The sequence below is a fragment of the Trematomus bernacchii genome, unplaced genomic scaffold (genome assembly GCF_902827165.1).
Source record: "Trematomus bernacchii unplaced genomic scaffold, fTreBer1.1, whole genome shotgun sequence".
NCBI lineage: Eukaryota > Metazoa > Chordata > Actinopteri > Perciformes > Nototheniidae > Trematomus > Trematomus bernacchii.
This window is the reverse complement of record NW_022987593.1, coordinates 9692613-9929927: the sequence shown is the minus strand read 5'-3', so window position 1 is coordinate 9929927 and position 237315 is coordinate 9692613. Positions and strand designations below refer to the sequence as shown.

Here is a 237315-nt window from a genome sequence, read left to right as displayed (position 1 = left end):
TTGCAGAAAGTCGATACTCGGTGAGGAGGGGAATTGAGGGGAGGGTGCAGAGCAAGGGTTGAAGGAAGAGCAGATCAATTTTACTGTTTGATCTTGCACAGGCTCTGAATAAATGTATATTTTAAGATGTCTTTTTTTCTCTCTCTGCGAAAACATTGACATTCTTCATGTTGATTCTTGACTTTTGTGGATTGAGACTTGATGCTATCCAACATCTTGGACTTGTTATTCCTGCAGTGGTTTTCCTGTACTCCTGCAGCCGGGCTAAGGTGGCTAAACACGGGCAGAGCACTGAAGGTTGTGGCTGAGACGCAGACGTGCTCCTCTCGGCCCGCTGCTGCACAAACACAGACGGCGGCTATTCTGGCCACCGTCCACCACCACACACTCACTTACAGACTCACACACACGTACACACCTCTTCATGGCGTCCACACCCAGCCAAAGTCATCTGGACCCACATTCAAGTGCTTTCAGATATCAGTTTTCCCTCCATCAGTGGCTCCTTCTCTCTTGACCACACATAATCATATCCTCTCAGGCACATTGTTTTCGTCTGAACACTTCTTGCTTTCACTTGTAGCTGAAGACACACACAGAAGACAAACCTTTACTTCTTTATTCAACGCTCACTGATGCAAGACTGACGCAAAATGCTCCAACGCTTGGACAGTGCCAAATAGCGATGCACGAATGGTAAACAGTGTTGCATTGGGTTGCGTTCGGCTCCAGCGGTACCATCAGACAAATTGTATCAATGTTGGTGTTCCAGAAAAACACAAAAAGCCTCTTAGCCTGACAGTAGGAATGGTCTGTATCTGTTTAAAATCCCTTGAAAGAGTCAAGCCCATATTTCCTTTTATACTTTTCTTGTCTGGCCATTAAAATGTTAGTTTTTAGTTCATGAAGACATGGTTTATGGGTTTAAAATACACCCTCCTCAAAGTGCAAAGGGTCTGGGAGGATTTGGCCCATTTACAGACCTGTCTTACTCCTCCTTCTACTAAAACATGGCTATCCACGCTACCTCCCTTCATCCCTGCAGTCCTTCTTGTCCTTGATCTGGTTTAAATAACAGGCACTGCTGCCATAATTATGATTTTATCTCATTTAACATCACTGGATTCAACTGATTCAAGGTTAGACGGGTTGGAAATAAACAGGGATTTGAGCAAGAGTTAATGAATTATGCCAACTGGACATTTGTCTGAATTATTTATTGTCTGTATGATATTAAAGCTATGTGGTGATTAGCAATTTAAATGTCTTGAGGAGTGGGGGTGTTATTACGGTCTATATACGTTATGTGAAAGGAAAAATATGTATCCAAATAAATGTCTAAATTATTTATTGTCTGTATGATATTAAAGCTATGTGGTGATTAGCAATTTATATGTCCTGAAAAGGAGATATATAACAGTTACTTGTCAGGACATGTCTCTGTAATGTTTGTTCAAAAGGCAGATTCCCGTATTACTTCAGATCCATCAATTATGCTGTTGACTGGGAGAGAAAGTGCTGCAACACTCAATGTAATATCAAATTAAATAACATAAAAGAACTTCAGATCATAACAGCGGTGACCATTGCTCCTCTCCTGATTCAACAGTTTTATTAATGTTTATTTTTTACATATATTTTTTTGATATAACTCAAGTTTTTTCTCAGCTGACCAGCCACATATATCATTGTCTACATAAAGAAATACAAACATAGTCAAACGGACAGCTTACAAGACAGAACGTGGTCAGAAAAACATGGAAGACATCCACAACTACAAATTAGAAAGTTCAAAAACACATTTTAAATTGTTCCTGTTTTCTCAACAAAGAAATCTAAGTTCTTAATGACTGATGCTCTTTAAGGTTTGTTTAAGGCACTTTATACTTCATTGGAGAAGTGGCATTTACACAATTTATATATACAAATAAAAGTCCTGAATTCAAACTAATAAATACATAATAGTGATATCATTGTATTGTATATATTGTATAGGATGCCAAAGTGTTTTCTTTATACATTGTATGAATGGGTGACATAACATTGATGCATGAATTTGGAAATAGCATTTTACTTTTGTAATTTGTTGAGGTTAAGCTAATTGTAAGAATTTTAGACTTTTGGGATAATTAACTTTAAATCAACTTTGTATTTTATAAGATTAGTTTATTCACGCAAAAGCTTGATTTGTAAAGTAACCAGCTTGAAAACATTTATTGTATAACATAACAAAAAAATGTTTTCCTTCAAAATGTTTGGATAGAAGTATTAAGTACTGTAGCATGAAATGAAAATATGTTAAGTTAATATATGGAGAAGATTTATATGGTCACAAAAATTTAGGACTGGACATTTAATCTGTATTTCACTCTGTCAGTCATAATACATCAAGAAGATGTTGATAAGTATGCACGTGCATGTGTTTTTATTTCATCTTTTGTGCAATTGAATTTTAAAGCGGGGTAATAAAACACAATGATCCGCACCCAGAGGAATATTTGACATACGCAGAGAACCAGGGTGCTTATGGGATTCCACTCTGTCAATATGGATCTTAATACCACTCAGCCTTTCCATTTTATGTGTGAGTGTGAGTATTTCCCCCTTTCCGGGAAGCGCTATCCATGAGTGTACTCTATTTGGTATTCTATTGTTCACAGCTTAACGTGTGTGTATGTTTGTATATGTGTGTGTGTGTGTAGGATGCTCACAGGAGCTGCGGTGGAGCACAGTGTGCGACCTGCAGCGGCCCTCTGCAGCAGGACTGTGAGCTAATAACGCAGCAGCGGGGCCTGCAGGACGCCGGTGTGTCGGCCCCTGTGCTCCGTGGCGCCAGCATGCTGCAGCTCTCCCCTGCCTGACCCCTGACCCCCGCCCCAGCTAATGAGCAGGTATGGAGGGCTGAGCCGGGGGCCTTACAGCAGCTGAGCTCCACTCCGAGGGGCCAGATGATGACATTCGTCCTCCTCGCTGAAAACAGAGGTGGAAGAAGTACACAGATTTTACACTGAAGTGAAAGTAGCAATATTAACGTGTACAAAAAGAACAAGAAATTCCGTTTCAACAAGAGCCTGCTTAAATATTTTGTGTCTTGTGTGTGAACTGTGTGTGGTGCTATGTATGATGGTTGTTATTTTTAAAGACTTTACATTTTATATTAATTTAATGGACAATAAACGAAAAATCGACCTTTAATACAAATACTCGGTTACAAGTAAAAAAGTCCTGCATCTAAAATCTAACTCAAGTAAAAGTACAAAAGTATTGACATCAAACTATATTTGAAGTACCAAAAGTAAAAGTACTCGCTAGGCCTAATGGCCCATTGAAGAATCGTTTATGAGTTACTGGATTATGATTATCGATGCATTAGTGTTTTCATTACTGGTGAAGGTGGAGCTAATTTTAATGACCTTGTATCATTCTAATTTATTTATTTAGTATATTAGCTAATAATCTAAATCTATGAAGTAATTAAAGCTGTCAGATAGAAGTATAAGTAGCATCAAATGGAAATATTCCATTAAAGGACAAGTACCTAAAATATTGATCTTGAGTACTATACTTGAGTAGAAATACTTCAATACACTCCATTGCTGAACACAGTGTGAGGGAGGCTGCTCGGTGTGAACTTGACCCTTAAATCACAGGAGGCCTTGGGTAAACATGCAAAATCACAGGAGCAAAAACACATCGCTGCATTAATAATTCAGTTACCATAATAATGACATGCCTGTATCTCAGTTTGGTGCCTTTGCTGAGGGCATGTTAATGTGACCGTGTCTGTGAGGACCATCCCTTTATTTTCCTTCTCTCGCCTCCATCCTTCTCTCCCTTCGTGGGACGGCCACTGCTACCAGCCAGCCACAGCCACAGGGACCTCATTAACACAACATAAATGATGGGATGCTGATAAAGCAGTCACTGGTGCCATCGCAGGGCAGCACGCCGCTGCGCTGCTTCACAGTGCACACACACACACACACACACACACACACACACACACACACACACACACACACACACACACACACACACACACACACACACACACACACACACAGCACACACACAGCACACCGACCTGGCCGACTGTGTTTACTTGGTAGAGTGAGTCTGTTATGCTTGCTTGCAGAGATGTGGAAAGAGTGTGTGTGTGTGTGTGTGTGTGTGTGTGTGTGTGTGTGTGTGTGTGTGTGTGTGTGTGTGTGTGTGTGTGTGTGTGTGTGTGTGTGTGTGTGTGTGTGTGTGTGTGTGTGTGTGTGATTAACTCAGTTCACAGAGGCTGTGTTAATTACTGCTGTACATATTTTGACAATTCTACAGCAGACATGTCCTCCTTCCACCTTTTCCAATAGGTTACCATGCATTACTTTATCTTTACTAAGAAATAAGGGAAAAAAGCAGTTGTCACTTTTGAATATAAAAGCTACACATTAGCCCAATGAATAAGACCATTTGAATTATTTCAACATTTTGGGAAAATGCGCTCAATGGGTTTTTTGCACAGAGCTGATGAGAATATCAACACCACTGTCAATTGTATCTGTAACTATTGTATGAACATTTTTGATTGGCTGTAGCAGCTTCCTGGCAACCTCACAGTGGCATAAAAACAGATTTTGGTTGCTATTATTATACTGCTCATCTCCATGGGCTTCTAAATATTGTTTCAAAACAACTCCCTTTAACCTTCTAAAACATGTTGCCCCTCATGCTTTTCAGAAATCTACACTAACTTAAACATTAGCACACATACTATATTTCCAGTCATGTTTATCCACCCAGAATCTATTCAAGCAGATCTTGAACCTGTGTGCTGTGCTCACAAAATATGAACACAATGCAATATTCAACTCACACAATTTCTATTTTCTTATTTGCCCCTAGGTTGGCTCCTCTGGGTTTAAGGGGAGAAAATAAACCTGCAGATAAACCTCTGAGTAAGGATGCAGTATGGTATACAATCCAGAAAAGTATTCTTCTCACTTCCCTCTAAAGCAGAGAGTGAGACACACAGCAGGTGGATGGAAAGTGTGAGTTGTGTTCTGGGCTTTAATGAACAGTGAATATCTGTGTTTGTGTACAAAGAGATACACACACAGGTATCATCTTCTTGGACAAAACAAGAATGACTCACTTTATTGCGACAAATGAAAGGTCTTGAGCTAATACATACGCCACCATCAGTCCCAGATGTTTGCTAAGTCTTTAAACACACAAAACAATCCGCACTAGCAACGTTGGTGGCCTTAGTGGGTTTATTGTCTGATACTGTTGAACATGTAATACAAAAGAAAGAAAATCCCCTGTGGTATATTTGCCAAGTGTACTCACAGTCCTCTCTTCAAGTGTCATTTTGGTGCCGCTTCAACTTGACCCTTTGAAAACAAGGACATTTCACCTGGAAAAATATATTAATGTTGCATGACCAAGCAATCAAGGAAAGGAAGGGGAAGGGAAGCGTGTGTGTCTTCCCTTGAAAATACTTCTAAATTGACGTTGAGCAGTGCAGGTCCAGAGGAAACATTTGAGATGATTGCATTACAGGTTAGTATCCCCTACGAAGGAAGAAATGGGATTCACTGACCGCTAAAATTATGTCTCAAGAAAGAGATGTTTGTCTTTCCCAGGAAACCTTTAAACGTGTGCCATGCACATTTCATGTCTTTCAGGCCAGTGAAAATGATCTTGGGACAACGTGTCTTCAGGACGGGTCGACACCTGGGGAGTTTTCCTTCTTTGTCTCACAAGTGTACAATACATAGGGAGTGATTTTCACAAACAACTGGATACAAATGCAAAAGTTAAGGATATGAGGAAATATTTATGGAGACATACATTACATCACACACATATCGTCACCACTTTATTATTGACATACTTACTACATTACATTTAGCTGACGCTTTTATCCAAAGCGACTTACAATTACCAATTACAGGGACATTCTCCCTGGAGTAACTGAAGGCTAAGTGCCTTACTCAAGGGCACACTAGTGGTGGTGTTCCTGGCGGGATTTGAACTCACAACCTCCCGATCTTCAGCCCACCTCGCTATCCATTAGACCACCACTACCCCACTATTGCATCCAATACAATTCCTCTCCCATAACAACGTTTATAATGTTCAGGTATTGGTAAGACTCTTGGTAAATGTTGTATTTGATCATGTTCAAAACTGTGGACATGCATTACATATTATTTATATTGTTGTCTTTATATGAGGGGGGTAGAAACACCTCTCAATACAATCCAGTCTAAAACATCCCCTCTAACAATGAACTCAATGCTAAAACATATAATTTAAATAACACTTATCTGACAGTGTAAAAAGAATAGTATAATATATAATTAAAGCTCAGTTCAGCTCAGTTCAGCTTTACAGGTTGTTTTAAGTCAGTTTATAAATGAACAACTTTAAAATCAGCATATTTCTTTGATTTACATGACAGATGCTCACTTAACTTTACCTGACAACAACTACTGCGGCTTTTGTGTCCACAGCACAAGGCAAGGCAAGGCAAGGCAAGTTTATTTATATAGCACCTTTCAACACAAGGTAATTCAAAGTGCTTTACAAAAATGGAAGACATTTTAAAAATGGCATTTTAATAAACATTAAAAGAAAAAATACATGGATAAAAGTTAAAAGTTACAGTGCAGTTTAAGATGTGAATAGTTCAATTAAAAGCAGCGGCAAAAAGAAAAGTCTTCACAAACATTTTTTTTTTTAACAAGCAGCATACTGCACAACAATGAAACAATGCCAGTAAAGCTTAATGTATTTCTTTAATGATTGGCTGCAATTTCTAGTGCTGCAGGTTTTTACTTGAGCCTTGAACAATACAATAATAATATGGAAAAAAGCCTGCACGAATGTTGGGAGCAGGCTTGGGAGTATATGGAGAGAAGAAATAGAATAGACAGCAAGGCAGGGGTCGATAAAGTAAGACAAGATGAGAATGAAAGTCTGGAGCCATCCGTTAACCTCCAGCAATTGAGGAGACAAACCTCAGCCGTAGTTAATGTAGACATGTTGGGGACCGGCAAAGAGAGTCAGTGGACTCTAACAACACTGAGGGCATGATAGCTAGTTCAGAGAAATAAAGTGAACCAAACTGTGGGCTAATGAGCCATGAAAAGATGGAACCCACTGGCACCAGCATCTCTGCCAGAAAAAAGGAGTGAGTAAATAATGTGGAGGGGGGAACAAACAAAGGAAGAGTACAGCAGCAGCTCTTGGCTCTTGAGGAGAATCAGGCAGTGCTCAGGTAGCCTTGTTCTCTGTTTATCCGAGAACAACAGAGCAATGCGCCGAGGTGTGTTCCTCCAGGTGCATTGTGGGCATTGCCCACGGATGCGCTGTTTGATTTGCGCTCGGCCTTGCTGTTGTGCTTGTCTGTGGGCGCTTGACATGTGCACTGCCGCATGAATAATTGAGGCCTCGCACGCAGTCAGGGTCCAGCAAGCACTGCTTGCTCTCTCGCTCGTTCGTTTTCCCTCAGTCCTCTTTTTTCTTTCTCCCCTTCTCGCAACCTTCCCCAAGTCTCTTTGTCTCACTTTCCTTTCAACTGAAATCAACAGCCAGTCCTTCAAATAATCTGTTTTGAAGATGTTGTGACACAGACGTTTTAGTGAGATTTTACCTGATCCAAATTACCCTTTGTCACCTGTTACTTATTTTCTCCACGTAATGCCTTTGTATCTAAAACCTGCGGTCTGTCATCTGATTTCATCCAGATGGCCCCTTAACTGAAATAATGTCTGCTTTTATTCTATCTGTGAAACTATTATGAAAACAGGGTTATTCAGTCAATTATAAGGGCTAACATTTCAACATCAGATACATTAGACATCTGAAATGCAGCTTTTTGTTTAAAAATCTATCAAAACATTTTTAATATGGACTCCATATGTCCTCATAAATTACGTCCAAGGCCTTGTTTAGTCCATTTTCATCTGCTTTGACTGACACACGCTCGGCAGGTGCTGCCTTCAAGTCCATACCAGAGGTCTAAGCGGGAGTGTGATATAAAGAAAAAACAGCGTACCTGGGTCAGACTGTTGATGAAGACATGCTAAATCAATGAGAAAAGACTGGAGGAGATGAGAATATATGAGTGGTCTGTCAGTCTGTGTCTTCCTCCCACTCTTTCTCTCTCCCCTTGCTTTCTGCTTCACACTCAGGCCAGTACAGTTATCAGCCCCAGCAGATAAACAAGTCTGGCTGCCAGATATAACTCCAATATGTGAAACTCAATCATAACTCCGGAAACCGGCTGGGAATATGAACGCAGGAAAGAGGAAAATGAAAGCTGCCATGCCCAGAGGGCGAAATCCAAGGTCCCTTTTGGCAAAGTAAAGCTCCCTCTCTTCCCTCTTTTCTATCACTTATTTATCTTAGAAAGTCCAAAAAAATCACCATGCGGCAAACCCTTTTTCTAACCCCCCCTTTACATTTTGTGTGAACATGTACTCATTCGTTTTTATAGTATATAGCCGAGAAGAGGTGCCTGGTGTCTTCATTCTGGAGTTCAGGACACCGATAGCTGTAGGGTACACGTTTCTGAAGTCTTCTTCCCCCTCCATCTTTTCCAGCAGGATCTCTCTGATTTCCACTTGTCAGCGAGGGCCAGTCATGCAGAGGGGATGGGACCTGTGCATCAGAGGGAAAGAGAAAACTTAAAGGCAGAAAGGGAAAAAAAACAACAAGTGTGTGTGTGTGTTGAAAGGGGGGCGACTAGCTTTGACTGGACTCACTCATGCTTTGACATTGACGGCCCTGGGAGAGGAGAAGAGGACCGGCTACCCCAGAGGACCATAGAGAGGGAGAGAAGGAGGGAGGAAGAGGAGGGGGGGAACTGCCAGAGGCTGCGCTCGTCTTTGAAGCGGGGACTAGAAAGGGCTGAGGGCACTGTTAGCCCCCTTGAAGTGGTTTCAGCACTTGTCACTCTTTCGGGCATCGCCTGGAGCTGCGGACAGCTCTTCTCTTTCAGGATGAGGTCCCACCATGGACTGTGCAGCACTGATGCTCACCTTGATGTGGTGACTTGGATCAATAGTCAGACCAGTGAGCCACTGGCACCAGCATGTTGTGATGTTAAAAAGTAGCTGAAGTGCTTCTCAATGCCTGTGTGCCCGGCAAGTGAGAGGAAGCGGTTTCTGTCAAGATCATCTCAGCACCACACTGCAGGCTACAAAGTACTGGGAAGCCACAATGGATCAAGCCGTACAAAGATGCTGTAAATGAAAAAAAAAACAGATCAAAATAACTTTGAGTCACATCTGTGCAGTTTTAGAAGTGGAAGAAGTGTACTGTTACTGCACACGGGTAAAAACATGAACTGGGTTATACATCCTTAAACCTGCAATAACTGATTTATTTTGACATTTGTATGCAGCAGAAGCAGGCTGTACACAACAGTGACATGTAATCAATCACCTTATAATGACAATATGGCAAACATATTTTAAAATAGGTCACATCCAGCAGATACAAAGCTACATTAGGATCACATTAAATAAGAGACATAGTCAGGACAACATGTTAGCCTTGGTTTCACTTGCTTTTACAATCTGTCATCTAAGATTTTTGTTATTGATATTTTTGAATAAATTAAAGCATATTCCCAAAATTGTACTTACTTTTTGTGAGAGCATACTAAAACCCTTAGCTCCCAAAATATATTTTCATTTATAAAAATGCACACATTTTCAAATCAATAATTATCATTTACTCTCATTTCTAAAATAAATATATTTTAAATACAGTAGCTGTTATCTCTGCTCCAGCATTCAGCTTTTTCTCATGGGAAATGTCTTCAGCCACTTGACGTTATCTTTTCCTGCACAGTTACAGTATGTTTGTTGAACTTTTTGTTTGAAACAGCTGCCTGCATCTGGAAACGGCACTGCTGAGGGTGGAGAGAGTGAATTAAAACAGTAAAGTTGTTGGCTGTAAAACGAATAACAAAGGCACTCCATGATCCTCAGGGAAACTACAGAAACATGTGATGACTCTCTTTTAACTAGTCTGTGTTCAAATACAAGTAATTATGTAATCCATAAATAGTAAATATATATAGCAAATATTGATAACATGCTGCTTTAAATAGTTCTTTATACTGTGTTGCATCCTTATGTATCATATATTTCTCTCTATAAAAACCTGTATCTTTGCTTAGTAGCCCAGCTCAATAAATTGCCTGAAATACTCCTGCTCCCAAAGTACCCACTAAGTACTATTAGTATTTACTGCCTGTGTTTCCTCTGGCCCCTCGTTCGGCCTCTCCTTTCCCCAAAGATAGATTACATCCAAGACAGCCTATGACCGATGGATAGGGGGCACAATGCCTGAGCCTTTGGAGAAATATGTGCTTATGAAATCATAAATATTATCTCAAACACTAATTAGCATTAAGAGCACCGGTGATTTTATTTATCAACTTTAGCCACAATTAATAACCACAGCCTTGAGAAGAGCAGGAGGCAGATAGGCAGGACATGTTTGCCGCGTCAAGGCCGTAAACCCATTACACACATAGACTGATTGAGGCAGCCCCACTGGGGGAATAAGTAATTGTGCCTGAGAAATTTTAATTGCCCTGAAATGCATTCTAAATTACACCACCTTGTTTTCAGACAGAAGTAACATGTCTGAAGGGCTGGGATAATGGTGGAGTGTCGTGGGTCCAGTAATAGGTTGCTAAACACCAGACGACCTTGCTTTTCTTTTACTGATTTTGCTCTGTGTTTCAAACAAAGCTTAGATTGAGGGTTGAGTGTTTAATGTGTAATGTTCTACACCGTTTTATTTGAAGCTTAAAGCAACAGTTTGACATTTTGGGAAATTCACTTATTTGCTTTCTTGCTCAGAGCTAGATGAGAAGATTGATACCTCTCTTGACATGTCTGTCCGATAAATATAAAGTTACAGCCAGCAGCTGGTTAGCTTAGCTTAGCTACAGACAGGAGGAAAAAAGGTTACAAACCCACCTACCAGCACCTTAAGCTTACAAAAAAAAAAAGCTTTCCTTTCTTTATGCTAAGCTATATCTGCTAGCTCTAGTATTTTATTTGTTTGTGAGGGACAATGCAAATACAATTGTGCAGATAAAGAACTCTTTAAATATGAAACAGACACAATTAAATAGGAAATTAGAGGGGATACAGATGTCAGAGTTGTATCCATCCTCCCCAAGAAGGCCAATAAGCCGTTTTCCCAAAATGTCAAACGAATTCCTTCAACAGTAACCTGTAAACTTCACCACTAGCTGGAGACATTACTCCTCTCCATTTATGAGATGCTTATTGGACTGACAGAGAGTGATCGTGGTTAAATGGAGGAGAGGAGATGGGGATGAGTTAAGCACAGTTTGAGGATGAAGGGGGTGAGATATCAAGGGGATCGGGGGCTGCTGCTGCCGGCGGGGCCACGGGCGGCTAGTGGTCTCATTGCTAATTATCTTTATTGTGCTTCCTTGGCAGTTTTTCTGTGCAGGGCCTGTCGCTGGCTCTTGTGTGGGAAGCTCTCCAGAGCTCTCCTTAGTGGCCCCTGGCTAATAACTGCTGAAGGAATCACTCCGAGGTCACAAGCCTTTCTCTGTTGTGTTTTAATCCCTATGGGGTTCGTTGCAAAGCCAGGAATAGGTGAACACACAAGGACCAATTCTTCCACTACATGCTTGACAACAGTATCTTTTGGTAGTTTGTTGAGGCTCAAAAGAGATGGACATTCAAAATGTACACAAGATTTGCCTTAGGCCTGCAGAGGTCCTGCCTGAAAGCAAAGGGAGCAACAGTCAGGGCCTAAAGGTGATCCTCTGCCCCACCTGCTTCACACGCCAAGCCTCCTCTCGGATTCTCACCCTCACTGTGGGGGGGCTTATAGACAAGCTCTCTGCCTTGAAAAGTGGAGTGACCACTGGGCAAAAACAAAAAAGGCTCTGACAGCACTTTTGCTGCAGGGGGCTATTGCACTATGTTGTTTTTCTTTGCCATCCATGACAAGCATCGTGTTGAATTACCTTTCATTCAAATGTTCACATGCACGCTCTTTGTCCAGTACTCACAGTGGACAAGTCTGGGAGATTTCTGATGATTTATGTTTCTGTGAGATATCACAACTCTCTTTTAACCCTGTGGTTGTTGCCAGAGTTTGCATCACCTCAAAAATATTTGGGTGAAATTCAAGAGGGGAAACCTATCAGATGGATGAACATTGGACTGATGTGTTTGCAGAAAACGAGTAAACAACATTAATTTCATATGAATGAATAAGAATAAGTAGGAAGTGGAAATCCTCACAAGGGTTTTGTATGTGATACTCTCATCAAGCTGATAAAAGATTAAGATATTAATCAAAGTTTTGTGGTGATGAATCAAAGTCATTTGACAAGACAAGCTATGACTTTGTTGCATTCATTAAATGTTTGTGAAAGATGCACTTTGTCATTTTAGTTTTCTAGAGACTTTATTCAGGCTGCGTTCAGAACTGTGAAGCGCTGATAGGGGAGCTGTATAGCCGACCAACTCTGTAGAGAAGACCTCTGTACTGTACACTTCTGCAGAATTAACACAAGAGTCAGTTGATCTTTGTCGCTTCAGGGGAAAACAGACACCAGAAGTAAAGCCAGATATAGTTTGAAAGCATGCCTAAGATCATACACTGTCTTTACCATCAAAAAAGTGTCCAGATGGATATTCTTAACAGGTTTAACTTGGATGAATTATTTAAATATTCCCCCAATGCCTCTCTGACTCTGGCAAGTGAATCCACAACACACAAATGGTCATAGCTAAATGTTATCACTCTTCTTAATTTGTACAACTCAGTACAATCTGTCTTCTGGAAGTTCATCCAAATGTTCTATTACTAAATGGACTATTGAGAGTCAAGAGTTCAGAGTTTTGCAAACTATTTTCCTCGCTGAATTGTTACAACAGACCTACATTTTCTCTTGAAATTAAAAGTGCACTCAGCTTAATGGTAGGATGGGACACAGAGAAAATGTCAATCTTTAAAACCTGTTAGAAAAAAAAAAGATTGTTTAAATTTGAATGTGTGTTAAAACAATATCTTAAAACCTTCCTGTTTACACTTAAAGGTGGGGTAGGTAATTTTGGAGAAACCAGCTCGAGTGCGCTAGAATTTGAAAATACACAGCCGGAAAAAATCTGCCCCTTCCTTACAGAGCCCCTCCTCCAACACACACGAACGCGCACATGACCAATGAGGGCACGAGATAAGTTTGTGCACAGATGGAAGGCTGACAGGCAGGTAGGCCATCCAGTTATTTTTTTATGGATTTTTTGTCAAAGCACTTAAGATATTCATTGCTATCGGGATGTTAAGAGCATTCCATGGAACATAACAAAAAGTGTATCTCGAGCTGGTTTCTCAAACTTACCTACCCCACCTTTAAAGATACATTTATATGAATGAACGTGTCTGTAATTCACTGATAAGGTTCATATCTCATTCCCTTTATCACTCAACTTCACACAGTATAAAGCGCATACTACGAATCTGGGCTTGAACTATTACATCATTAATATTTTCATGTGCTCGTTGGCAAATTCAATTTGAAGCAGAGAGCTTTGCAAAATGGTGGAGAAACAGTGAAGAATTGGTCTCAGAAATGAGCAACACGGCCGCCTGCTGTGAACTGTCAAATCGTCCAGATTGCTTGACTTTTTGAAGATCTTGCCACATGTGGTCCGCTTTTTGAGGCCAATAAAGAGGGAGCTCTGCTAATGCTCGGTGGGGCACCCACTTTGATACCAAACCCATGGCTTACTGTGACAACACATCACAGGGGGTCTCTGTGAAGATAATCTCTAATAAGGGATGAAACGCTGCTGCTGATGAAGCGGCTGAATGCCAGGTTGATCTTTGCAGAACTGCTTTAAGATTGACTGTTAATGACGATGTTTTAAGATGGTTGGAGCAGAAGCCTTAATGATGGACCTCCACCCTTGGATCTGCTTCTGTTCGCTGAGATATTCTGCTATTATTTATTTATCTATGTTTTACGATTTATGTTTAATGAAACTCTTAATTTATTTATTTATGAGAAACACAATATGACCTAATGTCTTTATTAATGAGAAGCTGTTTCATATATCAAAATAATGAGCCATTATAATTAGATAAAAAGCAATGATGAAAAACAAGTGACGCAGTAGCTTGTTTAATTACTTTTTACAAGAAAGTGACTGGCTGCTTGTTTCTTTAGACCAAAGCAAAGGCCAATTACAGATTTTATGTAAGACAATGTTTAATAAGTAAAGTGTTTTTCCTTATGGTTCTTTGATATAAGTGTAGCCTATAATTTCAATGTAAGAAGAAAGTTTTGTATACAAATATAAATATTAGTTCTGTTCAGTTTTTTTTTATTTAGAAAGGCTTTGTTAGAAAAAAAAGTTTCATAACATCAAAAGAAAATCAGTTTTGAGTAAAACAGACGTTGGAAATACATTTAGAAAACAGCTTGAATTAAATAAAAAGAACTCAATAAATGTGTATGAATGTTATGGTTATATATTATATATTTTGTCAGTGTTTGTTTATCTGTTTATTTGATACTAAACACGTTGAGTCTTCAGACCATGTATAGAAGCAATAAAAAGTATGCTTGCCATTACTTTTTTTCATTTCAGTAAAAAAACTGTCCACAAAAAAAGGAAGCTTTTATTTTGGTGAATACATTACGATATTACGTTGCTTACGCAAAGCTCTTACGTCAAACAACTAGTTCTCATTTTGAGCACGACGCTTGAGGACGCCGTCGTGATTAGCAACACGTCCATCAACAGCAAACATTTAAAAATGAAAATAAATGGACTCATACACTTCTACAAAACAAGAGAGAAGTTCTGTGTGACATTAAAGTGGAGTGGAGGCAACAACTGACACGGAGTTTGCGTTATATCTGCTGGACAGGTAAGCTACCTGTGATGAAACATAACACTAATGTTTGAAATAAGCTAGCTTCCTCACTGATGTATAATTAAGCTAATGCTGGGGAAGTAGGCTAACTATTAACTGAGCTAAGTTGAAACTACACTTGATAACTTGTGTTTATAAAACCTAAGTTTCAAAAAGTGTACTAGCCTTAACACTGCTTTCATATTGCCTCATCACCTGTCACTTAGGTTACACAGAGGAAGCTAACTTAATGTTTTATCCCAATAGTGCTGTTGCACCACCTCACTTTTAATTGTCATGTAGTAGTATGTCCTTTTTTATCTCTATAGTTAACGGTTGACATGTAAAAGGTTAGAAAGACATTATTTTACCTACAGCTTCCTTAAAATATTTTAGGATTTCTAAAAAAGATTTGGGGCCATACAATTATTTGGTACCACTTTACAATAAGACTACCCTTATAAAGGGTTTACGAATAGTTTGTAATTCATTTATTAATTAGGTTGTGAACACTTTATAAATCATTAATAAGCTTTTATAAGACATGAGATAAACAGGGCAACTGTGACCGGTTGCTTGCCAAATAGTGAGCCCACATTTATCTGTACTGCTAAGTCTTATATTGGCTACTTAGCTTACTTTGTGTTCTTCATCAGCCAGCATCCTTGGTATCTGTTGTTCACTGAGTTGATTCTCCCCCATCCATCTTGATGTTTCTTGGCATCTCTTATGACCATTTATTAATGAGTTACTACCATTTCCAACTGCCAAAAGGGAGCCTTATTGTAAAGTGTGAAACAAATCACCATTTATTAATGAGTTACTACCATTTATAAACTGAAAGGGTGCATTGTTTTTAAGTTTAATACACATGTCCATTTATGAATGAGTTATAACATTCACGTTTACCTAATACACATTTTTCACATGAAATGCAAAGTAAGATGCAACAGAACCAAGCACAACATTGTATTCACACATGAAGAAAATCAGGACTCAAAGTAATGACTGTTTAGTATGACTGATACACATATTTAAACATAAAAGCTTTTCTCAGATATAAATGAAAGACTTGGTAAGACATAATGGTACTCAGACTGGAAAGGCATTGTGTATATCCTTGAACAAGCGTCCAAGCAGTCCATCAGGGTGAGCAGAGCTAAGCCAAGATGACCATTCAAGAACCTTGAGGTGTTCTTCCAACAAACTCTACGGTTTCCTCTCAGTCTACGGACATGTCCTTTGACGGTCGACCAAGCTCTTTCTATATGTTGGGTATGACTGCCAGTCTGGGGGTTCACCAACCTGCTGTGGTTTATGGTGTAGTGGTTGTACCCCATGTTACTCAGCACTCTCCTGTATGCCCTCCACTCATCACTCATAATGCTACTTCCTGACTTAACATGCCGTCTAATCAGAGGGACAAGGTGCATCTTGATCGTTTCTCCACTAGTTTCAACACTAGTCTCCGCCTTTTGTATTTAACTCCCATCATTCCGAAGACCCATTTCTTCCTTCTCCAGGTATGTCCAAAGCGTCCACGTGCATACTAACGAAAAATAAATCATAACATCATCTTAGTTAACAACAAAATGCACACAAATTACAGTAAAAATGGTTGCACATCATGTTTCAAAATGCCATACTTGTTTATTAGGTGCATTGTATAACATGATGTAAGGATAATTATACAGTAATGGTCCATATTGATTTAAAAAGAGAAAAATAAAGTATTCTCTTGTATAAGAAAGCCCAGTATATAACTGCCGAACATAGGAACTGGGTACAGTACCTTCTCCCAGACACAAATACTCAAATAAAATAGTTTATTGGGATTACCAATGCTGATAAAGCTTACTATTTATTTGATACCAATTTTGTAATACAAGAACAAGGTTTGGGTTCGTTCTTCAGATATGACTGTGACGTTAACGTGTAAGCTCAATAATGAACTCCAGCTCAACCAACCATATTGTAATATCTAAGTAATCATCTTGAAATATGACATTATTATTTGTAATAGACATACATCTTATTGTGAGGTTAATTTCTCATACACTACGCTGCTCTTCGACACTACTTTGACGTTAGCTTGTCTACATAATCGAGCGTAGCAAATTTAAATTAACCTTAGCAATGCATAAAGTTACCTACCTAATAAAATATCTCTCTAACTTACAAGGATGACCTTATTTTACCAACCTCAAACAGAAGCCGTTTATTCTACAGTATTATCCCACTTAACACTTCTCTATTACGTTTTAACTTGGAGGCTACGATTAGCATCGTTAGCACAGATGTAGCTACCACTTGCTTACATGCTAACCCAAGCCTTAACATTCATTAACGTTAGCTGACTCAAAACATAATCAACACATAAATAAAGTACTCGAATTTCACTTACCTGCAAAACCGCATTCATGCACCGTCTGTTTTAACCGCAGAGCGAGTCACAATAGTACGATATAAGCATGAAGAATAGTCCACAAGGCACCAGCACAACAAACACGGCCGAGTTCAAGTTATGTTCCCCCGGATGAGCTGAGCAGGCAGAGTCCCTGTAGCATCACGGAGCTGCTAGCAGAGAGACAGGAAGCTAACAACAGCAGTCACTGGACAGAGCTGTCACTCAATGTGACCACGCCCTAATGTATGCATAACTTTAAGGCTTAACATAACTTAAACAAATTATAAATAGTAGTAACTCATTAATAAATGGTGATTTGTTTAACACTTTACAAGGCTCCCTTTTGGCAGTTATAAATGTTCGTTACTCGTAAATAAATGGTCATAAAGAGATGCCAAGAAACATCAGGATGGATGGGGGGGAATCAACTCGGTGAACAACAGATACCAAGGATGCTGGCTGATGAAGAAGACGAAGTAAGCTAGGTAGCCAATATAAGGCTTAGTCATCTTGCCAAATAGTGAGCCTGTGTTGATGTATGAACTGGTTTATAAATGGTTCTTAATGATTAATAAAGTGTTTACAACCTAATTCATAACCTAATTATAAACCCTTTATGAATCCTTTATAAGGGTAGTCTTATTGTAAAGTGGCACCAATTATTTCTACTACTAACAGGTGTCTATTTATTTGGTACACCTAGCCAAAATTAATGCAATCTATTACAACAGTTCATCATATCTTTATGAATGTTATAATGTCCAGTTTCTGTTGAAACTATTTTAGAGAGATGTTAATTCAACTATGTGGTAATTGTGGTGTTGTTGAATTGTATAATATCAGACTGACAGGTGTGTCTTGTATCTTGTCCACCCTCAATGAGGATATGCTTGATGTCAGTAAGACCTCTGAATATTGAAGTATAGTTGTACTCGCAAGTCAAATCTGCTGGGTTATGATAGTATTGAAACAAAATAAAATGGTAAGAACAGGTTAGAAAACTCTGCAAAATGTATTTCCCCCCTTTTTACCCGTAGTTCTTGCCTTTCTTAGTTTGAAACAATGATCAGGCCTCACACAATTCTTCAAGTTAAACAGGGTACTCTGCTCACAGTCTGTAGACAAACATAACTTCACACAAGGTAAAAAGAGTTAATTGGGCTGCTGATTTTGAAACTCTTTATCACAGGTGTTCACTAACGATCGGACCACCTGCTGAGCAAAAAATAAGTCTCTGTGATTTAGACTTTTCTTTTCATTGCAGGAAAAGCACAGGTGAAAATAATAACCCAAACAATGGCTGCATTCCATTTAGGTGAGATTGTTCCAGGGTCCTGGCATTGTGCATGCTGGTTCACTGTAACTGTTTACTGGGACACCTGAATGGAGCAGAGCCATTGTCAATGTTATGAGTTGCACCTGTGCTGTGCGTCAAACTATACAAGAGATTATATTTGGAATAATTTCGGCCTGTTTGATTCATATTTATGTAAGCTTATAGCCTTAAATGTTTCTTAGAAAGTAAAACGCTAAATATTCTCCAATTTGAATGACTACAATACGCTGGCAGTTCATCAACACTGTATCGAGATTTGTTTTAAGCTTAAAGTATAGCATCAAATACAAAAGGGAAAGTCTCTTTGGCATGACAACTTCCTTAATGTGCTCAAACGATGAGCAAATGGACAATAAACGCTGCTGATGATCTCGCTGTCAGACCCTGCCATTTCATATGTAACAGATCAAATTATGAGAGACCTTGCAGTGCATCGCGGGGCTCAGCATGGGATTAGGGGGCAACAATCTCAAGGCTGTGCTTCTCAGATAACCGCACCTAAAGCAACCTTTTCTCAAACACACAATTACCCGTCCGCTTCCTCCCCCCAATCCCCTTCACCACCTCCCTTTTGAATTTCATCAGGGGCTTAATTAGTATACAAATAAAACTTCCCTTATCTCCCTCTCGCCCTAATTGGCCTGTCTTTAGTTATGCCTGGTGAGTGTGTGAGAGAGCTGGGGCCCCTGTAATTAGGGTGACCGTGTTCACCTTTCCTCTCAGACGCACGGGTGCTCAGGCGGCCCGTGGGGAAGATGGGGCTCATCGTGCTGTATGCTCACATGGACGAGTGTTTGTGTGTTTGAGTGAGTGTTTAGGGTACGTGCGTTCTGTATGGGGGTGTTGAGGAGGAGGTGGGGTGGTTGCGCTCAGGATTATTGCTCTGCAATCATTCTTGGACCGTCCCAACGGTGTTCTCATGAGCCAGGAGGGCTTTGGGTGCTGCTGGTTCCCACTGAATGGAAGGGGCATCTTACTTTTTTCATTCCCTCTCTTCTCACTGTTCCTCCCCCCCTCCACAACTAAAGTGTTTATCGATTATCTCATCCCGCTCTTCTACAACTTAATATTGGGTGACAGTGCACCGTAATTAGAGTTCAGCTCTGAGGTGGGGGTGCGGGGTTGCGGGGGGCAATTAGAACCCTTTGTTATTAAACTTGATTCATCTTCCTCCTGCCCTGCTCCGCTCTCCGCTGCTCTCCGATGCTTGCCAAGGGTATCGGGCCATCCAGCCTCCTGAAATTGGCTAACCCGCAAATTATCATGTTTGCTGCTAGACTTCCCCCCCATCGGCCCCCTCCAACCTGAACCCTTCCTCCCAGGTCTGCTCTCCTCGCGATGCCAATAAAACACAGTAATAACTGTAAAGATCCCCAGTCAAATCCACTCAGATGCCTGGACTTACAATCACAACAGAAGTCCACCAGAGCCACTGAGAGTACTTCCTTTACTGTATGGCTGCTCACAGCCTTCAGTGTTTAGTGAGTGATCATGTAATTGTATAAATAAACAGTGTTATTTTCAGTTCTGTATAAAACATCTAATATTTCCCGATACATTTTTAAATACTTGAGTCATGGATGCTGTAATTTTTATATTTGCCAAGTGGGTTCTGTAGTTCTGTTTGTTTGTTTTTCTGTTAGTAAGTTGCGTAGAGGAAAAATCTATAAATGGATGTCAATGGAATTTGGATGGAGGTTAGGCCATGAGCCAGGAAGCAGTGATTCGATGCAGGTGCAAATCCAGAATTTTTGCTGAAGGATTTTCTAACATTGCACAATGGCTGTTTTTTTAACATTCATTCTACTTAATCGAGACTGCATTTTATAAAATGGAAAACAAATCAGGCACTTGTATCTGTATTCTTTATATTATCAATCTCATAACAATTCATGCCAGAGTTTAGTTTTGGTTTAAAGGTTCCATGTCATGCTTTTCTGGTTATTACCCGTCCCCTTGCTAGTGGAGCCTTGCAGATGGGGGTGCCAACACGGCACCCAGACCCCACGCAGCATTCTCATCTGTTTGTCATTACTGGTGTCATTTTCTGGTTGCTAACGCCATTGTAACACATAATCACTGATGTTCCGCTGTAACGGTGGTGGACTCATCAGAACAGAGTGGGCGAGCTGACCAATCAGAGCACAGTGGGCTCACAGGGAGGGGGGAGCAGGAGCTCCAACAAGCCGTTTAGGACAGAGAGTGAATAATACACATACTATACAGAGATGCTGTATGAGAAACCAATGTCAGTTTGGAAAATTGCACAATATAAATCTATTCTAGTAGACCTCAACAATGGAATTATGATCAGTAGAAATGGCCATGACATGGGACCTTTAAAGGAAAGGTCAGACATAATTTCTGCCAATAACTTCTGCGCTTCAAAGAGTATTAAAACCATGTCGACTACTTTATAATCTGGTAAATTAATCGCTGGTTCATTGAACACATCTGAAATGAATTAATCATATTTAGACACTTACTGAGAAACGCTGATATACAGGTCTGTATTGCCTTAAGCGACGGATTATCAGATTATATATATTAAAAAAAAGTTATGTATTTTGTTGTAACTAAGAAATAGAAAAGCTCCTTACTAGGGTATTTCAATCCAATCAAGTAGAACCTTTTAAAGGAAAGTTACAAACAATTTCAACAAGACCTCAACGCTATATTTATTGCGTACTTGCTCCAATAAAGCTTGATGATTCTTTTTCCTGCCATACATTAGCTCTACCTACATTATCAGCAAGATGCGGTAAATGCTAGGGCTGTGCGATTATGGCAAAAATCATAATCACGATTATTTTGGTCATTAATTGATATCACGATTATTAAATACGATTATTCATGACTTTGAAAACATCCATTTATTGAACTTTTAAATACAAATAATAATTTGAACAGTCTCTTTTTAACTGTTGATTTCCCTGAGCGTATAATTCAACTGAAAAACCAATACAAAAATAAATAAAATAAATGATACATTTATATTTACATTTAAATAAATAATATCAAAATAATAAATACCAATAAACAAGATCAACAAATATGTTGCACTTCAACAAGCTACTAAACATATATAAATATGATAAATACAAATACATTTGATCAAATATGTTGCAGTGCACTGTCACAACCTAGCAAAGCAAAATAATCGTTTTTTTTCGATTATGTTGTTTTCGTAATTGTGGCAGGCCAAAATCGTAATTGCGATTATAATACGATTAATTGCACAGCCCTAGTAAATGCATACAATCACTTTTCTTAAAAATCTATTACATGAAAATAGATTTAACTTAAAGTAGAAATCAATACAAAATAAATATAATCAAAGTGAGCTAACAACAGTGAAAGTAGTACTTCTCTCGCCGAAGTCATAAATTGTGCTGAATTTGTGTGTGCTGTTAAATGCGACCTCCAAATCTTCTTGTGTGCACAGTAATCCAAGTTTGATGTCTGGGTAGCACAAACTGATGTCGAGCATTTCTGATGTAAAACTGTTGTGTGATAATCCTGGCAATTATTGAGTGCTATTATTTGCAGGATGATGCAACTACCTAATTTCCAATACAAGTTACTCGTTTGCATAGTTTACCATTTGTAGCCTTAAAGTGAAAACTAACTGCTGTTTGTAGCATTAGGAAATCTAGTTGTTGTAGGGTTTCTTTGAGCCACAATTTAGTAGGAGTGAACTTTATCTCACAAATAAAACCGTCATCCTTGTGTTCTCCATTCCTTCGCTGCACCAAACATTGTTAGTTTGAAGAGGTGATGTGAGTTGACAATATTCTCTCTCCTCTCCCTCCGCCCATTCTTTGTCTCCTCCAGAGTCTCCAGGAGCTTGATATGGAGCTTATGGGGAAAAGGAGGAAGATCAATCCTGGTGTCAGCAGCTCAGCGCACATCTCTCCCTGTAACGGCAGGACAAGTGTCAGCTGGAGGAGAGGCAGCCGCCACGCAGAGAGGGAAAGAGAAGAGAGAGAGAGAGATAGTGAGTGAAAGAGGGGGATGATGGTGGTGAGGGTGGTGGGGGTTTGAGAAAGAGAGCCCTCTGCATGGCAGCCAAGCGAGTGAGCAAGCGAGCGGCCCAGCCCAAGGGAGTGCACCTCCAGTAGACAAAAGATCAATTCTCTCCATTTCACTCTCAGCTCCTGATAACAAGCAAAAGTTCAGCAAGCCCAGGAGCTGTCTTTCCTTTGAAATGTGCATTCTGCTGCGCTGCACACATGCAGTTGCACAGTTACACTCTCATACAGATGGCATACGCAGAATCACACTCATCCTTTTTAAGGACCAAAGCGTAGGATATGAGGAGGATCTAGTGGAAGAAATGGAAACCATTTTGACTTCTTATGTTTATATTACTAAGTACATGAAACAAATTGGCTCTAAATTAACTCTAACTCCGAGTAATATTCCAATTAGCCCTCCATGTTACAACATGTTTCTTCAGTAGTAAAGAACATAGTCAGTTTTTATCATAGACTGTATTTGAAGGCCTAACATGCATTACGTTAAAATGGCGTCTCAAATGTAGTGTCGCAAATGCACCTTAAGGCCATTTTAGATACTTCTAAATGCTTGGAAAGGGGTAATGTAGTGCCCCTAAATCCTTTACACTTGTCCTTTTGAATTTAGGCGCCTTCTTGTTTTGGGAGTGATTACAAAATATCTAGATTTATATCCATTGATTCAGCCACAGGTTTTAAACGGCCAGTTGTCAGCCGATCAGCTAATCAGTCTTGTATATTGATGTATAGATATATCTAGATTTCTTTTGTGATTGAATTTACACACGTGCCGCATTCATACATTTAATTAAATTTTTCCATTAGAGAAAAGATACGAAAATATTTGTTCACGCTTACAATTAAAGTTCTTAAAAAAACAGAGAGAATTTGAATTGGCAGAAATAAATGTTAATTGTTTAGTGAAAACATTTAAATAAAAGGTTATTTCAGGGCATTTTATTCGATTCATTGAGGTTAGAAAGTGTTGATTTCTTTGTAGTTCTGGTCTTTGTTTCCTTTATGAGGATCTGCAGCATCCAACAATTCAGATCTGTTTGTGAATGTCCTTTCTGCCGCAACTCATAGCTTGGATTTACTTCAAGATCATAAAACAGACAGTAAGAGAAAACAGCACCAGACAGGAAGCTGTTGCATTTGGTCAGAATCAAAACATAATTTGTGACAGCGTGCCGAGCCAAGTGTGTGTGGTTTGGATCTTGATTGCGGGTAACATTGTTATTGGCAAAGGGCTACGGTCAGTCAAACCAGAAACATGCATCTTGAAGAGCTTCATTTTGCTTTCCCTGCACACACAAGTGTTATTGATAAGGTTCTCATTTGGGGGAGTTTATGGAATATATTGTTTCCTTCCTGTTTGTGCTGGTACTCAAGTCCCAGCACTTGTTTTTGTTAAATGTTAAAGAGTTCCCTCCAAACCACATGTTTGTGGGTGAGCCTTAATGTGTTCCTCATTATGAGTAACAACTTTTTCAAACTCTTGACAATAATTGAAATAAATGTGAGATGAGATGTCACATCTAAACAGGCCATTCATTCTCCAACACTGACACACTCTTTTTAAACTGTTTCTGAGCATCTGAACCTTTTGTACCGTCTCAGGTTCCCATACAACTTTATCTAGGTCAAGTAAAAAGACAGTATACAATTATATGGTTCTGGTACTTACAATTAAAACACAAAATGTCTTGCCAAAGTGTCAAAAGTTCATCTCATTTCCCTGTTTGGTGTTCCCTAATGAGTCCTCATTGTCTATTTGGATCATCTCTGTGTCTATGAAGGTCTAGAAATCCCCGCTGAATCGCAGCGAGGCTGATGGTGTGTGACAGTTCTGTAGCTGGTTCTGTTTAAATAAACCACAACCAGAGAGCAATTCTGCAGAGGTTAAAACCTTGCCACTTCTCATCAGAGTGAGACTCTGGGAGACGGTCACTCTCTGTCGGTCTTCAGGACGGGCACTGACCCCTGCATCACAGTGGAGCCGTACACAGGTGCTGCTGGCAGGCTATCCAGCAAATGTTGATAGAGATTGGAATTAGATTTATTTACATCCCTCCTCGCAGTGTTCCTTCGTTTGGAGTCCGAATGTCATAACAGTGATTAGGCTTCTCTCAGCGACCCCTATTCACGGCCTCCAACAGATGGCTCCCACGTCTTTTTATATGCAGATTTATTCACTGCCAATGTTTACAGATAACGTCATTACACGGACATCCATTGCTAAATAGGCAGTAATTGCGGCAAAAGCTGTCATCCAGTCAGTGTTGTTTTTGTCATGTTCAGGCTGAAAGGAACAACTTGCAGAGAGGGACAGCCAGCATCACACAATTGACCTTTTACATGATTTTCAATTACTGCCTAGAGGAGGGAAAGTGAGGGGTCCCTGTAGTGCAGCTGTCTCTGCCGTCTCCCCTCCAGAACATCTGCCTATCCAACGTGGCAGCGGCTCCTCTCTCTCCCCGTGAGGTCGCCTGCCCCGCGCAGGATGGGCAGGTGTGTGCTGGGCCCGGCCCCTCTGTCATTAAGCGGCCCAGCTGTGCTGTCACGTCTGGCACAGAGGCGGGTGTCATCCATGACCCTGTCTCAGCCCCCTCGGAGGGGCAGACACAGACCTTGACAGGGCAGCTGAGGGTAAAGCCACGCATGGAATATCTATGAAGGACGACCACGCCGTCCCTTCCTCGCACCCTGGTGGGCGCCACCTCTGCACGCTCGCCTACCCTCCTGCCAAAGTGCAGGATGGGCCCTCATCAGCCGTGTCAGTCAATAAAAAGAGAACATCACATCTGCCCTCCTGCTGTGTCCTGTGTGCCTTTTCTAAGGAGAGTTATACAGAAGGACGGAGGGCTGGTATACATTTTTACACAGGCGCTGAGGAAATACGTATATTTACTTACAACTAACTTACAATTTTTACTCATCACTTAAAAATACTTTATGTGATTGCAAATTCTAATAAATTAGATCCAGTATGTGTGAAATTCATGGTGAAAATGGTTCATTATCACAGTAAATTAATTAAATTGGGACTAGCAGTAGGAATTCTGCCAACATCATGCTCCTGTTTTTTTTATCTACCAGTTTTTATTCACTGGCACTTCTGAGAAAGACCTCTCCTAACACATCGAAATGAGTGGGATATGTGAGTTTAACAGTTGAGGGTATAAGTTAATACCAGGAGGTGTTTGCAACTAATTAGAGAAATGTATAAAGGTGGCAATAAAAAGACACAAGCACTGCTCCAGATGATTTACTAATACACTTTGGTGAGCGTGTTGCCTTGGAAACTAGCCCCTAGTTTTGCAACCCAAGCGTTCTTGACAGATTTCAATCAAACCTCAATCAAGTGCTATTTCTGGTGCAGGAAGCATCTTCTCTCAACCGTCCACAGGAACAATATAGAACAACAAATGTGTATATTTTGAAAAAGCTATAATGCACAGTTTTGAGTTTGATATTTTTGCATCACGGTAAAAGTGTCAACCTGTTGTGTGCTCTGTAGTAGGGGTTAAGGAGGGTAATTTGTCTGCATTTATTTCCCTGTGGGCTAATCCAAATGTGCTACCAGCTCAGTATATTATGATATTTTACGAGTCAGCGGCGCCATATTTCATTGACTTCAAGTACCTGTTTTTGCTGTGACACACATGTTACTAACGACAGAGATACTGACTTCTGTCTCCTCTTTGTATTTCAGCTTCTACACATGCCATGGAAGAAATCCGACCTCTCCAGTGAGCGAGCGGCTCGACGGCCCAGCAGCTCTGCCTGCATTTGAATGTAAGGACCTGTTTCACCTCCGGTCACTGAATTTATTTACTCCATTTTAACTGAGGGGCTGACTCAGCTGTAGAATGGTAATTTCACTCAATAACTTCATGGTTGATAAGGCAGAGGAAGGCACAGATATTCAGAGGAGGAAGAGAAATACTAGAGATTGTGGGAAACGGAGACGTGGATTGAGATAGAGGCTGCTGAACACAGTGGTCAGCAAACACAAGCAGACAAATCTCCCCATTAGGTGACCATCAGTGGTTTAGTCTAAGCTTAAATTGTGGGAGGTCTATTCTTGACGCCACACAGCAACATGCAGATAAACAGAGCTATTGTTGGAGCAGGAAAACAGATGAGATGGAAATCAGTTACTTATGCTTGGAAAGAGAAGAGGTGCATTTAGAATTTGGGCTGGCCATGTTGCAAAGTCACAGCTGTGCAAGAGACTGAAACAGTTTTAAAGGACGTCAATTTTGCTCAAAAAAAGGGACGAACAAAACTGTCTTTTAGTTTCCTTATCTGAAAAGCAAATTTGAAGTTCCAAATACAGTTTTGTAGGCAATATATTATATGCAACATACAAAACACAATGTTTTTCCAGATTTTGGACACTTCATTCATTCTCAAAAATGAAAAGAACATTCCTAATCTAATTATTTCGTTTTTTTTAAAGAATCTGCATCCACATTTCATATTTGTGAAATGTATCCCTATCGCTGTATGCAGTAGTGTTACTTAATGTTACTAATGTCCAAATGCCAATAATGTAATCTCAAGCAAAAGCCAACAAGGCAAATAGTCAAATAAGTGATTATCGTAAAGAAATTGGTTTTTGGATATTGCATCTCCCCTCTCATCTTAATGTTCTTTGTGTGCTGGTATTTAGGTTAGATGATGAATGTGATAGTTTCATATAAAAAAATGCTTCAAAGATTCACATCTTCACCCAAAACATTACGCAATATTACTATGGCAAGCTTCTTGGTCAACATATGCTTTCATGATATGCAGTTTTCACATTCTCAGAAATGGCTCAACCAACAGATGTTGTTTTACCCTCACTGACACATTGATGATATGTTGTTATACTTTTAAAGTATTGGTCCAAATAGCCTGGCTATCTCTAAAGCACTGCTGACACTTGTCAAGCCCTCCTGCATGTCTCCTGCATGACTAATGTTTTCAGCTCAGGGAAAATAACTCTTTGCCCTGCATATTTCAGAAATTGAATTAATTATACTGAGGTTAGTCTTTCTCCGGGTGTCAAATAGTGTCCAGAAATGTAGTTGGAGATATTTTTATGATTGTCAATCTAAGCTTGAATAACTCTTGTATGGATTAGGTTTTTATGTCTGTCTAATCTTTTTCATATCAAAAATAGATTTGAAAAGGTTTTCTATTATGCAGCTACCTTTTCTGTTTACATTTCTTTCTTGTGTTTTCAGCGTGTGCAAAGGACTTTTTGTCGTATAAAATGTACTGAGATTTCGATGAAGGTTTGCAAACAGAGATATGCTAACTTTACTTATTTTTTCAAGAGGACAAAGTCAGAGTGAATAGTGGAAGAGCTCTTTCCAATTCATGACAGGACACGAGCCACGTCATGATTAAGAGCTGTTCGTCATGCAAACAGATTAAAAGTCTAAACTAATTTAGGACTGCTCAATGAAATACAGCTTACATCTCTATCTACATTGACCCAACACCGCTGTAATAAAGTCCACAGTGTAATGTGTCATGCATTTTAAAAATCCAAACCCCTCAAGTGCACATTGCTTCATCTGAACCACTGGATCTTCCTTTGACTGATACGAAATCAAGGTGGTGATGTTTGTTTGGTCCATTTTGAGTTATTGGATTTTTTTGGTATTAATAGTGTAATTTCCAGCCTCACCTACAATGTACAGTACACACGTCTGGTGTTATTGGCAGCGCGCCTTCATCCACCGACACCTCCAGCGTCCCTGGTGGCCTTTGTCACAGAAGAAAGAGAATGATCAATATCGCAGTTAAACTAGACTTTCAAAGCTGATCGCAGGGCCTCGTTCTGGGGCCATCTTCTTTAATGAATTTTCTTTCATTCCACACAAGTTTTTAAACATCAAACAATAAATCGGCCAGGGCACAGTAAAATATTTAGATCTATTGACTGTGTTTGAAAAATGTAGAGGGCAAAAACTCTAGTGGGTTGATGCTGATACATTCTGAACACTTTAATCCACCCGAGTGTTTCCTTTTATCTGCCTGGGTTTCTCCAAAAGAGGCGAAAAAGGCCTCAAGAATGTTCTCAAAGATCCAGCAACACTTTCTTAAAAGCTCCTTACCTTCAATAGCTCTTTTATAACAACGTGAGTCTCCATGTTCTCGGTATCAAGGTACCTTTTTAAAAATGTATACGGCACACAATATGATTGATTCAGTCAAAGACTTGAGTGATTGTTCACCTGAGATGGCGGTGGGACCAGGGCCTATTCCACAAAAAAGAATAATTGTGAATGTATGAAAGAAAAAACAGTCTTAACCAAAATGTCCTTTTTTTTCTTCAGTAATATAGTATGTTAGAGAGTAGGGTGCTAGGTTACAAAGGTGGAAAACATCTGTTGTAAAGCATTGTCAGATTATTTGAGTAGCATTTCATTTTGTTATCCCTTCCCCAAAACAACTCCTGAAACAAACCCTTAAAAAAATACATCAGTAGTTTTTTTGAGGATATTAGTTTTGACAAAATATCTTTATTCTGCCATAAAGGATCTCACAAAAGAATCACGAGGTGTTTGAGTGATCTAAAATCTTTCCATATTGATGGATTGTGTTCAGATGGTATGAGACGGATCAAAAAGAGTCTCTGGAAATATATTATGTTGTAGAAATGTTTCATTACACAGAAGACACACTTCTTCTCCCTGGCCTTTTAGTCAGAGCGGAGCATGACTCCTGATTTTAACCCTGTGTTTTCTTTTTAAATATCTGTTGTAATTTATTGTCTCTTATTGTGATTATAGAAATGTGTTTTTATGTGATTTTAGTTATTACATGTACAGCACTTTGGCCCGACCAAAAATCGCTTTTAAATGTGCTTTATAAATAAACCTTGATTTGATTTGATTTGATTTGATTAGACTCCCTGAAATTGAACAAAGCTACATTTTACTCAGTGTGCTTTGTGCTCATCCCAGGACTTCTGTATAGGTTTAGGAATGTCTCTTGTTATTTTTGGTCAAAGTCACATCAAGGTGAACATGAGCGCCTTGATCTGACCCCTTGTGGAGCCACTCTTCCTAAAGTAGTGATAAATTGTACTGCGTGTATGCATATTCTGCGTGGTCGGTGTGTGTGCATGTGTGTGTTTGGCTGGCGTGACAGCCTGGCCTTGACGTTAAACATCTGTTTGGTGATTCATTCGGCTGCGGATGTAGAGTGACACCGAGGCACATCTGCCGAGGTGCAGACGATCCCTGCAACCTGCCCCCTCGTAAGGCCCCTGCTTCACCACCCAAACCACTTTTCTGATGATTGCGTCATTTTCCCCCTCCTCTCCGCCGCTGCTAGTTCACAGAAGTGACATCCGGCTCTTTCCACCAGTCGTGCCGGCTGGAGAGCAGCAGATGCACAGCCTTGGGGAGATTTAGAAATGGCAAACACAATGAAACTCAAGAACCTGGGAAAGAAAGCCATCCCAGAAAAACCTAGTTCTGTCCTTTTTTTTTTTTGCCATGGCAGAGTTAACATAATGCTAAAAATATGCTAAGCTTTTTGAAACACATCAGGCTAATGTAGTACTAATAAAAACTATTAATTGATGAAGAAAACAACTAAATAAATAAAATACAATTGAATAAAATAGTAATTGTACAAGTCATTAAACAAGGAAAGAAATCTGAATATATGACTGTGAGGATTTGCTGCTTTCCATGTTTCATATTACTTTTGGGACAAAACAAGCATCCTGAGACTTGTTATGGTCATGTATCACTTGCTTCTAATATTTTGAAGTCAAAATCATAAATGTTATCGATTAATACAAAAAAAGGAGGGACTGATTGAAATCAAAATAATTTTTAGTGGCAGCCCTAGACAAGATTATATTATATTTTGGCACAAAATCATCACCAGAATGTATTTCATACACCTATGATGCATTTATTCTACTGAGTGGAAAGATTGAGAAATCATTTGAGTTTAAGTGACAGATGCTTCTCTTCACTACTGTGCAGGGCATTGTAATCACTTGAATGAATACAGCTTGACTAATTAAGGTTATGCAGTTGGCTGGCTCTCTCCAAACAAAGCCCAAGTAATGTGGATTGTGTTGTAGCGCAGCCCCCGTAGTATAGAGAGAGCCGAGTTGATATGCTGCTCAGTCTGACGTGTCAGTTGGAAAAGAAATGCTAGAGAGATCAATCAGTCCGCCACTTGATTTCCAACATCACAGTCATGTTTCCACTTAGCTAACGATATAATTTCGTTGTGGGATAATAAGCTCATAAATTGATTTAATCTATTGTCGAGCAGCTCTCGGCCCTGCTGTTACCATGACGAAAACACTGAGGAATATCACTGTAACAAATTAGGCAGAAATAGCTGATGACTAACAAACAGATGATGATGACGACGGAAGTGCGCAGGATAGCCGTTCCTGAGCTTGCCGTGCATGTTTGGCACAGATAGAGTCCAAGGACGCGCTTTGATCCTGTCTCTGGGGCGTCCCAGATGTTCCGGCGCAGGGCAATGTCAAGTCTGGTTTATTTGCAGAGGTAATGCCCGGCCATTATCTGTGCAAGTCATCCATCAAACAAAAAGGAACATTTCAGGAACAGCTTTTTTCTTTGCACGACTGAGCAATTGAGGTTTGTCAGTGAAGAGGGAGTCTTGATAGACCATAACCACATCGTCAGTTACAGCATGTGCTTTAAAGGGCCCCCAGCTCCCTGTTTAGTCAGGGGCACCCGAGGGACACTTCCTCTCCTTCTCAATGCAGATGTCTGAGGATATTATCTATCATACGAGGTAAAAACTAAATGTAATATTTCATTTCTATAGATGTCACTGAAGTAGAAGTTGTCATTTTAATCATCAGGAACTCATTTCACGCTGACTGACTGAACATCCTTAAAAAAAAAAAAGGCTCAACCAGTAGGTGGCAGTATGATACCTGAATCTACAACTCCTCAAATCAAGACTCCTCAATCATTACCAACACCAAGAAGAAGCACTCAGCCTATATCAATTGACAGCTTTAAATATACAATAAAATATGCCTATTATATGTAAAGTTATATAGTTTACCATTATTATTATTATTATTATTATACACTATTACAAATTATCCAATTGTAGAATATGACTTATATTTGATCAGAGCATACAATAAAAGCATTCACATTTTATCCACAGAGCTATGACATTTTACTGAGCGTTCTGTTAAGCTGTAGCAGCCCTTTTTTTTTTTTTAAAGGAAACAACTTCTTATATAAAATATTTTTTTTTAGCATTTGACTAAAAATCTGCCTCAACTTGTATTGATTTAACAGCTGACTCCTGAGTGTTTATAATCAGCTTTGTATATAACTGAAATGATTGCTTTGCTAAAATCACCTTACCTGTCCTGGGGCTATCAAGCCTTAAGCTTTTTAAATATAGCTTAATGAGAAAAGTAAAGTTTAAATACTGATAATCCTTTTTTTTTTAAATGTAGTCTTAAATCTTAGGAGATTTATTTCAATGATTTCATAGTAATACAAAATAATTGTACGTACACAAATGTATTTTAGTTTGTCAAAAACAGTAGGGCAGTTTTTTTTTTAAAGCTTACTGTAAAATATATAAATGCAAACCGATTTTTAACAATTTTCCTTCTATCGATTTGAATAAGACCTCTTCGGCTTCATGAGAGCACATTTTCAACATCTTCTTCCACTTTGTAAACGCAGCGCAGGATTTACATGCGTGGAATCTTTTGTAAATGCTCTCTTCCCATATTGACGTTATCACTCTTCCAGCTGGCAGCAGAGTGAAGGCATAGGGAGATTTAGTAAATGCATATGTGACACCGTTTCCCCTCCAACTGTAACTCCAATCCCCACTGAAAGCAATTAAAGGGTAGCTCAAATCCACAGGAACATAATGGGTTAATTTCTGGGCTTGTTTCTTCGGCTATTCCAACACACAGAATTGTCTTTGTTTGTTTAGAAACTGAACTCAAGGTGGACTTTTTTTTATTAACTCTGGTCAAGTCACAAAACTATCAAACTTTGTGTTTTCACTGAAAACAAAGTCCAGGTTCAGACCGTATGAGAGGACGCTGAAAATGTTTGTTCCTCATTAAGTTGGTTCTCAAAATGCATTTCCTACTGATAAAAAGAAGGTGGTTGCACAATCTGCTACATTCACTGCCTCTACTCAGAATTAGAGATTTATTTTCTGAGCAGGGAAAAAAAATCAATTAGTGCTAAATTTATTCATGGATTTCTGCGATCAATGCGAGTCCACTCAGAGGAGCTCGGTGGGACCCAGTTCATCCCAGTTAATGTGTTTGAAGGGGAATTACCATTGATGTTGTTTTCCCTTCCTCTCAGGTCAAAGAGCATCTCGGAGCTGTCACGGCCCGCTGCCACACGGGAGGAACTTCCCTCTCAGTCCTCACCGTTACCCACAAGGCACCTGCACAGCACAGACGATAACGGTGAGTGGCGGTTGATGTGAGGGAAAGAAATCCGGGTTGGTTGGATGTACTGAATCTAACGAACCCATTGTCTCTTACTAGAGCTAATTGTGAATCCAATCAAGGCTGGGAATACTGCCTATTGATTTACCCCACTAAACACACACAATAAACAAATACAGAGGGAATACATTACGTGTAAATCCACTCACAAATGGCTTTAGCGACCACACAATATTCATATTATCTACCGTCGCCGAGTGTACTCCTATTATCCTGGTCTGCTAGGTGGGAAAACAGCTGTTCGTCACTCTCTTAATCTGCTGCAACCGCTGCAATTTGAATTCACACGACCTTTAATGACTTTCATGATTGTTTTTCATAATTCTTGCATACTTCATAATTCTTCCTTGAAAGACATGCGGTGTGATCTTCTGCAATGTTCCTTCAAGGATATTCTTCTCGTATTGATTTCCAACAGATTCTGCACACAGGCTATATTTCAGGTCAATTAGACACATTTGGGCATTTGCAAATCATTTTTTCCTCTCAGATCCTGGGGCTCTAAAACTGCACTTTTGGCCCTAACAGCACCGCTCAGATTCTCTGTGGAGCTTGACATTTTGATCTGCAACAGAGACTAAATGATAACCGTTTCCTTGTAAATACTGTAGCCTGCGGGGGAGGGTTTAAATAGACCAAGAAGGACTTTTCACTCACTCACTTGTTTCTATTCACAACTCATCTGAATATGGACAGCGAAAGCATCTGTTATATATTGCATAGCATGCTGCAGAGTGAGCGGTGCAAAGGGGAGACCCATAATTACACCAAATTATTGTTTGTAATTTTTCTTAATTCCTCACTTACAAATTAGATTGTGTTATGACCAATTCTCTGAAAGCTAGTAAATAGGCTTTGATTCTTCAGATTGGCCTTTCTTCACCATATAACATAATTCCACAATCTCTTTCTGTCACTCTCTTTGTTTAGTCTTTAAAGAGAATATCTTTTAAAAGTATTGTTTTTCTCGTGTTCATGTATGAAGAACAAGCTGCCTTTGTTTGAAGTGTTTGGTCTTGGCATCTGTGATCACACTCATTAGAGCTCTCCTCTCACTGAGAGCAAAAGCACTCCAATTCATTTATTTTGATTTCAAACACATCATTGACTGCTGTCTGAGATCGCATCCACATCTAAGAGAAAGAATTCATTTGAACCTAACAAACGCCCCGCGATTCAACAGTTTTAAATATAAATGGAGAAGGGATCGATGAGTCATCAGCATATTTCTGTATGTGTTTCCACTAACCAAAGGAGTAAATAAGTCCTCACCAATGAGTGCGGAGATTTAATGGCTTATTTATTTTGCCTGGAGACAAAGTCATCGCTGAAGTTTGACACCTATTATCGTGACAACATAAGGTCTCTGACTTTAGGGCTCGTAGATGACAACATCCCCCCGCTGCAGTGTACATGGTGAAGAGGCAGCGCCCACACAGAGGAAGATTGACATAAACACTTTTTAATTGAGCTGCAAATGTTGTCAAAAGATGAAGTCATTATTTTAGCATCCCTAAGGGGAGAATCTACTCATGCAAACAGAAAAAGAAAAAATGTCGGCCTATCATTAACACTGCCAGTCGCATTATGCCCAATGTGAGGCTGCACAGATAATATTACATTTTTCACTGTGGCGCTCTGAGCCTTTTTCCCAGATTGCAGATAGTGTTCAGTGCTCGGCGGCTGGCTCCAGGGAAAGATTGCTCCTTGTCACATCCTTATCAAAGCAGCGTTTTGTTCCTTCTTGCACACACACACAGTTCTTATTCCAGAAGAAGACCTGTGATCTCCTATACGAGTGAAGATCTTTCTTCAGCTTCCCCCCCTCTCTCAATGCTCCGCTGACGATCAATTGTGTTTGTACTGTATGTGAATGTGTATCAAAGAGTCCCCACAGTCAATGCCTCCACTTATAAGGTAATGTACTGACACGGGAGATTCCACGGGGACTGTGCAGAGGCTGAGCAGCGGAGGGAAGGCTTTGGAGGAGGGGGAACACAGCAGTCATATCGCGTGGGAGGAGGAAGCTGGATTGATAACAAACACCGCTTACACAATACTATCTTCACATGGAAAGAAAATGTATACCGACAATGCAAACTAGTATGCACAAACAATGTTGTCAGTGGATGGTTTCATCATGAAGGCCTCGTGACCTGAGCGTTAGCCTTGCCGGTAAATCTCCCATCGAACACCTATTCTGTTTCACGGAGCCTCGAGGGGATTCGCTGTCAGTGAGAACTTTCATAGCGGCAAAAAACACTCACCCTGTTGTTTTTATTAATCCTTCAGATTTATGAAGGTATGCAGAAGGGGAATTATTCCCATGCATTTCAATATTATATTGACCTTCTAAGTAGCCAAGTTTAAGTCAGAAATCCATAGTTGCTCTTGTCTGAGAAGTGGAACGCCTGCTTGCTCCTCCTTTCTGCACTCGCTCTCTCACAGCTGAGGTGGGAGGCAGGTCAAAAACGAGGTTGGGGTTTTGCTGGATTTAACCCCGCCAAAGGAGAGAAGTGGGAGGATGCAAGTGATGGTCTGTGCCTGTGTGTGTGTGTGTGTGTGTGAGTGTATGGGTATTTAATAGCATAGGATGCAGGGTGCATTGTGCAATGATGTGTGTATGTTCTTTTCCATGTGTGTGTATGAACGAGTGGATACATAGGCAGTGACAGAAGGTGACCCCTCTGTCAGTGGTTCATTATGTGTGGTTCATTTGCTAGGCCCGACTCCATTGGCTGTCAGTTTTACTGCCCGACTGTGTCAGCTGGACACTGTTAGTCTGATGGAGTGTTTTTTGCCTCCGAAGCCATCCTGCACAGGAAGACAGCGAGAGCTATATAACAGGCTCGGTGACAGGTTCTCAAAACACGCGGGTCATGAATATGCAAGCTCTTCCACAAACAGCTAGGAGAAAAAAAAACTGCTTGATATGGCTGAATGTGAAAATAAGCAATTTTGCCATATTCAAGCAGCCACATTGACACTTTCAGCACATTTCTCAGAGTCTCACCGTCTCTGGAATATTATTTCTGAAGTTAGAGGAGAGAGTTTCTTGCCTGTTTCATCACTAAATATTAAATAATGTTTCACTTTACTGTCATAATGAAAATAGGAGAGGCATGTGCTTTGGGATAAAAAGAAATCATAATTAGATCTCTTTGAGAAGTTATGATATTTGTGCATTTTTTAATTATGTGTTTTTTGCAAAAGTAACATGTCTTTGATTGATTGGGATAAGGACCTCCTCTTAGCTCCAAATGTGCTTCCACCCTCCCCTGTTTAATGCAAATTAAGCGAACATGTGCCTTTGATATTGAAATGATCTCACTGCTTTCCTACAAACATTTCAGCAGATGAAATGTGTGTGCACTTTCTTACTGTAAATTACATTTACCTCACCACGGCCATGAGCTTCACTGGGACTCAGAATTCATGTTTTTCATTTAGTATAAAAACAATTTTATCTCCAAGTCATTTGAATACCATAAAACAAATGTTTCCTGAAATGTTAAAACAAATTGAAGACTCCCTTACATTAGATCAGAATGTAACCGTTTTTTGTTCTCAATGTACATGCACGGAAAAAGACATGAAGCTAAAAACGTGGACAGCAAAGCTAGGTAAAAACATAAATATTTAACTTCTATGTACGCCTATAAATGTATATAAAAAGTATACAAACACAACAGCAAAAAGCAACACAATGTATAGAACAATAGGTCAATGGAGCTGAGTACAAGGGGTGCCTGTCATAAATATGGGATGATAAGGCTACCTTTTTAAGCGGATATTGCTGTATATACAGTATATGCGAGTTGTGCTTTGATTTATACTTGACAAATAATTACATATTTTACATAAGAAACCTGTATGTAAATAAAAAATAAATAATGGATGCTTAGTGTTACGGGTTGTTCCCTACATGACTGGTGTGTGCATCAAAAAATTGTTTTAGTGAAATGTCACGCCGAGCCGAATGAAGCAGCGGATATTACTGTAGTAAAGGCCAGTTGTGCTTTGATTGATATTTGACAAATATTAACATGTTAAAAGAAAACTGTATGTAAAATAAAATGTATATGTGCTGGTAAAGAGGATGCTTAGTGTTACTGGCTGTTTTACAGGGGTTTTTCCTGACCCTACGCGACTGGTGTGTGCTTAAAAAAAGTGTTTTAGTGTTATGTCTGCGTACACTGTTCTGTCACGCCTACCAGAAGCGAGCAGTTGGACAAGGTGGTGTCCAGTGTGTGAAGGGTCTGCAGCGATGTTTCCTGCCTGTTTCCTGACTCTGGAGGTGTTTAAGACCTGAGAGGATCTTTCTGCACTCCTGACTTTCCATTGTAGTCTGTTCCTGTCCCGTGGCTTATTCATGCCACACAGTGATTGATGTGTGTTTAACAGACTTGATAGTTGAATTGGATCAGCATCCAGTATGTTTTCAGGTATATCCTCTTCTTGGCCCTTTTTTAGATGGTGTCTATGGTGTCTACTTAAGGATCTTGTAGATTGTGGATCACAGAAATCTGAAGGTTTGCAGATAAGGCGGTGTTTACACGATAACGCAAACGGTTGTATCCGCAACTTTTCTCTTTCGTTTAGCCCGTTCGGCCACACGAGGCCATAACGGAAACGCGGAAACGCGGAAACGGACCCCGCAAACGATAACGGGTCCCAAGGTGGATAGATCTGCAAACGGAACGCTCTGGGGGGCCAAACGGCTCCGTGTGTACGCCCTATACGATCATTTTCCTGATAACGATGAGCCATAGCCCCGCCTCGCCCCACCTCTGCTGCTCACTGCTGTAGCATGGTCAGTAGCTACTGTCAGTAGCAGCTACTGTCAGTAGCTACTGCTAGTGCTACTGCTACTGACCATGCTACAGATGTTAGTGCAAAATCTACAGCTCGACCATGCTACAGATCAGATGTTAGTGCAAAATCTACAGCTCCTCTACCACAACCATCAGCAACAAGTGGACATGGAGAATTACATGAACTACATGTTGCTAAATCCACCGTGGGGCATAAACAGAAGGGCAACCATGGCAACCATGCTCGGGGGTCTTCTTCGCTGCTTTTGGTGTATTTTGTGGCGAAAGTACAGCGCCACTTACAGGCCCGGCATATGTACTACAGCGTTTCCAGTGGTCTTGTGTGAACGGACACATCAAATTAGCCGAATGCGTGTGAACGGAAGACTTTTTTTAAAACGAATTTGGTGCGTAAACGCAAACGTTCCCGTGTAAATGGGGTCAAAGACACCGTTTTATTGAGTATAGTAATGGGGGTAGCTACAGTTATCTGTTGAAGATCTGTGTAACGATTGGGTCAAGATGGTCAAAACAAACTTTCAGACGGGTGGTTCCTACGCTGCATGGGCCTGGTTCCCTCCTGGTCACCTCTCCCTTAAAGAGCTGAGTCATTTTCACAGCAGTTAATCATTATTTTCATTACGGTTTTATACAGTTACTCATTGATTAATCGTTTTTTATTAAAAAATCTAAAAATAGTTTTCCAAAGCCCAGATGTCTGCTTTTGTCCAACAAACAGTACAGCACTATCTATTAAATTAATAGTCTGATTGTTTCAGCTAGAACAACTACTGTATAATTTACGTAGGAATATGAAGATTAGATTTGATGTAAATCCCATTTTCCCCAAGATTCTCACATTTTGAATTTTCAAGACATATGCCTAAATAAGGTCCAGTCTTTCTAATCAGAAACAATATAATCGCAAAATAAAAATAAAGTAAGAATCTCGACAAACATTTGATTACAGCATTTAATACTCTCCACATCTTGGAGATCTATTGAGTATATTTCTGTTTGTAAAAGCATGAACCAATTAATATTTGTTGGTGCATTTAACTAAACAAATACAGTGATTACACTGTTCATGTAATAATTGTGGGATTCCTAGAAGTCACATCCTGGATGTTTTTTTATTTCTAGCGGTTTTGGGACCCTTGGTATTACGCTTTGAGGAGATAACAGGATATGTGTGTGTGGATATCATTTGTTTTTAATAAATAACGTGTTAAATTGCGTACAGTCTCAGTGAGAGTCCTACTGCAACAGTCACAGCAGCCTTGACCTCATGGCCCAGCTCTCCTGAAGAAACAACACACCGACTCACTAATTACCTGCTATTGTCGAGATAAGCAGGGGTAGAGTTTAGGGCTGAACGATTAATCAATTTTAAATCGAAATCGCGATTTTAAATGATGCAATTATCAAATCGCAATTTAAAATTTTTTATATACATATTCTTTTGGGGTTTTTTGTTCTTCTTGTGTGCCAGTCATCCACACCAATCAGAAGTGCTGTGCTCCACATGTACCAGCCATTGTTAACCAATCGTAAGTGACCCATGATAGTAGGTGATGGACAGATTGATCCAATCACCTGCCAAGTACTTTTGAAATACTTTTCCAAATGGCTTCCAATGGAGCTTTCCAGATGGTTTGGTGAAACAAACCACCTGAGTCAGGTTATTAATGCTCCATCACATGTGTTACATCTATTACAGGGTGAATCTTTAACTGAAGCTTGACTTTAAAGCAACCCAACGGAAGTTTCATGTAAGTTTAGTTCTTTCACTCGTAGCTCTGGCTGCGGGGGTGCTAGAGACGGGAGCACGTTGATACGACCTTCCTAGCCGGAGATATGGCCGCATTTTACAATAAACTTCCGTTGGGTCGCTTAAAAACAAATGTCGCAAATCGAATTGCAATATCTGTCAGAAAAATCGCAATTAGATTATTTCCCCAAATCGTGCAGCCCTAGTAGAGTTATGGCTCGTCTGTCCAACATCTGTCTGCTACTTCTGTTTTCTTTTGCCGTGTTCATAAATCTTGTAGATAACAGGCAAATTGTTCACAAAAAAGATTGATAGGGATGCTTTCATGTCTCCTGCCAGGTGCTTTAAAGACGGCAAATTGGGATACATCTCAGGAATTCAGACGTTGTGTGGGATATTACTGTGAGAAGTGATCAGGGTCAGATTGGCTCACAGTTCAAGTTTGCTCTGGCCACCGTTCTGAGGAGGGGAAAGGGTGGCGATGCTATTAGCTGTACTCCTTTCCTGTTTAGAGGAAGGGACTGTACATTCCAGGACACACACTCACACACACACACACACACTCACACTTGGGTACTTATGAACACATTCTTGTTCATGAGCACAAATACTTTAATGCGCACCTCCTAAACAAACTTTACACTTAGTATACATTTGACAGCACATACACGTGAACGTGCACTCACACATCTAAATGCATTCACATGCCTTCCTGTTCCGACACACTCGCTCACTCAATGACTCGATCATCCTCCCTTGCTCCATCTCTCTCCATTTCCCTCTCACTCCCTTTACTGGAAGGCCACTCTGATAGGCCCCCTCATAAGGAGAGACACACCATCCCAGCTGATTCCAGGGGGAGTCCTTCAGAGGGAGCACTTCCAGTGGCTTCAGTGCATTAAAGCTTTTACCTTTTGCTTCTAAAGGCATCGGGACAAAAACAGGCCAAGCTCTTTCTCTCCACCAGGGAGCGAGGGAATGCATTGTCTTGTGAGGACACTGATTACTTAGGAATCAGTCATCAATTATTCAAACGATGGCATACTGTATTGCCTCCACCTTTAGTGACAAGACGGCCTTTCAAGGCTGGGAAGTGCAGAGACACACCCTGCTCAGTCCACAAGAATCAATATGGGCCGTCCTGGTTTGCTTCCTCACTTTTATTTCAATGTCTCACTCTTCATACCAATGTCAATTTGGGGCCTTTGCATACACATTTGGGAAACCTTGAAATGCCAGCTGCTGAGAAGGCCACAGGGCTAAGACAGGCCACCATGGAGGCCTGCAGGGTTGGAAACACGCCCTTGGCATGTCCCTGAGTTCACTCCACCGCCTTTTTGTCAAGTTCTGCCCACTGCCTTTGCTCTCTCCAGTGCCTGTTGTCTTTACTCAGCTGATTAGCTGTAAGTGAGCCTGATGAATGTCTGCCGTTCATCCACAACACCTGGTTCTCAGGAGAGTGGATGTTGAAGTTGTCTCAAGGACGGAGACAGACGTAAAAAAGGGGACTTTCTTTACACCAGTCCAAAGATGGGACCACCCAGAATTTGCATACTTGAGGTTTTGACTTTGCTTTTCTTCCTTGCCTCCACTCAACGGTGTTGCAGAGTTTTCCCTGGACCAGACTGCTGGCATGCTCCACACTCCCGCTCTTTAGTCACTGTCACTGAAACACAAAGAGCCCAACACACAGCCTTGTATCCTGTCCCAGACTGTCGGACCTTCCTTCTCTGGAAGTCGTCACCGCCTTGCAATGTTTGCTAATATAATATCATCTTACTCTGCCGCACAGCCAGAGCCCTTATTTTGAACAACCACAGACCACTAAAAAAGGTCAAGCATCCCAGGCCAAAAAGCCAATCAAACAAATGAAGTGTAATTCACACCTGACCTGCTTCAGTTAATGGTGTTTTCCCTTTTACGTTGTTTTATTGTCATGTGTTTCGGTATTCCTCTGACTTTCCTGGCTGTGTCAAGGTCAATGGGCATGCCACTGCTGTTTATTTGCGGGCCATTTGGCCTCTGTTGCAGCTTGTGACATGAAAGAGTGAAGAACATGTGGAGGGGAGAGGGAAAAAGTCATAAGGGTGAGGAAAAGCATGGGAGGAGCCAGAGGGAGGGAGGGTTGCTGGAGGAGTTGGATAACAATGGCTGGGGTCCAAGGTTGGCTAATAGTATCTGACACACTGCAATTTTGAGGCTTATATCAACATTGTTTTTACAGCTGTAATTAAGCCACCTAATCAGAAGCACATTGGTCGGGACAGTCTGGGGCTGGAGGGGGGGTGGGGGGGGGGGGCAGACACACAGTGAGCTGTGTTCAGCCCTGCGGCGAGGCAGCAGCACCGCACCGGGCTTAGCTGGGTGGAGGCCAGCCAAGGGAACTGTGGGTGGGAGAGCATCCTGAGTGTGACACACACACACACACACACACACACACACACACACACACACACACACACACACACACACACACACACACACACACACATATACACATATACATACAGAACTACACAAGGGCTGTGCATTGTGAACCAAGGCCACACTGACTGATATTGGGAGTTGTTCAGCATGTATGTGTTCAACTATATGTATACGTGTGAGTCTGTGTCTCTGAATTTTTGTGGTTACACATCTGCTCAAATTGTTTTTTGAGGCTATGTGTGTGTTGCAATATTCTCTGAGTGGCGTGCATATCTTTGTTTATCAAGTGCTCAATTATGCCCAAATCGTACTTTCTGCACGCATGTGTGCTCAAGTGCATTTGCATGTTTGTTCAGTGGACATTTTATGGTGTGTGCCTTTGTACAAAAAAGAACAGCCTGCAAGTGTGTATGTATGAGAGCAAGGGGATCATGTGCATGTGTGCGGTCGCCGCAGTCCCACAGTCAGGGCCCAGTGCCGAGTCACCCAAGTCTCAAATGGCAACAGCACACACACACACACACACACACACACACACACACACACACACACACACACACACACACACACACACACACACACACACACACACACACACACACACACACACACACACACACACACACACACACACACACACACACACACACACTTACAGAGCAGGACGTGGAGCTCAGCTGGGGCCAAAGTCAACAGATGAGCTGGTCTGAACTGGCTCGCTGTGTGTTCTGATTGTAAATTGCGCTGGTGATGATTAGAGAACTCCAGCACAGGATGTCGACTCTTAAAACTGTCCAGAGAAAATAATTTTCTACTATGTTCAGGAAACTTTTTTTTCTTTCTCTCCTTTACACTGCTCCCCACTCCTCCCCCCCCCCCGCCTCCCTCCCTCTTTAATTTAAACATCATGGGACTGTATGTGTGGAGGTGGAAGGAGTCGGTGTGTAAATTGGTTTAAGGCCTCCTGAGTAAAAAAAGCCAGACAACAGAGGCTGTTTAAAGTTTCATCTTATCTATGCAAGTCCACACACAGACTTATATATTTCTATGCACATACAAACTCATGCATACACTTACAAATATCCCTAAAAGTGTATCACTTTTTTGTGTCCTATATCTGTGTATGCGTGAGGACATTACCAAGCTATATTTCACTGTATCCAGGTATGTGTGCATTGACAGCATTACCTCGTTGTTTATTCCAGTGTGGCTGTCAGAAAGTGGGCAGTAAGATCAATGAGTGTTTATGTAACACAGCCAGAAAGTGATGGGGATGAATGATTATTGTTCTGCTCTTTACCGCCTACTCACTGTGTCATGATGTCATCATCCTGAGACACAGTATATCGGTCGAGCCCATGTTGTTGTTATTTTAAAAACACAGAATTATGAATTCATCCCTCACATCTGCATTACTGTACAGAGAAACAAACCTAGATTATTGGATTATTGACATCAGTGCCTCAGAGGTTGCTTTACAGACTTTTATAGCTTTTAAGACTTTTAAAAACATGTTTGTATGAGTAAATACACCTTATTTAATAAGCAAATAAAGTCAGTATACTGGCGAAGTTGCTTGAGCAGAGTTTTCTGAACGTCCTGCCGTCTGTATCCAGCTGGTGGATTTTGTCCCGCATTCCTCACCCCCGCTGCGTCGCCCAGCTTGGCGACCATGAATGTGTTAGCAACTACTGAGTCCTCTCACCACGTGCTTCGGACTAATTTAGATTTATGTCCTTTTTAAAGACTTTGCCATTCCCTTCCTATACAAATGACATTCTTGCTTCTCCGCTTCATTTAGTACGTACATTGATATCATTCCAAACATGGAACCTTTAGAAAGAAAAGATAGAGGCAAAGGGATGGAAAGATGGACGGAGAAAGAAGGACGTTTGTGTGACTTGTCTGCGTCGCTGCTTTCCTAACATTTGGCAGTAGTTCCTTTCTCCCTCCCTTGTTACTCTTTTCCACCTCCACAGAAATGTCCAGCTTGATTTAATCAGGGAGGCGAAGGGGAAATCAAACTGGGCGTGGGACCAAAAACCTCCATATGGGGACAGGCCTGGTCCTGCGACCTAATTGACCCCGGGGGCAGGCAACAAAGACAGTCAGTGAGTTTGTGAAAGAGAGTCTGTTTATATTGGTGTAATCGTGTCTCTGTATGTGCACGAGTGTGACTCGAGGAGGGGAATGTCGGGGAGCGGGGAGGATGTTAATGTGTCCCTCAGGTGGCAGCAACAGCACAGTCACACACAGACTTGTGTTTGACATGAAGGAGGTGGGGAGAGTATTTCCTATCCCACTACTCCCCCCTCCTCCTTTTTCCTGCTGTGCGGTTCAGACGTTAGAGCCGACATTAAATTCCTGTCGACAAGCTCCAGGTGGGGAATAAGCCACGTATGCCGTCGCTGTGCCCCGAGGCCTCGCAGCAGAGTGTCTTTCTCAAACATGCTACACCTCCGTATTCCTTTTGTTCCTCTAATTCTTTTTAACCCCCCCTTTTCCTCTCTCTTCTCCCAGTTCCCCTCCCTCGTGTTTTGTGACTGTTTACGCAAAATGACGGTTCTTCCTCAGCTAGCCGGCTTGTGGTTGACCGAAACAAATAAATAAATCCAGGAAGACCCGCCCGCATTCATTCACAAACAGTCCGTGCACCCCCCACAAGCACATAACAAGATGAGAGATGGAGAGAAAATGTAAGCTGTGGGAAGAGAAAGTAAATGAAAAGCAAATCATGGCATGACTTATGGAATGCAACTGGCAAACGGCGGAGACAACTCACTAAACAACGGCCATGGGATTCTCTGGCCCCCTCATCTGTGTTCAACAAAAATCAGGAATACTCCAGATTTACCCCTCATGAATATCTGAGAGGTGCTGAGTCTACAGATGACATGAGACTCCTAATTTAATTTGATAACGGGACAATTTAAAGGGGACAAACACCATGTTGTACTGAAAGCATGTTATTATATTCTTCATATAAACTAGCTAAGGCTGGTTCAGACGTAGTGTGCAGTGTGTATTCAATCTGCAGTCATAGACCATGAGGGACTTTGTCTCAGTGTGTGTGTTTGTACGTTTGTGGGTTCAGGAGAGGGACTTGGATGTGGAAAGACCCAGATTTATACGTTTTGCTCTTGGAATATCCCTGAGATATGTTGGAGGCAGCCGGGGGATTTTCTAAAAGTCTTCTCCGGTTTCTCTGCTTCAGCATTTTGTCGTAGTGAGGACATTACGTGGTGACAACCAAAAATACTGCCCCCTCCTCCTCTTTTCCCATTCACACCCGTCAGCCTCTGTTTCTTTCTCCCTCTTGCTTAATACTTTTCCAGACTGCTATTTCTTCCTTGAAAACAGGGTCACAGACAAGTTGAATTTAGCTGTATAGATGCTCATATCTTTCTTGAAGTGAGAGGAAACAATGAATTCAGCCAGACTAAAATGACGTTTAACGCATAGTTGATGACCTGAACAATGTGATTGTTGGGAAACACTGGGATAGCAGACTTATGGTCGCTGTTTAACGTCTTTCCTAAAAGTGTCTCAGCCACATCCCGCTCCAACAAATAATGAGTCTTCCCCTCTCTGATATGTTGCTCCTGCTACTATAACGGCGAAGGCTTCATTTCAAAGGCTTTTTCCTTGAAGCTAAATACGTATCTTATTCTAATGGTACTCCTGAGAACAGACCACTTATCCTGATATGAATTGAAAATTCACTAAAGGAAGCAGCCATGGCATGAATATGAAGCATAAAACGTAAAACGGGTCGTAATACTGGAAGGGTCGATGCAGAAATATTTACGCTAAGTTCCAGTTTCATTATTAATAAACATATGGGCAAGGTTTACTCACATTGTGTGTTCGAATGTGAGAAAAGCTACAGGGCAAAGGCAGTCAAAACTCACATGCAAAGCCTGTCAGCATCTTGCATTATGCAGCTTCAATATGTGCCATTAAATACATGAATGTCTGTATGTTTGTGTGTTTTGCTAAAGACACTATGACATCCCGCCAGATGAAAACCCAATTCATGACTCCGGTTGCCGTTTCCACGGCACCATAAATAAGTCATTTAGGTCAGAGGAAATGATTAAGTGTTGATAATATTGTGCCAGTGCTCTTTTTGTGGATATTGATGTCAAAGTGAACTGGAAGACCAAAATGGTCTGTTTGGTTGACTAGATGTGAAACCGCATGAGTGTCCTTGAGACCAGCAGTTCTTTAGTGTGTGTGTGTGTGTGTGTGTGTGTGTGTGTGTGTGTGTGTGTGTGTGTGTGTGTGTGTGTGTGTGTGTGTGTGTGTGTGTGTGTGTGTGTGTGTGTGTGTGTGTGTGTGTGTGTGTGTGTGTGTGTGTGTGTGTGTGTGTGTGTGTGTGTGTGTGTGTGTGTGTGGTGTGTGTGTGTCTGGGCGTGTGTGTGTGTGTGTCTGGGCATGTGTGTGTGTGTGTGTCTGGGCATGTGTGTGTGTGTGTCTGGACGAGCTCTGGCAGGAACTTGGGAAACCACTGGCAGTTTCTCCAATAGAACCCAGTGTGGACTCGTTTGTTGACTCAGTGATGGTTAGAGGGGCAAGTGTTGCCATCTTAACACAAGCACAGCCGAGTGGGAGACATGTAGAAACACACACACACACACACACACACACACACACACACACTGAGAAAACAACATCAAGTAGAGGGTACAGTGTATAGCCTGAGTGCAGTTTGCCTCCTCCTTAAGTTAATCCACTGTAGATTCATACAATTTGAATGACAAACTTCACTTTCAGCCAAAGGGATGCATTTGGTTTGGGATAGGAGACTTGGAACTGCACTTCACTGCAGCTCAGGTGTGCCAACAAACTCTGGATGAAACCACATATCTATTCTCCAGTTTCTTTCTTTATTTTCCCTTACCTAAAATGGTGTGGGGTGCAAAAGAAGCTTTGATTTACACATAGCTGGCTGTGTTATTTTTAATTTATTGGACAAAGCCTCAGCAGGGAAAGTCATCAGAGAGAATCTGGTGGTTTAAGCAGACTCTCTTGCCGCCTGGACTTTGTATTAATAGTTAAAACTCAAAAGCACAATCAGATCACCAAAGCAAACAACACACAGGCCTCAGTAAAAGTCAGCTCTCACTGTTTTTCTCAATTGTTTTTAGTGGTTGTCTACAGTGAGCAGGAGGCCTAGAGGCGCAGCATTGAAAATGTAAAGGTTCAGGAGCATTAAGCATTACAAAATCCGTACAAAACGAGGTGTTGATAATGCATGGAATAGTTATCTTCATTAACATTTGAGTAATTTCCATTTGGGTATTGCAAGCGATACAAATGTATTCATGTCTAATAGTTATTAATGTTCATTTTAACCTCTCATATTTTTGTTCACTTATCATGAGGTAATGGGGACCACTGGGGAGCCAATTGTTTAATAGGAAGGGCAGATATAATTTCAGCACACTGTTAAAACACGGGGAGTTGCATCTGGTGAATGGTCAATATCCTCAATCGATGCTGTTCAAATGTGGGATGCCATAGGGCCTGACAGCAATGAATTGTATTATTTTGGGCAGGGTGAAGAATAGATTGAGTGGGATTGTTATGTTTTGGGAATATAAGCCCAATATTTATTTTCTGTACACATTGGAGTTTGGGGCATGAGGCATTTGTTTTGGGTCAAATCACTGCAGGCGCATGAAACTTGGCTCCTAGATTCTATAGCAACTCCATAATTGATTTGGAAACATACAATGGCTGCTCAATCAGGGTTCTCTTTAAGCTTTGATCACTGAAAACAGCAGCACATGTTTGATAAGGCTTTTTCATTAGAGAGTGATTAGCAGCATATTACAACAATATTCCCTCCGTCTTCAGAAACGAGTTAATCTCCTTAAAAAGGGAAATAAAATTGAAGCGTTGTGGTGTTCTCTAAATTGGAAAAGAAGACAATTAGGCCGTCTCGTGGCTGTCAGTCAACCCACTGTTGCAAGGTGTTCTATGAGGTGAAATCAAGCAGGCGGACTAGGGGAGAGGTGGTGTAGTGAGATGGAGAGGCCAGGCAGCCGAGGGGCTACACTAGAGCAGCCGAGTGCTGGGGAGGGAAACACTATCGCACTGTTCGTTTGGAGACATTCTGTCAAAGCCGGCCCGGGCTGACACCTCGGATCACAGTTTGATAGACGGAAGAGTAGCTCTCACGGACTAGGTCCTATTAAGGTGGATGTTTTCAAAGTTTGGGCCTGGCACTAGGGAAAAAATAGGAAGGACACAGAGGGGAAGTGGAGCCTGAGCGGAGCTGACATGCTTCAAGGCCCCCTTCCCCAAGCACGCAGTCGGGGGTCAAATCGTTTTCGTTACTTTCGCGCATTCTGGCTTGGTGTCCAACTTAGTGAATGTCCGATAAAAGAAGAGAGCCAGGAGATAGCCATACAATGCTAGACACACACGCACACACACACACACACACACACACACACACACACACACACACACACACACACACACACACACACACACACACACTCTGAATATATGTATTTTCTACTGAGAATATGTTTATGTTTATGTACATTTTTGCAATTTCTATTTTATTACATTTTTAAGAAATGTTGTCATTCTTGTACATTGACTGTCAAAATGCTGCTGTGACAAAACAATTTCCCAACTTTGGATGAATAAAGTATCTATCTATCTATCTTTCTATCTATCTATCTATCTATCTATCTTGCAATGTCACATTTTAGAATACACAATGACACAAATGCTCCATCCTGCAAAGCATGCATGGACGCGTGTAAACACATGTTTGCAAGCATTCATGCAGGCCAGCAGCTGTGCATATCTGCATACATGTATGTAGTTGTATATCCTATAGCGAGCAGACTGAGTTGTGTCCAGTAGGATTAGTGTTCGTAGGTTTTCGTGCAAGACCGTTTGTACCCCACTGCACCCCCCCTCTCCTGGATCAATGCTCTCCCGCTGTCACAGTGCAGTGAACAGGCAGAGGCAGCCAAGAGAGGCCTGCTGGACCTACAGAGGCACAACAGCATTGAGAGGTAGTAGAGGGGGGTGGGATGGTGGGGGTAACGCTTGAGTGTGTGTGTGTGTGTGTGTGTGTGTGTGTGTATGCGCACTGCTAGTCGTCAGAGAAGGGCGAAAGCAGAAACACTGCACCTTGACCACCTATTATGAAGCTCTTTGCCGCGATGTCAAGTGAAAGCAAGTTAATTGGGTGAAGCTGTAGAGCATGTTAGGGCGGTGGTTGAGGGCTCGCCGGCTTGACAGTTGAGTGTCAGCGGGACCCAGTGAAGTGTGGCTGAGAGACAGAGCCCTGTCACCGGCCTAAAGCAGGGCCGCTGGGGCTGTTAGGGAGAGACACACCCCTCCCTGCACACACACACACACACACACACACACACACACACACACACACACACACACACACACACACACACACACACACACACACACACACACACACCACACACACACACACACACACACACACACACACACACACACACACCACACACACACACACACACACACACATTGACACGCACACTCAATTACATTCACCAATCTTCTCTGGTGTCCGCCCACACTCTGTCACAAATTAAGATTATTTAGGAAAAAGTTCAATAATGCCTTTTTCTTAAATAATAGTTAAATAATTAACTTGATTGTGCAAAGGTATCACAAATTGCAGTGATAATAAAGTTTCATAATTAGCTGTTGACTTATGACAGGAAAGTAGTTGTTTATTTGTTTGGAAAAATGTAAATTAAAAAACATTTAGAAAAAAGATGTGTGCCTGGTGCAGTTCATCTTTGAACTAAGTGAGATAAATTAAACACACAAGAATCCTTTTTGGAAGATTTTGTATTATAATTACATTTAAATAGAAAGATCTGTTTAGACATCGCCAATGACAAATTCTCATAGTTGTTTATTTTTACAAGAGAATTGTACCCTTTGAAAGTATTTACATTTCCTCTTAATGTAGTCAGATAATTACTGACAATACGAACTTAAAACTGTGACTCAAACTGCCATTTAATGTAGTGATCTGATTCATTTTGTATTATAGTGGTTTTATTATGCAACGTACCTGCCAAACACTTTTTTCTGCGATTCCACAAATCTAATTAAATATTAGTAATATGCGCTATATTAAACCCTATCCCCATTTTTGCTGGTTTGATTTCCTCGTTTCCCTCAATGTATTCACTCATTTAAGGACAATGAGTGGGGGACCTGACAAGTTATTGACAAACCTAAGCAGAACTTAGCGAAAGAGGCCCCAAATCTCCAGCGTTAAGCGATTCCCCGGGGAGGGTTGTAGAGCGGCGCTGCAGATAGTGTCGGAGGGTTGCAGGGATACCCATTTATCTTCCTAAAGCTCACATTCAATCTCCATCACACTGTCAGATGGAAATGAGACCCTCTCTTTTGTACCATTCACAACCCCAGAAGTGCTACTCAGTGCCCCTCTCTCAGTATGACAAAAAAAAAAACCTAATTAGAGAAGATTGAATGATAGATGAGAGGACGATGGCCGTGGCCCCCGAGATCATTGTGTTTTACACGATGTTATGTCCGTGGCTGTAATACGTGTGCTGAGCAGTGTGGGAATCAAGCATGGCAGCGGATCCCCTGCTATGGGTGTCTCAACATACTCAACGATCCATAATGTAGGCCTTATGAAACTGATGGGCCAGAACACAGTCTCTATTCTGAAAGGCACAAAGCATTTGACAAGGTTGTTAGGACCTTTTTCCGGCCACAGTCACCGATTAGGCTAATCCCCTAGATTTGTGTTTGTATCAAGCAGTGCAGAAGCGTATAAAAGACACTCGGAGCTCTGCCCCCACGTTTAAATCCACATGCTCTGTGCCAAAGCGTTCCTACATTTTCAATTTAGTCAAAATGTAATGTATTTTTTATGAGTTGACTTTAGTATAAGGATGTTTGGGATACAACAGATCGAATCCACCCCTGCAGCCAGACACAAGCCCTTTGACACTGAATGGACCACTTGCCTCAGGCAGCTCTGAAATAATTATGTTAATTTGATTATCCTGCAGGACAATATTTAAAAAGTAACACATCTCACTGAGCTGCATTTTAAAGGTTAGACGTTAGAGTGATCCTTCAAATAAAATGTGAAACAAAATAGTGGGATACGCTTCAGTGGAGAAATCCTCTAATTGGTCTTTAGCACTTACTGAGCGTTTCATATAAACCGGCGGGTTAACCTTACAGTCCTAACCTCACGAGTATCACCTAAAACCTGAGCATCAGCTTAATGCGATCAGATACACTTTTAAAATCTAATTCCTCAAACATTTCTACCATTGTCCAAATGTCTGATTTCACTTCATGACTCTCTACTCCTCTCCTAACAGCTTTGTAAACTGCTTAAAGGACCATTACGTCTCCTTACTTCCTCTATCGGGTTAAATGTACTATAAGAAGTGGAGTCGAGCAGTTCAAGTGAAAAGGCAATAAGCAGTCAAGTCGTGAACAGTACCTCTGTGATGAAATACTTTTTCATTGCCATCTCCTTATTCTATTCATCTTTTATAACCCAGATATTAATAGACATATCTATACTTCAACATCATGAAAAAGTAAATTCACCTTACCATTCAGAATATCTATTAAGACTCTGCATGGAATATTTGAGTCACCATCAAACAGCATTCACAGAAGTTAATAATGTCAAGTGAGTCATTGACATGCATGATAAAGCTCATTTTCAGATAAAACCACATATTGTAAAGGGTAATTCTAACTTCAACAGATGGCCTTGCTGCTCAGTTTCTCTTTTAATTCATTTTGGTTGCAACTCATGACATACTGTGATAATAATAACATATTATGGCATAAGAAAAAAAACATGATTAATGACTCCTATGTTTGATAAAGCTGAAGCCAATTGTTAGTTTACCAAATGAATGAAACGTTAGGTATAAATGTTCAGCTCTCCATAATTGAACATACAAAATGAATTGTTTTGTTTTTTTAAATGTTAATTTACCAAACCACAATTATTAATAATCAATTATACTATGTTAATTCATCACACTGCCCAACTTTTAATTTGATATATTTTGCTGTAAATACATAATAATCCGTAGTTGTAATACTAAGCTGTGGTATTTCCTTAATTACATAACAATTTAAGCAAATTCAATAAATTCAATTACACAGAAGCTGTGATGCCACAAGAGACCACTTCTCTTATTTTCTCAATCTATTGTAATTAAAAAAAAAAAGAGATAAGTTTGGGGTCTAATTTTTAAAAGTTCCTAACAACGAAAAAGGGGTGAGAAAATCAATAAGCCATTTTAGTCTCTATCTATCAAAGCGGATTCCTTCTTGTCGGTTTTAAAGTGGGGATGTGGCACTTTAATAGGATAGCGCGAGGCTGTTTGAAATGTATGCCAATGATTCCTGTCATTTCATGGCAGCCCGGCCATGGTTCACTGAGCGCCCACTTCTCCCCTGTCAGCTCGACTGAAGACAAGCATTTAGTTGCAAACTTTGAGCAGGTTGCGCAAACCAGAAATGATGTGACTGCTACTTCCAATCCCCATCCTTCTCTTTCATGCTGCAATGCCACTGGCGGTCAAAGGAAGGGGAGAGAAGTGCGCTCTCCCTCATTTAACTGAAGAACATGCTGATTTAGTAAAAACTTGAAAGGTGAATAGACTAGAGGTGGGGTTTAAGTGACAAGAAAAGAGAGGTAGGAGAGGAGAAATACATGGAGGCAGAAGTGCAGAGGAAGTCAAAGGTTATCAGTTGACCTTTTGTGTCAAATGTCTTGTTTGTTTGTAGTCGTCAAATTAATTTGATCATTTAGGCTTGAACAGTTTACACTCTTAACTTGGGCTGTTACACCCAGAGAACACAGGACTACCATTTCTAATGCATGGCCACCATCATTTCCAGATATCGATATAATGTCGCAGTCACACGTTTTTTTTCTGTGTCTTAACACTTGGCCAGTAAGTTCGTATCAAGTAGCCCTGCTGGCTAGCTGACAGTTTGTGTGCGTCAAGGCCACGGCCCTGTATTTTCTGCCTTGTAGCACACCAAAGTAAAATCGCTTGTCAGGCCGAGGTGTCTGTGAGCTGACAAGATGCCCCAGTGACATTTCAGCTCGAAAGAGCAAGTGTCTTGCAACCGAGTGGTCAAATATCAGAGAATAGGTCAAGCAGGGCGGAGCTGAGTGCTATCCGGAAGGCCAGTCTCTACCAAACGCCAAACGCCCCCTTGACTTTGACAAGTGGGACTGCTGGGGGGTCAGTGAGGGCAGCGAAGGGGCGGCTGTGCGACGGAACAAAGTGATGTTCTGTTGGGCATGGCCAGACAGTGTGCACCTTATTGGCTTCAAAAGGGAAAAGACATTGACATTGATTAATCTTCTTAACCCTCTTGAACATGAAGAGAGTGGTGGGAGCTTAGAGTGGAGGGGGTTTGGCAGCCCCATAAGATGGGCCACTCCAGTGGTTTGTACGGAGCATGGCCCCCTGAAATGTACTCTGACATTCATTAGAATATCTTTGACACCTATCATGGGGGAACCGGCAGAGGCTAGAGGAGGAGAGCGCGGTCTCCAGTGATCGCAGTCACCCCCAAACCTTTTACATCGGGTCATGTGAGTGAATCTCTGCTAGCTAAAGAATGTGAGGTAATCAAGCGTGAACACAACGCCATCTGATGGTTTTGCATACATAGTTAATGTTATGGTAGTTTTTACATGGGGACAGTAATAATTAGAAGACAAACGTACAAGGAGTCTGCATGAATATGGCTAGAAAGAATGTTCATCCATTTACTTTTGGACACTCTGAAATTGTACTTTGGGTATATATACACAGAGTTGTAAGTGAAACAAAGAAGCGCCTGAATAAAGTGCATGCCTTTGCATATACAGTAAGGTGTCAATTCTAACGTCCAGTTGCTGTTATAAAAACATGAAAGCTGCTACCTTTAGCTTAGGCCTTTGTGTTTTTGTGTTTTTATGCTGTTTTCCTGTTTTTGATGAATTTTAATGGAAACAGATAGAGAAAGAGAGAGAGAGATAGAGAAGAGAGAGAGAGCATGTGTCAAAGTCTTGACAGCCATCAAGGCAATACGGCTGTGCTGACATAAATATTTAACACTGAGGGGCAACCTACAGCATGTCATGTCACGGCCGTGATTAGGGTGAACGGTGACCCCCTCTCATATAACATGGTTTCATGTAGGAGGGTGGCGGGGGGGGGCATGTGTCAGCGCTTCATAGGCTCCCTATCAGAGGGCGGACGATGCTCCCTTTAACCCTCATTTCCATAAAGCCATTCCTTTGGAACAGTGTTCCCCGAAGGTCTCGACTCCCTACCTGCTTATTCTCCGTCTGCAGGTGGTGCAGAATTCTTGCAGAACGAGCCGCCTCTGAGACTACAAGATCAGGCCTGTGTGTGTGTGTGTGTGTGTGTGTGTGTGTGTGTGTGTGTGTGTGTGTGTGTGTGTGTGTGTGTGTGTGTGTGTGTGTGTGTGTGTGTGTGTGTGTGTGTGTGTGTGTGTGTGTGTGTGTGTGTGTGTGTGTGTGTGTTTGTGTGTGACTCCACTTGACATCAGACCTCTTAAGAGCCTGATGGTGTAGGTCCAGGGAGTGGAGCTGTTTATCATTCAGCCAACATCATTTGGTTGTTTCTCATCGATTGGTTCAAAAATGTTTTTCCAATGTTATGTCATTGTTTGCGGGCCGTCAAGGGTGAGCCCCCTGTGAATAATTCCAACCTTAATTGGAAAGAAATCCATATGTGGAACTTCACTTGCGCATTGGATCACAGTTCCTTGAAGAAACAATTACAAACCATAGAGAGGTAATCAATGGCTTCGCATCGCCATGAAATGTCACCAGATGCAACTGATATGGCCCTGTAGGATTTGCATTTATTGTTTTTTTTCCCAAAGTATGGAGAGAATAAAGAGCAAGAAACGGTTGCAAAAAGATAGTGAAAAGCAGCACATTCTACATTAGCTAAAATACATACATGCATGTGAATTAAACCTCCTTTTTGTGTTCAGAATCTCAGTTAATGAACCACCAATTCAAATTAGCAGCTAGTGTCTTACAGCACTTTCTTTTTCAGCCTTTAACCCCTCGGGTGTTAATATAGAGTTTCTTCTAATCATCCTTCTTAAACATAAAAATGATAATGAACTGTGGGACACAATCATATAATAATGCATAATGTTAGAATCGGGGTCAGGCCTCCCTACTGTAAGTCAACACGTTAATCATACTAATAAGTTAACCTCCACTATTGATTCGTTGACCTAGTTTCTCCAGAAGAAAATGGATGATGCTTAATTACTAATAAGGTAAAAAAAACTATTTTTAGTATTACTTACAAAAGGGTCTGAAAAATGCAACATTCGGAAATAATGTTACTTTTAATGCTCGGATGAAAAAAGTTGTTATCTCAGTCTGCCTCTAATAGTAATTCTGGGACATTATTTCCTAGAAACAGTCTCTCTGAAGTGTATACAAACTGCACAACAAAAGTTCTCTCTAACAAGACGAAAGCATTGTGATTTGATGACAAAAAAAAAAACATGTTTTTGTCTCGGCCACAAAAGTAGGAGAGAAGCACTTGACACTATATAATTTACCTTCAGCACTTGGGAGATCCTCCTTTTCCAGTAGGCTGAGCTGATAGCTCTTCCGGTAGATGACATATTACACCCGGCCTGTGGTCATGCCCAGGCTCCATCTCTCCAGTTCTTTGTTCAGTCACAAATCATTCTGTGGGCTCCCTTAAGTGCATCTGTGTTTGTTAAGTGCCCAGACCATAGACCGTGGTGTTAATCCAATTTGCCCTTAACATTTTCTCCAGCAGTTGCCATGTGGTTGGGTGGTTAAAGGAGGATAGTGACACACCTGGGAGAAAATGAAATAACTCTCCCAAGGTACAGGAGAGGGATGAACTTGAAACAAACAACACGAGAGGGGATGAAGATGGGCTGTGAGTGCTGCTACCTGTCCCTGTAGTCGTTTAGTCACACACACGCACACACACACACACACACACACACACACACACACACACACACACACACACACACACACACACACACACACACACACACACACACACACACACACACACACACACACACACACACTCATCGTCACATGTAGTGAGACAAAAGTCTCTGATTAAATTTTAATGGGAAGCCTTTTTAGGCCAGCCCTATTGTCTTTCCCATTAAAGTCCCGGGGATACTGGTATCTCTCTAGTGAGCGGTGACAATAGAAGGCCCTCATATACTCTCCTCCCCTCCTCTCTAGCAGGGAGACGGAAGTGGGATGTTATTATTATTTCATGCCTCAGAAGAGTCCAGCGCTCACTTTAGGGCTCGGTCACAGCAGTGGAGCATCCTGCTCGGGGAATGCTCTGAGAGGTGCTCTGAGTGCACACACACTATTGTTCACTTCAGGTTGTGTGCCATTTTCTTACATGCCCCCTGAGCGGAAGAGAAGCGTTGTTATTTCAGCCTTGTTTCGCATGGTAAGACAAGAAAAGCATTTAGCGCTCCAGAGCAGGTCAAAGGTGACAGGCAGAGTAATGGACAAGCAAACTGTAAAGTCCTGTTCACAAGGCCCGACCCACAATAAGCTAAATAAAAGTCAAAAATAATTACAGTAGCCATTTGAAAACAGGAAATGTCCAGGAAATGTAACAACTGTTTTCACAAGATTTGAACTATTATCGAAGCCAAACGTTTTGTTCGAGAGGGCGCAAGGAATTACACAGACACAGGTGAAGCAGTATTCCTACTAATACATTTACACCCCCAGCTGCTGGTGGGTAAATTAATCTAAATACTAATGAACAGTTATGTCTGGGTTTAGGCCACAGCCACACACACAGAAAACAGACACAAAAACAAGTGTTGAGTGTTACCAGTTCAAGTCAGAACCCAGTTCATTTACAGCACTCAGATGTTGTGTGTCACTATCTCTACAATTCAAAAGAGAATTAAAGGTTTTAATTGAAGACATACATGCCATTTGTTTTCCTTTTACTGCCACACATATTTTTCTAAAATCTAGGCATTAAACAAATGTCAGTAAACACCTAAAACTATATACATTTCAAATACCAAAACATTTCTCCTTGGATTTATGTTGTACAATAACAACGCTGAGAGCATCTGATTCAAGTGCATCGATGCCTACATCTGATTACTTGGGAGGCATTCGGTTCATTAGACCCCCCCCTGATAATTGAATTTTTGAAACCATTGTTTGTTTTATAGTTCTAATATGGGCTAATGGCTTCTGGTAGATGGCAGTTGATATTGTTATAGATCCAGCGTCATGTCAAAGTTTGCAGATATCTTTGGCTCTCTTCAAATGTGTATTCATTCAGAGGTATACAACTGACTCGTCAGACCGTCAGAAAAAAAAGAAGCTTGTTTTATTACAACTACAATTTCTAAAACAATACGACCATCAGGATGAAAACAGCTGCTTCCCCTTTTTAAAATCACAAAGAAAGTGACAGAATGGCAGAGTTCAGAATGATTACTAAGGCATTTTAAGTATTTCTTTGAAATGATCCTTATAATATAGATACAGTTGAATTTGACCACTGTCATTTTTAATTGCAGAGAGCAAATACAAATCATTGCCTGAAATCAAATGTGACCAGCCTTCAGTGTAAATGTTGAATTATACATTTATGTATGTATTCCTCTCTTACAACCTTTCAGCGGGCCGTTGTTTAGGGAGTTGGGATTGTTAGGTGTCCGTGCATCCCGAAGACATCTGAGGGTATAATTAATGAAAAATAGACTAGCTGTGACCTTTGAGCCGAGTGATTGACGCAGATGGACAGTTACAATCTTTTAACCTTCAGAAATGTCAAGATGAACCTAAACTCTGTGGCTGGGCCCGCTGACACCTGTCCTCCTTCCTCTCCCACTCTGCGTGCCACAGTATGAGTCTCCTTATGTTTACTATCACCATATTGATTTGTTTGTGAAGAAGGCTGTGGTGCCCATTAAATATTCACAGCTTGTTTTTTCCCTTTCACCATCACTTTATTCTAAAAAGCAATTTGTCTCCTTTACTCTTTATAAGTTGTGTTCTGCTCACGAGTTGTAGGAACATGAAGGCAAATCCTTTCTACCATTAATTTTTAAATCTCTATTCTTTTGAATCTCTAAATCCCCTTATCTGCTTTGGCAGTTAGCTCATTTTGTCTGGAGCAGTGCTTCAAATAATAATGTGAAAAGAGCTCCCTCACACTCTGATAACTATCACTGTCTGTGCGGTTACTCGGTACACTGAGGTAGTTCATAGGAGGGACCATCCCGTCCACCTTTGTAAGTGATTCGTAGGATCATGCTAGGATTTCTCCACCGAAAAAAAGATATCAAAGACTGAAGATATCACAGCCAGAGTCAACCTGATCCACACTTCTGTCAACCAACTCAAAGTTTCCTCACATTTATTTCAGAGGGCGGCGAAACTTTTCCCTTTTCTGCTGGTTGTTTGTTGTTTTGTTCCAGCAGAACATTGTTTAAAACACTGGAAAAGTAGCTGAGGCAGATTAAAGCACTCCCTTTCCCTTCTCATTCTTAATTTCCGATGTTCCCGGTGGAGAAGAGACTGAAGTCTTTGCTGCCGTCAGAGTGATTAGGTGTGGCTGCGGAGGCCAGCTTCCTACCCCCGTTTTCAGCAGGTCCTAATTTCATGTGAGTAGCTGAAAGGATGTGTTTGCGTTTATTTGCGCCTTTTATGTCGGAAAACTTCAAAGGGCGCCCTCTCCTCTTCACCTATCAGCAATGACAGATAGCGCACCCTGGGAGAGAGAGGGCGAATCACTCTCTTTCTTTCTTTATTTGCTCTCCATCTGAAGATGAAATACACCACACATGCGCCACACCCCCTCCTCCAAAAAAAATAAAAGAGCATGGAAGTGATATTAGGAGGGCTTGCAGGTGAGAGGCGTCCGTTAATATGTTAATGTAATCCTCCTGTTAGGTGTCTCCAATCCCCTGAAGATGGGCAGTAATCAGTTTGTTCCTGTCTGCTGGCTTTCTGGGAGGGGAAAGGCGGCACTAATCAGAAGTGGCGTAGCACTCGCAGATGCCTGGCAAAGGGGAGGGGAGAGAGATGACACCTCACGGATTTATTACCTCCCCATCTTCATCCTGAGCTGGGTGGATCCTGCATAAAATGGGCAAAATAAATAAAGCTAACCACCATGTTAACCAAACATGGCAATTGCAAGCCTGGAAATCCGAAATCAAAGACGCCTCTTGAGTTTTACCTTTGTGCTGAAGCTGTTTGTATTTGGCTCTTTTGCATATATGAATTATTATTCTCAACTCATTGTTCCCATTTTCTTCCTTTTCTCCGCTGTGCCACTTCAAATTGTGATAGACTTAGACTTAGTAGATTAAATGCAACTTATTTCACAATATTTGGACAATTATTAATGATTATTTTCATCATTGATCTGCAGATAACCTTTTCTCAAAATGTAATTTATTGAGATGAATAATTAAAATATTTTTAGTGTACGATCATGGAAGAAAAATGGAAGGAAAAGCAGGAATTCAGTTAATATTTTGTATTTTTGCTTAAAATAATTAAATCAGCTCCCAATTAATATATTATAATTAGCAGTCTAACTTGTCTAAGCTTATTACAATCGTTTCAGCTATGAACAAAATATATTTTTATTGATTCTAAAATGGCTGGCAAAAATGAAAAACATATAAACTAGACTGGGTTTCTAAAAAAAAGTCAAACATTTTTCATCCCTCCTACACTTGACTCCTCAGCCTTGGGGCTTTTTAATTAAAAGCTTCCCTCTTTTGTTCCATTGTCTATGTTTACTTTGCATTTTGGAAAGTGATACAACCCCACTTTGTAGTCAGGCTGTTAGGCCATGCCCCTAATACGTTTGGCAATCGAGCATCACATTAAGAATTTGACCTTTCGATGTAACTAAACTGGCCTTTTCACCCACAGACATTCACCTTTGACCCCTGTCATTCTCAATACTCTGTGCACAGGTTATCAGTATTGATTACATATCTTGTCTTAAAGATGCTCAGGTATTGAGCCCTATTTAGTTTGTGGTGGATTTTAATGAGAGATAACATATTCGTTGAATTATCAGTGGAATACATTTCTGAACAGGAAATAATAATACAAGTTCGTTAGGTCTGTCGTGGTTTAGTGGTGTAAGTTGAGACTCATCACTCTTCAGCCAAATTCATTTTCAGGGGAACATTTGTGAGAAGTGATTTTGAATGAATATAGAACATTTTCACAGATCATTTTTGGTTGAAGTGATAGTTATTTTTTGTCTTTATCTGTCGCTGGGAGAGTAAGTCTCACTTTTTTTCTTTCTGTGGTAAGGTAGTGAACAGTGTAGTCGTGTGTGTGTGTGTCAATGTGTGTGTCCATGTGTGCACACACAGTGCGTGGCAGGACAAGACGGTAAAGGTCAGCACGATGAGTTCAGGAATGACAGGAAACAATGAACCTTCCCAGGTCCAGTAAATTAACCCATGTCACGGGCTGCTCATTCCTACTGATCAATACTGAACACTTTGCTTTCAGAAAATGAGGGTCATCCTCCTCGGGCCCAAGCCTCCCGGGGGACACACAGGAACGCTGATAAAACAATCACCATAAAGAGGTTCCAGACTCACAGCAAAGAGCGAGTGCTGGAGGCTCCTTCAGTGTCAGCGTGTGTGCTAAGAGCCACTCGCTCTCGTCCAATCCCCCCTACCACCGCTGCTAGCTCCGCTCTGACAGGGCCACGGTCGATAAAGTGGATTTGAGATATAAATGTTTTCCAGAGCCCTCTCCATCACTTGGAGACACCTGCAGGACAGAGCACAGTGACACACAGGGAGGCTCTATTCTACCGTCTGCGTCCCCCCCCCCTGTTTAGAAAGTTAGTCCCAGAACGTGGCGTGAACACTGCTACCAGTACGTCTCGTAATCTGTGACAGCTTTGGTACTTACTTTTATCTCTCTCTGAATTTCCTGAAGTAATTGAAGAGCTACAAAAAAAAGTCCTCTGAGAGTTATATGCTTGGGAGACACAGGAGTTAGATAAAATACCTTGAAAACTAAAGTATACACAGCATCCCAAGTGGCAGGAGCAGTTTCATCCAGCAGTACCTTGTTTGTTATTTTACGCTTGTGGCATGGGAATGCATGGCAGTTTATTGGTTAATGTCTTGGTGCGTTGGTTCAACCGTCCAGAATGAATGACCTAATGGATTGAATTTAAATATAATACATTAATGGTCCATAAAGGATGATACTATTAATTTTGAGCATTTTAAGTGACACTACCAGGAAGACATTTTTTCAATTTTCCACACTCAAGGATACCAACGATGTAGATTTGATCAAACTGTTAAATACCAACTTTAACCCTCCAGGTTTATGATTTTGTGGTGTTGAGGTAGGAAAGGTTGAACGAGCAGCGATGGTAAAGCTAAAAGGTTTATATTTTATCCTCAATAAATATTATAGGGATAGGGTTGTGGCGGTATTTAACATTCACACATCAGGAATGTTTTACTCAGTATTGAAGGTTAGTGTTATCAAGCATTCACCCTTATTATGGCATTAGGATGTACGCTTACTCAATAAAAAGAGTGAATCAACTCTTTTCCATTAAAGGGGACCTATCATGCAAAATGCACTTTTGTACGTCTTTTATACATGAATATGTGTCCCCGGTGTTCCAGGGAACTCACCAAGTGTCAGAAAACACAACCCTCTCTATTTTCCTCCATACCCAAATCTCTAAAAAAGGGGCTGCAACGGATCTGATAAAAACTGATCCAGATTTGAACACTGTCCTGACGTCAGGACAGTGGCGCTACGGCTATTGGGCCAACTCCACCAATCAGGAGGAGACAACCACGGCCATTGCCGTTCGAAAGCGCTGGAGACGCTGTAGTACATATGCCAGGCCTGTAGATGGTGCTGTTCTCACTGAATCTGCCCTTGCAAAAACAGAACAAAAAAATGTCAAATTGAGCAAAATGAGGCATGGCTAAAATGCATGATCTGTTTGGTATTTTGAAAAAAAAAAAGTATAAATATGCCTTATATAGGTATGGTCCTACACTATATTATTCAAATATAGCATGATAGGTCCACTTTAAACATTTTAATTTCCCTCAGACAACATTTTTCCTTATGATCCCATACTTGTAAGTATATAAGAACAGCCTGGTTAACATGTCTTTTTTGGTTTTCTGTTGTCTTCATGAACTCAGCCTCACAGGGACTGCAGCATGCCAGGCTTTTATTCTTGTTTAATTTTTAATCAATCTGCTATTCTTTCCTACTTTTTTAATTTCAGTAGCTGGTGTTGACATCCCAGGGTATCTTCTTTTTTGATCAATTTACCTCATATAGTAGCCTAGTATTGATAGTATTTTCTGCTGTCGTCTACCTTCACAGCACACAAACAGCGCACACACACTTAAATGTGTAGACGAGACACACACACACACCCAGCCAGCGATGCCTCCTGACCTCAGCTTGCGGTCGCTGCTGGCTGCCCAGAGAATATTAAAGGCTTAGATAAAGGGAGCTGGAAACCGGTTGGGGCTGGCCCATCGGCCCGGAGAAAGTGCTTGGAGCAGCAGTTGCAGTGGCGGCTCAGGGAGCCCTTTTTCCATTAGGAGTCATTTCCAGGTCCACCCTCAGCCGGTGACAAAGTGGTCTCTGCGTCTTCATTTTCTGCTGATCGCGTGTGAGCCGGAGGGAGGGAGGGACTGTCATCAGTTACTGCTGCCGCCGCCCCCTAATTGCAGCCAACTGTCGATGCGTGCATTTGGACCTTTTTCAGGTCTACATTATTTATTGGGAGAAAAATATTGTATTGATTTTGGATGGCACGCTGAGGTATAAGTGATGTTGCTAAAGAGCTGACAAGACACTCTATAAACTTTTATAACAGTGTCGTCGTCGTGCTTTGCTCACTGATAATTAACACGTCTGAATACAATGTAGGACAGAATATGGCTGCATTGCAGGGAATCTCAAGTGTTTAACTTGAGTACTGCTGCCAGACTGTCAATGCACATGTTCTGTCTTTGTCTAAATTCAATACATAGAAGAAAGAAAAGGAACATCTATAATATTTCTGTAGAAGTCATAGCTTTTATTTACTCTTTATTTTCAAGAAAATACCAATGACAACCAAATCAGCGATATATTTACCCAATCCGATATAAGAATGGATAATGCTCATGTCTCTGCGATTTAGAAAAAAAGATATGCCCCAGATAAGTGGTTAACTCTACACTCTCATTTATATTTATAAATACACACATTGCAGTTCTTCTTTACGCCTTTGAACGTTTTGTTAATCAATTAGAGAGTATTAGCTGATTGCAATTTAGTGTTTCACCCAGCAGCAAACTCCTCATCTGTGTATGAATAGTTCAAACAGTTGGTTTTAGTCTTCTTTTGGTCTGCATATTAAGGTGACCCAGGCCTACACAGCAGGGAAATTGAGAGTAATGTTTGAGCAGCGGGGAGTATTCTTGACTTTGGCATGCTACGGAGTATTTCATTCCACAGACAGTCCAAGTTAATGTATTACACTTAAACTTTATTTTTTTGTTAATTTCATCTTGCTTCATAGGGCATATCAGTTACCTCTGCTCATTTTAGACTAACAACATCATTTGTTTTGCAGATTGTTACGTTAGATTGGCTTCGAGAACACATAGCATTGTAACTGTATGTGCTGTACCAGTCTCACCACCTTATCATAAACCTGGCTGCCATTTTTATATCTTATGAACTCCTAAGCTTTGCACCTTACCCTCTATGTGAGTTTAAGTTTCTTGTTTTTCAGTGGAGCGCCTTGCCATGCCATCTAATTCCCTCCAGTTGGGTCACATTATAAAAATGTGTTCATGATCCCTTTCCAATGCGGTGACCTCATTACCTGTAAAGACGTGTAGTAGATGTGTGAGCACATTAGAGCTGTTTAGTGGTGCAGGGGCAGGAAGGTTCAATGCCTCGTTTTGGCACCAGCTGTGGGCACTCCAGGAGTCCCGAGAACCACGCAAACAGCCCCAACGCTGCTCTGCATATAGGATCAGTCCAAGGTTCATAATGAAACACATACATGTGGGGAGTGACACGTATAATCCTACTCTAATCTTTTCAGACGTTTTAACAAGGCTGACAAGTCACATAAAATCAAAGGAACCTGACTATAAAACTGCACATAATAGTTAGCACAGCTTTTGGTAAAGGAAAAAAGGAACGAAATCACATTGTTACTGAAAACACAACTGTTTGCCAAACTACCACTTTCTTTTGTTTTACAATAGTTTTCAAATAAAAACAAGGCCGCCTTTCACAGGCGAGGGAGGGCAAGGGCTTTGTAAACCACTTTCTCCCTCCCCTTCCCTCTCTCAATAAAGGCCCTGTGCCTAGCATACCTGCAATGTTTGATTCCATGTAATTGAAACAAGGCGAGAGTGGGTCCTTGCCAGCACATGGCCTCACCATTTAAGGTAATGTTTGCACTGCTAAAGCGGCTAATGAATCCAAGTCTTGGGAGCTGGCACTGTGACTCCGCTCACCAGGGCCTGAGAGCGCCTCAGGATGCTGTCCCCTTCCCCTGCACACAGCTGTGAAAAGTTTAAAAAGCCCGACCCCATAACATGAAACGGTGAGGGCGAATACAACTACAATTAAAAAGGGGGGGAAAATATTACTTTGGCATCCTGAGGTCATTATCCGCAGTTTATTGCCATTTGTACAGTGCTTTTATTTTGCTTTATATGAGGGGAATTGGCCTTTAATTGCAGCGTTTGCTTGTTTTTCCTTGCAGTGTTTTTAATTTCTGAATGCTTGTATGCATCAGGGGAAAAAGCTTGTGTACCTTCGATGACCCCATGAGATTCCCCCAAAGAATAAATCGTCCCATCTTAAACCCTCTGCTCCTGGGATCCTCCACAAAGCTCATTATAAGGGAAGAGTAGACAATAAGTTTATCGCAATGTTATAATCCTAATTGGTACTTATTTCATTTGGATGGACTAATCGTTGGATTGTGTTAACTTCCTGAGTCCTTAAAAATGAGATACATTATTAATGCTATAGTTAAATGCAGCAGACAGTGTCAATTGTCATTTCATATAATAGAATCATCAGGAATGAGGATATGGTTCAAGGGGGTCACACAACAATATTTGAGTTGTCTGTGGTTTATTTGCATGAGAATGTTTGGAATTCCACACATTTCTTTAACGCGATAATGTCCAAGAGCTGCTACATTTGAAACACAACAGCTTTCCTGTGACAAAGTGTAACACCACACAGACTCGCTGAACTCTGGACCAAACCACAGTACAACAATTACATCTGTCCTAGGAATTAAGAACACATTGGAGACCACAAGCCACAAATACGTTACAGAGGAAAAGACTACATTTCGGCTATGCTACCTTTCCTGTGTGGCTCGCTCTATTGAGCCTTTTGAGAGAGGGGCTTAATCCACTAACTAGACTAGAGAGCACCCTAACTGGCCTAATCCAGAGGCTCTCTGGGGCTCTCCAGGTACTGATTGACTGATTGGTGGAGATGGATGCTATCTGGTGTGGTGCAGCTCCGTTGGGCATTTAAACAACATTAACGTTGGTGGATAGGCAGGCAGAGGGAGAGCATTATGAACTATGAATGATGGTCTCCTGACAAATCACTATGTTTCCATGACAAATGCACATTTTATGATACTCTCCAGTTGCTTCTGTCAGCTGGGATGACAAATGTGGCTACTCTGTTTGTTTGTTTGGATGTGCAGCGGTTGATGCATGAATGTCGTTCCCGGTAACTTCCTGTAAGTTGGTAAATGTAATGGTGTTGATCTTTTTTAAGCACAAATAGTATATTTTTTTAGACAGTCTTAAAATAATACATGTACATGATTTGTCCTATACTGTAAAGATTTGTATTTAAGTAAACTGATTATGTTATGATCAATCACGACCATACAGTATCGAACCATGCAGTATGCAGATTATGTAGTATTTAATAGACATAAGTATTTTTAAATCGAGCTTCATGTTATCTAAATCTAAACTGACATTTTTTTATGAAACATTTTGTGACTGATCAAAGATTTTCATCCACCTGAAAAATGTAAACCAACATTTTGTCATTATCTAAATACGCCTATTGTCTTAAGCTCGAGGAAAGATACTACAGCAGTGTTTTTGAGCACTAAAAACCCTTTTCCAGTCGATATGTCACCCAGGTATTCGCAGCATTAAACAAATCCAAGATGGGTGGGATTATATCCAAGAATTCCTCCCTCCAAGGTTTCAGCTCCTTGTAAAATATGTCTATATCCTGTGCTCGGAACTCATTAGAAGAGTGTGTACCCACCGGAGTGTGTGAGCCCTCGCAGAGCTCAAATCTGAGGAGCACCACTGATGTAATTAGAGATCGGTTCACACAGCACATTATATTGGCCTTTCCTTTGTGCGCCAAGCAGCAAAAACAACTTAATCTGACAATAAAATCCAAGTCATTTTGATCCCATTTCTTCGACTGTATTGAAACAACAATTGAGATAATAAAAACGAACACGTACCATAATTGCGCAAAGCAATATTGGACCCCTAATTAAATTACACCCCTCCCCTTTCATAACTAAATGATAATCATCACAAAGATTCACATGCCCATTTGCTAATAGATATGTTGAAGTTATTAAAGTAATCAGCAGCAAAGGAAATCCATTCAGAATTGATTGTGGAATATGCTGATTGAGGCACGGTATTATTTGGAGGTTGGGTCCAGTGTGGGAGTGATCATTAAGAGATCCTCCAAATGAATGGGAATCATCCTTATTCTGAAGAGGGGGCTTACAGGGGCGAAGGGCTTCTCACTGAAACAGACCTTAATTAAGAGCTCTGATGTTATTATCAAGCAATAGCACAGAGGCTCTGCTACTGGATTCCTCTCCAACACAAGTTACTGTAATAGAGAAATAGAGTCTGGGGCTTTATTGGTTTAAACAAAGGAACAATTTCACAAAAACTTGAAACCTCAAGAGCAAGCTGTCCTTCACATTCCCTCTGTACACTGTGGTTAAAATGCCTTTCATTTTATTTGCATGCAACCCTTTTCTTTTGTCTTGATTTGAGTGAAAATCTATGCCGATTAGCCCGGTAATATGATTATGTGCATTTGGAATTGATGTTTACTCTTAAAGCAGTCGATGCCAGTTAGGTATGAAACCATGCATTCCTTCACGCTAAATCGCATTAATACCTAATCATCCAGAATGAGGCAGAAATTCAAATGGTGACAAACTCAGTTTAAATAAATTACTATTTGACTTTCCAATTTATTTTGTAACTTAATCGCATGTTGAACCCAGGTGGATATTTTTCAAATAATGAGACCTTGTGAAACTGCATATTAAAAAAAGAAAAGGGAATAGCATTTTTTAGATTGAAATGTTTCTGTACTGTAATTTACGGGCAGAAAAATACAAACCTCTAACAATATCTTTCTCTTTTATTAATACAATATTTGGTTAAATGTGTTTGTCAGTTAAATTCCAACACAAATCACACTTGTTATTTTAGATAGTGACCTTTTTTATTGAAAAAAAGCACAATTTACAAAACAGAAATTCCTAATTTAACCTCCAAATGATTTAATGTCAGAGTCAACTTATTATAAGTCTGAAACACTCTATTCATAGCATTTAAAATCTTTATTAAATCAGAGGGAAAACACAGTTCTTAACCGTGGAAGCAACAGCACATCTTTTGTGTCTGTGCCTCGTATTTATTCCTTACTGTACGAGCCCTCGTAGAGCACCGGAGAATAGGATACAACATCATTTCAGACCTTTCTGCTTTGCATTACAGTACCAACAAGCACACATGCCTTTTTAAAATTCACAGGAAGTCCAGACGAGTAAAATACTCAGGAAGGGAGAAAAAAAAAAGCCAGGATAGGCATAGAGTCCAGTATAATGAGATCTGTTATTCTGGCCCATTTTATACCCACCTAATCACACGCTCAAATAGATTCTGTGAAACCCCATCTCCCTTTGAAGACACTCCCACCACTCATGTGATCTGATTAGTATTTTACATGAGATACCAGCCCAGGCCAATTATGAGAGCTGACCACAATGTTCCAGTCATTTGATGGGGTGGAGATTCAGTGAGGTGGAATCATAATTTAGGGCAGTTAAAGACAGACCGCTGGATCAGTGACTCCCATAATGCACTGTAAAAAGGGTGGCCCAATTAGTGCCTGCCCAGGAGCGAGTTGAGTCAAACCTGGCTTTGAGTATGGCAGCAATTAGTCGCCAAATCCTATACGGGAGTTTCCTAATCTTTCATAGCCCTTCAGAATTGAATGTTATGTTGCAATTTTACAAGATGACTGCTACAGTACACGTTGCACATTTAAAAACTGAGTAGAAAATCTCCTTGTAATTTAATCACAGCAAAGACACGGTCATGTTTACAAGGTCTTTGTCGGCTGTCATACAAAGGATCACACTGCACATTATCCAACATTAATTGTGTGCCTTGATCTCAATATATCAGAATGTATTCTTGGTTAAAAATATTTTTGAGAGATATACTAAACAGCTTTTAATGTGGGAAAAAAAAAGCAATGCAGATGATCAAGTTTGGTTGTTTTCTCTGTGGGGAGGATAGCGAGAGATAGTGGGTCCAGAAGAGGGTGCCATAGATCAGAATCCAACACGCTCTGCCTTTTCTTTTGCCTTCTTTTCTATCAGCCGTCTGGTAACACACACAGATCTGATCAAGTGGAGTAGCACGCTCCTAGGTAGCTGCCTATTATTCTGCAGAGTTCATAACTGTCAGCTCCTAATTCAGTACAGTAGAGCAGTGTTAATTATCATCCAGCAAGGCTGCAGGAAGGGAGGCAGGGGACCACCAAAATAAGAGCTATTCGGGAAATAAGAAAAATGTATTTTAGCTGTGAGGGAAGTAATTATGCTTTTATCCTCAACAATATTTCTTCCTTTTCTCATTCTCTCCTCTGCGTCTCTCTCTCCCGGTCTCTCTTTCTCCAAACCAGTGTGCGTACCCTCCCGCAGGACCTAGGTGAGGAGTTATTTCTGCATCTGGCTTGAGGTTCCACCAGGCTTTTACATAATCAAATCAATATTGCTATGATTCACCCTCTGGCAACGACTGCCTCGTGCAAGTTTCACTGGTGATGTTTGGCAGCTTACGAGATAAAAAAAGACAGAGTGAGAGGCAAAAAAAACCTTAGTTAAAAATCTCTGGGCTATTGATTTCTTGCCTTGTTGGTCCTCTCACTACCACCCGGCTTCTCAGCGCCCTGTTCCCCCCCCCCTCCCTCTCTCCTTTGTTGTGTCCTCCATGTTCCAGATTTTTCCGTCAGGTAAATAAGAAGTTGTCCAACAGAGAGGTGGAGCTCCGGGGCCGAGGAGGAGGGGCCCGAGGTGTGGCGAGGTGTTTCTGTCAGAAAGGAGCGGCAAACCCACTGTGATCCGTCTTGATAGGTTGACGGGCTATAGACAGGAGCTGCACACCAAACGGAATCTTCAGTAAAAGCAAATATGACAGACAGCCAAATGTTGAGAAGAGAAGAAAAAAAAACACACCCACCAATATCTAAAAACACAAAGCCCTTGAAAATACTACAGCGAGAGGCACCGGTGCTTCACTCGTTATCGAACTGGGGTAGTTGAAAAGAGTTGCAGAATGCTAGATATCATTACAAAGCGCTCGAATGACATGATGAAACGCAACAGAATCCTCGCTACGCTCCCAACAATCAGCACCGAGCATCAGAGACATACAAATCCACAGTAGAAACAATACACACACAAAAGTGTGATTAAGTTTGCAGTGTATCCTCACAAGCACAAACAACAGAGCTTATCAAAGCCAACATCTGAGTGCTGAAACCCAGATAAAGTGTGTTATGGTTTAGGAGAGTGTAGCGAGCACATTCCCATATCCTCCAAGATGATTCTCCGTTTTTTTTTTACTCTCTTTCTATCTTCATAAATCCTGCCCAAATATGACTTATTTAAAGGGTCGTTGAGAGCTTGAAGCCCCGCCAGCCTTTTCATCTTAATACACTTGCGCTGTCTGGACAAGTTCAGCGCGGCCCTGTTAGTTGCCGCACCAGAGCATAAATCCTTCCTCTTTGTCACTTTGATCAGCCTCCCTTTCCTTTCCTCAAGTGTCCATGAGGAATGTGATAGGGTGGGGGACAGCGGGTGGAGAGGGAGGCACGGGGTGAGGTGACAGGAGGCGAGAGCTGGAGGGATGGGAGAGTGTGTGTGTGTGTGTGAGTGGGGGGGGGGGGTGTATATAGCACATATCGCATCGCATTGATTCGGTCCATTTGGTGGACTGAACATGAACCCAATAATCAGATCTTGCTTAAGCACGCGCTTCCTCAGTAATTGACTCTCGCATATTGATTAAGATGTTGATGTGTCCCAGTCCTGCTCCTGTGCTAATGCAACTGAGAATGAGCCTGACCCCCCCCCCCCACACACACACACACCCCCCACCCCACACCCCACTTGCAACACTGACACACACGACACACACGACACACACACACACACGTACATGCATGACCAGGCATACACACACACACACACACACACACACACACACACACACACACACACACGCACACGCACACGCACACGCACACGCACACGCAGCCGGAACAAGGCTGTCATTGGGCTCAGTCTAATAGATAAAGCTGTCATGCCGATGCTGCAGTGTCTCACAGGGCCAGCAGACCAAATTAGCCAGTCAATAATTTATGTAGAATAAGCAAAGAGAAAGAAACACGGACAGACAAAAGTGAAGAACACTGGGTGGAAGTGGCAGCGACATAGACATTATTGGTTTTGCTTTAAGAAGGTCAGTCACTTAGTCCAGGTTTTTTTTTTTTTTTTTTTATTCTTTCCCGCCATCCATAAGGAGCTTGTTAAAAAGATTTTATTTCAACAGAAAATATGTACACATCTCACCATGAATATTGGTTATTTAAGAGGCAAACTTGACATATTGATTTGTTTACTGAAACTGTGCATGTGCATGTGCAGTTCATACGTCGTGGGATTTGATGAGCTGAACAGGTTCATGGTGAAAAAATTAAATAAAAAATATGAATTCAAGTCATAACCCCTTCCCCCCAATAGCCTTAGTCCTTTTTAATAATTTGGTACTTTAGGTGGTTAATTTGTCTCATTGATATGGTTGTTTATGTCTGCTTTTATTATAGCTTTAGGTTTATCAAATGATTCTTCATATAAAAAAAAACAGATTAGAAATCAACCATTTATTTGAATGTTATATTTTGCCAATGTTGTGCTTTAGCAGCGATGATATGTTTAAATAATCTTGCAGTCCTTACATAGTTGTAGTTGTTGTCTCCCTTGTATTGGCTTCCTTAAACTTCAAAAAATGTTTAAACCCCGTGGAAATCGCAACATGTATTTTTTATATCCGTCCACCTTCCGCTCATATATGTGGCAACTCTGATCCTGCTCCTATTGTGATACGTTGTGTTCATGTTTTGCACTGCGAAAGTATGCGTACTAAAGAAAGTGCATCCAGAGGTTACACTAGTGCCCTAAGATATCCCACCTCTGAAACACTTATTCTGTGTAGTGTTGCATCCCATAACATGCTTCTTTTAAATGTAAGCCGCTACCATTGCTTCAGTGAACACCCTCTTCTTTTCACTGTACTTTACACACTGATAATCAACCTCATCCATTGTCTCACCTTTCAACTAAATCATATACAATTGGAATGATGTTATTATCTGTATACTGTGATGGATAGTACTTGTGGTTTTAGTGGTTCAGAAAACAAGTCTTGAAAATGTTATATTTGTGTACATTTCTGATTTCCCCTTATATTTAATAAAGCATACAATATAATATTTGTAATTCACATCTTAAGTGTCAGGTTACATTTCTTGTTCAAGGACAAATTATAAATATGGTTTTCTTGTAGCATTCACAGGAGACCAAAGTTATCCTTTTTATATTAGCTTTCACGTTAATGTGTTTTTTGACAATTAGATTTCTTTCAGATCAGTTTCAACAAATGGATTTGAACAGATTTCATTTTTTACACATATAGAGTTAGGCATTAACCACATACTATTCTACACAACATTTAATGTGAAGCAGTTTGACTCGTTCGCACATAAAGATTCTTCCTTGCAGATAACGGAATACATTACCCTCACTCTGACATAGTTTATACAAATATTCCATGTTGATGCCCTTTAGATTTTACATATCTCCCATATGGCCATTTTGATGAGCTCTTGAATGACAGTACTGTAGTATCTGTTTTTACATTGTGTTATTAGACAGCTAGGAACACACACACACACACACACACACACACACACACACACACACACACACACACACACACACACACACACACACACATTGACACACACACACACACACACACACACACACACACACCAATACAGTTACTCAGACTTAACTATTCAACAATGCAGGGTTACAGTGGCAAACCATGCGAGTACTCTCGTTTGATATTAACCCTTATCTTGTTGGGACTTCTAGTCCCATGACAAGAAAAAATGTTGCCAAGGAACTGGTAGAAAAGATCATTGTGTGTTTGTGTCTTTTGAAAAGCAGAATGCAAGTGTGTATTTCTGTGTGTGTGTGTGTGTGGCCTTCAGGCCTCTCCTAGCCTGCTCCTGCCCCAATGGGAGGGCTGCCTGTAGCGAGGTGAACCATCACTCTGAACCACCCACCCCCTCCCTCCTCTCTCCCTTACTCCTCCATGTCTCCCAGGAGTGGACCGACACCTCTCCGCTGGCCAGAGGGAAGACCAGCGCCTCTCCTGGGCCTCCTTCCATGTCTCCAATCAGCATGCGCTGCCATGGCCCTAGGGCTGCTGCAATGTGATAATCTCTGCCTTTTGCGTTATGCATTGCCCTGATGATTTCATCTTGTGACCACCTGGCACTCGCTGTTAGGAATCCAAGTGTTGTTTTTGCAGCAGAGGCTGGGGCGAACGCTGTGAGGGACGGTTTTCTGACTGTCAGAGAGACCCTCTCCTCCTCCCTCCCCCTTCTCTTCATCTCTCCTCCTCCAACATCGGCAGAATGTTTTAACCTCTCAGAAGACCCTGGCGTATCTGCTGTTGTGGTGGCAGGAGTGGGATTCTTCACCTCAGCGGGACCTGTGTGGGAAAAAGCCCTGCTTGGTATTTAAAAACGGAAGGGCTTTTTGCTGTAAGACAAATTGAAACGCAGGAGGCTAGAGAGGAATGTGGCTGTCAGAGTCAACAGCTGCTAGTTTTTCGCTGTGAATAATCATGGAGGTTGACCCATGGAAGCTGAGGATTGTGTAACACATATTTCTTAAAATTAAAGGTCAATGCAAACATATGGCGAAGCTTTTGCCCCATAACTTTTGACTTTCCACAAAGCTGCTTTTGTGACCTCAATTAAATTATGGAAATAGAAACTTGAGGCAGACAGAATCACTGTTGTGTTTCAGTGTCGGGTTTTATAATACAGGTTCAATCGAAATAATGAATTAATAGATGCATTTTTCATAAACCTTCAGCAAAAATGTGCGCCCCAATGCTAAAGAGTCCACATTTGAATACGGTCTCACATGTACACTATGCAGTCACACTGCACTTGAAATAGCTTGTGGCTCAAAACATTAGAATTTCATATTTTCTTCTTGGTTGCTTCTGTGTGTGCATGCGAAAGAGAAAAAGAGAGGGAGTGTGAGCAAGAGAGCAATAGAGTGTCCATGTCCCTGGCATCACACCAAATCTATAATTTACACTTTTACATAATTGGACTTTGCCTTTGCTGCTTATTGATTGTGCATCCTCGTCTCCTCATTTTCTCCAAGTGACAGAGCAGCATGTGTAAATATTTTAATAAACCATTCGCGAAAAAAAATGCTTCAACCAAGACATGTACCCATATCCTTGAAGCAGAGACACAATGAGAGACCGCCAGGTGACGGCACACACGCTGCAGACCCCAGCCATATGTCAGGGCTTTTGATTTCACACTCATTTAATCATTTCTACTGAGCTCAGGCCAGGACGCTAAACAGACACACTCTTCACACCACTGTGACCGTGAACAGGACATTTTTTTGAACCCACAGAAATGTAATTTTTTCACAAGAAGAAAAATAATCAAATGAGGGTTCGCCTTGTTTATTATGCCTCATTATGTTGTGCTGTAAGTGGATATGATAAATTGTGCTATATACCAGGCGTGCCTGCCAGGAAAATCTGATAAGAGAAATATTTACCCCCTTAGAGTTCTGCCAGTAAACCACCAATGATAAATGAGCAAACGGCAGAATGCAACTTTAATTTGCCAGACATGCAATTTTTGGCAAAGAACATACAATGAAATGTCCTTTTTCTCAACATTTCCAGACACATTTGAAATGGTTTGAATTTTGAGATTTGTCATTTCTTTCTCTAGAATTTTGCCTTATTTGATTTTTTTTTTTTTCAAATGACCAACAATATTAAGGACAAATGTCTTAAAATGTGCATTTAATGGACAGTAACTTTAAACTAAAAATAAATATGTGTTATGACCATGAGGTTTAGTGGCCAAAGCAGCAAAAGCTGTTTTCTTTGTTGTTGAAAAATGTTGACATGCTGTCTATGAAAAGTTGCTATAGACAGATTTTAAATAGTGTTGAAGTCCCTAGTTTTGTATTCTCAGCACTAAGTCATCTAAGACTCAGACAACTACAGTACGATACATCTTTGGGCCAAAGTTCCAGGATGAAATATTAATCAGAGAGAAGTAGCTTGCCAGGCAGCTGTCACTCTCCTCTCATCCACAGGACTCTGGACTTGTTAGCCAGGCAGCTACAGGCCGCGCCCCGTGGCTGAAACTCAACGAGGAGTTGCTGAGTGGGCAGGTGCCTTTGTGTGAAACCTCTCTCTTGTTTTCCTGGACTAACTGTTTGTATTGCTCTGCCTCTGATCATGAAGGGTAACCTTAATCGTGGTGGGTGAAGCCAATCTTTGTGAGCTGTCATTAAAACGGCCCCCACGGGCATGGTAGTGCGGTAGTAATCTTGCACTCAGGGCTATTGAAGTCGCCATTTCTTTTTTTTCTTCTTCTTTTCAACAAGCTGGCTTCAAATCTCTCCCATCTTAATCCTCGTCTGATTGAACATGACAGCGCTGTAACTAAACTTGAAAGGGGTCTGAGAATACATTCTGCTGTTGTGACTTTTCTTTGGAAGTAGCATCAGCTACATTTTCAGGAGGCTTTAGGAACCAAAATTTGCTGAAATCCTTGATGTGGAAAATCCCTTCTTCTGCAAAAAATAGACACGTATAAGTGTATCAAACAGAACAGCAAAGGCCACCATATTGTGCAGTTTTTTGTTGAATTAAGTAGCTTCTATTTTCATTTGGTACCTTGAGGTGGTGGGGAAAACAAAAGTAGAAGCTTCACACCAAACTGTGATGGACTTGGGGCAATTATTCTTAATTGGGTCCGATTGGTTCCCTTTCAGCTTGTCCGGTCATTTCCCAGGTGAGAGTGACTTGGCTGAGAGTCAGGACTGGAGTGATGCCATTGCTCCTGGCATCTGGTGAACTTTCACTGAGCACTGGCTCGCATGGTTTCTCCTTAACCAACACCCAGACTCACTGCGACTCCCGCCTTTAAGCTGCCTGGTTCACAGTTACAGCTGCGTACCTTTGGAAAAGACCGGGTTGAATAAGGACTATAAATGTCAGAAAAGAAACTGTTTATATCTATGACAGTGATCTTTTATTTAGATTAAAGTATACATTTCCAACCATTGAATGTGTTAAGAATGTACCCTATCTGTGTATTAGATCAAAGTAGTACAATTCAAGTGTGCTGCTCACTTCTAGCAATCGCCCACTATATTGTGTGTTCTCATTTAGGGTCTTCTCCTGCTCCTCGATGCTGCTGCAGACTAATAAGCTTGTCCTGTAATCACATTAGCCGCCCTGTCGGCCCCAGCCAAGGGACCTAATTGGGACAGAGCCTTGGACAAAGTGAAAATTAATAACTTTTGTCAAGCTCCTGGCGCATTGTCTTATGAAGCAGCGCAGGTCAATTAGAAAGCGTGATACGATAAGGTCCAAGCAGCAGAGGAGAGCTGACTCAATTAGGACAGGGACTGGACTGGTGAGCCCGCAGTCAGAGAGAGATTTCATCCCTAAACTGCAGGTTAATGTGCTGCAGAAATACACTGTTAGTTGCATTTAAATGTATTTTGTGAGTTAAGGGGACATGGCGTCATACAGATCCACTGGAAACATTTCCCCCCTCCAAATGAGATGTAATGGTTTTAAGCAGCTACCGTACTCAGTGTGTGTGCATGGACTTGTGTGCCAATGTGTGGGTGTGTGTTTGTAGGGAGCTTGTGGAGCTGTCACTTTTAGATAGACTGTTCCCAAGCAGTACAAGCCCCTGAAGCTCGTATCAGTGATGCGCATCAAAGGAATTGTGTGAAAGCCTTTACAGTTAAAATGGATGGGCAGGCAGCAAACTGGAAAACTCTTGATGTTGTCCCATTCCCTTTTTTTATTTCTCCCTCTTGAAAATGATGAGTGGGACCAACTCCAGGAAGATTATCAGAGAGTCAGTGGCACGGGATTACTAGAATCACCAACTTCCTTTACGTGGTACACCTCCATCTTTAAGGCTTTGTTTGTCGCTAAGCTTTATTACCTATCCCCCCCCCCCCCGATACAAACACTTCAAACTTGATCTGATCATGCAGCTGTCTCTCCCTCCTTCCTCCCCCTACATGTGCTAATGATTCAGAGTATCCCAGGACTGCCACAACACTTGTAATTTAATTATCAGCTTTACTTTGTGTCAATAGTGTCTCTGCAAAACACAGCCGCCGCAGCAGCAGCCAAGAAAAAAAGGCCTGCAGATAGTTTTTTCTCTTTTGGAAAGGAAGAGCGTACTTATCTTTTATTCAACATATTGTCCCTGTGTTTCCTCTCATCGCACTACCTGCCTCCCTTGATGCTTCCTTTTGTTTAGATACCGATCGTAGCCTGTCCAGATTTTGCTCTGAATGTGGAGCGATCTACTGCCGTCGTGTTGCAGTATTGTTGTGAGATAAGGATTTATTATGGATGACAGTATCTGGACCTCAATCTTACCATTGTTTGACAAATTGAAAAAACAGTTACATTTATGCAGTGTTTATTTTATTCTGTGACACTTCCACTTCTATTTGAAGGTAGTGGAGTGTAATAAATAAGCACCGGAGCAGATATGTTGTTGGATTATTTTAAAGTTCACCTCCTTTGCCAAAAACTGTTGTGGCATTTCATTTGATGAACCCTCCAAGCAAACATGCAAACAGAGGCAAAGCGTGAATGGCAAGGCCAAGTGGCCGGAATTAGATTTAGCCCATAATTAAAGGTGGGGTAGGTAATTTTGGAGAAACCAGCTCGAGTGCGCTAGAATTTGAAAATACACAGCAGGAAAAAATCTGCCACTTCCTTGCAGAGCCCCTCCTCCAACACACACGAACGCGCACATGACCAATGAGGGCACGAGATAAGTTTGTGCACAGATGGAAGGCTGACAGGCAGGCAGGCCATCCAGTTATTTTAGCCGGGCCGGCTCAGATGATTGGTCGTGCTTTTTACAGTATTACGGCTTCCACAGATGACGTTTTTTTTATGGATTATGGAATATAACAAAAAGTGTATCTCGAGCCGGTTTCTCAAACTTACCTACCCCACCTTTAACGGTTTCCATTTGAATGTGCATTTAGGAAGTGAAACCACTTTTAGCAGAATGAACTGAGTTGTTCTGAATTGAAGTTAATTTACCTGAATTCAAAATACTCCTTGACATGCATGATATGCTATTCTGAGCAGTAACTGGTGATAAGTTGCAATTGCTTGACAGAACCCACGAGTATGTTGTTCAGAAGTCCCGATGCTTGAGGCTCCGCTGCCGCTCCTACTCCAGCTCCATGAAACCGATCAAATAACCAGTACATGGTCAAATAATGTGATACTGTACGCATCACGCTGTAACATGAGGCAGATGTCTCAATCTGTACTTTGCGAGTGTCCCAATTCAATCTTGGGCTTCATCCGTGTGTAACCTAGTAAGCAGTCCCTCCTGCCACCACATTATTGTTCTCTCCCATCACCGTTCCTTCTGGTGGAAGTCTCAACTCCCCGCCACACAGGTAATGCAGACAAATGGGGCTTTAATGCTATTCACAGTCCCATCCTACATTCCCTCGCTTTGTCATCAGTTTGCCTTCTCGTTTAAACGCATTTCTCGACCTTAAGCAGCACTTTATTGTGGCGTGTTATTTTGTCCAATTGGATTAAATAGACAGTAACTAGGAATCCATTTGAACCTGATCCTTGCTCAGGCTTCTTCAGCCAACTCCATTAACTGTCATTCTTGTCCAGAAGGCCTCCTGTGCAATGGCCAAATGTGTAAGTTGATGCATCGTCAATAACCATGGTGAGAGAATTGCACAGTCTTTAAAAAGTAAAACCTTATATTTTACGTCTTTCCTCTGAGGCAGAAGATCGAATCAGCAACAGCGCAGGCCCCACTCTAATATGTTTAAACACTGATGAGACGCAACTCTAGACTCCCCTGAATGGGACCACGGCACTCTCACTCTCTGTGTCTCAGCGTAAAGTGGTCTCATCCATGAAGTTATGAGCGTAGACACAGACACCGGTGCTAGTTTACCCGCATTAGAGGCTCCTTATCAGGGCTTTTCGAGACCCATCCCCTTCTCAAATCTCTATCATGAAATACTCCTCTCCTATGGAGTGGTCTCCCTGGTGGAGTTTTTTTTAGAGGGGAGCATCATCTCGGCTCGTTGAATCCCCGCAGTGAGCACTCTTTGGGCTTATTCAACGGATCTCCTCCTGCTGCCTGCTGGGACTCTCTCTCTTGATGCTGTGGAGTAAGAGGACACAAATGCCCCGAGCAGCCTCTCAGATTTATTGAAACTTCATGTCCTGTCCCGTTAGCTCATTTGTCAGGAGACCTAATTTACACTGGCCCTTAAGACTAATTGCAAATTTGCGAAAAAAATGCTGATGTCGTTGGAACTGTGGAAGCTTTTTTGCCCCTCCCTCAGTGTCCCTTGCCGTGCATTCGCTAATGCGTTTCATCTGTGGAGCATAAAATAGACAGTGTTTCTGTCCCTGTGTGTGTGCGTGTGCGTGTGTGTGTGGGAGAGTGCAAAGAGAGACAGAGCAGCAGGGTATGTGAGAGAGAAAACGCTCCAAGATAAACCCCTGATGGGACTACTAACAAACAGGAAATCGTGACAAAAAAACACCAACATTATTTACTGTTTAATCCAATTCTGGGAGACCAATGCCCTCTCGTCTTCCCTATCAAGTTATGAAGGCCAGAAACAAACCCCAAGACACAGGGCCACATGGCACTGTCTATTCTTGGCAACCAGCAGACACCACATGACAATTAGCAGTACAATTATCCCAGCCACTGGGTAGCTAGTATGTGCACATGGCAATTGCTCCTAATGAGATGACTTCTATAAAGCAGAATATATGCATATGAAATACAGAGGAATTAAACTGCTGTTATACACGTTTTTGCATTGAATTCTGTTTTTCTCGAGTACTTTGCAGCTGCATCCACACAGACCCTGACTGCATGAAGTTTTATGGAAATGTCTTAATCATAAGAGGGCAGATTCCTGAGGTTTCTGCAAATGTTCTCCATATAACATAATGATTCAGACGGTAACAAAAAATCTGAGAAGAAGGAGGGTCTGTTTTTTAAAGACAGATCATGGTTTCACCCTGACCATTCGATTACATTTCATTTATACATCTTCCAACAATAATATTTACATCTTTTAAGAGGGTGTGAAGTATTTTGGACTTAATGGCAGAGCTTGTGGTGTGCCGTAGATGTCGGTGTTCGCTGCAGATGTGGATGCACAGCACATGCTGCTTGATTTGAGGGATAATATGCAACCACATGACTCAATCAGGAGATCTCCTCCCTTCATCAGTGTTCTGACACATTCAGCATACTTTGTGGCCTGTTTCACATGCAAGTATTTAGAAACTGACAGATTCTTGTCATGGAGAACAAGTTTGCAGGAAATCTCCTCTGCATGTGTGCGCAATTTTGAAAGTGGTACCGTGTAACATTTTGACTTGAGGGTTTCCAGTCATTATTATTTTTTCGTCTGTCATCTATTCCTTGTATTCCTTGAATAGTCATGAATATACTGTCCTGAAAAACATGTTGCTTGAAGACAGAAAGAAAACCCTCCCTCCTCTTCTCCTAACATGTTTTGATAAAGCTGTTTTGGCACAGTATTTCAGCGGCAACACACATGCAGAGGGGGAGAAAAAAACACTGCATAGGGGGAGTTTGAAGGGGAGAGCAATTATCTGATTACGAAAAACATTATATGTCAAAAAGAACAACAACATGTAATTGGCTCGGTGTGTTGGAGCTGCAGAAGGCCAGATGTAGAAACGTGTGCATGCCTGTCAATGTAATGGCTTACAGCTTGACCACATAGTCCATAAGGCGTGCACCAGGAGGGCTTGAGCAGCAATAAAATCCAATGCTAGCATTTGTTAGTACTAGACACTCCGATTTGATTGGTAAAATTCACACTATAATGGGCTTATAAAGGATTTCTTGGGCCCAGAACAATGAGCTGGAGGGCTAGAGCAGTGCCAGGTCATGGACACCCAGCGATTCACAACATCCCCCCCTTCTGGGCATGCTTAGTTTCCTCCATATCCACCAGTTACCCTCTGCAGCTCTGTTTAAAAGCCAGTCGGGATGTTCCAAAGGTATTTAATAGTAGTGCTGGTGGAGGTGGTAGGGGGGGGGGGGTTTCTGGACCTCCCACACTCAGGTTCAACCAAAGAGCCATGGCTTTCTGTTTCGCCACACCCCATCTCTTCCCTTTCTGTCTTTTTTTTCTCTCTCCGACCATATGTGTACAAAAATCTCTTTAACCAGAGGCACCTTTCTGCTGCACCTTGCCCAGTTGCTCCCCTCTCTGGTGAAGACAACACAGAGGGATAGCAAGCCCACACATAGGGAACACATTTACCCAGGCAAAGGGCCAGAGCATAGCATTCCCATGGACCTGATAGGGGAGAGAACTGCAGAGCACATCTTACACGGAAATACTCAGAATTGGATGTGGCTCATCCCCTTCACTCAAATCAGCCTTTCCATGTTTTGACGGTGGCCAAGACAGGAGTACAAGAAAAGCAGAGATTGGCTTTGGAGTCATTTGATTTTGATTTGTATTGTATCAGGAATTCAGAGTTACATTTTAACGCCTGTTGTTCAACGAAAAACAGCCAGCTTTACCTCACTGCTCAGATATTTGTAGATAGGGAGGAGGAGAGCATGTTCATAGCTCCCTCTTTGAAACCATGTGTTCTGTATGTATTTGTTTTTCTATATTTGAATATATGTCTATCCAACTGTCAGTTGGGCTTGTTGTCGTTTTTAGTATGTGAATGTACACAGGCCTTGTTTCCCCCTGAGACCAGTGTGTGTAGCCCCTTCTCCAGTTCCCCTTTGTGATACTGATCGCTGTCTTGAACACATGTAACTGGCACTCTCCATCAGCACCTTGCATCAGCACCTTGTTTGTTGTCATTCTTTTTGCTGCAAACCAAATAGGACCAATAAAGTGGACCTTGTAGTAGGGCTGTGCAATTAATCGTATTTTAATCGCAATTACAATTTTGGCCTGCCACAATTACGAAAACAACATAATCGGGAAAAACAATTATTTAGCTTTGCTAGTTTGTGACAGTGCACTGCAACATATTTGATCTAATTAATTTTGGTCTCATTTATTTGTATTTATCATATTTATATATGTTTAGTAGCTTGGGGAAGTGCGCTCCAAAATATTTGTTGATCTTGTTTATTGGTATTTATTATTTTGATATTATTTATTTAAATGTATCATTTATTTTATTTATTTTTGTATTGGTTTTTCAGTTGAATTATACGTTCAGGGTAATCAACAGTTAAAAAGATACTGTTCAAATTATTATTTGTCTTTGTTTTAAAGTTCAATAAATGTATTTTTTCAAAGTCAATGAATAATCGTATTTAATAATCGTGATATCAATTATTGACCCAAATAATCGTGATTATGATTTTTGTCATAATCGCACAGCCCTACCTTGTAGCTATAGTGCTGTTTTGGGAAAATGTCTGTTTATGTAAAAGCAATTTAGTGTATAGCGTTTATTTGATTTCAGTGTGCGTTTCTTTCTCCTCCCCAGTGGTGGTGATGGTGGCAGTGGTGGGATTATGGAGTGGGTGTTTGCTCCCTTTCAACAGTCTCTCCACATGGCCTCCTGCCTCCTTTGTCTTTTTATAGCCTCCTTCTGGGAGACGCTTCACTCTCCCCGAATGCAACACAAGCCAAAACACCTCTCAGTTCCTTCGCCAGAGCCTGTTACCCAGGGAATACTGCTATTCCTCCCCTACTTTTCTACACACACCTTCTCTCATATCTCACACCCCCCCCCCCCCCCCCCCCCCCCCTCCAGTCCCTCTCTCCTCAGCCTGGACTGGACACAGATTTTTGTTTTTGGAGCACGAGGGTGAGATGTGAGTCATAGCGTTACAATTGAAGCGTTGGGTTTCAAGTATGACAAGTTTAACCTTATGTGTTCATGAAATAGTACAGTCACCTTTCAGTCACAATCGTTTCATCACTTTGATTTTGCTGTGGAAAGTATGCGTATCATTCTTTGCGCTATGAAATCAGTCGGACAACTTTGCTGATCTAATGTGAAAGTACGCTGAGCTGTATGTGCTGTATACTGAAATGGGATTTAGTGTTGTCAGCTCTGCATCGTCTCGTGTCTGCATTGCATCGATTGTAAGCATTATATAAAATGTAGGTCGAAAGGCCTTTTTTACGTTACCTTCCAGGTGTGCTGCATGTGCCAGTGGAGTTCATTGCTTTACATCAATAGTACAGTACCACACCTCATGATTCTACATTGATTTCCTGCTGTCCAGGCACACTGGTGGTTTTCATTACAAAACAATAGTAACAACAATGAGAGTCTTGCAGAGATTTGGGATTGGTAATCCATCCCATTTAATAATTATTGCAGTCTTTATTTTCTATTTGACAAGGCTACATTATGTTTGTGTTGTAGCATACTTGGTAGCGAGGAAAGCTCTTTGGAGCACCTAAATGCTTTTGAGAGATACTGTACGTATGTGTTGAAGGGTGTTACATTTAAAGCAATTCCGTCCACAGAACAAACATTATGCACAAACATGTAGTTGTTCCTTGCATTATAAATAGAGCTAGAACAACAAATGGTCCAAGCAATACCACGTCTGATATTAGCTCATTGCAGAGAAATCAGTATCCGTGTGTTGGTCATTAACTATACAATTCCAGTGAAGATATACCAAACTAAGCTATTTATAAACACTTTGTTTTACATTACAAAGTTGGATTATTCTTTATCTGTAAACTGTCCTTATTGGTTTGTATTTGTGTCTCAATTCTCCTAAAAAAATACATGTTATTATTCTTTTCAACCTTATTACATGGATATCAGTATTGGCCTCAACATTCAATTGTTTTCATTTTTTCTAAAGCACTTGTGTCCTTGTGTTGAAAGGTGCTATATGAACTTAGTGCGTTTATATTCCAACACGGACCGTTTTCAGGAAGGGCCCTATTGCAACTGTATAATAATGAATACATTCTAATTCTGTCTTTACTTTGGACTGCTTTGAACTTAATTCACTTAAGACTAGTTCATTTACTCAACAGCAAAATGAATGGAAATGTGTTGTTGCTGATTGAAAAGGCTCCAGCCCACTGGACACTGCACAGTATAAGCAGAAATAAAACATGGATGGAAAGGTGGCAGGAAAGTAGAAAATTACTCAAAAGGTTTGATGTGCTTTTGGAAGTGGTGAGTATGTTGTAATAAAACGTGTTCTTAGTTAATGGGCCATCACCGACCGAAACGCCTCTGTGGCGTCCGGACTGCAAGTGTTTAAGGTGTTTCTCTTTGTTTTCCACACAGGCCTTATTGACCACATAAGCCATTACTTAGTTTTGGTATTTCATGTGTCTACAGTTTAGATAACTTATTGGCCCCTTCCTGGCTGCTTTGCACACCCAGCCCATTCTGAAACGGCCCTGGCCTTTTCCCTGTGTCTGTCCCTCACCACACCCTCCCTGCACCCCTGTGTGGCATCAGACATACAGGCGTGCCACTGCACTGACACGGTCGTTTGTCTTCTGACCGCCGTGGCATATGGAGAGGGCTGGCACTGCACAGATGTCCACTAAGTGCTGATGAAGGGAGTGAGGAATGGATGGGCTGGGGCTAAGAGGTGCTGCTGGAGCCTGGTACAGCTCTGCCCTGCTGCTCTTATTAACTTTACTGTACTGAAGAGGGAGGCAATGAGGCTATTCAATAAACTATGTGTTTCCAGATATCTAGGAACTTGACTGAGCATGTGTTTGTCTTTGCTCTCTACCGCTGTGTGTCTGTATCTATCTACCACTATCTATAATGTGTGTGTGCAGGCTAGTGGGTGCTGCCTGCTGGAGCTCTGCTGTACTGAAGAGAAGGAGGGTGTGGATTAAAGCCTAGGTAGTGCAGAGAGAGCCTGAAAAGAATAATTTGCAGCTTAAGGGCAATAGCTTCAAAGTCATGAATCCTCATGGGTGAGCCAGCCAGGCTCTGAACCTGTCAATGGTAACTTACTCCTCGGATAGCACGCCAAAGACTTCAATAATGACATCACCCAGGCATGGGGGGGTAGTGGGTAGGAGCCGGGGTGGGGTAAGGGAGAGCTGAGAGACGGACCAGCTTTCAGGGGTGCGAGTGCGGCCCTTTCGGAGTACTTTGGAGTCCCGCTTGACGAGGGATTTGCAGCTGCCTGATACCGGCCATGTTGTTCTCGGCACGGATTGGCCACAGGAGCCACCAGGGCGGCTTATCAGATTTATTGAGGCTTAGCAGTTGACGTTCAGAGTGTGTATGTGTGATGAAGTGTGTGTGAAGGGAGAACCGGGTGAATAGGGAAAGGGTCATCCCTCTAACAATCCACTCGTCCCAGTTAATTTAGACAGCACCCTGGGGTCTGACAGTGAAGAGGCAAGACTTTGCACCACCTCTCACTGGAGTCCTTCAGCCTGAGCCCCGCAAAGCACTTATGTAGCTTCTGATGGAATCCACCTTTTTTTTTTTCCTCTTTTGATAATTCTGTTGTGGTCATCGTCGTGAGGTGAAATTAATTTGGACTGAGCTGTAGTTGTCCCACCATGTAGACCTTCTGTATTTTTGACTGCATCACATTCTGTACTGCCTAATACCACAGTGTGTCTGCATCCAATTGGTAAGTGTACCACAAACTAATAGGATGTGGATATGTTACCTTGAGTCGTGGTGTTCTTGGAGAAGTGAGTGCGCACCGCAGTCTTGTCTCTGTCAGATTTCCCAAGCTTAGGTTTCAGACACACACTTCAAAGTCCTTCTAATGAGTGGAAAAACATTGCCGGCTCCTGCACGACATTAAAGAGTGCCATTAATTTCTTGTGTGTTGTTCCTGAATTATTTTTCACAAGCTTTCCCCTTCCAAATGTGAGCAACTCATTTTCACCTCCAGCACAAACAAACAGTAAAGTATCACCCATTGTAGCCAGTATCAAAGGCAGCATTTGTTAGCAATAAAATGCTGGTTTGAAATCGCTCCAACACAGATTTTTGTGCTCAAACACTTGCCAACATTTTTTATGCCATAGAAATCAAAAGGGAAGGGATGGCTGGGAGAAAAGAAAGCAGTATACAAAGCATGTAAGGGAACTTCCAGATAAACTACACATAACATACTTCAGTTTTATTTAATTGCTCAATTGGAAAGGCTTTGTTCTTGCTGCTGTCATCTTTTAGTTTAATTCCCATTTTGATCGGCACAATGTTGTTTGGAGAACTTGGCCCCCTATTAAAAGCATATCGAATTTGGGACGTGCTTTCCAGCCTCCGTAACAGATATGGAGAATCGATAAGAGCATTACAAGGCTGTGACAGAATGCCCCCCCCCCCCACCCCCCGCCCACCCCCGCTGCTCTCATGTCTAAAAGGATGGCCGTGTGACAATGGGTTTTCGCTCGCGCTCCTGAGATCCTATCCGGGACAGATCACATTATCTGTGGCATAAACGGTCATTAACCCTTTGGTGACACTGTGCGCACGGAGCAAAGTGACTGAAGAGAATGTTTTCTTAAAACTTTAAACAGTTCCAGTCGGTGCATGTTTAAACACACCAACATCTGGATGCACTGCGAGTGTTGTGTTTCTGTTACAAGCTATTTTGACAGCAAGTTTCTGGCCTCATCAGTATCTGTTTCTCCACGGTCTCGGTCGCCTGAGCCACATTTAGCTCCCTCAGCATCAGTACCAATTCCATTTAGGGGTAAAAATGTTAAAACTCTCCCTTGACTCATTCCCAGGTGGTGTTTGTGAGGGAAAGAGAGTAATAGTTCAGAGAGACATGAGGAGAGAAGGAGAGGATAAAAAATGAGCAGTGGGGTTTGTTCAGGTTCAAGATGCATTGTGTCTGTTGGCAGCTTGTAGGGCCAACATTGTTTGACGTTCTACCCCTAGTGCGTTTGTGAGCCTTTGAGGGCTTTATGGCTCGGTGTGACTCTGCCGCCAATAGGTTCCAGATGCCGCCGGTGTGGGAACCGGGGAGTGGAGCGAGAGGGGAGACAGGGAAGAAGCATAACCAGGTGTGACCCATTGCAATCTGGGATGTTCTCCACGGATATTCAGACTAATATGCATGTGTGCACTCGTGTTGAAGAAAAAGTGGGATCCAATGTGTTCTCAATTTGACACTGGACGGACAGGTAGACAGACTTGTGGACACACAGAAACACTTCTAGTTTTATACACAATCTTTTTTTGGGAACTGTGTATTTCTTCACTCCTGCAAGTAGACTGTGCACCCTCCTTCTGCCAAGGCACGGAGTTCATGGTTTAAGTCGCGTTGTTCAGCACATTTGCTGCTGGCACCGCTGAGGTCCAACATATGGCAGCACTCTGCGCCTTCGAGCCCAGCGTCGGGGCTCCGAAACAGAACCTGCCAGCTCCACAGTGGCCCACTGTAAGGGGAAATTGTCAGCAGGACCATTTAAAGTCCCAAACCACAAGCACTGATAAATGTCTGCATTTCTCTCTGTAATTACCTACAATCCGGTGTCCCTTTTCCAAGGGGCCCAGGAAGGAAAAACAACACAGTTTAAAACAGAAACAAAGCTTAACTGTTAAAAAAAAAAGAACAGACATGCTCCAAACACTGGCTCAATTAAGTGTCTGCTGTGTGTGATTAAGAAAAAGACGGGGGTGGGAAGAGGTGGTTCAGCCAATGTGTTTTTCATTTGAGGAAAAGGTAAAGATTACCAGAGGGGAAATTTGCATTGGCATTAAATATATATCATTGTGGTCACGACATATAGACCTCAAATGAAAAAGAAAGACAAAAAATGGATGAAAGGGGTCAAAAAAGGGATGGATGAATTAGCGTCTCCTTATCCTAACATGAATTCAGTCAGCACATGTGTCGATTAAAATAAGAGGTATTCATGAATATGACAATAAATATGTGTGACAATTTGGACATACTGACATAATGACTGTAAACAAATGTATAGTAAGTATGTGTAATGTTGTTCAGCATCAAGCCAAGCGTGTCCCTAAAAAATAAATAACAATATTTCATTACAATTAAAAACAAAAAATTGGAAAACTCTTCTGCATCACTTCCCCATCTTTTACTTATATGTGTAAGCGTAGTTTATTTAAACATTTTTAAAAGGTTTCAGGGATTTTGCACTGCAATTTTTTTACGACACACACTCTGATTTAAATACAATTTGGGACTTTTTTTTTCTGAAAATGTTAAAGCAGTGTTAATAGGCCATAATTAAACTGATTATTTCCTCAGCCTTCAGTCACATGCATTTTTTAAAGCTGCAGTATTCTATTGAAGAATAAAATGTTCCTGTAAAAGGATTTTTATAGCAAAATATTACCTGCTACTGTTCTCAGAGGGCTGCTACTGTTGTCGATAATCCCTTCCTCTTCAATCCATCATCTGCAAAATAAACACAGGCCACCCCCACCTGTGTCTGTCTGAGAGGGGTGAGGGCCCGTTAACCTGCGCTCACAGGCCACCGGTGAGGGCTGCCGACTCCCCGCCTCTCTGTTTAGATTATTTCCACGGAGGCGGGTGACTCTCTTGTGTCACTGATAAGAGCGCAGTAGGGTGGTGGCAAGAGGGTCAAACCACAAGGGGAATAGAAACTGAGGAAAACAGCTGAAAAAAAAAAATCTTTATCCCCTAGAAAAAGTAGTTTTCCCCCAAACTTCTTCACCATGGCGCAAGGCTATTACACTGATAGAAATTCTTCTCCCTCCTCGACAGTCTGGCCCTGAGTACGCAAGGGGCCAGAGTCTTAGCCACATCTCAAGCTAATTTACAAAGATCCCGAATTATTCTCTTATCTTGGGCTTTAAAGGTTGTAAGGTTGATTAACAAGGCTCTGTCCTGTTTATCAGTTTGGGGCTTGGTGTGGAAAATAGCCTGCGATAAGTGCACAGACCATTAAACATTCTATTTCCCCTAATATTTGTCGGCAACCATCTGCTTAACTGATCTCCCTTCACTTTAATTAAAAGGGATTCCCGTCTTGTTGGGGTCATTATGTGCTGGCGGACGCCAGGAGAGGGGTTTGTGATGAGTTCAGCGTTCCCTCTGTCCCTGGGTTGCCAGAGGGCTTTTTTTTCATCCTCCCTTCCAGCTTCTTCAGAGTTAACCCCTTCCTGTCCTGCTGCACTTCCACCTTGTTTTGCGGCGGGTGAAGTAAACTAAAGAGTTAGTAAGTCCAACCGTTTCTAAAAGAGATGCAATGTGTGCTGGTGCAAACTTTTCTCTTCACTAGGCAGTGTGTAGATATTCACACTATCCCCCCCCAACTCCGGGGCATGAGACTCTGGCTGTAATGGTTTGATTTGCCCAACACTAGTTGGATCGATGCGGCTGTTTACAGTTTCTCCCTCTCTCATCCCTTTTGTCTTTTTTCTAATTTAGTGTTCCCAAACCATGGACAGGGGTCTGAGTCTGTCTGCTGTGCTTGCATCTTCGCCCTCCTCCCCACTCTCCATCACTGTCCATTGATGTTTTTCCCCTCTCTTTCTTTCCTCCTCTTCCTCTCTCCTTCCTTGGTTGGTCTTGGAAAAAGAGCTGCATGCCTCCACACTTCTGGACAAGACTGATGGCTTGTCAATAGCATTAGCCAGCATTGCAGGCCTCACTGGTGTAGAACCAAATCAATATGGCCCAGTAAAAAGTCTTATATGTGTATGCGTTCCATCCCAGCCAAGGCTCATGTTACCACAGATGAGTTTTTATAAGAATTCAGAAGTGACCATCTATTTTATTCCATTTAATCCCACATTTCCTCAGCAATGCACTAACATGTATAAGTGCTGTTGCTCAGGGTCAACCATCTCTTTTAGTATAATTATGTATTTCACCCTAAAAAAGATGAATGCCTCTGTTCATTGTTACAATAAATGTGGATATTTAAATGTAGAAGCTTGAGGATGAAGCTCTGAATTATAAAATCTTTCTGCTCTTTCCCCTAAAATCTGGTAATTTACCTTCTAATTATAGTGTGCAATTACAATCAATTTGTCCTCAATGAAAATTGATTTTTGCTTTCAGTGTCGTGGCGCTGGTGGATATTGTGTGGGTATATTTCTGCGAGAGTGTCAGAAACACTTTTGTTGGACATAGATTTCACATGTGGGAAGAAGCAAAAATCAGAACTCAAGAATTCTTTTTATCTAGCTTTCCTATTTTTGCTTTTCTTAAAGACTCTCAATATTCACCAATCACAGAATATGTTATACAGAAACACATACTGATCTTCCTCAGCCTTGAGAAATTCGAACAGTTTAATATTGCAGTTTCTGGTCCTTTTTCACATGGCCTTCACTGACCGATATCTACTATTGATACGGCTTATAAAAATACATTATTTCAGAAGGTGAAGTGTTGCTTTAAATCACATAGACAATGAATGCTAAAGGTGGGGTAGGTAATTTTGGAGAAACCAACTCGAGTGCGCTAAAATATGAAAATACACAGCCGGAAAAAATCTGCCACTTCCTTACAAAGCCCCTTCTCCAACACACACGATCGCGCACATGACCAATGAGGGCACGAGATAAGTTTGTGCCAAGATGGAAGGCTGACAGGCAGGTAGGCCATCCAGTTATTTTTAGCCGGGCCGGCTCAGATGATTGGTCGTGCTTTTTACAGTACTACGGCTTCCACAGATTAATTTTTTTTATGGATTTTTTGTCAAAGCACTTAAGATATTCATTGCTATCGGGATGTTAAGAGCATTCCATGGAATATAACAAAAAGTGTATCTCGAGCCGGTTTCTCAAACTTACCTACCCCACCTTTAAGTAGCTGACTGGTCCATTGTTTTTAATGTTATTTTAAACATTTCCTTTAATTGTAACTATTTGGAAAAGTCAGGAATGGTTGATAGCCTCTTTTTAACTAGCAGAGTGTCTCGCCAGAACATTATCAGTCTTCAGATATTGCACCTAAAATGCATAGCGAGTCTTTTGTCTTTATTTACTTTAATAGCCTTAGCTAATATCTGTAGAAACTGTCTATTGCTCTACTTGATCAGACAATGACTGCAGTCACTTTGCACACTGACGGTTTTCTGTGGTTTACAGTCTTAGAGAGTTGCGTGGTTTATCTGTGTCATAGTGTTAACATTATGACTTTACAGCTTGATTCTTATTCAGCCACCTATTGCAGGACATTGTTGTCTCTGCTTTGAAAATGGTTCTTTCTGACTGCAATGTCTTGAAAAGATATCCAAGACTGTTAAACTGCCCATGTGCACTTTTGTCTTCCTTTGAATTCCTTGGCTAGCCGCTTACATTTTATATGAAGGTGACTGAGGTAGTGATTTGTCTTCTTTCTCTAAGAGGTACTGGCTTGCACAGGTTTATACTGCTATAATAATAATGTTATAATAATATCTGATATCTAATTATAAATCAACCATACTTAACTCTGTTGAAATGTTCATCCCATTTGGATTTGGATTTGGAAACCTATTTATGATAACATTTAAACTCAAGACATTGTTGACTGACACTGGCTCTTCTCTTCTCTGAAGGTCAGGCAGATGGACTGATGGACATCCTTGCGCTGTCAACGTCTCCACTCGACCCCCCCCCCCCCCCCAGTACCCCCCTTTCCAGTTCAGACACAGCAAAGCTCTCGCTGTCTGTCTGTCTGTGTCTCTGTGTGTCTGTGTGTCTGTGTGTCTGTCTGTGTTCTCCTACAGCTTAGCTCCGCTTCTCAAAGGTCAGCCCAGGGCCAGTGTGTTTGTCAGGCCAATCGATGACCTGCCACCGTCAGAAACACACTCAGTTTGGTAGCGGGGGGGGGGGGGGGGGGGGGGTCAGCCTGGTGGCGGACAGCGGCCCTCCAACTCCCCTGTGGGAGATTGTGGCCAAGAAAGGAAGTGTGTTTTTGTGTGTGTGTTTAAGATGGTTGAGGGTATCTGTGAAAAGTGGGGGGTGTATCTTTTACTAACCCTGCATATAATCAATACCATCCAGCGCTATTATTCTGATCGTGTGTGTGTGTGTGTGTGTGTGTGTGTGTGTGTGTGTGTGTGTGTGTGTGTGTGTGTGTGTGTGTGTGTGTGTGTGTGTGTGTGTGTGTGTGTGTGTGTGTGTGTGTGTGTGTGTGTGTGTGTGTGTGTGTGTGTGTGTGTGTGTGTGTGTTGTGCAGTTATCAACAATGACAGGGGATCAAGGAACTGGTGTGTGACAAAGACGAATGGTGTCTAATTCAAGGTCAATATGGCCTGTGTCACTCCTTCACTTTCACTGAGGGGAGGGGGGGGGGGGGGGGGGGGGGCATTATGTTCCTGTTGGTTACCAGAGCAAACATGACATCCCTGCTGGAGCTCATATCAATTTGTAATTTGACCCCCAGTCAAAGCAAATGATGTCAGCACAGGTCGCTTTTTCCAAATGACCCTGCATTTGTCTGTTGTCGTTGTCAATTTCTGTCTTCACTGTCAGAGTTGTTTTGTTAAGCAGTTTTTTTCTGTTTGGCTAATATTCATAAATGTTAATATTTTTCATTTCATGTGGTGCGTAAACAAAGATATTGATGGTTTGCTAATGCTCAAAGCTTTCATAAGAGGGATACAAAAAGCTGTTTCATTTCTGTATATTAAGTAAGTGCATTTTCTATACATTATTCCTTGAAACGTAGTTCCTTCACAAGGGCATTTAATTTAATTTCAGCATATGATCAGACAAAGGTGCTGTATGTCCTTTGTCTCCCTCCTCCAGTGTGACCATCTTACTAATTTGCTAAGACCAGCAGCACCTTCTCCTCATGCCAGTACATCTTTTAATAACTCTATTAATCTAATCGTCCACTAATTGGTCAAGATAGCCTTTTCCCCAGTGATTTTTATCACGGAGCAATTAAGAGCCCAGTAAAACCTGCTGAAATCACAGTGTCTTGTTAAAACGGCTTGATTGACACATTGTTTCGGGGCTCTGCACTTTTCATTCTACATGATAGAAAAGGTTATTATTATTATTATTATAAGCTACTTTTATACAATTAAGAATAACAGAATGTGTAGAAAAACACAATGACAACTTGCCAGTGACTGATAAATCTTTAATATAAAAATTGTACAAGAATTCTGATACAAATTACAAGAGGTATTTGGACAAAATATGAATACAATTCCATTTACATCCCAAAACCCTTATGCATTTTATGCAAAAACCATAGACAGTTATGATACAGAAACAAATACAAGAAAGGCAAAAAAAGAAAGAAAAGAAAGAAACAAGTCTTTTTAAAAAGAGGACCATTTTTCTCCTCCTCACTGCAAATGGGAAACACCTGTTTAGGTAACATACAGTATTCATGAGGCTTCCAAATCACCCTTTTGACACCAAAGTAACGTAAGCTCCTCTGCTCTGTTCGTTGTTTGCAGTGCGACGATGTAGCCATGCAACGCTGTCGAGTGCCCGTGCCAGAACACGGGCTTTTTAAAGAAACAAATGCATGTGATACAGAAAAAAGTGAAATAAAAAAAAAAATCGAAATTCACCAGCTCTTCAAGCTTATTTATATTTAAGACTGTAAAATATAATTGGCACAATGGAAAACATGAAATGAATTAATTCTTGACATTTCACAGGTTCCAGTTCAAATTAACGAGGGTATTTTTCGAGAACACATGAGACTGAAGCATCTACTGTATACAAATATGTGTGTATTTTTCTACTATCTGCATATTTCTTATGGTGTCCTTTTAAACATTTGAATCCCACTTTGTTCCATGAGCTACATTAACATGACATGTGGCGTCCCCTCTCATCCACGATGTGAAGTGAACAGAACGGACAGTGATGAACAGGTCAGCCGTTTGCCATGCCCTTCTCCCCGTGTGCTATGTAGAATTACAGAATAATTGATGCCCGACGCTCTTCTAATCAAATATTAAAGATTCACTCCAGTGGTCGCAGCCAACGAGGCGCTCTTAGTGACGTGTTCCTGCGGATCCACAGCCCGGTCACTAGCTAGCAGAAAGCACCTGGGCCCATGTGGTTGGGGAAGTAAAAGAGGGAGACAAAGATTGGATAGGGGGGGCCTTTCTCAGAGGAGAGGGGGAAATTGGTGGTCATTTCTCAGAGGAGAGGAAAGTGTAGGGGGAGAGGGGTGGAGATGTGAGGGGTGGCGATCGCTCTCCAGCAGGCAATCTAGAAAAAGCTGGCGAAGACTCCCGGGGAGTCCTGGCCCCGCTGCTCGCTCCTCTCTTTCTCCCCTGCCTTGTTAAGTGACTGCCGCAAGGCTACTGCTAGACCACTTTCTAAGCCCACTCCCTTTACGCCATCTCTCCAGTCTGTTTCCCTGGCGATGCCGGACAGTGGTTTGTTTTTCAGATCTGTTGCCAGCCTTTTGCCGCTCTGAGCTTCGCAGCTTGGCATCACCATCACCATGCAGGACTCAGAAGGAGCCCGTAGGAGGTGGGAGAAGGGTGTTGGTGAGGGAATATCTTGCCTGTCTTTCCGGGCACACACAAGTACATACATGTAGACAGAGGTCATGCACTGCGGCTGCTGCTTGAGAAATAGACTGCTAGGAACAGGGCAGAAGTGTAGTGGAAAATGTGTTTTTGTCAGATCAAAAATAACTGAGGTTATTTGGGCAGTGCACATTTATCTTAAGTTTACCTTTGTTGGGTATGTACAGCTCAAATAATTCTACAAAGTTAAAATCAATCTGTAAGCTTGCTGGCGTTCTGGATATTTTTTTCTCAATTAAACAGTTTTGGTCAAATGTCTCAATTATTAGCTGTTGGAAATGTAAAATGAAATAATAATAAGAGCTTTGGATTTTCTATGCCTGACTGCTAGCCCCCATCATTCTCCATAATGGAGTATTAGCCTTCTATGTAGTGGCAGCAGCTATAATGTTAATGCTAGATGGAGAGTTTAATTTCCTGTGGTGAGAACACACTCTATATTTCTCTGACCCTGTCTCCTCCATCACTAGAGGTTAACAAGTCATCTAGTTCTTGTCATCTTTCTGGCCTGTAAGTAGAAAGCATATGTGTGTGTGCGCCACTCTCCTCTGTGTGCATGTGTGTGTGTTTTAGTATGGTTGTGTGTTAGAGAGACAGCTGTCAGCAGGGTTCCTCGAATAGCACTTTTTTATTTCTGCCAGAGCGAGGGCCGGGGGGATTGAATGAGTGAATGAGGCAGCGAGCGCCTCAGTGAAACCCACTCCTGGGAAAAGGCAGGGGTTCCTGTACTCAATTTTCCCTTCACTTGGGATAAACAGGCAATTACCCATCCCTTTTTCCTATGCCATGGCCGTCCGGTGAACTTAAGCATACACTATTAGTGTGTGTCCCTGTAGGACCTGCGCTGTGGGGTGTGGAGGTGGTAAGTGAGTGGCGGGTTGAAGAAATGGGTAAGGCGGTTGTTAAATGACTGCGCTCTGACAGACAAAGAGGAAAAAAAAGAATAAGAGAGAAATAGAACTAAATTATCAGCGACCCTGAATAAGAATAAGCACACATAGATAGTGAATAGATGAATTGAATCCAACTAAATTGAATGGGTCGAATTGAATTGTTCAGTCTTTTCTCTTCTTTTTCTCTTTCTGTCAGTGTCACAGTCTTGTCAGCAACCTTGGAGTCTGGCAGTGTAACGAAGTGACAAGTGAGTTATTAGACAGAAGAAGCTGGAATGGCAGGGACGCCTCCAGGTAACGGAGAAGCAGCACATTTTTAATGATCGTTGCTGTCATCCTTTTCCTCCCTAGTCAGCCTTCCACCTCCGCAACCTTTCCATCAGCCTCAGCTCTCTGTCTCGCTCTCTTTATCTCTGAGAAGAGGGGACTGGAAACTGCATGTGTCATATAGGTGGAGTCTTAAAAAAAAAAGCATGAAATATCTCGTCAGAATAGGTCATGTCTATATTGTAAAAATGGCTTGAGTATGAAACAAGTGGAACTCAACACTGTTATGGATGTAAGGTGAATACTGTACAGCCCACCGTATAACACTGCATATGTCCCCCTCTGTGTGTAGCACCAGTCAAGTAAGAGAAGATCTCCTATAGTAACACATGGCATCGCTAATACACTGATAAACAAACTGAGGAACAATCTCTATTTTTTTGTCTTTTTACAAAAAATATTCTTTAAACCAACAAAAAAAAAAACTCCATGAAGGTACATGACCAACCAATAAATACCCCTTCCCTTGGCTACTTTGCCCAGTTACTGGAAACAATTTGTACCGTAAGACAGTCATGGACATGTTAAAAATGGCAACATTTTTCATAGAGTACATTTGTAGCCGACACTCAGCAATGGAAACCGATACCGAAAATATCACAGCAAAAGATTTTAAGACTCAAGTGCATCATATGAATCCAATGGGGCATGATTTAAGTACACACTCTCACACTGAAAGAGCTCTTCTGAAGCAATCACTTTTGATTTGGTCACAGTTGAATGACTATTTTCATCTTTTTTCTTCAAATCTATGGGACCGTCATATTTCACTAAGATGCCTTTTGTAAAAACAAACGTAAGTTCTTGCATTGATAACTTTGTTGGAGAATGTCACAATAATGTCATGCTTTATACACAGTTACACCTCTGAAGTAATTAGTGTGACCATTACTGGCAACCATACACACATTGAACAGAGAGGAGAGACTTTATCAATATTTAACTTTGTGTTTGTGGATCAGCAGTTTATAGTCATTCACGCTTGGATTTGTTTTGAGGCAAGGTACTTCGGAGACGCTCTGAATTCGTTTTTTTTTTTAGCAATGGGGGAAGATTTTGTTCAAGGAGACAAGTTGTTTTCTGTTGTGAAACTGTGTTTGAGCACGTGCAAAAAGAAACTGGCATATTACGTTAAAGGTATTATTTACCTTGGCACTGTAGCCATCAATGACCCCGAACAACACTTAAACTCACCATTGCAAAAGTCCTCATTATAATAATATTACACATCCCCTTGTATAGATGCAAAGTGCAAAAACTGAATTGGTATACTAAAGCTCATAAACAAAACAGACAAAATAAAAAAATAAAACAATAGAAATACAGAGAATGATATCAGTGTAGGAGCCAAAAAAAGCATGCCGGCAACCTCTGAATATCTAACAAGTAGATAAAACAAGTCACATGATATTCTTTTTTTCCTAGGACTCAGTTAAAACGTGTCGTTGAAGCTAACATAAATGAGTCAAGCTAGTAAGATGCTACCTCTTTCTTGCCTAAAGCTGGAAGTATTGTACTGGACTGTAACATAAAACCATAACGAGAGAGAAAAAAGAAGCAAACAACCATCAACACAACTCTTTACACCAAAAGCCTCGTGGGACATTATTTACAAATGAAGCTGTCATGCTTTTTGTAAGGGGGTTCATTTAAAAGCTATCATTACACAAATACAACAAGAAGATTTTCTTTTTTTTCAATACTATCATTTCTGCAGGCAAAGTCACAAATAAGAGTTTGAATAGATTCTTTGGAGACGGACAAAAAAAGTTGGGAGGAGTCTCAAATGAAAGATGGAGGGGCTTATGAATAAAAACACAAGTGGAGTTTTGTTATAAAGCAAACTCCATGCGCGAGAGCGTCATCCTGTTCTTCCAAAGAAGGAAAAGTCAAAGGTCACGATAATAAACTGTATTTAGAGTCGATGCATTTTTATAGAGGGACATAGAAATGTCTTTCAATGACTGAATGACGGGCAGGAGGCATACAGGCATTTAGCCTGTATTTGATGGCCCTGGGCTGGGATTAAGAGCTCATTTGAGGAGGAATAAGGATGAGGAATGAAGGGAGGAGCGGGCCGACTGACAGCGGGGTCAAGTAGCAAGTCATTATTTAGTCTGTTATCGTGGAGAAGGGCATGTTTTTATGGAAGGTTGGGGTTCTGAGAGTGTCGGTTACGGCTGCGCACAGAGCTGAACACCATGTTGCAACCGGGGATTTTGCACTTATGCATCTCGCGCAGGTGCACAGTCTTGTAGTGCACACGCAGGGTTCCTTTGTTGCTGTACATTTTATGGCAGATGTTGCAGAGGATCCCTCCGCTGCCACCGTGACTGCCACCGTGGCTGCCCCCGTGACTGCCCCCGTGACTGCCCCCGTGACTGCCCCCGTGACTGCCCCCGTGACTGCCCCCGCTAGACGAAAAGAGGAATGGTGAGGAGGTCGGTTCCAACCCCTCACCTTGTCCTTCTCCTCTTAGTTCTACAGTCTCGTCCAGATGCCTTCCTTCAGCCCGCCCCTCGGCATGCTGGGAGCAGTCCTCCCCCTCACTGTTGCCCTCCTCCTCATCCTCTACCCCCTCCTCCTCTACCCCCTCCTCCTCCTCCAGGTCATCCAATAGGATGCCTTCATCGCTGCCCTCGTCTGACTCATGTGAGGAGTGGACACTGCTGCTGGACTGAACGCTGGATGTGGTGCTCAGGTCCAACACCATGTAGTCGTCTGGCTGGCCCCGGGAGAAGCCGTTGCTGTGGTGATTTTTCAGGTTATGGTTGAGAGTGTGGTGGGGATACTCGCTGCTCATCAGGGAACGGGCATTGTGGTTCAGGCCAGTGGGCCGAAGGCTGCCGCCTCCGATGCCCATCCTGGCATACGGGTCCATGCCCATGTGATGCCCGGCGTAGATCTTAGCCAGAAACTCGGCGCGCAGGTCCTTGGGCAGTGGCGGGTGTTGGGGGTCCAGGACAATGTCGTCCAGCTCTTTGGTCAGCAGTTTGCGGTGCAGGTTGATGTTGGAGCTGTGCCTGTGGGGAGACAGTCAGAGTTGTACATCAGAACGCTGCATGTGTATAGGGAATGTAAATAACCTATCAAACACAAAACAGCAAGTGTTGAAACACATGTATTTGCACTTAATTTACTATGATAATGTCAACTGTTCTTACTTCTGTGAAATGCTAACGCGCTACAAATATTCAAATATTTAGGGACCATTTGTAGTTATTGTTACTTCCAGTCAAGGCACACAGAAACTCATCCTGCACCTCTCCTGAAGAAAAAGCTCTAAGAACACAGAGAGAGAGAGAGAGAGAGCATCCTGCAAGTGTTTACCACTGTCAGCATGTCTGCACTGCACAGCCCTCAAATCCAATAGACTCTGACTCAATTAAATACTCCACCATATTGAATGGGAGTTTATCAATTGATTCGAGCTGTGGTAATGTGATAATCGAGGGGAACTGGATAGCATATTAGCACTAGGCCCTGACAGCATTATCGCATTCGTTCCCTATTGGAGGTGGCTTAATCGAGCACCTCAATGAACATGTCTTTATGTAGCCCTGGATTTAATTAAGATGGGCATTTTTTCCCCATACACAAGAACTGTATCGCACAGTGTGCTACAGCTGATGAAAGAAACCAAGTAACAAGTGCCATGCTTTAAGCCAATAGACAATTAGTTAGGATTTCAGTTAGCAAACAAAAGCCATGCAACAGGATGCAAGGTGAAACACCAAATTAAATGCTTTTACGCTCCAATTTCACAGATGCCAAGACGGACTAAGAAAACAGGGACCCACTGCACACATTTCACAATAACACTGCATAACACAGAACAAAAACGTAAGCAACTATTGACCGGTGTCAGGTATGAAACACAGAAAGCCCACCCCTCTTATATACGTATACATCAAATAAGAACAAATATGCAAATGCCTTTTAATGTGAGGGGTTTCCATGCAGGGGGTTCAGTGTAAAAAAAAAAAAACGTAAAAAAGAAAAAGAAAAGGTTCATCCTGAGCAGGACGGGCAAAAATGGAGTCACAATGGATAGTAGAGCTTACCAGCAGTGGCAGGGTTGATGCAGTCAAAAAGGGTCCCTTTCCTTTAATTATTTACTTCCCTATCCGACAATGTCCTGAAAGGTAAAAATACATTCATTTGAGGGACCCTTTTCTGTGAACCAGGCAACCAGGAGCCCGTCCACTCAAGCATCGTCAGCATTGGGGAGAGAGAGAGCGTGGCAAATCGATTGGCCGTGGCTGTCACTGCATGTGTGTGTGCTTTGGTCTGTTTGTGTGTGTGTACGTGTGAAAAACAGAAATTTACTACGTCCATATAGCTGGACTTCGATCAAAAAGACTATATAAATCCTTTGTTCTTTTTTATCCTTTGATAGTACAGTTGCACCCATATGGTGTTAGCTTATGGCCAAAATATGGGAGTCATGATTCAAAGTTTGTGGCGCTGTACGCTTGTCAAGTCGAACACATGTGTGGACGCTCGGCTGGGAGAGTGCTTTAAAACAGTCTGAAATATGCCGTGATCAGTATTAAGGGAAATGTGCACAATGTCTGCAGGGATACCAAACAGGCATTGATGTGAAGTGGGGCCGCAGATTTGCTCAGTTAATACTGAAGCTCAGGATGCTGTTGATGATGCTCAGGTAGGCAGGTCCTTTGCAACATGTCTCCATCTCTTTAACAACACCTTCTCACTGCTAATAAGCTCTAAGTTAAACCATGGCTATCTCAGTTTTAGATATTAATGTCAAACATGCTAAATATCATGCAGTAAGTAGTCTGCGCTATAGCTACAGTAGCCATTTTAAATACTCAGAAATGCACACCACATTGTTAGAATTGCACAATATCCAAATAACAAATATTCACATTTAGTACAATCTTTTAACCTACTATACAGATATATGAAAAGAAAAAAAAATGGAAGAAAAAGGCACTTTATGATATACAATTTGTAACCATTTGGAAATAATTTAATCTCAGGAGAGAAAGAGTGGAGTTTATGATCATTTGCATACATATGATTATTAACTTTTGAGTTGGCAATGCCTCCATGCCCTAAATAATAAGAATAAGTCAGCTAAATCCACACACAGTGGGCATAATGCACTTATCCCTTCATTTATCAGATTTAGACTTTCTGCCCCATTTCCCACACCCCTCCGCCTCCATTACTCCACTTCAGTACGCTCTATCTTTCCTCCCCCAAACCCAACTCCTTAGTGCCCCCTCTTCCTCCCTCTCTGCCTCCCTGTTGGCCAGTAATGTGGCTGGCAAACCAATTTGACAGTCTCATCTTTGCCCAAAAGATGGGGGAGGCCTCCAGAGAGCCCATTTTTGACTGTGCAGAGGAGGAAGAGCGAGAGTGTGCCTGTCCCAGCCGGCGTTAATCATCTTTAGGTTCATCTGATGGCCCTTGCCCTTGTTTTTGTGTCAGCGTGTGTGTGTGTGTGTATTGGATCTCTAATGTGTAAATGAGATGGAAGGCTGAGCGGTGTTAAACTGACTTTCTTTGTCTTTCCTGTCATTTGGGTTGTGTTATGAGGTTTTAGGTGTGAGTGGGAGGACAAGAGTTTAGGAACATGTATCACTCTGTCACTATTGTATCTGCTTTGCATTGCTTCAGTCTGTACAACACCCTAGGCTTCAAACAATGGTTTGAGGGCTCACAAAGAGTACATTAAATATACATTAATAATCATGTACTAGAATTCAATTGATGACAGCCTACTTATATGGGCGCATATATATATATTTTGTATCTAAGAATAAAACAAATCCTCTTTAAAAAAACATCATAAGGAAACTTTTGTTTAAAGGCATGCAATCTCTTTTCCCCCCCGTATTTTAATCAGCAGATATTTTGATCTGGGGTGAGTGGCTTTTGCTAACATATTCTCTCTATGAGCAGCATGCCCTTTGTTTATAAGAGACAAACAGAGAGCTAATTGTGAAGCAGCGGAGCCGCGACCACATGCCGTGAGGGGACCGAGGGAGAGGGAGGGAGACAGAGAGAGGAAGGAGAGGGGAGGAAAGAGACTCTCCAACATAATTAACCTTCACTCTCTCCGTTTGCAGTGGCCCATGCAGGGACCATGGGGCTGCGCGCGGCTGCACCACGGGAATGTGCAAGAGAGAGGACACCTACTTTCTCTAGCGAAAGAGGAGCAAGTTAAAATGTTGGTAGGTCAGAAAAGGAAGCGGGATGGGCTGATACAAACGAAATAAGTAAGGCGAGCCTTGTCAACGGTTTAAAAAAAATATGATTAATGATGCCAATAATGGTGATGATTACGGGTACGCGCGTCTTTCCAGCCGTTAATCATGCTGCTTCTTCACTTCTGCCGACGCTGCTCGCTCCCTACAATAAATATGCAATCATTTACCTCCGTGCAGCAGGCGGCCAGGAGGCTTGGAGAAAACACCCCACTGTAAAACTACACACACACACTCCGATGTTGGCCTCTGTTTTACACTCAAAAACACACACATTACATGCCTGCTCAAGGGCACACTAAATTATCCTTTCCCCCGCATTCCTGAGTACAGTATGCATGTGCACTAATGTTTGTGTGTGTAATTCTCCAGTCTTATTAATAGGGCAGGGATCCAAAGTGAACAAACACTAGCGATACTTTCCTCCGTGGCAGCACATTTACAGTGTGTCCTACTCTGACAATGTCATTGGTTGTTTTTCTAAGAAGATCAAATGACCTGTCTTCCTTTTTCTTTCTTCCCTTTGATACTGGAGCTTTTGATGCTTGTGTCTGATGGTGTGTTTACGTGCCTTTGGCTTTTCACTCGGTCAATGGACTAATCAGATACGCAGAGGTACTTGGACTTTCCTTTAGCTGGATGTTAACAGCTGTGTTTCTGGGGGTGTTGAGAAGGCAGGGCTGCATATTATGATTCAGCTTTAGCATATATATCGTTCAGCTGCAAAAACACACGACCACTGGTTTACTTTCCTCATATAAAGAAATGCTGTGGCTATTTTTCTAATGGTTTTAAAAATGTAACCTCAGTATTTTGTTTCTGAACCACCACGCAAATTATGTATTAATAATGTCTGCTAACACTGTTCACAAAACAATCAAATCAGGTTAAATCATTTAGTCTGATTTGACTTAAATGCAAGAATAAACATTTTAAACATGTTTTTATGCAAATATTGATGTTTATGCAATTTTAATTTGCTCTGAGAAAATTCTCATTTGATATACAGCGTAATTCATTATATTCCCACTTTAATGCCACCATTACACTCTTACACTATGTCATTAGAGGATTATCCAGGGACCAATTTTGATGAGAGCCCAGTTTGTGTATTTACTCGTCAAAGCCCCAGGATTCCTATAGCTCCGTAATTCCCCTTCTCTCTGTTGTTTCTGCTCCCTGTTTGAACCAGCAGCAAAGTAATTTGTCCCATATGCCATCAGGAATTTATCCCTCACAGAAAACGTATGAAAACAATAGTGTGCTTAGGGCTCACCTACCCAGAGCAATACTGTTCACCCCCTGGCTCAAAGACGCATTATTCTCACAGCAGCAATTGTCCCTCCTTGCTACAAACGTATCTCTATCTCCCATATGTTCTGCCACTTTATTAGTTTGAGTTTTATTTACATGCTGAAATGATGTCACACGCACATCAGGGGCTGACACAGGAAGAGAGCGAGTAGAAAGAGTGTCGATGTGTTTTCTCTCTGCTATATGGTTTAATCTTTGAACCCTCTCTGCCTGACTAACACACTTCCATCCTTTGATATCAAATGCCTGGCTGCATATTTATGAAAATAAACCTCCAAACCATCTTTTCCCCTTTTTCTTTTCTAGCTATTATACTTCACTTATTTCTGTTGTCGCCTCATTTAGTTCAGTGAAGTTTCCCTTTGCCATTGTTAGTTCATGACAGTATGAATAGACTAAATTGCATAACTGACAAACGAACGCGAGCAGTGGGATTATACTTAACAGTATCCACCTTGGCATTAATAAAAACCTGCACAATATCTGATTAAGAATTGTGCTTTTTCCAAACTGTTAACGTTACCTATACATATACTATGGATCTCTCTTCTTGCTATTTAATAGTTCAGATAAGGGACTTAATTGTATATATCTATCAAGTGTTTTACAGCATTAAGAGAGTAATTACAAAGAGATAAGGTGTAAAGAACAGCAAATCGTTTTCTCTGTTATCTGTGTGTACGTGTGTTTGCATCTGTGTGTGTGGATGTATATGTTACACAACAGGCCTTAGGCGTTCTCTTTCCCTATAGCCTTGTCAAATGAGGGTAGCTAACACACTCTCCGGTGGCAGTACACCACTCTGAGGCAATACTTTTTATAATATGATTGCTGCTGTCGGCACAGCTGCTTCAGGTGAGCAGCTGAGTTCACCTTCTCCAAAGCTAACTTGTCTCCCCCCCCCCCTCCATTCCTCTCCCTCATCCATTTAACTAGAGTCACAGAATCACCTGCTCTATATCCATGCTGCTAATGAACAAACAGTTGTAGGAACAGATGCCACCAACACAACAACATGAATAAAAGGTTCAGAAACCAAGTAGTGTGTTTGGGTGTAGGGGGTCAGCAGTGGTGGAGGAAGAGAAGATGAGGGGCAAGAAAAACACTGAGGAGAATTATAAAGCTCCCTCTGGAAAGATTTGTTTCCCAATTGGAATCATGCAGTATGTTCACCCGTATTTAAATAACAGTATTTGTCACAGAAGTTAAATCCTTTTGTATATTTTCTATCTCCATTAAATAACAGAATGAGTAAGGTTGTTATGTAGAACGGCTCAGTGCTATTAAAAAAATAGAGAGTGGGAGCATGAGAGGTGTTACGCTTGTTAGAAGTGTTGTGAGAGTTCGGAGAATTTACGATTTGTTTCAAATGTCCCTGTGCTTGTTGTTTACGGGAATATCATTTTCTGTCACTTAACCTGAAATATGATTTCACACCCAGCTGTTATTTTGATATCTATTTATCTGTTAACAGCCATTTTTTCAATGGTATTACAAAAGGATTAGAAAAGGTCGGCCCATTGAACATGTGCTTGCCCAAGGCACTAGTGAGGGTTGTGTACCTCCAGCATATGTTATGGCATCAACCTGCTGCCACTGCTGCTACAGTATATATATTCTGCCGAGTGAGTGTGTGGGACTGATATGTGCTAACAAGCCCAGGTGAGTATGGCTGGCCTCACCTCCTAATGTGCTAATACATGCAGTGCTTTGACAAACCGCTGTCTATGTTAATATATGCGCCTTCACCTTCCTGTCACAAGGTGAGGTAGAGAGGGCAGGTAAACAACACACTGCAGCTGCAGGCTTGATGTGTACAGCCTAGTTCTTGTGTGTGCATTTTGATGTATGTGTGTAAGTGTGTTTGTTTCTCAAACTGACACCCTACTCTTCTGAATCTGACTTGTCAAAGAGCAGATGCCCCTTATTCCATTTTTTAGTGTTAAATTAGCTAACAGATGGTAAGTGATAGTCTGTCTGGGTAAATGTCGTAGGTTAATGAAATAGTGCATATCAATCTTGTTTTATTACCATTAAAATAAAAAAGGAATACCTCTCACCAAAATGCTGAAATCTATTGAACTATGTTTTAACCTGTCTTTTATAAAAACACACTATGTAGTTCCAAAATAAACCCAAACAATTCCTTAGATTTATGTAGTGCCTTAAATAATAATCAATGATGAAAGTGATTTAAGGGTTTCTATTGAACCTACCTGCAACTGTCACAATTACATTACATTGAAATGGGTACAGTACCAAGATCTAGCACTAACCTGTCTCGGCTCCGCCGTGAAGGGAAAGCAGCGTTGCAGCCAGTGACAGTGCACACATGCATCTCTTTGAGGTGCACATTCTTGTAGTGCAGTTTCATGCTGTAGGAACTCTTGAAGGTCTTCTTACACACATAGCAGATCTTGGGGTCAGGACTTGAGCATGGGTCTTCCTCTGGTGATTGAGACGAAGGGAATTTGGGTGGGCTGGCACCGTAGCCCATGGAAGAGATGAAGCTCTCATGCAGAGCGGCCATGCTTGCAGCAGCAGCAGCCGCTGCCATGCCTCCGTTATAGAGGCCGTACTGGCCCATGCAGAACATGTCGTATGTAGGATCGTTGAGTTCTTCCTTGATCCTGATAGGGGGCTGAGGAGGTGAGGGTGAGGAATGACCCTTGCTTTCCATTTCCTTTCTCAATTGGGCTTCCTCACTGCCCTCATCATCGTGATCCTTCTCCAGACACCGTCCACCCCTGCTTTGCTTTTGCTGGTCCTCCACGTCTATCGGATCATCACGATAGAACATTTTAGAATCAGAGGTTTCAGATTCGTTCTCAAAGTCTCTTTCATGGTCTTGGTCCTCAGAGGTGAAGCTGCCCATACAACGTAGCTCGCCCTGAAGATCATTTCCACCCCTGCTGTCACTACCTGTACCTTCCCGGCATTCGTCTTCACTCTGTTTCATCATGCCTCTCAGGCCGGGGCTCATCTCATCTTGGGAAGGAGATTGTTGCCCACTACCACCACTGTGGTTCCCAGTACCACTACCACTGTTATTGTTGCTATTACAGTTACCATTCATTTTGACATTGTTGTGAAGAAGGGATGAATGATGGTGGTGATTATGGTGGATGTCATCGTCATCATCATCATCTTTATCATCATAGTCATCCGCCACATCGATCACTTCTTTCTCAATCTTTACTGGCATGCTCGATTTACGAGGCTTCTTTTTGGGTGTTGGGTCACTGCTACTAGTGGTGAGGTCATGATTGGCATGGTGTATATTAAAACGATGGGACAGGGATCCTGCATCTGACATATGAACATTATTGTGTGAAGCCGCTGCTGCAGCAACAGCCAGCAGATGCTGTTGTTGGTCCATCAGAGTGGTACTGTTGGTGGTTATAGGTAGGATTGGGCTGGTCGGCAGTGACACTGGAGGACTGACAAGGTCCGCAGGGGAAAGTAGTGTGCGATAGAATGGGGGCACTGGCTGGACAGGATGAACTGACTTCAGGGAAGGGAAGACCAGTGGGCTGTGCAGGGGTGACTGAAGCATAGTGTCTACAGGTGGAGTAGTGAAACCCAGTGGTGGCCTTCCAGGGCTGGTAAGTGAGAAGCCACCATTCTTGGTGCTTGAGATGACAGGTGTACCAGAGGTTGAGCGGATGAGGTCCTTGTCACGGTTGTTGCGCAGCATTGGCATGTGCAGCCGTGGATTGGGATTGGCACTGTGTCTGTTGCGGCTGCGTAAGGAGCTGAAGACCATATTGCAACCTTCAATGGTGCAACGGTGTTTGATCTTCAGGTGCACAGCATTATAATGTATCTTAAGGGTGCCTTTGTCATAAAAGGTCTTACCACAAGAATTGCAACAGACACGTCCCTTGCGTGAAGTTGATCCCATGCGCCGCATGCGATGCATCTTGGAAGAAAAGGAGCCATGGGTGATGGATCTTGACTGCTCATCCTTTATAAAGCGGTGGTGGACCTGGTGGTCATTCAAACTGTTGTTTTGCTGAGGTTGATTTTGGGACTGCTGTTGGCCATGCTGCTGCTGTTGGTGCTGTGACGGCTGTTGTTGAGCGTGATGCGTGGAAGGGGTCGGTGAGATGGGTGATGCCCTGTTACTGGGCTCTGTCTTGGGTTCAATGTTGTTAATGCCTCCAAGGGCTCCACGGCTAGGGCTCTGGCCTGAGCGGAAGGGTGAAAGGGACACTTCTGAGTCACTGGTCTCCACCTGTTCAACTTGGTTTGGCAAGCTGGGCTCCCGGAGCCGGAGAGCCGACTGCTCCATAGGGTGGCCATTAGGGGGCAAGCCGAGCATGGGTGCAGAGACTGGGTTGATGTATTGGAAGGGCAGGAGGAAGGCTAAGCTGTTGGGGATATTCTCAAAATGGTGAATGCTTGTTGGGCTACTGCTATCCAGTTGTGTAACGATCCCTGGACTGCGGGATCTGTTGTTGCTTTCAATGAACGTCCTAATACCAGAGTCTGTCTTGGAGGAGGGAACTGTAACTGCCTGACCTTCCTTCTCCTGAATGGCCATCAGCTCCACTATGGATTTGGTCTCACCAAAGCGCAGAAACTGCTGCAGGGTAATGATCTCCTCTTCTCGGGACATGATGGACCAGCGGTCCAGCACCTTGCCTGCAGCATCCTAGATGCCCCAGAAGAGACAAGAGAGAAGACAAAAATACAAACCATTATTGATTGTGCATAATCAGTGCGGTCAAAGGAGAAGATGGAGCAGGGGTTAGTTTGTAAGGGCGAGCTTTTTTGCTCATGAAATTCAGAGGCTCCTCGAGCAACCAGTAACTTGCAGAGCTATGTCGAAAATAATTAATTTTTTCTTCAAATCAATCCTGTGAATGTGATCATTAATTACACAGCAAATACAGTAGGCAAGAGTTTAATAGAGTCTAAAGCAAACAAATCAAATGCACTGAGGTTCGGTGATTAGCAGGTCTCTGCGCCTTCTAACATTGTGGGGATGTGAAGCTGTGAGACTGTCAAAAACAGCTTTGTAAAAGATGTGAACTCTTGCTGGGACTCCCTCTGTACACAAAGTGTTCCTTGGGATATTTACAAAATTGTGTGAGCAAGAAAGTAAATGGAAAAAATAATAGTATAATTAATGCAAGCCACTAATCACACCGTCGTTGGCAATCATTTTTCAAATTGTATAAGGCAGTGAAATGCTTGAGTGAAGATGGGACTTCTACACTAAATTACATGAAATGGCTTTGGACATTCATAGAGAACATTTTTATTGTGGTAAAGCTACATAGTTTTAGTCTAAGAATGACTGAGCCAGTTATTTATCCCGTTTGTATGAACCCACATCTCTTCCTGTTTTTAACCACTGATGACAGAACATTACAAAATGATCTCTTACAGTAACTGCTGCCACTGCTGTTTTTTTTTACGAGATGGTATAATATAAGTGTTTGTGTGGAAGAGCGAGGCAATGGGACATTGTGTAAATACTTCACACACAGGTTCCTGAGGGATCTTGCGCAAGTGACATCAAGGGAATAACGCAAGCGATGACAATTAGTCACAGTGAAATGGTAACATTTCAAATGTGCTCCTAGCTGCTGGCATCTATAAAAGATAAATGGCAACTCTGGTGAGTAAAAAGCTGTAAAAACCAACATCACAAAGCACAAAGGGCCTGTAAGGAGAAAACAGAAGATAAATGTTTAAAGAGAGGCAGCGAAAGAGAGATAGTACGGGAGAGACACAAAGTAAGAAGAGCAGAGAAAATAAAAGTGTGAGTGGTTTCATATCATGCCCTCAGATATACTGGAGAAATAGATTCTTCTGAGACGAAACATCAATAGTCACTGGGGTATTTGTTGTTAAATATACATTAAAAAACATTTTACACTTTCATTCTGTGTGCGCTCTGGAGTTTTTTTGCCTGGAGGTATGACTTTAAATTCTAGCCTGGGCACCATTATTTCATACTGCATGGCCATCTGGGCATTAGTACTTCCATTTGATTTAATTGGAAGAAAAAAAATGAAAGCAGCTTAGAAAGTGAATCTTTAAATAGTTCCACAACCAGAACATTTCTTAAGAAATTGTAGTTCTTAGATGTGGAGCAGTCATGTAATAATGACAAAAAAAGCTCAAGTAGCCTAAAATTACAGCAATGATTAGAAGCATGAACAATTCTGAATGAATGTAATTGTATTATCTTAATGTGTGCCTTTTATATAATAAGCAATACATAGCAATATAGATGACTTGTATTTGGGATTATTGGTAGGCCACATTTAAGTAAATTAAAGCCATTTTAAAACATCTTAATATCCATTTCCTAACTACCTCACTTTGTTGATGCAGTTCTAATTGAGATTTTTCATATTAACAAAAAAAAGGATGACATGTAATAATTGTTCCATTATGAATGCTAAAGATCTAGTCTTACCCTGTGCCTCCACTTCCCTACTCATGAAGTCCAACTAAATCCAAAACACAGTGGCACAGGCCAAACTGCCTGCCATTAGTGTTAGGAAGGTCCCGCCAGCTGTCAGAACAGGTCAGCATTTCGGCTATGCACCCGACTTTGTCTAAGAGGAGGCTATCCAAGCACTCCTTGTTCACTGCTCAATTGAGTTTTGAAGGCCAGTCAACAAGAGTTAGGGTCGCGCTTGGAGCACAAAGTCAACACAAATGAAAAAATACTCCACAAACACATGTGAAGGGTACAACTTTGTAAAAGCTCAGTCCATGTAAAAAACAACCTCAGTTTCTTTAACCCATGCAATACTTCATATATAGCAACTATGTATAGAAATATATCACTTTCTATGCATGTTTTGTAATTTAACAAGTTTCTACAGTATGTGTTGACACACTTTTGCAGACAAACACCCTGTAGTCCTTACTACAGTAACTCCACTCCCCTGCATTAGCCCTGTGATGCTGTGAGAGAAACAAATATGCCATTAGAAGCACTTTTACAAGTAGGCACTCATCTTCCAATTAGCTTAATGTGGCCCTCTTTCCCCTATATTTTCCAGGCGTGCCCCACCTCTTCTTGTACACTCCCTTCAGTAAAATCTCATTAATCCACCCCTCCCCCATCTCCCCCAGTGCTATGACATATTAGTCTGTCATTATGCATCCAAGAGTCCTTTAAACAATACAGCTAAACCTCTGTTTGCCAGGTTAATGACTATTAGCCAATAATTACAGCAGAGAGACGATGGAGTACCCACTTTATCTGGTGGACAGCTTGCTGCTGTTAGTTTATTTTATCTTCTTGCATCCATGTCTCTCAGAATTAATCTAGCAACGGCTGTATTTATTCATCTCTCGGCCGCTGCTATGCATTCTTAATTCATGGTCGTCTCTAACAGTGCTGCTGGATGTTGTGAAGTGGGTGTGTAGTGGGGTATCCACCTTGCAAATTGCTGACAATGAGGATGAGCAAATGATGGCCTTGTCATGGGCCAGGGCACCACTGTCAGTTAAAACAAATCAGGCAATTATGCAATTAGAAGGTTATGTGCTGGGCTGTATTAAGAGCCGGGGTGTGCAGCGTTGTTAGGTTGCTTGGTGTGCATTAGGGATTAACAGCTTAACATGTATATGCTTTTCACTAATCATCACCTATCATACTCAATGAATGAGTGTATTTGGAAAGCAGTGGAGAGAGATGCCGTGCTTGGCACTTAAAAAAGGGAAAATGTTGGCTATAAATACGTCTTACTGACCTGTGATTATACAGTAGATCAAGTGAGATATCTAACCTTAATAGAGCTTGTGTGATATAATGTCTCTGATATTTACATATTCATGGTAACATATGCACAATCTGTGTAGGATGTTGACACACTGGTTCAACATCAACATGATGGCACCTGAACTGTCATAAGACAGTATCACTTGCAGAAGGATGGATCCGTTCTCACAATGGCAAAGTGAACCATGGGAACCACATTGATTCACCAATCACCTTTCAGAGAATGCGATCTCCACCAAGCCTCGAGGGAATCCCCATTGATCCCCAGTCCGGCTTTCAGATCCAGTTCCTTAAAAAAAACTGCTCTATCCCTGTGTTCGCCACTTCAAGGGAGGTTAAGCAGAAGTTCCTTGTGATCTGAGAAGGTCTTGAACTTTGGTGCTTCCTTTTCCATATTCTGTTTCTCTCCCCACCCCACGTCGGGCTTTATGAATAATGCAGAGCATCTAGTGGCGAGGGGTGCCATGGGGGATGGGTTCACGCAAAGCCCACTGCCTGGAGCCATCACATCAGAGGGCAACAGCTCCCAAGACACAGGCTGCTCTCCCATTGGCTCCCCAGCGGCGGGTCAGAGGTCATGTGTGAACAACTAGCTCTACTTCTTCCCCTGTGATGGACCACAGGGAAATCAGTGGCTTCGTCCAGATGTGGGTGGAGGACATTTGTAAGAATCATAGAGGTTGAAATGTACACTCTGTGATCACGTTAAATTCCTCTTTTATGCCCTGCACATCAAAAGCATTCTTTTCTTTTAGATGTGACCTTGTGTACCCACCTTAGAGGCTTTATGTTGTCTAAACTGTGGACACATTGACTTATATGGTGTATGTATAGCAAGATGAACATTTACTGTTCATTGGCTTTCTGCTGACGTACAAGAAGACATTCATATATAATTAACATGTCATCCTATCATCAAAGACAGAGTGGATTCCCTTTGGAAAGATGTGTTGAATTATGTCACATTGTGGTTGCTAATTACAGGGACAGGCATTCACAAAGGAAGCCACCACTTAATAAACTTAACCTGTATTAAACTTTACAAAAACGTTTTTTGTAAAGAATAGAATACTAATGTCATCTTGAATGTCTTTGCAGGCCGGCCTTGATCCCTTTCTGAATGTCGTCTGCTTTTAATATTTGACCATTTGCAGTTACAATTTGTTCCGGAAATGAGATACATCAGATCACAGCTAGACAGCAACCTCTGGTCAAACTCATATTCCTGAATAAAACCGTTCTGTTTAACTTCTATTATTTATTAACATTTCATGACTTGTTGGCAAAGGACATTGTCTTGGTCAATGTTATGCTCATTACCGCCAGAAAGAAGTGTTTCCTGGACTCTGGTGTGAGTAAATGTGAAGAGGCCACAGGGTTTATTTCACTGAGCCAGACACTGATCAACCAACAGCTAGATATCCTGTCCCTCTCTACCTGATTTAACTCATGGCTTTGGTTAACTTTTCATGACTCTGTGTTAGTTGTTGCTAGGGGCATAGTAATCGACTGGAGTGAGATTTATAGTGCAGTTGCAGACTGTGAGGATCAGGAGGGGGATTGGGGGGGGGGGGGGGGGGGGGCGGGGAGTTATTATAGAGGACTTTACCACGGGTGAGTCACAATCTGGCACATCCCTGGTTCCAGGTGGGCTTTGGTAAACAGTTTCTGTTTCTTTTTCCCACTGACTTCCCGTCTTTTTTCATTATCTGTTTCTGAAAACAAACCCGTCATTTGAAATAAAAAGAAAGCTCTTCTAACCTCTGATTGATCCAACCCCCCTGACCTCCACCGCCATCATCCCAACCCCTTTTTAGTTTTAAAGCTGTCCCTCGACATCTTTAAAAAGTGAAGAGGACAGTCCTTTGGCCACAGCCCAGCAGAAGAGCAGATGGGGCGGCACATGGAAGCCATTTCAGGCCTCGGTTCGCTTGCAGAGCAAAGTTGGCTGTTCTCTGAGTTCAGAACCTCTGAAGGGCCGCCTCGCAGCTCTCACATGTGAGCAGCGTCTGGGTCTGGCCTGATGTATCGATTCCCTGTCTCTTTTCCTCAAAGCATACACAATATCGTTGGCTGGCCTCACCCAACTGTGCTAAGGAACCGTGGCCGTGGTCAATGTGTAAAACTCAGCGGACCTAGCACTGAGCTGGAGGGGATGCCTCAGAGAAGAGGGGTGGGGTGGTAGCAGCAGCGAGGGAACGCCTGATGGTTCACATTAATTGAGGATGATTCGTGTGATCTGCTGGATCTGGATGCAGCAGCCAGGTCTGTCGTGGGCCTGGGAGACAGATGTGGGGGCCGCTGTGCCCCCTCCAGGGCCAATGGAGAGCAGTGAGGCGGCTGAGAAACGGTGTGTGTGTGTGTGTGTGTGTGTGTGTGTGTGTGTGTGTGTGTGTGTGTGTGTGTGTGTGTGTGTGTGTGTGTGTGTGTGTGTGTGTGTGTGTGTGTGTGTGTGTGTGTGTGTGTGTGTGTGTGTGTGTGTGTGTGTGTGTGTGTGTGTGTGTGTGTGTGTGTGTGTTGGAAGAGATATTGAGGGGGTGTAGCTGACAACCTGCTTTTTCGTTCTCTCTTATATCACATCTCCTTTTGTCTTGATTACTATTCTGGCAGGACGCCGGTGCATTAACATATGCTCACAATTTGCTCTTTGGCAACATATAGGTACATGTTTGTAGTGTGTCTTAATGTATCAGTCATTTCTCTACCTCTTTTGTGTAACACCCGCCCCTTATCACATTATAGGCTAGTAATGGGTAGCAAAACACGGGGCTGGTAAGTAACAGAGCTTTAAAAATGTGAAACCTAAAACCTGATAAAAGCATAACTGTGGATTTATTGCTTTACATAAGGGGGTCTCAGCTCATAAAACCTATATGTGAAACATTATTTCTGACTTTAATGTCTTACATAATTGCAACACCAAATAAAAAGAAAATAAACCTTTTTTCAAGAATGTACTACCTGGAACATAGCATTGATCTCCACACAATCAAAGTAATCCACACATAATTTTCACGTCACTGTGTAAAAGGAAATAGATGTGAATGGATAATGGATTGTACCTCCTAAGTCATTTTGTTTTGGTCTGGCGGGGAACAGATAGAGGTGTCTGTAACACGCAGACACACTGCATTAGGGGAGCTTTTCAGTTTTCTCCTGTGCTTTTGCTATGGAGCATGCAGGAGGAAAGAGAATAAGCTAATGGACTCTTTACTTAATGTGATCAGAGCCATTATTGACATGCTGCCAGGAAGATGCAAGACCATTAACTCAAGCCTCTCTCTCTGGTACCTTCCCTCCAGCCCGCTACTTTCCCCGACAGTATTTCACTGCCAGCCTCACTCACATACAGAGGAAGGGCCACTAGGGGGTCTGGGTGCCCCAAAGGAGTCTGTGTCTGTCATGTTAACTAGGAATCTGTGATACAGACTGTTTGGCAAATTGGCAAAACAATATGTTTCACAGGACTCTGTATTTGTATGTGTGGTGTTAGCTTAGAAATAACGGGAAGATATCAGTGACTGTTGCAAAAGGGCTCCAAGTGTTATGCAGTGTGTCCTGATGGTGCTGTTGGCTCAGCAGCCTAACATGCAAATTCAACATCTTTGGTTTTAAATCAGCCTGTATTACTCCATCACAAGCGATCACTTCCATGTTTCTTGTTACTTTGAACTGTTTAATGAAGCAGAACCTGCACCTCATATTTCAATATTTTAAGTAAAGCTAGTGGCATGTTTAAGAAAAAAGGAATCTTTAAAAAACAAATGTTTGGTTAGTTCTGTACAGAGGCATATACGGACTCAAGAGAAAATATATATATAAATAGCTGACTGCTGATTTAGTAAAAAAAAAGAAGTCATTATCAGCTGTAGTTTAATTAAATAATATGCAAATTATCAGAGCGTTTTAAATAAAGGTTATGGGCTTAAATTGTTTCTTACTGATATTTAATGGTGAACAACACTGACCACAATACTACTTAAGGCAAGGGCTTTTCAAAGTGTATTTCTGTAGGTGTATTTTTACTCAAAGTAAAATAGTGCCAAATAAAATACCCTGTTTTTAAACTTCCTCACTGGAATGGTTGCCTCGCATGTAAATTGGCTCATTCATCTTGGCGAGGGGGTGCCAGTGTGGCTACAGTGTAATTTACACTGCCCCAACCTATGTGCCAGAACACATCTCTCCATGTGGCCCAGGGACTCACATCGGCAGCGGCCCGGAGGATGTTTGTGTTTATGTGTGATAGTGTATGTGTGTGTCTGCGATCTTGTGGGTACAACAGGAAGTGGTGCTCAGGTCTCTCGGGGTTCCAGGTCCCTGGGCCTGTCTACTGTCATAAGTTCCAGAATGGTGATTACTTACTGCAAAAATAAACACCATTACCATCTGGTGCTGCCTTTTTTTGTACTGTAACTTATACACCAAGAAAAGCTCTAGACCATCAAAACACGCAGAATCGAGAACAATAACAGAAAGAAATCTGCATCGTGAAATTTGAATGCATTTTTTCGTTTCTCCCTGTTCATGTTTGCGAGCATTGGCCGTTTTTTAAGAATTCCTCGCATTTGACGTTTTAAGAATGGAATCAGTCATTTTTTTTTTAAAAAGTCGGTGAAAGAAAGAACTTTTGATCTATATGAGGGGGCAGATAGTGAAGAACAAAAGGTTTACAGGAACGCATGGTGAGAAAGTTTGGATGATGGGGGTCATTCAAGACCGTTGAGGCCTTGCAGAGCCAGCAGATGTTTGATCCATCCACGGCACATCTGGTCCTCAACACACTCAATCCATTTCACTCGACTTCTCCTTTTTAGACTTTCATTGTTCCTCATGGTCCACTAAACTCCACATTCCCCTTTACGGCCCACAAATATTCATTCACAATCATTTATACAGGCCACTTATTAGTAATTAACATATAGGGTTTTATTTTTCTGTGTGTGATTCGTAATTTAGTTTTTTTTAAATGTATAGCTTATCCCTTCTTCAAATGGGTTATATATGGTGACTCTCAGCAAGAAACTCCTAACCCAGTGGCACTAGCCAGGGGAATGAAAGCTGTCATCCTCATTGTAGTGGGCCCTGGGAGGGTCATACGGTGCTTAACAGTTTCATTGTTTCTTTTATTGTTGGAAACACAGAGGGGTGTGTACTGCGCAGGTTTCTGTATGCTGGAGTGCGACGTGACGAGAGGACTGTCAACTCCCTGTAACTCTCCATGCAACTTCCTTTAATAAATGTCAACTCTGTGACCCAGCGGCAAATCCCTGGCAGGCTGGGTGGCCGTGTCAGCAGGCCGGTGGGCCGCACAATGTCTGCGCTTGGCCTCGGTGACATGAGGGAAGTGGAGCGCACCGCTGTTCTGTTTGTTCAGAGAAGGGATGTACGGCCACCTGGAGGCTCTGGTCCAGGATCAGCAGACAAAAACATAACCTGCGTGTGTGTCTTACAGACAGATCGCATGTTTGTGTTTTAGGTTATTTGCAAATTGAATGCGTTCGCGCTGCACTAACATTACTGTACGCTTGTCCTGACTCAAGCCCATGTGTAATGCAATCTTCCGTTGTTTGGGTCTGGTCTGGTAGTGCTGTGCAGTGCAATCCTATTGATCCCTATAGCCTTGTGGTCTGCAGGGTTCCTGTCAGTAAACCCGATGAGCCGGAGCACCTTCCACCCCCCCACCCCCACCGTCTCTCTGCCCCCCCGTAGCACTACAAGCTAAACAGCCATCACAGAAACTCAATACAGGCAGACCGGGCCCTCGTCATCAGCTCGCTGCCGGGCCCTACAACGTCCCGCGAGGCCAAGGCTAAGTCAATTTAGTGTCAGTGTAGCATCTCACCTCGTAGAGCTGTTGCCAGCCTAATATGTCGCACTAATATGTCTCTCCATATGAATTACAAGGCTGTGAGAGGAACCCAGATGCAATAAGTATGGATTAGATAATGTTCAGGTTCTGTCTGAGTCTTGTTGGGAGCTAACGATAGTAATAGCCTTTAACAGGGTGTCTGGCTGTGGCTTGGAGGTGAGACGGGGGCATACAGGCTTCTGGGATTTCTAAGGAGCTCTGGGAAATAAACTTCCCTCTCTGCCGCAGAAGAAAAGGGGAAGGGGTGGACGAGATAGCATTGAAAGAATGATTAGTGGAGATGGAAAGTGCGATGGGTTGGTAATGCTATTTTTCTGACTATTGATCAACCTGGAGGGCTTGAGATGTATGGGTTAAAGGTCCTGATGCCCTTACCTTGTCTGCTGTTTGTCTGTGTGTTAATGTGTTAACCCATTGATTTGTATTGTACTCATATAGTTGCCCTGTGTGTAGGCCAACCGCCTGACAGAGGAAGAGTGGGATGTTAGCAGAGCTTGGAAAGAGAAGAAAACAAAAAGGTGAGAGAAGAGGTGAGCGTGTGGTCAAACGGGGGCGTAATTAGGAACCTTGTTACTGCTAAACTCTATATATTGATCGGGGATAATTCACACGCACCATATATTTTCCCCAGCCAATGTGCTTAGGTGCTTTAAAAATTCATGTTGCATTATAACTCTTGTAGATTGCTACCCAATACCCATTTACATGTATCAAGTTTTCCCTCCTCCGATGTCTGAGTGAGCTAGCATTGAAAACAAGTTTGATTGACAGTTAATAATTGGGAATGCTAGGAAACTTCGTATCCCATTCATTATCCTGTCTGTGTTGTTTTTTTAAAGGCACTTAATTTTCCTTTTTATAGAAAAATCGGAAAATAAGAGCACCAGAGGAGCAGTGTTTTTTGTAGTTCGGTTTTTTGTACAATAACATTTTTGGAATGGGGTCTTGGCTTCTAGTTGACATACTGTCTGATTGAAATTTATGTTTTTTCCCCAAATGCTAGGCTTTGGGCCTACCAAAAAGATATATTATATGTTTTAGATGTAATGGTTGTCAATTTTGTAATATTATTATTATTTTTAAAAAGAAACTGCCGCCTTTTTTAACCACACGATGTGCAATATAAGTATTTGTAAACACCGACTACAAAGCACAAAATACATATTTTTTTCTTATAAATGAACACACTTCTACACACACACACACACAAGCCATATTTGCCATTGGCAATCCCTGCAGGCAGATGTGGAGTGTGTGCCAACGGCCTGCTGAGTGAGTAGGCCAGTGTGCCCCTAGCTCAGTGCTGGGCACTACGCTGAGCTGCTTTGATGTGTGTGTGTGTGTGTGTGTGTGTGTGTGTGTGTGTGTGTGTGTGTGTGTGTGTGTGTGTGTGTGTGTGTGTGTGTGTGTGTGTGTGTGTGTGTGTGTGTGTGTGTGTGTGTGTGTGTGTGTGTGTGTGTGTGTGTGTGTGTGTGTGTGTGTGTGTGTGTGTGTGTGTGTGTGTGTGTGTGTGTGTGTGTGTGTGTGTGTGTGTGTGTGTGTGTGTGTGTGTACACTGCAAGGGGAGGTCAGTGAAACAGCAGAGGGACTGTGTAATCCTCTGACATGCCTGTGGAAAAATACAAGGATCCCTCTGACAGTGGCTGAACTAAATGCTCAGAGGACCAGTTAGTGTGTCCGCAGGTTCATGCGCACTGACTGGCTGCATGGAGATACAGACACATAAACACACACCACACACACAAGTCATGCGCTGACACACGTCTAGACACAATTAAGATGAATTGCTTTGTTCCTAGTCAGTCTCCTCAGTGAGCTTTCTGGCTTGGTGACACTAATTCTTAGAAGGCTATGTCACTGGCAAGACTGTACTGTAGCCATGTAAGGTGCAGTCCTCTACTGAGATGGTAAGCTGTATTGCTTTAGGCCCTACTCATAGAGCAACACACACAAATGCATTAACACACACACAAGTTCAGTTTTTCTGTTGGAATGCACGAGGACAGGCGAAGAGTTTTGGCTCTGCCCTCTCTATACTTTGCATAATTACATCTTACATTTCCTTAAGTCTGAAGGGATGTTGAATCCTAAACCGTGATGGGAACCGGGTCTGTTGGTCATTAGATTTTGGCAGAGTAACCTGCTGCCACATGTGAGAGGTAGCAGCACAAAATGCGTGTGTGTATGTCTGTGCATGTGTGTGTAAATGTCTTCATCTCTGCAGTATGTGGCCTCTTGAGAAGAAAAAGACTGGGCATATAAAAGGACATTAAGCATATGAATTAGCCACGGGTCTAATGTGAGCTCTGTGAAACAATAAGCAACCAAACAATAGTAGACATTTCATCTTCTTATTGTCTAATCGCCCATCTGACTGCCTGTGTATTTCCCCTCTTAACCCTTGAGATACTCGCTAATGGCCCTCACAATGGAATTATTTACTACCCATGGCAGGGGGGCAAATGGGTCAAACTGTGTGTGTGCGTGCCTGTGTTTGTGAGTGTGTGCACTTGTGCCCTTGTAGTCAGAGTGAATGAAAGGGAATGATGGAGTCATTGAAGCACGCAGTGACTGAGAGAAGAGGAGAAAGGAGAGGGGGACTGAAGGAGGTGGACTGAGTGGTGCTTGCTAAAGTGAAAAATCATGCCATGGTGCATAGGGGCCCGGTTTTGTCCACTGGGAGAAGTGACTACATCTACGCTGGCACTCAAGTGCTCTTAAATACTCCTTTTCAGCTCTCCATCCCCTCCCCTGCCTCCCTCTATCTATACCCCCCTCTCTTCGTCCCTCTCTTTCTTTATTCCCCAGTTCATCCCAGGTCCAGTTCAGGTACAAATGGCTATTTGCTGTACAACTCCCATAACATGTTTGCGCTTGTCCCTAACAGCATGTCAAACAAAAAAAAGAAAACGGGTGCTTTCTTCATTCACAAATGGCTCCCCAGAACACAAAAGCCTTCTGAATAAAGATTTCAAAGTGCAGTTAGAAATGTCTGCGCTGGAAGACGTCGCACAGCTTCTCTGTCAATAGGCTTTAATTCACCGTGGATCTGAAAAGTCATTGTGGGAGTCTTTGTGTGTGTGTGTGTGTGTGTGTGTGTGTGTGTGTGTGAAGCGATTTAATCTACAACCTAAGCGCCTAACCACAAGAGGTCAATCCTCATTAAAATATAAAGGAATTACATTATTGTTATAGTTTTTTCTGTCTGATCCTATTTAAATATCTCATTAGGAATTGTTATTACTCTGTCTGTAATATAATAGTAGTACCCCTTATTTTAAGTGAGTGACAAGGTGGAGAAAAAATGAAATGATCAATTCACAGTTTCATCTCCTGTTCAGCCCTAATTGTGTCATGTTGAGACAAAACGCTCACTTCTTGAATTAGCGCGGCTAAATCAAGAGGTGCGCACTACGGAGATGAAGGCTGTCTGTGTAAAAGGGATCAACAGTGCTGCTAACTGCCACCTGCTGGGGTTAACCCTGCGGTTGCCAACACGTTCACAACGCAGATGAAACACAATAGCAGATGAGTCTTTCTCACACCTCCAGTTACAGAAGCCTGGCTGTCAGTTGCGCAGAAGCGCGCGCGCGTGTGTGTGTGTTTGTACAATAGTGCATGCATCGTAGACATATTTCCCCCCTCTAATTAGCACAAGGGAGTCCTGGGGGCAATCAGAGACGAGGTTAATGAGAGGGGGAAAGAGCGGAAGAGACGAGGTAGGGGTGCGGTAAGTAACGCGCACCATGCTGCACTGGTGCTACAATATAATACACCCGTCTTATCACGCTGTCACCCTGAAGGGGCATCATCCTCACGGCGCCCACATTGATGTTTGGGCCTGTGACACATCACATGTGTGTGTGTGCACGAAAGCGGCGGAGTGAGAGTTCCTCTCTGTGCGCCCTGATGATCCTTTCACCCATCCTTGTCTCATATTATCACTCCCTTCACGTCTCTTTCTCCCTGGAAGGCCCAGATGTGACAGCATGTTTCCCATATCACAGAGAATTGGTACACTGGGAGGAAAAAAAGTGAGCAAGACAGCGCTGCCACAGTGGTCTTGGCATCTGTCTGCTCTCAATTGGTGTGCGGCGGTGCTGCTGGGAGAAAAGCTAAGACTAGCAGATGTCATTGCCCAGGCAGCGTTAGCAACGACTCGTACAGTGAGGCAGTAGCACCGAGACAATCATCCTTTCAGAGGGATTGACTTGAGTGTATGATGATTTCAAAGTACAAAATAAAATGGATTAGATGTTTTGTGAACATCCACTAGTTGTATTGTTTCTTTGTCAGATTGTGGCATGGATTACAGTTCTGTGGTGCTCCACAAACTCCTGCAACACATGCGCTCCACATGGACACACTGGAACTGTGGCATGTTGTTTAGAAGACGGCTCAATTTGTAATATTATTTTAGTTGTCTTTTATTTATCCAAGGCTTTCTTTGTTTCTGTGCAAGTTTCATTTCAGTTATCATCCCTGTGGAAATACAGCATTATGGCCATGTTCTTTAAAAAGGGATTATTTTGTCGGGCTGCAGTCTATTTAAAAGTCAAAACAAAGACAGAAAACGCTGGGAGCGAAAGAGTTGTACAAACTGAATGTTTTGATGTGATTATTAACTACAGTGCCACCAGGGCGCCCAAGAAAATACATGTTTTCTTACTTATTTGTTTTTTTACTCATGTTATTAAAACATAATATTAGATTACACAGTCTTTAAAATTAAATTAGGGTTATTTAGAATTTTCTTTTTATAAATCAAGACTGATGATATCAATGTTCTTTTTTTCTTTAGAGTAGAGTAGATGTAACCTCAAAATTGCAAATCCAATCCTAGAATTGGTGAATCATTAAACCACAATTGATCTTTGTCTACAGCCTCTCTCTGCAGTCCAAAACTGTCTTCAACTGCTAAACTACTGAGGTAGCCAATCGTCTTTCCTCATTGTGTGCTTTCAGTATTATATTCCAGTCTCTTGGTCTAGGCTTCTCTCTCTCTCTCTCTCTCTCTCCCCCTCTCTCTCTCTCTCTCCCGCTCACTCTCTCTCTCTCTGTCTTGGTGACCTACTGTGAGTGGAGAGGGAATGGTGGCTCATGTGGCTGTCACTCCAAACATGATGTGATGGCAAGGAGGGACAGAGAAAAGAGGTTCCTGCATTATTAAAAAGAGTGCTGCCATTAGAGACATTTATACAGTAGAATGACCCGATCAAACTCTAGCACAGATACACACACACCACTGTGAACACAGATGCACACACACACACTCAGCCTAATAGCCTCGGCTATACAAAACATTTTTCCAGGAAGAAAGGACAGGGATTGTAGTTAATGTTGGTAATTTTCTTTCCGTACTGTTTTTCCAGGTTTTGCTGATTACATTTTTTTCGACTTGTATTACAGCTCCCCCTTCATTTTGTCTTATCCCTGCCAAAACAGGACTTCAGTGTCACATTCATTCAAACAAAAATATTGCTTAAAGATTAAAGGCTACAGATGTACTTCATATGTTTTGTAAGTACACTTCTCCCACGTCTCTGCGCACAGCTACCTCCTCCCGCTTTTGTCTTCTGGCGTGTTTTTGTATCTCTCACCCGTTAACAATAATGCTCGGGGCAAGCACAGATGTATGAAGTAACAGCTACGCTAAGAGAAGAAAAGATGAGCGGAAAAAGACAGAAGATGAGAGAAAGGGAAACAGACGGGTAACGCTGCTCACAAGCATCACTTGTCAATTTACAGCCGTTGCTCCCTGAACCGCACCGTATAAATTTCCAGTGTGACATCCGCTTCTACTGCTTCCAAGCCGACTGAGGCTCCGTCCCACCAGATCTCCTCCCCAGACACATACTTGGAAACCTTAAGTACAGACATTGTGCCAGATGTAGTCTGCCTTTTCTTTTTATTTATTCTCTTTTTCAGGTTTTGGAATTGTACCTTTTTTGTTTTCTGTATTAGAATCACTACGGCGGGATGAGGATGGATGGGGTAATGTGCTGCTTCACTGTGTTTGATGTGGCCGCTGCCATGCACACAGAACACATATGTGAGCACACATTACCTCACACGCATGCATACAGGCACACACAGCATTGTATGACAGTAAATCATGTGTGTGATGTGTGTGTGAGTGGAAGAAGAGACTGGCCAAAGAGCACCAGGGGATGTTGCGTATCCAACAGATACAGAGACAGAGAAGGAGAGAGAAGCTTGGCACTGCTCTTCTTTGAGTGATGGCAGTTCTTCAGGGTTGAGACATGGCCTTCCTTTAATCTCTTCATCCTTAGACATGAAAATGGAAGAAAAGCCAGAGAGGAGGGTAGCGACGCAGAAAACTTCTCTAGGTCTTTTGCCAGATTGATTTTTACTTTAAATCGCTTTTATTTGAACTAAGACAATAAAACTCACCCACCTGCTAACACGCACACAGTAGATGGCAAAAACAGACATGATGAGATGTGACTTACAACAGACCTGACTTTTGTCTTGACTTGTTCAGTGCCAGCACATGAGTTCTTCATTGCTTTGTTGACATGTAACAAGTCTATCTGACCCCATCTTAAAATAACACCCTTATCAAAATGGATAATGACTCGTCGTCATTTCTCAAACTCATCTGAAACAAGGTGTAGGCCTGCTAGCCACGAAAGGAATCTGCAAAGAAAACACTTCCTAGGAGGAGTATGATCTGAGATGCTTGCACTCATACACGATTGCGTTATGAGTGCAACACCTGTTTCGACTTAAAAAGTAGAGGCCAGTAGCGAGATTAGCGAAACATGCCCATAAAGGGAGAAGGTGGCTAGGCCTTCGCTCTGATAACAACACACTCTGTCCTCAATTCTTTCAAAGAGCTGAAGGAGCTGATGCGGTCATAATGCTTTGGAATTCACTCCACTGTTGCTTCACTGCCAGAGAAAAGTGCCTGAAACCGACTATTTATAGCTTTCAAATCATGCTGTGTTGAAAAGAGATTGATTTTGTATAGAAAATGAACCTGTACTAACCTCTTAAAATATTAATAAATGGCAAGTTGAGTCATAGATGTCGCCACTGGCAAACTTTTACTACAGTTTGTACGCTTGCCTCAAGGTTTTTAAAGCCAGTAAATAGGTAATGAGATTTCACCTCACTCAACAGGCAACACATATATTTTCAAACCAATATTCGCTATAGGTCTAAATATAACACTACGGGAATTTCAGTGAGTATAGTTGTAAAGCTTTGGGACATGTTCTCTGCTCAGACCTGGGAATCTGGGAAATCAATCGAATCCGGAGAAATTCCTTTCCTGAGGGATACTGGGTGTGCAGCTCGCAGTACTAAGGAGACTTGATCTAGGTCTGATCCCAGGAATTTTAGCAGAGTAATTAGGTTTGTCAGCTTGGCAAAGTGGGAAAACGCTTTGCACCGTGCCACCTCAATGGGCTGGATTTGTGTCAGGGATCAAGATGGAGACAGCACACCCCATACCTAAGTAGGCCGCACTGCTTGACAAAGGTGTGATTCCATGCTTAATGTGAGACACTGGCAGCTGGCAAAGTCATTGTCGAATTGTCAAGGCCCTTTGGCACATTGTTCGGTGACTTGCTGTGATTACACTGTCAGATCCCTTCTGATCTGTGACGGCTGGTGGCAAACACTTTGACAGGAAGTCAGAGAGGAGTTCAACACCTAGCAGTGGCTAGTGCTGCAACACTGGCAAATGGTGGTGACGCACGAAACTCCAAGCTGCTGCTCCCGGAGCTCCCCTTTGTAACTGGCTCTACATAAACATAAACACGAGTGCACACACACACACACACACACACACACGCAGCCACGCGACTGTGGTCTCGCAGTAATAGCTTTGTACCTCTTGGGGCCTTGCGCTGACCGTTCCTGCTCTTATCTTTGTTTATGTGCAGGGTAGATCATCGTGTACAACTGTGTGTGAGTGCCTGTGCACAAACCCTTGCAACAAGGTTGTTTAAAGTGCACATGTGAGTCAGAATGCAAGTATGTGTGTGTGTGTGTGTGTGCGCCGGGGAGGTGATAAGGCAGTGCCTGGCACTAAAGCGCCAGTTGGCAATGAGCCTTAGATCCTGAAGATGAGAGCGCAAGACTCGTTTGTGTGTGTGAGTGTACACACACGCACACAAACAGTGTAAACCAGAGGTTAGGTGGAGATAACACAGAAGAGTGCATGCCACTAGTACTTACTGGTGCATGTGCCTACGCCTGAATGTGTGTGTTTGTGTGTGCTGGCCTGCATGCATGTGTCTCTGCTCACTGAGCCCAGTCACCTGTAGCAGTCTATTGATCTTCCTTCTTCAGAAGGCCCTGTTGTCTTTGTGGATTACTGCCTTTGCCTTCCAACACACACAACTACACACACACACAGACACTTTCAAGGTAGAATGTAGAGGCTACAACTGAGCTCTTTTCGTCTTTTACAACAAAAAGGTGCCTGACTCGAAAAGTCTCAGAAAGGCCACTGGCAGGCTGAGCGCTGAGTGCTGGGAACTGATGTATCACCAAGTGTTAAAGCATCATTTCTGGTGACCCTGTATCATATCCTGTCTGCGCCTGCGGCACTCCACCCGCAGAGTGCAGTGTGCCAGTGACAGCACGGCTTGCTTGGTGGTCCCAGCACTCAGCCACTTACCCATTTAATAAGACAGTCTTTAAGAGGACGGAGCCAAGCATATGCACAGCGCTGGTGGAGATTTTTATTTTTTTCCCCCACTTTTACAAGAGCCCTTTTTGTAGGAGGCCCAGGGGCTGGCATTCACCCTGCTGCATGTGTGTGTGTGTCTTAGTTTGGTATCCATTTATTATCCATTTAGTACTACTATTAGTCCCCTTTTCTCTCTCTCTCCCTCTCCTTCGTGAAATTCTAATAAACAATCAGAGTAGCACCATGCTGAGATGCCCTATAATGGGCTCCTAATTATCCACTCCAAACACAGAGAGCGGCTGCTTCACGCCTCATTTTCTGCACTCATCTGCGCAAAACTGGATGAATTGATTCCATTTGCTCGCCACTTAATGCACTGATTGTTTATTGGCATGGCTGGGGATAAAAAACAAACAAACAAACAAAAAATGTATTTAAGCCCGCAAACGCATGCTAATACACATTCCCGTTAAAACAGGCTGACCTACGACGGGATTCAACTGACTTTGAAGTTTCTTTAGGCCCTTCACGGTGAGGCTCCCCCCCCTCATCATCTCCTCCTCCTCTCCTCAAACACCTCCGTCTACAGTACCTCTCCTCTCCTGTCGGAGGTGAAGTGAAGCCAGACCAATTGGTAGAGGAGACCAGAGAATGAGGATATGTGGAGGGCGGGGGTAGTCATCACCTCCCCCTCCCCGACAGGTCATCCTGCTTAATAAAGGTGCTCATGCACAACACGTCAAAACGAGAGAGATACTGGGTAGCACTATAAGAGACTGAATTTATTTTCTGGAGTCTAAAATGAGACGCTCCATTATTTTTCAGCAACCGTCCCACATTATTTTGTACTCTGCAGTAAACGTCCACAGGTGTTTCAGAACCGCTCTTAGTTCATGGTGAGGTCAGTCAACCTTTTAACCACCGCCAAACAACATGGATGTACACAGTAACACCTCTGTCCATTTTGCCAAGACGCCACAGTAGGAACACAGGAAGCCAAACACAGCTGGGGCCGTCGGTGAAAAACGAGATGGTGACAGACACGGTGCAAAATAACAACCCCAGCAGTCGCCAGTGCGTGGTTCACCAGCATGTTTGTGTGTATATGGATGTGTGTGAGGTCCTTCAGTGTGTGTCACGCTCTTCTCCCTCCACCAGTCTGCCGAGCTCATTTCCTCCACAGGCTGCCTCCCCGCTACTTTATGAGTGAGAGCTTCTTACAGCTCTCACCTCAGGACACTCTTCAGTGTCTAAATGTTTCCATTTGTGGGGGAAGTGACACACATTCGCTCACACCGCAGGGCACCTACCCATAACTAACCATCTTGCAAACAAGCAGCGGTGAATCATGAAAGTGATTGGTTAAAATGTACACTCTCTATGTGTGTGTTGGTGTAATGGTGGGTGTATGTTGGAGCCTTAACAGCAAGAGTATGTGTGAGTTTAGGGCACAGTTTTGGCTTCTCAAGTGGTATTTAGAGAGTACTTCAACTGCTATATTAAGCATCTGTCATACTGTGGGGAGGCTTATATCATATATCTTCTAGTGCTGTTCATTATTTGCACCAGGTGTTTACTCCGTTTGTGAGACTTATCACATTCCTCAGTGTTCTTTTTGTGCGAAACATTCATTTATTTCCTGTCTATAAGTAGTGACCCCTGAGATTAACCGCAGTCCCAAATCACCGCTTATACTGTACTACACCAGTGATTTCCACCGAACAATTCCGTGTGACAATCGATGAAGAGTAGGATCTCTGGTGCAGATCGATACGATGGGGTTCTGCTAGACAAACCAGCGCTCCTGCGAGATCAACACCTTCCCACACTATCATTAGTGTCGCTGACCTTGAAGTAAAATTCAATTTCCCCGTGCAGCAACAAACACCCGTAGCCCCCTGAAAAGCCACTTCAGAAGTCAGAAGCCATTTCCGCCTTCCAGCGCAGGCGAGACAGGATATTATAACTTATGAAAAGGGATATACGGAGCGAGGGACGCTGACAGAAAGAGAGGGATTCTGTTTGAGGAGGTAATTATAACATGGCCCTCTTTGAAAAGAAAAGAGGGCAGAGCCTGGCAGAGGTAAATAAAAATTCCTGATAAGCAGGCTGGCAGTTTTCCAGTTTCAATTAGGGTGCGTTGCTGGCTTCAGCAGCACAAGGGAGGCAGCGAGGACCTGTTGAGGGAATTCTCCCGAGGCATTGACACTGGGTAAAAAGAGAAAGGCAAATGTGCAGTGAGAGAACCGGAGATCCCTCTACACTGATCTGCGTAGAGCATATCACATGGAGCAGGCGGGAGGAACAGGGTGTTCAGAGGGGATGAGGGGGAAGAGAGCACCCCATTAACACAGGGGGAATATTCCTTTTTATTCTAATTATGACATGCCAGGAGAAGTTAAGAGGGGAGAATAAAAGCACTGGTGGCCCCTTTTTCTCACTTACATTTGGAGACACCACGAGGTGGACATAGCAATGCTTTTCTCAGATATAGATTGAAAGGGAATACGGTTGTGTGTGTGGTGGGGGCCATGGGAAGAGATGCAGCCAGTGAATCAAGCCCAGCATCTCGGATAAAGCTGTAGGATTGGTTGCGAGGCTTTGAAGTCAGCCTTATCATGGGGATTTGAGAGGGAAATGGGTAAGAAGGTGGCGCTTATATACTGTGTGTGTGTGTAGCGTAGCGGAGTGGAGTTTGATCAAACCCCTACTGGGATCCCATGGGGGCCCCTAGACTTGACCATGTATGTTAAACATATCATTTTCACTTCCCATGTTTGCGCTGCACAGCATGCCAAATCCCCAATCAGATTTTATTAGAGCACCACTCGCGCACACACACACACACACTCGCGCGCACGCACACACACACACACACACACACACACACACACACACACACACACACACACACACACACACACACACACACACACACACACGCGCGCGACTGGCATTCCCATACGTTTTCATATAGAATATTCATGATTTTTAATTTTTTTTTACCAGATATAGGGTCCCCCACTTTAAGTTTAAAATAACATTTTTAAATATACATGTGGCCACCAAGCATGTAATGGATGCATTAAAGCGATTTGAAAATCTAATGTAATTACTTAAGTGTCTCTTGAGGAGAAATTGACTTGTGTATTGGCTCTTTATCACGGCCTGTGATGCAGCATCCGTGATCCTAGTCTGCAGTATATAAACTGCTCTGCATGTAATATTATTAAAGTCAGAAATTAGGTTTTTTAATTAGTAATAATAATAACACATCGTATATAAATAAATACCTCTTTTATTACAAATTCGGAAAAATAATATTTGTAATTATAGTAATTGTCTTACACTGTATAATGTGTGTGCGCGGTTTGCACATCACAGATTGAATGTTGTTGCTTTAGCTATGGTGTCCTTTTGGAACTTGAATGTATAGATAATGCTTTTTGGTGTGAACGCAAATATATCGTAGTTCTGATTAACTATTGTGGGAAAAGTACTCCGGTGTGAACGCGCTAAATAACACAGCACTGATGCTAATAACAGCTAAGACCAGTGTACACACACTGAGAAAACATCCTTAATTCTCTGCTGAAGACAGGAAGGACAGGTGACAGAGGAGACGGCAGTAGATGTATTAGACAAGTCAAGTTTTGAGAGGATGAAAATGACCAAACAGAACAGAAAATGTAAAGAAGAGACTGATGCGTTCAACTCAATTGGTGTAAAATGACAGAGGGGAGGACAGTATGATGTGAACGATGTGAACGCAAGGGGATGATCATGCACTAACACACACGGTACACACATCTGTCCCTGCAGGTCTGTTATTATCTAAAAAGCTTGACAGCTATTTGACCAAAAAAAAGGATCAGTCAGCAAAACCTCTCCTCAGGCCACTGTGTAGCCAAAGAAAAACAAGATACACCGAAAACCACTGCACCTCTGCTTATCAGAAGGAATGCACCTCAAAATACATTTCAACTCTTGTAGATTTAGATACATGAAAAGATAGACCCTAAAATAATCATTTGACTTAGTCTCGTTGGGAGCAATTTTCCTCTGAACCAACTTGATAACATGGGAAAGATGTTATCAATAGTCAAACCAAACTGTTTTCATACTAATATTTATCACTATGATTTTTTTTCTTCCCATCAATTTTAAACGTGGTAGCTTGTGAGGCCTTGTAGAATCCATGGTTAAATTCAGACCTCCTTCCAAATCCAATATAAGGGGAATTATTTCCCAAATTCCTGCATACAATGTAACCTGCTCATAACCTTGCTTCTCCAGCTTGAATTCATTTGAGGCTCGAATGCAGGATTCAAAAGCGAGGGACTGAGGATTTGGCTCGGCCAGGACTTTGTGTAAGGAGCTGGCTCTGAGCTCTGCAAGCTGTGAGAAAAAGTGACTCTTACACCTCCTGCAAACATGACATGATCTTTCAGATTGTCAACTAAAGATGCAATGCATGCTTGATTTATTCTTGTTGATTAAGCTGTTTTATTTATTTTGATATAGAATTATTATCAAATGTTTTGAATGCCTTGCTGATAATACTCTGCTACCCCTCTCTGACTGAGCCTCTAATCTGAAATCAGTCTTTTATCTCTGGCTTACTAGCGATTGAGAATAAGAAGGGAGAAGACACTCTTAAGAGGAAGGACAAGTGTGTGTGTGTGCAGTGGAGAGGAGGGAGGGGGGGTTAGTATCACCTTGATTCAGTACACCGGCCCTCTTTGATGTGCTTGCAGCCCAGCACCGCCAGCACAGAGCCAACCATAAGCCTTCCAGCAAAAATCGAGCCTGACCTCCCCACCAAATCATAACCATATGAACGTAAGAATTTCCACCTTAGGAGAATGCTTTCTCCCCCGTCCGTCTCCCAGGGTGAGGCATTAAGTAGTGATAACAGAAAACAGGTTCTGAGCGAAGGGGAGGTGATGGAGGGTGGAGAGGAGGACAGGAGGAAAATAGGGGTTACAAGTGTGCCGTATGGAGGAGATTGGAGAAGGGGATTGTGTCCAAAAAATGTTGTTGCACGGAGCTTGACTACCTAAAATGGAAGTTTCTCAGGCGAGGATCAAGAGATATGGTGCCCTTCACAGTTGACAGAGTGAGAGACAGAAAATGGAGAGGGGGAGTGCGGAGAGAGGAGAGAAAAAAAAGAGAGAAATGTTGAAATGTGACTCTAACTCAATAAATACCCTTCTAAACCACTATAGAGGAACCGGTTGGTACCTTCACTACGGCCTCAGGACCCACCTGCAACTGGAAATGGTTTCCTGTCTTACACGAATGCTGTCGCACCCTAATCCATGTAATTACATCTCATATTCCACATGTGTAAGTACACATGTACAACATTACAGTCACAAGTTATTTTTTTTAATAAGAGCACAGCCCCCCTGCGGCCGTCCCAAAACTACCTCCGATGTTCGTGCTCGTTAAAAAAATATTCAACCAAATAAGTAGTAAGCAGAGTTCTGAGGAGCTTATGTTACGGCATTGATCACTTTAAACACACCCTCATGCCCGGGCATCTGCCACTGAAACAAAGCCTATCCTAGACAACAAGTTTGTGGCTGTGTGTGTGTGTGCGCCGATAGTTGCTTTCCTCCGAGTGTGTGTGCAATTAGGGTTAAGACTGTTTATGTGTGTACAGTGTGTGTGTGTGTGGTTGCGTGGCGGTGGTGGGGGTTGTTAGCGGTTCCATCTGGGTCTCCTGGAAGCCGTGTGGAGTCAGGAAAACCACATCTCATAAAAGTGGAGGCAGCCCAATGTTCTACAAGGACAGAACATTACTGAGAATGTCGCTCAGGAAAACCCTGGGCTTTAGTCCATATGTTGGCTGCAAAGTCTCGTGTGTGTGTGTCTCTCTCTCTCTCTTTCCACTCCCTCTCTCTCCTTATTTTTCACTTGGTAAGGGATAAGAAAGAGGAAGGCAAAAGAGACAGTGTTTGGAGTGTGGGAGACGGGAGGCTGAGGCAAAGAGAGGAGCCAGGACTGATAGCAATTCCATCTGTCTGTATCGAACACAGTAGTGAGCAGTGACAGGCCGTGGGACGGAGAGAGGGGGGGGCGGGGGCATCTGGTGCACATTGGCTTTGGGTCTGTCTGGAAACAACCATGGGAGAGGAGAGAGGGATGAGCACATGGGAGGGAGGAAAGGATGAAGGGGAGAGGAGAAGGAGGAGGAGGGGAAAGTCATGCCAAAGTGAAGGGGCAAGGAATTTTAGCAATGAATCAGTGTGTCTGTGGTGTTCACAAAATGCCTTGGATTTCACTTTTAAACCGGTGAAAGAGCAGAGAAATAAAGACGGGTAAAAGGAAGAAAAAAATATGACACTCATAACTTTCTGTCATCACTTTCAGGTGGTAACCTCAGAGCTGTCATTTTGTGATTTTCACGTTTTCACACTCACAAAGTTAGATCAGGGATATACAGGACAGTTTTAAAATCTTTAGATTATTTTATTTATGAATTGTCTCAAGCCTTAAAACAAAGGCTATTTGACTTCTTTCTTAAAAAAAAATGTAATTTCAATAAATAAAAGCTACCTCTTGCTCCTGTTCCTTTTAGTTTTTTGATATGATATATGTAGGTATTGAACATATATATATATTTTTTTTATTGCAAGATTTTGATATAGTAATACTATAGCAGCTGACTGTGTGGATGTGCTGGTGAACAAGAGTGAAGCTATAAGACTGAAGGTCAGGCTTCAAAGCAAAGACAATCATTCATTTTAATGGTTATTGATGTCATGTATAATTCCTCTTCTTTACAAATCTAAATTCTAACCACTTGATGAGCCATCTCGCTTTTAATAATATTGATTCACGACTGCAGTTTAAGGAGCCTATTATATCGAAAAATTGCAAAGTGTACGCACATTTAGTCACACTTCTACGGTGAGTTTACTCCTGTCATGCAGTAAATGGCAGAGAGGACGGAAGAGGGCAAAGTGGATCTTGGATGTCGACATCAATTAATTCTTCCTCGTGTAAAATGCTATGGTGACATATTTCTACTTTTGCTGTTTGACATTTTTCCTGCAGAATACCAGATAACAGTGGTATTAATGATGGTAGTGCCCTGAATACATTGGGGCGAATGTGGGAGGTAAACAGTGATGATTCTGTGATAAATCATCAAAACTTGAGTGACAGTTCCAGACTTTTCATACGTCAATGTACGCGTACTGTAAGTGATGCAATGATTGAAGCTGTGTTTGCTGAGGAAGAGCAGCTAAGCGTTCCCTCATGTCATCTTGAATATCCCCAACCTTAGTCAGAAGCACTTACAGACAGAAACCCACCTCCTCATATGTCTAAAATATCACGGAACACAACTTAAAATTTTATTTGTGACTAGTTTTGTTATTGGATAGGATAAGTGTTGTATTTAGGCCAAAACACTGGCATTTTCCTTTCCTAAATCATAGCACTAACAATACAAATGTGTCATTATGGGTATATATGATACATGATTTCTGACCTGTTCGCTGTTTAGCTTGCTTAATAAATAGAGAGGGAATATTTTGGTCTAAAGACAGAATACTGATGCCATACAGCGTCTGTGTTTTTCTGCTTTGTGATTGGTTGAAAATCTGAGAGTGTGTTTTTCTTCTTCCTGCAGCACATACGTTCAGGTGGTCAGGCATCAGAGGAGCTGCAGCTATACTCTGTCAGCTCAATGTCCTGAGTTCTCTGGCGCATCACTGACACCCATACGCACTGACACCCAGAAAAACATAATGCAACAAACACACATTTCTTTCTTTCTCAACCGAAAGTTATTGTGACAAACTAGTCGCGTGAAATTAGGAGGTATATTAATAGAGGGAAGGGAAATCAGAGCCAAAACCGTCAAACACTATGTGAAATGTGTTATAGGAAGGCTTGACTAGATTATAATTTATAAAAAGTAGGTGTTTTTGTTGTACAATTATCGAGATTTAAAGCATATCTCATTAAAATAGTAATTAACCTATGGCCTAAACACGTATTCAAATTCAAAATCAGTATAAGCGAGCAATTGACTGCTATCACGGGAAAGTAATTCATCCCCAAATAATGCTACACCGCTATCAAAAAGACAACTTATTATCTTCCATCTGCAATGCTGTTCTCATTTCATCTCTCATTTGGCACGGCGTGGTGTTGGGAACAAACCCCTGACACAAAGCGTTGCCCGGAGGCTCGGGAAGATGATTGAATTTCATAGCTACTTACAGGCTAATAGGGCCGTACAATGACTGCTTACTGTCCTTAAGTGACTGGCTGCCTCTCGCCGGCCGCGGCCCCTTTGAAGCCCTTCTGAGGAGATCTGGAGGATTTAAGCAGTAGCGTGACATGAGGCTGAGCAGTTGAGCAACGGTGCTCCCACCAGCTGACTATTAGAGCCAGCTGATACAAACACAGACTCTACGACTATGAGAACCACAGTTACTCAATACAAGGCATTCTCACACTGCAGATTTGGAGCTTTTAGTTACTTTCCCTCAGGGAAAATATTGATATTTAATGCTGAGAATGCTTTTTAGAGATGGAAAGGTTAGTAGGATTATCACCCCGCAACAATTGTTATTATAATGTAAACATGTCCAAATATATTCTGTTAATTTGCAGCTTGTGTTTCATATTATTATATTATAAGAGTATGTTTTTGATCAGACTAAAAAGGTTTATTTGAAGATGGGTTATAAGAAACTCTTGGGCATTTTCTCTACATTTAATAGACCAACCAATAAACCAGTTAAGCAAAAAAATACAAAACTGATTTATTGATATTTGGAATCATATGTTTGTTTCAATTAAGCAAAAATATTTTTTTCAGAATGAAGAATATATCAATATTAAATATTGAATATATTGAACTATATCAAAATACTTCATTAATCCCAGAGGGAAACTAGGTTTTGTGAGAGTATATAACACCATATTAGAACAAAATACATACATATTAATATAGGTTGAAGTTAAAATGTGCAATACAAATATTAACTGTATTATTTTAAACATTATAAGTTCAATTTTATTTTCGATTGTTTTCGATTTTCAGATTTTTAATAAATATTTTGTATGAGTCTTTAAAATATGGATTCTAAGTCTTAAATTGTAACTGTAAGCTGTAAACAGTATTTACAAAAAAACTGTAGTTTCAAATAACTGTTAGAATATTTATTAAATAAGTGTTCTTTAAAACTTAAAAATAAAAATACTGAATCTCAATCTGAATCACAGAAGCCGCTACGAACCATGCTGTTCCACTTACACTGCCATATACGCATACAGATAAGCACATGTGCACACACACACACACACACACACACACACACACACACACACACACACACACACACACACACACACACACACACACACACACACACACACACACACACACACACACACTTTCACACACACACACACACACACTCGCACACACACACTAACCACATGCACATGTTCACTTGCTCTTAACTAATTCATTCAGGAACACTTCGGTTTGGGTTTCAACACCAAAACCTCCGTACCTTTGATTGAGAAACGTGTCTGACTGCAATTATATGTGAGGGGGGGGAAGGATGGATGGAGAGAGGAAACACACTACAGTGGTTTTATAGTTTGCTGGCGTGACATTTTTCTCAATTCTTTTTTTTTTTTTTATCCCTTTCCTTTTTCCAGCGGAGGGGCATAGTGTTCACAGGGCAGGCAGAGGGGGCAGACTGAAGTAGAAGTAACGACAGGGAAAGTGTGAAGAAAATGGATGTGCAATGGGACTGAAGTGGCCAAGATTGTCACCATTGTGCTTGTGATCAATAACTCTCAAAATAATTGCAATGCTGGAAAGATTTGTAGATACACTTGGTGAAAAAGAAATGATAGTGATCACTGTGAACATTATCCCCACTTTCTGAAATCACAGAAAATTGCAGGGAAATCTAAATGCACATTTAGGGACACAGTTGTTTGATTGCAGAGAGTAAGTTCAGCTAATATGCCATCTTGACATTTAAGCTCCATCCTTATGATGCTTCACATGTGTTGGGCTCTGTAGCGTGTGTGTTGGTCACTGACCTGCAGGATGTAGCCCCTGACGTAGTCTCTGAGGGTCCAGCCCAGGCCGTGCAGGATGTGCAGCACCTCTTCCTGCTTCAGCACGGAGAACAGGCGGTCCAGCAGGATCTTCAGCCTGACGGGTACGGCCTGGGTGCCGTACAGCATCAGGCTGCTGATGTCGAACACCACGTTGCACTGAACGATCTCCACCTGGGTGGGGTGGTACAGGTGCTGGGTGCTGAGCTTGTCTAAAGCTGTGTGAAGCGGAGGAAGAAAAGAAAAACACACACAAACGCAGGCCCGGTTAATGATCAAGTTGCAGCTCAAATCTTCCTTAGGAGGCTACTGCGCGGTCAGCACTAGCTGATAAGAACATATCAATGAAATAAAAGCATTGACATTAATGTAATTATCTCCCATTCTTTCTATTTAATCTAATCTCTTGCACTTTCAAACCGCCCTCACATCTCCCATTTTTCTTGCATTACTTATGTTATCTTGTCCTATGGACTTTAAAGTGGGCGGGGGCACAGTGAGGTCCACGGATGAAAAAAACGTATTAAATTAGATGCCATGCTTTTCATAATATTGGAAGGATAACAAAATTAAATGATACAACTTCATTATTGTACAACCCCTTCTTAAAATCATGTTAACTTTCTTTAAAGGCAAACTGATACTGTGTGATACATTTCAAATGTCCATATACTTTTCTCAGCAGTATCTTCAGTGTATGTTCCGCTGCACACAGACAAAAAAACTTCAGCAATAGGGTAGCCTGTATGTTGCCTGAGGGGCGAAACTCGGGGCAGAGGAGTCGTATGATTGTGAGTACAGGTTAGGTTTTGTCATTGCTCGTTGTATCTCAACCTCAGTCACCTCTCCCTTCTCTGGCTGTCTGCGCGACACCTGGACAAATCTCTTTCTTCCTCTCCGTCTCAATCCTTCTCTCTCCCCTTACCTCATACCTCCCTCTCTCCCTCCCCCCTTTCCCCCCTGCCTGTCTGGGTGACACCTGGTTGGGTCTCTCTCTGATCCTGGGACGGCTTTTTCCTGCTGACGAGCGCTTTGCCTGACAACACAGCGCAGCCAGACACGAACATAATAAAAAATGAAGAACTACTTGTCAGAGTCCCTGCCAATGCCGACATGAAATGAAAAGTGGGGGAGAGGAGAGATGGGTGCCTGACAGTTCAGAGGGAGAGATTAAAAAACAGTCAATGGGGTCCTGTGCGATCGCTGAAGGGCCCATGGCTCGCTCTTGTGCGGACGCAAGCCAAACAGGTGTTTTCTTTTTTCTTTTTTTCCCCTCCTCATTCCCTTTGTACTTGTGCACCTCCTCTCCCTTTTTCCTCTACCCGCCTGAAAAACTCATGAGGTGTGGTCTCTTGCTTCTTTCTCTGTCTTTTGGTCTGTGGTTTTTCCCCCTTTTCTATATGAATCAAATGTGCAAAAACAAGCCTTTGAAAGCAACCACAAAATACAGAAGCAAACAAGAAAGGAAAAGTGTCTTCTTCTATGGAAAATGTATAAAAACATTTGGATTTTAGTCGGAGAAAATCTAGCAGCTGCACTGAGTAAGAAATGACACAGTTGTACATTTCTCTACACAGTGTACTGATATGCAGCTCTCTTCTCACCACGGCAACAGGAGATAGTTATACGAGCATCAGTCACTAAATTAATATTTATTTACAACATATTCAGATACGCCCACCAGCTACCTAAAAATGAAAATGAAATCACTCACCGTGAGCTACCCAGCCATGTTTGCACTGGTCACATGTGCGTAGGTGAATCTTCCCCGGCTGGAAACACTCACATGTGCAGTTCACTAGTGTGCAGCGAATGGCCTGCAGAGACAGAATCAGAAAAAAGACAAACACATCAATCACTGGCTGGAGTACAGAGGAGAGGTGATAAAGCAAGGACTGAGAGAGAGCAGTTATCATAGCAGCAGCCATACAAGCGTGTTCAAACGTTTCCGTAAAAAGTGACAATTGGCACGTTGGCAGCCACTGCCACAAAAAGATTACCCAGCCACCACATTTCCAAACAACTTTCCAATGTGTGAGTCTGCCTCCCCATACTGTCATTTCCCAGAGTTCATGAGAACCGACCAAGGACTTCCTTTCCTGAAAAACACAGAAATGTAACTTGTTTTGACTGAGGCTCCATTACTCAACACTAAAGCTGCACTTAGTCTGACCCCGGAAAGCTTTTAGTAGTGAGAGGTTAAGTGTCCAGACTTTGACGGGGGCAACTCGGTACAGTCTGCTTCAGCCTTCATGAAGGGCCGTTCAAAACCGACAAAACATCCAGGTACATTTTGCAGGGAGGTCATTGGATCCCGTAGGATGTTTCACATGTTTTAAACAATTAAAAGATCTTACAGCAGCGGAGGAAACGTATGATATACACACAATTCCTCCTGACAGCTCTGTCACCCAAATGAGTGCAGCAGCTGCAAGTCGTACATTTCTCAATGACATGGAGAAACAAGAAGACAGAATCAAAAAAATCTTCACTTCTGTTTACCACACATTACTTTATATTATCAAGATGGATAAAGATAGTTTACTTATATATATTACTTATGCATTTCTACAACCTAAACTGCCTGAATCTACAGCTTTCGGTGCAGCAAACTTGCATATGGGAGGTAAAAGAAGTCAAACCATTTCACTCTGAAAACACGCTTATCTGTTCCTTAAATCAAATATTGTATTTCTTTAGCTTTGACATGTAGTGCAAGTAAGTTGGCTGCTGATGTTAGAATGAAAAGTTAATAGCACGGTATAATAAACAGCAACTCCACACGATAAGAATCATTTATTTTAAGTCGGGCACATATGGTGTTGAGTCAGGGCCGAATGCCTGAGGGTGGTAATTCTTTAGGCTGGAAGGAAAATAAAATATTTCAGGAATGCGGGAGGAAATTGGGTTTAGTGTACAAGGTGACTGCTGTGAGTAGCTGCCTATTTATTTTGACAGGAAAAGCCTAATGATCTAGTACTAAGGAAACTTGTCAGGTGTTATCTGCAGAGATACATGAGGGTCTGTCAGAGACGGTGAGAAAGAATTGTCCTCACACCAAAAGCACTACTTATCAAAGCATGACACTTTATGGATTTACAAGCCGCACTAAATATGCTATCTCATATTGTTTCTCTGTAATTCTTATAAGGCCGCAGTGTGACAATAATGTGACACAGACATGCACATACAGGGTCGTAGGTTGGAGTCCATGTCTGGGCTCCATTTCAAAATGTCAGATCAGCACTTTGAGATAGAAAAGATCAGCTTTACGTCACACAGCTGAGGTCAACGCATGATCACTGATGACAGAAAAATGTGAGCTCTCTACTGAGGTTCACCAGTATTGACGTGAGTGCTCCTTCTGTGTCTAACAGCAGGAAATAGCATTACCTAGTCTGTGGATTAGACCAATATCCTGTAATTCAGGATATAAAACTAAGCTCGCTCTTAATCTACTAAGGGACCACAAAATCTACTACAATCCCCCCCTTGCTCGCCCTAAAGTGTCGTAAACCAGATTAGTAACTGGAGGTGTCAAAGTGAACACGGGTTTATCCCAGATTAAACGCAAAATTACACCACTTCTAACCATGTCACCTCGCTGTTTGACACTGGAAAGACAGGAGACGGAGGAGATTATTTGACTTTGCACCATTTTTAAGCTCTCCAGGTGCGGGCACGGCAATCCTCACCGTGTGTGAGGATTACACGCCGTGTGTCAGTCGGAGTGTACATACATAATGTACTGACTGAGCTGACGTTCTTATCCCGAGCACTGTGCAATGAGAGAGTGCAGCGTTCCCCTCAAGGACACATATGCAGCGGACATGGCTGTCAATGTACATTCATTGACTGTTGATGGGGTCGAAGCCTGGGACCTTTGAGATTCAGGATAGACTCAGAAAGCTGATTTATAATGCTGTTCTTCACTTTCACATGCAGTATTCTATGTTATTCACCGTTGGACGGTCAATATTTTTGGATGATAAAAACGTCGCTTTTTTTGCTCTGGGAAATTGCAAATGACTGTGTCAGTTTACTTTTGAATCATTTTAGAGAGAAGAAACTCGCAAATAATTATCACATCAATTGGTCATCTCAATAATTGTATTTGCTTCACACTGGCCACTTTTCAAATGTTGAGTACGATTCCTTGTCAGATGTTTTGCCACAGGAGCTTTTCCCTTTTTATATAACTCTCGTTACGTAAAGATTTTGCGAACTCTATTTTCAGTACCCAGATTTAGCACAGTGTTGTCACACAAAACAACCCTTTACTAATTACCTCCCCGTGCGGCAAGGCTAAGAGCAGCAGACGGAAATAAACAATTGGAAATATCAAATGCACCTCTGCTGTTTACGAGCTGGGGCCTGACAGCTGACAAGATAGTTAAGGGGCGTCTAATACGGCAATTAGAGCGTGCCACTGTCTGCGGGGCTGCTGCTGTGACAAGGCGCCCTCTAATCACTGACTTATTACGCTGGCTAGCAGCACCTCTCATATCTGGCCCATTAAGCAGACAGCAGCATTAAGAAGCATTAAAGCAGCAAGCCCCCCCCCCCCCCCCCCCCTCAACTGAAGAGGTACTGACGGGAAAAAGAGAAAGGGAGACGATTTCCTGTGCCTGTTATTTCTCGGGATTGTTCCAAATTCATGTGTCAGAAGAGTAACTCAAGAGGTGTTTGTGATATGACGGCATCAACATTGATCCTACGCAATAGCATGAAAGATTACAGACTGATTACAGAGATTTTTAAAAAGAGGCAACTGACGGATGTTTCAAGCATGGCCATCAAAAGCAACATCATTGAGGATGTGAGTGTGCGTGTGGCTTGTCAGAGGAAACAAGAATATAATAACTTCTTCACATGTTGCTCACGTACCGAAGAGCTCTGCTTCTGTTGCCAGCGTGGATCTGTGCTGCATTTGGCCGTGGTTTAACCTGTGTCTGGCCTGGGTTGGGTCAGGGACAAGCTTGGGCCCGGATCCCAATGCTACACTCGCACATATTTTGTCACAGCAGGCGGGGGAGGAGGCTGTTATCTGAGGCCCGGCCAGATACACAGTATTAGTCACTGTGCTAACGTCTCGCCAGGGTTTCCTCTTTGGCACGCAACGAAAGAGGACGACGGTGAGGAAAAGGACATAGGGGGTGTGTGTGAGCGAGTGTGTGTGAGACTTTGTAGATCATTTGAGCAGCTAGGAATTGAAAGCTGCTATTGAAAGCCCACAAATGCTGTAGCAATTAGACCCAGACAACAGTCGACACTCTCACACAGCTGCCGTGTTACCGCTACGGTCAACAACTTAACCTCGCCACGTACAGAGAGCATCGTTTTCGGCCCTTATCTGGCTCAAGAGTGTGTGTCTTCACTGCTGGGTTTTGTTTAGCTGGAGGCTTGATGTTTCATGGATGTTTTGCTTGGCTCGCAGTCCCTGTCCCAGCCCAATTGTATAAACACTGACAGGCAGCAATGGCCAGCATCAGACTGAGGAGGACTCTCAATTAAAAGACTGTTAGTGGGACAGATGGACTGAAGAACTGCAGGAAGGAGGAGCGGCAGAACAAGATGGATTCAGCCTGGACTCTTGTAGTCTGATCCAAAGAGGATTTGAAACAGGCTGGGAAAGACGGGAAACATTGAATCTTTGCCGGAATATGCAAATGAATCCATTCCTAAACCAAGCAGCACATGTAGAGGTCAACAAAGACAGAGCTTTGGCCATTGCAAAAAGGCATATGGAACCATATTACTGATGATTAAATCAAACTAACATCCTGTGCAACTGTTTTACTACCGTGTCATATTTTAAGGTTGACATATGCCACGGAAAACACCACTAAAACACCACTAGTACATGTCATCCTCTCTGTTTTCCTCCCTTGACAGCGTACAATGGAAAGCCAACGCAGACAGCTGCTGGATGCTGGTCGGGTATTGTTCCTCCTACTTTAATTGAAACCTTTACCATGTTCAACACACAGCCACAGACCACATTTCTTGTTTGGTGAGTTAAGCAAAGCCCGAGATTTAAATGAAAACCCTGTGTGTACGTGCGCATGTGTGTGTGTGTGTGCTTCGGCTTTGCAGCAGCAGCAGCTTCAGATTTAGATTTGTCTCTGCTTAGGGTCACTGTAAAACACTGGGAGCATCTTGTCCTCTCTTCCACCCACAAGATATTATCTCATCCATGAGTTAGCTGCTGAAATGCTGTCAATTTCCTGCCAGAAATGTGCAGCAAACGTGTGTAGGAAAAGAGGCACAGCAGCTTTGCGTGTCATAAAACGAGGCCCTGGCTCCGTCGGATAGATCAGGACTTCACAATGTCCATATTGGAAACAGGTGACAAATAAAACACGCTGAATAAAGAAAGTCTTTGTAGTCAGACACAGCAATACAGGGGAGCAAATACCTCATGCCAAAGCTAATTTCTGCTTGTTTGATTTTGTACATTGGATTGTACTTGAAACAGAGCTTTCCTGCCTTACAAAGTGTTACAAAATTAACAGCGATTAATCATTTGTGCATTGACATCAGTGTCAATTTGTGATTGCTGCACATGGGGAAACTGTATTGTACAGGAAAGACGGGAGGCTTTGCTCTGAAATCCCCACAGTGTAAGGCCCGTCCTCCATGGCAGTTCTGGTTTTGAGCCCAGCGGCTTTCAGTCTCAGAGCCAGAGGTCCCTGTCCTTTGTGCAGCTGTGCGTCTGGGCTTTGACACGGGGCAGAGCGACCAGAGCTATGCTAATGGGAACCAAATGGGGCGTGAGTCCCTGGTGGATTACAGAAGGAGAAGAGAAGCATGTGTTTTCATGTATTCATGTGGAGACCTGGGACCCCTCTCTTCCCTCTCCTTTCTTTAAGTCAAACAAATAGAAGCAGCTATGTCTGTTGTTTGCACGCACCCTTTGCTAAAGCGCTTTGTGAATTGACAGATTTGACATTAGTGAATGTGTCTCAGATCTGATAGAATGTATACAAGAAGTTATTACAGTGTTTACATTTAGCGCTTATTAAAGGCACGTTAGTAACTCATTGGGATCTACTTACAGACTAGACTAATGTTCCAAAGAGCCAAATCTGAAATTCATTTGGAAATGAAGTGAGCAAGGTAAATAAACTTTTACCAAAGAATGCGGAACAATACCATGAACAGACACACGTTTCAGATGTTTGGCAGTGCGTCTCAGTCTGGTTGCACTTCACCTGCTGTTACTGCAAAGATATTTTGTCTTGATGCAGTCATATTATGTCCTGCTGACCCAGTGAATGAGGAGTTATAATTCAGAGCCAATGGGGCAGAAGTGACCGAAAATATAAAGTCTTGTTCCAATGTAATCAGGTTGCTGCTGAGAGATAAAGTCATAGACATTTAAAATCTTCTCTCCTAACTTGTTGTGAAAACATACAAATTAGGGTGCTGCCTTCTGTTAATGATTACATTTCAATACAGGCGTCATTGATAAAAATCACTAATCAGGAACACAAGTTCATAACTAGACAAACTAAACAATCGAACAGTGAGTGATGATTTCATGTCATCTTCCGTCGTTCCAGATGGCATCCAGTTCCAACTCTGACCACAGGTCCAGTTCTGGCTTTTTATGTTCGTCAGTTGTCAGAGGTGACTCACGCTCTGCACTCCTTCACACACACACACACACGCACGCACGCACACACACACACACACACACAGACACGACACCCATGTTATTACTCCACAGTCCCAACAAGCACACATTTCTGCATCCAACATTCCTGCATCTTCTTTGTGGTTTGACACAGTCACAGAAAGTAAATCTCCCTCATCATGAGCACCGCCCCGAAACATTTGAAATGGGATCAATGACGAAACTCCCAGCTTGACTCACTCGCATGATAGATAGCCGTGCGAGTACTTCAGGACAGTCATGCTTGTTTATGAAGTGGACGGGAAAAGGACCCAGCTGGCTTTGATATTGCGAAACGGTGAGAGGGAGAGGGAGAATCATATCACAATACTGGACCAGAAACACAAGCCTGTGATCTGGCTATCATATGCCATGCTCTCAGTGAGCCTGTGTAGATGGAGAGCTGTACCACACTGCTAACACTGGACTGCACTGTCAGTTCAAATACCCGAGCATCAAGGGAGCAGCAGTTTCTCCCATCTTTTGTGTAGACAGCAGGTCCAGGCACAGGCCCCCAGCCCAGGCCCCTGGCCCCCTCTCAGCTCTCCTCAAAGCTTTTCCCCTGCCAGAGATCAAACCATCTGCCCAGTGACAGACCCCGGGGTCCACTGACACAAGGCCAGGTTCAAAGAAGGGTGCTAGGGGAGCCAGGGAGGGGATGCAGGGAGAGAAAGAAAGAGAACGGAGGGAAAGTTGGAAGTGAGGTAGCAAGGGAGATGGGGTGAGTTTGAGGGGGGAGTCGGGCAAGCTGGTGTATCAGGAAGGTGGGGAAGAGGTGTTGCGGCAAAGGTGGAGGAGGCAGTGGAAAGCTAATGAGTGGAGGTTGAGAAAATACTGGGCAAATGATATCAGGTTCTCGTTTATGACGTTTAAATGTGCATTTTACTGCATATGATTAGCTCAAATACTGTGTCGGTGAAACATTTTAAACATAAATGAGAAGTCAAAGATGCTTGAGGTTAACAGTTAGTTTATCAGAGAATGTAATTTAAAGCACATTTTTCAAGTGTAAATGGCCTGCTTTAAACACATCACAAGATACATCCCTTACAGTCATTTAACACAAAGGCAATCCACAAATGTGAAGATGGCTGAAACCAGAAAATGGTGTCGCTGAAAAAATAACTTAAAAGAAAAATCAGTAATCGAAATGAACACCTCATTTTGAATTAGAAGAATAGAATAGAATAGTATTGGGAGGGATGAGACCCCTCTGTAATGGTCACACATGCAGAGCACACAGCACACACAGTGAAATGTGTTCTCTGCTTTTAACCCATCCTAGTACCAGGAGTCTAGTACCAGGAGCAGTGGGCAGCTAGTGTACAGCGCCCGCAGCGCATTTTGTCTAGTTGGATTTTTTTGCTTATAAAATAAAATGCACACTGCAAGTTGTTAGTTGTTGTTGAGAGCCACACTTCCTTATCAATGGCCATTGTGTGGCAGGATAGGAAGAAAACAAAAGAGCCCGTTGTCTTCGATACATACTAGATCTGCTGCTCTGACCTTCAGCCTATCAGAGGGAGCAACTTGAGCCAGATAAGGACACCTCCCTGTCAGACCTGACACCTGCACTCGCTGCCCCACTGATCCTCCCCACCCAGCGCACATTTCAACCTGAAGGCCAGCACTGCAACAACACCGACATGATCACACGGTGCGACCAGACACATGTTCCAGAGCAGAAGGATAGAGGGAGTGAAAGGGAAGGGGAGAGAAGAAAATGGGAGGATTTCTGGAGGGGGGGGTCGAGGAGAGGAGACCAACATCGTCTGCTCTTTACTCCCCTCCCCATGTACACCCTAACACAAACAGAAATTATTAGTCAGAGCCCAGACATATTGCCGACCCCTTTCTGCGAGGGGACATCTCCATGGCGATTATTGGTTGGCGTGGGAGACGGTACACACACGCACACACACATGCGGTGAAAACAGCGTGACGACAGGAGACAAGCGCTGCTGAGACTCCCCCAAATTGACATTTAGTCATCACACTAGTCTACAGGGTGGGACTCTACCTCCTGAACTAGCGCCCACACACTCTCCCACAGTCCCTTTCACACACACACACACACACACACACACACACACACACACACACACACACACACACACACACACACACACACACACACACACACACACACACACGCCACACACGCACACACACACTCAGTGAATTCCCCTACTCAAACTAGCTCGCAGCCAGAGAAATCTTGGAAGAGTTCCTAGATGTAATCTTGCCAATAGCTCTTTATTTTCTTTGACCATTTTTTAATGTAAAAACTGCTGCACTAATTGTGTGTAAGCAATCGTCAAATTATGTCTATGTGTTTTTTCAAGTAAACCGAACACTACTGTAGACGGATTGGCTGGTTTTCAAGACACACGACCGGGCAATAATATTTGTTTCTTTCCTCAGAGTTTTGTTCAAACACTGTGTCAGCACGGTGGTTTACTTGTAAACACCTGAGCCTGCACACACAACAGCTGCAGAAATACCAAACTATTTATAAACTATGCTGAACCAGGGAAAAATGCTTAATGCAGATTATTTGCGACCAAGTGTTATCCACTAACATTTTAAAATATCTCCAAAACTGGCTGAGAAACAAGAAATATGTCAAATCAATGCCCAGACTATTGTTATGTACAGTCACTTGGGTAATCATTTACCTCAGCCAGCATAGTGAGAAGACTGCTCCTGATTCAGTTTTGTAGTTCCCACTTTAGATACAACACTCCAAGAAAGAAATGGCCACTTGTATGAGTATTTTCAGTCTCAAATGACACAGGAAAATAGGACTCAAGACAGAGATACAGACAGAGAGGGGAGGGAGAGGAAGAGAGAGTGTTTAACCAATGGCTTCATTACTGCAGTGACAAGTGTGTCACTCCCAAAGCCACACAATGAGAAGTGAGGAGTGTCTTTGGAGAACTCTATCTATGTGTGTGTATGTGTGTGTGTGTGTGTGTGTGTGTGTGTGTGTGTGTGTGTGTGTGTGTGTGTGTGTGTGTATAGAGGGAGGGAGACGACAAACCAAAGGAAAGTCCATCTGGTTGTCTCAGTCTGTATCAGTCTAACACAGTTCACATATAGAGGGGCTGAAGTAGAGGCTAGACACTGTTGCCGAGTCACAGGTCACGAAGAACACACAGCAGCTCAAATAGGAGGTGGGAGAAAAGAAAGACAGAAACTCCAACTGCGTCAGGAAAGCAGTGCCAAGCCTCGGTGATTGCCATTCTGAAATCGACCCGACCAAATTGCAAACTCCCTCTCAGGACCCTCTAAGTCTGCTTCATTTGGCTAAAGCCAGAGTCCTTATTTCTACAATTATAAAGCTATTGACTAATTCGACATATGTTAGCGTGTCTTCCAGCGCTCCAGTGCTGGTGTGCCATTGACTCATTAACTTTGACAAATTGTGACAGACTTTTTTATTGCCACCCAATCATGAGAAACAAGACTGTGGCAGAGGAGTTAATGAGTGGCATGTTTCTCCTCTTCCTCCTCCCCCCCCCCCCCCCCCCCCCCCCACCACTACCACCACCTCCTCACTCTCTCCAACCCTTCTACTTAGATTCCTACACCACCAAATCCCCCTCACCCCTCCATATTTATAATTTTACCACATCCTAACAATAACACTCAGCACAAAACACGCGGGCCTGGCCTAATGAATCTCATGCCTTTACCGCGGTAAAATGGCCTGTAAGTATTACCAGCTGCGACACTCTCCCTCTCTCTCTCCCTCCTTGGCAGTGGCATTGAGCTTGGGAGCGCAGGGGTGGGCGGGTGGGTGTTAGGGGATTCAGGGGGGGGGGGGGGGGACCAGGCAGACACATCTGAGTGCAGCTGGACCAGGGAGAGAGAGGTGGGGGGGGAGAGAGACCGCAAGCCTCCGTGTTTCCAGCTGCCTTTCTCAGGGGCTCGGTTTTCTCTCCCTCCTCTTGGTTTTTCGCAAGGCCCTTCTGGTCCCAGCTTACTTGAAAAATCACAAACACACACACACACACACACACACACACACACAGAGACACACACACACACACAGAGACACACGCACGCACGCCCTGATCCACCTCCCCTCCATCCCTCACGTTCGGCCATCTTTGTTTGGACAGGGCTCAGGAGTTCCAGAAAAGCTCTCTCAGATGTGCTGAAGTAAGGGAAAAACAAAACAAACTGGCCCTTACACACACACACACACACACACACACACACACACACACACACACACACGCACACACGCACACGCACATACACACTCAAAATTGATGTGAACGCACAGACACCAACAAGTACTTTGCGCTCACACATAACACTGCGTAGGAAGAAAAGTTCACACACACTCCCACACACACACACACACACATACATGAACAATTTCATGTGTGAAAGCCAAAATACCAGCTTCAACCGGAGAACAAATTTGCAAAGAGATGGCATACATTTTTTCTCCATGGAGGAAAGCAGCCTACTATTGAAGGCATGCATTCTTTTACACAGTGCATGTGTGTGTGTGTTCGAGTGTGCGTGTGTGTGTGTGTCCCAATCCAGGATCACAGCACCAGGGCAGGCCTGAAGCATACCTCGACATGTGTTACCTCTTTGTAATATTGACTTTGTTATAGCTATACGAGTGGGAGAGTGGAGCCAAGAGCCCGGGCCGTGCAGTAGTGGGGCCCCTGAGTTCGCTAGAAAACAAATACCCGAACGAGCCGTGAAAATAGAAAACACAGCACCACAATAGCGATCTATAAAAACAGATTCAAGTAAACTATAAAACGCCCCCCACTCCTGGATTTGACCTTTTACATTTTCACTCTCTAAATTAGGAATATTATTCGTCTGATTCCATTTGTGCAGCGTGTTGCTTACAAAGCCGTGGGATTTGGCAACTGAGCGCGTCTTGGCCTGGCTCCTCTTCTCAGCATGTGTACTAGACCAACTGTAGAAGTCAAAAATTCTCTTTCTCCAAAGCCTTGGCTTACTCTATAATTTCAATTTAAGACCAAACTGGTTCTCAGCTCATGCAAACATGCTGTCAATAAATCAAAATCTGTTTTTGTTTTTTAAATAAATAATTCACAATTAACTCTGCATAATGACATTTATTCAATACAAAAATATATCTCAACATTTCTAGTGAAAAATAATTAAGATTAGTTAAAAAAAAACCTTAGATTTCAGACGACACAATAAAACCGAGATAAAGGGAACTCACATATGCTGTTTATTCCATTGCAGTGCAGAAATTAAAGATTGATTATCATTTTCCTGATGCTGCGAGTGTGAATCCCATCTTCACTCTTTCCCCCAGTGATGACTTTGCTTATGCATTTGAATAATGAAGGCAAGTCATTTGAATATTCCCTCTGTATTAAAAAAAAATGATGTTTTTACACGAGGCAGCAATATTAGCCATGTTAATTGGGCTCTTTGGACTTTCCCAATAGAAAGGATAAATTAATTACTTATGTCGACAAAATGTCAGACACGCCGATCTAATAACTACAACTGTTTCCGACAGTGTTGTTTTTTTGTCTTTGTGCGTATGTGTGTGTGTGATTGTGAACCCACTTAAAAACACTGAGCGTCCACTAGCCCGAGTTAGATCTAATGAATGAGATGGGAACAAAATGCTTTGACATCCTCTCCATGTTTCATGCGAGGCCCCTGAGAGCCCTTCTCCAATATTCATCCCCTCCTCTCATACTAATCAGCCACTACAGTATCGACTGTTTGTGCTTGCAAAGTGACTCGCGTGTCTGCGCTGTGCAAACACACACACACACACACACACACACACACACACACACACACACACACACACACACACACTTTTATGCTCAAATCCACGCTCCATTTTGAAATTAAACTTGTAAGAGAAATTGAAGGATCTGCAGGACGTTGTGTGGTTGTTTGTGTGTGTGAAATAAATGTGTGATGTGTTCATTAATGTGTACCCACTACCATCATCGGGGGGCTTTGAAGTTCCACTTCTTTTTTTTGTGCTTTTGGCTGTTTTTCTTGAAGAAAAACTGTATCAGCGCATTTTCCTCAAGTACGAATAAACATTAGGGTTGGAGAGGGGGGACATTATGAGTGTATGAGAATGTGAGACGATCAGAGGATGTGTGTGTGTGTGTTAATGTGCGCGCACACACACACGTGCGAGCATGCAGCGACGAGAGCTAACAGCGAGGCCTGCTGATGCTATGTTTCAGACGACCCCTTGAAGTGTAAATGAGCTTCCTCGGTCTTATAACTAGTCCGTTCTCACAAAGTCAGCAAACTCTGCCACCCCTCCGAAGAAGTGCAGACAGCTCCCCCTCCCACCCTCCAAGCCCCCCACCAAGCCCTGTGGTCAGCATGCAAGATGAATTCACTATCAAGACCTAAGAAATGAATTCAGGTCCACCTTAGTTCACCTGCTTTTGTTCGATCAGGATGAAAGAAGTTTAGCTTCAGTGCCTTGTGGTGGCTTTTGTCCTCATTTTTATGTAAATAATAATAAATACATGCCAGATTCTCGATTAAATAGGGCAGTACTAAAAGTGATGTCTTAAAAAAAAAATGGTATCCAACCGTCAAAAAAAAGGAAATGTTTTTAGAAGTTTAATTTGATAAATTAGCTAAATAGTCATGACATTTCTTTCTGATGATTTACTAAACTTATTTAAAAATATTTTTATATAATCCAGGTCAATTATTATATTACTGTCATGATCCATTTTGTTTTATGAACAGTGGGATCTCTGGAAGTATCTTTCGGACCCTGTTTTATTTTTAAATGTTTCATATTTCTTCTTTTTTTACATTATGATTTGCATTTCTACCATCAGTATAATGCTGTGTGTATGCATGCATCCGCTGCAGAGTGCATGCACGCAGGCTGCTGTTTGAACCTGTGTGAGCACCTGAGGGTCCCTCCCCAGCCGCCTCGGAGCGGGGAGCGACAGCTGTACAGTGATGCCGGAGCGATAGGCATCATCGGCTTGCTAGAGACTAATTGGTCCACAGCGCTCCTCTGAGTGGCCTCGCTAATTAATTAGAAAGTCAGTGGAGCTGAAATTTTTAATCAGGACACCAGGCTCTCAGCGAGCGGGAAAAAAAAGACACATCACCCCATCATTCCATGTAATCCACCTGACACTGATCTCCCATGTTGTCATGTGAAATGTGTTGTGTGTTTAGGTATTCACATGATCTGGCCAGGGAATAAGAGATACATGTATTAAAGTGCTTGTTGGAACATTTTAATCCTGAACAATTTAGAAAACTCTGCGTGTCTAAATACAGTACGCATGGAAGCATATTGGGTGTGGACCCAAGAGAACGATATAAAAGTTGTCTTACCCTGTTTGTGTAGCACATGAACATATCATGATGTCAATTATTCACTAACTTTTTAGTGGCAAGATACAGATAATGTACTACAGCATAGGGGACGTAATGTGACTGCTTGTGTGTCGTTACAAATGCATTGACACGTGACCGTCTCTATTATCTATTTTCCTTTCCCCCTTTTTTTTGCTTTTTTATAATTCCCTCTGCACCGTGAAAGCAAAATATTATTCTTCCTTCCTCGCCCTATCTTTACTTAACTAATTAAAAGCAGTCACTCAACTCTTTCCCCCATACTGTAGAGAAACTGTGGAAATCACAAGCTTGTAAAAAAAAGAAAAAAAAAAGATCCGCTGGTTTTGTATTTCTTTACAAAAAAGAAAAAGAGAAAAGATGAATCTAAGAAACTGTTTGGGGGCACATTTTTGTCCTGAAGCTGCACACTGCACACCGCAATGATTTGTGGTAAAGAGTGAGAGTCTGGGAGGAATCAGCCAGAGACCAAAAGACAAGAGGCGCGCTAAAACGAGAGCTACGCCGGTAGGCCACTTCACACACAAGACAAGGCAAACAACATGTGTTCATCATCGCACTACTGGGATGACAAACGACCCCCACCGACTAGAGTTACAGAAACAGGAAAGAGTATTGACATGAAACAGGAAACTCTTCATACTCATAGATAACAGCTCTTCTGTGGAAGAATGAATCTGCAGGGTTTAAAATTCCCAGAAATCGGGAACACACACGCACCGCTACCTCGCGTGGTGACAATAGCTTTGTGTGGTGTCCTGATCTTTTGTGACCGCCTTGGCTTTACTCTGCGCTAATCAGCCAGACGCTCTTATCAGCCTGTTGCTTTAGCCAAAGTAAACACGCGCCGCCTTTTTATTGCTTTGTTTTCACAGGTCATTAGGGGAAGGAGAGAAGACGCATTGATTAGTTTCCCAGACCACTGGATTATTGTTGTGTTATGACTATCATCATTACGTTTCATTAAGCCTGTGGTTATTCTTGTTTCCAGAAAATGAAGACGTTGCAGGAAAAAGGAGAGTTGGTCGGGGCAGGCGGCACGCCACACTCCTCTGGAAGGTGAGGTAAGTCAGAAAGCACAGCAGTGTGTTCATGTGTGGGATGCCTGTTTGAAGCAGTGAGTTGTCTTAAGACTGAACTGTGACCCTAATAGAAAATGCATTTCAAAGAATCTCTCCGGCCCTATCAACCACATTTTATATTTGATGCTAAAACGCTGAGCTTCTGTCCTACATCCCTCATTCATTTGATGTGCTTTATAGAAAACATAATGAAGCAGCGTCAGTCTGTAGCCAGCTTGTGCTCTGGAGCTACACATATGCTCCCAAAGCAAGGAGGAACTGGCTCTGTCGCCAGACTAATTAGCATGTGTTAGCTAGTTAGTGAGAGGGCGGCCCTCTGTGATGTGTACTGAAGTGGAGTAAAATGCCGGGGCAAGGACTGTACTAATGGTCCACTTCCTCCCCACGGGGACCCTCCCTGCAGCTCCGCACGTGTTGGCATCAGTGCGGCCCCGGGTGCCCACGGGGCCGCCGCTGCGCCAGGGCCAGAGGTGGGCACACAGGAAGACGCCTGGCTCGACTGGCATCATTTTCATGCAGCACTGAGCTCCATGGATGTAATGCTCTGCGATGTAACAGCAGGTGACAATGACACCCGCTACCACACATAGACACGGGCAGACCGAGAGTGACGTGAAGGCTAACAGATTCATCAGCCTATGAAATAGTTCAGACAGCCGGGGGGCCGCGGCTCTAGCTAGCTGCCTGGCATTGGCAGATGCATTATTTACAGGAAGAGCTGGAACATTAGCAAGCTCTTTGGCACTCGGTTAGCAGGCGTAGGTGGCGAGAACCGAGAGCAAGCGGGTGTATCTCTGTCAGTGTGAGTAAACAAACCGTGGGGACATGGTGTGACAGAGCAAACGGCGTGCCACACAGACACACACAGACACATGCAAACTCATCAGGGAGCCCAGGGAGAGCGGGAGGAAAGAGGAGGGGTGGGTGGCATCCATATTTATAGGGCCTTTCTAGCATTTGTCCCCAGGCCAAATGCTGTGACTACACTCAGCTAATGTCAGAACAGCACTTAACCAGGCATTTCCAGTATGTCATGGGCAGTGGGGAATACGTGGGATAGATACAAGACCAGGGCACAGAAAACACAGACAAACAAGGATGGAATAAAATCTCCTGCCTCTGACTATGTAATTATAACTTTACCTCAACGTGGAGCTGTTTTTATTTTAAATGTTGCAGGCAGGATGTGTTTTCGTGCGACTGACAAACTGTTATGTGGAAGTTGCTGTGTAGTACACTTGCATTTGCACTCAACACTATTTTTAAATGCTGCAGAGAACACGCTGAATCTGATGTTGAAATGAGTACAATGAAGCCCTCTCTGAACGAGGCACAGAGAGAAAAATACGAGCCATTATATCGTCAATATGTCTAACCTTGATGCTCCCTCATTTCATCATACCTGTTGACACCAGAGAGAGTGTTGACCTGTCCTTTTTTTTCTCCTGCTGGATTTAGGAGAGGCATGAGTGACATGTAGACTCTTGGCATGTTATTACTTGAAAACTCGCCTGGAATGTAAGGAATGGCCTCCTTCACTTTGGTCACCTGTCCCCAAGTTTATCATGTGTCGGGCTGGGCATTCGCTTGGCACGATGCCCTCTGGCACAGAGGGAGTCTGAGGGGCCTCACTGGCATGTCCCCTTTCACCACAGACATAAACGGCTTGATACCCCCAAAGAGAGCTGACTGAGAGGGTAAAGAAGCTCCTTTTAGCCCAATCTGTCATTATCTCAAGTAATCGTTTTTGTGTAACGAGATCCATTATGCATCCACTGAGAGCAAGGGCTAATTGTGGAGACATTTATTCATTTGTTTGTTACCAGTATATCTTTCAGGGAGATGCAATAAATGCCAATGTTTGTGTTTTTAAATGGTCACAGCACTTGTGGTAATGTGGTAAAAGCCACAAGGATACTTTTGTGCTCCCAAAGGAAGCTGACAATCAACAAGAAGCAAAAGATTGAGATGTTAAGCACTGGCTGAGTCACTTTTAACACTTTACTGACCCAGATGGCATTCAAATAATCAAGAATAGACTACTTTTGACTGACATTTGTATTAGTGAGGCTTACATCTGAATGTGTGTTACTATTTAATACACTTCTACAAAAGCATGAAGTTGTACTTTTTAGAAATTGTGCTCTCAGGGCATGGGTAGGTGAATATCGATAACAGACAGAGAGAGAAAGTGAAAGAAAAGAGGGATGAAACGGATTCATTAAGTGTGTGCAGTGTGTGTGTGTGTGTGTGTGTTTGCGCAGACCAAAGGAGAGTATATGCTGTTAATCTTGATCAAAGGTTCTTTCTGTCTTTCGGTGAGTAAAGATAATACCACCAAAGCCCTTGGATTAAACACACTGAGATAATGAAAGCATGTGTAATTAGCAAATAGATTTGACCAAATGAAGGCAAAGGCAAAAATCTGCATCAAGGCTACTGAACAGTTTGATGGCCAAAGGTGTGCTTAGAGTGTGTTTGCCCCTTGAAGACATGTCGAAATAAGAGGATTGTGAGCAAACACAGTTGGGAGGAGGATGAGGAAGGTTGCTTGTTCTTATCTCTGAATGAAACAACTATTTGTTGTCAAATGACACCCTTTCTACTGCTTATTTTTTAATCACACCCATTTCCCTATTTCTGCTTCCTACATAAACATACAGTAGCATCCACACCATTGTCAAGGCTTTAGCCACTCGGCGAACAGAAGACTGTGTTTCCCAGGCTTTGGCAATTGAGGTGAGAGAGCCACTTAAAGCCCCTTGCACACATATTATTAGCATTACCATATCTGGGCCTAACTGCAGCTGAGGGGAATAATGTGTGTCAGGAGAGTGTAAAATTAGAACCAAAACTAACACTGCTCTTTAAATCCACTTCCCAAAGTCCCCACTTCCTTACTTATAGCCGAGCTTACAATGTCAAACACTAATAAGCCAGCTAATTCAATTAGGACTCCACTTCTTTGAGGTTTTCCGCCCCAAAAAAAGAGACTTTGTGAACAGCTTCCCCTCACAACTCTACACAGAACTCTTCATCATGAAGAAGCTCCAGTGTACACGAGAGGGAACTTGCTGCAGAGCTTGTTAGCAAAACACCCTGATCTGAGGCGAGAGATGTGTGACTAAAGCTGGCTCTCTTTAAGTGTCTGTCACCCTGATCCAACCCGAGGAGAGCTCTTTGTAGGCTGTGTTTCCCCCCGTCTGTCTCTCTGCGGAGCGACTGGGGATGAGCCCCGCCGTGTTGCTGCAGGTGACAGGGAGCCCTTTTTGTTGTCAAATCCTGATGGAGCCTCCACATGAAAAACACTTCACTTGAGCTGCTGCTGCTGCCTTCCTTCCTCTCTGTAGACGTCAAAGGCTACAACCACAGCAGTGATACAGAGGCAGAAGGAGTCAATGTCTTACTCCTTTCCCCCCGCTTTTTTCTCATACTGTTTTCATCTATCCTTTTCTGACCAGCCTCGTCTAACCCTCCCCTCCCTCCTCCCCTCCCCTCACTCTTGGCTTATAGATCTGAGTTGGGTCCCAGGAGGAAAATACAAGTCAAGCCATTGTCATTTCAAACAGCGTGATAACCAGACACTGGGCTGCCCGCTGACAACTCAGGGGAACTGGCCCTGGCTTTGACTGTTAGCTCCTCTCTCTGTCTCTCTTGCTTCCTGCTTTTTCTCTCTCTCTCCATTTCCTTTCCTTTTCTTCCTCACCTCCTCTCTCTCTTCTTCTTCGTCTTCCTCCTCCCCCCCCCACAGGAGGCTCAGTAGCACATTGTTGTTTGTTGCTTGCCGCTGCCGTGTCTTGCATCTGCTGCTCTCTCCTCCCTGTGCCGTGGGGGGCCGGGGGGAATAGTTGTCTTAGTGTGTGTACCAAGGTCAGTGCTCTCCACATGACAGTTCTCTGCCTCTCGACAAGGCGGGAAATCAATACTTTCGGACTTGTGGCGCTGCCCTCGGTGTAACAACAACACTGCCCAGCTCAGAGCACCTGACACATCCCCTGCCGCCCCCCCCCCCATCGCCAGGGAGCCCCTTCCACTCTTATTCTGACCCCTTTACTTCCAAGGCCCTCTGTTTTACTTTACTACACCATTTCTCTTCATGGCCTTGCTGTATATACAATTCCCAGTTTGTCATATTGTGCATTTTTATTTTTTTTATTTTGATATTGTATCTGTTGCTACCATGTGTGTGTCCTGGGGAGGAGAGAGTGTGATCCGTGCATTGATCACACCGTTGTTTGGAGAGGAGTTGCTAAATAAGAGATACAGAGAAAAGGATGCAAACTGTACACACTTTGGACACAAGTGGAAGGCAGTGTATTTGGCCAGACCAAAAAAAACACAGGTGGGTTTCAGGGGCTTATGTCAGGATTATACTTTCAGCCTCTGTTTTCAAGGCAAGTATAAAATGCTTCGCCACTCTAGTCTTAAAGATTTATGAGTACACAGTCTTTTTTTTCAGGATGGGTGAAAACCAAAAAAAAGCCATCTTCCTCTTTCCTCGGATCAACAGGTGTTTTCAATCGGTGCCACCTCCCCATTCAGTCCAGCGAATGAATGAAGAGCATCTGAAGTGTTTGTGATCAGGGGCCTATAATCGGTAACATCTCCACCCCTAACCGGTGTTAAGGGGGAAATGTCCGTCAGTCACAACACACACAAAGCGGAGCCATGGGCGACATTTCTAACACGGCACTAAAGCCTAACATGTCTCCTTATGCTTTGTCACTGCCAGACAGACGCTCAGAGAAGAAGGGAAAGCACTGGCAGTGAGCCCCACACCAATTGTTAAGCCTCTCTCTTGGCCTGCCTCTAATGACAAGCGAGAGTGTGTGTAAGGCCAATTACAGCTCCTGTCCTTCTGCAGTCAAACCAAGAAAAACTCCCGCTCTCAGCCCCTGTGGAGAGGAGTCACCATCGACCGGAGCCCCCTCCCCCCCCCCCCCTGAGTCCCTCCGAAGGGACACACACACTCTGCGCACTTTGCGTGTGTGCAACCGGACGTCCATCAACGAGGCCATCTCCCCTCATCCCCCGGCTCGCTCCCTGGATTCAGCTAGACTAAGGAAAATGCATCAAATAAAACAGCCACTTTAATGAATTAGATATTGAGCTGTTCATTAAAAAAAAATCAAATTCCCTGAAGTCAGCAGGGGGATACACAGTACCAGAGTGTAACCTGGGGATGGTGCGACTTGTTAAGAGCAGTCATAAAACACAGGGATCTGATGACTATACTGAAATGTCCGCCAGAAATGTCTCGTGTTCAGGAATCCGGGGACTTGTGTTTGAGGATTAAGCAATGTTTTATTTCTGCCATCATAGCAAAGATGATATTCTTCTTCTTCTACATCTCCCTCTTTTATCACTTATTATACAAATAGATGTTGTACTTTTATCTTCTGGTGGCAAGAGTTTAAACAAATGCAGTTTTAATGCATCAAAAACAGAAAGGACTGTGATTGTGATCGCTACTCGTGGGTGAAAACAAAAGGGATGGGTGACTTCTCAGCTATATGTTTGAAAAGAATAATCCTTGGCAAGAGTGAAAGTATACATCTGTGCAGCCAGATACCTGTTTTGGTTGGCTTAGAGGCCAGGTAGTACTTAAAAATATTCGAACATTGCTGACTACTTGTGTTTCTACATGAACTCAAAGGAGCAAGGTCGCTAAACCAGAGTACATTGCTTTCTGAACAAATGTAAATAAAGCTTTATCACAGTTTTAAATGTATAGGTTGGTAGTCTATGAAATATCAGTCTAACACATGGAAGAATATATTGATAAAGGTGGAAACAAAGGGATCTGTTTTTTTATCCAGTGTTTTTTTTATCTCAAGCCTCCGTCAGCCTTTTCCCCATCTGATGGAGAGATTTAGAGGAAGCTGTCCTCACTCTCTCCCCCTCCATCTCTGCCTCTCCCTGGATGAATGTGATCCAAACGGCCACATCTCCTTACTGTTTTTTTCACAGTGACAGCCTCTCTCATGAATTAAAAGAGGAACCCATTGATTTTCCCATTGCTTAAATTTGCAACTTAATCCCCCAGATATGTCTAGAATGTAGTGCTCTGTCAATAAACGTCACCGGCGCTCACTGGAGAGAAAAGGTTGACAAGACAAAGGAGAGGGAGAGAGAGAGGTTGGCTTAGTGGTGTGGTTTCTGGCTGTGGCTTCAAACTCTACATTATGCCATTAAAAAGAATGTATGTGCGCTATTAACACCGACTCAGATGAATTACCACAAATATAACACATCGTCTTACTGGGCCACCAGGAGACTAAGAAAAAAGGCCCAACCCATTGACCTTGCAGTTACTTTAGTAATACACCACATCATCATGTTTATATGGCTAATAAACCAATCACCATTGTACATCTGTAGAGTGTAACCAGCTCTCCGGCATGGCCTTTCAGCGATCGAATATCATTATATAACGGAACGCCAACACAATGGAAATAAGTTGTCTGGGACTGAGATGGAAAAAGCACACTTGTCCCCTCTGAATGGGGGGGGGTTTGAGGAAGTAACGGGATATCACAACCTCTCCCCAGGAGCAAACAAGGCAGTGAGCCCATGCCCTAATTCACAATAAGCGCTGTAATGTTCTCGTCTGACTCCTAATGTAGTCTATAAATCTCTGGTACTCTGCTCTACATCAGTGTAATACTTATAGTTATTAATAGCATGATTTGTACATCGAGTGCGGAGCAGCCTATAGGCCGAGCGTTGCGTTTTATCTCAACATGTACAAGAACAGTGAGAAATGTTAGGAATAGGGAATTCTAGGAAGGCATCTGACAGTTTTCTGAGGAATAACTGGACACTATATGGAGTACAACACAGGGTGACCCTTGCAGATTTCAACCTCCTACACGTCGTCTCTGGTTGTAAACCCTATCCCATGAGCCTCTGGGGTGGTATGGCTCCTTGCCAGTAACTATGCTGTTGTTGGCAATGGATTTCCTTTGTGGCCTCAGTACTTGTGTAGGCCATAACATGATACACACAAAGGCCGACACAGTGTGTGCAATCTCAAACACGCGCACATGTACGAATGGCACATGCTGCGCACTGTGCACGCACATCAACACACGTCATTATGCACAAAATCGCTATTCTCACCACTCATCTAGAGAAGACCCGCAGCCTCGTAGGAAACACGGAGGGGAAAAAAGCACAATGTATCCTTGACAGGGTTCATCTGTTTCCAGTTTGGTGCAGATGCTCAGGTTTTATTGCAGCAGTCTAGTATTTCATGGCAGATTTAGCCAGTGGTTTGGTTTTGTACTCGCTGCAGCTCTAATGATGGCACATCTCTTGTAAATTGTGGCACACCAGGTTGTTGCTTGATTCCACTAATTTTTGTCCGACAAACTCGTACACAGTTAACTCTCCTCGCACTGCGGTGACAACAAAAAAGTATTGTTTGATAAATTAGCTCATACAGGGGAGAACATGGAGTTAATGTATGATTGTGCTTGGACAAGATAATTGAGATGTTTGTTGTTAAAAGTGTTTCAGCAGAGCTGCTGCTGAGGCTGGAACTTGATATAAAAAGGACCACATTTAATGTTCTCATCATTAAGTGGTGACCTCATAATGCGTTTCAGCCCTTTGGTCTTCATGTCCACAGTTAACCAACATACAACGTTTTAGGCAAAGAATAAAACAAAAGGTTGTCGAGTTGAGGCGTAATCCAAACAAATTTGTTCCTAATTTGAACTTCAGTCAGGGTTCTTACGGTCATTAAAAACCTGGAAAAGTCATGGAAATTCAAAATGCTAATTCCAGGCCCTGGAAAACAATATTCTTCCCAAAGTTTTGGAAAAGTCATGGAAATGTAACTAAAGTTGCATCAAATATAATTTATATTTTATCTAATCGCCGAAATAGTAATACTATAATGATAATACATACTGTATCGTATAGTAATGAAACGTAAAATGGCATTTAACTGACGAGATATTTTGCTGGTGAGAGATTTTAGTTGCTTTAGCGTGTAGAAGCTAGTAAGCCTACTATTGGATTTGTTTTAGATAGGCACAACATGTTTCATATGCAGACCTTATTTTCCTGTTCCATGTTAAAATAAACAATTTTCAGTGGTACCACCGAGAAAGAGTCATTTTTTTGGTCATGGAAAATTAGGTAAAGGTCATGGAGAAGTCATTGAAAATCATTGGTGAAAAAGTGTATGAACCCTGTTCAGTGATTGAGTTTTAACTGTGAAAGTTATTATCACTATTTTTCATGAACATTTTCTTCTTCTGCTTTTACAATTAATGTGTATGGTGACTTGTGTTGTTATTGAATTTCTAACGCTGTCCCATGTGACAATAAATCTGTTAAACAAATTACTTTATTTAGTTTCTCTGATGCAAAAAAAATCAATACTTAACAAAAATTGAAAAGAGGGGGGCACCACCCTCATATTGAATCCAGTTGTGTTCATGAAAAACACCAGGGGAAAAAAGTAAAAAAACACAAAACATAATTTCTACATGTCAGCTCCCACATTTCCCCCCGCTCTCTGTATGTCAATGCCAGCAGCGCGTACGGGCGACGACCCGCCGTCTGGAGACAGAAGTGTAGCGTTGAGTGTCTCTTAACTGGCTCGTTTAGTCCTGATGGCTTAAATGATTTCATCACTATTAATGACAGGGACCATGGCTCCCCGCGACGCGTTGCCAGATGCTCGGGGACCGCTGAGCTTCCCGCGCTCATCCTCTCCCACCCAGCCGCCTCTCCTCATCCCTCCTTCTGTGCAGTCTAATGATTGTCCTCTACATGCCCCCTACCTTCCCATTCTTCGTTTTTCCTCGGCCGCTGTGGCCTCCTATGGATAGTAAAACATGGTGTAGACACACAGTGTTGGCACTCCTGTTGTATTGGTGCAGGGTCAGTGTGCTGCAAGGCTGCAACACTGTTAACAAGTCGTCCTACCCAGCAAGTAATTGTCATGAATGTCTACAGCAAGAATGGATAAAGTTCAGTGAAAAACAACATTTCCAAGAACACACACGTACACACTCTCTCCATCCCTTTCTCTGGGCTATCAGGCGAGCCAACAAATCAGCTATCAGCCCAGTTCCCGAGCCACCGCGGGGGTTAGAGGTCAGATAAAGAAGGTCAGCTGGCACCGGACCAGACTGCCCTCGGAGGTCTTTCCTCCAAATGGAATCAAAAGCCTTTTGACGGCTGCGAGCTATCGCCACACCGAGCCGCTGCCTTCATTAGCTTCCTCTCATAATTGGTGAGTTAATTTTCAGACAGATGCACGGCCTTGTCTCGATGCTTTGATGCGATTTTCATTCATTTGGATAATGAAAGAATGAAGTACTATAATGGTCTATCTTTTTCTCGCTTTCACTGTCTCCTGTCTTGTTGAAACTCCTCTGTTCTAGCTAAGTAATGACATTTTAATTTTAAATGTGTGAGTGTGTCCATGTGTGCATCTGCGTGCAGGGAAACTGCGGCTCTTTGGTGAATTCAAAAAAGCATTTGTCTTTCCTGGAACTGTAACAAATAAGCTCGGTAAAGGTTACATACACACAAATTGCTCAATCCTAAATAAATGAGCCTCCAGAACAAAAAAACTAAAAAAAAAGGGTCTCCTGCACAGTCTTAGAATTAATTTACAAAGTGTACAGTTTGTGAACTGGAGCACATTATGGTTAAATTAGTAATCGCTCCTTCAACATGTGTTTCCACTATGCAAAGTGCAGGTACAGTTTCCCCTTGTTTTTTGCCTTTGGATTTAATACAGTAACTGATTGCTACTTTTAAGACCTGCCAAATGTCATGCACTGCTTTATGTAGGTGAATTATGTAGGTAGACTTTTATCATTCCCTACATTTAAAAAAGGAACATTCATACCAGTTAAATATAACTTATTACAGCAGGTTGTCACTTTGTGTGGTCGAATAAATATAGACTCTTTTGCAGCGAGTCTGGCATACCAGATAGAATGAAAATGTGTGTGTGTTGTCTTGGATATAACCAAGTGTGTGTGAGTCCATACATGTGCGTGTGTATGCTGTATTAATTTCCCAGAGCCTAAACCTTCATTGATTCAGTTTCTCTTGTCTTCCCAAGAAACAGGGAGAGGATTATGCCTTTAAAACGAGCTTTCTCATTGCAGATATTAGGTCATTAATTTCACAGGCTTACATATGAAAATATTGACTCTTCCCAGACACCCCACTATATCCTCTGTTCCAGCCGCAGCCTTGCATAAATAAATCTTTTCAAGTATGCAACATTGATACGCCATCGATTTATTCGTTTGAGGGGCTAATAAATAAGCAAATGTATTGAATTATAGTTTAATAACTAAAATTCTTGATTGATTTGTATGGGAAGATGTGAGCCTTTTATGTGCCTTATAGCAGAAAATCCCACTTTAAGATACAAAATATGTGAAAGCTCAAAGCTTAGATATCTAGATTTTGAAGCGTTTTAGTCCATCTGTCTTTGAACTGTAATTTCACTTTTTGAAAAACACAATTACATTTAATTTCCGTTTCCCTTCTGAGTTCACTGACATGAATGTCTGACGCAGATATTCTATGAAGCCATGCTGCCTCGTCATTCCCATAAATGTATTAACCTTCTGATTCACTGCATAGTCAGAGTGGACCCTGAGGACCCATCTACACTAAAACTATCCAAGTCACACACTGTCAGGCAAACAGTCTCAGAACAAGACCTCCAATGGGAGCGGGTGCGATGGGTGCAGCTTTATGTCCCCTCATAGCGGACGAGGGATGGGCAGGCTTCAGGGAAACAAAAGAGCGGGAGAGAGTGCAAAGGTTGTCACAGACTAGTCACAGCACAGGAGGAGGGGAAGGGGAGAGGTGGAGGGGAGGGGAGGGGACGTTCCAAACTCTCACATCTGTTATTCGTTTGTTCCGAGCTGGGAAGAAAATAGCAGGAAGCGTTCTGGTGGTGGCGGAAGATGAAAAGACACGAAGATTGAATAAAAAAACATGTGTCGCACATGCACTGCGGCTGATTGGAAGTGTCCCATGGATTATCCCCGGGAGGCGCTGCCAGCTTTGAAAACACACGGCAGCCGCATGCGTACACACACATCAGCGAGAAGAAGAGTCCCCTCACTCATAAAGCAGCTTGGCACACACACCCTTCCTCTGTCTACACGGCACAGTGTCGGATCTACGCCTGTGGCCTCCATACGCCGGTGTCTAACCAAACCTCCCAGTTTTGTTTTGGCCATCATTACACTTACCGCTGCTGCAGCTCCCATTACACGGCCGACATGAACTCACATCTGGGTTTCTGTGCTAAAACAAGCTTTGCTCAAAAAGCAAAAGCTTGTATCATTTGTCAGGCTAAGTGGCAGTCTTTTTCTATGTTCATTACAAACACACCAGGTGTGTACAACAGACGTAAAAATAGAAACAGATGCAACAGTCATCGAAAACGCGACATGACAATGCCAAGTGGCAGCCATTAAAAGCTCGTCACCCGCCCACACGGTGGGACCTCCCATCGCTAACGAGCTGAATGTGGCGGGACACAGACAGGTAGAGTGATGCCTCTACAATTATGCAAAGTGCACGAGTCTGCATAAGTACGCACATGCATGTGTGTGTGCGTGTGTGTGCACTTGTACGAGAGTGCATGTGTGCCGTGCCACTTAAGGGGCCCATCCCACAGCTCATTAACAGTAATAAGTGACTGCCGCCACTTCTTTTTTTGTCAGTGGGGATGCTAGCCAATCAATAGGGTCATTTCACATCATAACGGCTTACCAGAGCACATTATGGCACTTGTTCATGGCTGGGAATGGCTGCCATTAGTGGCATAGCCAGATTAGATAAGGGCTGGGTGGGTGAAGGGTGGGAGGGAGGGGGGGCAGATGGAGAGAGAATTAAAGAGGAGGAAGGAGGGAGGTGGATCAATATATGGATAGTTATGGAGATAACATCACAATAGGGTGTCTGGGAAAGATAGCATATTACAGACTCCGGATTTTTTTTCTTCTTGTGGGAATGAAGTAAAGATGAGTGTATATATCTGTGTGTGTGTGTGTGTGTGTGTGTGTGTGTGTGTGTGTGTGTGTGTGTGTGTGTGTGTGTGTGTGTGTGTGTGTGTGTGTGTGTGTGTGTGTGTGTGTGTGTGAAGAAGTAGAAGCTGTGTGTTTGCTCAAGCCTTGATGTATATAAGTACTTGTGTATGAATGAGTCTATTGAGTGTGTGTGTGTGTGTGTGTGTGTGTGTGTGTGTGTGTGTGTGTGTGTGTGTGTGTGTGTGTGTGTGTGTGTGTGTGTGTGTGTGTGTGTGTGTACACAAATTTGAGTGTGTTATGAGAGAGTATGAATTACAGCGATCTACTCACAAATCGGCACCTCGCTCAGTGTGTGTGTGTGTGTGTGTGTGTGTGTGTGTGTCTGGGGGGCGTGGAGGTGTGTTAGTGCGTGCTTTACTTTGGCATATGCGTGTGCAATCCTGTTTAATTACAGATCAGGCTTTGAGGCAGAGGCAAACAGTGCTATAATTACAGGAAACACCTTCTTTAATATTTTATGGAAATCTACTGTGTGTGTGTAAGTTGCACGTATTTATTCAGCATGAGACAGAAGAAGAAAGTCAGGAGAGAGATGTGTATGTGGAGGGCTTGTTCTGAAAGACTTGTGCTTCGTGTGCCCTTCCTGTCATCGCCCCTTTACTCTTCACAGTCTCTCATTTCAGATTTGTGTTTTCAAATGGCTTTGCTAAACGCCCCTTTTTCCCCACTTTTGAACTGCTTGCCTCTCAAATATTTATACTCCCTTTTACAGGACCGAGAGACAGAGGTGGAGAAAGAGGGAAGAGACTTAGATCTATCTATTAAAGATGAGCAACATCTCAAATGCATAAAGAGGGATGATGAACACACTTGCTCAGGGATGGCAAGGTGTAAGCCATGGCTTCATTCTTAATGACATATGAAAAATGTTTACTTTTTGATTTACGACAGGAAAAACGAGAAAGATCTGAAGGAGAAAAAAAATGTCAGTTGGGAATAATAGAGTAATACTGTTTTCTGTATGCATATTTTAAATTGACTTTTTACTGCAAAACCTTAACCCGACTAATATTTTCTAGTCCCTCCAACATTTAAATAAAAAATTGTGAATGAGCAGCAACGAGAGAAAACAACAGCTGGAAGCACGTATATCACAAACCACGAAAACATCCCAATATCATGTCATCGAGTGGATGCTAATTTATTTATTTGTGTTCTATTTATTTTCCTGAGGAGGCCGGGCAGAGGCCAAACTGAACACATGTTCCCTCTTAGCCCGCAGTGACACAATTGCACACACATACACACTCACAATGGCAATATGCTAACATTCAACACTAAGCCTGTGCCCCCTACAGTGCCTGACACGCTGGGGGAGTGGGAGCAGGCCTTGCTGGTAGCATGCTTTACTGCTCTTTGATATGCACCAGTCATTAAATATGGATGGCGAGCAATCATTACAGGCATCGGAATTAATCTAATTAGCCCGGGCGCACTAGGCCTCTCTTGTAGGGGGGGGTGGGGGGCATTCTGCAAACAGAGCCACCCGGCCGCAAATTTAGTGTAAGCAGAGAGGATGAGGACGCTACGGGGGCCGTGGTAAAGGGGGGGATAATCCGCCTTGACTTATTAATACGCGCAAACAAGATTTAGCTCCTCAAAGCAAACAAATGAAGCAAGTGCTAAGAGGAACGCTGGGCGGAAAAGGGAGGGAGCAACAGAGAGCGACATGGAGAGAGAGAGCAGGAGGAGATAAATAATTTAAGCCTGCATGGACTGTATGGAGAGCTGCAGATACCACTGGTACAAACGGAGTAAGGGCCAGAAAAATGTGTGCTATTTTGTCCATAGTGTACGTTTTGTACACACATTTTTTTTTTTTGTGGATATCTTATAGTACTTCAAGCCTCTTTAGGGAAAAGTCACAACATAGATCACAATCTGCTGACTAGTAATCTCCTCCAAACACCACCAACACACACATGCACATTGCTTCCTAGCTTAAATATATCACTATAAGGGTCATTGTGGACATACACGAGTCCTTTATTGACTCTATAGCCGATGGAGTGCTTAGCCCACAACCCTTCTTGACCCCTGTCACGGTTAATGACTGCTGCAAGGCGGTATGGGTGATAGACACTAAGGGGTGGATAGCAGCCCTTCTTTTTGTACCTATAGGCGAATAAAAGCCGAGATGCATCCACACTACCATTAATAAACATGTTACATTTTATTTGTACAACCTGTGGGATCTTTTACCAATGTTTTGTTTGCTTGAGACCGTTCTTAGCTGGTGTTCAGACCAAAAATAGCACGGTGTTAAAAATAAAGGCAGGGCAGGCTGTGTGGACATGTTGCTATGGGTACTGGTGAGAAAATTAAATAGATATACAAGAAGTGGAGTTTGGCTCTTCTCAATGGCTTTAGTCCTCTCATGGTGCTAAGATTGAAGATACTTGATCGACCAAATTGCAATGTGTAAAATGTTGGACACCTGCTGGGCCAATGCAGTGGTCTCATTGAAATGAGGATGCATTTGTTGGTCTGAACACAACAAATATTTGGGGCTCTGCACTGCTGATATTGGCTTTCCCCTAACCTACTTGATTTTTATTTAGAACATTTTCATATTTGGTAGTTTGCAAAGTACAATCTGTCAACATTAGTGCTCAGTCATTAGTCCCCTGGACACGAGGCGAGGTGGCAGCGCTGCTACGTGTTCGCTCTCGATACAGTGCCAAACTCTCCTCTCAGTGGGTTTGTTGGCCATTCTTTCATCCCTGTTTCTCTAATGCTAGCAGACGGTCATTACCATCTCTTTGATAGTCGGGGTCCCAGCTGTGTTCATTGGTCTAATACCCCTCAACCTCTGTCCCAGTGTGCCCCTCCCTCCTTTTTTTTTTCCCTCCATCCATCCCTCCGTTACTGCCTCACACAGTCAGACTGGAGGTGCATCTGAATAAAACCCACAGGAGAGAAGTGGGAAGGGAAGAAAAGAGAAAAGAAGAGAGAGGGAGAGCTAATACCAAATCTCAGATGACCAAAAACCCAACGAAAGTCTATCAAAAGCCAGCTCAGCAAACACAACAGCCATACTGATGAGGAGGGAGCGAAGCAGGGAGAGGACTGAAGCTTAGTTCACACATCACTTCAGGGAAAACTGTCTTTGCCGCTGCAGTAGGAGTCATTATCTTTACAATATCTTCATCCATATCTACAAAATCGAATATATTGTAGCAGCAACTAGCACTTGAGGTGGCTTCGATGTAAAATACCATGTTTTAGCTTTCAAACCTGCATTTAAGGAATCTTGTATTTAATTAAAAAAGATTGCAGGCCTTTTAGCTGCTAACAAAGCGGGCAAATGGGATAAAAATAACATTATATCGTGGCCCTAAATTCCTAAAATGCCAGTCATGTATGAAAGATTTCAATGTTACCTCAATGGCAGTTGTACGCTTGTCTTCTAACCAAGAGAAACAAAACATTTATGAGACGTAAAAAAACTGAGGAGGAGATAAGGACAGAGGGAGAGATGCACATCTATCTGTTTATGTTAGAATAGATCTTATCACAGAGCGGGAGAGTGTAGTATATTTTGGTCTAAATGACATCTCTTTTTTGCTGTCGTCATTATTTACAGCACAAGTGGAAAGAGAAATAAGAGAACTGTAGGTGAACTGTAACCGTAGGTGCCATGCGGAAAGACACAGGCCAGAGGAAAAAAAAAAACGAGAGACAATTTCCCCAGCACCTCACTCGCACGAAGGACATAATAGCGCTGAGAGCAAAACGACTCAATGAAACAGGAAAAGTGTATTTCTTGGAATCCACTTACACTCAAATTACAGTGACATTCTTGGCAGGGCTTGCAGGACAAATACATACGATGTACTGTAGCGAAAAGAACCTCTGGGACACTTATCAGGACAAGAAAGACCAAACTATTAACATGCAAAAAGAGAGGAATCACAGGAAGGAATCAAATCAACCAAAGAAAAGAAGAAAAAAAAACATGTTTTCTTGGCAGCATTTAAATCTGACTTCTTCTATTTTTTGTTCTCCTCTCCCTCCTACCCTCCGTCACCAGGTTAAGTTACAGACATCAGGCGTAGGAATGAGGGAGGCAGAGTGGTAACATACGGTACCATGAGGAGCGAGACGCCGGCTCTCCCTGACATGGCGTGCACCGAGCAAGAACCCCTCCCTGGCCTCCACACACACCCACACACCCCCCACCCCCCCACCCACCCACACACACACACACACACACACACACACACACACACACACACACACAACACACACAACACACACACACACACACACACACAACACACACACACACACACACACACACAGTATTTGGACAGCGTATGTCCTGTACATATACAGAACAATCTGCCAAATGCAAGCAGATGATATGATTGTGTTCTCCTACACACACACACACACACACACACACACACACACACACACACACACACACACACACACACACACACACACAGTCCTTGCTTCACCCCCCCCCCCCTTTGCTTCACTTCCTCCCTCCCTCGGCAGCTCACTCTGCATGCGTCCTGTCATATCTCCTTCAGCCCATAATTGTCCCAACTTATGGTGCTTCTTCCTGCAAGCCACAGTTTAGGGGAAGTGAAATCCTTCTAAGTGACTGTCACAATGCATCAGCCTCAGGCGAGGGACGCACGGCCGCTCTCCCCCCCCCCCCCCTTCCTCCCTTCAGTCCCCCGGCTCTGTCGCCCCGCTCACTATCCCTCACTTTAAGTGTTTTTCTTGCTGAGATGCTCCACTTGTGCTTTCACTCCGTTTCTCTCCGTCGCTTTCTTTTTTCATTTTTTTTTCATGCAGTCACCCGGCCAACACACTCCACTTCCTCCCCCTTTCACTCTCTCTTTCTCCCTGTCCCCTCTCTGCGTTTAACCTGAAGGGAGAGCTGTATTCACAACATCACACCAGCATTAGACCCTGCCTGTGAACTGCTCTCCGCTCAATCCTTGTTCCCCCGACTGCACTGCCCAGGAGAAGCAGAGGTTGTGATGGCTTCTACTTCCCGCTTCCTTTGAAGGGACGGTCACTTCTTCACAAACTTTCACACTAAAAAACACACACACACACACAAACAAACCAAGAGAGGAGCTAAAGGAGATGAGTGTGTGTCCGGTGGACAGCCAGCGTGACCTTTGTCGTGACCCTGGCATGTCACAACCCTGTGATGCATGTGTCACTTCTTCTCTGCCTCTGACCTTGGTGCTCACGTCTCTGTCACCAGGGCAGAGCAGACACTCACACCCTTGTTTCTCTTGTTGCACCTCGCTACACACAAAAAAACAACGACTGATCTTTCCTGTCAGCCAAATATTCTTCCTACACCAAGTTTGTTTTGACTAGATATGTGGACTATGGCTGCAACTATTTAAAAAACAATTCTATTCAGTAACTTGTATTAAGTACATTTCCAATTGAGTCTGACCAACAATCCACAATCCAAAGTGACGCTGTGTCTATAAAACTGGCATTTTAATAAAAATGCCTAATAAATCCATCACCAATTCATTTTTTACTTGGTAGTTTTGCTCCAATATGGACAGAATAGACCCCATGAAATGTATAAATTAAGATTAAAATAGAACAAAACCGCCATACGTCACTCTGAAAAGGGGGCCTAACTAAATCAAGCAAACACAAGAAAAGCAAAACAGCAATGTGGTTTAAACTAGCGAGCAGATATGTGCTTATTTTGGGCCTAAATTATGTGTGTATGGGTGCACCCGTGTGTATTGTATATGTGTTTAGGTGCTTTTTCCTCTTAGGTGTTTTTCTATTAGACCAGTCGGTGCTTTATTGAGCATTTTACTGGACCTGTGGACAGATCAGTCGCACATCAACCTTTCATCGACCAATCATGTGCAGCGAGGGGAGGGACCTGGGAGGTCTGGCATGGACGGACACTCGGCAGGGGAGGAGGCGGGGGGAGTCGGGTGGTCACTCACTCATCACTTGGATGCAGTCCGGCACTCGGTGTGTGTGTGTGTGTGTGTGTGTGTGTGTGTGTGTGTGTGTGTGTGTGTGTGTGTGTGTGTGTGTGTGTGTGTGTGTGTGTGTGTGTGTGTGTGTGTGTGGTGTGTGTGTGTTTGTGTGTGTGTGTGTGTGTGTGTGTGTGTATGTTTGTGCGTGGGACAAGAAAAGGGTCAGTCACTGGTCACCAGATGGTAACTGTTTGGGCTGGACCACAGCAAGCAAGAAAGAGGGGGACAGTCTCTATACTCTCCTTTCTCCCTCTCTTCCTCACACACAAACCATGAGAGTGAGGGGTGATAATGGAGCAGACACTAACAAATCTGCACCTCTTGGCGAGGGGCCTTGACTCGGACTCAGAAAGCCAGACAGTCTGTCCAACTCATAAGCCCAAGTACAACACACCGCTACACACTCAGCAGACAGAGGGACCAGTGACCCTAGCTGTACGCTGCTCACTTTCCAGAAGCACTCCGTTTTTTTGTTAAACGACATTTACACCAGTGGAATTCACTGCGGTTAGCTTGTAGATGTATTGGCCATTGCTTCGCACTACAGGAGTCGGGTGGGTTTTAAATACAGCGAGCTGAGTAGGACCTTGTCACTGTGTGTGGCCTTACAATGTGCAGGCTACTGCTGCTCTGGATATTAGTTCTCCTGTATGTCTGGCTATTAAATACCGATCCCCAGCCACACACACACTCACACCACTTCCCTTCCAGTCTCCAAGTCAGGGACATAACAGTTTTGGCTGGCAGTATAGTGTGGGCCACAAGAAGGGGAGAAAAACCAACTGTTCCTTTAGGTGAAACCTTCCAGCTGGAGACAGAAAAGGGGGAAAGTAGAAACAGGCATTTGCCAGGACAGCCGAGGAGACCAAAAACTGCTTCAAGGATCAGTTGTGACCGAGCAAAATGTGTGTTGTCGGGTAAAGGAGAGAGTCAATCATACAGAGCATAGAGACAAGAACAAAATGAAGCAGAAAGAAAGGACAATCAGCCTTCGAGCGAGTGGAGTGAAGCAACAATAGAGAGTGAAAGAGTGTGAAGAGAAGAAGTTCCAAGAGGGAAATTGTAAAATACAGAAAAAAGGAAAGAAAGTAGAGAAGCGCGAGCAGCTGGACTTCTTCTGCTAATTCAGCACTTTAACAAATCAATGCCACTTGAGGAGTACAATCCGCACCCTGAGCTCAGCGAGACGCATCAGTGAGAGGCGTGTGTGTGTGTGTGTGTGTGTGTGTGTGTGTGTGTGTGTGTGTGTGTGTGTGTGTGTGTGTGTGTGTGTGTGTGTGTGTGTGTGTGTGTGTGTGTGTGTGTGTGTGTGTGTGTGTGTGTGTGTGTGTGTGTGTGTGTGTGTGTGTGTGTGTGTGTGTGTGTGTGCACCTGGAGGGTTGATGATGTTGGTGTGGGGTCATACACAGTAGTCCACATTAAGGTCCAGTAATGTGTTAATTTATAACTCTATCACCCCGGACGCCTGCATTATCCATCTTTGTCACATGCTAGGCCTACTATATCTATCATCCAGCGGGGGGAAAATGGCCAGTCCAGAGACATTAAGCCACCGGTCGCACAATTTCTCCTTTTTTTCTTTCTTTCTTTTCCCTTCAGCCTTATCTATTGCATCCCTCCACACCCCTCTCGCGTTATCCTCATCTCCCCAGGTCAGGGTGATCAATTAGAGTTTGACAGACTTCTCAGTCCTGCCTGACCACTAGAGCTCCAGAGCCCTGCAGACATCGCTATCTACCCAGAGACGAAGCACTTATCCTGGGCTTTAACACCCTCTCTTTCCCCTGGCCCTGGAGGCCTGTACGGGTAGCTGTTAGGATATCCGTGATCAGAGATTGAATTACACTTCACCGTGACCTTTGTGAACTCAAAACCTGTCATCGCTTACAGAAGATAGATGAAGCAGATTGTGATAATAAAAAACTTAAATTTAGTTGACAAAAATTGGCTCCATTTAAAAAGACCCTTGACGCAAATAAGTCAGTGTCACGTAACTCAGTCCGTCATAACACTGCAGGAGCTGTGATTTTACAGGTTTCCCCCAACTCTTCTGGACGATAATGTGGATATTTCCATAAAATATTATGTAGCAGGGAAGTATACATTTCCCCTGTTGACGCAATGTATTACCGGTGTCAAAACATGCAAACAACACACAGTTTATGTGTGTGTGAGTGCACGTATGTCAGTTTGTGTTTGTGCGGGTGGCTCATACTCTCTTTGTCAGTAGCAGCAGGCACTAATAACACACAGGGGGAAATGATCAATACTCACCCTCTCTATTCAATTTCACAACATCACTACTATCACCGGACACACAAACAAACACGCGGCCCACATGTTAACGTAAAATACACCGACGTGAATGTAAAACAGAGAGCTTTTGACTAACATATGTAACCAGAGGGCTGGCTAAAGCAGGAGAATTGGCTTTGGTGTGACTTCGAGCGATGCATTAATATTTATTTTGTTAGAAATACTCCCCTCTGTCCTAGGAGAGAGGTAGTGGACATGAGATACAGAGGCTGGAGGAGGGGTGTGGGGCGGGGGTGGGTGATAGGAAAGACAAGCAGGCAATTCCACCTTTAAAGAGTGCAACAGTCATCACGAGAGGAGAAAGGGAATCTGCCCATTAAGACTAAGTGGATGTCTATTAGATCATGGAGGTAAGGAGGTGGGCATTTACCATCAGTCCAACTCACAAACAACCTCGTCTGCCCCTGCATGCCAACGGCTAATGCAGAGCCATGGCGTTGACATCATTTAAAGTTTCTCATAAAGTTAGCACAGGTTTTTTTTTCTATTTAAATAAGTGACCAGCTAAAGGAAATACACTCATTCTCTATTTAAAACTATTTACTGTGCGAGTGGCTGCCACGGACATCACCTCTGCGAAAATGAAGGCAATTAAAAGACTATCAAAGTCACCACCCAGTCCTATGAGATCAAACAAACCCTGTGCCCTCTCTCTGCTTCTCTCCCTGTCTGTCCCCTTTGCTCTCCCCCTCTGCCCCTTCCTCCCCAGTGTAAAACCCCCCCATTCTTATCACTGCGGTACAGTTAATCCTCACTCTCTCCTCCTCCTACCATCGCGGCGTCCCTCAGGGGGGGGGACGCGAGAGGCTAAAAGGAGGGAGCACATTTGCCACTTGCCTGCGACACATAATACGGAGCAGGCAATCAACTTTGGCTTGACATGTATTTGCTCATCTCTGGGACACACACACACGCACACACCGCACTCCCCCCCCCCCCCATAACCACTGCTGGGAAATTGAAGGGTGAGGGTGGGGGTTGGAGGGATGGGGAGGGGGAGCCTAAATTAACACTTGACATTCAATACGGTCAGGTCCTTAATTGGCCGGGGCCTTCCTGAGAAGGCAATTTTCTATTCCCCAAACTGCCCCCGCACTGCGCCATGTGCCAGTGTCGTGTGTGTGTGTGTGTGTGTGTGTGTGTGTGTGTGTGTGTGTGTGTGTGTGTGTGTGTGTGTGTGTGTGTGTGTGTGTGTGTGTGTGTGTGTGTGTGTGTGTGTGTGTGTGTGTGTGTGTGTGTGTGTGTGTGTGTGTGTGTGTGTGTGTGTGTGTGTGTGTGTGTGGAAGAGAGAAATTGCATCTGTGTGTAAGTATGTGCCAGAGACAAACTGAGACAATGAGTGTATATGCATATATCTGCGTGTGGCTGTGTGTGTGTGTGTGTGTTTGAGCCGGGGCCCTGTCCTGAGAGAGGCCCTCTGGTCCCTTCCCTCTCTCTAATGAGGCTGGATGAATTAGCGCTACGTGACATGATTTGAACAGCGGTACCTCCCCCCCCCCCACATTTACTCCCTCCTCTTTGTCCTTCTCCCCTCCTCATCCCCTGCTCTTTTTCCCCCCTTAAAGCAGTGACAGGCATCTGGTGGCCGAAAAAATGCCAGGAGCAACCCCGCGGCTCTCGCCTTTGTGCGTGCTGCTGCTGCTTTATACCAGGCATGCACACACAAACACACCTAGATGTTGCACACACACACACACACACCATGAAACACTTTCCTCCCGTTCCGTTTCCACTCACGCACATGCAGACTCACTTGCACTTCCCCGCGGATCCAGTTACAGTTGATGTTATTACAGCTTTCAACCTGAGAGGTATTAGGCTTCCTTTAACAGATCTGACAGCATTTACAACACAGGCAAGTCGACGCCTCTAATCGCCTCTGTGACTTCAGCCTATTACCAATTGATCTCAAAGAGAGCCTGCTCCTCACCTTCTGACTGATGCACAAGCTGCCGGCTCCTTCTTTGACATAATGCGCTATCTTTCTCTGCTGCTTCATCCAGTAAACTCGACTGCTCTTTAAGTGCTCTCATATCACCGTTTCACTGCGTTGAATCACACAGCCGTTTGCTTCTGATATTGGTATTATTTATGTTATATTTGGTCGCCCATTGATTGGGCTCAAAGGATGACCTTTGCCCCCAAGAGGCCCTGATTTAGCCGCGATCAGAATGCTAAAATGATCGGCCTTATTGTTGTGCATGTAAATCTGGGTTATAAATCCCTCGTTGCCACGCTTTACAAATCTAAACTGATCAACAAGCTGGAAAGTAATGGCCTGGATAAAGGAAACAAAAGCTCCAGATTTATTTTTTGTTTAGTTTTTTTTTGGTATTTTGAGGAAACATATCAAATGGATTAAATGCCATGAAATATTAAATGGCAGTCAGAGTCACACACATCATGCAGCGAACAGTGCTCCAACAAAGCACTTATCGCTGAGTGCGTTTCCCGACAATGGGAGAAGCAGCTCAGGCCATTTACAGGGAAAACATCAACATAGAGGAAGCAAGTCTACGTGTGTGTGTGCGTGTGTCTGCATGCATGTGTGTGTCAACAACACAAAATACATATTTTAACACACGCTGGAAAATAGCGCTTTTTCCTTTACAAGAATTCTCACTTTGCCCCGCTCTGAAAGACATAAGCCGTCACTTCAATTGCACAATGAATGTCACAAGAGGTGGACGGCCAACAATGCCTGATGCCAGAGGTCACGCATGGTGGCCTTCCACCCCTGGCTGGTTGCCGCGGATACAGGGTCAGACCAATTGATGTGTATCACAGTAGGCTAATCAGATCATTTGTGACATAATTGACAATATAGATTGTTAGAAAGTGAAGCGCAAGCGGCTCAATATGTGATCTGCTCTTATGCAGAGAGGTTTAATTCAGCCGTATTAACAGGTATACTCAGTGACAACACACACAATGCCTCTCCCATTAAGCCCACACACACTGTGGTATTTCATTGCACTGTGTATACACACACACAACACACACTGGCAAAAACAAAAAGCCACCCAGAGTCTCAGTTTGCCAGAGAAACACGAGCTGTGGGATGCCAAGGCAGCTGCATTTAACAGTGGCCATTAAACGTTATTAATCCAACAGCGCAAACATCTTTACAAAGTCAGCAGAGAGCGCAAACAAACGCTTACACATGTTGCTTTAACACTTTGCTCACAGCAAAAAGTAGCTAATGAGTTTAGACTTTTTTCAGGGGGTTAAAATGACAACATAGTTTGGAAGCAATTTACACATTAAGAAGTGAAAAGAAGAGACAGGATAGGAGTGTGTGACAGCAGGTATCTATGCCTGTAGGACCGAATATTTGTGTGTGATTGTGTGTGTGTGTGTGTGTGTGTGTGTGTGTGTGTGTGTGTGTGTGTGTGTGTGTGTGTGTGTGTGTATGTTGGCTACAAGCCTACCACAGCCTGTACCACTAGCCTCCCTTCTCCAGAACCTCCCTAAAATCCTCCCTGGGCCTCTAGCAATCAAATCTCAACGTTGAGCTGGAGTCAGAACAGAAAAGAACGGAGAGATAGAAGCAGAGTAAAACATCGGAGCGAAAAAAGACTGAGAGGAAGAAAAACACATAAGCCACTGAGTTCATTGTATGCATTAAGAGATGTAACATATTTTTTCTTGCACTCAAGTTCCCCTCACCTCACATGTGTACTGTAGACATGAAATCACTGTTACCTGTCGGAAAACCATTTTCTTTGCACAACAGCTTTGGTAATTTGCCAGCACCTCGAAAATGGCTTCAAACACACTCACCGACAATCACACACACACACACACACACACACACACACACACACACACACACACACACACACACACACACACACACACACACACACACACACACACACACACACACACACACACACACACACACACACACACACACACACACACACACACACACACACACACTCAAAAGTACATGTCGGATTAGCAGGGGAAAAGGGATGGAGTCAACTGTGAGCCCAGAACAAAATTACCATAATTATCCATAACCATAAATAAGCCTGATGATGATGGTTTTAACAATAATAATAGCAATTCACCCTGAGTGCTTTTTCAAATAACAGTGACAGCATTAGCCACACCGCCAACAGAAAAAGGAAAGGCTCGATGCCTTGAGAGCTCTTCTTCGCTGCCACTGCTGATGGGGCAAATTGGCAGCAGAGCGAGCAGACAGGGGTCCTTAAGACGGATGTAAAAATAGTAGGCTGTCGATTTACCCGTTGCTCTGGCTCAGCTCCAAGTAAAACAAAAAAACAGGAGTTGAGGAATAACAGGAAAAGGGAGAAGCCGAGGTGAAAGTATGCCCAAGTTCCTGTCACTTAACACAGGTCACACCTAATGTCACCTTCCTCTGGATACAGGACGGGAAAGAACGGCCTCCCACAACAATGTCTCTGCCATATGCTCACGTCTTAAAATACTGCAGCAGAATCTATAGGTTTCCTCTAACGCTCTGTCTTTTTTCATTCAAGTCAATTACGTGTGATGGTCCTCTCCGCCGGTGGCGATCTCTGGGTCACCAAAACCAACATGGGCCCCTCCCAGCCCTCAACACCCCCGTGACCCATGGTACTGCCACTTCACACACACACACACGCACACACGCACACTATCACACACACACACACACACACACACTATCACACACACACACACACACTATCACACACACTCACTGACACGGCAGGAATGCAGCAGCTGTCACCAAGGTCCAAGCAGTTATGGAAGGGTTGAAGTATAATTGTGTCTTCTGTGTGTGTGTGTGTGTGTGTGTGTGTGTGTGTGTGTGTGTGTGTGTGTGTGTGTGTGTGTGTGTGTGTGTGTGTGTGTGTGTGTGTGTGTGTGTGTGTGTGTGTGTGTGTGTGTGTGTGTGTGTGTGTGTGTGTGTGTGTGTGTATGTGTGTTAGAGAGTGTGTGTTGCTGCCCTGGCCCTGTACTTATGTCCCCCTCATTAGCCACTGGCGGGGGTGGTGACATCCTGAGCGACCGGCCCTTCAAACACACACTTCCTCTTCACACCGGCGACTTCTCCCCACTGCAGGAAACAACCCCAAGACAAATAACCAAAAGCCCTCTTTTGAAATAAAGACATGCAAAAAAATGATAAAAGAAAAAATCTGAGTGAAAATATTTGCCTAAAGAGCCATCGGGAGAAAGAAAATAAGGAAGATAGAATTTTGCAATCTGCTAAAAAAACATTAAATTCTGCATAAATGTGAAAAGAAAATAATAGTTTTCAATAAAATGTTTTATATTTGTAATATTATACATAATTGTCTCAGTGCAGTTAGGGTCTGATCACATGCCACACACATGGCTGAGTTTTTAAACCCTATATTTAACTGCGACACTAAGCACTATATTCATTTAAAACAAATCACACCAACACAACAGCTTAAAATACCCCATGAATCTTCTTAATGTTACATGTTAAGATATCTATTCAGTTTACCGTTACTTTATTGATTATTTTTGTTGAAAGCATAATAACAGTAAATAAAGAACAACAAGGAAATAAATATTGTATTTCTCTTCGTTTACATGCACATGACTAAAATAAGACTCTGGGAAAGACTCAGCTCTAGTAGATTATAATAGTAGATTTCTCCAGTCATTCCTCCAGAGCAGATGTCTTTGCATTTCTATCGTTCCTCACACACTCGCACACACACACACAAAACGCACAGCCCGCTGCCCTGCCAGACATATGATAAAGAACGCCTTTTGACGTCCATGATAGTGTCTCTACGTTCTGTATCCTTCCCATTATTCAGGCGTTCACCATGGCGGAGAGGCGGCTGTCTCCTCAGGAAAAACAGGAAACAGCTGACATAGAACCCGTGAGTGATGCTCACATGATGCTTATTGATCGCCGGTTGCCCGGGGTCTCTCACAGAGTCAGGGTCGGTGCTTACCCATACTGCTGGTCCTGCAGGGCATTACTGCACGGCTACAGAGGCTACTGTATGACCGGGACACACATGATCATGGCCATGTGCGGGTCAGATTTGTATTTATTGGTTGGCAAAATCATGTTCTATAAAGATATAAAATAGTTTTTTTTTTTAAAGGCTTTAATAGTAAGAAATGGTTAGGAATGAACAACCGGATGTGTCGGCATGAGGAGTCTTATTGACGCATTTCCTGAATGATCCTTCAATGAAATACTTGAAAATGAAGGAATTTTATCCAAAAAATATTCATTTTAAGTCGCAAGAAATACTGTAGATATGCGCCGTAAATGCAACAGAAACATTTTCATTTGATGGCACATACTTTACAATAAATGATTGTAAAGTATCTTCAGATTTAATTAACATAAAAGGACATGCTTGGTGATGCAAGCAAAAAAAAATATATATATATTCAAGAAGCTTTTTGAAATAAGTTAAAAGTAAAAATGTTGCGGACGTCATATCTCCCTGGTTGGTGCCATGGGTAAATATAGAAGGGACCACAGCATGAATGGGACCTTGTACATCCTCCTACTCCGTCAAACTAGATGGCTTCTAATAGGGCACACACACTCGCACAAACACACACATACAGTAAATATACAAGTACCTTCCCACTCAATCTCACTCTCCCATTTCTGGGCTCTCTCTTGCAGAAATAATGCTGCCTTCAGGAAACACTCACATCATCATCCTTGCATATACACAAAGACAGAGAGAGATGCCCGCAGACTGAATGCCACATTGGCCTTTTCTCAGCGCTGCTTATGTTATCTGGACCCTCTGAAAAGGCCAGTAGCGGTAGTTGCATTAAACAATGGAAGAGCCAAACTTTACAGTAAGGGACAGGTGATCGGTTGGATATCAAGAAGTCGTTTTAAAGCTTCCCCAATTAGGCTGAGAAAAAACACCCAGTCACTTCCTCTGTTTGAGGAAACAGTGTGCTCCTTTGACACTTATGTCCTTGTGTCTTGTTATAAGCAATAACGCCCAAAGTGGCCCTTTGTTACGCAGGTTCAATCTCAAGAGCCCTTTTTGTTAAGATTGTAGCTGAAGAATACAAACCGTCTGGTTTAGCATGTGGTCGACTGGTGGTGGAGATAGAGATAGTCGAGAAGAAGAGGGGGTGAGGTGTGGGGAAGAGGAAGGGAACCAAGTGAGAGAAGAAGAAGAAGCAGTGAAAGACAGAGACGTAGTAGAAGAAGAAGAAAAAGAAAAGTAGTAATGGGGGAAGTGGTGCGTGTCTTTTCTGCAAATCTCCTCTTTCACCTCTGCTCTCCTCCAGCTCTCCAGCCAAGGCCAGCCAAGAGACACTTCACCTCGCACCCACACACACATGGAGCCAGAGCCAACACACAGAAACACACACTCAGAGGGAGAGGACACACACCTGCATAACTGCACACGCTCGCTCTCTTTCCCTCACGCACACTCACATAACTGGCATATGAGAATTTAGCCACCCACTCAGAAAAATAAATGGCTAAAGCACAGACACAAACGCCTTAACGCACGCATGCATACGTAAACTTCAGTGTCCGAGCACACACACACTCATGCACACATGACACATGACACCAGATACATGAACATATAGGCATCCATATGCTCTGTGTGCAACGACCCATCAAAGACAGACATGGAAATAATAACAGTTGAGTTTAACGACACACACACACTCACTGACTGTGGATAATTCTACACATATGCATCAAATCACTGCTTCCCAGTCCCACACAATGGCAAGAAGCAATGCATATGCACCACATATGCAACATCCAACATGCCTGTACCACACTGTGTAAAACACATGCGCGCACACACACACACACACACACACACACACACACACACACACACACACACACACACACACACACACACACACACACACTCACTACTGTAAGTGTATCAGTGTGTTAATAGACAGATTAGCGCATTCTGTGATCTGCTCTGAAGAGGATAATATCAACCTCATTTCTTCAGTCAGACAAAACAAAGCAGCGCATGTTATTGCACTAATAGTCTGTCATCATGTCCTGAGAGCTAACTGCAGTCAGAGGTTTACAGTAACACACAGACAGGATTGAAAATGCTGCAATGCATTAACCAAAAAAATTGAAGAAGTGAAAATCAAGCAGAATGATTGTAATCAGAAGTAAAACGAGAAATGAAAACGCGGAAATATTAAAGAAAGGCTGGGAAAGACTTTAGAAAATTCCGAGTAGAATTAAAGTCAACATATTTTTACGATCAACAATTCAGTTTTTCAATAAAAAAAACATCTATTTTGCCACAGAATATTTTTTTGAATAGAAAGAAAAATAACTATGACTATATACCATAAATATGTTTTTTATAACAACCATTTTGCTTATGCTTTGTATTTTTCATTTTCAAATGTATGATATGAGGGAAAGGAAAATAATGCAGGCTTGTTGTGTGTCAGGTTTTGATATCAACATACAAATCTAGAAGTTTGCAAAATGCATTTGAATCCAAACCTTATATTTGAAGAAACGGTTTATATTATTTTAATGCAAAATTCTGCATTCACTTTTTTTCTGCATTTGTGCACATTATAAAACCTGCTATCTATATTAGAGTGTCCGTGTGAGATGGAGCTCTAAGCAGACAGGAGCTGCACCTCTTCCAGGTCTCGGCCCATAGTCGACATGTCGCACTTCAGAGGAAGCCGCGTTACACCCTTGTAAAAAGAAAAGAGAGGGGCTCTTTTAGAGATATTCTTTGGATTATAGTCATACCCTGATTTTTCTGCTCTTTCTCTCGGTTCTGTGCTGTGAGCCTGGGTGGCAGCACCAGATCCTCATGTGGAGGTTAAGGCACATTTTTACGAGTTGTTCCCACGTTGCTCCGAGTTGAAGCGGAGAAGGAAATAATAATGAAATAAACCGACGCGGCCTACGGCTGCTGCATTGTGCAGGAATTATCCCTGATGAACCAATTAGGCTCGTCGTATCACTTAACTCCGGGCTTTTTAACTTGCAAGGGTCGATATTCATAGCCTCGCATGTACAGCAGCGGGTCAATTAAGGCTCCAAATATTATCACTCCGTAATGCCTGGGAAATAATTCAACTCCTAATTAATGTTTGTATTTTTTCCCCCATAAAAACAATTATGAAAGTTCTCACTTGCAGTGTTTTGTAAAACCGATTTCTGAACATTAGGAAGCTGAGAAAATAGGCAGTATTTATCGAATCCATTCCATTGATTTCATTTAAATTGCATGCTGCTCTTGTTGTTTCCTGTTGACACATCTGCGTGCATTATGAAGGTTGTGAATCTCCTGCTATGTGGTTTGGTAAAAAATATCAAGTTTATTCAAAGATTAAAAGCCTATTAAGGCCTGTTGTGAAAGGTGTAAATCATTCGCCTGCACTCGTGCCTTAATCGCCACTGTTGTTTATTTCGTTAATTTAGAGAAAAATGCAATAATAGAAAGCAATTGCATGTAGATTTTAGGTTATCAATATGCAATCTTAACACCCCAAACTTAATAAAACATAAGAACAAATATTTAATACATCCTTATGTTTGATCAGTTCTCCAATTTGTAATTGCATCCCCTCTAGCCAAAATATGACGGGGGAAATGTTTCATAGTCCTTAAAACATCTACGTATAATTGAAAATGCATACATTTATGAATTGCAAAATAATTTACAATTACAGGCGAAATATAAAATACACGAAATCGTCTTGAATATAAGGATATACACAAAGGAAATAAATAAATATTGAGGTGGCATTTGTTTTCAAATTGACATTGTGTTAATTTCCTTTACGCTGGTTGAGACAGGTGCTGCTTTTCGTAGCTCGATTACGTTATCAAACACAGCTAAAACAAAGAAAACAAGATCACATCTTCTGATTTATAATTTGAAAATGTAAATCTTTGCTTTAAAATGTGTTTTACTTTCATCGGTCACTGATGTTTACAGATGATCAGACATCTGCTGAGCATGAGCTTATCGATGTCACTTGAAAATAACAGAATTGATGTTAAAGTGATATTTTCTCATTTCTAAATCATTGCCTTTGTATGTGATTTACAAGGATTTTCCAAATGTTTGTGTTAGTGATGCCCTGTCCTATACGCAGTGCGCAGAGCTGTGTTGCGTCTCCATCGATCAGATGGAAATATAATTTGGCCTAACAACGATGAAATCCCGCATCCCTCGTGTCACCTAGTTGATCTTTAAGGGAGAGAGTGGAGGTTTTGAAACACGAGCCCATAACGCATTTCTCTCCACCAACACCCCAGGGTGCGCCAGCCTCGGCAAACACAAAGTCATTATCGGTTAGATTCCAAGAAGGCGAGTCTGTCAAGGAACAGGCTTCCTTCGGAGAATTTATGTCATGCCTACTAAACATGGGAAGATGTCTTCTAAGTGGTGCGAGGAAGGATAAATAACACCGAGTCCCAAAGCTGATTATATTGAAACAACGGTGCGCATTTGTAAAAAGGATTGGGGATGCAAACGTGGGGTCCCAGCTGATGCTGAGCGCAGGGGCCCATGATCCACCTGCTTCATATACGGGAGGAGAGAAGAGGCTCCTCCAAATCTCTTATCAATAGTTTGAATGATCGGAAAATCTAAGAAAACAAGCTTGTAAAAAATGTAGGATTTTGCATGCAAAGTGCAGGGGTGCAATCGTTTTATAAATATAATCTTTGAGAGAGATTAGGCTGCTTGAAATGCAAGAAAACCTAAACTGTATTTCATTTAGAAACACACACCATATTTCATTTAGAAACACACACCATATCGGGAAAATGTTTCTAGAAATGTGATCGCCTGTTCCATAACTGTGGGATGTTATAGTCTCAACACATCAGTTTCGCCTTCTCGATTACACCTCTGGGATTAAAAAAAAAACCGTAAACTATACGGGCTGTAAATACCGTCAAGGTGACAGAATAAGTTTCTCATCATTTCCAACACGGAGCCGCGGCTGTTGCGCAAGAGCCGCTGTGGCCTCAGTGCGTAACAGCACGTGCAAGGTACGGAGGACCCGCTATGATTAACTGCAACATAACAACCATCCTCTATCTTTACTGTCTCCCCCTCACACACGTGCGCGCGAACGGACGCACACACACACTTAACGCACAAACTCTCACTCCTCTTCCCTGTTCCTTACCGGACACAAAACACCGCGTCTCTTAAAAATAACTCTCTAACTTCGAGGGCTGATTGAAAGAATATAAAAACTTAAAAAGCTATTAAACTACAGAGGAATTCAGTGTAACATCCACGATAACAGGCGAGGCATGTCGGGAGGAAATGTGGACTTTGCTCAGCCGGTGCAGGCTATCCGTTATCATCATTGCTTTTCCAGCCGAGCCTGTGTTCTTGCACGGCTCCTCTGCTGTTCTGTAGCCGCGCAAGGGGCTTCCTGCCTCGGCCACATGAAGTCAATTAGCCGGTCCCAGAGGGGGGCCCCTTCCCGAGCCTTTATCGGCACTGGGGTTACCAAAACACTGCTATTGCTTTGCTTTTAAACTCCACACCGCTCATAGACCAATTACGGACACCTAAGCATGTATGTAATGAGTCCGGACATATGATAATCCATCAAACGGTGAAATAAACGAATTATCTGATATTGTGCACATTTTGCATTAAAATGTGTGTTTTTATAAATACACAAAATATGATATTTGTACTTGTTTTATGGGATAGAAAATGATTCATGCATTGAAACACTAAAATCAAAAGGAACACACACACACACACACTGGCTGCATGAATGAAAACACTCAGACATGGTGTGTGTAGAACAACAACATAATGATACACATCAAATCTGATATATTCCAAAAGTGGGAAAAAAGAGGCAACATTTCAATTATATTTACGGATTCTTAATTTAAAATATCACAAACAAAACAATGCTCACATCCACCCACCTACCCCTTACACACACCTTCAGACACACATGCAAACACTCTCTTTTTCACACACAGACTAGAGGTAGTGGAATCCAAACAGCAACATTTTGAACATACACCACAAGTAGAAATATAAAAGTTTGGTTCTTGAATAATTTAGATTGAGAATATTTAGAGAGAGAAAGAGGGAAGATGCAGAGGATGAAGGGTAAGGCTGACATACCTGCTGGGACATTCTGTAGAGGAGGTTGCTGTCAGTGCCCTGCTGCTGCCATGTCCCCATGAAGCCCGGCTGCTCAGCACTAGGCGGTCTGGTGCTGAACTGCATGGAGCTTTCGCCTGCTCCCTCAGCGCTGCTGCTAACGATGCTAATGCCACCCAGACCACTTTTGCTGCCGCTGCCGCTGGTGGTGGTGCTACTGTTGCTACTGGAGGGGATGCTCGTGCAAACGCCAGAGGTGCCTTCTGGTCCGTTAGCCTTAACTGGAGGCGGCCTGGGCGGCTCCGGGTCTGTGCTGGGCTCTTGTGGGACCGTGTCGCACTCACTGCCTCTCACATCCAAGTCTGCCTCCTTGGACTTAGACAGAGAGAGGAAGAGACAGAGAGGGAGGGAGGGATTTGGGAGTGTGAAGGAGGAGAGAAGGGGGAAAAAAAAGTCAGTGAAGGTGGGTTCTTTTGGGGTCGTGTTGCCTTTTTTCCGTCTCTCACTGGTCCTGCTTCTCAGGGAGGATAACAGTGAGAGTAGAGATGTGTGTGTGAGGTTTCTTGGCAGCTCTGGTGGCGGATGAGTGTGTGTGGAGTTAATTCTTGAGAAGAAAGAAAGAAAAAGAGGGCAGTGAATTTCCTCGGGGGGCCTCGTCTTGGACAGGGCAAGACGAGCGGTGCACAGGAGGTGAGGAAGGATGGAGGTGAGGAGGGGGGCCGGTGAGAATGAGCAAGAATGGTTAAAAATCAAAAAAGAGGGGGGTATGGGAATTAAGCAAGGAGGTGTTTCTGATGCTGCTGCCCGTGGCCTCAGATTTTGCTTTAATCCATCTGTCACTCATTTTGGACTTGGACATGGACCCAACACAAACACACACTTTGAAACACAGTCACTTGCATGCAAACATTCAGATGTGAAGTGCTCTAATATTGAATACATTCCAAAAAGTAAGCAAAAGTTGAACAACCTTGGAGCTGCACACGCAACACTGAACACATGCACACATAAGGATCAAAACAAATATTAGCAACCTATGTAATCTATGAAATAAATATTTTCTATATTTTTTTTACAATATAATAAGTAGGTCTTAAATATAAAATGTGTCCTTCAGAGTGAATCAAAAACAGCAGACAAACAACTAAATGTGAAACGTAAATAAAACAGTTTCACACAAAATCTTTCCAACATAAAAAAAAAAAAAGTCAATACAAAAAAAGTCCCGTAAAAAGAGTATTTTAAAGCAATAAAGCCAATAAAATGCATGAATGTCTCTTACCATCAATTCTGTGCCTGTCCCAGCAAAGTGAAGATGAGGTGTGGGAGTGAGCCACCAGCTATCCAGCTCTCCCTGCCTCCCGTTTCTCTCTCTCTCTCTCCCTTTCTCTCTCCCTAAGCTACTCTCTCTCTCTCTCTGAGGTTGTGTCCCTCTCTCGACGTCCGTTACCGTGCCGCCTGTCCTCGCTCTTTCCCTCTCTCCCTGCTTCTCTCTCTCTCTCTGACTCCTCTGTACTCCGCTGCAGCCGCTGAGGAACTGAGAGCCTCTCTGTATGTGTGTGTGCAAGAGCCAGAGCATGTAAGAGCGAGCGAGCGAGTGTGTGTGTGTGTGTGTGTGTGTGTGTGTGTGTCGGGGCCGGTGCAAGCTCAACTGAGTCAACTGTGCTGCTCCACTCTGAGATGCTCAATGACATCGCGCTGCACGCTTCCTCACTCGCACATACACACACCCCTCCTCTGCTAAGGAGGAGGGAGAGGTGGGGGCAAAGCGCCATCGAAGAGCAGGGGAAGGTGGGGGGAGCGTTTGTCCCCCTGCCTTATTACCATTTGCGCTGCGAGCGGCCGGCACGTCTCAGAGCAACTTTCAGTCCTCCTGAGGGACCATGCCGACACACACACACACACACGGCACTAAGCTAAGGAGCCTCTTACCTTGAAGAAAAAACATCTTGAAGACAAGCATTATTGTGTCAGATTGTTATCAAGTATTTGCTCTTTGTTTGGAAATCAGACAAATGCTTTTTTTATACGCCACAGAAAGGTTTTTAATCAGAGCTGAAAATGACTCTGTTTGTAGGGCACAAATAAACAAGCAAAAAGAAAAAAACAACAACTATCAATAGACTTGTTATATCTGTACAAATCTGGTGCCTTTGTTTGATTTTCTCCCACTCTAATGAAAGACTAATGGAACGCAGGCAATCTGCCACCAGCATGCATACTCACACACACACTCACACGCACACAAAACACACACACTCGGAGTAAACCCCCCCCCCCCCCCCCCCCCCGCGGAGGCTCTCAGATTTTAATTAAGAAAAAAATGAGGAAGAGGTTCCATTTTAGCCAAATTGGTCCCCACAGCAGCAAAGGTAAGGGAATACAGTGAGGGATGGAGGAGTAAAGGGAGGCAGACGTGGAGGAAAAGACACACAGGAGGATAAAACTGGAGGAAGCAGATCTATTCTTCCTTTGACAGAGCATAGGACACGTCTCAAACAATGAAGACATCCCCCCCCCCCACCACCACCACCACCCCCTCCTTTCCTTCTCCTTTCCTTCTCCTTTAAACTCCCGTCTCCTCTTCTGCAGCCCGGTCTTTTCACCCCACCATCATTAGAGAAATGACAGACCAGGTGCCTGAGTCCGCAGCGAGAGGGAGATGTCACTGTGATCTCTCCCCCCGCCAAGGAACAAAAGAGAGAGGGACTGAGAGAGAACTTCTCTCCCTGGCAACATTAAATGGCTCCTGATATAGAAAGTCGCTTCAGATGTTGTGTTAAATTGCTGCACACGGGCACTTGGTCGTCTGTTAAAAGCCTTTTTGTGCGATGTACTAATGGCAGTATACTGTTAACCTCTGCTGAGATGATGACATCTGTCCTTACTGTTATGTGCAAGAGATTTCCGCCAGCAGAGGGAAAAGTACAGTGTGTCTTAGCACTTTGCAAATGTGCAGTTGTGTCTTTTGTCTCAAGCTCAATTTACATCTTCACTCCTTTCTCTCTCCCACCCCTCATCTTATTCCTTTGCTTTGTCTCCTGTGATGTTTCTCTCTCTTATTTTTGTTCTATTCTTCTCTTCATTCATCCTTTTCAAAGTGGCCTGTGTTTTGTCAGAAGCATGCCTTGTCGTAAAAGGTGTACTGTGTCACCTCCTGTCCACACGCTCTGCTCTTAACAACTTTGTGAAAAGGTAATGCACGAGGCTTATGCAAATTATGTTAAGTGACAATTTAGCGGCCGAGGTTCCTTTTTGCTTTCCCGCTCGCGCCTCTCCTCCTCTCCCTCTCTAACTCCCTCCCTCTGGTCTGTAAATGTGCGAGTCCATGGTTTTTTTTTAGAGTGGCACTCAGTTTTTCAAGTCAAGCTGGTGGCTCAGCTTCTGACCTGGCTGGTTAATGGCTGTTATTTGTGGGAGGGAGGACTGGACTCTGCCAATATTGCTTACCTCTTTTTCTTCCCCTTCCCTTCCTCCCCCCACCCCTTGCCTCTGCTGATGGTAATGGCCGTGATGACAGAGGAAACGAGAAAGACACCCAGAAGTAAAAAAATCCGGAGATGTAAGAGGGAAACAGGGAGGAAATGGAAAGATTAAAAAGAAAATCAGAGGAAGCAGGAAGAGGGTAGAAAAAAAAGAAGGATGCAGGAGATTCGCAGGCTCCTTTTATTAAAACTATTATTGTGCAGGACTTGAGAATTCCCCCCGGGGCAGGGGTCCATGTCGAAGCCCATATAATTAACTAGAGGCTCAGCTACGGATCAATTACCAGACAAGCAAGTGATAGCCGAATCAATGGAAGATCATCAGGCTCGTTATCAGTGTTGCAACTCATTAGAGGAAAAGTGAGGTAGAGAAAGAAGGGCAAGAAAAAAGGGGGTGGTGGCGGGGGGGGGGGAGTGAGGGTGGTTGGGTGAGGCAGGAGGGGAGGTCAGGGTTGGTGGCAGTGTGTTAGCCCCAGAGGCTGATGTGTGTGTGTGATGTGTTGTAGTTCTCCTCAGCAGCCACTGACTGGTGACAGTCTGTAGGACAGAGTGCAGGCCGCCTGTAGCAACAGCCACTGAGCCTTGTTTGGATCAATACAGAGTGTGCATGAGGTTAAAGCTCTGCCATGGCATCCTTATTCCCCAGCGACACACACAATCCTACAATCCCAGCAGTCAGAGGGGGATTGTCAAGATTGAAGAGTTACAGAGCAAAGCCTACATTTCTGATTGATGATACTATACATTTATAAGTAACTCCCCATCACTGATATTCTAATGGAGGATGTCAGTAGTCAACACATATTTGTGATAAGGGCCAGGACAGTCAGGTCTGTGTACTGCATTACTGCAACTATTTGAACTTAGCTTTTAACTGATATACTATTTGGAGTAAGATAATGTAATATATAAACTTTTCGGTAATTGATTTTTTAATATACTTCAAGTTAAGAATACGAGTTGTAATTAGCCCTGATCTAAAGAGATTACAATTATTTTACAGCTTAAAAAGATGACTGTGTTAAATATTATAACACCTACAGAGCATGTCAGCAATGAACACAGGGGAAAAGTGAGACTAAAAATATTCCTGTCGTCATGTTGCACTTTCTTTCTTAAGCTACAACTGTGTTTCAGAAGGCATCCTTCCTCACTAAGCCAACATTATTTTCCCCATCAAACCTCTCAGCACTGCCTTTTTATTTCCCAAACATTCACATCTAATGGGTCAAATAGCCCAGAAATTGGTTGCGACAGCACTGAGTAGTTAGACCAGTCTCAAGAGAACCAATTCTCCTTTCCACACACTCTGTCCCCTCTTAAATCCGGAGAGGCAAAGTGCCTTGTGTTTCATTTTCTATGCAAAGTGAGACACTCAATGCGAACAACATAGAGGACAAAACTGATGCAGAATATCTCGAAAAGTCATCATTAAAATGCTTGTCATCTGCGTTACTTTTGTGCATTTTCTTTTCTCTATTTTAAAAAAAAAGGCGGGGGGGGGGGTCATTTTTCATGGTATAAAATCCCAACTGAGCAAAACACAACTCAAATTGGCCTTTTACACACTAAAGGAAAGGACAGAATCAGAGGGCAGAGGGAAAGCAAAGTGGGACAACATAATTTGTGCAGTGATGGTGATTATGTGCCGCAGAAAACAAGTGATTAAGGCCAGTAGAAAAGGTCGATGAGGAGGATGCTGGTTCACTTTGGGTTTCTGTGAGAAACATCTAGAGTTCAGAGTGTGCATGTGACAAGGAATGGCGTGTCGATCAGATGGCACAGGGATAGCACTGTCACTGTTCTGCTACCACTGAAGGGCCACAAGACATCATATGACACAGACAGGAACAGCCCTCCACTTGTGATAACGCAGAGAGGGAGACAGGGAGAAAGACACAGAGAGGGCACCCAAAGGTCTCAGAGAAACGTTAGAGAGCCACATGATTGTCTGTGTCACAGACTGCAATCTGGCCTCCACTAATAAGTGCACCTTTGTGAAAAGACGAGGGGGGGGGGAAATAACAGTGGAGTGTCTTCTTCAAGTCAGAGTTATTTAAGATGTTGAACTCTATTGGTAGTCACAAAGGTTAATGGCTGAGAGCACACACTCCTGATGCCTATTTGGCAATTCCTGACCTAATGACACTTGTTATGTATAAAGTGCTCCACGTGCTAATTCTATTTTTCTTAGAAGGGAAGATTCCACTCATGAGGTCAGGAGAAAGAAACTACAATTGTATTAAAACAACAGCAGGCACTGGTACACAAGTGTAGCCACACACACACACACGCACACGCACACGCACACACACACACACAGAGAACGCACTCACACCTATTTTAGTTGGCTCTCACACTAACAGGCTCTTTGTTAATCCAAAGTAATACGCTAATGTGTATTTTGTAATGTACTTTTGATGCAGTTAGGCTACAAAGCAAACAAATACATCAACAAGATATGTTGAACTCTTTTGACAGTGTATTTTAATATTGCATATTGCCCTAAAGCATACATGGATTCCTCAAACTGACTATGACCTACCAAAACTTTGAGCACCCTGATTTTCCAACCAGAACTTGCATACAATTTTACCCAAAATACATTTGCTTCTACAATGTGATTCTGGCATGAATAGGTGTTGGAATATATTATGCGGACACTTTCACTGTACAGAGGAATGAGGGAAAAGTTCATTTGTGCTTCTCTAAAACGCTGATGTTCTATAACTCGACTCTCTGATCCCACCAGGACTTGAAGATATCAGACAAATATCACATAAATGAACATTTATATAAAGATTGTTTACATTCTGACATAGGATCCTTTTTTAGCTGCTCTGTAAGAGTGTGGCACGTCAGGGAAAGTGTTACAAATGAGTCAATAGGTGTAGGGATATTTTATGGGAAGAAGAAGACTTGGCGGAGGGTATATCGGGGCACTCTACACCCCTCCCTCTGCTTTCCCTTCCTCTTATTTCCTCCTCGAACTCCAACGTCATCCACGCTCACACTTGGATAATTCTCTTCTAATCATCTCTTGCTCTTCTCCTCCACCACCCTCATTTACTTCCCTCATGTCTCCTTCCCCTTGCTCTCTCTCTCTTCTCACCTCATCAGACAGGCCTCCACCTCACCCCTTCACTGCCTCCATCCCCTCGCTCCTGTCCTCTCTCACTGACCCGTGCTCCCCCCCAGTCACAGGGCGTTGTGTCTCTACCTGCCAGGCTCCCTGACAGCCCCACGTCCCCCCCCTCACCCCCTGAGAGGAGACCGCCTGCCCATCCGGAACGCTGCTGTGGCAACCCTGCCAGCGCCCCCATTGTAAAGCCCCCCCTCCAACACCTCCTCCACCCAGCCCAGCACTGATAGTTTGACTAAGTCCTTCTCTTTGCTAACTTCCCATCTCTCCGTCTCTCATTATTATGTTTTACCCTTCTTCTCTCATGGCCCTCAGACTTCTTTCCATCTTGACCTCACTAATACATCTTTACCTCCCTTTGACATGCACTGGAACACTTTCTGCTCTCGTTGAGGCCCGGATAAAAGAGAGTGTATTGATAGTGGTTTTTTTTGGATGACATACAAGTGTTTGCTGGAGGAATTCTGTCTGTTCCGGAATACCGAACCAGAAAAAAATACCTTAGTGGCCCGCAAAGCAGTAGATATAAAATGATAGTGTTATAATTGAGGAAAGTCACCTAACTGGCTGCAGAGACTGCTGCATTGTGGGTTGTCTTCAGGCTAAATGTAGCAAGGCTAACAAGTTTTGTTAATTCCTTAATGTAGGAGTTACCCATTCCTTCAAGTGTTTGTGTGTTCCCAGGTTACAAGAGTTTCCGATATGTTTTACATTGTGTAGCTGACGTTATCGCTGAAGAAGTGGTCAGTGATCACTGTATCGCTTTCTCTTTTCCTCAGAGACTAATAAATAAAAACAATATAAGACACACTGTGTTTGAGTTCATGTTAGTTTTCCCCGAGTTGAAACATTTTAATGTTAAACAACTTTTTATTTCCCACTTTAACAGCATTTACTCACTATGTAAACAGTTGGCTGTTGCAACTTGATGTCTTGGAAGTAAATTCCTGACAATGAAAACTAAGGACTGAACCGGGACCAAATAATACTGTATATTTAGTAGCCGACTGGTGTCATAATTTGATGAGCTAAAAAAGAAAGTCTGAAAAATGCTAACAGGCAATAGTTAATACCCACTTTCAAAAATGTGAGTGTTAGACAGGCTCCTTAAAAGTGGGATTTACATTTGTTTTTTTTGGAAATATTTCATACTTTACTTTTACGAGAGCAACAGCCTCAAGGATGAGCACTCTTTTCTCTCCAGGACAAGCCTATTTCCCAAACCAGATGTTGGAAAATGGCGAGTCGTCTTGTGGTTAGGGTCATCTTATGTTTGGTCCAATATGGCAAATTACTAATTTCTGTAGAATTGAGAGAGAAATCCAACCTAAGAGGGATTTATCTGTCTAATATGTGAGCCTGTATGACTGTGTGCTGAGAGAGGTCAACACCAAGCAGCTGTGCATCTGCTAAGTGGTGAGGTAGTGAAGCAATGAGAATCAAACGTTAGCCTTTGTGAGTAACAGGGAAGTCCTAGACTGCTTTTGCAATAAAAAAAATTAAAATCAATGACCTCACAAAAGTGTGTACCATCTTGAATCTTCCCCGAAAACAAATGCTGAGCCTTGAGAGAAGTAGGAACCAAAAACACATGTGGGTTACATTAGCCAGGGGAGCCTTTTATTTATGGCGCACACATGACAAGGAGCATAACCGCTAACAACACGACAAACACACAAACACTTGTGACTCACTCCCGCCAAACAAAACTCCCAAATAAATGTCACACAAATCATCCTGTGGTGGAAAAACCACTTAGCAGACAGGCAACAAAGCTTTTGTTTGGGTCTTCACTTGCGAGGAACGATCATTTTAATCACAAATAAGAAGATCCGATTCCTACTTCCGGAACATCCTTTTTCTCTTAATCCTTTTCCAGCTGTGTGTATGAAAGAAGTATAGGAACAGCAGCTTTAAAAGGGATATATCTTTCTTTTTAAACATGTTTACATGCACCAAACAACCAGTGCATCAAAACGTGTACTTATTGGAGAGGTTGTAAGTGTAATGCCCATTGCGATGCCCTCCCCTTTTGAAAATCTCTTGAATACTTTCCAACAGCCCAGGCAAAACCCAGCTAAGTGAATGCAAAAAGCAGGAAGAAATATGAAGAAACGATTATTATTCCACCATCAGGTTTCAATTACAAGGAAGAAGGGGGGGGTTAAGTGAACATCAAGTCATATTAAAGTATATAGGAGGCCACTGGCATTGAGGGACTTTGTTGAAAGCTCTGGTGTATTAACACACATTCTTACACGTGGCCAAGTTACATTATTTGATTATTACAACCATAGCCACAGGTTTGGCGTGCAGGCTTTGAGTTCCCGCTCTAGCCTTAGAACCACTTCCACCGAGAACAAAAACCTATTAGTCTAAAAAACCGTGATGAGAGAGAGAGAGAAAAAAGAAAAGAAATGTCTACATCTGGCATGCACAGAGGCCAGAAGCCCAGCTGTGTGTGTGTTTGTGTGTAAGGCATGGGTGTTTATTCCATTGTGCGTGTCTGCGTTGCATTTCTTTAATACAGAGGACACGTAAGGCAGATTTAATGACAGAATGGACATGAGTTTTTGTCTAATGAACCTTCATCTTGAACATTTAGATTCCAAAAAGTGGCTGCTGTTCATTACCTTCCTATCACTCATAAATCACCTCATGCTCCTTTCATTCGTGTCTGTTTCTGAGCGTTTATGTTCACCCTGCTGTCGGCCTCCCTTTCTCCCGCAGTCAATCTTTCTCACTTTGTCCTTACACCCCACCACACCGGATTCTGTCACCTGTCTCTGCTCGTTCTATCACTCCCTGAGAGGCAGAGGGGATGGCCCACGCATTCCCAGAGGCAAGACATAAAGGGCTGTGAATGGATGGATGGATGGCGAGGGGGACGTAACCAAAGACTAAATTATTAAGTGACACTTCGCTTCGCTTTGAGACACACAGAGACTCGAAAGGCAAGCGGATAAACACATTAGAACAGTTAGCCCCCTGAATGCACCCGACAACTCGACTACACGCTAATTCACGTCAAAATCATCAAACCAGGCCCGGGGCTCTTAAAAATGTTACGCTACCGCTTGAAGGGACGTCGTGGAGCCTGGGAGGCTTTCTGAGAGTGAGTGGCCCTGTCATCGCAGCCATTGCTGCCAATAAATAAGTAAATATGGGAGTGGAGCGGCTAAGCTGCTTTGCCACAGAGTTGACAGCACCTATCCCGCCTGTGGGCCCGTGTGAACATCAGCGAGGAGTTATTCTCACCTTTGTATGTGTGTGGGTGTCCTTTCAAAAACATCTGACAAGCTCCAGGGGGGCCTTGCTCTTGCCACCATCTCCCCAGCTAGAATGTGCCAAAGTGGGGCTTCGTTCACTTAAGTTCCACCTGGCCTTGATTTCCTGAAGACCAGGCTGGAGCACACTGGGACAGCTCGGCTCTAATTTGGTACATACGGAGACAGGAGGATGGGCCATTTGGCCACCATGGACCCAGTTCTATGTTTAGGTCTAATGGGGAGAGGAGCACAGCAACTCCCTGCTTAGTTTGTTGGCTTCCATCCGATTGGATACAAGACATTGGCCATTGAACAAACAAAAAATAAGTCTCTTTTCAGTTAAAAATCATAAAACTAACTTGAAAAGTATTTAGTTGTGCAGGCAGTCCTCAAGTTTTGAGATTGTCCTGTTTGTTTTCTGCCTTTAACCAGGTATAATAGAATAGTTGAATATAATTTAGTCCCCCACAATAGACCGCTGACAAACGTTTTTCGTACCAACTATTTATAAAGTCAAAAGTAACTCCAAAAAGCCAATTTTATGGAGAAGTGATGTATGACTAAAACCTTTAATAAATAAAATAAAAACTCTCTGCATTGCATAATACACAAAGAATAGTTTGGTTCGGTGATTTTAATTCTTCACAGTAGCAACAGTTCCAACAAAATGAGGCAGATCCCTGCATAAGTACACGAGAAAATGACACTTAATGCTCGATGATGACAATTCAGTTTTTAAGAAAACCAGATTTGAGGCATCAAGAATAGAGTAAATCAAGATGTTTTGCTGCATTACATCTTCAGTTGGCCATGTAAGTCACAGCTGTCACATTTAAACATCTTTGAGACTATCAACAGCAGACAGCATGAACTATCCGGTAACGCTGACCCCAAAGCAAAATGCAATAGCACAATAATACTTAAGGAAATGTAAAGAGTGTTTGTTGGCCCATAAATGTGCGCATGGTTTGGATGTATCTGTTTCAGTGTGTGTAGGTGTTTGTGTGCCCATGAATGTGTCTATCTGTGAGCACGCTCATTGTAAAGCCTGCTAATTGCAGTTGAGACTCCTTTAATTAACACAAAGAGAGGTCTCCGGGGTATGTATGGGCACTGTGAGTGTGTCACGAGTTTATATCTAGCCAACCTGTGGGACACAACAGCCTAATCAGAGCCTTTTAAGTTCTGCCATGCTTACACGGGAGGATTAACTGAAGACACACTTTAGTCGTGGAAAATGAGACAACCGAGGATCGCCTTGGTCTGGCTGGCAAAACAAGCAAGGCATGAATAAAAAATAATACCCACAAATGTTCTTTTAAGACTAACACTTTGAGCTAAGTACACAATAACACGTACAACAAGAGGTGCTGTATTTTAGCGTAGTGGCTTTGCTCAACTGTAAACAAAATGGTTTCCCCGCTGTTGTTGTTTGCAGATTGATGGTTTGTGTATGGCGAAAGGCACCACTAGAGAGATGACACGGGATATGCTTCAATCTTTCTCTCTTCCCTTTGTCCACCCACCTCCAGCTTCATTTACTCACTCGTTTCTCCCTTTCTCTTTAAAAATAACTTCCTCTCTTTTTATTATTCCTGCCAATTTGGACAGGAGCCCCGGTCAAAGACAGATTACACTAAGTCGCATATCAAACCTAATCAATCTTCAGCCCCTGGAAGGCATCACTCTCCCAATGAATAATTACAGCAATCCAGTTATGAGCTGCCAGTGCCAAAATGTTGCCACCACCATCTTTTAGGATGCTGGACCGATTAACCAATGAACTTTAAAGGGGGGAACTTTGTGAGTGTGTGTGGCCCAAGGACAGTAAAGTGCGGATGAAACAAATATCCAGTCTTGTCTAGTGCCACTGTTTTTCCTCTGAGAATAATACTAGTTATCTTCAAACAGACCATGCAAACCAGAGCAGCTTTCTTCAACCTCAGTGGGTAGTGTGCTGGACTTGGAATCAGGGGATAGCAAGTTCGAGTCCCACTGCAGTCAGCATGTCGTTGTGTCCCTGGGCAAGACACTTCACCCCAAATTGCTCCTGTGGGGATTGTCCACAGTACTGAATGTATGTAAGTCTCTTTGGATAAAAGCGTCTAACAAATGACATGTAATGTAATGTGATGTTAAAAGACAATATCTTCGCCTTGGTCGATTTGGTCGCTTGGTTAAGTTTTTCTCCTTTACAATGTGGAAGTTATATTTATGTTAGTTGCAATTACTTTTTGTATCCACTGTAAAAAAAAAAGGTAATAAAAAGAAAGTATATAGTAACTTGAACGACATTAGTTTTTCTTGATTGCTACAATAGGTGACCTTCTTAGCACATCAGAAGTTTTCTTTTTGCACATGCCTAACTATTTTTTATTGGTTTCACTTTTATACCCTTTTACAAAATATTTTACAAACATCTCATAGAAACATCAAACAACTCTTTTGGATTAACTCTATTAAACAAACGGAAAAGGAATGTATTCACAGCTAGTAAAAATTCCTTGCATTATTATGAATCTCTGAAACACCTTTGTGAAACTCAATTTCACAAATCTTCAATCAGTCCTCGCCCATCCATAAAAGATCCCGTCTCTGTTTTCTAAGTTTGGCTGAACTTCTTATTGGCTCTTTAGTGAAGAAAGTATGCAATGAGTACAAAAGTTGTACTATAATGAATGTCCCAATGTGTTAAGGTTTGGTGATTAACTAGTGTAGGTCTTACAGTACATGTCAACTCGGTTCACGGGCATGGAAAGACCTGTAGACTTGAATTCAATTAAAGGAAAACAAATGTTGACTGTGCATGTATAAAGAAATAATATATTGATTTGACTGCATGTTGTATTGCTTGATGTTAATATTTGCTTTTGTGCATGTTTTGTGATTCAATAGTGTATTGATTTTGGCAAGGGACTTTATGATGCTCATTTTCAGGTTCATAATTGTACTTTGTGCCTCTATTGTGACATTTTTAAAAGCTCTTAATGTTCAAAAAGCTGTTTATTTTCCTCATACTGCCTGTGCTGCAGCACCTCTTTTCACCCTCTGTCTGAAACCAGAGCCTAGTTTGCTCTGATTGGTTGTCCCGCCCCTTAGCCTATCATGTACAATTTGTTGGAGCGATAGCTAACAGAAGCGCAAGTGTTACATAGTGATGTCATTATGTTGTGGATATACACAGAAGGAGTTTAATCAAGGCGTTTCAGGCAGGGGTGGGGGGTGGGGGGGGGTGGGATAGAAAAACTCCCTCCAAGGGGAACTTTTGGATGTTATCCCTTGCAGACCATTCACATGCCCAAACACCTGTATAACACCCTACAGGAAGAGAAAACCCCAATAAGCATAATATGGCCCCTTCAAGACCTCTGTGAACTGCTTTTATAAATGTAGGTATGGATTGACAAATGTGTTCAAGCTAATGTGAAAAGAGTGTAAATACAAGTTGCACCTGGGGTATGCAGAGGTTGGAGAGCTGTGTGTGTGGAGAATGAGCGTGATCAGGAGTGTGTTTTGATCCAGGATTTAGTCTGGCAGGGATGCTGTAGTCAAACTTAGGCCAAACTCAATTTGGCTTCCATATGTGTTTCCTACAGATCCGTCTTACAAAAGAGGAAATGTGCTACGCCACCCTCTGCTGCTTTCACACACACAAACACACACACACACACAACAAGATAAAGATGATTTAAAGGGAAAAGGGTGTGGTGTGAAGGGGGAGAGAAAAAAAACTCTTTTTTTTTTAAGGGTAGAGAGAGGAATGAATGATGAACGAACGAGTCCTCCTGTTGGTGCTGCTAACAGCGGGGAGAAGATGCTCCAGTCGCTCACTGCCAGTCATTCAGCCGCTGATATGTGATGTATGAAAGTGTGTGAGTGTCAGACAAGATGGGGTACTTTCGTCAAAAGGCATGTTGAGTGGAAACACGAGGGAGGGAAGCCACTGTGTTGTGCATGAGAGGAAGTGGTGGAGACTGAAGGGAGGAGAAGAGAAAAGGGGGAGAGGAGTGAGTGCGTAACTGCAGGGCAGCTGTATTGAGTGGAGGAGGGTGTCATTTAGAAAGTGGCTGGCTCAGCAATGGCCATTAGTAGCGCTGTGACACAGTGGACCGTCAAGCAAACAGACAGACAGGCGGAAGACTCAGCACGATGTGGGCAGACAGGCACGCAGGAGGACAGATGAACAGGGCAGCAGGTTCAAAATTAACTACCGATTGCTTTCATTATGGATTAAAGTGTCAATAACTTTCAGTATTACTATTTACTATTAATCCATTTGCCATTGAGTCTAAGAAAGCAGTCAAAAAAGCTCATTACAATTCCCAGAATTACAAATGTCGTGCTTTTGTCTGAAAAGTCAAAATCCGACTAACATGGATAGTAAAAAGAAAAAGCTAATTCCAACATTTAAAAAGCAAAAAAATTGAAAGTTTTATTTAAAAAAAAGAAATGTATTATGAAAGCTGGTGATTTTATTGTCTGTTTCCAATAATTTATTTATTTACTAATCTGCCCTGAAATTAAAAGGGTACAAAATATTAAAATAGCAGGTTTACAGGTTAAAACAATTACAGATAAAAAAAAAAAGGTTTCTTTCAAATAAATATATATTAAATTAAATATACATATTAGTATTGTTATATTAAAATAGTACTCCACATATTTTTCCTCGCACTCATTGTAACACTGACAGACTCACATGGACAGTTTAAACAAAATCACCGCTGCAGTCTTTTTTATTTTACACATTCTTCTTGCTTATCAAAACCTGGCGTCTGTATAGCCCACCATTCAAACCACACATTTTGATTTGCGTATGGTATGCTAGCAGTGGCTCATGTAGCCTCAAGCCTCATGCAGAGATAACTGGAACTGAACTCCACATTTCTTCAGATTTCTTTTCATTCTTCAGACTTGTATTCTTCAGACCCAACCCATGTTTATCAGACAGAATTCAATTTGCGCAGCTCCTTCTGGAGCCACAAAATATTTTATACAAATGATTTTACTTAAGCAGCATTACTCCCTTTATGAGCAGTAAACGCATTTCCCCCTTTAAATGAAGCACTGTTTTATATACAATAGATTATCAAAGCTCCAAACAGTAACTCTATTGAAATTCAGACCTTGAAAAATACTGGGAGGATACTAATGTTCATACCATTTTAAGTTATCTGATATTTTAAGCCAAGGAAGCCTCTTATAACATTATGGTGAAAGACTACATACCTAATACTGGAATAATACAGCCTCTCCGAAAACCACCAACTATCCAGCGCCACACCACAAATAACTATGTTTTTAGACAAAATTGAGTGAAGTAGAGGCGAGTATGAAGAGAGATGGAGAGACATAACGAAAAAATACTCAAACCCATGAAATTCCTTCGACAGCGGATCTCGCAGTGAAGGCTAAACACTCCAGAGTCTGGGTGTTGGCAGACACAAAACACCGCCACAGCGTGAAACCTAAGGCTTCTCAGCGCACCAATCGCAACCTCTGGTAGGACTTGAAACACCAATCACTGTTCTCAGTGAAACTTAACGCACCAATCATAACCAGGATAACACAGCATAACGATAAGTGCTGCTGATAAGATAAGATAAGCTGTCTTTCTCCTAACTGGTAATTATGTGTATCTAAAATGTGACAGATTATTTATCATCAAACGTGCCTTGTTCGTGACTCTTGACCTGCAGCGTGTTATAAATAACAGACACACTCCAGCTCTTCACTTTTGTCCACTCACTAAATCACTCTTAAGGTGAAACGCTACAATCAAGCTTTATTTATTTGCCTGAAAGACGATCTGAGCGTTCTCTTCACTTTCCCACCGGTGCGTCCAGCTGCCGGCTGCCAAAAGACATTTTCCCGGGGACAGTGTGGTCCTCGTGGAGCGGCAGGAATTCACAAACAGAGGGGGCAAACCAAGGTTACTGAGAAGGAGGGCCCAGGCACGCTCCCAAACGAGGCAGGCGGAGACGCAGCCAGCACAATCTGGGGTCCTTCTGCTGACTGGCCACGCTAGGACTCATGGGAAGGGAATGCAAGCTCTTGTCACGGGCCAAGTTTGGAGTAGTGTGGAGTGAGAGACAAACGGTTTAAAGAGGACGAGGTTAGCAAATGAGAGCGCTGCATGAGCATGTGTGTGTGTGTGTTTAAAAACCTTGACAAGTAAACTCTGGCTGCCATCACTCGTCACTTCTTTGTGTTGGAATAGACCGCCGTGCCACACCCCGCGGTATTCCCGTTCAGGCCAAGTCTTCTCCCATTCCAATGAGGAGACATTAAGGGAAGAATAATCACTTTGGACGCAAGCTGCCAATTTAGTCTGAACTTATTTATCTCATTTAGAGTCCGTTTGGAGGGATACACACATGGCAAATACGCACTTCTCAGTTCCCACAGACAGAGGAAGTGAGACTGCTGGCAGGCCCCACAATATTCCTCCGTTGAGCTTTTCTTTACTGTAACCGGAGAGGGGGGTGACAACGCTTTGCCAAATCCTGACAACTGCAATCCTGTCACTGCTGGCTGCCAGTTTATCTGTGGGTTTTTTTTTTCTCTTTCGCTGGATGCTTTACCACTAATTCAATTTCTTCTGGTGATTCAAGCATTAAATTCTGAATTAGGATGTCCAGAAAAAGCAAGCTCACCTTTACAACAAAGTTGGCCACCGTAGCAGCTCGCCTCCACCCAAACCACATGATGCAGGGACCCCCCAAAACTCATATCCTACAAGGCTCTGGCTGTGCATACTAACTAGCCAGCGCAGCACCCAAAGGGGGCCCAGTAATGCAACTGGAGATGGCCCCTCTGTTCATGAGACCATGCACACATGTAACACACATACACATTAAGTTAGGTCTAATTAGCGCTGGTATTTTCAGGGCTTGTTTGCGCAAATTGGAAATGTGTGATGTGAATTAAAATATGGCCGTGGTTTTTGTTCCCAATAAAAATAGAAAGGGGGTTTCACCTTGCCCCTTTGTTGAGGCTCATACGAAAGTAATTTAGTCTGGAGAGAGAAAGAAGGAGAAAGATAGAAAAAAGGCAGAAAGAGAAAGGGAGAGAAGGGGGAGATGCATTCCGCCTGGCCCAGAGTGAGAGGCACTGTGGGTCTGAGGGCCCGCGCTGCAGTAATTGTTTCCATATAGGACCCGTCCACGGTCACACACAGAAACGCTTAAGCCGGCACACACGGTTCAACATGTAAAAGCAGACACTTATCCACAAAAACCCCTTAACCCCTAAACCAAAAAAACGTATAAAACGGTAATTTACACTACATAAAAATTCACTAAAAGTTTGTATTTGTTAAATCACCAATTATTTATTTTTTTTACAAAATGTGACCACAGGAGGCACAGTCAAAGTTATTTTAGTTTTGAATTTACACTTCAGAAGTTCACTAAGGTTGCTCTAATTTACAGCGACGTAAGAAAATGTAAATACAGGAAAAATATATATATATATGTCATTTAAAGGTGGGGTAGGTAATTCACTTCAGAAACACTTTTTGTTATATTCCATGGAATGCTCTTAGCATCCCGATAGCAATGAGTACATTAAATGCTTTGACAATAAATACATACAAAAATGTCATCTGTGGAAGCCGTGGCGCTGTAAAAAGCACGACCAATCACTTTAGCCGGCCCGGCTAAAATAACTGGATGGCCTACCTGCCTGTCAGCCTTCCATCTGTGCACAAACTTATCTCGTGCCCTCATTGGTCATGTGCGCGTCCGTGTGTGTTGGAGGAGGGGCTCTATAAGGAAGATTTTTTCCGGCTGTGTATTTTCAAATTCTAGCGCACTTGAGCTGGTTTCTCCATTCTTACCTACCCTACCTTTAACCTTAGACAATTACAGATGTATACACAATGTTGAGTGATGCTGGTTTTAACTACAGTATGTAAAGGCTGCAGGAATATTGATCTCTAAAGTGTCTAGTTGACTGTTTCATAAATCAGGTAAAAGCAGAATTTCTAAGATCAGAACACATACAATATGTTTGATCTTGTTTACATCTTTGGCCATATGTTTTTTTAATTGTTTAATGGTTTACTGTTTGCCTGCAAACCTTGTTTCCGTAAATTGAACTTAAATAAGCTAATAATAGGCCTTGATAAATGGGGTTATCTCTTTAGGATATCCTTAAATATCAGTTTATAATTTGTTTTTCTAAATTGCTTACATATTTCTCCCAATTTCTTATAATTGTTTTAATCTGATAAAATTCTTACAGTAGATCAAACATTTAACAGAGCCTACAGGTGCATAGAAAAATATGCAATTTGAAGAAAACATAATCTCTTCCCAACTCTGATGTTCCTATCTTTCTGGAAAAATACATTTTAGACAGAAGTTCAACTTGTTCCCGTCTCACCTCGCAACAAGTCTCCTCTGCCAGTCTTAAATTATTTCCAACATCTGTCCGTCAAACATCTGTCTGTCAAAAATCTGTCTGTCCAGCGCTTATCTTTCTTCTGTTGCTTACAGACGCTGTTGCCAGGCAACAATTCACCTCAACAGGTGTAGATATTGATGTATTCAATGTATATCTCAAATATCAAATAGTCAATCAATTAGAGATTAGTTCATAAAGCAAATGAAATGCAGGATTCAAATCCATGTCCATACGTATCAGATAGACTCCCAGCCATTAGACTCTCAGCCATTGTGATTAAAAAATAATACAATTAAAAAAGAGAGGTACTCAAAGACACTTAACAAATAGTAAAATTCATAAACATAACTTACAAGACACAATTAAAATAAGCCAAACACAACATAAATTACAAATTAACAGCAAATTGGCCTAAAGCAGTGCAGTTGCCCAGGTGGATCTTATCTTAGATATCACTGTCGTATCACTGTTTGTGTGTATATTTCAGTACATTGACAGTGTAGGCTCCAGGTTGATGTATTTACAGTGAGCATTACGCACACTCTTTCTGTGTAACACATACACCCCCACATACACGCACACTCATGATTAATAGGAGTGGGTCTGAAAGGGGCAACAATAGTCATCCTCTGGTCCGCTGCCAAAAGGAAACAGTATTAGGCATATGTAACCACATGCGGTTGTAGATATATATATATTAGACTGTCATGCACTAGCTCTCATGTCAACAACAAAGAAAATAATCTCCTTTCCCCATGTTATACATATCATAAATCCACTTACATCATTTCATATACAAACAGAGAACAGAGTGAATGAGGCAGGCAGATAGTCAGTAAAAGAAAGAAGAAGAAGGAAATAAAATAAAATAATAGTTTAAGAGGACGGTTGAGAAGAAAGGAGCAGGTAAGAAGAGAGGGGAATATTCTGAATCTGAGTAATATAAAGAGGAAATCAGTTTTGCCATTTTAACCAGTTACAGCCACTTTACCAGGTGCAAAAGCCCATAGAGCAAAAGAGCCAACTACATAAAAATGAATCTAACTTTACTGGGTTCCACTGGAGTTTAAATAGCAGATGGACTGTGTGCGTGTGTGTGAGCGTGTTTGAGGTTCAAAGCGTTAATGTGACCAAGACCATTTGGGAGTGTTAGCATGGCAAGTTGAACAGGTGTGGGCTATGTTTTCAGCCACTAAAATGAAGTCACCTAGCATGCCTCACACACACACACACACACACACACGCATGCCTCACACACACACACACACACACACACACACACACACACACACACACACACACACACACACACACACACACACACGCACACACACACGAGACGCTCACCCACACATACATGGTTCCCACCTGAGCAGTAATTTGAAATGACTGTGTGACTGAATCGTCTGAGCTCACAAATTAAAGGCACGTGGGGTTAGTTGAATATTTCCAATGAAGTGGCAGAACATAAGTGTGCATGTATGTATGTATGCTGTGCATGTGTGTGTGCATATGCGTTTGTTTAAATTACAAGACAGAAAGACTTGACTGCCCTCTCCTGACTTGATCGCATCTTTAGGAAAGCTCAGATGTGACATAATGTTTCATTATCTGATCATAAACATTAAACATTACAGCAGGTTTGATACGGAAAGTAAGTATCCTTCCAATCATCCCTCTGCCACCACACACTGAAGAGGACCCACAGGGAAACCTGCGGTAGATTGGTGAGCATTTTGAGTATGGTATTGAGCATCGAGTGTGTGTGTGTGTGTGTGTGTGTGTGTGTGTGTGTGTGTGTGTGTGTGTGTGTGTGTGTGTGTGTGTGTGTGTGTGTGTGTGTGTGTGTGTGTGTGTGTGTGTGTGTGTGTGTGTGTGTGTGTGTGTGTGTGTGTGTGTGTGTGTGTGTGTGTGTGTGTCCTGGAGGAGTGGCTGTCACTGTATCAGTTGCCACAGTAGATAAGGCAGTGTACCGCGGTGGTGCTGGTAATGATGCTGGGACCACTGAGACAAGTGTAGAGGAGGTGTCTCTGCTTCTTTTCGCTGATATCATCACATCTCACACTTTTTTACACACAACAAACTCCTCACACACACCCGCAAAAGAGCTTGTGTGCCGGCAAAAGTGGCAACTCTTCATTTCTCTAATGCTTATCTTTTATTTTTTTGTCGTGTTGTTTGAGTCATCTGCTCTTGAGCTTTTTCCACCAGAAAAATACCCTTATATAAACGAACAAAAGATGTTGTTATGTAAAGAACTGTGCTAGTTTTAAACAAGAAAAACTACCAAGGAAGTAGGAAAAGACTTCAGACAATTCAGGTCTTTATGAAACAAGATCAAATATCTTTTTTATAAAGAATGTGACAGAATAACCCTCATGATTTCATAAGGGTTATCTCGGTTTCGTCTTGTGACTTAAAATAAAAAGCCTGTTGCATTATAAAGAAGTGCAGGATACCACCTTAAACAATACTAGGAACTAAAAGTCACAATCCCCCATCTTGATTAAAGAGGCCCTATTATGCCTTTTGGTGTTGTCCCTTCCCTGTAGTGTTGGATAGGTTTTGGTGCATGTAAATGGTCTGCAAAGGCTGAAATCACAATGTGCCCTCCATACATCACAATGTAACACTTGCGCTTCTCTTGGCTAGCGCTCCAACACATTGTACGCCTAAGGGGTGGGACATCTCTGTGCCTGTGGCTCAGTGGATTAGTGCGCTGATCTTCGAATCAGAGGATAGCAAGTTCGAATCCCACTGCAGTCAGCATGTCGTTGTGTCCCTGGGCAAGACACTTCACCCCAAATTGCTCCTGTGGGGATTGCCCACAGTATTGAGTATGTAAGTCGCTTTGGATAAAAGCGTCTAACAAGTAACATGTAATGTAATCTCAAAGCGGTTGACCAATCACAACAGAGCTGGCCAGCTAACCAATCAGGTTAATGCTTTACTTACTTGAAAAATCAAGACAATTTTAAATTGAAATAGACTGCTCTTTTGAAAAGATATATTTTGATGTAGCAAGTATTAACTATAAGTATATCAATTATTTCAATTAATCTATTAGTGAATATCTAGTATTTCTTCTCCTCTAGCAGCAGTGATGATTACGTGGAAATATTTACAGCTAAGGACTGCCTGGTGAGAGAAAATTGGGCGACCACACCGACTTTATCGACAAAGATTTTTCCCTTTCCCTGCTAATAAAACATAGAGCAGGCATCAGATGTCAGCTCTTTATTTCTGATAGCTGTTATTTAGGTGCCCTAGTTGGCTGGACTTCAGTGTCTGGCAGTCGTGAGCACCTCAAAGGAATGAAATTTAAAAAATCTAGTTCAAAACCTGCACGGAAGAAAAGCTTTTATTTGAGCTGTTTGTAGTGCAACCTGAAAACAAAAGGGAAAAAATGAAATGTGTGAGATAAATAATGATTCTGCAACGAGACATAAACAGTCAATAGACAAAAAGAAACTTAAAATAATGTATTCTCCATCAGAGGTTATCATTTTCCTTTGGTCAAAGTCACAGAGTCACACTGAGGATGTGGTGAGAGGTTAGTAAAATCCTATAGCAAAAAACCCCCACTGTCCTATGCCTAACCCTAAAACCACTGGTGTTTCCGCGTGTAGTGTTAGAGAGGTCTGTGGTTCAAACGGGTCATGATCCAGCAGGCACCAGGCTGGAGAGGACATCACAACGCACTTAATCTAAACAGCATTTCCTACCATTGCTACACAAAGCTAGCCAAAACCACACAGTGTCTACACACACACACGGGCTGGAGCTCTGAGTGTGTGTACTGTATATACTGTGAGGTTGTGAAGATGGCTCGGTCAACCTCAATCAAGGGGAGAACGACAAGAAAACAAGCACAAGCTCAGCTAAACAAGAGGAGAGGGATCCACAGAGGAGAGACAGAACCCAAACAAACTATAAGATTGATATAAATGGAGATTAGTGCGGTGGGGAGGTCCTTAATGTATGTGACATGACCAAATATACAAATGAAACACATTTTCCCTCTCAGGTCATGCATAGTCCTAGCTAGAGGCCACCAGCAAAGCCTAAACAGTGGGATTAGCTGAACACAACACTGACGCTTTGGCCTGTGACTGCATGAGGCAGAGAGAAGGCACTGTAAACTGTTTACAGGGAACGCAGGGTCTCTCTGTGTGTGTGTGTGTGTGTGTGTGTGTGTGTGTGTGTGTGTGTGTGTGTGTGTGTGTGTGTGTGTGTGTGTGTGTGTGTGTGTGTGTGTGTGTGTGTGTGTGTGTGTGTGTGTGTGTGTGTGTGTGTGTGTGTGTGTGTATGTGTGTGTGTGTGTGTTAACAAAGCGATAATGTGGCTTTCATGATGGGCCATCTCCTCTCTGATTGAGCCAGGATCAACACAAATATAGTGGCATGTGTCCATACATAAATATACATGCTGCTTACAATAAGCAGGCTGTACACTACAAATGTATATAACAAACACACACACACACACAAACAAGACTACAGAGAGTTTAGATCCTTGTGTAACTTGTGCATCAGTGTCGTCTCGTGTTGATGTTTTCTTTCATCAGTGAGAACAAGTGAAAAAAGGGTTTGATGTCCATAATGTACGATGAATAATTTCTGAATATCCATCTGTTCATATTCAAAGCCTCACATAAACGTTCCATCACAGCAGGGTCTGTTCTATACATCATTGTAACTTCCTTTCTTATCAATTGTATCCTTAAATGCCCTGTTTTAATGTAAGCTTTCTAACATTTTAGCTGTAACCACTGCTGTCGAAAACGCACGCACGCACGCACGCACGCACGCACGCACGCACGCGCGCACACACACACACACACACACACACACTCTGCTCATTGTCATAGTCATGGCCAGATTATCCCGTTACGGGGCCCCTGAGGCAAATAGATACAGGGCCCCGATAATCCCTGGTACCTCCCACTCTCAACTCTATACTGGAACGCCACCTGGACCCCAGGTGTGCTGTGTTTATTAAACACAAAAAGGATTTTCAATATATATTTCTTAAAACAAGAGGCACAAGGACAAGATAGTCCCTTTAGAGAAGATAGAGGATAAAGCACGAGCAAACAGCTGATATCGTGCTTTTGTGGTGCATCATTTTAATTATTGCCAATAATCAAATTACCACAAACCAGACACATCTTGGTTTTTACTTTCGGTGCCTCAGGGCTCTGGGGCCCTAAGGCAGGGACCCAATTTGGCAGGGTTGGTAATCCAGCTTTGTTTGGAGCTTGTCACTTGACTGGATCAGTCTGTCAAGATGGTGACATTTCACACACCATGTTCTTGGGCTTGTGGAAAATGGGATTAATTATAGGCTTCTGAAAGCACAAATAATAAACACAAAACATACTTTATTGTATTCACCACACCTTTCTTGACAAATGAAGAGAACTAGTTAGTAATGTGCACATTTGTGGTGTACTGGTTGCCTATAGGGGTCAATGGAGGTGCAATTGAGCATGTTTGAGAATTGAGTCTCATGTCATTGCTCCTCTCCATTCCCTTATTCCCTGTCAATCCTCTTTTGTTGACATCAAATAGAGTATTAAATTACATTACATTACATTTAGCTGACGCTTTTATCCAAAGCGACTTACAATGACCAATTACAGGGACATTCTCCCTGGAGTAACTGAGGGCTAAGTGCCTTACTCAAGTGGACACTAGTGGTGGTGTTCCAGGCGGGATTTGAACTCACGACCTTCCGATCTTCAGCCCACCTCACTATCCATTGATTAGACCAACACTACCCCCCTACTAAATGCTCCTATCCCTTCAACAAACTATAAATGTGATATTGAATTAGGTTTTCTTAAAGTGCTTTTTGGAAGTCTTGTTTTTACTGTGTCTTTGTTCAGTGCAACACTGATTCAATGCCATGCAGATATTCTTTAATACACATGTGGCAAAGACAGAGATAGACTGGAGGTGACATTTCACCTCTCTGTGCCTTCAGCAATCAAGTTGCTGTGGGAGGATACAACGCTTAGACTATATCTTCTTCCATCCTTTGCTCAGTGGTACAAATATAGACAAACAAAACTGTGCAAAATCTTCCACAGTGTGCCTCACATATTGCTACATGTTTGATGCTGCCTTGTGCCTCGCAGCTAACGTAGCAGGCAAATCCATGTCACTGCTGCGTTTGTTTCTTTTCTTTTTTAAGAAGAAAAACTGTTTGTTGGACCACCTTTGCTGCTTGGTATGAAAGCTTTTTCAGGTTCAGGAAGCTGGGGGAAAAAACGCTTCTGAACAGAACAAAAGAGAAAGCGGGGAGATTTGAGTCAGGCCTGCTAGCCGAACAGTTTCTGACTCATCTCAGTCAAATGACCCCGAGTGTTCCTTAGTGCTCAAAATAAGAGTGGCAGCTACATGCTAAAACAATTAGCCTCTGCTGTAACAAGCTAAGCAGCAGCTTGTACAGTCGAAACAAGTAGAGAAGGCTGAATATGGAACAAATATAGTTGATGTGTGTGTGTTTGTGTGAGGGAGTGTGTGACAAAGTGCCTTCCTTAGAGAGAGGGGCTATGATTGTACAGACAGAGTGGCTGTGTGTGATAATGGTTTCCATTAACCTGGGCTGAGTTGGAGGACCTGCGAGACTCTCCATTCATCCCTCTCTCTCTTCCTGTCTCTCTCTTTCACACACACACATCACATAAGTGTATAAGGACTCTTATAGTGACACAAGCTGCTCAAAAAGTAGGTTTTGATTGTGTGGCGAAGGGACAAAGGGTCAGAACCTTATCAAGAAACTTAAAGAGCCCCAAAAACATTTGGCACAGCCTAACCATTAGGTGTTCCTTTGCACTATCTGAACAGTAGACTTGAGAAACGTGGCTGTACACACATTGAGAGGCTCTAACTTTGTACATCAATACATCTTGCAGCCAAGAGAGTAAAGAAGAGGGTGAGGAGAGGGTGAGGAGAGAGCATCGTGAATGCAGCGGAGGGCAGGGGAGAGACTCGGGCAGCGAAAAACACCTTTTCTTTTCAGAGTCCCATCTTTGCCTGTACTCTCTTTTAGAGTAATTCTTCTAAAGCACAATGCTCCTTGGAGATGCTTTGACTAGAACTACGATGTGGATATGTACGGCAGTGGCTGCAGCTAAAGCATGTCACGTAGTGGTGAATAGGAACAGAGGAGGTAGTGTAGCAATTATTGCCGAGAAGCCATTAAGGGCCAGGGGTGGCTTCTTTAGAATATCACAGCAGCTGACTAATGGACAACCTTGTTTCCTCGCTTGCTCACATCCTGGATTTATCTCTTCCAGCTCTCAAGAATTCAATATACTGAGCAGAGTTTTTACAAAGCGAAAACATGGTTTTATTCCTTTAATGGCCTGTGCCTGTATGTATATGTGTGTGTGTGTGTGTGTACAGTTGTTTCCTACTTATAGTGCGGGTTTGGCCTCAGGGCAATGAGTCCCCAATGCCGCCCCCATTCTTTCTCTCCTGCAACACTTCTACATACAAGACATGTACTGTATTGCATGAAGTGTGATAGTTTACTTGTACATAAGTAATGAAGAACAATGTCAGCTTTACACGAGAGGCAGGGCTAACACCACGGGGCAGATGCCAAACAGTGATGACAGTGTTTTGTGTAAGCAGTCAAGTCATTTTGGAGGGAAAACTGTTCATATTAATCCATAAAAAAGTCAATTAAGATATAAAAACATCCACAAATAAGAATCAATCCGTGGACATCTCTTGTACTTTGTTTAGCAATGTGGTATTGCACTTTCATTGTATGGCATTTGAATTATTACGAGATCAGGCTGGACAATCAATGTGCATTCTCCTTTTAGTGTAAACGTATTTTACACATTTATATTTATTTGCACCATATTTGTAGCTGACATGAATTCCTTAGCCTTTAATTAACCTTCAGACAAGGTCCACATTCTAGTGCAAGGCAAAGAGGGTATGGGGTCCTCCTCTTTACCCGAGTGATTATGGTTGCAATCAATTACATTTCGCCGTGTCTACATCAAACTACTCCCATAATCATCATGTGTATACTCCACAGATATGCATATTTTTCATTAGTTTCTTGTGACGCCTTTATGAAATTCAACATTTTTTATGGGGTCAGTTTTTACGGCTACAGGTCTACTTGCAATGAAGTACGACGCCCCTCTTTTGCCAGATATGTTAGAAAGAGGGCGATGAAGCATGCAGCTTCATCTCCTCCTCACTCCGCTGACCTGCTGTTTTGGGATGAAGATGTGGACAGAGGATGTGTGGGGATAGGTGGTCTTGAGGAGGCTCAGTGATGTAGAACTGAGAGAGAAGTTTTAATTGTCTTTAGATTTTTCATATATCTCAGAAAACGGCATGTGTTCGTACCGGTACTAAAATGTCTCCAGCTTTCCGAATGCCAGGGAGTGTCAGCTGGGAAACTGTGCGCTCATCTGCAAAAGTTTATATTCGCTATATTACCAGGGATTCACAAATTAAACTCATTGCACCTTAAGATAATGACACTTTTAAAAGTTGTAGCCAATGAACCTGCAGAAATAATGTTAATAAACGCCAGATTATTTGTGTCAGTGTCATCCTTTGGTGTCTATCTACGCCGGAATCCTGAGTCCTGATCTGAGTCCTGGACTTCGAGTCGTGGCTGAACCTGTCTCTGCGGTCCTGCCTGACTCTCATCATACTACTTCCCTGATGGCTCCCACTGGATTGTTGACATCCTCGTGGATTCATCTTCTTATTATAGACGCATGCATTTCCAAACATTTGGAGTACCTATACTGTAAAATGTATTATCTCTTCAATTTACACACGGCATCTATTGCACGTCTGTCCGTCCTGGGAGAGGGATCCCTCCTCTGTTGCTCTCCCTGAGGTTTCTCCCATGTTCCCCTTTAAACTGTGGGGTTTCTCTGGAAGTGTTTCCTTGTACGATGTGAGGGTCTAAGGACAGAGGGTGTCCTATTGTCATACTGATATTCTGTACAAACTGTGAAGTCCACTGAGATAAATGTAACATTTGTGATATTGGGCTATATAAATAAACATTGATTGATCCTTAATTTTGCTTTATGCAAATGTAGTTATATCTTTATATATTGTTTTGACATTCAGCTTATGCACAACCCCGTGTAAACACAAATACACAAACACACATTCACATGCCTCTGCATGCACACACATACACTGAACACCTTGGTGAATGGTGTGTGTTGAAGTGACACAGCAACATAGCATTGTATTGCACCGGGTGTCTGTGCTGTTTGCCCTGGGCATTGCTGTTGGCACAATCTAACATCACAGACATAAATAAAGTGGTGGGGGAAAGAAAGAAAGGAGAAACAGAAGAAGGGATTTGGAGAGAGAGACTGTATGCTCTGAATTAAACATGCTCTGAGATGAATGTTTATATGGCCTAAATGTCAACATGCATTTGGCCCTTTTTAGCCATGCTTAGACCACCATGACAACTATAGTGAGAAGAAAAGTAGTGGTGGGCTGTGAGACAGTATCACATACTGTATGTGTCTGTTGGTGGAATATAAACAGAAAAAAGACACTCACCTTTGTAAAGAAGAGACAGCGTCAGGAGCACATAGGAAGAAAAGAAAACAAGTTAAGTTAGACTAGTATTCTCACACAATTAGTTTATTTTGATATTAAGAAATAGCAGCTCAGTATTGACAACTTTGAACCAAATTGAATACAAATAAATAAAGTTGAAATGTTTTTCTGTAAATAAAACCAATGCTATTTATTTATCAATGATGCAGTAAGTAACTTTATTAAAATAATATTTCTTGTCATTTTTCTCCAGCCAGTGAGCATTGTTTTTTACAGCTAAACAGTACACTCAAATATGTTTTCTAAAATCATTAACAAGATACAGGCAATGCAGTAACATCATTTTGATTCACATTTGATCAACGCTGCGTAGTTTGACAGTTTGATCAACTTTATAAGAGATAATGGACAGTGCGTTTTTCACATATCATACATGCAATCATGCACTACTCTCACGACAGTGACAGTATCAACACATTTGACAGAAACATATTTGTATTAAAGCCAAGTTCAGCTTTAAAGCACACACCATAAACACACCATAACACACTATTCCTTTCCAGGAGGAAGTGTGTGTTTGCAGAGGGTTTGTGGGGCTCTGTGGCTATCGAAGGGTTAACCTGGAGGGACATATTTGGTAGACAACCTCGCTTCAGATGAGCTGTGCGGCTGCTCTTGTGGCGGTAATGGGAAAATTGCAATGAGAGGAAGGACACACGCAATTAGAATCTGGCAAGTCGGCCGGCAGTGGGTGGCAGGAGGCGGTGAGGGAGAAGGGGACGAGGAGGCAGGGCCCCACCGGACAAGAAGTGATTTAGTTGGAAGCTGGCTTTTTGTGCACCAGGTAAACGGCGCTGGGGCCTTGTCCTTGCCCGCCTCGGTGACAGCAGCCCAGATGTCAATCAAATTAGCGCCCATTTACTGCTGATTTGCCCGTGTCATTCGCAATATCCCCTTTCCGCCTCTGATGGGGTGGCACAGAGCGGAGGAAGTGATAGGGGAAGAGAAAAAGGGGGAAAGGAAGGGAGAGTCACTTTATTGCAGTCTTTCTCCGTGAATGTCATCTGCCCACTTATCGCGCATTCCACTGGGACGGAGTGAAGGAGGAGAGGAGGAAGAGAGGAGATCCTTTGTTCCGCGGAGTGGCTCACTAGCACATGCAAATAGGGCGGCAGCGTCGGGGGAGCGGCTGGCGCGGGTTTTAATGGAGTTGGGGCAAACTCATTTTACAGCAGAGAGCCACAGAAGAGGTGGATAATAATATCACTTTGTGTGCGTGTGTGTGTGTGTGTGCGTGCGTGCGTGTGCGTGTGTGTGTGTCAGCAGGATGGTGTTTATAAGACATTGTGCCGACAGAATACGTGAACTAAAAAGGTGCCGCTTGCAATCTGACTTAGATGAACGTACGCTAATCAAAGCATCAGCAAACCTTAAAAAATGCTTTATAGTTCTTCTGTTTCACTTCATATGCAATTGTGCTTCCTAGTGGTGCTCTTTATATACCCTGGCAGACTGCTTAGAGACACCAAACACAGACAAAAAAAAGAAAGGGGTGAGGAAGAAGGACTGGAAGGGGGGGAGGGAAAAAAGTGTGTCCTGATTGATGCCGTTTGATTCAATTTCCAGCGTGTGGAGACATTTCAGGGCCCCGGGGGCCTCTGTGTCTTCACAGGAGCAAAGGAGGCGAAGATAGTGATAGGCTGGGCAAAGGGGGGGGTGTGTGTGTGGTGCTCACTAATTTGAAATGTGCCTTTCAACGATGAAGGGGGCTGATGTTCAACTTATACTCCAAATCTCTGCTAAAAGACACACCTAATTGGCTTGAAAAGGAGACAGAGAGCAAGACGGTAGAGAGTTTAGAGAGAAAAAGCTTATCTTCAAGCATCTGCTGCATACCAACCACAAACACACACACAAACACACACGTATACTGCATCTGAAGAACAGCTCACATACAGTAGAAGCGGAAGTGTGTTTGCTGTCATCTGCTTTGATGGCTCTCCCCTTTTCATTGATCTCACATGTGAAATGTAACCCTCCATGACATTTACATGTGGTGGAAATTTCAAAGTGCGTTTATTAAAGCTGGTCTGAACTGTGTAGTTTGCACACAACCCCTGCTCTTAGACACATAAGTACTATATATGGAAATCAAATGAAAGTGTCATTAACATTACATGGTCACTGCTTGATGAGCAGTGAGGAAAAAGTGACATTCAGTTGTCAGGTGCCAACAAGAGATAGAAAAAATGCATATGGAGGCTTGTATGCTGGCTTCTACACACACACACACACACCTACACACACACACACCCTGGAGGGTTGGGCCTGTCACTGCTCCGTCACTGACTCCTTCCATTTAATGCCGGTCCTGTCACGACAAGACAGGAGCCGAATGAAGTGGATCACCTACAGGCACCACACCTCGCCTGGTCTCCCTCTCGCTGCCTGCTGATCTGGCTGAGCACAGACAAGGCAATGTCACCCTACAGTTCACATCAAACATGTGGAGCTCTCTGACTGAACAAGACTGAGGACTGCAAATTAGGTCCCGGAGCAAAGATTTTAGAAAGTTTGAAAGACCAGACAGAGGCAGAGGGAAAAAGGTAATCACTGTCTCTGTACCGGTGAATTACCTGAGTTGATTTCTGTCCAATTTGTCTCTAACTTTAGAGGGGAGGAGAGAAGTGTGTGGGGGGTGACATTTCCCATAATACACTGCCTCCTTGCCACACATACAATCTTTCAGTATATACAGGACATATTATGCTCATTTTCAGGTTCATATTTGTATGTAGTGCCTCTACTGTGACATGTCTCCATGCTTTAATGTTCAAAAAGCTCTTTACTTTTCTCATACTGCCTGTGCTGCAGCACCTCTGTTCACCCTCTGTCTGAAACCAGAGCCCAGTCTGCTCTGATTAGTTAGCTGGCTGACTCTGTTGTGATTGGTCAACCACTTAGAGATGTCCCACCTCCTAGCACATCACATACAATGTGTTGGAGCGCTAGCCAATAGAAGCATGAGTGTTACATAGTGATGTCACTATGTTACGGAAGTAAACAAAGGAGTCCAATGGAGGCATTTCAAGCAGAGGGGGGAGTGTGTGGGAGAGAAACTCCCAACTTTGGGATTGTAGCCTTTTATATGCACAAAAGCCTATATAACACACTACAGGAAATGGTCAAAAAGCATAATAGGGCCCCTTTAATACCAGGGATTCTACATCACATACAAACAACACACACTCTTCTTTTGCACATGACATCATGCATGGCCTATGCTTCTTCTTCCCTCCATCATCAACCCCCAAAGGTCTTTAATGCATTATTAGGAAGGCATGAATTAGCATCCATGTGCTTTTAGTTTGTTTGTTTGATTGCTGCTTCGCTTCAGCAATGGCTGCATCAGGCCTTCAGTTAGGGGCAGGAGGAAGAGAAAGTGAGACAAAGCAGGAGAGAAGAAGAAAGACAACGAGGGAAAAAAAGAAAGCAAGAAAAAAGAAAGCGAGAAAGAGATAGATAGATAGAAAGAAAGGAATAAGGAGAGCTGGAGTTAAGGAGGAAGAAGAAGAAAGTTAATGTCAGGATGTGCCCCATAATGACTAGTATAAGCTCTAGTGGGAGCTTCCTCTCGCGCCAGTTCCAGAGAGGGTAGCTTGATTGGGGATAATTGGCTAGCCTTCACTAGCGGTTAGCATCCAGGCGTGGAGACAGGGGAGGGCACAGGGGCTTGGCACAGACACACTTACACTCAATATACACAAACACACACACATTTGCTAACACAAATCCATGTGCAGAGACACACAGAGGGTAGACCAAGGGACCAGGATGTCAGGCAGGGTTGAGAAACAAAAGACTATGTCCAAAAAAATGTGTCCAACAGCTCTAGTGCAACTTCGAGACACAAAACCTAATGTAACATCCTAATGTGTATCTACGAAAAAATGTATAATATATTAAGTTATAGGTTACTTACTGCAATGTTAAACACAAACTGATCACATTAGAGCTTTTTGCACTCACTCCTGCAGAGCACAGCAAACATTTAATAGTTGTGCAAAGTTGCATTTCTGTGATGGCCCTCTCTGTCTCCTATTAATCACAGTCTAAAAGCAAAGCTATAGGCGGCTGAGAGGGGAAGGAGCGCTCGTAAAACAACACACACTCCCTGTAGCTACAACGGCACGCACACACTTTCCTTTCAAAGAGATAACTTTGCAGAGCCACCCGCTCCCCCGGCTGTCTGTTGTGCCAACAGCGGTTCCATCAGAGTTTCGGTGCCCTCCGGCTCTGGTGGCTGAACGCGCCACATGTTGAGCAGCCAGTGACTCAAAGAACACAGCAGTCCACACTCAATTGCAATTAGAGGGCTGTCTATGAGAGGTGATAAAACACTGGAGCTGTCTGGGTCACAGAGACCTAGTAATAATATCCCCTATTAAATGTAATACAGGTATACGACATATTTTCACATTGTCATCCTCATAATCCAGTAACATCTGAATATTGTAGGTAGACTTCAATGCATTACAATAGAGGGATTACCTTTCGATTTGAGGAAATATTTTATTCACATTTTTTCAAGATTGTCTTACACAGCTTTCTCTAATAACATTGCAGAGGAATTTATTGCTTTAATCGACTTAATTTGTCATAAAAGGTGGCAAAATGTTCCTTTAATCATTCTGCCCTATTTCGAGAGCAACGTAATGCAACACTTGTAAAATATTTGTTTTGTATTTCATTATTAATTGTCAGTTATTGTCAGTCAATTTGCTTTAAAACCTTTTCATTCTGTTATTTGTTTTTCTTACTTTCCATATTCTACAGTGGCCGACAGGTGCAAACGCGTAATATTCAGACATGGCCTGCTTGTATATTTTAAGAAAAGGCTAACTAGATAGAGTTACCTAAGTCATCTTAACCAAAATGAAGTGAGTCTGAATAATTTGGACAAAGACAACCGAAACCGATCTTCAGTGACCGTTCTGTTGACATTGTGTCAAATGTAATTAACAATTTTACATAATTAACTTATAAACATCCAACATCATTTTTTTGTTAAAACACATTTATTTTAGGGAGCTGTTTATTTGGACCACTGTTAAGATAAATAGTATTTGTGCGTTAAACTCTTCTAAGACTTGTGACACTAACGCAGGTCAGCGATAGGTAAAGTTCCACCTCTGTCTTTGCACAACATCTCATTGTCTGCAAGCTGCTGTAACAACACACATCACTTCTGCTGCAATCAGTAGAGTTCACAGAGAGCTTCCTCTCTACTGCCTCACACACACACACACACACACACACACACACACACACACACACACACACACACACGCACACACACGCACACACACACACACACACACACACACACACACACACACACACACACACACACGCACACACAGCCTGACTGAATGCCTTAATGAATTAACGAGGGTCTGCCTGCAGCCACAGCCGTCTCCTCAAGAGCTTCAAGGAGCTGGACAGAATGTGAGGCTGGAGTGGAGAGGGGACTGAGGGGCGGCTTTGAATGGCAGGAAATCCCTGAGATGTTTTCTGTACTCTCTGCCACAACCTAAGGCCCTGCTAAGGTGGTGAAGGGAAACTGTGTTTGTGACACACTCACAATACCGCTTTCTTCTTCCTTTCTTTCCTACTTTGTTGCTTTCCTCTTTCACTTTGCTCTCTCTCTCTCTCACACTCGCACACACAAACATACATAAACATGTCTTACACAAACACTCTTTCTGCAGCCAGATGTCCTGGGAGAGGGAGGCCAGCGTGCCCTTTCACACACACACACACACACACGCACACACACACACACACACACACAGAGTGGAGTGTCAGTGGGCAGGGGAGTGTCCCTGTGCAGGAATGCGGGGATGATAAGTTGTGGAGGTGTCAGGGGAGAGACCCATGCTGTTACAGCCAGACACCTAAAAACACTCCACCCAGCCCTCCTGTCTCAGTCTTTCTTTTTTCATTTTCTCAGTTTTCTGTTCTTTTTTTGTTCAATTATTCTATTTAGTTTGAATTCACCTCCTCTATCTCTGTCCCAGACCACTACATTTATTCCTCGGGTCTGTTTTATGCTTTTCCAAAAGATCATTTCACTTTTTTATCAGTCCCTCCCTGTTTACTCTTCACTGTTCAAATTCCTTGGCTTAGTATCAGATCACAGGCTTGCCAGATGTATGAAATATTCGGGGCAAGATGGATTAGACTAAGTTAAAGGTTCAGGTAGTATCTTTAATCAAAAAGACCAACTTAATAATAATTTGGGTTTTCCAATGGTTGTTTGATTGCATTTCAATATCAATTTAAACAGATCATTCACAAACCATTCCACCACTAGCTACCGTTACCGCCTTGTAAGTATCGGTGAAGGATTAAGACTAATACATTCAGTGTTTTTTTGTTCAATAGGTTTTTGATTATCAACAGTGTATACACAATCAAGCTACCTAATTCAAGCCATTAATAATCGAATCGCAAGAAAAAACAGCTGGCTAGCTAACTAGATACACTAATATTAGCTCCTTAAGTCTCTGACTAATTTTGTATTGTTTCCAGCTGACCTGTTTTAAAGGAACATCTTGTAAAAGGGGTCTTAACAGTGCAAAATGTAACATCCACGTCATTTGAGGATCCATGTAGAAGGTATTTTTTCACCTTAAACGTTACAAGACAAAAAGGCTTTTAAGGGGACGGCTAAGCATTAGTTTAATTTGAGAAAGAATTTTCCAATAGCAAGATCCGAACAGACGTTTTCTTTATTCCTGTGTTTCAGAAACTATTTTCAATACACAGATCTGATACCTTAAATCTGTATGTTTAGGGGCGGCGCTGTCCATAGTACTGAAACAGGAAATCGATTGACCAACAGACAGACAGAACAAGTCGCAATTTCTTAACTTGTTGCTTCTTGTTGATATAATTCTATTTTACTCATTGTGAGAGAAAAGGAAAGAAAGAAAGTCAGAATCCGGCTTAACAAGCTGTATACTGTCCTCTGCTGATTGTGAGTGATTATTATGGATTCTCTGATTAATACATGGAAATGAATAAGCCTTTGTTTGTAATGACAGTTTTGTTGTGTTCTTGATAAGTATGACAGCTAGAACTTGGCGTCTTCAAGTGAGCTCCAGGCACTGTGGAGTTCATTCCTTGGCCTTTTCTCTCCAGGCGACCCGCAGAAACAGCACCCTCTCTGTGCTCCGGGACCCCCTGATTTACAAATCAAGCACTGTTGGCAAGCTAACACTATCTCGGGTGACATTGACTGGAGTTTGAATCCAATAAAGAACAGGACAGAGCTGCTAATATTACTCTAAACTTTGATACCATCCAGAACAGGCTTCGCTTGTTTGCAACGCTTGGTAACTGCTTTAGGAAGTAAGAAAGTTAGCCGTGTATGCTAACAGCTGTAGCTTACTATAGCGCAGAATAAACAGTTCGAACCCTTCCTTAAAAATGTTTTATAGTGATACCACCCTGCAAATGCCTTCAATGACAGATATTGCACTTCCTGGTACCCCATGCAAACTGCTTCACCATGCAGTGTTTAGCTAAGCTGTGATTGGACAAATGTTAGGGGCGGGTTTGATCAAAAGGAAGGTTACATTCTACATGTTATATTTCTTAGCACATTTTTTGGTATCTGTGTAATATCTTTCCCCAAACTTTCTTTTTCTTTCCATGTTCCCTCCCTTCCTCGGCCATGATCCCACATAGTGACCAGGTCATGGTGACATGCTGATTCTGCTTAGACCACTGCTCACACAAACACACACTCATAGTCACAGACACTCACCCACAGAGGAAAAAAACAATAAAACCATCACTCTAAATATGTTTGAGAGGTCCAGTGACTTAAGAGGAGTTGTCCTTTATCAGTAGCATAAAGTGTGTCCGCAGACGCCTCTCAAAGGTGTCTTTAAAAAAGAATTTGACCAGTTTCATCTTCGGCTTCGTGGGGAACAATAATTACTGATCCTCTTTCCCACCATTAACAGTTTATCAGGCCACGCAGGCTGCCGCTTTCTGCACAGTTTGAATTTGAGACGTTTTGGGAAATTACTTGCTGGATTCTGCAAGGTAATTGAAGACACTTTATCAAATAATTTTTTTTTTTTTAAAGAAACAAGGAGTTTATTTTCATCTTGTAGTTTGATAGATATATGTTTTTAGCAGAAATTCAATGAATTCCTTTCAAATACAAAGAATCTCCGGTTCCTTGAATCAAGTCTGGCCATTGATGTCATACCTTGTCTCCCTCTCCTTTCATTTCCTGTCACTTCCCTACTGTCTGCTATTCAATAAAGAGAGAACGCCCTTAAAAACTATGATAAAATATGGTTAGCTGGTCAAGTAGAAATAGGTAATATGAGAAGACAATGCATTTCCCCTTAATGATTACTCCTATAAATATAGCAGCACAGCTTTTTACTTCCCTTGTTTTTTTCATGGCTCTTGAATACTAAAACCCTGCTCCTCCCAGGACTAAGTACCCATGAAAGCCTGGCTTGTTCCTTATTTATTTATCGTTCTCTGTTCAGGAATTTTGCTTAAATTCTGTTTTTTCCTCTTGTTTGTTTTTTAAATACATGATGCTGGGTGAAGAAAGCGGCTGGCAGTAGCATAGAGGCTGACTCATGCCAATAAAGACTATTGAATAAAAGCAGATGTTAGAACTTTCCCTGGCAATTAAGCATCGGCTAAGTGCTGAGAAGTCTTGTGAAGATTAAGGAAACTGCGCTGTTTGGTCCCAGGCTGCTATGATATCACCTGGTGTTTGAAGTCAGTCTCATGGCTAATGACAGTGAGAGGAAGCATAACTTTGTATTTGTGTGTGTGTGATTCTCTTTGACGTAAATGTGCGTGCGGGAAATGTAAAGGTAGGTTCTGCACCTGAACCTGTATCAGGTCTTGGGAGGCAGAGGGGATTGCATGTTAGCATTAGCGTTATTGACTGAGAGGTGATGTGTTGAGACCTGTATCCCTATTAGGCCGTTCACCTTCCTGGCTAGCCTGCTGTCTCACCCCACCCTGCTGCTTCAGACAGGGGAAGAGTGTTTGAGCTTGTTCTCGGTAGCGGGACATGGTGTATAGGGCGGCATGGTGACTTAGAGAGGCTTCCCTTTCTCTTTCAATTTCAACAGGAAGCAGTTATCAGAAAGGACAAAGTGCTTAAACACATGCGGAGACATTAATGGACGGACGCCCAGCAGTTGTGGTAAATTCCATTGAGGCGGAGTATGGTTTTTAGCACACTTTTTACACACACAGACGCACAATGAGAGGGTACAGCTTTTTTTATGGGCTGTCAACAAAACACCTAATAACAGTGCTGGGGCCGTGCGGTGGCTGGAGCATCCCTTTTAGCCCATCACAACTTAAGTGGCTGGAAGAGGAGTTAAGGCAGCGACGGGGAGACGGGCGGACGTGAGGTAATTGTCCGAACCAGGTAGAGTGGTTTCCAAATGGGAGGACGAGAGACACGGGTGAACAAGCAGCAGGATGGATGGACAGGCTTATCGTCACGACGACAGGCGCTCCTCTCCATCCCCGTGGTCACCTCTTCAGAGTCGTCAGCGAGGATCAGTGCAGCCCCATTGAACACGTCACAGGGAAATGAGTGGGTGGGCCCAGACGACTGTCAACAATGGGAGTTTGGATTGGAGTGACAGGAGGCCAAGGCTCAAGAGTGTGCAAATAAAAGAGGGGACTGCTGTGAATAAGAAGTAGTGAAGGGCACAGCTATGGAAGAAGAAAGCGATTATGCCACACAAACTCCTCCAAGTTGGCATGAAAAGTGCAAATGCAGGCTTAACTGAATCTTTGAGGTTACGGTCACACACACCAAAAGCTTCAAAAAGACTTCAAAAGACAAACCTGCTTTTAATCTTTAGGCCATATCCTGGATCATTTGCTTATCATTTCATACGCTCTTTATAGCTTTAGGCTGCCTTTCAGGGTGTGGTGAACACAGCGAAGCGATCATAAAAGGAAAACATTGATCGATATGTTAGTGGCAGCCTCAGGACGTCTGATAGATGCCTCTCTCCTCACTCTTGACCGTAACCGTGCAATTACGCACACACACATGCTTCCTGTGTCCGTCCATAAATCACGGCGCTCACAAGACAAAGAATGTGACACAGAAAGCAGGCAGGGAGGAGCAGCTCCGAGAAAAAGTCTTGTGAACTAGGTCTGATCACTGCCAACGAGCCTGAGGAGGAGAGGGTGGGGTGGAGGTGGCGGGGGGGGGTGGGGGGAGATTGAGATAGTGGATAAGACTGACAAGGATGAAATACCGCCTCCCTCCTGTTCTCCCACAAACATACGTAGTGCAGTACAGGACACATCTGAGGCCCGTGTCCTTGTCTTTCCCTGCTCTCCCTCCCTCTTCACCTCCCTCTTGAGGGGGCGCTGGGGAACATTCCTGGGCTCCAGCTCCAGCTCCTCCACTCTGGGCATTAATCCCCTACAGCTGTGCCCCTTACTCCCTGACTCCCTCCCTCCTGCCTCCTGCCTCCCCCCCCCCCCCCAGTCCTTTCTTACCCCAGCTGGCTCTCTTAATACATTTTTCACAAGCTACTCACAAGAGACACATGTAAAGCAGACCAGTTCAGTCACAGTCAGCGAAGGACACACACATCGCCTTGGTGACATACACTCATGTGCATACACAAATATATACACATAGAAACCATGCACCGCACACATCTTATTTTATGCTGCTTAGGTCTGCTAGCGTCCCTGGTAGAAGCCCTGCGTCATACACACACACACACACACACACACACACACACACACACACACACACACACACACACACACACACACACACACACACACACACACACACACACACACACACAGCCGCAGACATACCCAGAGAATCCCCTCTGGCTGTGCCCCGGAGCCTCTGCTGTGAGACGAGGCTGAGGGCCCGAGGCCCCAGCATCACACACCAGGACCTTAGGATAGCCCAACATGACTTCTCTACCTTCCTTTGAGACTGACTTCGGCTCCCTCCATATTTAATACTGAGACACAGGAGAGGCTCAGGGAATAATGTACAGGGGGGGCCTGGGAGACAGATAAATTATGGAATACATGTGAGATAAAGATATACGGTGCTATAGATATAATGAGGTCATGGTGAAACTTTTTTTGTCAATTAGAATCATTTGATCCGTTTCTTTAAATCCTGTGAAGCTGATGCTTTTTGCCAGCTCTCTGAAGCTGAGGGAATCTGATTTAGCAGTAATTGCGTTGCCAAACATAGTGATTATTGCTAACTGGTATTTAACCAATTATCACCACGTTAATTGTTAGGATAACAAAAGCAGCCCTGCTGCTCTTCGGCTGAGCTCAGTGTCTGACCCCACAACGACTCCATGGAGGGCCATATAACAAAACATCACTTTATGTTTATGGTTTATGTGTCTGTGCATATAGCCATAAAGATATATGGATGTTTAAGTTGTGTGTCTCACTGTGTGACTGCATTAAATGGATTTCTAAAATCAACGTGACCAGACCACACTGAGGAATGTGGTGCGGAAGTATTGGCCCCCCCACTAACTCTCTGACAGACAGGAGCGGAGTTAATAAGCCATGTCTCAGGAGGGGCTGCTGTGTGTGCATGTATGTGTGTGTATGTGTGTGTGTCAGGATGCAGGGGCTCACAGGAGCACAGGAGTAAATTAAAACACACTTTAATAAAGTGACCAGAGGCTAGGCCTGTAGGCCTCCTTCTTAGACACACACATACACACTCACACACACACAAAGAGGGACACACACTCCTCTGGGACAGGATGGAGAGGTATCCTGGTGAATGGAATGTGGACAGACGGGGGGGACAGTGGCAAAACAGTCCACCGGAGAGAAGAGTACAGAGGGGGAGGGGGGAGAGAGGTCAGGAGCAGCAGCAGCCTTATAGTGTTTCGAGCCCCTCCAGTCAGGCCAGGTGTCTCTCAACCAAATAAACCACTTCACTACATAGCTGTATCTCCCACTGGCTTCTGAGGCCATCCTGTACACCAGACTCCAGCTTCACTCCTCATTGTTTCAAATAAGAAGAAGAACAGGATTATATTGTGTGGAAAGGCAAAGTGGCACGCTCAAAGAGTAGGTTTTATGATAAGAAAGTCAGTTGAATTCTTTAAGGCCCGGACACACCAATCTGACAACAAAGAACTGACACAGACGGACCCCGACTGTTGCGTCGCCTCGCGTCTCTGCGTTTTGGCCATGTGTCGCACTGGAACACACCGCAAAGACTTCAGCCGACGGCCAAGTAGCACGTACGAACTGCGCATGCGTGAGTGGCAATAACTCTCCTTACCAGCAGGCGGCGGTAGTGTGTATTCGTCATTCAAAAGAGGCAACAACCGGAAGACAGACTGCGTGATAACCGAGAGAAGAAGAATAGACTGCGTGATATAAACAAACAACAAATAGCGTGTGCGTTCCATTTTCACTCTACAGCGAGAAGCTCATGGGGCTTTCCCGAACCTGTGTTGAGAGCTGGAGTTAAATGAAATCTCAGATTTGCCTTCTTAATAGTTTGTTTGGGTCCCTCACTTCCGTTTCGCTTCTCATGCACTGATTTGCTAGCTGAACAGCCAATCAGAGTGATTTCTTTGGCCGACTGCCCGGCTGAAAATACCCGACGGTGCAGGACACACCAATCTGAGTAGGGCGCGTCAACGCTCATCGTCGGCCTGACGCCCACCAACGCCGATAATCGGCCTGGTAAGCAAAATACACCTCTAAAAAAGGCCTTTACTCAAAAACGGTCAGTCTCGTAAATAAAAACAGACAAAAAACCTTTAGATCTACAGGGAGGAAAGAGAAGAATCTCACAAATGAAATAAACCAAAAAATCTACATTTGTTTTTTCTATTGGTAAGGATGTGATTGGCACTATGTTATGTCATCTTGTTGTGCTGCTGTCTTCTGCTACAGTATATTTTAATGGAACCCAACTCAAGAATTAGTGCCAGCCGCTGTTTATTTCAATACACCCAGAACCTTATAATCACAATCTTAACATTAGTTTAAAAAATGCCCATTCATTTGCATTTTATTTTTGCCAAATCTCTGGAATTGTGGTTACATTTTGTATTATGTTTTAATGGAAACTAATTTGTAGTATTTTCTCAACCGTTAATAATGTATATGTAGTACAGCCAAAAATGTCACTGTTGTATTGCTTTTATTATGGGCTTGTGTTTCTTTGGATGGTTTCGAGCAGTAACGATCCTCAGTAACGTGGATAGTTTTGGAAAAAGTTGGGATGGAACAATTGGAGGTAACTTCTATATTTCTTGTTGCTTCTTAAAGCATCAGTGAGTTTTTACTGACGTGGTGGTGAGAAGAGAAGTCATGCTTTAAGCAATGACTGAATTGTCATTGTGCAGTGAACTATCCCTTCAAGTACACAAATCAACTGTGACACCGATGTAAGATGGAAACAGTGTTCCTGTGGTTAGGCATTGTCTGCTCCTTAATAATCTCATTTTTTGGTATATGAACAAAATACCTCCCACACACTGATCCCATCGCAGCTCCAGTACATTCAAATGGACCGTGTCCTACATGCTCACACACACACACACACACACACACACACACACACACACACACACACACACACACACACAGCTGAAGCCAAGTGCTGGGGACTTCCATTATGATTGCTGCCAAGTATTCCTAACTTGTTCCAAAGAGGACTTGAGATAGAGCTTCTGGTGCAGGCAGACACACACACACACACACACACACACACACACACACACACACACACACACACACACACACACACACACACACACACACACACACACACACACACACACACACACACACACACACACACACACACACACACACACACACACACACACACACACACACACGCACTCACACCACTGCCACCTCCATGAAAAACCCCTCCAGCCAACAAATCACTTTCTGCTGATCCAACAAATAAATGTCGCCAGGCGGGGATAAGAGGCGACTCATCTCCCATGTAGTTTCATCTATTCAAATGAAGTGTGTTTTAATTTAAGCTGCTTTGCATTTGACTGTGGGGCGTCACAGCATGTGATGAGTAATCGCCTTTGATTGCAGCAACTCGCCTTAGTCTGCTGAGGGCCGAGACTCTATCTAGCTATCTATCTATCTAGTCATCTTTTCAAATGATGGTTCCTTGATTTCGGAGAGAGTTACACGAATGCAGGGATCTGTTATCTAGCTAATTAAACGTAATCTCCTTGAGTTGGTTGAACTGACTTATTGAATTGTGCCACTCATTTCATAATGATAATCTTGGTCTTAAAAATGGACTTGGTGGCTACAAAGGCTACATGATATTGAGGCTAATGGTGCCATGTCAATGTATCGACAGCCCATTCTTCTGTGACAATGGGAATTTGGTGTTGGGGCTTTCAGTCCAATGGGACTTTTTCTGACTACTATGAGTAGTTAGCCTTCGGAGCATTGAGCAGTCATGTAGAGTTCATGTCCAAGAAAAAAAAACACAGCTAGATTTGCTAGTTGTGAACGGGGTATTTTATTTGTTATAATGCAGATTGTTATTTGAGATGTTTACACTTGGTCCATGAAGCTAATGAGTAGGTAGGAAGTTGGTTTGCGTGGTGAATGCATCTTTTAATAGAGCAGATAAACATACACTGCCTTTTACATGAGTTGGAAACCAAAGCTTGGCGGAGCTGTCGTGCCTAATTATGTCTTCTGATCAAATAACCAATTTTGGGAAGGAGTTCAATAAACAGTTACTTTGATTTGTAAAATAAATATCATAACCGACGGAAAGGATGTCCTTGAAAAGAATGCCCAAAGTGTAGGAAGGGGAATCAATCCTTCAACAGCTTCTCTCCCCTGTGCACCGGCCCACTGAAAGCTGTTTTTAATCTTACACAAGGAGAGGTGAGGGCCCAGCGTCAGGCCCCTCTCTCCCCAGGTGAGGGGGCCTCGGGGTGGGCCACATGTGAGGGAAAGCTCAGTCTGTGGAGCTGTGGAGGTTGACACAGTGTCCCCACCCTGAGTCCGGCGGGTGTTTATGAACAGTGGGCCTGTTTTGGAAGAGTGTCCACACCACAGCTGTTGAACAGTTCAAGGCGGGGAGTCCTTCTGGGCAGGGGGACTGGGCGGTAATGAAAATTCCCCAGGAGAGAGGCGAGGGGATTTCTGCGCAGTTATTTGTTATGGGAAAAAGGAGAAGACAGGGACAGGAGGGGGGAGAGGCAGCGATGTCAGAGCAGGGGAAGCTGTGAGAGGAGACTCAGTGTGTATTATGGTGTGTGTTTTTATGTGTGGCTGCTCAGGTGGTCAAGGGGTTCCTCCCAATATAAATGAAATAGAGAAAGAAGGGAATGAGGTGGAAAGGTAGAAGGAGACTAGCGGTGAATGACAAAGACAACAGTGTGTGTCAACAGCCGTTTAATCTCACGTAGAACAGTAGAAATGGCAAATGGAGTCGCATTAAAACAAATATCCTCCCAACACACATATACACACACGGTTTTCAACTTTAGTTCTGTTTTCCTTAGCCTCAAGATATGAACTCAGCAATGCTCTCATTCCTGTTGTACGAGTTCTACTGTTGGTCCCCGTCCTCTGTGCGTTTTGATTTGCACACATGCACACCCACGAGTATGAGCTCCTGTTTATAATGAGAGGGTTCCCTACTGTGTATATATTCAAATGGTACTTGGCAACACACATCATCGTCATTCCTTCAGAGTCCAAACACCCTCGCCACCCGCTCGCTCTAAACGTACACAGACCACAGTTAAAACTGCACACACATACTCAGAGACACACACAGCGTCTCTGCCCTTGAGTCCCTGCTATACTTTCAAATTGAGGCAAAGTGAGAAAAGAGAGCCCCCTCCCTCCAAAGTGCTCTAAAGACTACTTATCAGCCCAATGTGTTTCTACTTTTCTAATCTGCATCATTTATTATGGGCAAAACCAGAAAAGGGAACACAGCCACGGTCAATATTATGTCTTGGCCCTGTGACTATTGCTGAAAAGAACCATGGTGTCCTGAATACACATGTATGCACACTCAGTTTGCTCCAAAAGGCCCCTTACCAGAAAAACCTTGTGTCTCCTAAGAATAATAAGGTTGTTATGGGGAAAAAGCTACAATGCAGTCATTATAACTCAACATAAAATATAATTATGTGGGCCTTCACAGAGACTAACATTAGATGATAAAGAATATACTGTGGAACAAATTAGACTGAATGACTTCTCCCTCTGTTTTTCCTCTCTATCTCAAACGGACACACACACACACACACACACACACACACACACACGCACACACAATTGACTGGAAATTAAAGGGACTAGGGACCTAGAGATGCCTGGAAGGTTCCTGGAGGCCCAAATGACAGGGTGTACACACACACACACACACACACACACACACACACACACACACACACACACACACACACACAAAGACCCTTCTCCTGGGGATAACCCTGATAAAACAGGAAAAAGATGGGAAAAAAGAGAAAAGCACTATTTAATTATGTGTATATGTATATGAGGAACACATTGTGTCCTTGATATATGTACTGAAAATGCACGTGTGGCTGTGTGTGTGGCTGTGAGTGTGTGTGTTTTTCAGCTTGTGTGTGTAAGATAGTGCTGTTTAAGGGGCCGGGGGTCTCTGAAGGATTAATGGTGGCAGGCCAGGCGGGGTAATCAGGACAGCGGATAAGTCCTGGTCATCCAGGCGTTGAGCTGAATAAACATGAGAGCCTGGTGATATCTCCTACACATTCACACACGCACGCACACACACAAATACTCACACACACAAATAATCCCACACATGTACACACGTCAACCGGATCTAGAAGGAGCCAGACTTGTTCCAGAGGATGATGCCAATCAGGAGACTATGTCGCGTGCGCTCACACACACATACGTAAAAATGCAAACGCACTCACAATATTCTCCCTTATTGCCTTCCTTTGAAAGTGCTCCCTGGGGTCATTGAGTGTGGCATGTTCCTGTGTGCCATTAGGCCTCTGATAAGTCCTCGCCATATGTAGACAGGGGAGCATAAAACATGCCTGCGCTAGACGAGAGTCATTATGTGTCGCTCTCCAAGCTAAAAACTTGTCCTAATGTGACATGCGTTCATATTACACAATCCATTCAACTTTCCTGTGTGGAGGATATGTGGAATAATTTGTATCATTGATTGAATATATATTTTAAGCCACATTATAGGAATTTGTTACATTCCGCTAACTCAATTCATTTTAGATAGTTTGACCCGACCTTAGTTTATGAGGTGCAAATTGTGGATTCGGCATACATGAGAAGTGTTTTCTTTTCAAACCGCTTTAGTAGGCTGTTTGAAGTCATTAGTGTAATCAAGAGAATTCCTCGGGTCTACTGTAGAGAGTAAATGAATCTTTTTACCACATGCAATATAAGATAAAATAACTTAGTGCACACTTTGTACAGTTGAAAAACAAGCCGGGGACTATATGAGAATGGCTGTGCTTGTTGTGGCCGCACGCCAACAGTAGGTATGCAGCCCAATGGACACCATCTGCATGAACACATTTTTTTTTTTTTTAAAGCTAGCATTTCAAGTGTGTGTCTGCATGTGTGTCTGTGTGTGTTCATGTGCAGAGTCGGAAACCAGGAGCAAATGCTTCACGCCAAATTGGGGGGACGAGGTGGGAGAGCAGGACATTCCTGCGAGATGACAAACCATCACAGTCACACACCAGCACAGGAATGTTGGGAAAACAGACAGGGTGGGTGGGTGGGATGCAGGGTGGGAGGTGGGGTGGGAGGATGACTGAGCAAGGACGGAGAGAGACACGGGATGAAGAAAGAGTGTCACTTCATTAGACCAGTAGTCATGGGTTTCCACAGAGCGGCGGAGGAGCTGCTGTAATTAGTTTGCACTCAGTGAAAAGAGAAAACATGGAACAGGCACAGAGATTGGGATACAGATAGAAGAAGAGAGTGAGAGAGAATGAAGGGGATGAGAGAAGTCTGACTTTTGCCCCCCAATCCCCATCACAGCTCTGCCCGCCCCCTCAGCCCACCCCTGCTGGTGGTTAACTCCAATTTCTGTCATGCAACAGAAAAACCACTGGAGGGGTGAACGAAAGAGGGAAAAATGGATGAAAACAAATCCCTGCGAGTGCGTGTCTGTGTGTGTTTTTGTGTGCTTCTCGTGAGTGTACAAAAGTTAGAGGTGGGCTTCCCATAATGACGACAAAGGGCCCTGAAATGAGCGGGAGGAATGTGCCTGGTGGCAGCATCAGGATATATGTACGTTGAGGCAAAGAGTGAGAGGGAGAAAGAGTGTGAACACTGGTGAATATGCGCTCCAGATGTGTCGGCCTGTCACGGTGCAAGTAAACACCCTCGCTGATGGACAGCTCGGGACTGGATGGCCTCACCGTCTTCCCCGTGGGGAGAGAGCTGGAGAAGGAAGGAGCAGAGTGGAGGGAGAAGAAGGGGGGGACAGGAGCGAAAGGAGGAGGAGGAGGAATTGGGGGGTGAAGGAGGAGAGGGCTCTGTGCCGAGGGACCCAGGCCAAGAGCAAGTCACCCTGAGGACCCGTGTAGCCTGGCAGGCTGGATACAGCGGAGACAGAGAGAGACGGGAGAGAGAGGAAACGAGAGTAAGGGAGAAAGAGAAAAAAAAGAAGGGGGGAGAGGGAGAAAAAAGTACATGGGAGAGGGAGAGAACGAGAGGGAGGACTGGGCCTGATTGTTCCCCTCCTGTCCCTCCTCCATGTGGCCTCCAAGGGGGCTCCTGCAACCTCAGCGAATTTCCGTCTGGCACAGACCTGCGAGCTCCTGGGAGCAAACTGAAATATGAACTGCAAGAAGGGAGGATGGGAGGAGGAGAGACGGAGAGAAAGGAAAGAGAGGGAGAGACAGACAGGGGTCTGAGATGAGTGAGGGGTTTTGGTGGTCCGTCCCATGATCTCGCACATAAGTATACATTATCTCTTCCATTTAGTCTCTGGCAGATTTAAAGGGTTGCTTCCGCTAAATTACCCAAAAAGCATATAGACATTTTCTCACTATCTTATTACGATATGCAGCTAGGCAGATAGTCGTGGTTTTATTGCCCCGGGTTTTAAGATTTTAGATTTGTATTCCACTACAATGGAAGTCAACTGAATCTTTGTACGGTGCTCGAACCACTGAAAAATGACTTTGAAAAAGAACGTCTTTCCAGACAAATGTTTCATAACACATAATCAGTATTTTGAATAGGACTCTGCTTACAAGGAGATCCAGATTGGTGTCTTTCAATTGAGATGGGGCATATATCTCAAAACTAAAGCGAATAGTTAATGATCAATTTATTTATTTATTTTATTTGTTGGGTTGCTTAAATCTTGTAAATGTGTTTTTAATGTTTGCCTGCAAGCTACATTTACATTGCAATAGTATAAAACTAAGAGCTGGCTAGATATCAACAGAGGTAAATGAGAAATGTGTTTTTGTGATTTGAGAAAAGTGTCATTTAAGCTAAGTTTAGAAAAAAAACGTTCTTCAACACACACTCACACAAAAGAGCCACATGTTAAGATCCCACATGTTCACCTTGAGCGGCTGTACCTTTCCTCTTACACTCTTATGAAACTTGTACTGGGTAGTATTATTCCAACTGCTCTGCTGTTATTTTAGCTGCACCGGACAGGAGCGCTCCAGCGGAGTGTGCGAGAGAGAGCGCATGATTGGATAACTGCGTAGACTGCGGTCAGGTGACCATTGCTGGCCTGAGAGGGCACCCCTCTAGTGCATGATGGGTCGCAGAGCAGTCACCTAACCATGTCAAGCATGGGGGGAGAAAAGGGGAATAGCTGCAGCATAGGTTTGTCAGGAATCCCTATTGTTTTAGCATGTTTAGCAGTTAAGCAGAATCGTCTTTTCAAATGCTATAATCTAATAATAATTTATGACATATTCATAATGTAATTGAGAGCAACACTTTGACATTTGACAGCGTTATGAGTAGTGAAAAAATGATAAGAACCCTGTCTGTAATCATACCCTCCAAATGCGATATGTCTTGTAATTATGCACTGTGATATGGGGCACATCTAATACACCTTTACCGAGGTGTTCCAAAATCACATTAGTCGATCTTCTAAATGTGGGGGGCTCGTGAGTACCAGATGCATTTGAGTCCCGTCAAGTGCAATGGAGCCGCTATCAGAAAGCGGCGCTGATGACACTACTGCATTAAGCAGCTGTCCACTCCCATGATCATTAGTGCGATATGGATGCAGCGGAGCAGTGAACAGGATGCTGGGATTGCTACAAAGACAGGTCTCCAGGGGGGGGCGAAGGCAGGGAGATGAGTCCAAACAACATCAAGTCACCGCAACCCCCCGAGACAGGGTCAAAACTTTTATACGCACAAACAAACATAAAGATTGAATTCCCCTAACATGTTTCCGTAATAATCAAATCTTATTTCACTCAGCTTCCGCAATTTCAGGCCCACATGACAGCATCAGGGGAAAGGGGCCTTTTGGTTGAAATCTGTTTTTTCCAATAGAAAGAAATAGCACTTTTTTGCGCCTACCTTTAAAGCATTTTTCAAGAGGATAAATAAAGGTATCGGACATATTTGTGGGAACAGTGTTTAACCTTTAGGCCTGTAAGTGGGCTGCAGTTGACTGACATTTGAGGTCCGTTGCCGCGACGAAGTGTGCTGCTAACTGACCAGACCATGCCACATCCCTGTATAGCAATTCAAGATGTCTTTTTCTCCCAAACTGTTACATTGGTTCTGGACTGGTATTAAACCCATCTGTCCCTTTAACTTCAAAGTTTGGGGAGACCTATTGTACGATCACATTTTAATCCACTTGGAAAATGGAAGCTATTAAGCTAGGCTGAATTTTTCCCAAGAAGGTGTTACATGAACTTTCTAATGTTAGCCATGTTTTAACAACCTGCTGAGGCCAAAACCATTTTTGTGGTCCCCTAACTAGCGCCATCTGTCACAAAGGATACTGATTTCTGAGCAATACTGTTTTACTCAAATTACATTCAAGCATTTACAGAAAAAAACAAAGCAACTTATCAATCTTTTTTCACTGTATGATAGCAGTATTTGTAAAAAGAAAAAATTGTTGTATTTTTGCTTTAATCTTATATTTTTCGTAATTTTGCAAGAGGAAAAAAGTCATATTTTACTTACTGTGCTCTGCTCTGATAAGACATGCTAATGTTACACGCTCCTGGTTAGCAAGGTTAGCCGAGGCAGCCTTGAGGACCAGACCTGCTCGGAAAACTCGGCCGTGAAACATGAATTCCACGAAGCTTTGAAAAACACACACACGCCTCTGAAAATATCTGCACGGCAAATTAAGGGGAGAATATTTCATCTACCGAAACTATTTAAAGATTGAATGAGTGCGTTGGCCTTTAGCATTTAAGAAATTCTAACTCAGAGATGTAACCTTGCTCTTTGAATTTCCCTACTATCTGGCCAATGAGGTGCAATTGTGCTAAGATAGCGTCTAATTAGCTTAATTATGAGTTTCAAGTGAGGGATTAACAGATACAAATCAGAGGTGGGTGAAGATTACAACAGAGTAAAGCAGCTCTTTTTTCTATTTCCATGGAAGTCTCTGCCACTCGCAATGAGCTACATGACCTAGAGCCATGGTCAGAGATGATGAAAAAAGGTTAATTAAAAAATAAAGCAAAGAGAAGCCAGAGGAAAAGATGTATGTATATATTGAAACTTAGCCCATATCTATTTAATTTCAAACAGCATCTGGTTGGTATTATGTCTGAGCTGTATGTGCTACTGCCAATGAGGAGGGTCTGCTTTGTTTTCCCACTGTGCGAGGCAAAGTCACATAGGAGGTAATTAGATGTGACGTGGAGACAGACCACCACATATACTCTGAAAAACACACCCCAACATTTATGCACGGCCATATAGTCCCCGGTGCACAAATGTATGACTCCCACTATGTGTGTGTTTGTGTGTGTTTACTGAGCTATGGATGGGTTGCCCCTCAGAGCCATGGGTTGAGTGAATATTCTTAGCACGTTGGGACAGTCCACAACACAGTGCGTCCCAGTAGACCCCTGCCCTGCCTGCCTGTACCCTCTGATTTGGACAGAGGGCAATCAAGCAGACCCAGTAAACAATACACAGCGAGGCCATGGAAAACCACAATAGCTCCTCAATGTATTCCTCACATATCACCAGGGACACCACTGTTTGTCCAATCACTGTGGAGATGGAGAAAGCAGTATGGGGGGACTATTAAAATGATCAAGAATGCTGGTTAATAGCCACTGGAAGATAGGCAGCGGAAGATGACATGTTGTACAGCGCTTCTTAGGGAACACCCATTAGAGTGATGGCCCGTAGGAAAGATATATATAGTGGAGTGTCAATAGCTGCTTTTCAAAGGCATGTTCTTGTTTATTTTATCCTGGCAATGCCTCCAGAGATCTCAGTTCATTCTAAGTCAGGCGAGAGCAGAGGGGGCTTCTGAGGCCCTTCATGTGGCTGTCCTTCAGAGGGGAAACTCCCAAACTCTTTTAGGACATCACACAGTGAACCTGTCGGTACAAATGAGGAGAGAGAAGCTCTAAATACTTAAACCAACACAATCATATAGAATGGTTTATGGAGACAGAGATGTTTGGACATAGATATTTAAGGTTTATCACAAAACAAAACATATTTTCTTTATTTGCCTCCTAAATTTCAGTATACAGGAGTTAAAGAGCGATAAAAAGAGAGGCATTTACAGGTGAAAGCAACAAATCCTACCCCCTAAAAAGCTTTTCTGATTTATGCTTAAGATCTCTGTTGACTGTTGGTAGAGGACTGCATTATTTGTGTTATTTTCTGTGTAATATTCAGACGCTTAAAGTCACTTGGAGTGGTGAGGCCAGGGGGATTCATCTCCACCAAGAATGCCATTAGATGGGAGAGCAATTTTAAAAAATCAGTATGTGTGCGGAAGTATTTTGTAATGATTGTCGCTTGCAAATTGCAGATAAATGAACAGACTTCATGCATGGATCACAAATTCACAAAGATGCAACATTTTATAATTATCGCAACTTTAAAAGAATGTTTTGAAATAATCCCTAGATTTGGGTTGAACCAGTGCCAGGCGCTTTCACATTAAACTTTCCGCAATAAATACAAGTTAAATATATTGGGATGTTTAAAGTGTTCAATAAACTCACTTATGCTGTAATTTTTTAGTTGAGGAAAAAAAATTGACATATGATTTGCAGTGAGAATTAAAAAACGAATGTTGCTTATAAAACTATAAAGGGAAATGTACTTTGTTTTAGATTTTCTTCAAACTTGCAAAAGTTTCCTGCAATAGCCTCTGATTCTTTTCTATTGTTCCACTGTATAAGAGTAGGTGTGGTAATAACTGAAAATAATCTGAAGTGTCATCTCCAGACAGAAGTAGAGGAAAGAGTGTTCCTCTCACATTACCTACTGCTACATTGGCAAATGATTAGGCTGCTGAAAACATCTCATTATCAGTATTTATGAGGGAGTGCGCCAGCCGGAGTAATGACAGCTTTACTCCAAAGTGGCACCCTCTCTTTTCCCCCTCTCTTTCTCTATGTGCAAACACACTCTCTCCCCTCCCACTTTCTCCTTCTCACACACACACACACACACACACACACACACACACACACACACACACACACACACACACACACACACACACACACACACACTGTTTATCTGCAGACCAACAGGAGAGATATATAAATCACGCAGATATAGATAGATACAGTTACTGTAAATGTTATCTTACTGTAGTAAATTCATGCATTATTCTCTCGAACTCTTACCCTGACTCTACTTGCATGTTGAGCACTTTTTATATCGTGCCGTATGTTTGATAGCCTGTTTGTGTGTGCTACTACAATGTCAATCTGTGTCAGAGCTCGGTGTTACGAGCAGATTAGACCTCATTCTTTAACCACATTTATATCATTAAAACTTGGGTTTTGTTTTCTGTAGTTGAGGAAAGATCAGAACGAGGTGAAGTCTGAAAATTGAGGTAAATAATAGTGTTTTTCATTCGTTAAATCACATTCCAACACCTTCCGCAAGAAGTGTTGTTCAAGTAGGAGATATTCAGAAGCATCACCGCACAACGATAACTGCAATAAATGTCCCTATAACAAGCAAATACAGCTATCTGGAACCATGTCCACACTAAGGCCAAATAATCTAAAAACGATATTTATATGTAAAGCATGTTCAGGATGAATCATTAAAGGAAAATGGCCAGCTCTCTTCTTACCAACTCTCTTTAGGGTAAACAATACATTTTGCAAGTTTGAGTCACAGAAAACAGCCCCATGCTTGCAATTACTGTAACACTTGTGAATTGTTACTCTGAAATGTTGTGATTATTTTGGGCTATATTTTACTTCATTCTTGTTTCTAAAACACTACTTTTATATTTGTTGTAACTGTTAATATACATAACTGAACAAGAATATAATATTGGTTACAGCTCATAAACACACTTCTATACTCAAAATATGAATACAATAATTATGTTAAACATACAGAGTGATCTTATAAAATAAAAATGTATATAGAACTGTGAGAAAACCTGTAATATTTAAATAGCTACATTGGTATTCAAATCAGCACTTTAATCAAGAGAAATTTGCTTTCAAAGACATACCACATTTTTGGGGGATTTTTCAAAAGCTGTGTGAAAACTCAGTTTGGACAGGAAACCGAACAGATAGGAAAAGATAAGCTAGTTAAACTGGCTCAGTGTGAACATGGATTAACATCCTCCAGAAGAACAGTCAGCATGTCAACTCTCTTGTTTTGGGTTAGATTTTGGCAAAATTGTTGAAAATCAGGTTCCAGTCATACAAACTATTTTTG

The 237315-nt window shown here is 42.6% G+C and overlaps 1 protein-coding gene and 1 long non-coding RNA gene across 2 annotated transcripts; one reads left to right on the top strand and one right to left on the bottom strand.

Moving 5' to 3' along the window:
- Nucleotides 1–14799: 14799 nt before the first annotated feature.
- On the top strand, nt 14800–117508 carry LOC117482150. Its single transcript, XR_004555839.1, has 4 exons — nt 14800–14946; nt 26406–26488; nt 33058–33164; nt 117455–117508. It is a non-coding gene; the product is annotated as an uncharacterized LOC117482150 (long non-coding RNA).
- Nucleotides 93164–186028, bottom strand: bnc2 (basonuclin 2). The gene is given in 7 exon segments (XM_034130149.1): nt 93164–97968; nt 97970–98843; nt 105650–108030; nt 135756–135991; nt 137488–137590; nt 184452–184805; nt 185713–186028. Coding segments are annotated over 7 exon segments (4281 nt in total). The 5' UTR covers nt 186010–186028; the 3' UTR covers nt 93164–97932.
- Between the last annotated feature and the right edge of the window lie 51287 nt (nt 186029–237315).